This window comes from Triticum aestivum, chromosome 4B (assembly GCF_018294505.1).
Source record: "Triticum aestivum cultivar Chinese Spring chromosome 4B, IWGSC CS RefSeq v2.1, whole genome shotgun sequence".
In the NCBI taxonomy this organism is placed as follows: Eukaryota; Viridiplantae; Streptophyta; class Magnoliopsida; order Poales; family Poaceae; genus Triticum; species Triticum aestivum.
The window spans coordinates 353,048,749-353,337,106 of NC_057804.1; the positions used below are offsets into that span (position 1 = coordinate 353,048,749).

At 48.1% G+C, this 288,358-nt stretch overlaps 1 protein-coding gene across 2 annotated transcripts; it reads left to right on the forward strand.

Moving 5' to 3' along the window:
* Positions 1-83,512: 83,512 nt before the first annotated feature.
* LOC123092166 (uncharacterized) lies at positions 83,513-89,201 on the forward strand. 2 transcript variants are annotated; one of them, XR_006444364.1, is made up of 2 exons: positions 83,513-86,750; positions 88,011-89,201. XR_006444364.1 is itself a non-coding variant. In XM_044513854.1 (2 exons), the coding sequence occupies exon 2, from the start codon at positions 85,724-85,726 to the stop codon at positions 86,672-86,674; it is 951 nt and encodes a 316-aa protein (XP_044369789.1). In that variant the 5' UTR covers positions 83,515-85,300; positions 85,608-85,723; the 3' UTR covers positions 86,675-89,201. The 2 variants fall into 2 exon arrangements, 1 of the variants encoding a protein (XP_044369789.1); XM_044513854.1 differs by having other exon boundaries at positions 83,515-85,300; positions 85,608-89,201.
* Positions 89,202-288,358: the final 199,157 nt, after the last annotated feature.

The following is a 288,358-nucleotide window of genomic DNA, read 5'->3' on the forward strand; positions in this document are numbered from 1 at the left end:
ATTTGCAAACCTGCGCAAGATCAACCTCAAGTTGAACCCTGAGAAGTGTGTCTTAGGTGTCCCGTCCGGCAAGCTTCTTGAGTTCTTTGTGTCGCAGCGCGGGATTGAGGCAAACCCAGATAAGATCAAGGCCATCGAGCAGATTGAGGCACCTAAATGGATCAAAGACGTCCGTCGGGTCACTGGCTGCATTGCCGCCATGAGCAGATTCATCTCCAAGTCTGTGGAGAGTGCCCTTCCTTTTTTTTCAAGATCTTGAAGAAGACGGGCCCAATGGAGTGGACCCCGGAGGCCGAGGCAGCGCTGCAGGATTTGAAGAAGTACCTCTCCTCTACCCCAGTGCTGGTTGTGCCCAAACCACAAGAACCGTTGCTGCTATACCTAGCGGCAACGAATCAGGTGGTTAGCGCCACACTAGTGGCGCAGAGAGAGGTCGATGAAGAGGCAGCGGCAGCGGCAGAGTCAATGGATGGCGAGCCGGAACCCTCCCCGGCAGGGCTCGGTCCCGGCAAGACTGAGTCCCTGGCAGAGGCTGACGCCAGTGCAACAGGGCCCGCCCAACTGAGTGAAGTGGCATAGAAGAAGAAAATGGTGCAGCACCCAGTTTACTTCGTCATCTCCCTCTTGCAGGGGGCTACGTCGAGGTACTCAGGTGTGCAAAACTTTCTCTTCGGCTTCCTTATGGCCTCGAGGAAGCTGCGTCATTACTTCGAAGTGCACGAGATCACCATGGTCACCCGCCTCCTGTTGCAATGGATACTGCATAACCCAGATGCAACGGGGAGGATCGTCGAATGGGCCCTGGAGCTGTCGAGTTTCAGTTTAAAGTTTGAAAGAACCTTGACGATTCAGAGCAGAGTCTTGGCAGAGTTCGTCGCAGAATGGACCTTGACGCCCGATGAAGAGGTACAGGAGACCACTCTCCCCGGCATGGAAATGAGCCACAGCTGGATCATGTATTTTGATGGGGCTTATTCGCTGCAAGGCGCCGGTGCTGGTGTGCTGCTTGTTGCACCCACTGGAGAGCACCTCAAGTATGTCGTCCAAATGCACTTTCCCCGGGAGATGTCAACTAACAACACCACCGAGTACGAGGGCTTGCTTGCCGGTCTCAGGATCGCGGCGGACCTCGGAGTCAAAAAGCTCATCGTCAGGGGTGATTCGCAGCTCGTCGTCAGGCAGATCAACAAGTATTACCAAAGCCCGTTGATGGAAGCTTACGTGGATGAAGTGAGGAAACTAGAGGAGTGCTTTGACGATATACGAGCAGAGCATGTCCCTCAGATGGAAAACGACATCGCCGACTACCTGTCAAAGCATGCTGCGCTCAAGCTACCTGTGGAACTAGGTACTTTTGTGCTTCGGTTAACTCAACCATCCGTCGAACCATCAACCGGGCAGAACAAGCGGAGGAAGCTAGGCCCCGGCAAGTACTTCCCCACCGAGCTCCCCGGAGCTGCTGGCAAAGATGTTGCCATGGATGCCAATCCTGTCGCGGGGCAACCAACTCCGACAGGGCCTCAGGCCATGGACGTAGAGACGGCCGCTCCCGTGGCAGAAGAGATGCCTTTGATCCTTGTCATTGAGCCACGGGCTCCGGCATGGGCGCAGCACACCGTCTGATTCCTCCAAATGGGAGAGCTTCCTGAGGAGCAGGAAGAGGCAGAGGGAGTAGCCCGCCGGTCTGCTCTGTACCTATTCGTTAACAACGTCTTGTATAGAAAAAGACCGAATGGGGTGAAATTGAAGTGCATCTCCCGGGAGGAAGGACTAGAGCTGTTGGCAGAGATACATGGAGGCATATGTGGCTCCCACATAGGGTCGAGGGCCCTTGCTGGCAAGGATTTCCGGCAAGGTTTCTTCTGTCCCACTACCCTCCACGATGCGAAGGCACTAGTAACCAAGTGTGAAGCGTGCTAGTTCCATCGAAGAATCTTCATCAACTAGCTCAATCTCTTCAAACCATCCCTCTCTCCTGGCCCTTCTCGTTCTGGGGGCTCGACATATTGGGCCCTTTCCCTCGTGCCATTGGGGGCTTTGAGTACTTGTACGTTGCAATCGACAAGTTCACAAAGTGGCCAGAGGTGGAAGCGGTGAGGAAGGTGACACCGCAGTCAGCCATCAAGTTCTTCAAGGGGCTAGTTTGCCATTTTGGGGTACCCAACAGGATCATCACCGACAAGGGCACACAGTTCACAAGCCATGCCTTCATGTAGTACATTGAGGATCTCGGCAGCAAGGTCTGTTTTGCATTCATGGCACACCCACGAAGCAACGACCAAGCAGAGAGAGCAAATGCTGATGTTCTGCGAGGCTTAAGAATGAAGACTTTTGATAGGCTGCACAAGAGTGGAAGGCGCTGGATTGACGAGTTACCAGCGGTTCTCTGGTCGATCAGAACGACGCCAAATCGAGCCACCGGCCAGACACCCTTTGCCCTGGTCTATGGGGCAGAAGCAGTTCTCCCCATGGAACTCACATACGGGTCGCCTCGAGTGTTCGCTTATGATGAGCTTGAGCAAGAGCGATTGCGGCAAGATGACGCAACGTTCCTTGAGGAAGATCGTCTCTGGGCGGCTGTGAGAGCAGCGCGCTACCAGCAAGCCTTGTGCCGCTACCATAGCCGCAAGGTTCATGCCCGGAGCTTTCAGGAAGGCGACCTTGTTCTTCGGCATGCTCAGTCGGCCAAGAATTCCAGCAAGTTGACACCGAAGTGGGAAGGCCCTTATCGGGTAACGCGAGTCACTAGGCCCGGCGCAGTCCGCCTGGAGACCAAAGATGCCATTCTAGTGAGCAACTCCTGGAACATCGAGCATCTTTGCAAGTATTACCCACAAGGCCCGGCTGCCGGGCCCCCCGGCAAGCCCCCTTTTGTACAAGCCTTGCCGGCAAGGCATGTGACCCTTTGTACAAAGCCAGGCGCAGACCCTGAGCATAAATAAACGAAGCGCTGGCGCCCTAAGTCATAGCATGCATGCTAGATTGAGTCTCTCCCTCGGTTAGGGTTGATTGTGCTTAGCGGCGACTGACCCCTAGCATAGAGGTTGAGTTTGCGTCGTTTTGTTCCTGTCCATTCTCTTTGGTATGCAGGGTACATGATATGTTTCCGCCAAGCCAAGTGGAAGGAAGAAAACGAGCCAGCGCCCCAAGCCCGGCAAGCCGAGCTTGCCGAGGGCAGAAGACACGGAGATCCACCCACAGCAAGTCAAGGTTGCCGGAGGCTGTACATTCAGATAAGTTTTCCCATCCCCTGTCATGCATTCCCGTATGAAACTTGGGACTTATGGAACCTCGTTTTGTTCCAAGGCTGCCGTGCTCCCCTCGTTCCTATCACCCAAGAACTCCTTGGTCCGGAATATAGTCGTAGCCGCGGTGACAAGGAAGCAAGCATAGGGCCCACCCCAACTTCGCCCCTGCCTCCGCCAAAGGCGTGAGTATGGACGAATGGAGTGGGGGAACGGCAAGGCCTGCTGCCGGGCCATGATGCTTATATTAAAAATAAGAAGGACTTGTTCCCTGGTGTGGGCTTTGCTCGCACGCACGCACAAGACCCGGCAAGCACTCTTTCCCCATTAATACGTTCCATACAGGTACAGTAAGTACGGAACGTACATAAACATGAACAGGGAGATTATAGGTTTTAGATCTAAATAAGGCCTGTAGGCTTAGAAGTTGAAAAAGATAGGGTGTCTGTAATCCCTTTCTTGTCCCTCTCAGGAAATGAAACAAGAAAGCAAAAGGGCAAAAAGGGCGCCTAGGCGAGGTACGAGCAGCAGAAGGCACCAAGAGAACATCTCGGCGGCCACCCCGAAGGGAAGCTTGTAATGATGATGATGGGAGAAGAGCTGGAAGACAAGGCGGCAGGACCAGCAATACGCGACGAAGGCGTCGGTGCCCGCGTACTCCGGCTTGACGGCCCACCACCTTCCCTCTTCGTCTTCTCCTGCCTCCCGAGCCAGCGGCCCAAGGAGACGGCCCCAAGAAGTTCAGGGAGCCGGCGACACAGATGATGGAGTCGCCGGTGTCACCCCGGAGCTGCACTCCCGACACCTAGTCGGACCCGTCGTCCTGCCGCCTGTTACCCTCATCGTCGCTGCCACTGTCCTCCTCGTCACTCTCGCTCGAGGAGGAGTCTTCGTCATCAGAGGAGCTCTCCACGTAGCACCTTACGCGAGTGCCGAAGTGCCCAAAGACCTTGACGGAGAGGAGGCCGCTCTCCAATAAATTGAAATGGAGAGTGAGCCCCTCCGTCGGGCTGTGGATACGGGAAAAGGTCTTCCACCCTCGGCCAAGATACATGACGTGAGGGGCGGGGAACTCGACGTCGTCCCATGTACCGCTGTTCCCACAGCCCCTCATATGCAGTCGTAGTGCCTGCGGTGGGTCCAGCTCCATCTCCCAAGCAAATGGGGTCGGGAGACAAAGATGACGGCGCGGTGGCTGGTGCAGCCTGAGGAAGAACTCGTAGGGGTAGTCCCCAACGTGGCCGTCCATCGGGGGAGGGGCCGCTGACGGAGGCGAGGCCGATGGGCCACCCCGTACTCCTCTTCCCCGGGCACCGTGATGGCCTCGACCTCGCCCCCTCCCCCTTCCTCTAACGGCTGGCTCTCCCGCCACGAGCTCTTGGGGAGGAGCGATGCGTTGTCTAGCCGAGACCCTCGCCGCCACCGTTGAAGCGTCGCCACGCCCCCTCGCCATGGCAGAAGGAAGGAGCGATCAGGAATGGAGAGAAGCAAATGATGAAGGATTGGGAGGCGTCGTTGCTCCCGCTCCTCTCTTTATAAAGAGGCGGGGGCGGTGCTCGGCCGCCCCTTTCGGCCAATCCGGCTCATTGAAGTGACAATGAGCAGGGCGCTCTGCGTCATGCATGCAACAAACGTGGCGCAAGAGACGGGCGCAATGGAACGCGTGGAGCGATGGTTCCCAAGTAAGGGCAGTAAATGAGCGGTGGACCTGCGGTCTCAAGGGGACACGCAAGCCGCCTCTTTACAATCCACCGCAAGATGACGCCAGCGTGCTTCGGTCAAGCATGCGCGCGCGACCCCCATGTCGCGCATTCAATGCAAGACGTCGGGAAGCGCAGCGGACGAAAAGTTTTACCGCGGTAAAAACCGCCCCACCTGCCCGTGCACCGTTTTCGGCCTGGCCCAACAACGCGTTGCTCTTATGTGTGGCCTAGGCCCTGGGGCTCCTGTCGGTGTACTAAAGTAGGGGCACTCCTTTGTACCCCTTACTTGTGCGCGGGCAGTCAGAGCCATGGGCCGAAGCCACACTTAGCAGGGCGGAGACAGGAAATCAAAGCCACAAACACAGAAACAATCAGTGCAACGCCCAAGACCGAGACCATAGAGAGCAGATGGACGAAGCAGGTTTCCCTGGCAAGACCCTTGCTGTCACACCCTAGCTAGTCATGCATTAGAGTGTTGCATCATGTTTACTCTTTCATCAGAAACTTGAAATGGGGATGACAGAACCCCCAGTCCCCTCTGAAACCAACTAGGGTTACTAAAATAATTTTTCAATGAACCTGAAATGCCCTTCTAAAATGCCCATCATTTTTGCCTTGGTTCAGAACCTCTGCCAAAAGTGGTGCACATTTTCCTAGGCCATCCTAAGGTTTTTGATTTAAATCATAAATATTTGAATTTGGGCATTTAAAATAATATAAAATATTTAAATGCTCAAATATCTCCAAACTGAAATGTTTCATGTTGGAAATAATCCAACTATGGACCAGGAGTAGTTTGGTGATTTTTGGAGTTGCCTAGGTATTTTATTTAATTCAACAAAGTTGCAGATATATTAAATAAAAAACAGAAATAGAAAAAAAGGGGGAAAACTTACCTGTGTGGCCCAGCCAGCTGGCCGGCCCAGCTAGCCAGCCCAGCCCACCACCGCCGTCGTCCTCCTGGCGCCAGTCGGCCAGGCGTGTGGCCGGCGCGCGCGCACGGCCACCGTGCCACGCCATCTGCTCGCCTGCTTGCCTGCCCTCCCCTCCTCGCTCGGTGTCCCCGGACGACGCCACGCCTCCCCCCCTGCTCTCTCTCACTCTCCCCCGGCTCTCCCCTCGCTCTCTCTCTCGCTCGGCCGAACACCACCATCGCCGCCGTTCGCCATAGCCACCATCTCCGGCCACCCCTCGCTCCCCCGATTAGCTCAGGAGCTCCGCCTCGACTCCCTCTTCCTCCCCACCGCTCCACAGCTCCCCGGAAGCCCTGCATCGCCGCCACGTCGCCATTCCCCTCTTCGGGCTCCGACCGTCGTCGCCGTCGAATTCACCGTCACCAGCGCGTCCCCGAGCCCGCTATCCATCCCTGCAGCTCCGCGGTGAGCCCCCGGATCATTTCCCCCTTCTCCCCTGGTCTCTTTCGACCTCTAGGCCCTAGCCCCACCTCGGTCGAGACCTCCACGCCGCCGGCGATGTCGCCGTTGTGGCCACGGTCGCCGTAGCACCCAACCGAGCACACCATCGTGCTCCCCGCCTCACCAGGAGCACGCAGCACGCACCAGCGCTTCCCCAAACCCCCTGCAACGCTGATCCCGACCGCACCCGAACTCCGGCCGCCGCAGCCGAGCTCGCCGCCGTCAACTCCGGCCACCCCGAGCCCAACCACCACCACCAATAGACGCGGCTCAACCTCAGCAACACGTAGATGCCTTCCGCCGTCCATTTGGTTGCCGGAATGGCAAAAAGCACTTTCGCCGCCGTCTCGGACCTCGCCGGCGTCATGTCGCCGGTGGGGTTTGACTTGCCCGACCTGGGGTTTGACCCCCCAGGGTCACTGACGCGTGGGCCCTGTCGGCCAGGTGGTTAGGTTAGCGCTAACTACTGTTAGTTAACCCCCCTGACACTGACAGTGGGCCCCAGCGCCACTAACCCCTAATTAGGATTAATTTAATCCTGTTTAACCCCCCCTGTCACTGACGTGTGGCCCCCACACGTCAGGTTTGACCTCAGCCAGCCACAGTTGACCACTGACGTCATGCTGACGTCATGCTGACGCAGTAATTGAATTTCTGGATTTAAATTAAATCGGGAAATTCCAGAATATTAATTAAACTTCAAAAATTCATAACTTTTATTCTGTAACTCCAAATTGGACAAATTATATATGAAAAATGATCAGAAAAATCCAATCTATCCATCTGTACTATTTTCATGCATGATCAAACAAGTTAAATTGATGTTTTAATCAGATCAAGGAAAAGCACTTTAAAAGGCCATATTTGAATTTGAAATTTGAATCCTTGATTCAAATTTGTTCAAACACTTCTGGTTTTAGTTGCATTAGCCCAACACACTCATATTGCCATGTTTCATGCATGCATCATATTGTTGCACATTGTTTGGTGATGCTTGTGTATCGATGTCCTTTGCGACAGGATCTGTCCCCGAGGAGTACCGTGATTACCCTAACGAAGAACCGTATCCGTGCATCGAACCATCAGGCAAGCAACCAACCATTTGATCATATCGATACAATCCCATGTTCTCGCTCCTGCTCTCTTTTACTGCATTAAGACAACGCGATTCAAACTGCTGCATGCTACGGTAGTTGAACCCATTTCCTCTGCATGACCTGTCATTGCCACAGTAACTAGATGAAACCCACTAGCATGTGTAGGAGTTGATTGAGCCCTATGTATGTGTTGTTCCTACCTTGCTATGCCTGCTATGCTTAGAGTCGTGTCAGGTCTGGTTCATCTGGGTGATGGGCTAGAGTGAAATGATTATGTCGGTAATGAGAGTGGTGTGGTGAACACGATTTGGTAAAGGTATCGATGAGAGGCCATGTAGGAGTACATGGTGGGTTGTTTCATTGAAGCCGACCTTAAGCACTGAGATATGTATGTGTGATTTAAGAATCAGCTACTACCATGCATTGGGCCCGAAACCAATGGACCCTCTCGACTTCTTATTCACCCTAGTTCTCCGTCCAGGAGTTGCAAGTAGTTTCTGGTGTTTGTAGCCTACTGGAGGCCGTGGACAGCGCTGACCGTAGGGGTGGGCTGTGATGCGGTAGGTACGTGGCACGGTGTACCGAATACCCGTTAGGTCTCTCGGGAACCCTGTTCACATTGTTCGGGGCCGTATGGGAAACCTCGGCCGGACTCCCTGCGGATGGAACCTGAATAGGCGATAAACCTGGACTGGAGGCTTAGGTGATTAGGTAGGTCGTGGCCGACACCCACGTTGGGCTTCCGCTTGAAGGTTGCCGAGTACATGTCGTGTAAGCGACGATAAGTGGTGAGAGCGTGTATGAAGAAGTACACCCCTGCAGGGTTAACATGATCTATTCGAATAGCCGCGTCCGCGGTAAAGGACTACTTGGTTGCCTATACAGTTCATAGACAAGTAAATGGATACTGTTAAAAGCCTCAAGATAAGTGTGAGTGCCGAGGATGGCTCTTCTGTAGTAAGACGGAGGTGGATCCTCGGTAGTGTATTGAAGTGGTGAGTAGTGGACTCGTGTGCGCAAAACCATTTCAAGTTGGAGTATCGTAGGTTAGCCTAGCCAAGAGTCAAAGCTGGCTTGCTGCAATAACTCCACCAACCCTTCTTTATACTATGCATGTATGTAGGATCTGATGTAAGTCTTGCTGAGTACCTTTGTACTCATGTTGCTATAATCTACATTTTTACAGAAGACGCTGCAACCCCTTTTGATGGGTTCTATGTAGACGTTGACGTTGACATCAACGAGTAGGCTAAAGACCCAGGTGGTGACCCTGAGCTTGTGAAGGACCACATAGTATAGCTAGGCTTTCCAAGCCTCTTTTATTTTACTAGTTGTCTGTACTCAGACAAGTTACTTCCGCTGCTGGTTTGTATGATTGTATGACTTGTATGTGGGGTCGTGAGACCCGTACCTTTGTGTATGTTATGTATGGCTCCCTGAGCCTTAAATAAAGTACTTGTGTCATAGAGTCATGTTGTGATGCTTCGTTGTATTTGCACATATCGAGCATATTGTGTGTATGATTGAAATGCTTGGTATGTGTGGGATCTGACTATCTAGTTGTTTATCTTTAGTAGCCTCTCTTACCGGGAAATGTCTCCTAGTGTTACCGCTGAGCCATGGTAGCTTGCTACTGCTCTGGAACACTTAGGCTGGCCGGCATGTGTCCTTCTTCGTTCCTGTGTCTGTCCCTTCGGGGAAATGTCACGCTTTGAGTACCAGAGTCCTGTTAGCCCGCTACAGCCCGGTTTACCGGAGTCCTGCTAGCCCAGTGCTACAGCCCGGACCCACTTGCTGATGACCGACACGTTTGAAGCTGGGTCATGAATGCCTGTCCCTGTAAGTCTGTGCCACTTTGGGTTTACGACTAGTCATGTCAGCCCGGGCTCTTTATCATATGGATGCTAGCGACACTATCATATACGTGAGCCAAAAGGCGCAAACGGTCCCGGGAAAAGGTAAGACGACACCCGTGGGGATACCGTGCGTGAGGCCGCAAAGTGATATGAGGTGTTACCAGCTAGATCGATGTGACATCGAGTCGGGGTCCTGACAGCGTTGGCATCAGAGCCGGACTGCCTGTAGGTTCTCCAAGCCAAACTGGTCGATGTTGAGTCTAGAAATTCTTTAGTTATATGTAGGGGAATTGTTTGTGGGTTGGAACGTAAGGCTCTTTTTACTCCTTATACCTTATGACTTTCTGATCTGAGTCAGTCCATTCTTCCACCGGGGGTTAAGGAATTAGGATCTGTTCTCTCTATCAGGATCACGAGTTACTAATCAGTAGTACCTTATAAGTTTGATGGTTACCAGCCTAGTTCAGTTCTACTACCACATTATGTTGTTAGAATGGTTCCAGAACTTTGATGTGATGATGTTGAGTGTGTACGAAATCCTTTGTCAAATGTCTCAATATCCTTTTTGAGCATTTACAGCTGTTATGCTGCCGAAATTTTGCTAGAAATTCTAATGCCTTTGCATTATGATTGTGCTTTCAGATGGCCACTCGTGACCTCAATCAAGTGGTTCGCCTGACTTGATGCCTAGATGTACCCGGCCATACTGCTAAGTTGGTCAGGGTAATGACTGAGGCTGGATACCGCTGGTATCCTGAGTACATGGTCGAAGAGCAATTCCGAGATTTTAATCAAAGCCAGTATCTCTGCACTGTCAGGATATTTCCATCTTATCCTGGATCCACCGAGCCTCTTCACTGTTCCTATGGACTCGGGGTTACTATCGAGATGGCTGTGCAGGATGCCGCCTACTCTATGATGACCATTATGCGAGTCAGATCTGGTTTATTTCGGGACTCTGACTTCCGGTATATGCCAGGATCACTTCCGGGAGCACAAGGGTATCTCCAGGCTATCTATGCTGACTCCACTCAGGAGGATTCACGGACTCGCACCACTGCTGAGATGCTCGAGGATAAGGACCGTGAAAATCGGGCCTTAAGGTTAGAGCTCTTCAATACCCGTGCTGACCACTGGGCCACTTTGACTCGGTTCGCACCGGCGGTGCAAGCTGGATATTCAGATATGCGCGATCTCTATCCAGTGAGATCTGCTCTGCCGGACGTGATGGTTTGGCGTGATGTAGGAGGCATCACCCCACCTCGCGGTCCCCGCAGGCCACCGTTTGCTGGTCCAAGGCCTCATCCTAGCCCCTATGGTCCACAAGCTCCGCGAGATCGTCTATTTCCGGATGAACATGTTGAACTTCCGGGCTATGGAGGTGACTTCTACGAGGACTACTACGGATCAGTCTGAGTTAGTGGTAGTATCACTAGTTCGCACTAGCTGTGTCGTCTATCGTCCTGCGTGACTCGTGGGATATGACCTAGTTTGTACTCCTTCCAGAGATGTAGAAAAATAATGTATAGGAGCTTGGAATGCCTCCGATGAGATGTAATCCTCTTTTCACCATAATAGTACTTTGTTTGGTCTTGTACTAAACCCTGTATGGTGTGTATGACGATGGAATAAAAGAAGCAGTTTCTGTATCTACCATGTCATACGGATGATCATCTTGCATTCCGAGTTATTCCTTACATTATGTATCCCATGACGGAATTTTACCATCCTGACTAAATCATTGTCTTGATCACCTAGGATGGTCAACACGCGCGCCAACCCTGCTTCCCAAGAGCAGGCCGAAGGCAGTGAAGCCAGAAATGAACATCTGCCTCATCCTCCTTCACTAGCCGAGGTGATGATGGAAGCTGAGAGAAACAAGCGGGAGACAAACCGTTTGTTGGAACGTATTGAACAGAATACAACACACCATCAGAGGGCTAACGTGGTGTCACTCAGTGATTTTATCAAATTGCATCCACCCACGTTCCACCACTCCGTCGAGCCTCTCGACGCTGATGACTGGCTTCGCAGTATCTCTCACAAACTGCGTTCCGCGATGGTAGCGGAGGCTGACAAGGTCACCTTTGCTGCATATCATCTTGAAGGCCCCGCCAGTCTATGGTGGGAGAATTATGGAGCTATGCGCCCAGCGGGCCATGTCACAACTTGGGCTGAATTCAGCGAGGCTTTCCGTGAACATCACATTCCGAAGGGTCTCATGGACCGTAAGCGTGAAGAATTTTGCAATTTCACCCAAGGCCGACTTTCTGTGGATGCCTATAGCAGGGAGTTTGGTAAGCTCGCCCGATATGCAACTGAGGAAGTGTCTACTGACGCCAAGAAGCAAGCAAGGTTCCGTAAGGGCCTTAGTCCTGAGCTTCGCCGCGACCTCCGTCTGCATGAGTGCACATCTTTTTTGAAACTTGTCAACAAAGCCATCAGTGCTGAAACTGGTCAGACTGACTATGACGCAACACGCAAGCATGGACGTGACACGGGTTCCTCATCCGGTGCTGGTCCTCAGAAGCGCCGCGTGTGGGTACCCAACACCGCCCTGCCACCCAGGTTCACACCGAGGCCATCTTTCCAGGCGCCTCGCCCCGCTCAACAGTCTGCTCCAGCCAAGCCCTATGGGGGTCCAACCAATAATGTTCCTCCATGTACCAGTTCCGTGACTTGTTTCAAGTGTGGGGAATCTGGTCACTATATGCGTGAGTGTCCCCAGACCAACCCCAATCAATCTGCTAAAGCTGTTGGCCGTGGCAAGCCGACAGGAAAAGTGTTTCATGCTAAACCGGTCACCGCTTCACGTGGCCATGTCAACTGTATCTCTGCCGAAGAAGCTCAAGAAGATCCCAACGTCGTTCTCGGTACGCTTCTTGTTAATTGCCACCCGGCATCTGTTCTTTTCGATACAGGAGCCTCTCATTCTTTTATATCTGAAAATTATGCTCGTTTGCATAACGTTGCATTCTGTGACTTGCCATCCTCCATGGTAATTCAAACTCCGGGATCCAAATGGCAAACTTCTAGAGTAAGCCATGGAAATGAAATCCAAGTCGACAGACTTGTCTTCCTCGCATCTTTGATAGCCCTTAAATCTTCAGATATTAATATCATTTTGGGTATGGACTGGATGTCAGCTCATCATGCCCAAATTGATTGCTTCTCTAGGACTGTTCAACTCACCCATCCTTCGGGAAAGATAGTCAATGTCTTGACCCGAATAGCCAAGCGACAATTATATTCTCTTAACGCCAGCCCCTTGCCAGACCTTGAGGACGTTCCGGTAGTCCGTGACTTCCCGGATGTCTTTCCAGAGGAATTACCAGGTGTTCCACCTGACAGGGATGTTGAGTTCGTAATAGACCTCATTCCAGGAACCGTTCCGATTGCTAGAAGACCTTATAAGATGGCACCCCTAGAACTAGCCGAGCTTAAGAAACAACTCGATGAATCCTTGAAAAAGGGTTTCATCCGCCCTAGTTCATCTCCGTGGGCTTGCCCCGTCCTATTCGTCAAGAAGAAAGATGGTACGGACCGGATGGTTGTAGATTACCGACCTGTCAATTTGGTCACAATCAAAAACAAATATCCACTTCCCAGGATCAACGATCTGTATGATCAGCTCGCTGGATCCTCAGTCTTCCCCAAGATGGATTTGAGGTTGGGATACCATCAAATCAAAATCAGAAACGGGGACATTCCTAAAACGGCCTTTGTTACTCATTATGGCCAATACGAGTACACCGTCATGTCCTTCGGTTTAACCAACGCTCCAGCCACTTTTTCTCGGTTAATGAACTCAATCTTCATGGAGTATTTGGATAAATTCGTCGTAGTTTATCTCGATGATATACTCATCTACTCCAAGAACGAGGAAGAACATGCCGAACATCTAAGGCTAGTGTTGAAGAAACTTCGAGAGCATCGCCTTTATGCCAAATTTTCAAAATGTGAATTCTGGTTGTCAGAAGTGACCTATCTGGGTCATGTAATATCTGGTAAAGGTATTGCTGTTAACCCTGAGCGAGTTCAAGCCGTCCTTGATTGGACTCCACCCGAATCGGTCAAGCAAGTTCGGAGTTTTCTAGGCTTAGCGAGCTATTGTCGTCGCTTTGTCGAGAATTTCTCCAAAGTTGCTAAACCTCTAACCGAACTCCTCAAGAAAGATAAGAAGTTCGAATGGACTCCACAATGTGAGCACAGCTTTCAGGAACTGAAAAGACGCCTGACTTCTGCTCCCGTGCTGGTACCGCCAGACTTCTCCAAGGACTTCGTTATCTACTGCGACGCCTCGCGACAAGGACTAGGTTGCATTCTCATGCAAGATCGACACGTAATTGCTTACGCTTCACGGCAATTGCACCCACATGAGGAGAATTATCCTACTCATGATCTAGAGCTTGCAGCCATAGTCTATGCACTTAAGACCTGGCGACATTACCTCCTCGGTAATCGTTGCGAAATATTCACTGATCACCAAAGTCTGAAGTATATTTTCACCCAACCGGATTTGAATCTCAGGCAGAGACGTTGGGTTGAATTGATCACTGACTTCGACTTAGGGATAACCTATACCCCAGGGAAAGCCAACGTCATGGCTGATGCGCTAAGTCGTAAATCTTATTGTAACAACCTGATGTTACAACAAAGTCAACCGCTTCTCCATGAGGAATTTCGAAAGCTTAACCTTCACATTGTTCCTCAAGGTTTTCTCTCCACCTTGGTGGCAAAACCTACCCTTACGGATCAAATTATCAAAGCACAGAAGGTAGATCCGGGAATCTCCCGCATCAAGAGGAACATTCAGAAAGGAATTGCGGATTGTTTCTCCATTAATGATCAAGGAGTCGTATACTTCGGGGATCGACTAGTAGTTCCCAAAGTGCGCAACCTAAGGCGATTAATCCTTAAGGAAGCTCGTGAATATCCTCTCACTATTCATCCCGGTAGTACCAAGATGTATCAGGATCTACGCCAGAGGTTCTGGTGGACTAGGATGAAGAGAGAAATTGCTCAGTATATTGCAAATTGCGACGTTTGTCGTCGTGTAAAAGCAGAGCATCAACGGCCTGCTGGCACCCTTCAACCCTTAGCTATTCCTGAATGGAAATGGGATAAAATTGGTATGGATTTCATTACCGGCTTTCCCAGGACCAAAAGAGGGAATAATGCTATTTTCGTCGTGGTCGATCGTCTTTCCAAAGTAGCTCATTTCTTACCTGTTCGTGAGAGTATAACCGCTAGCCAGCTGGCAGACTTATACATCTCCCGAATAGTGTCCCTCCATGGTGTTCCTTTGGAAATCAATTCGGATCGAGGAAGTCTTTTCACCTCTCGATTTTGGGAAAGTTTCCAAAATGCTATGGGAACTCGTCTCTCCTTTAGCACCGCTTTCCACCCTCAGTCAAGTGGTCAAGTGGAACGCGTCAATCAGATTCTAGAAGACATGCTTCGAGCCTCCGTTATCTCTTTCGGAATGGACTGGGAGAAGTGCCTTCCATTTGCCGAATTCGCTTACAACAACAGCTATCAATCTAGCTTGGGTAAAGCCCCTTTTGAAGTCCTCTATGGACGACGATGTCGAACACCCCTTAACTGGTCAGAGACCGGGGAAAGACAATTCTTTGGCCCGGATATGATTCAGGAAGCAGAAGAACAAGTTCGTATCGTTCGTGAAAAGTTGAAAACAGCCCAATCCCGTCAAAAGAGTCAATATGACCGAAAACATAAGGCTATGACTTTCGAGGTTGACGAGAAGGCTTACCTTCGGGTCACCCCTCTGAAGGGAACCCATCGTTTCGGTATCAAAGGCAAATTGGCTCCTCGTTACATTGGACCTTTTCGCATTCTTGCCAAACGAGGAGAAGTTGCCTACCAGTTGGAACTACCTCCGCACCTCTCCAGAGTTCACGATGTCTTCCACGTTTCTCAACTCAGGCGTTGCTTCTCGGATCCTATCCGTGAAGTGGACCACGAAACGCTTGATCTCCAAGATAATCTTACATATCGAGAGTACCCCATTCGTATCCTCGATCAAGCCGAACGTACCACGCGACGTCATAATATCAAGTTTCTCAAGGTTCAATGGTCGCACCATTCTGAGGATGAAGCAACTTGGGAAAGGGAGGATCGTCTTCGACTTGAATATCCCGCCTTCTTCGCGGAGGAACCCAAATCTCGGGACGAGATTCTTTTGAGTGGGGGTGAGTTGTCACACCCTAGCTAGTCATCCATTAGAGTGTTGCATCATGTTTACTCTTTCATCAGAAACTTGAAATGGGGATGACAGAACCCCCAGTCCCCTCTGAAACCAACTAGGGTTACTAAAATAATTTTTCAATGAACCTGAAATGCCCTTCTAAAATGCCCATCATTTTTGCCTTGGTTCAGAACCTCTGCCAAAAGTGGTGCACATTTTCCTAGGCCATCCTAAGGTTTTTGATTTAAATCATAAATATTTGAATTTGGGCATTTAAAATAATATAAAATATTTAAATGCTCAAATATCTCCAAACTGAAATGTTTCATGTTGGAAATAATCCAACTATGGACCAGGAGTAGTTTGGTGATTTTTGGAGTTGCCTAGGTATTTTATTTAATTCAACAAAGTTGCAGATATATTAAATAAAAAACAGAAATAGAAAAAAAGGGGGAAAACTTACCTATGTGGCCCAGCCAGCTGGCCGGCCCAGCTAGCCAGCCCAGCCCACCACCGCCGTCGTCCTCCTGGCGCCAGTCGGCCAGGCGTGTGGCCGGCGCGCGCGCACGGCCACCGCGCCACGCCACCTGCTCGCCTGTTTGCCTGCCCTCCCCTCCTCGCTCGGTGTCCCCGGACGACGCCACGCCTCCCCCCCTGCTCTCTCTCACTCTCCCCCGGCTCTCCCCTCGCTCTCTCTCTCGCTCGGCCGAACACCACCGTCGCCGCCGTTCGCCATAGCCACCATCTCCGGCCACCCCTCGCTCCCCCGATTAGCTCAGGAGCTCCGCCTCGACTCCCTCTTCCTCCCCACCGCTCCACAGCTCCCCGGAAGCCCTGCATCGCCGCCACGTCGCCGTTCCCCTCTTCGGGCTCCGACCGTCGTCGCCGTCGAATTCACCGTCACCAGCGCGTCCCCGAGCCCGCTATCCATCCCTGCAGCTCCGCGTGAGCCCCCGGCTCATTTCCCCCTTCTCCCCTGGTCTCTTTCGACCTCTAGGCCCTAGCCCCACCTCGGCCGAGACCTCCACGCCGCCGGCGATGTCGCCGTCGTGGCCACGGTCGCCGTAGCACCCAACCGAGCACACCATCGTGCTCCCCGCCTCACCAGGAGCACGCAGCACGCACCAACGCTTCCCCAAACCCCCTGCAACGCTGATCCCGACCGCACCCGAACTCCGGCCGCCGCAGCCGAGCTCGCCGCCGTCAACTCCGGCCACCCCGAGCCCAACCACCACCACCAATAGACGCGGCTCAACCTCAGCAACACGTAGATGCCTTCCGCCGTCCATTTGGTTGCCGGAATGGCAAAAAGCACTTTCGCCGCCGTCTCGGACCTCGCCGGCGTCATGTCGCCGGTGGGGTTTGACTTGCCCGACCTGGGGTTTGACCCCCCAGGGTCACTGACGCGTGGGCCCTGTCGGCCAGGTGGTTAGGTTAGCGCTAACTACTGTTAGTTAACCCCCCTGACACTGACAGTGGGCCCCAGCGCCACTAACCCCTAATTAGGATTAATTTAATCCTGTTTAACCCCCTCTGTCACTGACGTGTGGCCCCCACACGTCAGGTTTGACCTCAGCCAGCCACAGTTGACCACTGACGTCATGCTGACGTCATGCTGACGCAGTAATTGAATTTCTGGATTTAAATTAAATCAGGAAATTCCAGAATATTAATTAAACTTCAAAAATTCATAACTTTTATTCTGTAACTCCAAATTGGACAAATTATATATGAAAAATGATCAGAAAAATCCAATCTATCCATCTGTACTATTTTCATGCATGATCAAACAAGTTAAATTGATGTTTTAATCAGATCAAGGAAAAGCACTTTAAAAGGCCATATTTGAATTTGAAATTTGAATCCTTGATTCAAATTTGTTCAAACACTTCTGATTTTAGTTGCATTAGCCCAACACACTCATATTGCCATGTTTCATGCATGCATCATATTGTTGCACATTGTTTGGTGATGCTTGTGTATCGATGTCCTTTGCGACAGGATCTGTCCCCGAGGAGTACCGTGATTACCCTAACGAAGAACCGTATCCGTGCATCGAACCATCAGGCAAGCAACCAACCATTTGATCATATCGATACAATCCCATGTTCTCGCTCCTGCTCTCTTTTACTGCATTAAGACAACGCGATTCAAACTGCTGCATGCTACGGTAGTTGAACCCATTTCCTCTGCATGACCTGTCATTGCCACAGTAACTAGATGAAACCCACTAGCATGTGTAGGAGTTGATTGAGCCCTATGTATGTGTTGTTCCTACCTTGCTATGCCTGCTATGCTTAGAGTCGTGTCAGGTCTGGTTCATCTGGGTGATGGGCTAGAGTGAAATGATTATGTCGGTAATGAGAGTGGTGTGGTGAACACGATTTGGTAAAGGTATCGATGAGAGGCCATGTAGGAGTACATGGTGGGTTGTTTCATTGAAGCCGACCTTAAGCACTGAGATCTGTATGTGTGATTTAAGAATCAGCTACTACCATGCATTGGGCCCGAAACCAATGGACCCTCTCGACTTCTTATTCACCCTAGTTCTCCGTCCAGGAGTTGCAAGTAGTTTCTGGTGTTTGTAGCCTACTGGAGGCCGTGGACAGCGCTGACCGTAGGGGTGGGCTGTGATGCGGTAGGTACGTGGCACGGTGTACCGAATACCCGTTAGGTATCTCGGGAACCCTGTTCACATCGTTCGGGGCCGTATGGGAAACCTCGGCCGGACTCCCTGCGGATGGAACCTGAATAGGCGATAAACCTGGACTGGAGGCTTAGGTGATTAGGTAGGTCGTGGCCGACACCCACGTTGGGCTTCCGCTTGAAGGTTGCCGAGTACATGTCGTGTAAGCAACGATAAGTGGTGAGAGCGTGTATGAAGAAGTACACCCCTGCAGGGTTAACATGATCTATTCGAATAGCCGCGTCCGCGGTAAAGGACTACTTGGTTGCCTATACAGTTCATAGACAAGTAAATGGAAAACTACTAAAAGCCTCAAGATAAGTGTGAGTGCCGAGGATGGCTCTTCCGTAGGAAGACGGAGGTGGATCCTCGGTAGTGTATTGAAGTGGTGAGTAGTGGACTCGTGTGCGCAAAACCATTTCAAGTTGGAGTATCGTAGGATAGTCTAGCCAAGAGTCAAAGCTGGCTTGCTGCAATAACTCCACCAACCCTTCTTGATACTATGCATGTATGTAGGATCTGATGTAAGTCTTGCTGAGTACCTTTGTACTCATGTTGCTATAATCTACATTTTTACAGAAGACGCTGCAACCCCTTCTGATGGGTTCTATGTAGACGTTGACATCAACGAGTAGGCTAAGACCCAGGTGGTGACCCTGAGCTTGTGAAGGACCACGTAGTATAGCTAGGCTTTCCAAGCCTCTTTTATTTTACTAGTTGTCTGTACCCAGACAAGTTATTTCCGCTGCTGGTTTGTATGACTGTATGACTTGTATGTGGGGTCGTGAGACCCGTACCTTTGTGTATGTTATGTATGGCTCACTGAGCCTTAAATAAAGTACTTGTGTCATAGAGTCATGTTGTGATGCTTCGTTGTATTTGCACATATCGAGCATATTGTGTGTATGATTGAAATGCTTGGTATGTGTGGGATCTGACTATCTAGTTGTTTATCTTTAGTAGCCTCTCTTACCGGGAAATGTCTCCTAGTGTTACCGCTGAGCCATGGTAGCTTGCTACTGCTCTGGAACACTTAGGCTGGCCGGCATGTGTCCTTCTTCGTTCCTGTGTCTGTCCCTTCGGGGAAATGTCACGCTTTGAGTACCGGAGTCCTGTTAGCCCGCTACAGCCCGGTTTACCGGAGTCCTGCTAGCCCAGTGCTACAGCCCGGACCCACTTGCTGATGACCGACACGTTCGAAGCTGGGTCATGGATGCCTGTCCCTGTAAGTCTGTGCCACTTTGGGTTTACGACTAGTCATGTCAGCCCGGGCTCTTTATCATATGGATGCTAGCGACACTATCATATACGTGAGCCAAAAGGCGCAAACGGTCCCGGGAAAAGGTAAGACGACACCCGTGGGGATACCGTGCGTGAGGCCGCAAAGTGATATGAGGTGTTACCAGCTAGATCGATGTGACATCGAGTCGGGGTCCTGACACTTGCCGGGGGAGCCTCAGCAGCCTCGGCAAGCCCCTTGCCGGGGAGGCTCGCCCACACCAGCGGAGTGAGCCACCCTCAAACCCACGGTCTCCAACACCATCAACCACGTTGGGCCAGGGCTCGGGATGCACCTCCATGGTAGCATGCAGATCTTTGTGAAGACAAAGAATATTCAAGATCAGATGAGGATTGGAAAGCAACGATCCTCGACAAGATTCTTGCCAAGGAAACCCACAACACCCCCGGCAAGATCCTTGCCGGGGATGACAGCTCGCCACGGCAAGACCCTTGCCGGGCCACCCGGCAAGACCCTTGCCGGGGGCCCTTGCCAAGGGCGTCAGCAGGGCCACTGCCAGGCCCACACCAACTAAGTTGTAACGCACCAGATTCAATCGTACACTAATCATACACGCAAACGTGTACGATCAAGATTAGGGACTCACGGGAAGATATCAAAACACAACTCTAAAAATAAAATAAGTCATACAAGCATCATAATACAAGCCAGGGGCCTCGAGGACTCGAATACAAGTGCTCGATCATAGACGAGTCAGCGGAAGCAACAATATCTGAGTACAGACATAAGTTAAACAAGTTTGCCTTAAGAAGGCTACCACAAATTGGGATACAGATCGAAAGAGGCGCAGCCTTCCTGCCTGGGATCCTCCTAAACTACTCCTGGTCGTCGTCAGCGGCCTGCATGTAGTAGTAGGCACCTCCAGTGTAGTAGGAGTCATCATCGACGGTGGCGTCTGGCTCCTGGGCTCCGGCATCTGGTTGCGACAACCAGGTAGAAGGGAAAGGGGGAAAAAGGGAGAAAAGCTACTGTGAGTACTCATCCAAAGTACTCGCAAGCAAGGAGCTACACTACATATGCATGGGTATTTGTGTAAAAAGGCAATACCGATGGACTGAATTGCAGAATGCCAGAATAAGAGGGGGATAACTAGTCCTATCGAAGACTACGCTTCTGGCAGCCTCCGTCTTGCAGCATGTAGAAGTGAGTAGATTGAAGTCCTCCAAGTAGCATCGCATAGCATAATCCTACCCGGCGATCCTCCCCTCGGCGCCCTGTGGAAAAGCGATCACCGGGTTGTCTATGGAACTTGTCTGGGTGTGTTTTATTAAGTATCCAGTTCTAGTTGTCATAAGGTCAAGGTACAACTCCGGGTCGTCCTTTTACCGAGGGACACGGCTATTCGAATAGATAAACTTCCCTCCAGGGGTGCACCACATAACTTAACACGCTCGATCCCATTTGGCCGGACACACTTTTCTGGTTCATGCCCGGCCACGGAAGATCAACACGTCGCAGCCCCACCTAGACACAACAGAGAGGTCAGCACGCCAGTCTAATTCCTATGCGCGCAGGGGTCTGGGCCCATCGCCCATTGCACACCTGCACGTTGCGAGGGCGGCTGGAAGCAGACCTGGCAACCTCCATTACAAAGGAAGTCACGTTACGCGGTCCAATCTGGCGCGCGCCACTCCGTCGCTGATGTCAAGAAGGCTTCGGCTGATACCACGACGTCGAGTGCCCATATCTTTCCCACGTAGTTGGTTAGTGCGTATAGGCGAGTGGCCAGACTCAGATCAAATACCAAGATCTCGTTAAGCGTGTTATTATGAAGTAACCGCGGACGCCGACCAGGGCCAGGCCCACCTCTCGCCTAGGTGGTCTCAACCTGCCCTGTCTCTCCGCCACATAGTAATAGTCGGGGGCCATCGGGAACCCAGGCCCACCTCTACCGGGATGGAGCCACCTGTCCTTTCAGCCCCCACATCGGAATCACTTGCGGGTACTCAACGAGCCAACCCGACTATAGTCACCATCTGTATAGTATACGTATGTATAGTATATACCCGTGATCACCTCCCGAGTGATCACAGCCCAATAGTATAGCAAGGCAGACTAACAAGAATGTAGGGCCAATGATGATAAACTAGCATCCTATACTAAGCATTTAGGATTGCGGGTAAGGTATCAATGACTGTAGCAACAATGACAGGCTATGCAACAGAATAGGAGTAACCGAATAGTAACATGCTACACTACTCTAATGCAAGCAGTATAGAGAAGAATAGGCGATATCTGGTGATCAATGGGGGGCTTGCCTGGTTGCTCTGGCAAGGAGGGGTCGTCAACTCCGTAGTAGAACTGGGCAGCAGCAGCGTCGGTCTCGTAGTCTACCGAAGAGAAGAGGGGGAAGAAACAATGAATACAATGCAAACAGATGCATAATGATGCATGGCATAACAAGTAATGGTGCCAGGTGTGCCCTATCACGGTAGGAGGTGACACCGACGAAGGGGGGAACATCCGGGAAAGTATTCCTGGTGTTTTGCGTTTTCGGACAGATGAATCGGAGGGGAAAAGTTGCAGGTTCACTATGCTAGGGACGCGTGGCGGACGAACGGGCTGCGAATCTGGATTCGTCTCATCGTTCTGAGCAACTTTCATGTACAAAGTTTTTCCATCCGGGTTATGGATTTAAAAGATATGATTTTCAAAAGAATTTATTAATTTCTGGAATTTAATTAATTATTTAAATTAATTCGAAATTGGATTTATGACATCAGCATGATGTCATGCTGACGTCAGCAGTCGACAGGGGTTGACTGGTCAACCTGACCATTGGGTCCCACTGGTCAGTGACACATTTTAATTACACATATTAATTAACCTAAACAGGATTAATTAGGGGGGTGGGCCCCACTATCACTAACTGGTTAATTAATTACCTATCAGTTTAATTATTTTAGTTAATCAAAATTAACTAAATTAATTAATTCTTTAATTAATTATTATTTATTTATTTATTTTATTATTATTAATTTTCTTTTCTTTTTTTGTGTAAACGTTCTGGGCGTGGGGCCCTTTGTCATAGGCCCCAGGGGGCCTAACTGGTGCGGGCTACCGGGCGACGGGCGAGCGCTAACGGGCGAACCCGAGCACGGCGTCGCCCGAACGGACACGCACAGGGGCGCGGAGGAGGCCACGAGCGGCAGCGGGCGGCGAAGTGCTTGCGGTGATGGGCATAGGTCGAAACCACGGCGACACGATGCGTGGGTGCGGGACGGCGTGGTTGCCGCATGCAGCGGCAAGTCAACGGGCAAGCCGGCGCGGTGGTGCTCGCGCAGGGACAGAGGGGAGAGGGAAGCGGCGTGGAAGTGAGGCAACTGTGCGAGGCGAGGCCACGGTGAGCGCGGGCCGGGGCGCTGCAGCCCGCCTGGTCCCTAGCGCCGACTGGGGCGGAGGAGGGCGCCGGCCAGGGCAAGGGACAGAGGAGGTGCCATGAACGGGCGAGGACAGAACGCGGCCACGGCGGGGCGGGAGCCGCGGCCAGCGTAGCCGGGCGCAGCCACCATGCGGTGGAGTGGCGCTGGGCGCGCAGATCTCCGGGCGCAGCCACGGGAGGTCGTGGCGCGACGAGCGCGGCCCCGGAGCGAGGCAAGCGCCGGCGAGAGGGGACGGGGAGAAGGAGGACCGGGGTCCTCACCGAGGTACGTAGGGGCTCAGGGCAGCGGGGCGTGGGGAGGTAGGCGGGGAAGACGGCGTCGAGGGGGCAGGCCGGTGAGGTGGAGGAAGCAGGCCGGCGGGGGATCGTTACGGCGGCGGCGGCGTTCTCCGAGGCAACGTGTGGTGGCCTCCTCCTCGATCCCAATCCAATCGGGGAGAGGGGGAGATATTTTCGTGGGGGGGAGGGAGTGGGGTGTCGGTGGCGGTTCGGGTCCTGGGGGGGAGTGGATAAGGGGAGTGGGGGGAGTGGCCGGCTGGGCCGGTTTGGGCCTGCCAGTTGGGCCGGTGGCCTGCTGGGATTTCTATTTTGTATCTCCTTTCTTTTAATTATTTTCTATTCTGTTTTATTTCATTTTAAATCATTTAGGCAATTTCTAAAATTGAGTTTGCTGCACTATAATTACCTATGCAATTTTTGGCACAGCCCGAATAGTTTTGTTTTAACTTTTGAAAACTTTTATAGTTTGACTTGTTTTTAAATTTGAATTTGAATGGGGTTTGAATCAACGTGAGCTTATCAACAGTGATCATGGTGACATGGCATCATTAGTAGAGAGTTACTGTAGCTTAATTATCCGGGCGTCACAATTCTCCTCCACTACAAGAAATCTCGTCCCGAGATTTAAGAGGGGAGTAAGGGGGGAGGGATTGGGTTACGGAAAATCTAACGGATCTTCTCGGTCTTGGTTGCTCTTCTAGAAGAGGTTGATCCATTACATTAACGTCTGCATTTCTCTGCTTCAGGTCATCATGGTGAAGTCGTCCTTTTCTTTGGGAACTCCAACGTACTTACAAATCGGTAAGGGGCAGCTCGGCTACGACAATGCTTATGAGGGAAACAATCTGGGGTTAACCCATGAATGAGCATAAGAGTATCTCTCGAGTTGAACATATAAAATACATCGAGAGTAAGGTACGAAGGTACAATAAGAGGTTCCAAGCGGATAGATAGTTGCTCGAAGTCTGAACCAGAGTGAGAAAGGGGTTCAGAGCAGCGAGAGTAAGTATTGCGTCTGATACCAGAATAGAGCACTAGGAAGGTGGCCCGTGAATTAAATACGAAGCCAAGTGTGAGGAATAACCATTAGAAACAGGGTTGTACAGGAGAGTCAGGTTTCGATCCAGTGTACCTGTGGGTTATGGGCCCACCATGTGGGTTGAATGTAGGAAGGGTGGTGATATCTGGCTCAGCCGCGATAGGGAGGCATGTCAGTGAATAGCTTGCGAGCTATGCCGACAACAATGTCGGTACCAAGGACAGGGAATGAAGAGAGCAATTTTCCTGCTTGTTGAACGAGGCGAACCAATTGGCAAAGTTATCACCCATTGGTGGTTACCGGAATGTCATCAACAATAGTAATAGGATCTTACAGACAGAGTGGTACAACAAGGTGCCTACCTAACCAGTGAATTATCTCTGCTTAGTTAAGTTAGATTCAAGAAAGGTTAAACGAAAGAATGAAAAGGAAAACGCGATTATCAGATTTAACAGAACAATGGAAAGGAAAATTGTGATTACACACAATTATTAGGAGTATATCCTTCCCATGTACAAGCAGAACATGGCATACATGGTAGGTGATCAAGTACCCAACCATTCAGATAAGAGGCAAGGATTAATCAAGATGTTACCCATACAACGGTGTTTGGATAACTGATCAAGAAACATTTAGCATCACACCTCCAATGTTCTTGTTGAAGAGCGGGGTATCATAGTCATGCTTCGAGGTAGCAATGATATGGGGTTCCAATCAAGGGCCAAACTTTGGATACACAAATGATCCATCAGGAGCAACTTATAAAATAAGTCTTACAATTTCCTCCAGGAAGAATGGATATCCTTGCAAAAGAAATTATAATGATAGGTCCTCCAGCCAGGGGGTGCTAGGCATGACATCACATTACCGGGTCATCAAAGGACCAACATCATAACTCCTGGAAAGTTGTCCCAATCATCATATCTGATAGAGATTCAGATCGGATTGGTGTCATGATACCTCAAACTCAGGATGTTCGAGAAGAAAAGGTGCAACACAAATCGATGAAATGACATTGCAAGATTCTCGGGAAATGAACTATGGGAGCGGGTTCCTAAAACAATAGTTCATCATTAAGCCAAGGAGAGGATGAGGAGGTGGCTGACGGGCTCAGCAACAATTCATCGAGAATTCCAAACGGATGGATTTCTACAATAATGTGAACAAGAAGATGACACTTGTCAATTCAAATGATATAATGTTGTATGCTCGAGGAAATCATACACCATCAATCATTAGTTGAAAGGTGTGCTCGAAATATGACCTTAGGCAGCAAGATCAATGCCAGAGTGACGATTCAATAACCAACAGTCTAAGAACAAACTGTCGATCAATAACTTCAAAGTAATAGGGTTGCTAGAAGTATAGAACTCAAGCAGCATCGTTAGCATATTGGTATCCTCGTTAAAAACAACACGGGGACCAAGGAAGAATGGTGATGGTGAGAAGTATCATCATACCGAGAATTTCTAAGAGGTGGAGCAATCCCCACAACATTCTCGACTTAAAAGACAGTAATACTCTAAGGCAGAACACACAACTAGCTGGAGAGCAAGTTGTATTCATAATGTGGACAAGTTCATGATGAAAGGAAGTCAAGGGTGTTGTTGATGATAATAAAAATCATCGAGGGCAAGGAGGGTATTTTTCATCATGAACACATTTAACATCTCGGAAGAAGTCAAGGTGTTGAAGGTGATCCGACACATTTGTTGAGAGATTTCATGAAGATGTAATCGATCGGTGATGGCATCAAGTCAAAGGAATCATGAAGCGAATGGCTATTGGAACCATGGGTACGATAAAAACTCGAAATCAAGTTTGTTGTTCAAGGATAAATGATATGACGAGGAAGATCAATGTAAGATTAGCTCACCGTCGAAAGTTGTGCTCCGGAAAGAAGGACCAGTTAGCACAGTTAAAATTAGCACGATAATGATGTAGCCATACAGGCTAGGAAAGACATGATGGAGTATTTAAACTTGTAAGCAATGAAGATCTCTAATCCTCATTGAATCGCTGTGCGGACTCGATTCAGTTGTCAGTGTCTTTGAGTGTTTAATAACTCAGAGCCCGTAAAAAAATTTCGAAACAGTGAGAATGTAGTACTTGATGGAGAACTCATAAGAAGTTATGCAGTTCCGTGACAATTTCGAGATACCAGGGGGGTAATACTCGACGATAGACCAAAGTAGAGGTTGGACAGTGGCATTGCTTTGTAGAAGACAAGTGCTTAAACTTGCACGAGAAATGGTATTTAAAGGAGAACATAGTCGAAACCACGATTGCAAAAGGCCAGATCCCAAATATAAGATGTACTTATACCAAGGGAATAATTAATTTAAGAGAAGCTTTAATGATAAGATCTACATCGTGTCCATGGTCATGAACACAGAGTTCAAGGTCGACTCCCACTTCTTCAATGCATAACCTTTCATTCACTGCTCTATTAGAGTAATTTGAGTGCGAAGACCTACTTGGTTAATTACTAGAGGAGTATGAACCTTGAAAAACTTTCGGGTTCACACAGATTAAGAAAGGCATAGGTCCAACCCATCGGGGCATCTTAGAAACATATACCACAAGCTTCGAGAGTAATTATCACCAGCTCAAAAGCAGAGCATGGTTAGCCAATTCAGAGTATAGGATTTACCAATGGTATTATGTATTTGGGAAATAACTCACAAGGTGATTAAATATGAAGGACACTGTCGGATAACAATCCAACAAAGGACTTGATGGTCCACAAAGGATGTGATGTGAGTATCGGTACTCAACCAGAAGAGGAAAGAATGCAAATGCAACAGTTATGGAATCATCTGAATAATTCGAAGCTCAAATGCAAAGGAATTATGATTCCAAATCGAAGGATCGGAAGCAAATGCTCTGATTAAGGATGGATAAGCTGAATAGACTTAGGGTTACAATCGACGACAATTGATTGGTCGAGAACCAGCTCATGTTCAAAAATGACGTCTGAGCCGAAAGGATGAATTCTAATTGTGACTGAAGATTGCGAACATCCACATCATATTGAATCAACGATCTCAAAATGATAGTGCAAAGGATGTCAATGAATAATGCTAGGCATTTGGATTTAACCATAATGCGGGCAGACAATAATTTCTAGAGCCATAGGTTGCAGAGGATTCTCGAAAAATCGAATAATATTTCAAAGAATTTTGTGAAACACCTGAACAACTAGGGAGAAACAAATCCTCGGTAAGTGTGAGGATTAATTTGTAGGTGTATTTAGGTGACAAGGAACTGCAAGGCAGTAGGCACAAAGTATTCTTGGAACAATAGGGAAAACTTCGGGGTATCTTGTAATAACAAGATCAATGTGGGATGATCGTATGAATGGCAAGTGTAAGTAGTTATCCATAAGGATTTATCGGTGGTCGGGAATAGCAAACGTGGTGGGCACAAAGTCTCAAGAGAATATCGAAGAGTATCTTTGAAATCTTCTGGTGAAGCGGGCCATCATCTGGAATGAAGGGGCTCTCTGGGAGAAAGTATTTACGAGAACCTAGAGTTAGCGTTGGTAAAATCATTTAACCCAAATAGAAGAGAGATCAAAATCTCAGAGTATAGATGAGTAATAAAAGATCCTAATACCACCCAATTGGCGATGTTGGCCCATGGGCTGCACAGCCAAGTTAGTAAAACAATTTTCATCGACTAGACTCAACTTCGGCCAAGGAGTTGGAAAGGGGGATTCCTACAGGCAATCGACTCTGATACCAACTTGTGACGCCCCCGATTCAATCGTACACTAATCATACACGCAAACGTGTATGATCAAGATCAGGGACTCACGGGAAGATATCACAACACAACTCTAAAAATAAAATAAGTCATACAAGCATCATAATACAAGCCAGGGGCCTTGAGGGCTCGAATACAAGTGCTCGATCATAGACGAGTCAGCGGAAGCAACAATATCTGAGTATAGACATAAGTTAAACACGTTTTCCTTAAGAAGGCTAGCACAAACTGGGATACAAATCGAAAGAGGCGCAGGCCTCCTGCCTGGGATCCACCTAAACTACTCCTGGTCGTCGTCAGCGGCCTGCATGTAGTAGTAGGCACCTCCAGTGTAGTAGGAGTCATCGTCGACGGTGGCGTCTGGCTCCTGGGCTCCGGCATCTGGTTGCAACAACCAGGTAGAAGGGAAAGGGGGAAAAGAGGGAGAAAAGCAACCGTGAGTACTCATCCAAAGTACTCGCAAGCAAGGAGCTACACTACATATGCATGGGTATATGTGTAAAAAGGCAATATCGGTGGACTGAACTGCAGAACGCCAGAATAAGAGGGGGATAGCTAGTCCTATTGAATACTACGCTTCTGGCAGCCTCCGTCTTGCAGCATGTAGAAGTGAGTAGATTGAAGTCCTCCAAGTAGCATCGCATAGCATAATCCTACCCGGCGATCCTCCCCTCGTCGCCCTGTGGAAAAGCGATCACCGGGTTGTCTGTGGAACTTGTCTGGGTGTGTTTTATTAAGTATCCGGTTCTAGTTGTCATAAGGTCAAGGTACAACTCCAGGTCGTCCTTTTACCGAGGGACACGACTATTCGAATAGATAAACTTCCCTGCAGGGGTGCACCACATAACCCAACACGCTCGATCCCATTTGGCAGGACACAATTTTCTGGGTCATGCCCGGCCTCGGAAGATCAACACGTCGCAGCCCCACCTAGGCACAACAAAGAGGTTACCACGCCGGTCTAAATCCTATGCGCGCAGGGGTCTGGGCCCATCGCCCATTGCACACCTGCACGTTGCGAGGGCGGCCGGAAGCAGACCTAGCAACCTCCATTACAAAGGAAGTCACGTTACGTGGTCCAATCTGGCGCACGCCGCTCCATCGCTGACGTCAAGAAGGCTTCGGCTGATACCACGACGTCGAGTGCCCATATCTTTCCCACGTAGTTGGTTAGTGCTTGTAGACAAGTGGCCAGACTCAGATCAAATACCGAGATCTCGTTAAGCGTGCTATTATGAAGTAACCATGGACGCCGACCAGGGCCAGGCCCACCTCTCGCCTAGGTGGTCTCAACCTGCCCTGTTGCTCCGCCACATAGTAACAGTCGGGGGCCGTCGGGAACCCAGGCCCATCTCTACCGGGATAGAGCCACCTGTCCTTTCAGCCCCCACATCAGAATCACTTGCGGGTACTCAATGAGCCAACCCGACTTTAGTCACGATCTGTATAGTATATGTATGCATAGTATATACCCGTGATCACCTCCCGAGTGATCATGGCCCAATAGTATAGCAAGGCAGACTGACAAGAATGTAGGGCCAATGATGATAAACTAGCATCATATACTAAGCATTTAGGATTGTGGGTAAGGTATCAATGACTGTAGCAACAATGACAGGCTATGCAACAGAATAGGAGTAACCAAACAGTAACATGCTACACTACTCTAATGCAAGCAGTATAGAGAAGAATAGGCGATATCTGGTGATCAAGGGGGGGGGCTTGCCTGGTTCCACTGCCAAGGAGGGGTCGTCAACTCCGTAGTCGAACTGGGCAGCAGCAACGTCGGTCTCGTAGTCTACTGGAGAGAAGAGGGGGAAGAAACAATGAATACAATGCAAACAGATGCATAATGATGCATGACATAACAAGTAACGGTGCCAGGTGTGCCCTATCGCGGTAGGAAGTGACACCGATGAAGGGGGGAAATATCCGGGAAAGTATTCCCGGTGTCTCGCGTTTTTGGACAGATGAATCGGAGGGGAAAAGTTGCAGGTTCACTATGCTAGGGACGCGTGGTGGACGAACGGGCTGTGTATCTGGATTCGTCTCATCGTTCTGAGCAACTTTCATGTACAAAGTTTTTCCATGCGGGTTATGGATTTAAAAGATATGATTTTCAAAAGAATTTATTAATTTCTGGAATTTAATTAATTATTTAAATTAATTCGAAATTGGATTTATGACATCAGCATGATGTCATGCTAACATCAGCAGTCAACAGGGGTTGACTGGTCAACCTGACCAGTGGGTCCCACTGGTCAGTGACACATTTTAGTTACACATATTAATTAACCTAAACAGGATTAATTAGGAGGGTGGGCCCCACTGTCACTGACTGATTAATTAATGACCTAACAATTTAATTAGTTTATTTAATAAAAATTAACTAAGTTAATTAATTCTTTAATTAATTATTATTTATTTATTTATTTTATTATTATTAATTTTCTTTTCTTTTTTGTGTAAATGTTCTGGGTGTGGGGCCCTTTGTCATAGGCCCCAGGGGGCCTAACTGGTGCGGGCTACCGGGTGACGGGCGAGCGCTAACGGGCGAACCCGAGCACGGCGTCGCCTGAACGGACACACACAGGGGCGCGGAGGAGGCCACGAGTGGCAGCGGGCGGCGAAGTGCTTGCGGTGAGGGGCACAGGTCGCAAGCACGGCGACACGATGCTTGGGTGCGGGGCGGCATGGTTGCCTCATGCAGCGGCAAGTCAACGGGCAAGCCGGAGCGGTGGTGCTCGTGCGGGGACAGAGAGGAGAGGGAACTGGCGTGGAAGTGAGGCAATGGTGCGAGGCGAGGCCACGGTGAGCGCGGGTCAGGGCGCTGCAGCCCGCCTGGTCCCTAGCGCCGGCTGGGGCGGAGGAGGGCGTCGGCCAGGGCAAGGGACAGAGGAGGTGCCGCGAACGGGCGAGGACAGAACGCGGCCACGGCGGGGCAGGAGCCGCGGAGGGCGTAGCCGGGCGCGGCCACCGTGCGGTGGAGCGGCACTTGGCGCGCAGATCTCCAGGCGCGGCCACGGGAGGTCGCGGGTGCGATGAGCGCAGCCCCGGAGCGAGGCATGCGCCGGCGAAAGGGGACAGGGAGAAGGAGGACCATGGTCCTCACCGGGGTTCGTAGGGGTTCAGGGCAGCGGGGCGTGGGGAGGTAAGCGGGGACGACGGCATCGAGGGGGCAGTCCGGCGAGGTGGAGGAAGCAGGCCGGCGGGGGATCCTTGCGGCGGCGGCGGCGTTCTCCGAGGCGACGTGCGGCGGCCTCCTCCTCGATCCCGATCCAATCGGGGAGAGGGGGAGATATTTTCGTGGGGGGGAGTGGGGTGTTGGTGGCGGTTCGGGTCCTGGGGGGGAGCGGATAAGGGGAGTGGGGGGGAGTGGCCGGCTGGGCCGGTTTGGGCCTGCCCAGTTGGGCCGGTGGCTTGCTGGGTTTTCTCTTTTGTATCTCCTTTCTTTTAATTATTTTCTATTATGTTTTACTTCATTTTAAATCATTTAGGCAATTTCTAAAATTGAGTTTGCTGCACTATAATTACCTATGCAATTTTTGGCACAACCCGAACAGTTTTGTTTTAACTTTTGAAAACTTTTCTAGTTTGACTTGTTTTTAAATTTGAATTTGAACGGGGTTTGAATCAACGCGAGCTTATCAACAGTGATCATGGTGACATGGCATCATTAGTAGAGATAAGTCTCCACCGCCGTTCACATGTAGCTGCTAGCCCAACCAGCTGGGCAGGCACCTGCGTGGCAACATGTAGCTTCCAGGCCAACTCAGCACACGCCTACGTGGCGGCGTGCAGATCTTCGTGATGGCTCCACCACCGTGCCACCTCAGCTGCTTGCATGCCTACATGGCACCGCATGCATCGCTGGCCAGGGCGCGTGTCGAAGCGAGGAGGAGCGGCGACGGACGGGACGGGCCTCGCTCCCGTCCCCGAAAAAGCAAGAGGACACCTAAGCTACGTATTAAATGCGCCTTGTCCTGTAATACGAGCGATAAGCTCATAACACTATAGGCCTTTCCACCTCCTATGTGCCACTGTGGCAGCCCCTTTCGACTATAAAAGGATGCCCATGGCGTATTGGAGAGGGATTCGGCTCTTTTGAACCACACAGCCACCGTAGCTAGTTCAAGAGCTCAAGAACACTCAATACATCCACCAAAGCAGGACTAGGGTTTTACGCATACTCGCGGCCTAAACCTGGGTAAACAATCCTTGTGCTGATTGCTAATCCTACTCTTCTCACAACCCCACGACCCGCAACCGCAAAAGGGATCCTCGTGATCCCATAGGTGTCGTTTCCCACCTACATTCATCAAGTACAACTAAAACTCCAAGGATTCCCATCAAGATGACGTGGATCCCAAAGAAGAAGAACTAGAGAGTTCTTGAGGGTGACTCCGCCAATATACTTCACTCATATCATTTTGGCAAGGATAGGTGCAATCAACTTCCACATCTTGCACTAGTTCAAGGAGTCACAAACCCTCTTGTTGGTAAGACAAGGGACAAGGTAACCTAATGCTTTCATGGACATCATCTTGTGTATGCATCACTCAGTTTCTATGGATATCCTTGTTTGTTGCGAGTGCGACTAACCCGTGTAGGTATTGAAAGTGCAACTCACTCCAATGGATTGCTCCAAATGATCTACATCAACATTGAGCATCGACATCTTCAACCCCTACATGAAGTCATCATCGACAAAACCCAAGGTTAGTTCATCCCTCTTAGGGGGGATCTCACATCTAGGGGGAGCTTTACTCTAAGAATTCAGCTAAAGCAACTCTAATGGTGTGAACACAACAATGCTTTATGTAAAAGTGGTAACCCCACTTGTGCTTAAACGATGAGTATGACCTATGATTAAATGTTCTCATTTGACTCCTAAGTCAATATACTCATATATAGATGACCTAGTCATCGCCAATTGCTTGATAGATGCTAGAAGTGTTTGTGCATGCTTTGCCACATATTTAATTTGCCATTTTATTGTGTGAGCATGTTGGTTGCATATTTTACTCATTCGAGGACATCCACTTGTTGATTTGATCGTTTGGTTTATTTCCTTTTGCCAAGTTGATGGACAAGAATGACTAAGAACCTTCTCTAGCTATCTATGCTTTTCTCGTCTCAAACTCCATTCATGCTACATCACAAGTTCGATCAAGTCAGATTCGAACCACTCTGTGTGAGGAGCACTCGGAGCCCCGATTCTTCATAGACTTAAACTTCCAAAACCTCATTGTGCATTTCGGTCTGACCGGTTCATCCTTTTCGGTCATACCGAGATCACTAAGTTGATCTAGGTTTTCATTCTGGGTGCAACCGATTAGAACCTTTCGGTCACACCGAGTTGCAGTAACTCCTCGCATGTCACATCCCTAGTCCTGGTATGCAGTAGGCTAGCCCTTCATGTGTGCATCATGTTTACCTTTCAAATGAACTTGAAATGGGGGATGTTCAAACCCTAGCATAAAAAGGAATCCACCAGGTTCAACTAAAATATTTTTCAGTGAACCCAAATGGTCTTCAAAAATGTTCATCATTTTTGGAAATGCTGGAAACAACAACCAGAGGTGATCCACATTTTTGCATGACATTTTGGATTGCTGAATTAACACATATTGTATTTTGAATTGGAGCAAATAAATACTATAAATACTTTATTGCTCCAATAATTCTGATTTTTGTTGAGGGGCTTTGGAATAATCCTTTTAGTCCCTGAAAAATTTATCAGAAGCAACAAAATTAGTTTGGTTCAAAACCAAATCAAAACAAATATCAGAAATAGAAGACAGAAACAAAATAGAGAAAGGAGAAACTTACCTGGCGTCTCCAGCCGGCCCAGCACTGTGCAGCCCACTTGGCAGCCTAGCCAACTGGCCCAGCCCACCTGGCCCCTTCCCCTGTCGTCTTCCTCCTTGCCAGGAGGACGAGCGCGTGGCTGCAGCGCACCGGCACGCGCCCCAGCCACCTCCACCCTGCCTGCCTGCATCCCCGACGCCTAGACACCTCCAGCGTCGCCACGCTATCCCTCTGGAACCCCCTCGCTCACTCTCTCGTCCCCATCCTCTCCTCTGCTCTCTCTCCCTCTCTGCCCGAGCGGAGCTCGTCGCCACCGACGCCGTTCGCCGCGGCCACAGCCACCGCCCCGCCTCGCCAATGCCCTAGAAAGCTCCGCCTCGTCTCCCTCTTCATCCTCACCCAGAAGAAAGGCGCCGGAAGCCCCTAGATGCCGCTAGCTCCGCCGTTCCCCTCCTCGGCCACCGAGGATCGCCGTCGTCAAATTTGTCGCCGTTTGGCCTTCCCCGAGCTCGCCGTCCACCTCTACGGGATCCACGTGAGCTCACCGTCCATTTCCCCCTCTCCGTTCCTTTGCTTGCGCGCCGTAGCCTGCTACCTGTCGAACTCGAAAGCTCCCCGCCGCCGGCCATGGCGCCGTCTTGGCTAGAGCCACAGTGGCTTGAAGCCAAGCTCACCGTTGCGCTCAGCGCACCACCAGGAGTTCGTAGCCACCAGTAGATCCCCCTCCAGTGCTTCCTAGCACTAACCTGCACCAACCCCAAACTCCGGCTGTCGCATTCATGCTCGCCGCCGTCGACTCAGACCACCCCAGCTCCTCCCGCTTGGCTGACCAGATGCGCGCGAGCTCCAGCTACGCGTAGGACCAAACCGCGGTCGATTTGGTCGACCGTGGGCGAATTCCGAGCCCCTCCGCCGTCTCGGGCTTCACTGGCGACAAGCCGCGGACCCAGTCCGGCGAGTTTGACCTCGCTGACCCCCGTTTGACCACGGGTGGGCCAGTTTGACCCTCTGGGTCAATGATAGGTGGGACCCAGCCGGCTAACTAATCCAGGATTAGTACTAATTACATTTAGTTAAACTAATTACACTGACACGCGGGCCCCACTAGTCAGGTTTGACCTGGACTGTTCCGTTGACTGCTGACGTCACAGTGATGTAATGCCGACGCAGTAAATTATTTACTGGAATTATTTTTACACAGGAAATTCTAGGAAATACCACAAACTTCTAAAATTCATAGAAATTCAACCATAACTCCAAATGAAATAATTTATATATGAAAAATTATCAGGAAAATCCAATCTATCCATCTGTACTCTTTTCATGCATGTTAGAACAACTTATAGCTGCTGTCTAGCACAAATCATTTAAACGGCATTTAAACCTTCACATATGGAGTTTGAATTTGAATCATGGATTCAAACCAACTTCATTTAACCTGTTGTTAGTTGCATTACCTCAAATCACAGCATATTGCCATGTCATGATCATGCATCATACTGTTGCATTGCATTGATTGTGTTCTTCCTTGTTTGCCGGTATTTGTCCCCTCTCGGTAGACGATGTTCCGACGTTGTGATCGTTGACACTGATGAAGACTCAATGCTATCTTCAGAAGTGCCAGGCAAGCAAAACCCCCTTGTTCATTCCGATAAAATCCCACTTTCTTGCTCCTGCTCTATTTTACTGCATTAGGACAACAACGATTCAACTGTTACATGCTGCGGTAGTTGAACCCCTTTCCTCTGCATGACCTGTCATTGCCACAGTAAATAGATGAAACCCACTAGCATGAGTAGGAGTTGTTTGAGCCCTGATGTGCCTACTCATTCATGCTTGTTTGTCATGCCTGCTACTGCTTAGAGTTGAGTCAGGTCTGATTCATCGGGGATGAATCGGAGGTGTGTAAACATGTCCTGCTGTGTGTGAGCTAAGTGTGTGAACACGATTTGGTAAAGGTAGCGGTGAGAGGCCATGTAGGAGTACATGGTGGGTTGTCTCATTGTAGCCGTCCTCAGGAACTAAGTTCTGTGTTTGTGATCCATGAACAGTTACTACCACACATTGGGTTTCCGGTAACTCGACCCCTCTCGGCTTATTAATCAACTCGATCTCTGTCCAGGAGTTGCAACTAGTTTCTGGTGTTTGTAGGTAGTGTTAGTAGTCTACCAAGTGGCACCCGGTACAGGTGGGCTTGGGACAGACTAGGCACCATGGCACGGTGTACCAAGCGTAGATCCACCCGTCGAGGTGGGCTTGGGAACCCTGCTCACATCGTTTGGGGCCGTGAGCGACACCCCGGCCGGATCTCCTTGCGGATGGAACCCGAATAGGCGATAAACCTGGACTAGAGACTTGTTTGGTTAGTCAGGTCGTGGCCGACACCCTCGCTGGGCTTCCGCTTGAAGGTTGCCGAGTACATGTCGTGTAAACGGCGGTAAGTGGTGAGAGCGTGTGTGAAGAAGTACACCCCTGCAGGGTTAACATCATCTATTCGAATAGCCGTGTCCACGGAAAAGGACTTCTGGGTTGCCTGTACAGTTCATAGACAAGTGAAAGTGGATACTCTAAAATACGCAAGATAAGCGTGAGTGCTATGGATGGCGTCCTCGTAGGGAGACGGGAGCGGATCCATAGTGGTGTATTGATATGGTGAATATGTGGACTCGTGTGCGCCACCTCAAAAGAGTTACTTGCAGTCGTAGTTTCAGGATAGCCACCGAGTCAAAGCTGGCTTGCTGCAGTTAAACCCCACCATCCCCTTTGTTGATAATGATGCATATGTAGTTAGATATGATGTAAGTCTTGCTGGGTACATTTGTACTCACGTTGCTTAATTTATGTTTTTGTAGAGAGACTTCAGTCTCGCTAGTAGTACCGCGTGGACTTCGGCGTTTAGCTTGTTACCTCAGCTACGATCTTGTGCCCTCGGCAGGATCTAGTAGATAGTCAGGCTTCTCAGCCTTTTTCATTTATAGTTGTCTGTACTCAGACATGTTAAGCTTCCGCTTGTGCTTTGATTTGTGTGCTCTGAATGTTGGGTCATGAAACCCATGTTTGTAATATCTCGCTCCTTGGAGCCTATTGAATAATACTTTGAGTCGTAGAGTTGTGTTGTGATGCCATGTTGTATTTGCACATATCGAGCATATTGTGTGTATGATTTGAAATGCTTGATATGTGTGGGATCTGATTATCTAGTTGTTTATCCTTGGTAGCCTCTCTTACCGGGAAATGTCTCCTAGTGCTTCCACAGAGCCCTGGTAGCTTGCTACTGCTCCAGAACACTTAGGCTGGCCGACATGTGTCCTTCTTCGTTCTTGTGTCTGTCCCTTCGGGGAAATGTCACGCAATGAATACCGGAGTCCTGTTAGCCTGCTACATCCCGGTTTACCGAAGTCCTGCTAGCCCAGTTGCTACAGCCCGGATTCACTCGCTGATGACCGACACGTTCGTTGTTGGGTCATGTATGCCTATCCCTGTAAGTTAGTGCCACTTTGGGTTCACGACTAGCCATGTCAGCCCGGGTTCTTTGTCATATGGATGCGAGCGGCACTTTCATATACGTGAGCCAAAAGGCGCAAACGGTCCCGGGCCAGGTAAGGTGGCACCCGTGGGAATACCGTGCGTGAGGCCGCAAAGTGATATGATGTGTTACATGCTAGATCGGTGTGACTCAGGATCGGGGTCCTGACAGCTTTGGTATCAGAGCTTGACTGCCTATAGGATTACCAAGCCAAACTGGTCGAAGTTGAGTCTAGAAATGCTTTAGTTATATAAGGGAATTGATTGTGGGATGGAACGTAAGGCTCTTTTTACTCCTTATACCTTATGCCTTCTGATCCGAGTCATCATATCTTTCCTACGGGGTTAAGGAACTAGGCTATCTCTTCTTTCTATCAGGATCACGTGTTACTAATCCGTAGACCTATAGGATTGATGGTTCTAAGCTTGAGTTCAGTTCCTACTATCTTTTGTATGTTAACTATTGATCTCGAAACCTTGATATTGTGCTTCTGAGTGGCCATGCCACCATTTTTGTAGCATGTCTCCAATCTTTTGAGCATTTACAGCCGTTATGCTGTCCGAGTCATCCCAGGTTTCTAAATAATCTGATGCAATTGCAAAATCCTTCCCTCTGTTTCGATGTCCTTTCTGGCCAGGTTAACCACACTAAACGGTGAGTTGAGGTACTCTATTGCCTCAACGTATATGTTGGAGCTATTATTATGACCCTAGATGTCTAGAGTATCACCTAGTAATCTAGCCATGTTCTGTGTCCCAGTGTGATGATTCTGGCCATCATTCTCGAGAGCATCTCGTGATGCCACTTAGTAGTAGGTATTCTATTCCTGGGTTTTCGAACCAAGATTCACCCTACTTACCTCATGTTGATAGTGTTGCTAGTTCCTTTAGGTTATTAGTAACCTTTGCATTAGTCCTCGAGGTCCGTGGTATATCGTTCTTCCAAATACCATGAACTACTTATGGCAGTAGTTCCTTGTCGAACCGAAAGATCACAACCAAAGTGCTCTTGACGAGTTCTCGATTCTATGCTGCTACTCTGCCAGTTCTACCCTTCTGCATGGGTTATCCGGAAGAAATATGATGAGCTTTGCTCGACATACTAATCTATGCATCCATGACTCAGAAAATCATATGTTCCTTTGAGTTGTCCCTCTTTAGTTGTATTCCGACCCCCGTCTATCAATTGATAGTCAGGAGTAGTTGTGCCTCGTGTTCATCGATGCCTATCACTCTTGTGGTCCGTCAAGCCATTCTATTCCAGAATGACTAGGAGAAACAAACTCCAGTACCTCATCCATATCCAGGATTGGGTCAAAGCAGTTGTGCTCCACAGATCAAATACTAATCCAGCTTTTGTTCTGTTCCACCTTGGAGTATTACCATCTTTATATCAATAATATCATGGGAATTGCACACCATCCTATGAACTCTTGATACAGTGATACTCTCTCCATCATTATTCATTTCTCGGTTCCCGTGTTGTTGCAACCGGAATGTCGACAAGTGAATCGTGATGTGTGAAATCAATACTCCTAGCAACCTTGTTGCTTGGTAGTTAAAGGACAATAATTTCATTCTTAGCGTATTCGTTCTTGAATCATCATTCTAAGATAGATCGTGCTACCTAGTCCTTATTTCCGGTGCACCTTTCGATCAATGAGTTAGGATTGTTCCAATCCCTTGCTTATTTGACCATATCATCTTGCCCCGAAAAGCAAGATTGTTCTCAAGCTTAATAGCATATCGGTGGTTCGTGATTTTTCGATTATCTTCTCGGAAGTATCACCAGGTTGTCACCTGACTGCTATGTTGATCTCGTGACCAAGTTGGTTTTCGAAACCACCCCTTTCTCCAAGAATCCGTGTTGGATACCCCTGAGCTAGTTGGTTAAGCTAAACAACAACTTGGAGAGTTGGAAGATAAAAGCTTGTCTGACTTAGTTGTTTCCAAAGGATATCTCTTTGTGTGTGTGTGTTGAAGAAAGATGATATCTTCATCGATTGGTCCTCGTGATCAATTGCTGGGTCTATCATCTTGTTAAAACTTTGATTTGGGTGTGGGCTATCCTCAAATCAAATCAGAACCAATGATGTTCATAATGTTTTCTTACTCGTGGTTGATTCCTCGAGCATACACCATTATATCTTCTGGGCCTGACCAATGCTATCACCTGTTCACATAATTATGGAATTCCATCTTCATGGAAACCTGGATAAATTGTTGTTGAGCCCATCGACAACATCCTTACCTTTTCCTTAATTTTGTTGAACATTAAGCTAGTGTTGGAAACTTGTGTAAACATTTTCTTCATGACCGTTCGTGAAGCATATGCTTGGAAAAGAAGTGACTTCCTCTAATTCATGTGCATTTGATGCAAGTTGCCGCCGTGAATTCGAGAAAGCATGTTTTTTTACCTCCTCTGGAATCATCCCAAGTCAATTATGCACGTGCGAAGTATTCCATGGTCTGTTAGACTGATCATCTTCATTCCATATGAATTCCCTAGAACACCAAGCCACTAACTGATTTGTTCCAGGAAAAGGAATTCCTTCATAAGAGCTAACCCGGGCTTATACAAGGACTTCGATATCCTCAATGATGGTTCCCCACCTAAAGTCGGTAGTGTTTTATTGTAAGACTACTACGTGGTCATGCTTGTCTGGGACAACGTGTTCACATGTTTGTAGCAGAACCAACTCATGTTTTGGAGCTTACTACCGTAGCCCATTTCCCGAGAATCTTGCAACGTCGCCTCCTCGATTTGTGTTGCAAACTTTCATTTTCTTTCTAGAATCGATGAGTCTGGAATATTCTGACACCAACCAGATCAGAATCTCAGGCAGATTTGATGGTTGGAATGTTTTCCAAGAACTACAATATTGGTCTCTCTATAACCGATAAAGTGGATGTCGTGGCCAACACACCCAGCCGGAAGACCTGTTATTGTAATATCTTGATTGAAGAAGTTGGCCACCTCCCCATAAGGATTTCGTAGGATTTACTCCCTAGTTGTTCCTTATGGATTCTTGAGCTCCCGAAGTCTGACCTTTACTTGATGTTCTAGATATCAAACCATATCTATGAATGGATTTTGCTAGCACATCAAGGAGAACATTAGAAGCGGAGTGCTAAATGTCTCTCGGTCGATCATCCAGATTCTGTTTCCTTGGCCTTGCTAAGGTGAAATCTGAGAAGGTGTTATCTTCGTTTGCATCTGCATCGTCCATCACTATTCATCATGGTGGTATGTTGTGTTGCCAGGATCCTTGACACGGATGTTGGTAAAACTTTGATGAATATGGAAATGCTCAAGTTCTGGAGAGCACGTGCAAGCAAAATCATCCCTTGCGTTGTCTTCAACAAGGTAGTCCACATCATCCATTCTAGTCCGAGTATTTTATTCTACCGAACTCCTCCAAATGATCGATTGTGATTTGCCTTAAGCTGGTATAAAGAGTTTCAATGATCTCTGAATCAAAGGTAATTCTTTTTGCCACTTAAGGGGATATTTCTACGCGTCACCTTCCCTAAGGTGCATCGTTATGGTATCATGGCAACTCAACTCCTCGCTACGTTGACAACCGTTCACCACCTTCTTAGGTGTGGAATTATTGCCTACCTAGTGAACCTTTGTCATCTATTCCACTCCATCCTTCTAGATGTGTGCTTCGTGTCTCAGTTCGAGAGATGTTGTTATGTCTCATTCTGTGAGTTAATCCCGAGTTGTTCGATCTTCGAGAAGATCGATCCTTCTAGAGTCTCCTTCTTCTCTCCTTGTCATGTTAGCTGGAGTTCTCAGAACAAGACGACAAGACAAAGATGGTGATCGAGTCAACGTTCTTTGAAGTGCCACCTGGATCGTGAAGATTATGTTAGTTTGTGTTCTCCCTTCATCTTACCCTATGCTTGAATCTCGGGACGAGATTTTTGCTTAGTGGGGGTGAGTTGTCACATCCCTAGTCCTGGTATGCAGTAGGCTAGCCCTTCATGTGTGCATCATGTTTACCTTTCAAATGAACTTGAAATGGGGGATGTTCAAACCCTAGCATAAAAAGGAATCCACCAGGTTCAACTAAAATATTTTTCAGTGAACCCAAATGGTCTTCAAAAATGTTCATCATTTTTGGAAATGCTGGAAACAACAACCAGAGGTGATGCACATTTTTGCATGACATTTTGGATTGCTGAATTAACACATATTGTATTTTGAATTGGAGGAAATAAATACTATAAATACTTTATTGCTCCAATAATTCTGATTTTTGTTGAGGGGCTTTGGAATAATCCTTTTAGTCCCTGAAAATTTATCAGAAGCAACAAAATTAGTTTGGTTCAAAACCAAATCAAAACAAATGTCAGAAATAGAAGACAGAAACAAAATAGAGAAAGGAGAAACTTACCTGGCGTCTCCAGCCGGCCCAACACTGTGCAGCCCACTTGGCAGCCTAGCCAACTGGCCCAGCCCACCTGGCCCCTTCCCCTGTCGTCTTCCTCCTTGCCAGGAGGACGGGCGCGTGGCCGCAGCGCGCCGCCATGGCCCCGGCCACCTCCACCCTGCCTGCCTACGTCCCCGACGCCTAGACACCTCCAGCGTTGCCACGCTACCCCTCTGGAACCCCCTTGCTCACTCTCTCGTCCCCATCCTCTCCTCTGCTCTCTCTCCCTCTCTGCCCGAGCGGAGCTCGTCGCCACCAATGCCGTTCGCCGCGGCCACAGCCACCGCCCCGCCTCGCCGACGCCCCAGAAAGCTCCGCCTCGTCTCCCTCTTCATCCTTACCCAGAAGAAAGGCGCCGGAAGCCCCTGGATGCCGCTAGCTCCGCCGTTCCCCTCCTCGGCCACCGAGGATCGCCGTCGTCAAATTCGTCGCCGTTCGGCCTTCCTCGAGCTCGCCGTCCACCTCTACGGGATCCACGTGAGCTCACCGTCCGTTTCCCCCTCTCCGTTCCTTTGCTTGCGCGCCGTAGCCTGCTACCTATCGAACCCGAAAGCTCCCTGCCACCGGCCATGGCGCCGTCATGGCTAGAGCCACAGTGGCTCGAAGCCAAGCTCACCGTTGCGCTCAGCGCACCACCAGGAGTTCGTAGCCACCAGTAGCTCCCCCTCCCGTGCTTCCTAGCACTAACCCGCACCAACCGCGAACTCCGGCCGCCGCATTCGTGCTCGCTGCCGTCGACTCAGACCACCCCAGCTCCTCCCGCTTGGCCGACCAGATGCACGCGAGCTCCAGCTACGCGTAGGACCAAACCGCGGTCGATTTGGTCGATCGTGGGCGAATTCTGAGCCCCTCCGCCGTCTCGGACTTCACCGGCGACGAGCCGCGGACCTAGTCCGGCGAGTTTGACCCCCCTGACCCCCGTTTGACCATGGGTGGGCCCAGTTTGACCCTCTGGGTCAATGACAGGTGGGACCCAGCCGGCTAACTAATCCAGGATTAGTACTAATTACATTTAGTTAAACTAATTACACTGACACGCGGGACCCACTAGTCAGGTTTTACCTGGACTGTTCCGTTGACTGCTGATGTCACAGTGATGTAATGCCGATGCAGTAAATTATTTACTGGAATTATTTTTACACAGGAAATTCCAGGAAATACCACAAACTTCTAAAATTCATAGAAATTCAACCATAACTCCAAATGAAATAATTTATATATGAAAAATTATCAGAAAAATCCAATCTATCCATCTGTACTATTCTCATGCATGTTAGAAAAACCTATAGCTGCTGTTTAGCACAAATCATATAAACAACATTTAAACCTTCACATATGGAGTTTGAATTTGAATCTTGGATTCAAACCCACTTCATTTAACATGTTGTTAGTTGCATTAGCTCAAATCACAGCATATTGCCATGTCATGATCATGCATCATACTGTTGCATTGCATTGATTGTGTTCTTCCTTGTTTGCCGGTATTTGTCCCCTCTCGGTAGACGATGTTCCGACGTTGTGATCGTTGACACTGATGAAGACTCAATGCTATCTTCAGAAGTGCCAGGCAAGCAAAACCCCCTTGTTCATTCCGATACAATCCCACTTTCTCGCTCCTGCTCTATTTTACTGCATTAGGACAACAACGATTCAACTGTTACATGCTCCGGTAGTTGAACCCCTTTCCTCTGCATGACCTGTCATTGCCACAGTAAATAGATGAAACCCACTAGCATGAGTAGGAGTTGTTTGAGCCCTGATGTGCCTACTCATTCATGCTTGTTTGTCATGCCTACTACTGCTTAGAGTTGAGTCAGGTCTGATTCATCGGGGATGAATCGGAGGTGTGTAAACATGTCCTGCTGTGTGTGAGCTAAGTGTGTGAACACGATTTTGTAAAGGTAGCGGTGAGAGGCCATGTAGGAGTACATGGTGGGTTGTCTCATTGCAGCCGTCCTCAGGAACTGAGTTCTGTGTTTGTGATCCATGAATAGTTACTACCACACATTGGGTTCGGGTAACTCGACCCCTCTCGGCTTATTAATCAACTCGATCTCTGTCCAGGAGTTACAACTAGTTTCTGGTGTTTGTAGGTAGTGTTAGTAGTCTACCAAGTGGCACCCGGTACAGGTGGGCTTGGGGTAGACTAGGCACCATGGCACGGTGTACCAAGCGTAGATCCACCCGTCGAGGTGGGCTTGGGAACCCTGCTGACATCGTTTGGGGCCGTGAGCGACACCCCGGCCGGATCTCCTTGCGGATGGAACCCGAATAGGCGATAAACCTGGACTAGAGACTTGTTTGGTTAGTCAGGTCATGGCCGACACCCTCGCTGGGCTTCCTCTTGAAGGTTGTCGAGTACATGTCGTGTAAATGGCGGTAAGTGGTGACAGCATGTGTGAAGAAGTACACCCCTGCAGGGTTAACATCATCTATTCGAATAGCCGTGTCCGCGGAAAAGGACTTCTGGGTTGCCTGTACAGTTCATAGACAAGTGAAAGTGGATACTCTAAAATACGCAAGATAAGCATGAGTGTTATGGATGGCGTCCTCGTAGGGAGACGGGAGCGGATCCATAGTGGTGTATTGATATGGTGAATATGTGGACTCGTGTGCGCCACCTCAAAAGAGTTACTTGCAGTCGTAGTTTCAGGATAGCCACTGAGTCAAAGCTGGCTTGCTGCAGTTAAACCCCACCATCCCCTTTGTTGATAATGATGCATATGTAGTTAGATCTGATGTAAGTCTTGCTGGGTACATTTGTACTCACGTTGCTTAATTTATGTTTTTGCAGAGAGACTTCAGTCTTGCTAGTAGTACCGCCTGGACTTCGGCGTTTAGCTTGTTACCTCAACTATGATCTTGTGCCCTCGGCAGGATCTAGTAGATAGTCAAGCTTCTCAGCCTTTTTCATTTATAGTTGTCTGTACTCACACATGTTAAGCTTCCGCTTGTGCTTTGATTTGTGTGCTCTGAATGTTGGTTCATGAAACCCATGTTTGTAACATCTCGCTCCTCGGAGCCTATTGAATAATACTTTGAGTCGTAGAGTTGTGTTGTGATGCCATGTTGTATTTGCACATATCAAGCATATTGTGTGTATGATTTGAAATGCTTGATATGTGTGGGATCTGACTATCTAGTTGTTTATCCTTGGTAGCCTCTCTTACCGGGAAATGTCTCCTAGTGCTTCCATTGAGCCCTGGTAGCTTGCTACTGCTCCGGAACACTTAGGCTGGCTGGCATGTGTCCTTCTTCGTTCCTGTGTCTGTCCCTTCGGGGAAATGTCACGCGATGAATACCGGAGTCCTGTTAGCCTGCTACAGCCCGGTTTACCGGAGTCCTGGTAGCCCAGTTGCTACATCCCGGATTCACTCGCTGATGACCGACACGTTCGTTGTTGGGTCATGTATGCCTGTCCCTGTAAGTTAGTGCCACTTTGGGTTCACGACTAGCCATGTCAGCCCGGGTTCTTTGTCATATGGATGCTAGTGGCACTATCATATATGTGAGCCAAAAGGCGCAAACGGTCACGGGCCAGGTAAGGTGGCACCCGTGGGAATACCGTGCGTGAGGCCGCAAAGTGATATGATGTGCTGCATGCTAGATTGGTGTGACTCAGGATCGGGGTCCTGACATCGCAATTTTGCATCTCGTTGCCACCGAGTTGTTCCACTTGGTCACACCAATAGGGTCAGGCTATATATACTCATGGGGTCAAATTTTGGAAACTTTTGCGAAACCCTTCGCCCGCGCATAGCCTGCTCTGCCTCTTTGGGTCTCCGGATCATCCTCTCGTCGCCAGCGACCTCCCATCGCTAGTCTCGGCCGCCGTCAACGGCATTCTGCCCCATCGTAGCCGCCGTAGCAAGTTCACCACCACATTAGGGTAAGAACTTGAAACTTGTGCTATTCTTTAACTCTGATTCCTAGCACATTGCTTTGCCATGATTCCTCCCACGTATGAAATCTTCCTGTCCAGTGAAAGCATTCCGTAGATTAGATTTGATTTGAAAATTAAGGGTTAGGTTTCGGCCGAACTCATCATGGACCGACCGAGTTGTAGAAATCGGTCTCACCGATTTGGCTTAGGCCATTGCACATGTGACTTTCAGCCTGACCGAGAATTGCAAATTGGTGTGACCGAGATCGATTTTTTGTGAAACCATAGTAGCCTTGGTGCCACCAAACTGTGACTCGGTCTGACCGAGTTCACTAGTTTAGGTTCCAAAAGCTGCTTAGGTATCACCGAGTTTACAAACCGGTAGCTCTGAAATGCTTTCTGTGGAAAACTAAAACTAAGTTTTTGACTCAATTGTTTTCCAAAAACCTTTGTACTTTGTGATGCTCATCCACTCTACCTCATCTATATCTATTCACAGGGTCTGCTGTCAGTGAGTTTGCCTGAAAATCTTTGATTAAAGTGATAGCCAGAACAAGTCAGAGGAACAAGCTCAGATGAGTGAGGGCACTAGTCCCTCAAGAAGCTATGATGAGGGTAGCAGGAGTACACCTAGCAACTTGCCCAAGGCAGCTACCAGGGCAAGGAAGAAGAAAACCTCAGATTCTGAAGATGAGTACTACATTGCTATTGAGGATGAGGCCACCTCTGTCGGTGTCAAAACCGGCGGATCTCGGGTAGGGGGTCTCGAACTATGCGTCTAGGCGGATGGTAACAGGGACAAGGGACACGATGTTTTACCCAGGTTCGGGCCCTCTTGATGGAGGTAAAACCCTACGTCCTGCTTGATTGATATTGATGATGTGGGTATTACAAGAGTAGATCTACCACGAGATCAAGGAGGCTAAACCCTAGAAGCTAGCCTATGGTATGATTGTTGTTCGTCCTATGGACTAAAGCCATCCGATTTATATAGACACCGGAGAGGGCTAGGGTTATACAGAGTCGGATACAATGGTAGGAGATCTACATATCCGTATCACCAAGCTTGCCTTCCACGCCAAGGAAAGTCCCATCCGGACACGGGACGAAGTCTTCAATCTTGTATCTTCATAGTCTTGGAGTCCGGCCGATGATGATAGTTCGGCTATCCGGACACCCCCTAGTCCAGGACTCCCTCAGTAGCCCCTGAACCAGGCTTCAATGACGACGAGTCCGGCGCGCATATTGTCTTCGGCATTGCAAGGCGGGTTCCTCCTCCGAATAATTCATAGAAGATTGTGAACACCAGGATAGTGTCCGGCTCTGCAAAATAAATTCCACATACCACCGTAGAGAGAATAATATTTACACAAGTTCAATCTGCTGACGTATTTTGTGGCGTGACGTCACACCACCACCAAGCCTTTACTCGAATTGTTTTTATTGTACCACCTCAGCGCGTTTAGCGAAGCGGTTTCCTTGGCACGTCTTGTCGAAGCAGAGATCGTGTTCCCCTTATTCCGGGATTCCCATCAATACGGACGTGGGTAACCCAACCGCGCCATTGATTGCGGCGCTTGGGAGATAAGCGAGTTTTATCAGGCCGGTGGGGACGCATGGTTTCGTCCGCCCATATAAGGGGATAAAGATCTACCCTTTTACCTACGCCTTCTTCCTCCTTTGCTTATCCATCTCCGCGAACTCGAGCTCCAGCGCCCAAGTCCGCACATCTCACCTCAACCTTCTCCAACTATGTCCGGAGCGGGAGGCAAGTGGATGGCCTCCTCCGTTACGGAGGGGCACATCCAGAAGCTGCGCAGCGCCGGATATCTGTCCAGCGACATCGCGCACCGGCTCCCCGACGAGGGGGAGCTCATCCCCACCCCCAGGCCCCATGAGAGGGTAGTATTCCTTTCCCATTTCCTCCGCGGACTGGGCTTCCCACTCCATCCCTTTGTCCGGGGGCTCATGTTCTACTACGGCCTGGATTTCCATGATCTGGCCCCGAATTTCATCCTCAACATCTCGGCGTTTATCGTCGTGTGTGAGGCCTTCCTCTGCATCCAGCCCCACTTCGGCTTGTGGCTCAAGACCTTCAGTGTCAAGCCGAAGGTTGTGAAGGGCAGCCAAGCGGAGTGCGGAGGCGCCATGGTGGGCAAGATGCCCAACGTTACTTGGCTCGAGGGCACCTTCGTGGAAACCATCAAGGGGTGGCAATCGGGGTGGTTCTACATCACCGAGCCGCGTGACCCTGAATGGGCAGCGGCCCCCGAATTCAGATCTGGCATCCCCATACGGCTCACCTCCTGGAAAGAGAGTGGCCGGACATGGGGTGATTCGGAGGAGCTGACCGGACTTCAAGCCTGCATACAAAAGCTAGTGAACAAGAAGCTCAAGCTTGTCAACGTAGTCCAGGTCATGCTCATCCGCCGGATTCTCCCGTGCCAACAACGGGACTTCAATATGTGGGAGTTCGATCCGGCGCAGCACCAGACTTTGAGCGGGCTCTTCGACACTACGTACGAAGAGGCCTGGAGGGTGCTGTTTAAGGGCGCCGAGGCTCCCGCATCCGCTACCGAAGATCGCGGATTCAGCTCGCAGCGTCCGGCTAGCGAGGTAAGCGATTTTACCCTTTACGGGACACTTGTTTTCCATAGTTTGACTCTATGCGGGATCTAAACTCCCTCTCCTTTGACAGGACTGGCTGAAGAAGGCCGAGCAGACTAACTGTCCGGCCCCTTTGCCAGAAGACCCAGCGGACGCCCGCTTAACGGGACTGCTGGTTCCGGCACCCCACGTGGTGCCGGAGAAGAAGGCCAAGAAGAAGGCCACGGGCACTCGAAAGAGTTCCCGTTTTCAGGTGTCATCGGACGATGACTCCGAGGCGGACTCCTCCCACGAAGGCGAGGAGGAGAAGAAAGAGGCCTCTCCCCCAGCGGGGGGAGGGAAGAAAAGGAAGGCCTCCCCAACGAGGGAGGCCGAAGGGTCCAAGAAGGGAAGGACTCTTCCCCCGGACTGCTCTGCCAACGCCGGCGACGACGACGAGGATTGGCCTCCAAGGGCCAAGCCCCTGGCGAGATCGTAAGTATCCGGACTCCCGAATAACTTCATGATTTTTCTTTTCGCCACATGGTGTCTTTCTAATGCCGCATACAACCCTGCAGTCCGCCCAAGGATGATCTTCCCGCTTCGTCGAGCGGGTCCTTGGGTGCGTCGGATATGGATTCCCTTCCGACCGCCTCCACCCCCCGTGATGCGGATGATGCCGAGGTGGGATCCCGGGAAGGGACCCGCCAGGAGGAGGAGGCCCCGGAGGTGCCGCAGGGCAACCTCCCGGACTTTGCACCGGACTCCGCACCGGAACCTGTATTGGCTCCGGAGTCCGGCGGGCAGCCCCTTCGTAAGAAGGGCAAGACCGTGACGCCGGCGGCCTCCGTCCAACCGGAGGCGCCGGATAGCTTGCTGGAGGCGCTCAACGGCGCTTCCATCAAAGAGGAACACCGCACCGTCATGAGTGCGGTGATTCAGAAGGTTCAGCTCGCCAAGAGCGGGCTGACCGAAGCCTGCAGCAGCCTTCTAACAGGCTTTGAGGTAAGAATTTTGATATATGTAAAATAGTACCGCATAGACAGTAGCCCCTGATGCTCGGTTCGGTGTTCGGAAAGAAAAGCCGGACTGAGGATCTAAAAAGATATACGCAGGAGTCATAAAAAATATGTCAATATGGGATTGCAGGCTGTGCTGCTGACCTCTGCCGCACTGACTGCGGAGGTCAATACTTTGAAGCAAAGCCTCGAGCGGTCCGAGAACGAGCTCGGCCGTGCCAAGAAGCAGCTCGAGGACAAGGAAGGTGAGTAACACCTTATTAAATTTTACCTTACAGAAAAGGATTTGGTTGCAAGAAGAATGACAAGGATAACATGGGTATTGCAGGGGCCACGAACGAGGTGGCGACCCTGAAGGAGGCGGTGTCCGCGGCCGAACGTAATGCGGCCGCGGAGCGCACCGAGCGAGAGAAGCAGGAGGCGCGGGTGGCGGAGGTACAGCAAGAGCTCCAGGCTCTCGTGGAAAAACATGAGAGTTTGGAGCGCGACTCGAAGACTCGAGAGTCCGAGCTTGCATCGGCTCTTGAGAGTGCCAAAGCCGCTAAGGCCGAAGCCTACAAGGCCCTCCAGGAAATCGAGGCGTTGAAGAAAATAGCGGCGGGTAAGGCATTTTTCATGCAAAGTAAGCATGTGAGTGTGAATTACCTATCACTTACCCGAATTCGGAGCTCTCCAGGAGCGTTCGCAGATCTGCCCCGCAGCGTGTCCGATGCTGCCGCTTTCTATAGGGCCGAGGAGGGGAGCTCGACGGAGAAGGTCTTCTGGTCTCAGTATGCTGAGGCCGGACATCCGGTGCCCCTGAGCGACCAGCTGAAGCAGCTGGTCGAGCTCCACAAGGTGGCCGAACAGGCCATGAAGGGCCTCATAGTTCGGCTGTGGCCCAAGGAGGCCATGCCTGGGAGCTACTTCGGCCTGGTGCGGCGGCTGGTGGATGCGTGTCCATGGGTTGAAGTCATCAAGCACTCCGCCTGTATTGAAGGTGCCCGTCGGGCCCTTGCCCGCGCAAAGGTGCAATGGGGCAAGATGGATGCTGAGAAGCTTGTGACGGACGCGCCACCGCCGGGCAAGGAGTATCGCACGCCCGAGATGTATTATAAGAGTGTCCTGAAGGGTGCCCGCATTATTGCGGGTGAGTGCTCCAAAGATGTAATATTTGAGTAGACTCGCATTTTGTTATCCTGTGCGCTGAAAACTTTGTTCATATGCGCTAAGCAACGCTTGTTAATTTAAAATATTACCTTCTGTGCGGCCGTTTATCAAATCTGAGAGATGGCAAGTCGTCGGCTTCAGCCCCCATGCCACGAGTGCTGGGGTGTTCGGGATAAATTTGAGCACTCTTGTTCCCATTTTTGGGTCCATCTAGGGAGGCGCTCAACACAACGAACAAGGCAACCGGACTTATAATGCTTGAACACTCTCACTTAGCCATAGAATTCTATAATTTTAAATTTCGGCGAAGCCCCTAGTGTTCGGAAGGCCGAATTTGGGGCGCTATCCACGCCTGGGCCGGACAAAGCCGGTTCCTCGCTCTAAGCGGCATAAGTCTTTAGGGACTCGAAAAAACCTCTCGAACAGCGACCGGCTCTCGCCTCATCATGACGGTCAGTTTTAGCTTTCTCCACTGAGGCGCTCGCCCAGCTCAACTGGGGCGCAATCGCAGTGGTTCTCCCAGTGCTACCTTAGCCGATACAACGGAACGTAAGGTACCAAAACATGGGAGCCGGGCAAACCCAACTATTGACCCAAGACATGATTCGGAGCCGATGCATATAATGCTATAAGTTCGGGGTGCCGCACTTGTGAAAGTGTTCGGACTTATCACACCATGATGCGGGAAACATAAGCCCCTGGTGTATTTAGCCGTACCAAAGTGTACGGATGCAACATGTCATAAATGAACATATGTATAAGAAAGAAATGCAATTATAAGCAAAAAGGTGCTGCATTGTTTATTCAAGAAATACTGCTGTGAATGCAGAACGATACAAATAGTGCGATAAGCAAGGGATGGGACTATTAAACATGTCCCCCTCCAGGGGTAGGCTGCGGAATGGTGTATAAAACAGATTTAATGCTCGTAATGGAGACCACCTGGATATTCGTCGTAGCCTTTCTCCTTCCCTGGCTGTTGCATCGTGAGTTCGGCAGGTCTACTGCCGGACAGGGCCTCTGATGAACGGGGTCCTGTGGGTAAAAAAAGAAAAGAGAAAAAAAAGAACGACACACTTGAGAGCCCCTGGTGTGGTTAAGCCGCATTCTGGGCCTATCGTGGTCGTGCCCCTCCCCCTATGCCCATGGTATCTCCAGAGCGTAATGATGTACGCGAAGGACCAGTCTTGCAATTTTGCAGGGGCTGGGGTTGGGGCCGCATTGCTACGCGTGCTCGGAACGTGCCAGGTGGTCTTGTTGTAGGTTACTCCGGGCGCGTTTAGCCGTGTCCGGTCGCTTAACGGCCGGACTCGAGAATTGCCTTAAGAGGCTGCACTGTACTTCTGCCGCGAGAGCCGCTGTATGTTCCTCCGTTCGGAGAGAGCGTTCAGTGTTTCCGTTGACCGTGATGACTCCTCGAGGGCCTGGCATCTTGAGCTTGAGGTATGCGTAGTGCGGCACCGCGTTGAACTTTGCAAACGCGGTACGTCCGAGCAGGGCATGATAGCCGCTGCGGAACGGAACTATGTCGAAGATTAACTCCTCGCTTCGGAAGTTATCCGGGGATCCGAAGACCACTTCCAGTGTAACTGAGCCTGTACAATTGGCCTCTACACCTGGTATGACGCCTTTAAAGGTCGTCTTTGTGGGTTTAATCCTTGAGGGGTCTATGCCCATTTTGCGCACTGTATCCTGATAAAGCAGGTTCAGGCTGCTGCCGCCGTCCATCAGGACTCTGGTGAGGTGAAATCCATCGACGATTGGGTCTAAAACCAATGCGGCGAATCCGCCGTGGCGGATGCTGGTGGGGTGGTCCCTTCGATCAAAAGTGATCGGGCAGGAGGACCATGGGTTGAACTTCGGGGCGACTGGCTCCATCGCGTATACATCCCTGAGTGCACGCTTCCGCTCCCTTTTGGGTATGTGGGTTGCGTATATCATGTTCACCGTCCTCACTTGTGGGGAGAAACCCTTCTGTCCTCTATTGTTCAGCGGTCGGGTCTCTTCCTCGTCATTGCTATGCAGCCCCTTGTCGTTGTTTTCGGCAATTAGCTTGCCTGCCTGCTTGAATACCCAACAGTCCATGTTGGTGTGGTTAGCTGGCTTTTCGGGGGTGCCGTGTATCTGGCACGAGCGATCGAGTATTCGGTCCAAATTGGACGGACCCGGAGTAGTTCTTTTGAATGGCTTTTTCCGCTGACCTGATTTAGAGCCTCTGAATCCGGCATTGACCGGCGTATCCTCACTATTGTCGCCGTTAATGCGGCGTTTGTTCTTGTTGCAACGCGACCTGCCATTACGGTCCTTGATATCTGGACTGCCAGAATTTTTGCTGAGGTTGTTGCTGCGGGCTAGCCAGCTGTCCTCTCCCGCGCAGAAGCGGGTCATGAGTGATGTGAGGGCTGCCATGGATTTCGGCTTTTCCTGTCCCAGGTGCCGGGCACGCCACTCATCGCGGATGTTATGTTTGAAGGCCGCGATGGCCTCTGCATCCGGACAGTCGACGATTTGATTTTTCTTAGTTAAGAACCATGTCCAGAATTGTCTGGCTGATTCGTCTGGCTGCTGAATTATATGGCTCAGGTCGTCAGCGTCTGGTGGTCGCACATACGTTCCCTGGAAGTTATCTAGGAATGCGGCTTCTAGGTCCTCCCAACTCCCAATTGATTATGCTGGCAAGCTGTTAAGCCAATGCCGAGCTGGTCCTTTAAGCTTGAGTGGGAGGTATTTGATGGCGTGAAGATCGTCACCGCGGGCCATGTGGATATGGAGGAGATAGTCTTCGATCCAAACCGCGGGGTCTGTTGTGCCATCATAAGATTCAATATTCACGAGTTTAAACCCTTCGGGGATTTGATGATCCATTACTTCATCTGTGAAGCATAGTGGGTGTGCGGCGCCTCTGTATTGGGCTATATCACGACGAAGCTCAAAAGAGCTATGTCTACTGTGTTCGGCCCGGCCGGACTTGCTGTGTCCGGCGCGACGGTTGTCGTCACGTATCATGGGGAGCCCACGCGATCCATAGATCGATCTTGATTGTCTTGCCTTATCCTCCAATATATCTCGCAAGTCCACAGCGTTCCCCTGTGGCCTTGTGCTTTTCGAGCGATGCCGGTGTACAGTTCTAGTGGAGGGCCTAGAGGCCTCTCTGTCCCGGCCACGGGGTCGTTGGTCAGCCGTATTGTCCGCTGGTGATGCAGGTTCATATGCCTCCTCCTCTAATCGGGGGAGCAGCTTGCGTTTAGGGTAGCTTTTGGAGGGGCGTTCGAGCTCATGCTCTTCGCCCGCAAGGACTTCAGTCCATCTGTCGGCTAGCAGATCTTGATTAGCTCTAAGCTGTTGCTGCTTTTTCTTGAGGCTATTTGCCATGGCTATAAGCCTGCATTTAAAACGCTCTTGTTCGACGGGATCCTCAGGCACGACAAATTCGTCATCGTCGAGGCTTGCCTCGTCTCCGGAGGGAGGCATGTAATCCTCTACCTCTTCGTCTGCCGCTCTCTCATGAGTGCTGGCATCTCCGTCCTCCTGTGCTGAATCTTGCTGGAGGGGGTTGTCTTCGGCACTGTCTGGGGTATTATTATCTCCGGTGCCGGAATCTCCATTCTTGCTGTGGCGGGATTTAGAGCGGCGCCGCTGACGCTGGCGCTTGGGCTATTTCTTGGAGGGGTCATCCTCCGCTGTTCCTTCGCCATTCCCATCCTTTGGTATATTCACCATGTATATGTCATATGATGAGGTGGCTTTCCAGTGCCCGGTAGGCGCTGGTTCTTGGTCGTCTCCGGCATCGTCGTCCATACCGTCGATGTCTTCGGAGTCGAAGTCTAGCATGTCGGTTAGATCGTCGACAGTGGCTACTAAGTGGGTGGTGGGTGGGCTTTGAATTTCTTCGTCGTCCGCATTCCAACCGTCCTGACCGCAGTCCGACCAGGGCTCTCCTGATAACAAGAGATACTTTAGCGAACTCAAGATGTCGCCGAAAGGTGAGTGTTGAAAGCTGTCCGCAGTGGTGAACTCCATGATCGGCGCCCAATCGGATTCGATTGGAGGGGGCGCGGGAGGTTCGGAGTCCGGCGAGGAGTCCGGCACCTCGGAGTCATGAGCTTCACGAGGGACCAGGTTAGTATTCGGCTCCATCACCATAGAGGTTGCAGCCCCCGAGGCGGTGTCTAGCCACTCGTCCTCGATCTACGCAGCCGGCTCCGAATTGAGTGTCGGAGCAGACTCGTGTGCGGCCTCCAGGGCACTGTCCGGCTGCAGAGCTAAATCATGCCCATCGAGACAGTGCGGCGCGCTCGGCTGTGGCTCGAATCCATAGAAGATCAAGTCCCCGCGGATGTCAGCCGTGAAGTTCAAACTTCCAAATCTGACCTGATGGCCAGGGGCGTAGCTTTCGATCTGCTCCAGATGGCCAAGCGAATTGGCCCGTAGTGCAAAGCCGCCGAATATGATGATCTGTCCGGGGAGAAAAATCTCACCCTGGACTGCATCGTTGTTGATGATCGAAGAAGCCATCGAGCCTATCGGTGAGGACACAGAGGAACTCTCAATGAAAGCACCAATGTCGGTGTCAAAACCGGCGGATCTCGGGTAGGGTGTCCCGAACTGTGCGTCTAGGCGGATGGTAACAGGAGACAAGGGACACGATGTTTTTCCCAGGTTCGGGCCCTCTTGATGGAGGTAAAACCCTACGTCCTGCTTGATTGATATTGATGATGTGGGTATTACAAGAGTAGATCTACCACGAGATCAAGGAGGCTAAACCCGAGAAGCTAGCCTATGGTATGATTGTTGTTCGTCCTATGGTCTAAAGCCATCCGGTTTATATAGACACCGGAGAGGGCTAGGGTTACACAGAGTCGGTTACAATGGTAGGAGATCTACATATCCGTATCGCCAAGCTTGCCTTCCACGCCAAGGAAAGTCCCATCCGGACACGGGACGAAGTCTTCAATCTTGTATCTTCATAGTCTTGGAGTCCGGCCGATGATGATAGTTCGGCTATCCGGACACCCCCTAGTCCAGGACTCCCTCAACCTCCAAGAAGAAAGTGCTAAAAAGGAGTATGGCACCACTGCTACCACCAAGCCAGACATGAAAAGGATGGAACTTGCCAAGAGAGTGACCACATCCAAACCTAGGAAGGTTGCCACTGGTGAAACCATGAAGTTCACCATTGAGTCTGAAGAAGAAGTTGCTGGTGAAGATAAGAAGAAGAAGAGGGTGAGAACTACTACTGCCAAAGTCCCTGGCAAGCCCTCTATGAGGAGAGATTCTGATGAGGAATAAGAAGAGGAAGAGGATGTTGCACCAGCACCCAAAGCTCAGAAGCTCATGGGAGATGCAATCAAGTCAGGGGCTTCTCCATCTAAGCCCAAAGCTGCTCCCAAGGCTGTTGCTCTAGCTCCAAAGCCTAAACCCAAGAGGAACACCAGAAGTATACCTGCAGCAGAGAAGAACAAGGCCCCAGTGCTTGAAGCTGCTGAAGAAGAAGATGACTCACTTGTTTTGAGGAAGTTGAAGCCCGAGATTCCTGACCATAATGATGCTCATCCCGTAGCTGAAGATATGCACATCAGAAAGGATGCTGGACTGAGATTATGGAGACACTCAGATCCATATGCTGTGATGAGAAGGATAGTAGTTGACTATAGATTTCACACAAAGGAGCAACAAGATTTTTATGAGACTATTTTGCTTGACAAGAAGCCCATTTGTGTGACATGAGATGGATCAACTGGGAGTACATCAAGAAAAATGAAGCTCACTCTCTAGGAGTATATGACAGCTTCAAATCATGTGGAGTTGATGAATTTGTTGCCCAGAAGCTCACTAAGTGGAATGATGAGGTCATCATGCAGTTTTATTCCACATCTCACTTCTACCCAGATGGGAAGATCATCTGGATGTCTGAAGGTACTAGGTACCAATCCACTATTGAAGAATGGGCTCAGTTGATCAATGGTCCAAAAGAAACTGAAGATGACTTGGATGTGTATGCTGAGAAGAAGAAATACCACAACACTATGGCACACATGTATAGAGAGATCCCAGATAAAGCTTTAGAAACTCACAGGCTTGGATCTGTACACTACTTGTTGTCTGGTCCGCCTACAATCAACTGGATCCTTAGGCACACATTGCTACCCAAGTCAGGAGATCACAAGATGATCAGAGGACATGCTATCAACTTGCTGCATTTTTTTGATATACCTCAAGAATTCAAAGTCATGAGTCTGATTGTGGAAACAATCAAGAGAACAGCAGCTGATCAGAAGAGAAGTTGTGGGTATGCTCCACACATTCAGGAGCTCATCAACTCAAAGATGGGCACATGCACATATCTATTGGATAAGGAGCATCTACCCTTATATCCTGAGTTTGAAGATAACACAGTTGAGATGAATGAGGAGGAACCATCATCTGTGCAAGCACATGAGAAGAGAGAGAAGGAAAGGGCAGAGAAAGCTGCAAAAATGCCAATTGCTAAAGAGGCATCTCAAATATTCCTAAAGAGCAAGCAAGATCATCTTGTCTATTTTATTGCCTCCACCTTGAGGATTGAGAACGGCTTGGCCACCCTGACTCAAAACCAGGAGAGTTTGGAGAGGATCATTGAGCAGAAATTCTATGCTCTTGATGTGAAGGTCACTGAGATCCAAACTACAGTTGACCAACTTCAGGAGGATGTGGAGGAGAAGAATGGCAAGTATACTACAGATGCATTTGCTAGAGTGCCCAGAGGACAGAGATCTGCTGCAGTACATGTTCCAGATACTAGAGCTACATATTCTGCACCAGCTGCCATAGCTTCAGTGCCACCAGCTCTAGCAGCCACTCCACCAACTCCAGCTACATCAACTGATGCTTTCGTCCTTGGAGTCGTCTCTACACAACCTCATGAAGACCAAGCCTGAGAGTCGTTTAGCACTATGCATTTTTGAACTTTTTGGTAACTTGTTGCCAAGGGGGAGAAAAATGTATAGATCATAGGCTTCGAGAGAGTGTGTGTTGCTTTTGATCTCTCTTGTTTTTGGTGGTTGAACTTCTTTATTGTGTGTTTTCTTGATACACTATGCCTTTTGTGAGATACTTGGATGATCATGTGTTTGATCATATGCTACCTTTAATGCTTGGTGGATGATATTATCTCTTATATCCTTATATGATCATTCACTTTGCTTGGTGATGAGTACATATGTTCAATTATTATCATTTTGAGCACTCCACCAAGATGTATGTGACATGAAAGAGTAACCCATGATCCTAACACATTGTGCATTTGCAGTCCAAAGCAAATTTAAATAATGCACAAATTTTGGGGGAGCTCTTGCTTATCACATACTCCTCAAAGCGACGATGTTTTTCAATCTTATTATCATTTGTCGAAGCTTTCCTCTATATGTTGTCATCAATTACCAAAAAGGGGGAGATTGAAAGTGCAACTATCCCTGGGTGGTTTTGGTAATTCCTAACAACATATAGCTCATTGAGCTAATGCTATTTCAAGATAAATATTTCAGGAAAGCTGAATGATTGGCATGGCATGGATGAGAAAAGTGGATCCCTCAAAATGCTAAGGACAAAAGGATTGGCTCAAGCTCAAAGCACAAGACACTACATTTTCCATTTGACTGATCCAAGATCACATTGAGTCTATAGGAAAAGCCAATACTATCAAGAGGGGATGAGGTGTTGCTTGATGAGTTTCTTACTCAAAGTGCTTAGTGATATGCTCCAAAGCCCTCAACTACTTTCTCACATCCACATATGTCCCAAACCAAAAGTCAAACTCGGCCCTATCGAAACCATCTATCCGGCGCCCCTGAGTTATGTTGAAATAGCCACTGCCAGAAACCCTAGTCTTTTCGGTCTCACCGATAGGGATCTCAGTCTCACCAAGATGGGATTGTAATCTCTTTGTTTCCCTTCGTAACATTTTGTTCAAACCGAGATGAGCGATCGGTCCCACCGAGATTGTAATGCAAACTCACTCTTTCCCTTTCGTAACGTTTCGGTCCAACCGAGATGAGCGAATCAGTCCCACCGAGTTTGCCTGACCAACCCTCTGTGTGTCTATTACCAAAATCGGTCTCACCGAGTTTGTGTAATCGGTCTCACCGAGATTACGTTATGCCCTAACCCTAACGATATCAGTCCCACCGAGTTGACATGTCGGTCCCACCGAAATTCCTAACGGTCGCATTATTTACTAAATCGGTCTGACCGAGTTTCACGATTCGGTCCCACCGAGTTCGGTAAGTTGTGTGTAACGGTTAGATTTTTGTGTGGAGGCTATATATACCCCTCCACCCACTCTTCATTCATGGAGAGAGCCATTAGAACATGCCTACACTTCCAACATACATTTTCTGAGAGAGAACCACCTACACTTGTGTTGTGGTCAAGATATTACATTCCTACCACATAAATCTTGACCTCTAGCCTTCCCCAAGTTGCTTTCCACTCAAATCTTCTTTCCACCAAATACAAATCATGTGAGAGAGAGTTGAGTGTTAGGGAGACTATCATTTGAAGCACAAGAGCAAGGAGTTCATCATCAACACGCCATTTGTTACTTCTTGGAGAGTGGTGTCTCCAAGATTGGCTAGGTGTCACTTGGGAGCCTCCGACAAGATTGTGGATTTGAACCAAGGAGTTTGTAAGGGCAAGCAGATCGCCTACTTCGTGAAGATCTACCCTAGTGAGGCAAGTCCTCCGTGGGCAACGGCCATGGTGGGATAGATAACGTTGATTCTTCGTGGACCCTTCGTAGGTGGAGCCCTCCGTAGACTCACGCAACCGTTACCCTTCGTGGGTTGAAGTCTCCATCAACATGCATATACGATAGCACCACCTATCGGAACCACGGCTAAAAAATCTCTGTGTCAACATTGCGTTTGCTTCCTTAAACTCCTCCCTTTACCTTCATATGAAATTGTTTTACATTCCACTGCTATACTCTTAGAATTGCATGTGTAGGTTGATTGCTTGACTTGTGCTAAGTTGCTAAAATCTGCCAAGAACTAAAATTGGGAAAAGGCTAGATTTTTCTTTGGTCAAGTAGTCTAATCACCCCCCCCCCTCTAGACATAATTTCGATCCTACACCACGCCCCACTCAGCCAGTGCGACACTCGTGGCGGTCCGGGAAGAGCGCGCGGATGTGGGTGTGTGGCGTGGCACCCAGCGCCCGACCATGACACTGTAGCCTCAGGACGACGCCCTAGAGGCCCCGGCTACCCCATCGGACGACAAGGCTCCCGAGGCTCCCTCATCTCAGGAGTGGTAGGACGCCGTCGATGCTCCCTCCCTCGTCGAGCATCCCATGTACTTCGTTAGCACGCTGCTACATGACATGCATTCACGCTACCCCATGCCACAGAAGCTCTTGCTCGTGCTCCCCGTCGCCTCCAGGAAGCTGCAGCACTACTTCCAAGGCCAGCCTATTAAGGTCGTCTTCACATACCCCCTAGAGAAGGTGCTCCGGAGCCCCAACGCCGCGGGAAGAGTTGCTGGATGGAACATCGAGCTGTAGGCATTCCAGTTGGAGTTCAGCACCACCAGAGTCATCAAGGGTGTGGCCCTCGCTGACTTTGTGGTGGAGTGGACTAATGCCCCTGACCGAGGAGTGGGTGAGGACCGTTCCCTCGTGCCTGGAGATGAAGCACGCCAGGGCGCAGGGGCTGGAGCTGTGCTCATCTCGCCTACCCAGGATAAGCTCTTCTACGCAGTGCAGCTCTGCTTTCAGCATGGTGAGAAGGTCTCCAACAACATCGCCGAGTATGAGGGCCTGATCGCCGGCCTCAAGGCCGCGGCGGCTCTGGGGGTCAGGCGCTTCACCATCAAGGGCGACTCCCAGCTCCTCGTCAACTTCTCCAACAAGGCGTACAAGGCAAAACGAGCACATGGAGGCATATCTTGAAGAGGTATGCAAAATGAGAAACAATTCTTGGGCTTGGAATTGCAGCCTGTACCGTGTGGCACAAACAAGGAGGCGGACGACATCGTCAAGAGGGTGTCCCATCGCGACCCCCAGAAGCCTGGTGTCTTCGAAGAGCGGCTCTTCAAGCCATCGGCGACTCCCCCCACTGCGAGACCAGTGCTGCCTCGGGAGGAGCCACCCATGGCACCCTCGGGCGCTCCGGCATGCGGCCCGACCATGGGGCCCGCCTGCTTCTCGCGCTCGAGCCTCAGGAGGGGTGCTGGACGAAGGAGTTCAAGGCGTACCTACTCAAAGGCGCCTTGCCGGAGAAGGAAGAAGACGCAGAATGTGTGGCCCGTCAGGCCACCATGTACTTCATCCAGGACGGCGAGCTCTACCCAAGGCGCCCAAATGACATCTCTCTATGGTGCATCTCCCAGGAGCAGGGGTGCGAGCTCCTTGCTGACATCCATAGTGGGGACTGTGGGCATCACTCCTCATCCCGCACCCTCGTGAGCAAGGTGTTCGGCAGCGGGTTCTACTGGCCCACGGCGCTCAATGACGCTGCTGAGCTGGTGAGATCTTGCGAGGCATGTTAGTTCCATGCCAAGTAGATCCACCAGCCCAATCAGGGCCTACAGAACGTCCCGCTCTCGTGGTCATTTGCGGTCTGGGAGCTGGACATCCTGGGCTTGTTCCCTCGAGTAGCCGGGGGCTACCGCTACCTCTACGTCGCCATCGACAACTTCACCAAGTGGGGGGGGGAGGTAGAGCCTGTGCGTACCATCCCGGCAGGCTTGACCATCAAGTTCATCAAGGGCCTCGTGAGCCGCTTTGGGAATGGCTCTCAATTCATGAGCAAGCTTTTCAAAACATATTGTGCTAACCTTGGAACACAGATATGCTACGCTTTGATGGCACAACTATGCAGCAACGGCCAGGCCGAACACGCCAATACGGAGGTAAGGGGCCTCAAGACAAGGAGCTTCAAGAAGAAACTTGAGGCCTGTGGTAGGGGCTGGCTCGATGAGCTCCAGTCCATGTTATGGTCTATCCGCACCACCGCGACCAAGCCTACAGGCGAGACCCCATTCTTCCTCGTCTATGGGGCTAAAGCAGTCCTCCCTCATGAGGTCAAACATCCCCCCCGGCACGGGTCTTGGCGTTTGACGAGGCACACCAGGACACCTCGTGGGGGATGGACCTCGTGTTGGGGGAGGAGTGTTGCCGCCAAGCCTCACTCCATGCAGCGAGGTACCAGCAGGCGATGCGCCGGTATCACTGCCATAGCATCCTCAAGTACCCTTGAAAGCACAAGTGCTCCCTGGGTGATTTTGGTAATTAATGTCAACATATCTCTTGTTGGTCTAACACTTTTACCTAGTATGTTTCAGACAAGTTCAACAATGGAGTGGTATGGACTAAAGGATGTGGAACCTCTTCAGGATGCTAAGGACAAAGGATAGGCTCAAGCTCCAAGAACAAGGCTCTACATTTTGTATTTTAGTGATCCAAGATCACATTGAGTCTATAGGAAATGCCAATACTATCAAGAGGGGATGAGGTGTTGCTTAATGGCTTACTTTCTCAAAATGCTTAGTGATATGATCCAGAGCCATCAACTACTTTCTCACATCCACATATGTCCTAAACCAAAAGTCTAACTCGGCCCCACCTATTCTTTTTATCCGGCGCCACCGAGTTCAGATGTCATAGCCACTGCCACAAACCCTAGGCAAATCGATCTCATCGATAGGGATCTTGGTCCCACCGAGATGGGATTATAATCGCTCTGTGTATGTCCATTACCAAAATCGGTCTAAGCGAGTTTGTGCAATCGGTACTACAGAGATTACAATGCAAACTCTCTGGTTAACTTATTACCAAGATCGGTGCTACCGAGTTTGTGTAATCGGTCAAACCGAGTTTGCCTGACCAACTCTCTGGTTATCTTATTACCAAAACCCGTCTCACCGAGTTTGTGTAATCGGTCTCACCGAGATTACGTTATGCCCTAACCCTAACCATATCGGTCCTACCGAGTTGCATGTCGGTCCCACCGAAAATCCTAATGGTCACTAGATTTGCTGAATTGGTCTGACCGAGTTTATCAATTCGGTCCCACCGAGTTTGGCAAGTTGTGTGTAATGGTTAGATTTTGTGTGGAGGCTATATATACCCCTCCGCCTCCTCTTTATTCGTGGAGAGAGCCATCAGAACGAACCTACACTTCCAGCATACATTTTTCTGAGAGAGAACCACCTACACTTGTGTTGAGAACAATATATTCCATTCCTACCATATGAATCTTGATCTCTAGACTTCCCCAAGTTGCTTTCCACTCAAATCTTCTTTCCACCAAATCCAAATCCTGTGAGAGAGAGTTGATTGTTGGGGAGACTATCATTTGAAGCACAAGAGCAAGGAGTTCATCATCAACACACCATTTGTTACTTCTTGGAGAGTGGTGTCTCCTAGATTGGCTAGGTGGCACTTGTGAGCCTCCGACAAGATTGTGGAGTTGAACCAAGGAGTTTGTAAGGGCAAGGAGATCGCCTACTTCATGAAGATCTACCGCTAGTGAGGCAAGTCCTTCGTGGGCGACGGCCATGGTGGGATAGACAAGGTTGCTTCTTCGTGGACCCTTCGTGGGTGGAGCCCTCCGTGGACTCGCGCAACCGTTACCCTTCGTGGGTTGAAGTCTCCATCAACGTGGATGTACGATAGCACCACCTATCGGAACCACGACAAAAACATCCGTGTCTCCAATTGCGTTTGAATCCTCCAATCCCATCCCTTTACATTCTTGCAAGTTGCATGCTTTACTTTCCGCTGCTCATATACTCTTTGCATGCTTGCTTGTTATGTATTGTGAGTGTTAAACTTGTGCCTAAACTCCACTTAACTTAAAGAAGTTAAAAACTGCAACTTTTGGTACTTAGTGTCTAATCACCCCCCCTCTAGACACCTCTTCTCGATCCTTTCAATTGGTATCAGAGCTTTGGTCTCCATTGCTTTGGTTTAAACACCATTGGAGGAAGATGGATGAGTCTACTATTGGGAGTCTTAGACATAGAGTGCCTATACTTGATGGAGAGTACTTTCATGAGTGGAAAAATGAGATGCTTGTGATTTTCAATCAATATCATTTGAACAAGTACATTGCTAGCCCTTGTGCACCTCATGTTGATCCTATGCATCCTACCCTTGATGAGTCAATTGACATGATTCGCAATCTTAGAACTGTTGAACTTATCACTAGAGGCTTGCCTAGAAACTTGATTGGATGTTTGCCTACTCTTAAGTGTGCCTACACCATATGGAAATTTCTTGAGGAACGTTTTCCAAATTATTCCTTGAAAAATCTAGATGAAATTCTCCATAAGTCTATTGCCTTGAGTAAGATGAATTCCAGTGATCCTATGTTTGGTGATTGTCTATTTGAGCTTACAAACCTTATGCGTGCCAAAGGAGATGTTGGAATTATTAGTGATATTATTTCCGAAGCTATAAAATTCATAAACAAGATCATTGTCAAACTCACTCTAACGAATCACCCTCTCTAGGATTTGATCCACCACATGACGATGTTGAACATGGATACTATGATGAGGATGATGATAGTGACTTTGATCTTGATGATGCAATGAGACACTTTGGTCTTATGGCAAATCTTCGGGGATATATGGCAGGAGGAAAGGAATGGGTTCTTGATAGTGGATGTACCGATCACATGACCGGAGATAAAGATATGTTTCGTGAGCTTGCTGAAAACGATGGTCCTCGAAAGTATGTCACTTTCGGTGACAACTCAAAGGGTAAGGTGGTTGGCCTCGGTAAGGTGGCCATATCACATGATAGCTCCATACAAAATGTCATGCTCGTTGAATCTCTTGGCTACAACTTACTTTCAGTATCTAGACTTGCTGATTTCGGTTTCAATGTCCTATTTACTGAAGTAGATTGCCAAGTGTTTCGTAGAGATAATCATAAAATGGTCTTTACCGGTGTATGTAGAGGTGATCTATACATTGTTGATTTCACTAAAAAGGCTCAACCTAGAACTTGCTTTATTGCTAAATCCTCTAAAGGTTGGTTATGGCATAGACGATTAGGTCATGTTGGCATGCGAAACCTTCACAAGATTATTAAAGGAAATCATATCCTTGGCGTTAACGATGTCATATTTGATAAGGATAGACTTTGCAGCGCTTGTGAGGTAGGTAAACAGGTTGGAGGGAGGCATCCCGTGAAGAACATCATGACCACAAGGAGGCCACTCGAGCTACTTCACATGGATCTTTTTGGTCCCAACGCCTACAAAAGTCTCGGTGGAAATTCTTTTGGTCTAGTTATAGTTGATGATTTTTCAAGATTTACGTGGGTGTTCTTTCTCTATGATAAATCGCAGGTCCAAAAGATCTTCAAAAACTTCGCTAGGAAGGCCCAAAATCAATTTGAAGTAAAGATCAAGAAGGTTCGCAGCGACAACGGAACGGGGTTCAAGAACGCAAATGTGGATACCATTCTTGACGAAGAAGGTATCTCAAACGAGTTCTCGGCTACGTACACACCTCAACAAAATGGAGTTGTTGAGAGGAAGAACCGGACGCTCATTGAAATGGCAAGAACGATGCTTGATGAGTACAAGACGGCAAAGCACTTTTGGGCGGAAGCGGTTGAGACAGCTTGTCATGCAACAAATCGCTTGTATCTTCACAAGCTACTCGGCAAGACGGAATACGAGCTTCTCACTGATAACAAACCCCAAGTTGGATACTTTTGAGTATTCGGCTCAAAGTGCTACACTCTTGATAAGCATCGTCATTCTAAATTTGCTCCTAAGTATCATGAAGGTTTCCTACTTGGTTATGGCTTAAACTCTCACACATATAGTGTCTACAACAATTTCACCCGAAAAGTTGAAGAAATGGTAGATGTGAAGTTTGATGAATCTAACGGCTCGCAGGTAGTGAAATTGCCAATTGATGTAGGAGACAAAGACCCCTCGGAAGCAATTCAAGACTTGTCCATTGGCAAGATTCGTCCAACGGAGGTGAAGGAGAGTACCTCGTCCGTCCAAGTGGAAGCTTCTACCTCACGAGAAGGTGAACCAAGAGTTGATACGGAAGCATCCACAAGTGGGACACACCAAGATGAAGAAAACGAGGAAGTGCACCAAGACGAACGTTAACCACGACAAGAGAACGATAATGCCAACAATGAAGAAGGCCAAGAAGAAGAACAAGATGAAGAAGATGTTCAACCAAGACCCAAGCAAAAGCTTTCATGAGTTCGAGCAAGAATTGCTAAAGACCATCCCGTCGAGCAAATCTACAAAGATATCCAAACCGGGAGAATCACTCGCTCTAAAACTCATTTAGCTAACTTTTGTGAACACTATTCATTCATCTCTAGCATTGAACCTATGAAGGTCGAAGAAGCATTGGAAGATCCGAATTGGATAAACGCCATGCATAAAGAGCTACACAACTTTGAGAGAAATCAAGTTTGGACATTGGTTGAGAAGCCCGACAACAACCACAACATCATCGGTACCAAATGGGTGTTTCGCAACAAGCAAGATGAAGATGGACAAGTAGTTCGCAAAAAAGCACGTCTCGTCGCCCAAGGCTACACACAAGTCGAAGGTATGGACTATGGTGAGACTTATGATCCCGTTGCTAGACTTGAGTCCATTCGCATCTTACTTGCCTATGCTAATCACCATGATATCACCTTGTACAAAATGGACATTAAAAGTGCCTTTCTAAATGGTGAAATAGAGGAGGAAGTATATGTTAAGCAATCTCTCGGCTTTGTTAATCCTAAGAAACCTGATCATGTTTACAAACTTCACAAAGCTCTTTATGGTCTTAAACAAGCTCCTAGAGCGTGGTATAAATGCTTGACCAAGTTCCTTATTGAAAAAGGCTTTGAAATTGGAAAAAATAGATTCTACTCTTTTACTAAAAGGGTCAATGGAGAACTATTTGTATGCCAAATTTTTGTCAATGATATTATATTTGGTTCTACTTACCCTCATTTTAGTGAAAAGTTTGGAAAGCTAATGTTGGAGAAGTTTGAGATGTCTATGATGAGTGAACTCAAATTCTTTCTTGGTTTGCAAATCAAGCAAACTAAGGAAGGTACCTTTGTCTCTCAAATAAAGTACACCAAGGACTTATTCAAGAAGTTCAATATGCAAGAATGCAAAGGTATGAATATACCCATGCCTACTAGTGGACATCTTGATTTGACCAAAGATGGTGAACCGGTTGATCAAAAAGTTCATCGCTCTATGATTGGTTCATTGTTATATCTATGCGCTTCACGTCCCGATATCACGCTAAGTGTGTGCATGTGTGCACGATATCAAGCTGCTCCTAAAGAATGTCATCTTAAGGCCGTGAAAAGGATAGTGAGATACTTAATCCATACACCAAATTTTGGCATTTGGTATCCAAAGAGGGCCTCTTTCGATCTTGTTGGCTACTCCGACTCGGACTATGCCGGTGACAAGGTTGATAGAAAGTCCACTTCTGGTACTTGTCAATTTCTTGGTAGATCTCTTGTGTCTTGGTCTTCCAAGAAACAAAACTCGGTATCCTTATCCACCGCCGAAGCGGAATACATTGCCGCTGGTTCATGTTGTGCTCAATTACTTTGGATGACCCAAACTCTTAAAGATTATGGGATATATGTGAAACATGTTCCATTACTTTGTGACAATGAAAGTGCTATCAAGATTGCTCATAATCCCATGCAACACTCTCGAACTAAGCATATTGAAGTTCGTCATCATTTCATTCGTGATCACATTGCTAAGGGTGACATTAATCTTAAGCATGTTCGCACCGAAAAGCAATTAGCGGATATATTCACTAAACCACTTGATGAGAAAGTGTTTTTAAGGTTAAGAGGTGAATTGAACATCATTGATGCTTCAAACTTGGAGTATGAACTCCATTGGATACATGCAAGACATGATCTTATGACTAATCCTTGATACTTCTCTTATGATGATTATCTTATGTCTTGGATATATTTGCACCTTGCATGTTATCTAACCCATGTAGGTATTTGGATGAATCTAAATCTATGAGATTGCAACTCACTCATATCTTGAGCAATCTCTACATCACTAAGTCTCTACACAATGGTGGTTGAAGACAAGGAAGCACAAAACCATTCAAACATATCCTTTGCCAAATTCTATGTTGAGTTTCATGATTGTCATTTTGGATACACAAGTGCTCTTCCTTGCAAAAACTAACCCATGTAGGTAGATGAACTCAAATTCCAAGTGGTTCTCCCAACTCTTGATGAGCTACATCAACCTTGAGCAACCCACACAAGTTCAACTACATGATCAACACCACCACCCAAGGTATGTTATTCCATCTTAGAGAAGCTTTACTCCAAGTCATGAGTCAAAGCAACTCGACAAGATGTGAATACATCAAGATGCTTAAACGAAAAATGGTAACCCCATTTTGAGCTTAAACGATGAGTATGACCTATGATCAAGTGATCTCACTTGACTCCTAAGTCAATATACTCTAACATAGGTGACTTTGTCGCCGACCGTCTCTAGATGAAGTTTTCTTGTGTTCTTTTTTTGTGGTCTTGCATTTGTCTCATGCATATTTGTTTCCCCTTTCAAAAAAAACTTCATCTAGATTTCATTTCTTTTCTATTTGATCTGCATTCCCTGCATCCAATTCATTGCAAATCTTTCAGTTAATTCCTTGCAAATCCTTGTGAGATCTTACTTGTCTAGTGAGCTGAGGTGACAAGAGTTTTCTCTACGATGAACTCGGTCTCACCGGTTTGATGCTTTCGGTCCAACCGAATCCTTTCGGTGCAACCGAAGCATACCACTCGGTGCCACCGATTTCACTACAGGAAAAACATTTTGCCATTTATTCATGCATTACTTTTGGTCCAGCTCCACTCAATGAATCTTGTCCTCTACAAGCATCACATTTACCTTAGTGCTTTGTGCTGTGACTCAAGGACCAAACCCATTCACGACAAATTCCAGAAGACCCTTCTTGGAAATTGGTGTCAAAGGGGGAGAGAGAGATCACATCAAAGCTTAATCATATCTCTAGGGGGAGAGAATACTCAAGGAGAGAGTAATCTTCAAGGATCCGAGATGCTTGGTGTTCAAGGGGAGAGATGCCACATGTCTTCTTGAGGGGAAAGACATGTTCATATGTGCTTATTTGCATTAACTCTGTTTATTTGTTTCTTTGAGCTCCAATTTTGTGTTCCCTATCTTCTCCTAGTATCCCATGCTAGATTCAGGGGGAGCAAGACATCTAAGGGAAAGAAATTCTTTAAATTCATTGCACATCTTTACCTTTGGGGACATGTCTATATCCAATGTGGTACTTAGTACTCACTCTACATGTCATCCCAGTCTTGGTACTCTTGTGGTTTCTTTCTGTTTGCTCTGGCTAGTAAGTGCATCTGTGTTATCTAACCTTATTTTCACAGGTTCATTCCATCCTAAGCCAAGTCAAGACCACAAGGTAAGTATATGCATCACAATCATGTGTATGAGGAATTTTTGCTGATGTACATATTGTTTGCAAGAAGGACTCATGGGCATGAAGGTACATTTCCCATATTCACATCATTTGCTCTGATGCATATAGCCAAGATACATGTAACACATTGCCTACTCTGTCATGGTTATGCTCTCACATGCTTCTAATTCTCATATACACAAGATTGCATACATGTAGGGGGAGCCTATGCTTGTTACATGTCTTTCCAAAGCTTTACTTGCTATTCTCTATATCTTTATCTAAAGCTTTGATGTATGTTGTTATCAATTACCATAAAGGGGGAGATTGAAAGCAGAAGTGCTCCCTGGGTGATTTTGGTAATTAATGTCAACATATCTCTTGTTGGACTAACACTTTTACCTAGTATGTTTCAGACAAGTTCAATAATGGAGTGGCATGGACTAAAGGATGTGGAACCCCTTCAAGATGCTAAGGACAAAGGATTGGCTCAAGCTCCAAGACAAGACTCTACATTTTCTATTTTAGTGATCCAAGATCATATTGAGTCTATAGGAAAATCCAATACTATCAAGAGGGGATGAGGTGTAGCTTAATGGCTTACTTGCTCAAAATGCTTAGTGATATGCTCCAAAGCCCTCAACTACTTTCTCACATCCACATATGTCCTAAACCAAAACTCTAACTCGGCCCCACCGATTCTTTCTATCCGGCGCCACTGAGTTCAGATGTCATAGCCACTGCCACAAACCCTAGGCAAATCGGTCTCACCGATAGGGATCTCGGTCTCACCAAGATGGGATTGTAATCTCTCTGTGTATGTCCATTACCAAAATCGGTCTCACCGAGTGTGTGCAATCGGTACTACCGAGATTACAATGCAAACTCTCTGGTTAACATATTACCAAAATCGGTCCTACCGAGTTTGTGTAATCGGTCAAACCGAGTTTTCTTGAGCAAATCTCTGGTTAGCTTATTACCAAAACCGGTCTCACCAAGTTTGTGTAATTGGTCTCACCGAGATTACGTTATGACCTAACCCTAACCATATCGGTCCTACCGAGTTGCATGTCGGTCCAATCGAAGATCCTAACGGTCAGTAGATTTGCTGAATCGGTCTGACCGAGTTTATCATTTCGGTCCCACCAAGTTTATCAATTCGGTCCCACCGAGTTTGTCAAGTTGTGTCTAATGGTTAGATTTTGTGTGGAGGCTATATATACGCATCCACCTCCTCTTCATTCGTGGAGAGAGCCATCAGAACGAACCTACACTTCCAGCATACATTTTTCTGAGAGAGAACCACCTACACTTGTGTTGAGACCAAGATATTCCAGTCCTACCATATGAATCTTGATCTCTAGGCTTCCCCAAGTTTCTTTCCACTCAAATCTTCTTTCCACAAAATCCAAATCCTGTGAGAGAGAGTTGAGTGTTGGGGAGACTATCATTTGAAGCACAAGAGCAAGGAGTTCATCATCAACACACCATTTGTTACTTCTTGGAGAGTGGTGTCTCCTAGATTGGCTAGGTGGCACTTGGGAGCCTCCGACAAGATTGTGGAGTTGAACCAAGGAGTTTGTAAGGTCAAGGAGATCGCCTACTTCGTGAAGATCTACCGCTAGTGAGGCAAGTCCTTCGTGGGCGATAGCCATGGTGGGATAGACAAGGTTGCTTCTTCATGGACCCTTCGTGGGTGGATCCCTCCGTGGACTCGCGCAACTGTTACCCTTCGTGGGTTGAAGTCTCCATCAACGTGGATGTACGATAGCACCACCTATCAGAACCATGACAAAAACATCCGTGTCTCCAATTGCGTTTGAATTCTCCAATCCCATCCCTTTACATTCTCGCAAGTTGCATGCTTTACTTTCCGCTGCTCATATACTCTTTGCATGCTTGCTTGATATGTATTGTGATTGTTAAACTTGTGCCTAAACTCCACTCGAACTTAAAGAAGTTAAAAACTACAACTTTTAGTACTTAGTGTCTAATCACCCCCCCCCCTCTAGGCACCTCTTCTCGATCCTTTGAACCCTCAAGGTGGGTGACCTCGTCCTGAGGCGGGTGCTCTCGAAGGAGGGGCTTCAAAATCTATCACCCATGTGGGAGGACCCATTCAGGATCGCCCATGCCTCAAGGCCTGGTGCCGCGCGCTTGGAGACATAGGATGGGGTCCCTGTCCAGAATGCCTAGAACATCCAGCACCTCCGGAAATTCTACCCATGACCAAGGACATGCGCCCCTGATGATCTCCGCTCGTGACACTCTCATGTAATAATGAGTTGGGGTTGTACATGCCCCGGAGTTTCCTGAGTGCCACCCCTGAGCCTCACGGGGCTCCCACCCACGTCCTAGTGGAGGCCCCATGCTCCGCGCTGGTGGGAAGACAAGAAGACTAGTGTAGGTGTCGGACACGGCTGTTCTTTTGCTTGCTTTCTATAGCTGGTTTGCAACTTCTTTAAATGAAATTCGGAGCTGTCACATCTTTTATTTGCAAGGGTTGGGAAATATTTCTCCTCACAGCATTCGCTCTTTCGAACATTGTCTTAGGGAGAGTGACAGTTGTCGTCGCTCTTCCTCGCGCATCACGCGTGTGGGGCCTGGGCACGGTGTGCATGCCTGGGCTCACCCACAAACACACCTCTCCAAAGCCTTGTTGCCCTAGCCTTTGGCATCTTAATCCTCGTGGGACGCTCTCAAACAAGCTCACGGGCACGCACATCCTCTCAGGTCCGTATCTCCGGGCATTGCGACGTAACATACTAGCGGCGACCAGCCCACGCTCGGGGGCTCACACGAGGTGTGTCGGCTAATGAGATCTCCTAACCCTATAACCACATGACGCCTCCTGAGGCTTGACCACTTTTCAGTTTTCAAGAAGGAAGCCTTGGAGAATGCCCCTTGGAGCAAGGCGTGCGCAGGATGTCCAAGACCTAGAGAGGCGTGCAATTACATCATGAGAGACTACCGCAAGCACAATAAGCTAAGTTGTCCTAATCAGAACCAGCAGCCGGACGGATATCACGACAAAATATAAAAACGATAAGCATAGCATAATGGCGTAAGCGCTATGGTTCATTACGCGCCTCGACGGGGCCTTCCACTTCTTTGGTGTAGGAGAAATAAAGAAACAAAAGCGGCCGTGCGACTACAGCGCCTCCTGAGGCCCGGCTCTAGCAGCGACCGCACTCAGTCGAAGTCCTCCTCCTCCTTCACTGGAACACAACGGCGGGGAGGCTCGTCGCCTTCCCTGGTCCGAGCCTGGCAGCGTGCCAACTCGTCGTACTCGCCGTTGCTCGTACTCCCCTCAGAAGCAGAGCCGCCACTGCTAGAGGTGGCGCGGCCATCGTCAAGGGCAAGCTCACCATCAGAAACAGTGCCGCCCCTCCGTCATTTGTCGTTGTCGCCGTCGTCGTTGTTGTCGCTCTCCGAGAAGCACCCCAGGTGCTGGTCATCTTCCCCGAAGACCCTGACGTAGAGGGTCGCGGCGCCCTCATACTTGAAGTGCAGGGTGCACCTCCCTTGGAGGCCGCGCGTGCGGGCAAACGACTGCCCCACGGTTCAGGAACACGTTGCCGGTGGCGGTGACCTCGGCCTCCACCCAAGAGGCCTTGCTGCAATAGTCGTCCACCTGATGCCAAAGGCCACCGGGTCCCTCGCCGGTAGCATGCCTGCAAAGAAGCGCGGAAGTTGGAAGCAGACACCTGCAGGCCTCTCCGCCCACACCACTAACTCCGGGGACGCGTCAACCGATTGGGACCGTGGGCGCGATGGCCGAACGACCCCTGCATGCCCACCATCTTCGCTGCGGCTGTCCCGGCCGCGACAACCCCCGCCATGGGAAGTTCCACCCCCACGGCCGCCAGAAGTGGCTCCGGCCTTCGAGGGGGTGCACCCATGCCCTCGAGGAGCCACCGCCGGTGTTGCTACGTACTTGCAGGGATGGCCGCGCCCCCTCTTGGGTGGCGGCAAGTCCGGCTTCTCCTTGGAGGCCTTTCTCTTCTCCATGGTAGAGAACCTCCTCACTGCCGCCATGAGTGCCCTGGCAAGATGAAGAGATGAACAAGGAGAAACGAGGGCGTGAAGATGAATATAGGTCGGGGGCTCCGGCCCCTCCCCCATCTATAGCAGGAGGAAGGCCAACCGCCGGCCTCTCACGATTTCAGGTAATGATTGTTTTTCTACGTGCAACATGCAATTGTCAAGTCGGGCAGTTGCCGAGGCAGCATGGGGAAGTGGAGACGCCCATGTCTCATCCAGCGCCATGCGTCGACCGTGTCCACAGGTGATCGGGGCCCGTGCCCCTTCGCCCTTGCCCTTTGGCTTCGCCTCGAAGCCAAGTACGAGCTCGCCTTTGGCCCAGGGGCTATTATCGGTGTTTTGGGAACCAAGGTACCCTGACTTGCCTACCTACAGCCCACGGCGTGGTTCCATCAATGACCTGGTACAGCCCATCTACAGCACCAACAAGACAAGAACCTCATGAGGGGCCAAGCCTTGCGAGGGGGGCGACATCGAGACGTCCGGAGGGAGCGCCCCCCTAGGCTGCCTCCCAAGGAGCAGAGGTTTCTATGCAGGTGCTCAGCCTCATGAGGTTGCGGTGATGCAAGCCATGACGACCAAGGCCAGGCGGGCATCAGTGGGCGCAGAGTAGCAGGTTTCCTCTTTGGTGCTAAGGAGGCAAGCGCAGGCGCGGGGTCCCGAGGAATCAGCCAAAGGTTTCTATTCTCGTGCAACAAGACCAAGACCGCCAGGACGGAAGGAAGGATGTCATCGTCGATCCTACCACGGTGTCACGACCAGAAGCTTTGCACGCGAAGACCACCTTTCGTCAGGATAGGATGTACTTCTTGTCCCCCTTCAAAATTGGCCACTATGGGATCCCTTCCCACCTTTGTTTGGGGGAAGAGGACTGAGGACACTATAAATATAGGCTAGCCACCACCATGGCAGGGGATGGAACGATCGAATCCCCTCAGCTCACATCCACACTAGAGCAAACCTCGCAAGGTTGTTCTTCCCTTGTACTAGTTCATCCTCAGCCCCTCGTGAGGCTAATCACCCAAAAGTAGGAGTAGGGTTTTACACTACAAGGTGGCCCGAACCTGGGTAAACTGCCATGTCCATCCTCTTGTTTGTTCATCGAGCTAGGCCGTAGGTACAACGAACTGCCGGCTGGAGAGGTTGAGTTCTTCGCACACGCCCCCAAGTTCGAACCTTCTGAAGGGTTTGTGGAGCCCTGAATCCGAGACAGCTTCCTTGATGGAGCCCTCTGTTTTAGATTTCTTGGCAGTGCTGGAGTTACCGGAGCCTTCCACTACCATAATTGTCTTGCCTTTGCGCATTCTGTCACGCTTCCGACTTTTCTTATTCAGGGTGGCAGCATCATCGTCCTCAGAATCAACTTCGGCATCGACATCATCCCCGGGAAGTATTCTCCCCTCTTCAGCACGTGCACATTTGTCCGCCAACATATAGAGCTCCTTGACGGTCTTTGGAAATCAGACGTTCATCTTTTCCCGCATCTTTTGATTGTGCATGTTCGTGTGAAACGTGTCAATCACAGCTATCGGGTGTACATCTGGAATATTACGGTGTACATGGCTGAATCTTTGTATATATTTGTGCAGATTTTTACCTTCTCTCCGCGGGGTTACTTGTATGTCATTGGGCTGTCCAGGGGCTTGTGGCCTCCGATGAAAGCACCAACAACTTGTTGTGCAAATCTGACCATGAGGAAATGAAATTTTCTGGGAAATTCATCAACCAAGACCTCACATTGGGCTTGATCACCAAAGGGAAGTAATTGGCAAGGATCTTTTCATATCTTCCCCTGGAAGCTTGCAAGGTGATCGTGTTGATGCCCAAGAATTCTATTGGGTTCAGCTTGTCGTTGTACTTCTCTGCTACTTCTGGCTTGAAGGCCCGGACAGACAGGTAGCAGACTTGCCGCAACTCATGAGTAAAATCTGGGCATCCAACCTCGTAAGGTAGATACCTCCCAACATCAGGTGCATGCTCATCAACAATAGGACCATTGCACACCTCAGATTGATGGCGCGCTTCCCGACGCCATTCAATGGTGATGCAGACATCCTCTACCCGCCTATCTTGCAGCACTTGCCACTGATCTTGCCGCGCTTGTGGATCTGAAGAGGCCATCGACATCTCGTCGGGCTCCATAGTTCTTTGTGTTTGTCGTGGTGGCTGACGTTGCTGTTGTTGAAGCTGTTGCCTTGAAGGTGATTGTATTGTTGGTGCAGCGCCTTCAACATGGCCACCAGTTTGAGCTATTGGTGTTGATTGCAGACGCCGTGAGGGCTCCACTTGTTGTGACTTACTTGACTCAGCAAATCCATCAAGCTCTGGATGGTGGCTCTCAACTCATCTATCTTGTTTGCCGTCGAAGGAAAGTTTAGCAGCATCTGGGCATGCACCATTGCCTCCAATGGAATTGTTGGCATGGTCAGGAGCGAAGAACGCGACGTCCCTCGACTTTTGGTAGAGCCAGCAGGACCACCATTGCCATCTTGCCGCCGTGGCTCAGGCGCAACAGTGGGTTGGCATGGCGGAAGAGATGCCCGGGGATCTTGGACTTGATAAATAGGCGTCTTGTCATGCGGAAGCTGCTGTCTGTGATCAATAGCACCACTTGGGGTACGTCGCGCCCATCTCGTGCTGGCCGTGGTGTGTGTCTTGATGCTGCATCTCTAGCCGCTGCAGTAAAAAGATCTTGGCTTGTGCCAGATTTGGCATTATCACTCTGGTGACTACGCTCGCCTGTGCGTCGAGGAGGTGGGAGTTGTCCGTCTGCACCGCTCGCCTTGTTGTGACTATTTCTGCCAGAGGGTCGAGGAAGTTGATCGCCTCCAGTGCCTCCAGCTCCCGCTCCAGCCACAATTGGCACGTCGCCTGTGCCGGCCACGCCAACCGTAGTGTTTGCACCGCCCGCATTGGCTGCGCCGCTTGCGGATACATGCAAAGGAACTCTGGAAGTGGAAGGATTTGTCATCCTGATGCCCTTATTCTTGGGGCTGTCAAGGACGAAAAAGGTGATGAAGCTGATGAAATCGACGTGCAATCTGCTGATTTAGGTTCACGCAAGTGATTCTCCCTACCCGGCGCGCCAAAGATGTCGTGAATACGACCATTTATGGGGCCATCTAGCCCCTTTTGCGGTTCGACTAGGGGAATGCACAACCACAAAGAGCAGAATCAGCAGAGAACACAAAGGTTTTTACCCAGGTTTGGGCCACTGTGAGGTGTAAAACCGTACTCCTACTTTTATGTATTGGATGTGTATGAGCACAAGTACAAGGAGCGCTCCCCTCGGCAAGGTGCAGAGAGAGAGAGAGAGAGAGAGCAGCTAAGCATGCAAGTTGTGCAAAGGATCGATCCCTGTAAATGTTGCCCTGGCACTCCTTTTATAGATCGAAGGGTCACCATAGTGGAAAAACAGTCATTACATATCTATTAGATAGCAACAATGCTATCATACCTAGCTCTGCCAGTTTAGGACAAAGGCATTAAATGCTCCATCAGGTGTCATGTGGAGGAGGAGCCCCGGCAAAGTTTCTGCACCGCTCGCCCAACTACCTCCTATTTGCTGGACACGCCTTCTAGATGGGTGTCATTAAAGGTAAATCTTCTTCCAGCATGCTGACACATGCCCAAAAAATCTCACCTAACTGCCTATGGGCTCGACACCTCAGCGATTAGCGACTAGCTGCTCGATGAGGTGGAGCGCTGGTAGCTAGCAAGAGCTTGCCGGCACGGAGCTTGTCAGACCTTCACCTTGCCGCCAAGGGTTGTATTTAGTGTTGAATTTGATGCTTCGTCTTGATTTCTCCAGTAGCTCCGCAACTGGATCTTTGAATCTTGATCTTGGTAATTTCTAGCAAGGCTTGGCCAGCAAGGGAGCTGCTACTGTCTGTGCATAAGTCAGGGTATAAAATACCCATATTTTATACACAAATAATTGTCTAGAGTTTTACTAGCATAATGGATAACATTCAATTTCTTATCAACTCTTTGTCCTTGAATGACACTAACAACATAGTCACTAGCATCACACATAATTTCAAAAGGCAAATTCCAATTAGGTGGTTGAACAATAGGTGCAGAGGTTAAGGCTTTCTTAAGTATTTCAAAGGCTTCTACACAATCATCAAAAAAACAAATGGAACATCTTTTTGTAAAAGATTAGTAAGAGGCCTAGAAATTTTAGAGAAGTCGTTAACAAACCTTCTATAGAAACTAGCATGACCAAGAAAACTTGTTATACCTTTTATATATTTAGGACATGGCATTTTATCAATAGCATTAACTTTAGCTTTATCTACCTCAATACCTCATTCATAAATTTTATGCCCAAGGACATTACCTTCATTTACCATAAAGTGTCACTCCTCCCAATTCAAGACAAGATTAGTTTTTTCACATCTCTGCAAAACTCGATTAAGGTTGCTTAAGCAATCATCAAAAGATGTCCCATATACGGAAAAATCATCCATGAATACCTCGACAATCTTTTCACAAAAATCGGATAATATTCCAGTCATACATCTTTGAAAGGTAGCATGTGCATTGCATAAACCAGGCATATGTCTATAAGCATAAATTCCAACAGGACAAGTTGTCGACATTCTGGATACGGGGGTACCCAGACTTGCCTGCCTGCGGCCCACTATGTGGCTCCATCAACAAACTCAAGACCCTCACGAGGGGCCAAGCCTGGCGAGGCAGACGACACCAAGACCTCTAAAGGGATCGGCCTCCTCAGGCTGGCTCCCGAGGAGCGGAGACTTCTATGCAAGGTGAAAGCACAAGTGCTCCCTAGGTGGTTTTGGTAATTAATGTCAACATATCTCTTGTTGGACTAACACTTTTATCTAGTATTTTTCAGACACGTTCAACATTGGAGTGGCATGGACTAAAGGATGTGGGAACTCCTTCAAGATGCTAAGGACAAAGGATTGGCTCAAGCTTCAAGCTCAAGACTCTTCATTTTTCATTTTAGTGATCCAAGATCACATTGAGTCTATATGAAAAGCCAATACTATCAAGGAGGGATGAGGTGTTGCTTAATGAGCCTCTTGCTTCATGTGCTTAGTGATATGCTCCAAAACCCTCAGCTACTTTCTCACATCCACAAATGACCTAAACCCAAAGCCAAAATCGGTCACACCGATTCCTTTTATCCGGTGCCACCGAGTTTGGATGTCTTAGTCACTGCCACAAACCCTAGGAAAATCGGTCTTACCGATAGGGATCTCGGTCTCACCGAGATGGGATTGTAATCTCTCTGTGTATGTCCATTACCAAAATCGGACTCATCGAGTTTGTGTAATCGGTACTACCGACATTACAATGCAAACTCTCTGGTTAACTTATTACCAAAATCGGTCCCACCGAGTTTGAGTAATCGGTCCCACCGAGTTTGCCTGACCAACTCTCTGTTTAGCTAATTACCAAAATCGATCCCACCGAGTTTGTGTAATCGGTCCCACCGAGACTACGTTATGCCCTAACCCTAACCGAATCGGTCCTACCGAGTTGCATTTCGGTCCCACCGAAAATCACTAATGGTCACTAGGTTTACTAAATCGGTCTGACCGAGTCTGTTGAATCGGTCCCATCGAGTTTGGTAAATTGTGTGTAACGGTTAGATTTTGTGTGGAGGCTATATATACCCCTCCGCCTGCTCTTCATTCATGGAGAGAGCCATCAGAACAAGCCTACACTTCCAGCATCCTATTTCTGAGAGAGAACTACCTACTCATGTGTTGAGGCTAAGATATTCCATTCCTACCATATGAATCTTGATCTCTAGCCTTCCCCAAGTTGCTTTCCACTCTAATCTTCTTCCCACCAGATCCAAATCCTATGAAAGAGAGTTGAGTGTTGGGGAGACTATCATTTGAAGCACAAGAGAAAGGAGTTCATCATCAATGCACCATTTGTTACTTCTTGGAGAGTGGTGTCTCCTAGATTGGCTAGGTGTCACTTGGGAGCCTCCGACAAGATTGTGGAGTTGAACCAAGGAGTTTGTAAGGGCAAGGAGATCGTTTACTTCGTGAAGATCTATCGCTAGTGAGGCAAGTCCTTCGTGGGCGACGGCCATGGTGGGATAGACAAGGTTGCTTCTTCGTGGACCCTTCTTGGGTGGAGCCCTCCGTGGACTCGCGCAACCGTTACCCTTCGTGGGTTGAAGTCTCCATCAACATGGATGTACGATAGCACCACCTATCGGAACCACGCCAAAAACATCTGTGTCTCCAACTGCATTTGAATCCTCCAAAACCCTTCCCTTTACATTCTTGCAAGTTGCATGCTTTATTTTCCGCTGCTCATATACTCTTTGCATACTTGCTTGCTATGTGTTGTGAATGTTAAATTTGTGCCTAAACTCCACTTAAACTTAAAAGGGTTAAAAACTGCAACTTTGGTACTTAGTGTCTAATCATCCCCCCCCCTCTAGACACCTCTTCTCAAGGTCCTACAAGTGGTATCAGAGTATTGGTCTCCATTGCCTTGGTTTAATCACCATTGGAAGAAGATGGATGAGTCTACTTTGGGGAGTCTTAGACATAGAGTGCCTATTCTTGATGGAGAGTATTTTCATGAGTGGAAAAATGAGATGCTTGTAATTTTCAATCAATATCATTTGAACAAGTACATTGCTAGTCCTTGTGCACCTTGTGTTGATCCTATGCATCCTACCCTTCATGAGTCTATTGACATGATTAGGAATGTTAGAACTGTTAATCTTATCACTAGAGGCTTGCCTAGAAACTTGATTATAAAACTGCCTACTCTTGAGTGTGCCTACACTATATGGAAATTTCTTGAGGAATGATTTCCTGATTATTCTTTGAAAAATCTTGATGAAATTCTTCATAAGTCTATTGCCTTGAGTAAGATGAATACTAGTGATCCTATGTTTGGTGATCGTCTATTTAAGCTTACGAGCCTCATGCGTGCCAAAGGAAATGTTGGTATTATTAGTGATATTATTTCCAAAGCTATAAAAATTCATTGACAAGATCATTGTCAAACTCAATCTAACGAATCACCCTCTCTAGGATTTGATCCACCACATGACGATGTTGAACATGGATACTATGACGAGGATGATGAAAGTGACTTCGATCTTGATGATGCAATGAGACACTTTGGTCTTATGGCAAATCTTCGGGGATATATGTCAGGAGGAAAGGAATGGGTTCTTGATACTAGATGTATCGATCACATGACCGGAGATAAAGACATGTTTCGTGAGCTCGCTGATAATGATAGTCCTCCAAAGTATGTCACTTTCGGTGACAACTCAAAGGGTAAGGTGGTTGGCCTCGGTAAGGTGGCCATTCACATGATAGCTCCATGCAAAATGTCATGCTCGTTGAATCTCTTGGATACAACTTACTTTCAGTATCTAGACTTGCTGACTTTGGTTTTAATGTCTTATTTACTGAAGTTGATTGCCAAGTGTTTCATCGAGACAATCATGAAATGGTCTTTACCGGTATATGTAGGGGTGATCTTTACATTGTTGATTTCACTAAAAAGGCTCAACCTAAAACTTGCTTCATTGCTAAATCCTCAAAAGGTTGGTTATGGCATAGACGGCTAGGTCACGTTGGCATGAGAAACCTTGACAAGCTTATTAAAGGAAATCATATCCTTGGAGTTAACGATGTCATATTTGATAAGGATAGACTTTGCAGTGCTTGTCAAGGAGGTAAACATGTTGGAGGAAGGCATCCCGTGAAGAACATCATGACCACAAGGAGGCCACTTGAGCTACTTCACATGGATCTTTTTGGTCCCAACTCTTACAAGAGTCTCGGTGGAAATAATTTTGGTCTAGTTATAGTTGATGATTTTTCAAGATTTACGTGGGTGTTCTTTCTCGATGATAAATCGCAGGTCCAAAAGATCTTCAAAAACTTCGCTAGGAAGGCCCAAAATCAGTTTGAAGTGAAGATCAAGAAGGTTCGCAGCGACAATGGAACGGAGTTCAAGAATGCAAATGTGGACACCTTTCTTGACGAAGAAGGGATTTCACACTAGTTCTCGGCTACATACACACCTCAACAAAATGGAGTTGTTGAGAGGAAGAACCGTATGGTCATCGAAATGGCGAGAACGATGCTTGATGAGTACAAGACGCCGAAGCACTTTTGGGAAGAAGCGGTCGAGACAGGTTGTCATGCAACAAATCGCTTGTATCTTCACAAGCTACTCGGCAAGACGGCATACGAGCTCCTCACCGGTAACAAACCCAAGTTGGATACTTTTGAGTATTCGGCTCAAAGTGCTACATTCTTCATAAGCATCGTCGTTCTAAATTTGCTTCTAAGTCTCATGAAGGTTTCCTACTAGGTTATGGCTCAAACTCTCACACTTATCGTGTCTACAACAATTTCACCCGAAAGGTTAAAGAGACGGTAGATGTGAAGTTTGATGAATCTAACGGCTCGTAAGTAGAGCAATTGCCAATTGATGTAGGAGACAAAGATCCTTCGGAAGCAATCCAAGACTTGTCTATTGGCAAGGTTCGTCCAACGAAGGTGAAGGAGAGTACCTCGTCCGTCCAAGTGGAAGCTTCTACTTCACGACAAGGTGAACCAAGAGTTGACACGGAAGCATCCACAAGTAGGACACAACAAGATGAAGAAAACGAGGAAGTGCATCAAGAACGTCAACAACCTCCTTCTCCACCACGACAAGAGAACGACAACGTCAGCAATGAAGAAGATCAAGAAGAAGAAGAAGATGAAAAAGATGTTCAACCAAGATCCAAGCAAAAGCTTTCACGAGTTTGAGCAAGAATTTCTAAAGACCATCCCGTCGAGCAAATCTACAATGATATTCAAACCGGGAGAATCACTCGCTCTAAAACTCGTTTAGCTAACTTTTGTGAAAACTATTCTTTCATCTCTAGCATTGAACCTATGAAGGTTGAAGAAGCATTGGAAGATCCGGATTGGATGAACGCTATGCATGAAGAGCTACACAACTTTGAGAGAAACCAAGTTTGGACATTGGTTGAGAAGCCCGACAACAACCACAACATCATCGGTACCAAATGGGTGTTTCGCAACAAACAAGATGAAGATGGACAAGTTGTTCGCAACAAAGCACGTCTCGTCACCCAAGGCTACACACAAGTCGAAGGTATGGACTATGGTGAGACTTATGCTCCTGTTGCTAGACTTGAGTCCATTTGCATCTTACTTGCGTATGCTAATTACCATGATATCACATTGTACCAAATGGACATTAAAAGTGCTTTTCTAAATGGTGAAATAGAGGAGGAAGTTTATGTTAAACAACCTACCGGCTTTGTCAATCCTAAGAAACCAAATCATGTTTACAAACTTCACAAAGCTCTTTATGGTCTTAAACAAGCTCCTAGAGCTTGGTACAAATGCTTAACTAAGTTTCTACATGGAAAGGGATTTGAAATTGGGAAAATTGATTCTACTCTTTTCACTAAAAGGGTTAATGGAGAACTATCTGTGTGCCAAATTTATGTTGATGATATCATATTTGGATCAACTAACCCTCATTTTAATGAGAAGTTCGGAAAGCTAATGTCGGAGAAGTTTGAGATGTCAATGATGAGTGAACTCAAATTCTTTCTTGGGTTGCAAATCAAGCAAACTAAGGAAGGTACTTTTGTCTCTCAAACAAAGTACACTAAGGACTTATTCAAGAAGTTCAATATGCAAGAATGCAAAGGTATGTCTACACCCATGCCTACTAGTGGACATCTTGATTTGACCAAAGATGGTGAACCGGTTGATCAAAAGGTTTATCGCTCTATGATTGGTTCATTGTTATACCTATGTGCTTCACGTCCCGATATTATGCTAAGTGTGTGCATGTGTGCAAGATATCAAGCTGCTCCCAAAGAATGTCATCTTAAGGCTGTGAAAAGGATAGTGAGATACTTAATACATACACCAAATTTTGGCATTTGGTATCCTAAGAGGGCCTCTTTCGATCTTGTTGGCTACTCTGACTCAGACTATGCCGGAGACAAGGTTGATAGAAAGTCCACTTCGGGTACTTGTCAATTTCTTGGTAGATCTCTTGTGTCTTGGTCCTCCAAGAAACAAAACTCGGTATCCTTATCTACCGCCGAAGTGGAGTACATTGCTGCTGGTTCATGTTGTGCTCAATTACTTTGGATGACCCAAACTCTTAAAGATTATGGGATATATGTGAAACATGTTCCATTGCTTTTTGACAATGAAAGTGCTATCAAAATTGGACATAATCTTGTGCAACATTATCGAACTAAGCATTGATAAGCACATTTCTTATATACTATTTGGGCACACAAATTCACCTTTTATTGAGATATATCCATCCATTCTTGCTATGACTTGTTGAATATTCGAATGATAATCATAAAAGAGAATGTTGACTAGTGAATTGTTTATTTTGCAGAAAAGTGCGCAAAGGCACTATAATCGTCAATACTTCTACTATGTGGCTAACGAGAAGAGAGAAGGACATGAAAGAAATACGTCAAGGCTTGAGCGTGAAGGAAAGAAGTAATGTACGGGAGCAAACTAAAAGAAGAGGAGGATCTTCTTGGGAAGAAAGAAGAAAGGAGGAGGGCCAAAGTAAAAAAAAAAGACAGAACAGAGGAGGGGATCAAAAATCCCTAGCGCAGCCGATCCCCATCGGGCCTGGCTCATCTCTCTCTCTCCCTCACCCATCCTTCTCCACCTCCGGCCGCCGCCACGGCCAGGCCGGCATGGTGGTGCGCCTCCCACCTCATCACCCATCTCCATCCACCACTCCACCATCACCTCCATCCATCAGCGCTGTGCCACCCAGCACCTCCACCACGCACCACCAGCACCACTCCACATCCACCTCACGCAACTCACCAGACAGAGGGCCGGCGGTGTCTGATCCATCGCGCGCCGATGCTGGTGCCTCCTTCTTCAACCTGCTGCTTCTTCTTCCTCACCTCCGCTGCTGCTGTCCCTGCTCTTCTTGCGCTCATGTTGCTGCTCCTCTGAACCCCTCGTACTTCTGCTCCTAATCTTCTCCAACTTGCTGCTGCTCTGCTTACTCTATCTCCTTGCACCGCTGCTGCTGCTTCTCCCGCGCGCCCCAACCTGCTGCTGCTCTTCCCCCACGAATCTGCTACAACTCCACTCTCCAGCGCCTCCTTTGCTGATTCTTTGCTCTGAACCTCAAGTTGCTACTGCTTCTTCTTCTCACGTCACGGCTGCTGCTCTTCTTTTCTTTCCCCTACTGTTGCTCCTTCTCTGAACCTCACGCGCTGCTCCATCTCCTAAACGCTGCTGCTTCTTCCTTGGCCTCCTGCTCTGCTCCTAATCTGAACCATAAATTGCTGCTACTCCCCTTCATTCTCTAAATTTCTGTAGACTTGAGATCATATGTAATATTCATATTTGGCTAGTGCTTGAAACTTGCTATTGGTTCAGATTTGTAACTGTATAATAATGCTATGACATGTTCAGTTTCAGACTGGTGATTGTTTAGTACTGTAGTACTGTTTTTGTTCATCGGAGAGTATTAGAACAGTGCCCTATAATACCATATTCATATTTGTGTGTGTGTGTGTGTGTGTGTGAAATATATTAATTATGTACTGCACTTGCTACTGATTAGTGTCCACTTTACTGTAGACTGTTGCTCAAGTTCCTATGATATATATCATGTTTGACAGTTTAGTCCTCTAGTTATTGTTGCACTGATTTATGTCAAGAAGATTTGGCTAGTGTGATGTGAGTCCAGTACATGTGCTTTATAATCCTGTTTGTAACCGGTGTTCATTTTGTAGTCCCAGTGATATATCTTGTACCTTGTGCTAGCTATGAACCTGTGATATATATATGTGTGTGTTATGTTCATGTCCTTTTACTTCTCTTGTCATTGATGATAGCTTTTGTTAGTATCTTAATTTCTCAAGCATTACGAAAATACCAAAAAGATTGTTGAAGATAATTTGAACCTTCCTTGCTACTGTGTTATTTTCTTTATTGTCAACTTTGGTTAGTTTAGGTCTATATTTCCTTGCAATCATCATCTAAATTCTATTACCTAGCTTTAGCCGAGTATAGTTGACGTCGCCTAGTCCCTGAGGAGAACACAACACTCACAGTTTGGGCGTAAAAACCCCACTGCACCTACTATGATCATTTTGGCGCCGTTGCCGGGGAGTAGCGTCGAGAGATTTTGTTAGGCCATAGACTAGGTTTTTCTTGTTTTTCCCTTTGTGCTATATATTTGTGATATATCTCTAGCCACTAACACCTGTTTTAGTTAGTATCTTTTTGTCTTCTTTTCCTTTTTGCAGTTGGATTATCCTCTCGGTTATGGCTTACTATTCAGATCATCAGGCTTACGCGAGCAACACTACAAACAGCACGGAAAGTGTTCAAGAACTGATAGGTAAGATTTCCCATCGATTAGATGATTTAGCTCGGCAGCGAGAAGGAGTTTTTGAGGATAGGCCTAGTTCGTACGATCCTTATTCCAGAGGCCATCCTTATGTTGCTCCTACTTGCCATATTTGTGGATTTCAGGGCCATTCGCCCGCTGAATGTCAGCGTGGCTACTCTCACACTCCGGATTGTTTTGGCATGAGCTTCACTCAAGAGCATAGCTCATACCAAAACAATTACTCACATGGGTGGCCTGAAATCCCGAATATGTCATATAGGAGCAACAACACTGAGATCTCACAGTTTGGTTCTAGTAATCATATGCAGGGATTCAAGTACAATGAGGAGAACCACAACTATGCTCCACAACAGATTTATTCACCTCCTACTCATATACCTCAATACCAGGAGATGTGTCCAATGGAGTTAAATGGTCCTCCATTTCGTCAACCAACAACTCCAGCACCTTTCGAGCAAAGATGAGTTTGATGACATAGACAAGCTCACACTTTTGAGTCTCGAGTTCACTTGGAGTGCCGAGGATGATCCTATTAGGAAGGTTATACTAGAGGAAATGAAGAAGATTAAGAGTGGAAAGGAGCTAGTGGAAGAAGTAAGGAAGATTGAGAAGAACATCAATGCTGGCAGCACTATTTCTTCACAACTTGAGTTGAGTGTGGCTGAGATATCCATGGATACATGTGAGGTTCCAACACCTTCACATTTCGTTGAGCAAGTTAGCAAGTGCCTTGAGCAAGAGATACCTCAGATTGAAGAAGATGAACTAGAAGACAAGGAACAAGATGGTCAAGAGCTGCAATTCCCAAGTGATCAAGTTGAAGACTCATCATCTATTACTCCTGAAGAAGTACAAGAAGCTGCTGTAGATGAAGATGAAGAACATGAGATTCATTTGCCTATTGTCATACCAGAGTGTGATGTGTCAGGTTTACTCAATCCTCTTGATGACATGATGCCTTGTGATTTCTTTGCTACCACCTTGCATTACATGATACCATCACTTAAGATTGATTTGAAAACTCATTTGCTTGGATATGATGATATATACCGTGTTAGTGGAATTGCTCTCATTTGTGATGATCACAATTACTTTCCTCATGCTAGTCTTGAGCTTAATGATAAATGTCATCCTCGTGTGAGTATTGACCATGCTGATTTCTGCCATCCTAAACATGTGCTTTATAGTTATGCTTATATAATTGGATATTCCATTGATGACTTGGAGGGCATCGACCGTATCACTTGTAGTTGTTTGTGTGAGTCCTATTTCAGGCTTTTGCTACTACACTGTTTACTACATGCTGACCAGGTTCGAGGTGACATTCCTTGGGATCCTGGTGGAGTCAGAGCATGGCGATGAGGGGAGCACAAACAGGGAACACAAACAGAGAAGAGTGGAGAGAAGAAAGTAGGAGAGAAGAGTATACAAATACCAGGTGATTCTGTTCCACTTGAAGCAACCTTTAGAAAATTTAGTACGAGAACTGGCATTTTATTGCATTGAAACACTTTTTGCATTGTGACACCTTACTCTTCACTGCAAAGTAGGATTCACTCCAAGAAGATTGTTGATTCTCTTAATACTAAAACTATGCAGCTGTATTCTTCTTATGGTAATTTGTGATAATGAATACTTTATACCTCCATGTAAATGTTCAATGGGAATGCGTTGAGTCTAAGTGAAACCTACTAATGAATTGATGTGCTGTGTCTGACTGTCCGAAGTTAAGCTAAGTAACTGGTGGCACTTAAGTAGTAGCTATGATCTCTGGATCTGTAGTATGTGAAAAACAGTGCCATTAGCTATGGATTCCTCTTTCAATTATTCCTATTTTACTTAAGCTAAGTAATTTTCAAATAACTATATAAAATAATTATAATAATTTAAGTCCGATCGACCTATAGTAGCATGTCATGTTCCCTGGATCGGTGGCTTGTGAAATCTGGTAGATTGGACTGTAAAAAAATTTATATAAAAAATGCTATAATTTGTCGAACCAGGTGTATACCATGTTCTCGGGATCGGTGGTATGTTCCTTAGGGGAGATAATAACAAAAAAATATGCTAATAATTTGTCGAACCAGGTGTATACCATGTTCTCGGGATCAGTCGTATGTTCCTTTGGGGAGATAACAAAAAAAATATACTAATAATTTGGTCGAGCCAGGTGTATACCATGTTCTCGGGATCGGTGGTATGTTCCTTTGGTGAGACTGATATAATATCATCACTTGTGCTTTAAATTCAATAAGTAACTTGTTTTTCTAATTGATTTTGGGGTCCCAGCTTATCTCAGGGCTGAAGACAGAGCCAGCTCTTGATTATTAGTATTCACTTTGACTCAAGGCCATTGACTTGGAACATTTACAGTGTGTTATAAAATATTTCTTATCACAATTTAGCTTTAGTAGAGTACATTTGCTTAGTTCCAGTATTGTCGGAATTACTATCTATCGGAAAGTGCATCTTTACTAGGCAGTGTGAGTTGTGTCACCATCAATTTTTTTTCCTTTGCTTGAGGACAAGCAAAGATTTAAGTGTGGGGGAACTTGATAAGCACATTTCTTATATACTATTTGGGCACACAAATTCACCTTTTATTGAGATATATCCATCCATTCTTGCTATGACTTGTTGAATATTCGAATGATAATCATAAAAGAGAATGTTGACTAGTGAATTGTTTATTTTGCAGAAGAGTGCGCAAAGGCACTATAATCGTCAAGACTTCTACTATGTGGCTAACGAGAAGAGAGAAGGGCATGAAAGAAATACGTCAAGGCTTGAGCGTGAAGGAAAGAAGTAATGTAGGGGAGCAAACTAAAAGAAGAGGAGGATCTTCTTGGGAAGAGAGAAGAAAGGAGGAGGGCCAAAGTAAAAAAAAGACACAACAGAGGAGGGGATCAAAAATCCCTAGCGCAGCCGATCCCCATCGGGCCTGGCTCATCTCTCTCTCTCCCTCACCCCTCCTTCTCCACCTCCGGCCGCCACCACGGCCAGGCCGGCGTGTTGGTGCGCCTCCCACCTCATCACCCATCTCCATCCACCACTCCACCATCACCTCCATCCATCAGCGCCGTGCCACCCAGCACCTCCACCATGCACCACCAGCACCACTCCAGATCCACCTCACGCAACTCACCAGACAGAGGGTCGGCGGTGTCTGATCCATCGCGCGCCCGATGCTGGTGCCTCCTTCTTCAACCTGCTGCTTCTTCTTCCTCACCTCCGCTGCTGTTGCTCCTGCTCTTCTTGCGCTCATGTTGCTGCTCCTCTGAACCCCTCGTACTGCTGCTCCTAATCTTCTCCAACTTGCTGCTGCTCTGCTTACTCTATCTCCTTGCACCGCTGCTGCTGCTTCTCCCGCGCGCCCCAACCTGCTGCTGCTCTTCCCCCACGAATCTGCTACAGCTCCACTCTCTAGGGCCTCCTTTGCTGATTCTTTGCTCTGAACCTCAAGTTGCTACTGCTTCTTCTTCTCACGTCACTGCTACTGCTCTTCTTTTCTTTCCCCTACTGTTGCTCCTTCTCTGAACCTCACGATGCTGCTCCATCTCCTAAACGCTGCTGCTTCTTCCTTGGCCTCCTGCTCTGCTCCTAATCTGAACCATAAATTGCTGCTACTCCCCTTCATTCTCTAAATTTCTGTAGACTTGAGATCATATGTAATATTCATATTTGGCTAGTGCTTGAAACTTGCTATTGGTTCAGATTTGTAACTGTATAATAATGCTATGACATGTTCAGTTTTAGACTGGTGATTGTTTAGTACTGTAGTACTGTTTTTGTTCATCGGAGAGTATTAGAACAGTGCCCTGTAATACCATGTTCTTATTTGTGTGTGTGTGTGTGTGTGAAATATATTAATTATGTACTGCACTTGCTACTGATTAGTGTCCAGTTTACTGTAGACTGTTGCTCAAGTTCCTGTGATATATATCATGTTTGACAGTTTAGTCTTCTAGTTATTGTTGCACTGATTTATGTCAAGAAGATTTGGCTAGTGTGATGTGAGTCCAGTACATGTGCTTTATAATCCTGTTTGTAACCGGTGTTCATTTTGTAGTCCCAGTGATATATCTTGTACCTTGTGCTAGCTATGAACCTGTGATATATATGTGTGTGTTATGTTCATGTCCTTTTACTTCTCTTGTCATTGATGATAGCTTTTGTTAGTATCTTAATTTCTCAAGCATTACGAAAATACCAAAAAGATTGTTGAAGATAATTTGAACCTTCCTTGCTATTGTGTTATTTTCTTTATTGTCAACTTTGGTTAGTTTAGGTCTATATTTCCTTGCAATCATCATCTAAATTCTATTACCTAGCTTTACCCGAGTATAGTTGCTGTCGCCTATTCCCTGAGGAGAATACGACACTCACAGTTTGGGCGTAAAAACCCCACTGTACCTACTATGATCAAGCATATTGAAGTTCGTCATCATTTCATTCGAGATCATGTTGCTAAGGGTAACATTGATCTTAAGCATGTTCGCACCGAAAAGCAATTAGCGGATATATTCACTAAACCTCTTGATGAGAAAGTGTTTTGCAGGTTGAGAGGAGAATTGAACATCATAGATGCTTCAAACTTGGAGTAGAAACTTCATTGGATACATGCAAGACATGAGCTTATGACTAATCCTTGATATTTCTCTTATGATGAAAATCTTATGTCTTGGATATATTTGCATCTTGCATGTTATCTAACTATCGGAGTAATGGGCCATGGGTAGGCTAACCCGAGCCCCAGAACCTTTCAAGACATTGGGATCAGTAGTATCGCTTATGCCGAGTCCCAGGGACGACTCCAAGTTATGCCGAGTCCCAGGGGCGACTCCAAGATATGCTGAGTCCCAGGGACGACTCCAAGTTATGCCGAGTCCCAGAGACGACTCCAAGATAAGCCGAGTCCCAGACGGCGACTCCAAGATAAGCCGAATCATGGCCGGCGACTTCCAGAGAGGCTGGCTATGGAGAGTCGGCCCGCGACTCCATCCTCGTCTCGAAGGGCGAGGCGGGGTACGGCCACGGCATGGCCATCCCCCCTGCTTACAAGGGTCCGGCATGGCTACAGTGAGCCGTATCGCTGAAGATCTCCGGTGAGGCACGACACTGTTGCCATGCCTGCCCTGACCTCAGCCACAGTGGGAGGCGCACTGTGCCCACGACGCCTGCCTATACGACCCAAGGACGGCGGGGCCGCCTGTTAGTGGGTTGACAGAAGACGGCACGAGCGCCCTGAAGACGGACCCGTGGGAGTCGCCCCCCTGGAGTCGGCCGACCCCTCCCATGGGCCCCGCACGCCATTAAATAGACAAGATGGGGAATGGCGACGGTGAAGGCACACCGGACGGCGGCGTTGTTGCCATAACCACATGACCGAGCCAGCGTCATCAGGAGTGCCGCTATAGTATCAGGCCTGCCCGCGGGACCCGCCAGTCGGCGGGCCCCAGTAGTCGACAGAAAGGACGACGGCCTGAGAGACAGATAGCTGGGACCCGCGCCCAGCCAGATTACCATTGTACCCCCGGGGGGTAGGCCTATATAAACCCCCCGGGAAGCCCATGCAAAGGGTTCGGACCTAGACAGAGATAGACCTTAGAGCATAGGAAGGAGAGAGCTGGCCTTGCCCTCTCCTACCTCCAGATACAGCTCCAGGAGCACCATTGTAGCCACTTTGCCATAGTGACCATGCAGAGACCCCGCAGAGCAGCAGTAGGGGTGTTATCTCCTCGGAGAGCCCTCAAGCTGGATAAGTTTCGCCGGCGTGCATGTCTTCGCCTCATTCCGCTTCCGGGCACCAGCGACGTTCTACTCGCTCCCACCATGATAAGCCATCCTTTGGCATATGTTGTACCCAACCCCCGACATTTGGCGCCCACCGTGGGGCGAGGTGCACCGTCGTCCGAAGACCTGCTCTGGACGGGAACCCTTTTCCTCCCTGGCGAGCGCAGCCAGCCCGGCACGCCAGATGGAGCCTGCGCCAATGCGCTGCACGGCACTGAGATCGCCTGAGCGGCCAGCTGCCTCGCCGAGATTATCGGCGAGGTTCGCCTCTCCGACGAGCTTGTGTCCGACGCAGGCACGAGCGGCCCTGAGAGCCTCCTCGCGGGTCTTCTCGACCAACTCCACGTCGCCGGCGAGCCTGCCATGGACCTGGAGTCCATAGGATCCACCGACCCAATGCTGGTCGACTCTGACACCGCGTCGCTCGACGCGTTTCCCACCAACGTGGTGGTATACGACGAGCCGCTCCCTTGCGCGGGGAGCGGCGGAAGCACCGTCACGGAGGTTCTCGTCCTTGATCACGGCGAGCGTTCCGATGAGGGAGCGCACGACCCGCTCGACGCGGCTCTGCGAGACCTCACTGCGCCGATTCTGGGAGACGCTGACGCCGAGACGCTGGAGGCACGCCGTCTTCAGCTTATCGAGGGTGCGAAGAAGTTAGCAAGCATGAGGCGCTTGTCAGAAGCCTACCAGCGCAAGATGGATCGCGCCGTGGGCGGCTCGCCGGCTCCGACTGAGCCTAGCCGCCTAGGCGCGGTCCGACAACGCGGCGTGGCAATCGCCAATCTGTTCGGAGCCGATCGCCCCGTGTATGCCACGCCCGCGGAGAACATCAGCGCCGCCCAGGCGGCAGCAGAAGAGCTCGACAACTTCGAGGGCGAAGAGCGCCGCGTGATGACGGAGCGATTTCAACATCTCCTCGACGCGGCTGCCGTGCAGAACGAAGCCGGCTGCCGCACGGAGGCGCCGCAGCGACCAAACGACGAACCGCCACCCCGCCGAGACCAAGGCGCAACGTCTCGGACACCGACTGGCGGGGCCCGCGGAAAGAAGGACAAGGAGCCGGCTGTCAGCCACAGTCGGACTCGCATCACCATCGAGCGCGACCAAGACGGCCGCCCCAAAGCGATGGAACGGCGGGACGACTATCTGCCTCCCCCTCCTCGCAGAGAAAGGCGAGTCTCCCCGCCGCCCGTGGAACATCCGACTCTCGGCGACCGTCTTGGCCGCGGAGAGGGAGTCGGAGAGAATGATGCCCGCCACCGGATCGACCGAGTCCACCGATCCTTGGCGCTAGAAGAAGAAGACAGGTTGGGTCCTCCCTGTTTTGGACCCCGCATCCGAGATGAGCCCTTCCCCAAAGGGTTCACGCTCCCCCGAGACACGCCCAAATACACCGGCACCGTGAAGCCGGAGGACTGGCTGATCGATTACTCCACAGTCGTCAATATAGCGAATGTCAACAAGCGTGTTGCCGTAAGATATGTCCCGCTCATGCTCTAGGGCTCGGCCCGAACATGGTTGAACAGTCTAAAGCCTCGTAGCATCAATAGCTGGGTCGACTTCACCGAGGCTTCGTCCGCAACTTCACAAGCACGTACAAGTGACCTCCCAAGCCTCGCCAACTATCCTTGTGCGTGCAAGGCCCCAACGAATCTACTCGCGACTACCTCGCGCGCTGGGGCGAGCTCCGGAACTCCTGCGAGGGCGTGCACGAGGTGCAGGCTATCGAGTACTTTACTACCGGGTGCAGAGAAGGCACCCTCCTCAAGCACAAGCTTCTCTGTGACGAGCCGGAGACCCTCGATGAACTGTTGATCACAACAGACAAGTACGCCACGGCCGACTCCTCCACGAAGGCGGAGATTCAAGTCAGCGCGACTGGCAAAGTCGCCCCTCAGGCTCCAAGAACTCCGGCTGGGGACACCAGCCGACAGCAACAGCAGAACGACCACAAGCGCAAGGCCCCACAGCCGGCAAGTGGCGACAGTCGAAGACCAACAGCCGGAGGGACCGCCTCCGGTGAAGCGGCAGAAGGGCGGCAAGTCCAACTGGTTGCCGGCCTTCTCCTACGAGCAGACCCTGGATGGCCCCTGCAAGTTCCACAACGGCGCGAAGCCGTCAAACCACACCACCCGGAAATGCCACTGGCTGACCAGAATCGCCAAGGGAGACGGCCTACTCCCTCCCCCGCCTGCTGGGCCGCCTGCACCGTAGCCGCCCCAACAGCCGGCTGTCAGGCCAGTCGGCGCGATAGAAGACGAGTTCCCAGATGAGCACGGAGCCTTTGTGGTGTTCACCAGTGTGGCGGACGATCGACGTAGCAGGCGCCAACAGCGGCAAGAAGTGAATGCAGTCGCATCAAGCACTTCAGAATTCATGCACTGGTCCGAAAGGCCCATCAGTTGGAGCAGAGCCGATCACCCAGAGGTGATGCCGAGTCCAGGCTCCTACGCCTTGGTCTTAGGCGCCACACTCGCCACAGATAGACGGGCCGCTCTCTTCTCGCGAGTGCTGATAGACGGAGGTAGCAGTATCAACATCCTGTATAAGGATACGATGGAAAGGTTAGGAATCAAGCGAAGACAGTTTCAGAGCAGCCGGACTGTGTTCCACGACATTGTTCCTGGCCTTTCCTGCTCACCAATCGGCAAGATCCTGATAGACGTCCTCTTTAGGGACAAAGATCATGTCCGCCGAGAGCCGATTTGGTTTGAAGTGGTGGACCTTGAAAGCCCGTACCATGCGTTGCTTGGCCGACCAGCTTTGGCCAAGTTCATGGCAGTCCCCCACTACGCCTACCTCAAGATGAAGATGCCGAGTTCCAAGGGAATTCTGACCATGGCCGACGACTACAGAAAGTCGTCCGCTTGCGCGGCCGAAAGCAGTCGGCTGGCCGAGTCCTTGGTGATCGCGGCTGAGAAGCGGCTTCTTGATCGGGTTGTGGCGATGGCCGGCAAGCAGCCCGAAATGTCGCCCGACCCCAAGGAGTCGGAAGCAGAAGGATCATTCAAGCCGGCCAGAGAAACGAAGAAGATACCTTTGGACCCGGAGCACCCGGAGAGGTACGCTGTCATGGGCACAAACCTTGACAGCAAATAGGAAGGCGAGCTCGTCGATTTCCTCCGTGAGAATCGAGACATCTTCGCATGGTCCCCTAAAGACATGCCTGGTGTACCGACGGAATTCGCCGAGCACAAATTACATGTCCGATCTGATGTGAAGCCCGTCAGGCCGCCCTTGCGCCGCCTGTTAGAAGAAAAGAGAAGAGTTGTTGGAGAAGAAATAGCCTGGCTCCTGGTAGCCGGTTTCATCATGGAAGTGTTTTTCCCAGAGTGGCTAGCAAACCCAGTACTGGTGCTGAAGAAGAACAAGCAGTGGCGGATGTGTATCGACTACACAAGTCTCAATAAAGCCTGCCCCAAGGACCCATTTGCTCTGCCAAGAATTGATCAGGTGATACACTCCACAGCCGGATGCGAGCTGTTGAGTTTTTTGGATGCATATTCTGGATATCACCAGATCAAGCCGAACCCGACTGACCGACTGAAGACCGCCTTCATCATGCCGTTTGGTGCCTTCTGCTACCTGACCATGACGTTCGGCCTCAGGAATGCTGGCGCCACCTTTCAGCGTTGCATGCAGAAGTGCCTCCTCAAGCAACTCGGCAGAAATGCGCACATCTACGTGGATGTTGTGGTGGTGAAGACGGAAAACGTGGAACTCTGTTGGAAGACCTCAAGGAAACCTTTGAGAACCTGCGCCGATTCCAGATCAAGCTCAACCCCGAGAAGTGCGTCTTCGGAGTACCAGCCGGCCAGCTCCTTGGTTTCCTGGTCTCCGAACGCGGCATAGAGTGCAACCCTGTGAAGATCAAGGCCATCGAGAGGATGGAAGCACCCAGAGAACTGTTAGATGTGCAGAAGTTCACCGGCTGTTTGGCGTCCATCAGCCGATTCATCAGTCGGCTGGGCGAGAAGGCTCTCCCCTTGTATCAGCTCATGAAGAAGACAACCTTTTTTGAATGGACTCCCAAGGCGGACGAGGCCTTTCTCCAACTGAAGAAGATGTTGACTACTCCCCCTGTGCTGGCGGCTCCGACTCCCAAAGAGCCCATGCTCCTATACATTGCCGCCACCAGCCGGGTAGTCAGCACAGTCATTGTAGTCGAGCGCAAGGAGGAAGGCAAGGCGCTACCTGTCCAGAGACCGTTATATTACCTGAGCGAGGTACTGTCGGCCTCCAAGAAGAACTACCCCCACTACCAGAAGATGTGCTACGGCGTGCATTTTGCCGCCAAGAAATTGAAGCCTTACTTCCAGGAGCATCCAATCACTATGGTCTGCATAGCCCCACTAGCCGAGATCATCGGAAGCCGAGATGCTTCTGGCCGAGTGGCCAAATGGGCCATCGACCTGGCTCCCTACACCATCTACTACGAAACCCGCACCGCCATCAAGTCGCAAGCACTGGCCGACTTCCTCGTCGATTGGGCCGAGACCCAGTATCTGCCACCAGCGCCCGACTCCACCCATTGGCGGATGCACTTCGATGGCTCCAAGATGCACACCGGCCTGGGAGCCGGCGTTGTCCTCACTTCCCCCAAGGGTGACAAGCTCAGATATGCGCTCCAGATCCATTTCGTCGCCTCCAACAACGTGGCCGAGTACGAGGCGCTCATCCACGGGCTCCGTCTTGCCGAAGAACTCGGCATTCGCCAGATCCTGTGTTATGGCGACTCTGACTTGGTGGTCCAGCAGTCATCTGGCGATTGGGACGCCAACGACGCAAACATGGCGAGCTACCGCTTCCTTGTACAGCAACTCGGCGGATACTTCGAGGGGTGCGAGTTCCTCCACGTGCCAAGGAATGGCAACGACCAAGCAGACGCCTTGGCACGAATCGGCTCCACCCGCCAAGCAATACCATCCGGCATCGCCCTTTGGCGCCTCCTCAAGCCGTCCATCAAGCCGTCACCAGAATCAGACTCAATCTTTGTGACGGCTCCACCCGAAGAAGTCGAATCCGACTCCAAGAAAGCCACAGTCAAAGCCGGCCCGGGAACTTCAGAACCCGGTCCGAGGACTGCGGTGACAAGACCAAGGACTCCAGAACTCGGCCCAGGGACTGCTCCAGTCAGCCTGGGGACTTCGTCAAGTCAGCAAGCTGCTGCGGACTCCAACCCGCCGCCTCCCAGCCCAGCCACCCTTGTCCAAGTCGCACTAGTGGCATTTGAAGAAATAGCAGCACCCTCATGGGCCCAGCCCATCCTAAAGTTCCTAGTAAACAGAGAGCTGCCAATTGATGAAATCTTGGCTCGGCAAGTGCAACACCGAGCAGCAGCTTATACCGTAGTCAACAGAGAGCTGGTTAGGCATAGCGTCATTGGCGTCTACCAACGCTGCGTCGAGGCAGAACAAGGCCAAGCAATTCTCAGAGACGTCCATGAAGGCGAGTGCGGCCACCATGCGGCCTCAAGGGCACTCGTCGCCAAAGCCTTCCAGCACGGTTTCTTCTTGCTAACTGCCCTGGAAGAGGCCAAAGAGTTAGTCCAAAAATGCAAGGGCTACCAGATGTTCCGTTCCAAGCCACTTCAGCTAGCTTCCGCACTCAAGACTATCCCCATCGCCTGGCCCTTTGCAGTCTGGAGCCTGGACATGGTGGGACCATTCAAGATGGCACGAGGTGGCTTGACTCATCTACTTGTCGAAGTGGACAAGTTCACCAAGTGGATAGAAGTGAAACCCATCAAGAAGTTGAATGGTCCGACTGCAGTGACTTTCATCGCCGACATCACGACTCGGTACGGCATCCCGCACAGCATCATCACCGACAATGGCACAAATTTTGCCAAAGGCGCCTTGGCCCGTTTCTGCGCGACACAGGGCATCCGACTGGACTTAGCGTCCGTTGCCCATCCGCAGTCAAACGGCCAGGTGGAGCGGGCAAATGGCCTCATCTTATCCGGCATCAAGCCTCGACTGGTCGTGCCGCTAGAGCGATCGGCCGGCTGCTGGCTTGAGGAACTGCCGGCCGTCCTCTGGAGTCTGCGCACGACTCCAAACAAGTCAACCGGCTTCACACCCTTCTTCCTCGTCTACGGTGCCGAAGCCGTCATCCCGACGGACATAGAGTTCGACTCCCCGCGAGTCACTATGTACACCGAGGAAGAAGCAGAAGAAGCACGTCAAGACGGCGTCGATCTGCTGGAAGAGGGCCGGCTATTGGCACTCAGCCGGTCCAGCATCTACCAGCAGAGTCTGCATCGATACTACAACAGGAAGGTCAGGCCAAGATCTTTCCAAGAGGGCGACCTTGTGCTCCGACTGATCCAGCGAACAGCCGGCCAGCACAAGCTGTCGGCGCCTTGGGAAGGCCCCTTCATCATCAGCAAGGTGCTGGGAAACGACTCCTACTACCTGATCGATGCTCAGAAGCCCCGAGCGTGCAAGAGGGACAACTCCGGCAAAGAGACAGAACGCCCGTGGAATGCAAATCTTCTCCGAAGATTTTACAGTTGATGCAGTATGTATCACGCTACCCTTTTGTATTAAAGTACCAAGACTTTGGGCCTCCCGAGACGAGCTCGGGGACTGCCCTTTTTGTTATCTGTATGATAAGAATTACGCCTTCGAGTATATTACTCTTTGTTAAATGCCGCTTGGCACCGGGCCCGACTAGTCGGCCCGGGGACTCGCCGCCTCGTGCTATGAGGAGCTTCCCACAGTCAGACAAGTAGTGTGCGGTGCCTAATCCGTCTCCTGGCAAAGCCGCAGCTCGCAGAGCGACTGTGTGGTGGGCAAGAGTGAGGAAGAACGGGCGCCCACACGAAAAATGGCTAAGGACCCAAAGCACAAACATAGCGTAAGACGGCCTCCAGCATCTCTGAGGCAAAAAGCCGACTCATGAGTAGTCGGCTTGCCGCTTTATACTAGCCTCTATTAAAGACACCCGACTCTTTAGTAGTCGGCTCACCGCCTTCTATCCAACTTTTTAAAGAAGACTCTAAGACGGCTGAGTACCTGCCTTCCCAAAGTAGCCAAGCATTTGATCCAGCGACAGTCTGCAGAGTGGTTGTCCGACTGACAAGGAAGCGACTAAAGGAAGGCGGCAAAGGGAAAAGCCTAAAGAGCAATAAGCAAGGAAAGATAGAACTCGGATAAATATTTACATAGGCCCTTGGCCGAATGTTCAAGTAGAAGTTCAAGATACACCCCGCGGGTGGAACTGTTCGAATTTAACAAAGTTTTCCAAAAGATTACTAAGACAAATAAAGCAAAGGCAAAAACGGCAGCCTAGGAGGCAGCATCTGGGATTGGAGGATCGGAGGAGATGGCGGTGTCAGGCGCCGGGGCGGCCGGCTGGGCGGTCTCGGTTTGATTGCCTCCGGCGGCAGTCGCCTCCTCCGGACGCGGCTCGTTGCTGGAGGCGTGGTCAAGCTAAGGCTGGTCGCCCGCTCCGTCTTCTGGCACCTCCGTCTCGCCTCCGTCCTCCGCCTCGCCTTCCTCCTCGGTGCTGGAGTCAATCACCTCCGCCGAGTCCTCGCCAAAGTCCGGGTTCATCCTGAACCACTCTGGCGGCACCTCCTCGCCGCCTGCAGCCCGCTCGGGGACGAAGACACTGGTGTCCGTGTAGTCGGCAATCGCCGCCGCACGCTCGACAAGGGCACCATCCACTGCCACCAACTCTACCCGGGCCTCTGACCGGAATGCGGCCAGCCGGTCCAGGTCCAGCCCCCGAAACCACGCCTTGACGAATTCCAAGGCCCGACACGCTCCGGCCCGGGCCGAGGAACCCTTCCAAGCTTCAAGACGGCCAGTTGCGACCTCTAGCCAGTCGGCGGTCCGACTGGCGGTGCGCAGGGCCGGCATGTCTGGCCACATAGCGGCAACCGCCTGGGTGCCGGCACGCTGAAGCCAGCGCATCAGCCAGTGGGCCGGACGAAGACGGGCCTCGATGCTCAGAAGCTGCTCATCGACAGTTTGGGGGGCGTTAGCGGCGATCTCCGTGCCGCTTGCCCTCCGCATCTCGCGATCAGCCTCGATGGCCTGAGTGACTGCCTGCGAGTGGCCAGGGAAGAAGTCTACCAAGACAAAAAACAAGTGAGTCGAAAAAACCAGAAATCGACTCGACCTATAGTCGGAAGCTCGGAGAAAGAAAGGAAGAAAAGAAACTCACCATCGACGATGTCCTCGATCTCATGAAAGCCGGTGGTCAGCATTGCCTCCCTGTCAGTCCAGGAGGAGCGCTCGCTCTCGAACTCGGCCAGGAGAGCGGTTTCCTTCTTCTCGGCCTCGTCCTGCGCCTTCTTGAGCAGCTCCTTCTGCTCGGCCAGCTGCGTGGCCAGCAGGTCGCGCTCTGCGGCAAGTTTGCTGCACTCCTGCTCCTTGGCGCGCAAGGTGGTGTTGGCCTCGCCCAGCTGCTGCTGAAGAGCGGCGTTGGCCTCTGAAGAAGAAAAAAGACGAAAGACGATAAGTCATCAACAAAGAAAGTCGCTGAGAAGATCCGGCCCGACTGCTTAGCAGTCAGCCCGAATCTCGGGGACTACAGCCTGCGGGTGCGCCAGCGCACCCCCGAGAAAAAGAAGAAGGACTCACCCCGGCTCTCCGACAAGTCGGCAGTCCGCCTGCCTAACTCCTCAACATTGCGATTGAAGGCGGTAGCGCGGAGGTTGTGATACTCCTGCAATAAGCATTTCAGACAAAGTTAATATTTGGAACTCGCCAGAGGGAGTTCCGAACCGCCTGCTCAGCAGCCGGCCCGAAACTTGGGGACTACACCCAGTGGGTGCGCTGACGCGCCCCCAAAGAGAAAAACAAGAATAAAAAAGAAGAGGGAAACATACTCGGACGGCCGTTCGCGCTGCCAGATGCGCCCTGGTGCAAATTTGAAGGGCGTCGCCTTCAGCTCGCAGCTTCGCCTGGACGTCCAGAAGCGCTTGGTTCAGCGGCCCTGTGTCGCCTCCGCGCAACCACCCAACGGGCGCGGCGCTTGTCGCCTCGGCGTCTGGGATTGCCGAGCTGGCGGCGCCGGTCTCCCGGGGGCGCGGCGCCGAGGTCACCCTCTCAAGACGGCAGCGCACTGGCGAGGTGACTTAGAGAAGCAGCCTCGCCTCGGACTCATCCACAGTCGGCGGCACCAGCGGGCCCGCCGGCTGTTTGCCGTGCGCTCTCCCAGACAGCGGCGGAGGCGGCACGAGCGTGTCCGACATGGAGGCCTCGCCGCTTTCCTTCTCCACGACGGGGTTCTCGGTGCCGGCTTCTCCAGTCTGCCCCGTGAACTCCGGGGGCGGCGGCGTCGAGGACAGTGGGGTGACGAACAACGCCGACTAGCGGCACGCGGCCTCCTCGGCTTGCTGCCTTGCTGCGGCGGCGGCTTCGGCCTCTTCCAGTTTTTTCTGGGCAGAGGCCGCCGCCTTCTCGGCCTTCGCTTTCTCCAAGCGGTTGGCCTCCTCCTCGTAGCGCTTCTCCCGCGCGTTTCGCTCCGTCGCATTCCGGAGGTCAGCGGCAGGGTCAACCCGCCGAGTGTTGGCTGACGTCTCCGCCGACCCCATGACGGAGGGGACGGCGACCCTCTCGGGGGTAAGGGGAGCCCTGAAGCAAAAAGGGAATGAAAAAGGAAACTCAGACGAGATTCACCAAAGAAAAATAAAAACGAAGGAGGAAACACTTACGCAGAGACTAGCGGCGGCCTCTTCACTTCCTTGCGGAAGCGGTTGGCCCTCGCGGCCGCCTCCTCCCGTATGGTCGCGGCGGCCGCCCCCTTGAGCTTCTTCGGCTTGCCGCCGAATGAACTCGGTCCAGTCTGGCGCCTCTTCAAGCCGCCTTGGCCGGCCAGGCTGGCGGAGGAAGCCGCGACCGATGGGCCGACCCTTGGCTGGTGGCGCGGGACGACTTCCCCTTCGGCATCGTCATCAGGCCAGTCGGTGAAGGTGGCCGAGGGCCTGAGGCCGCCTCCCGCTCCTCCTCCCCCGCCTTCGGCGTCGGCTTCCATCGCCGCCGCCCCCAAGTCGGGGTCGTCAACGTCGCTCTCCGCTCGGTCGGGGACGAACTCGCGAGGCGGTCTCGTGACGCCGGCTGCGGGCTGCATGAGGGGGTTCTAATTCAGAGAAACCAATGAAAATCAGAAGTCGGAGTTGGCTATGAAGAAGATAAAGAAATAAAGAGATGCGACTTACCACTGGAGGGGGGTTGGCGCGCGAGTACGGCTCCTTGCCGAACTGCTAGTCCTCCCCGAGCTCGCAGTTCGCGATGTGGTTCACCATGTTTGCCACCTCTGCGCGGGGCATTTCCCTGGTGCACATCCGACTAGGGTCCCGGTGGTCGCTCATCTGACTGATCAGATGAGGCCGACCTTGAAGAGGGAGGACTCGGCGCGTCACAAAGGCGGCCAGCAAGTCGGCCCCAATGAGGCCCTCCGACTGCGTCAGAACTCGGAGCCGCGCCACGGCGGCGGCTCCGGCGGGAGTCAGCGTCTTAGCTCGATGAGACTAGCTGGGGAGCCTCCCAGCCGGTGCGCCGGCTTCATAAGGCGGCAGATTGACCCAATCCCCGTCGGGGGCAACGCTCTTCACGTAGAAGTATGACCATTTCCACATCTTCACCGACTTGATTAACGCGATGGCGGGAAACGGATTGTCGGCCGTCGACCGCCGCATCGCGATGAAGGCGCCGCATTGAGCTGGCACACCAGCGACGTGCGTGCCGAGCTTGGATGAGAAGAATTCTCCCCACAACTCGATGGTGGGGAGGACGCCGAGGAAGCCTTCGCACAGGGTGGCGAAGGCAGACAACAGCACCACCGTGTTTGGGGTGAGGTGGTACGGCTGGAGCCCGTGGAACTCCAGGAAGGAACGGAAGAAGCCGCTCGCCGGCAGCCCCAGGCCGCGCATTAGGTGCGAGCAGAAGATGACCCGCTCACCCTCCTCCGGCGCCGGCAATATCCCCCCCCCCTCCGACGCGGCGCAGGCACGCACGAGGTCTGCGCCGGGGAGGCGGCGCGTCCTGCGGAGGAACTCGATGTGGTCATCATCCACCTCCGAGCCGTCCCACACGTCGGAGCGCACGGCGGGGGCCGCGGCGGCGGAGGAAGAGCTCATCGCAGTTGGTGCAGGGTGTTTCTGCTTGACGGCGGCAAGAGGAAGGAAAGGAGGCAAGAGGAGGTGGGAGAGTAGGGAAGATGGGCGCGCGTGCTTGCCGCTCCACTCCCCCCCGCCTACTTATAGCCTTGAGGGCTGAGAAGCCGATGGTGCGGGTGTGGGATTAACTGCGCGCAGGACCCCACGCCCCCCACGATTTACCCCACGAAGTTACTGTGTGCAGTAACGACATGGGAAATCCAACCGTCCGCACGGCCACAACGGATCCGTTTGCATGCCGAGGCGCGGTAGTGGCGGGCCCCGCCTGACGGCCCGTCCCGTCGCGCATGTGGGTAGGCAGACTATCCTTGCCGCGTGGCACCGCGCGACAGGACCGCGGCGGGCGGCCGCGAGGAAGCGTATCAGGCACGCCGCCTGGTCTCCCCCCACGACTTTCAAACTCTCTACGAAGCAAGACGGCCCTCTGCGAATCCGACTTTCGGACAGTCGGCCTGGAGGAAGACGGCAAGCGAAGTCCTAGAAGAATGAAACTGTGGAGGCCCCACGACACAGTATCCACGGAGCCTCACCAGCTTCGGGGACTACTGTCGGAGTAATGGGCCACGGGTAGGCTAACCCGAGCCCCAGAACATTTCAAGACATTGGGATCAGTAGCATCGCTTATGCCGAGTCCCAGGCGTGACTCCAAGATATGCCGAGTCCCAGGGACGACTCCAAGTTATGCCGAGTCCCAAGGACGACTCCAAGATAAGCCGAGTCCCAGACGGCGACTCCAAGATAAGCCAACTCATGGCCGGCGACTTCCAGAGAGGCCGGCTATGGAGAGTCGGCCCGCGACTCCATCCTCGTCTCGAAGGGCGAGGCGGGGTACGGCCACGGCATGGCCGTCCCCCCTGCTTACAAGGGGCCGGCATGGCTACAGTGAGCCGTATCGCTGAAGATCTCTGGCGAGGCGCGACACTGTTGCCATGCCTGCCCTAACCTCAGCCACAGTGGGCGGCACACTGTGCCCACGACGCCTGCGTGTACGACCCAAGGACGGCGGGGCCGCCTGTCAGTGGGTAGACAGAAGATGGCACGAGCGTCCTGAAGACGGACCCGCGGGAGTCGGCCCCCTGGAGTCGGCCGACCCCTCCCACGGGCCCCGCACGCCATTAACCAGACAAGATGGGGAATGGCGATGGTGAACGCACGCCGGACGGCGGCGCTGTTGCCATAACCACATGACCAAGCCAGCGTCATTAGGAGTGCCGCTACAGTATCAGGCCTGTCTGTGGGACCCGCCAGTCGGCGGGCCCCAGTAGTCGGCATAAAGGACGACGGCCTGAGAGACAGATGGCTGGGACCCGCGCCCAGCCAGATTACTATTGTACCCCCGGGGGGTAGGCCTATATAAACCCCCCGGGAAGTCCATGCAAAGGGTTCGGACCCAGACAGAGATAGACCTTAGAGCATAGGAAGGAGAGAGCTAGCCTTGCCCTCTCCTACCTCCAGATACAGCTCCAGGAGCACCATTGTAGCCACTTTGCCATAGTGACCATGCGGAGACCCCGCAGAGCAGCAATAGGGGTGTTATCTCCTCGGAGAGCCCTGAAGCTGGGTAAGTCTCGCCGGCGTGCATGTCTTCGCCTCATCCCGCTTCCGGGCACCGGCAATGTTCTACTCGCTCCCACCATGATAAGCCATCCTTTGGCATATGTCGTACCCAACCCCCGACACTAACCCATGTAGGTACTTGGTTGAATCAAATTCCATGAGATTGTAACCTACTCACATCTTGAGCAATCTCTACATCACCAAGTCTCTATACAAAGGTGGTTGAAGATAAGGAAGCACGAAAACATTCAAACATATCCTTTGACAAATTCTATGTTAAGCTTCATGATTGTCATTTTTGGATACACAAGTGCTCTTCCTTGCAGGAACTAACCCATGTAGGTAGATGGACTCAAATTCCAAGTGGTGCTCCCAACTCTTGATGAGCTACATCAACCTTGAGCAACCCACACAAGTTCAACTACATGATCAACACCACCAACCAAGGTATGTTATACCATCTTAGAGAAGCTTTACTCCGAGACATGAGCTAAAGCAACTCGACAAGATGTGAATACATCAAGATGCTTAAACGAAAAATGGTAACCCCATTTTGAGCTTAAACGATGAGTATGACCTATGATCAAGTGATCTCACTTGACTCCTAAGTAAATATACTCTAACATAGGTGACCTTGTCGCCGACCATCTCTAGATGAAGTTCTCTTGTGTTCGTCTCTGTGTTTTTACATTTGTCTCATGCATATTTTTCCCCTTTCAAAAAAAAAACTTCATCTAGATTTCTTTCTTTTCTTTCTGTGTGCTTTGCATTTTATGAATCCAATTCATTGCATATCATTTAGTTAATTCCTTGCAAATCTTTGTGAGATCTTATTAGACTAGTGAGCTGAGGTGACAAGTTTTTTCTCTGTGATGAACTCGGTTACACCGATTTGTTATTTTTGGTCCAACCGAATTCTTTCAGTACAACCGAAGCATACAACTCGGTGCCACCGATTTCACCACAGGAAAAACAGTTTGCTACTTATTCTGTGATTCTTCTGATCCAGCTCCACTCAATGAATCTTGTCCTCTAACAAGCATCACATTTTTATCAAGTGCTTTATGTTGTGACTCAAGGATCAAACCCATTCATGACAAATTCCAGAGGGAGAGAGAGAGATCACATCTTTATCAAGCCCTTCTTGGAAATTGATGTCAAAGGGGGAGAGAGAGATCACATCAAAGCTTATCATTTTAGAGAGAGTATCACCTTCTCAGGGGGAGAGAGATCCTTCAGGGAGAGAGAGAGAGAGAGATCTCCAGGGGGAGATAATGCTAGTAGAAAGTATTTCTCAAGGATCCCAGATGCTTGGTGTTCAAGAGGAGAGATGCCACATGTCTTCTTGAGGGGAAAGACATGTTCATATGTGCTTACTTGCATTAGTTTGCATTAGCTCTGTTCATTTATATCTTTCAGCTCTGATTTTCTGTTCCCTATCTTCTCCCAGTATCCCATGTTAGATTCAGGGGGAGCAAGACATCTAAGGGATAGAAATCAGTTAAATTCATTGCATATCTTTACTCTTGGGGACATGTCTAATCAAATGTGGTACTTAGTACTCACTCTCTACATGTCATCCCAGTCTTGGTATTCTTGTGGTTTCTTCTGTTTGCTCTGGCTAGTAGATGTATATGTGTTATCTAACCTTGTTTACACAGGTTCATTCCATCCTAATCCTACTCAAGACTACAAGGTAAGTATATGCATCACAATCTTGTGTATGAGGAATTCTTGCTGATGTACATACTGTTTGCAAGAAGGACTCATGGGCATGAAGGTATTTCCTTTAATACTTTTTGCTCTGATGCATATGGCCAAGATACATGTAACACATTGCCTTCTCTATCATGGTTATGCTCTCACATGCTTCTATATTTCATATTCACATGATTGCATACATGTAGGGGGGGGGCCTATGCTTGTTACATGTCTTTCCAAAGCTTTACTTGCTATTCTTTATATCCTTATCTAAAGCTTTGATGTATGTTGTCATCAATTACCAAAAAGGGGGAGATTGAAAGCACATGGGCTCCCTAAGTGGTTTTGGTAATTAATGTCAACATATCTCCTGTTGGACTAACAATTTTATCTAGTATTTTTCAGACAAGTTCAGCATTGGAGTGGCATGGACTAAAGGATGTGGGAACTCCTTCAAGATGCTAAGGACAAAGGATTGGCTCAAGCTTCAAGCTCAAGACTCTTCATTTTTCATTTTAGTGATCCAAGATCACATTGAGTCTATAGGAAAAGCTAATACTATCAAGGAGGGATGAGGTGTTGCTTAATGAGCCTCTTGCTTCATGTGCTTAGTGATATGCTCCAAAACCCTCAGCTACTTTCTCACAACCACAGATGACCTAAACCCAAAGCCAAAATCGGTCACACCGATTCCTTCTATCCGGCGCCACCGAGTTTGGATGTCTTAGCCACTGCCACAAACCCTAGGCAAATCGGTCTTATCGATAGGGATCTCGGTCTCACCAAGATGGGATTGTAATCTCTCTGTGTATGTCCATTACCAAAATCGGTCTCACCGAGTTTGTGTAATCGATACTACCGAGATTACAATGCAAACTCTCTGGTTAACTTATTACCAAAATCGGTCCCACCGAGTTTGAGTAATCGGTCCCACCGAGTTTGCCTGACCAACTCTCTGGTTAGCTAATTACCAAAATTGGTCCCACCGAGTTCGTGTAATCGGTCCCACCGAGACTACGTTATGCCCTAACCCTAACCGAATCGATCCGACCGAGTTGCATTTCGGTCCCACCGAAAATCACTAACGGTCACTAGGTTTTCTAAATCGGTCTGACTGAGTCTGTTGAATCGGTCCCACCGAGTTTGGTAAATTGTGTGTAACGGTTAGATTTTGTGTGGAGGCTATATATACCCCTCCACCTCCTCTTCATTCGTGGAGAGAGCCATCAGAACAAGCCTACACTTCCAGCATCCTATTTCTGAGAGAGAACAACCTACTCATGTGTTGAGGCCAAGATATTCCATTCCTACCATATGAATCTTGATCTCTAGCCTTCCCCAAGTTGCTTTCCACTCAAATCTTCTTTCCACCAGATCCAAATCCTATGAGAGGGAGTTGAGTGTTGGGGAGACTATCATTTGAAGCACAAGAGCAGGGAGTTCATCATCAACGCACCATTTGTTACTTCTTGGAGAGTGGTGTCTCCTAGATTGGCTAGGTGTCACTTGGGAGCCTCCGACAAGATTGTGGAGTTGAACCAAGGAGTTTGTAAGGGCAAGGAGATCGCCCACTTCGTGAAGATGTACCGCTAGTGAGGCAAGTCCTTCGTGGGCGACGACCATGGTGGGATAGACAAGGTTGCTTCTTCGTGGACCTTTCTTGGGTGGACCCCTCCGTGGACTCATGCAACCGTTAGCCTTCATGGGTTGAAGTCTCCATCAACATGGATGTACGATAGCACCACCTATCGGAACCACGCCAAAAACATCCATGTCTCCAACTGCGTTTGAATCCTCCAAAACCCTTCCCTTTACATTCTTGCAAGTTGCATGCTTTATTTTTTGCTGCTCATATATTCTTTGCATGCTTGCTTGCTATGTGTTGTGAATGTTAAATTTGTGCCTAAACTCCACTTAAACTTAAAAGGGTTAAAAACTGCAACTTTGGTACTTAGTGTCTAATCACCCCCCTCTAGACACCTCTTCTCAAGGTCCTACACAAGGTGCACCTCACGAGGCTCAGCTGACGTGAGTCATGACGATCAAGGCCAGGCGGGCGCCAGGTGGGCGCCAGCGGGCGCAGAGTAACAGTTTCCTCTTTGGTGCAAAGAAGGCAAGCAGCAGGTGCAGAGTCCCGAGGAATGAGCCAAAGGTTTCCATTCTGGTGCAAAAAGACCAAGAACGCCAGGACGGCAGGACAGAGGTCATCGCCGAGCCCACCACAGCGTCACGACCAGAGGCTTTTGCAGGCGAAGACCACTTTAGTCAGGATAGGGTGTACTTCCTGTCCCCCTTCAAATCTGGCCATTGTGGGATCCCTTCCCGCCAATATTTGGGAAGAGGACCAAGGCCACTATAAATAGGACTTAGCCACCACCATAGATGGGGATCGGATCCATTCTCATCTGACCACCTAACCAGCTCTCTCAAGCTCAAGAACACCTCACCTCCTGAGGCCTGTTCATCCACTGTACTAGTTCATCCTCAGCCCCTCGAGGCAATCCACCAAAAAAAGATGGAGTAGGGTATTATACCACAAGGTGACCTGAACCAGGATAAACTATTGTGTCTCTCTGTCCCTTTGAGCTCGACACACTGGGCTTTGAGGAATCGCGAGTAGGCAGGCTAGGTAGGTTCAGATCTCCGCACACACCCTAGAATTCAAACCTATCAAGGGTTTGTGGAACCCAAATTCTGACATTTGGCGCGCCAAGTAGGGGTGCCTCAGAGATCAGCCGCTCCGTCTGCCACATCCCACCACTGGCTTCGATGGCAGGCGTTCCTTCATCAACTTGGCCGTTGCGCGCCTTCAAGGGATCCGAGGGCCTCCGTGCTTTCACCCCCGCCTTGCGACGGGTGGAGTGGCCACCCAAGTTCAGACCAGAGATGCCGCCACGCTACGACGGCGCGGTGGACCCGGCCGGCTCCCTCCATGCGTATGAGGAAGTAGTTTGGGAGGCCGGAGGAGACGACAAGGTGAACGCTAACTGGCTCCCCATGGCCCTCGTAGGCACACCACGTGCATGGTTGCTCAACCTACCGGAATCCTCTGTGGCCTCCTGGGAGGAGCTGCACGGCCTCTTCATCGCACACTTCACGGTGCCCCCCTGTTATCGCAGCTCTCCTTGGTGGCTCACAGGCACCACCCTCCGACCGCCATATCAAGCAGTTCTACCGACAAGTAAGTGCTACCCAGGTGGGCTCGGGAGCTCCCCCGGGCTGAGCGCCCAAGGCCGACCTCACCTTCGGCCCAGAGGATCATCCAGCCACCACGATAGGGGCAGGAGCGCTCCCGATGCTCTGCACCCCCACCATATGTAATGTGACAGTCACCAAGACCCTCATCGATGGTGGAGCCGGCCTCAACGTGCTCTACGCGGAGACATTCGGCCTACTGCATGTGGCCCCCGGCCGTCCTTGCCCCACCAAGCCCTTCTCCGGGGTCGGCGATGGCTCCACCAGCCCCCTGGGGTAGATCCGCCTTCCCTTCCCCTTCGGGACCCGTGACAACTACCACACCGAGCTCATCGACTTCGACATCGCCTGGATCGACCTGCCATACAATGCCATCCTTGGGTACCCAGCCCTGGCCAAGTTCATGGCGGCGACACATCCATCCTACAACCTCATGAAGATGCCAGGTAGTAGTGGTGTCCTTACGATGGCATGGGACACCAAGGACGCGCTGCAGGCCCTCAAGCTCACATTCAGGTCCGCGGCGTCCGTGCTGCCGAGCGAGAAAGGGGGCTCTGAGGCTCCAGGGGCAGCACCAGCCAAGAAGAAGCAGTTGTTTTCCCAAGACCGAGCCGAGACGAAGCAGGTGCCAGTTGATGAGGATGGGGCGTCAGGCGCCACCTTCACCATAGGAGCTGGCCTCCCCCAGGACCAAGAGAAAGCGTTGGTCAGCTTCTTGTGCACCAACAAGGATGTGTTCGCATGGGAGCCCTAGGACCTTGTCGGGGTTCCAAGGGGAATAATCGAGCATCACCTGAAGGTATGCACAAACATGTGCCCGGTGAAGTAGAAGGCCTGTCGACAGTCCACCGAGAAGCATGCGTTCATTGTCCAAGAAACCCGCAAGCTGCAGGACGCTGGAGTCATCTGGGAGGTACGGTACCCAAAATGACTGGCAAACCCAGTCGTTGTCCCCAAGAAAGGAGGGAAGGAGCGCATGTGTGTCGACTTCACCAACCTCTACAAGGCTTGCCCTCAGGATCCCTTCCCACTTCCATGCATTGACCAGATGATCGACTCCACCGCTGAGTGCGACCTGCTGTGCTTTATGAATGCTCTCTCGGGCTACCACCAGATCAAGATGGTCGTGCAAGATGTGGAGAAGACGGCGTTCTTGACCCCCTGTGGGGTGTACTGCTACACCTGCATGACTTTCGGGCTGCGCAATGTCGGGGCTACCTTCCAACGGTTGATGCACATCGCCCTGGGCAGGCACCTCGGGATAAATGGTGAGGCCTACGTTGATGACATAGTGGTAAAGTCTCGGGAGGCGAAGACCCTGATTGAGGATCTAGAGGAGACGTTTGCCAGCTTGCGCAAGGTGGACCTGCGGCTCAATCCCAAGAAGTGCATGTTCGGGGTTCCCTCTGGCAAGCTGATGGGTTTCCTAGTGTCGCACAAAGGAATCAAGGCCAATCCGGAGAAGGTCAAGGCAATAGAGGACATGAGCCCTCCGCAGACGCTCAAGGAGATGCAGAAGCTGGCGGGCTGCGTGACCTAACTAGGGCGCTTCATCTCCAAGCTAGGAGAACGCGCCCTTCCGTTCGTCAAGCCGATGAAAAGGAAGGGGCTGTTCGAGTGGACCCCCGAAGCTGATGTGGACTTTCAAGACCTCAAGAGATACCTGACCAGCTCGCCGGTGATGGTTGCGCCACGCCCTCTCGAGCCCCTGGTGCTCTATTTGGCCGCCCCCCTCACTCCGTCAGCGCCGCTCTGGTGGCTCTAAGAGAGGAGCGCGCAATCAAGGACCCTCAGCAGGGCGCTCGACCATCAAGAAAAGTGCGACAGCCTCAGGACGGTGCTCCTGAGGCCTCGGCTGACTCTATGACCAACATTCCTCTCGAGGCTAAAACCGACCCCTCAGCCGGGGGCTCCTGAGGCTAATGCTCGCGAGGACGCACTTGGCGTGGCATGAGATGAGACCCCTGAAGGCCCGCATCCTCAATAAACATAAGACCTCGCCAACACCTCCTCCCTCATCGAGCACCCGGTCTACTTCGTCAGCATAGTACTATGGGAGGCACGGGCGCGCTATCCTATGCGTCAAAAGCTCTTACTTGCACTCCTCATTTCATCCTTCCCACTAGAGAGGGTGCTCCAGAGCCATAATGCTGCCGGGCGGGTTGCAGAGTGGAACATCGAGCTCCAGGTATCGGTGTCAATACCGCCGGATCTCGGGTAGGGGGTCCCGAACCGTGCGTCTAAGGCTAATGGTAACAGGAGGCAGGGGACACGATGTTTTACCTAGGTTCGGGCCCTCTCGGTGGAGGTAACACCTACTTCCTGCTTGATTGATCTTTATGGTATGAGTATTACAAGAGTTGATCTACCACGAGATCGAAGAGGCTAAACCCTAGAAGATAGCCTATGATTATGATTGTTGTTGTCCTACGGACTAAACCCTCCGATTTATATAGACACTGGAGGGGGCTAGGGTTACATAGAGTTGGTTACAGAGAAGGAAATCTACATATCCGAATTGCCAAGCTTGCCTTCCATGCCAAGGAGAGTCCCATCCGGACACGGGACGAAGTCTTCAATCTTGTATCTTCATAGTCCAATAGTCCGGCCAAAATATATAGTCCGACTGTCCAAGGACCCCTTAATCCAGGACTCCCTCAGTAGCCCGTGAACCAGGCTTCAATGACGATGAGTCTGGCACGCAGATTGTCTTTGGCATTGCAAGGAGGGTTCCTTCTCTGAATACTCCATAGAAGATTTTGAACACAAGAATCGTGTCCGTCTCTGCAAAAAAAATTCCACACACCACCATAGAGAGCATAATAGTCCACAAATCCGATCTGCTGATAACTTTTTACAACGTGATATCACGCCATGGCCTGGTTATTATTCGAACCATTTTTCACAACTTGCCACCACACGCATCGCGAGGCGGTTTTATTGGCACGTCTTGTTGAAGCAGAGATCGTGTTCCCCTTATCATGGGATTCTCATCAATACAGGTGTGGGTAACCCAACCGCGCTTGTTTTAATATGAATCCTCGTTTTTAGGCAAGTCCCAAACGGTCACGCGGGGGACGCTTGATATTCGTCCTCTTTATAAGGGGGCAAAAGCCTGTCCTTTTCTACCCACGCTCGATCCTTCCCCTTCCACACCTCGAGTTCCAACACCCAAGGCTCAAGCTTAAGCACCTCGGACCTTCGACCATGTCTGGATCCAACCTTCAAGGCCGGTGGATGGCCTCCTCCGTCATAGAGGAGGACATCAAGAAGCTTAGGGTGGCCAGATATCTCACCGCCAAAATCCCGCACAAGCTGCCCGCTCAAGGGCAGGTCATCCCACTCCCGAACCCAACGAGAGTGTCGTATTTATTTCCCACTTCCTCAAGGGGCTAGGTTTTAGTCTTGATCCCTTCGTAAGAGGGCTCATGTCACACCCTAGCTAGTTCATGCATTAGAGTGTTGCATCATGTCTATTCCATTCAACAAAAACTTGAAATGGGGATGACAGAACCCCCAACCCCCTCTGAACCCAACTAGGGTTTACTAAAAATATTTTAAATGAACCTGAAATGCCCTTCTAAAATGTCCATCATTTTTGTCTTGGTTCAGAACCTTTGCCAAAAGTGGTGCACAACTTTCTAGGTCATCCTAAGGTCTTTGAATTAAATCATAAGTATTTGAATTTGGACATTTAAAATCTATAAAATATTTTAAATGTCCAAATAATCCTAAACTAAAATGTTCCATGTTATTTATAATCTAAACAGTGGGCATGAGTAGTTTGGGGATTTTTGAAGTTTCCTAGGTATTTCTAGAAAATCCACAAAGTTACAGAAAAAATAGAAACAGAAATAAAAAAAAGAGAGAGAGAGGGAAACTAACCTGGCAGCCCACCAGCCGGCCCAGCCCAGCAGCCGCTCCAGCGAGCTGCTTGACTTGGCCAGGTAGGCAGGCAGGTGCTCGACGGTAGCTCCAGCACGCGCCACGCAGCTGCTCACCGCCCTGCTTCCTCCCCTCGCCACCCTGCTGGCCTAGACGACCTCCACGTCGCGCCCCGACACCTATGGACACAGCCATTCTCCCCTGCCTCTCTCCCTCGCTCTCCACCACCGTGGCCGACACTGCCGCGCCCGCACCACCGTGAAGCTCGCGCTCTCCGTCGTCCCTACGCTGCGCCACCGTGTCCAGGAGCTCTGCCGCCCTCCTCTCCTTCGAGCTAGCCGAGCCCCGAGCGCTCGCTTGCCCCGAGGCCTTTGCATCGACCTCACCCGACTCCGCCACCACCGGAGATCCCCTTCGCCGTCGCTGCCGCACCAGTTCATCCCCGACCGTGCCGTCTGCTCCTACGAGACTGCCGTGAGCCCAGCCACCTTCTTCCCCTTACCTTTCTCGCTCTCGTGCACCGCAGCAAGCACACCGAGCTCACCCGCACGCGCCACCGCGGAGCTCGTCGCCGACGAGGCTCCGGCCACCCAACGGCCGCGTTACCCTATCCACTAGTCTCACCACACCCTAGGAGGCCAACGCACTAACTCTCGTGCCTCACCGTGCTTCCTAGCGATGGGTTCGAGCTCACCCGAGCTCCGGTCGCCACCAAACACATCGCCGGGGCCGTTTCCGGCGACCCCGAGCCCAACTACCTGCACCACCCTCTGTGGCTCGCTCCCAGCTGTCCATAGAGCCCAACGGCGCCTCGAATGGTGCCCTGTAGGCGAAACCCGCACCTGCACCACCATGTTTGGCCTCGCCGGCGGGTAAACACCGGCGAGTTGACCCCGCTGACCCCCCATTTGACCATGGGTGGGCCCAGTTTGACCCCCCCGGGTCAATGACTGGTGGGCCCCAGCCCTATTAACTAATTAGGATTAGTATTAACTAATAATCAGTTAAACTAATCACACTGACACGCGGGACCCACTGTCAGGTTTGACCTGGACTGTCCCGTTGACCACTGACGTCATCCTGACGTAATGCTGACGCAGTAAATTATTTACTGGAATTATTTTTACACAGGAATTCCAGAAAATACCACAAACTTCAAAAAATCATAGAAATTAATCTGTAGCTCCAAATGCAAAGTGTTATATATGAAAAATGATCAGAAAAATCCAATCTATCCATCTGTACTGGTTGCATGCATATTTAAATAAGTTAACCTACTGTTTAGTGCAGAACAAGATAAAGCACTTAAAAGGGCCACTTATGAGTTTGAAACTTGAATCTTTGGTTCAAAATGGTTCAAACCCATCTGGTCTTAGTTGCATTACACCAATACACTCATTTTTCCATGTCTCATGCATGCATCATATTTTTGCATATTGTTTGGTGATGATTGTGTATCGGTGCTCTCTGCAGTAGGTTCTGCCCCCAAGGAGTATCGTGATTACCCCAACGAAGAACAATACCAGTGCACCGACCCATCGGGCAATCAACCAACCATTTGATCATATTGATAGAATCCCATGTTCTCACCTCCGCTCTCTTTTACTGCATTAAGACAATGCGATTCAAACTACTGTGTGCTACAGTAGTTGAACCCATTTCCTCTGCATGACCTGTCATTGCCACAGTAACTAGATGAAACCCACTAGCATGTGTAGGAGTTGATTGAGCCATATGAATGTGTTGTTCCTACCTTGCTATGCCTGCTATGCTTAGAGTCGTGTCAGGTCTGGTTCATCTGGGTGATGGGCTAGAGTGAAATGATCATGTGGGTATGAGAGTAATGTGTTGAACACGATTTGGTAAAGGTGTCGATGAGAGGCCATGTAGGAGTACATGGTGGGTTGTTTCATTGAAGCCGTCCTTAAGCACTGAGATCTGTATGTGTGATTTAAGAATCAGCTACTACCATGCATTGGGCCCGAAACCAATGGACCCTCTCGGCTTGTTATTCATCCTAGTCCTCTGTCCAGGAGTTGCAAGTAGTTTCTGGTGTTTGTAGCTTACTGGAGGCCGTGGACAGCGCTGACCGCGGGGTGGGTTGTGATGCGGTAGGTACATGGTCGGGTACACCGGGCACCCGTTAGGTGTCTCGGAACCCTGTACACATCGTTCGGGGTCGTATGTGGAAACCTCAGCCGGACTCCCTGCGGATGGAACCCGGATAGGCGATAAACCTGGACTAGAGACTTAGGTGTTTAGGTAGGTCGTGGCCGACACCCACGTTGGGCTTCCGCTTGAAGGTTGCCGAGTACATGTCGTGTAAATGGTGGTAAGTGGTGAGAGCGTTTATGAATAAGTACACCCCTGCAGGGTTAACATCATCTATTCGAATAGCCGCGTCCGCGGTAAAGGACTACTTGGTTGCCTATAGAGTTCATAGACAAGTAAATGGAAACTACTAAAAGCCTCAAGATAAGCGTGAGTGCCGAGGATGGCTCTTCCGTAGGAAGACAGAGGTGGATCCTCGGTAGTGTATTGAAGTGGTGATGAGTGGACTCGATTGTGCAAAACCATTTCAAGTTGGAGTCTCGTAGGATAGTTTAGCCAAGAGTCAAAGATAGCTTGCTGCAATAACCCCACCAACCCTTCTTGATAATGTGCATGTATGTAGGATCTAATGTATGTCTTGCTGAGTACCCTTGTACTCATGTTGCTTTAATTTACGTTTACAGAAGATGCTACAACCCCTTCTGACGGGTTCTTCATAGACGTTGATATCGATGAGTAGGCTGAAGCCGAGGTGGTGATCCTGAGCAAATGAAGGACCGTTTAGTATAGTCAGGCTTACCCAAGCCTCTTTTATTTTACTAGTTTTCTGTACTCAGACAAGTTACCTCCGCTGTTGGCTTGTATGCCTGTATGACTTGAATGTGGGTCATGTGACCCGTACTTGTGTGTATGATATGTATGGCTCTCTGAGCCTTTAAATAAAGTACTTGTGTTGTAGAGTCATGTTGTCATGCCTTGTTGTATTTGCACATATCGAGCATATTGTGTGTATGATTGAAATGCTTGGTAAGTGTGGGATCTGACTATCTAGTTGTTTATCTTTAGTAGCCTCTCTTACCGGGAAATGTCTCCTAGTGCTTCCACTGAGCCATGGTAGCTTGCTACTGCTCCGGAACACTTAGGATGGCCGGCATGTGTCCTCCTTCGTTCCTGTGTCTGTCCCTTCGGGGAAATGTCACGCGATGAATACTGGAGTCCTGTTAGCCCACTACAGCCCGGTTTACCTGAGTCCCGCTAGCCCAGTGCTACAACCCGGATTCACTCCCTGATGACCGACACGTTCGATGCTGGGTCATGGATGCCTGTCCCTGTAAGTCTGTGCCACTTTGGGTTTACGACTAGCCATGTCAGCCCAGGCTCCTTATCATATGGATGCTAGCGACACTATCATATACGTGTGCCAAAAGGCGCAAACGGTCCCAGGCAAAGGTAAGGCGACACCCGTGGGAATACCGTTCGTGAGGCCGCAAAGTGATATGAGGTGTTACATGCTAGATCGATGTGGCATTGAGTCGGGGTCCTGACAGCTCATGTTCTATTATGGGCTAGATTTCCATGATCTAGCTCCGGATTCCATCCTTCACATCTCGTCGTTTATCATCATGTGTGAAGCCTTCCTCCGCATTACCCCCCACTTCGGCCTATGGCTCAAGACCTTCAATGTGAGGCCAAAGGTGATGGACGGGCGTCACGTGGAGTGCAGAGGCGTTATAATAAGCAAAGGCGCCGACGCCCCATGTCCGAAGGGTTCCTTCACCGAAACTTCTAACTTATGGCAACGGGAGTGGTTCTACATCATAGCTCCCCGAGCTACAAAGCGGGCGGCCGCTCCAGCGTTCCGCTCGGGCCCTCCACCGCAACTGGCGTCATGGGTCAACAAGGGGCTGGACTGGGGGCCAGTTAACGACATGCTGACGCTGCAAAGCCGCATCCGAGACCTTCTTAAGAAGGACGTCAGCCTTGTTAAGATAATGCAAGTGATGCTGGTTCCTCGGGTCCTGCCCTACCAACGTCGACCTCTCCGTATGTGGGAGTTCAACCCGGAAGGACCGCGAACCATTCAACAATTCTTCAGCATGACGCTCAAAGAGATGTATGGGTCCTTCTTCGGATCACGAATAAAGTGTCCGGACACCACCGAGGACGTGGGTCTCAACTGTAACTGTCCAGATACCCAGGAAAGTAATTTCGCTACCGAACACACCTTCCTTTATGTTTGTTATAACATCATTCTGAAAAATTGTTCTCTGCCAGGACTGGATAAGGAAGGCGGAGAGGATAAGGTGTTCGGCTCATCTTCCCGAAAGCTCGCCGGATCCTCTGTTGGTCCGGATGCTTGAGCATGCACCGTATTAGGTACCATCAGGAGAACACGACAGGAGGAATAGAGAAGCCACCGATGGGCTTCATACTTTGCACATCCAAATCGGGGAATAAGTGCCTCTACGAAGGAGGATAATCAGGGAGGTGAATCTGAAATCCCCTCTCCACACGACAAGAAAATGGCCGCCTCCGAAGATTTAGAAACGGAAGTTTCCAAACAAGGGAAGAAACCCTCGCCCGGGGGCCCTGCCCTAGAGGGCGTCCTTACCACACAGCGCCCGCAAGGGGGCCAACCCTCAATCGAGTTGTAAGTGAAAAAAGGTACTCTGATAAGTATATCCTATTTTGTTTCTGGGAATGATAACCGAGACATATTTGCTGCAGTCCATCTCGTAGCCCTTCTCCACAGAGTTCGTCTTTGGGGGAGCTTCCTCCAGAGATGATGGAGAGTGAAACGCCTCCTCCTGCCTCCCCGCCACATGGGGTGGACGACCCCGAGGTGTCATCCCAGAGGATTTCTCCTGATCCGCCAAGGCCAGAAGTTGACACTTCGGCTGCCCAAAGTCCAGAATATCCGGCTCCCAAGGAGATCTTCAGGAAGAGTTCAGGGCTGTGCGGCACATAGCGGGACACACTGATGGGTCTTCTGGAGCGAGCGACCATCTCGGAGACACATTGTGCCTTAATGGGTATGGTGGTTGAGAGGATTTCATCCGCCAAAAGCGGTTTGAATGAAGATTTTACGAGTCTACTAAGAGGCTTTGAGGTACGCAAAAAATAATATATGTATTTTTTACGGTACCGCACATCCTAGGTGTGCTCTGTATAGATAGTAGCCCCTAAGACTCTGGTTGTCGTCCAAAGGTGGCGAACAGAGGATCATAATCTCTGGTAATAATCGCTCTGCTTTATGTGTAGGTGGCTGAGGGTCCGGCGGCTGACCGGACTGCTGATTTTGCTGAACTGAAGCGGCAGCTTGATGTGGATAATGTCTACATCGCGCTTGTTAACAAGCAGGTTGACGAGGCCCAAGGTATGTATGTTTGACTTTGTCAGCAAATGTTTTAAGAGGAGCATGATGCTGGTATCTATAATATGCTATGACTGCAGATGGAGCTGCTGCCGTAGAGGCCCTTCGGGCGGAGCTTGCCCGAGCCAAGGAGCAAGCCCGAATAAGTGATGCGGCCGCTCTGAAGGCGGTCGAAGAGTTAAGAGCCGAATGAGCTGCTCATCGCTAGAGAGAATAAAAGATAGCCCAGATGGCTGCCGGGTTAAAAGATGCCGCCGAACGCCATGAGCTCCTTGAAAAGGAAAACCAAGCGAAACCGGCTGACCTGAAGAAGGCCCTGGAGGCAGCCAAGGAAACCCTCTCTGAGATGAGAGGGATAAGGGAGGAGCTTCGTGAGGCTGGAGATATCACGGCTGGGAAGCCCTATTTGTTGCGGATGAAGTTCGGAGATCCGAAGTATGCCCCTCTGGATCAGTTGTGGAGTGTTGTGGACGCGTATGCGGACTTGGCAAAGAGTGCTGCTGACGCGACCGAATTTTACAAGGATCGGAAAGACCATTAGGTGGAAAGGTTATTCTGGTCGCAGTTTAGTGCCTCGACGCGTCCGCTGCCATTGAATGAAAGGATGGCCGCATGGGCCGAGCTCCATATGTTGTCTGGGCTTGCTATGAGGTCTGTTGTGGATCATCTTTGGCCACGGGGACCAAGGCCAGACAGTTATTTTGGATTAGTGCAACAATTCCTTGGCGCTGTGTCGCATATCGATGCTTTGAAAAGGTCGGCGTGCATAGAGGGTGCATGGATGGCTCTTGCCCGTCTTAAAACATGCTGGGCAGGGATGGAAACCAACGCTATTGCAAACCGAGGTCCGGCGGAAGGTTAGGACCCAGCCGAGCACTATTTTGAAGAAGTCCTTGAAGGCGCCCGTTTAATAGAGGCTCAGTGCTCGAAGAGTGCCATGTTCGAGTAACATGTATCTCCATTGTAAAAACAATGCTATTTTGATTATAAAGGTTGTGTTTATACTTGTGCCCGAAAGTATTATAGTGCCTCCTATGCGGCTGTTTATGTATGTATATAACCTAAAAGTTTGCAGTCGTCGGCTTCAGCCCTCACGCATATAGTGCGGGGGTGTTCGAGAAAACGTGTAGTCACACTTGATCCAACGTCTTGGTCTGTTAAGGAGGTGATAGCATGGTGAACCAGGCAATCGGACTATATAGCTTTAACACTTTCACTTAGCCATAGGAGTTTGACGGTGAGGCTACTATATAGCCCCTAGTACTTCCACGTTCGTCCGAATAAGGTGTGCGTATGTACGTGACCGGGAAACCGGTCCTTTGTTAATGCGGAGGAATCGCGAGGATTCCGCTGAGTCGTCGAGTGGTTGACCAGTCTTGCGTTGTATCATGACAGTCAGTTTTCGGCTTTCTCTACTGAGGTGCTCATCCAGATGAACCAGGGTACAATCATAGTAGTTCTCCCGGTGTCGCCTTAGCCGATAGAGCGGAACGTAAGGTAGCAAAACAACAGGAGCCGGGCAAACCCAACATTTGACCAAAGACATGATTCAGAGCTGATGCATATAAGGCCAAACTCGTGATGCCGAACACTCCCTAAGGTATTCGGACTTTACAACATATGCTGGGCTGAATAACACCCTCGATAATAAGCCCTGTGTTTCTAGGTACATGCATTAGTCTGGAATGACGAAGTGTCAAGAACGCCAGTATCCCTCCTAGTTGTGTTAAGTGTCCGGAGGGGAAGAAGCAACAAGAGATATCAAAAAAGGTTTACGCAGGGTCTTAATCTAAAGAGAAACCTTTGAGCAGGGCCCTGCTGCACGTCTGCGCCTTTATCTCCGTTGTGCCATATCCTGGAAGGGTGTAGCACGATGATCATCTGTAAAAAGGGGAAAACCCAGGTGAAAGACTTTGTGCGAAGAGTTGGTTAATCTAAATGAAAATGCATTAATGGGGTCGAGCCAAACTATGGGCTTCCCTTTTTTTTGCGAGCAGCCCCTAGCGCCACTTATGGGGGTATCCCTGGCTCAGGTTTATCTGGGCTGTTATATCTGGTGGAGCACTGGACTCGTCTAATCGTGTCCTTGGTCTTTAACGACCATTTATTCTTGTAGGAGGGGCCGCTCAGTGTTCGTCTGCTAGAGCCACCACATGTTCTTCCGCACGTAAGGAACATTCTGTATTTCCGCTAACTGTGATGACGCTGCGTGGACCGGACATCTTAAGTTTAAGGTAGGCATAGTGCGGTACTGCATTAAAATGAGCAAAGGTCGTTCTTCGGAGTAGTGCGTGATAGCCGCTTCGGAATGGAGCGATGTCAAAGATTAGTTCTTCGCTTCTGAAGTTGTCGGGAGAACCAAATACAACCTCTAGTACTAGAGAGCCCGTACAGCGGGCCTCGACGCCTGGTATCACTCCTTTAAAGGTAGTATTGCTTTGGCTGATTCTTGATGGGTCTATCCCCATTTTGCGGACAGTGTCCTGATATATCAGGTTTAGACTACTGGCGCCGTCCATGAGGACTCGAGTTAGATGGTATCCATCAATTATTGGGTCAAGCACCAAGGCAGCCGAACCTCCGTGCCGGATGCTAGTCGGATGGTCCCTGCGATCAAAGGTGATCGAGTAGGACGACCAGGGGTTGAATTTAGGGGCGACGGGCTCCACAACATATATGTCTTGGAGTGCGCATTTGCTCATTCTCTTTGGAATGTGAGTTGCGTAAATCATATTTACTATTTTAACTTATGTTGGGAATTTTTTCTGTCCCCCAATATTCGGCTAGCGAGGCTCATCCTCGTCTTCACTTGGCATCTCTGTCAGGACCCCGACTCGATGTCACATCGATCTAGCTGGTAACACCTCATATCACTTTGCGGCCTCACGCACGGTATCCCCACGGGTGTCGTCTTACCTTTTCCCGGGACCGTTTGCGCCTTTTGGCTCACGTATATGATAGTGTCGCTAGCATCCATATGATAAAGAGCCCGGGCTGACATGACTAGTCGTAAACCCAAAGTGGCACAGACTTACAGGGACAGGCATCCATGACCCAGCTTCGAACGTGTCGGTCATCAGCAAGTGGGTCCGGGCTGTAGCACTGGGCTAGCAGGACTCCGGTAAACCGGGCTGTAGCGGGCTAACAGGACTCCGGTACTCACAGCGTGACATTTCCCCGAAGGGACAGACACAGGAACAAAGAAGGACACATGCCGGCCAGCCTAAGTGTTCCAGAGCAGTAGCAAGCTACCATGGCTCAGCGGTAACACTAGGAGACATTTCCCGGTAAGAGAGGCTACTAAAGATAAACAACTAGATGGTCAGATCCCACACATACCAAGCATTTCAATCATACACACAATATGCTCGATATGTGCAAATACAACGAAGCATCACAACATGACTCTACGACACAAGTACTTTATTTAGGGCTCAGTGAGCCATACATAACATACACACAAAGGTACGGGTCTCACGACCCAACATACAAGTCATACAATCATACAAGCCAACAGCGGAAGTAACTTGTCTGAGTACAGACAACTAGTAAAATAAAAGAGGCCTGGAAAGCCTAGCTATACTACGTGGTCCTTCACAAGCTCAGGGTCACCACCTGGGTCTTTAGCCTACTCGTTGATGTCAACGTCTACATAGAACCCATCAGAAGGGGTTGCAGCGTCTTCTGTAAAAATGTAGATTATAGCAACATGAGTACAAAGGTACTCAGCAAGACTTACATCAGATCCTACATACATGCATAGTATCAAGAAGGGTTGGTGGAGTTATTGCAGCAAGCCAGCTTTGACTCTTGGCTAGACTATCCTACGATACTCCAGTTTGAAATAGTTTTGCGCACACGAGTCCACTACTCACCACTTCAATACACTACCGAGGATCCACCTCCGTCTTCCTACGGAAGAGCCATCCTCGGCACTCACACTTATCTTGAGGCTTTTAGTAGTTTCCATTTACTTGTCTATGAACTGTATAGGCAACCAAGTAGTCCTTTACCGCGGACGCGGCTATTCGAATAGATCATGTTAACCCTGCAGGGGTGTACTTCTTCATACATGTTTCCACCACTTAGCGTCTGCACACGACATGTGCTCGGCAGACTTCAAGCGAAAGCCGACGTGGGTGTAGACCACGACCTACCTAAACACTTAAGCCTCTAGTCCAGGTTTATCGCCTATTCAGGTTCCATCCGCAGGGAGTCCGGCCGAGGTTTCCCATACGGCCCCGAACGATGTGAACAGGGTTCCCGAGATACCTAACGGGTATTCGGTACACCGTGCCACGTACCTACCGCATCACAGCCCACCCCTACGGTCAGCGCTGTCCACGGCCTCCAGTAGGCTACAAACACCAGAAACTACTTGCAACTCCTGGACAGAGAGCTAGGGTGAATAAGAAGTCGAGCGGGGTCATATTTCAGGGCCCAATGCATGGTAGTAGCTGTATCTTAAATCACACATACAGATCTCAGTGCTTAAGGTCGGCTTCAATGAAACAACCCACCATGTACTCCTACATGGCCTCTCATCGATACCTTTACCAAATCGTGTTCACCACACCACTCTTATTACCGACATAATCATTTCACTCTAGCCCATCACCCAGATGAACCAGACCTGACACAACTCTAAGCATAGCAGGCATAGCAAGGTAGGAACAACACATACATATGGCTCAATCAACTCCTACACATGCTAGTGGGTTTCATCTAGTTACTGTGGCAATGACAGGTCATGCAGAGGAAATGGGTTCAACTACCGTAGCACACAGCAGTTTGAATCGCGTTGTCTTAATGCAGTAAAAGAGAGCAGGAGCGAGAACATGGGATTGTATCGATATGATCAAATGGTTGGTTGCTTGCCTGATGGTTCGTTGCACGGATACGATTCTTCGTTAGGGTAATCACGGTACTCCTCGGGGACAGATCCTGTCGCAAAGGGTAACGATACACAGGCATCACCAAACAATGTGCAACAATATGATGCATGCATGAAACATGGCAATATGAGTGTGTTGGGCTAATGCAACTAAAACCAGATGTGTTTGAGCAAATTTGAATCAAAGATTCAAATTCCAAATTCAAATATGGCCTTTTAAAGTGCCTTTTCTTGTTCTGATTAAAACATCAAGTTAACTTGTTTGATCATGCATGAAAATAGTACAGATGGATAGATTGGATTTTTCTGATCATTTTTCATATATTATTTGTCCAATTTGGAGTTACAGAATAAAAGTTATGAGTTTTTGAAGTTTAAATAATATTCTGGAATTTCCTGATTTAATTTAAATCCAGAAATTCAATTACTGCGTCAGCCTGACATCACAGTGACATCAGCAGGTCAACAGGGCTGGCTCGGGTCAAACCTGACGTGTGGGGTCCACACGTCAGTGTCACAGGGCTAATCCCGCGTTGACCCCGGGCTGGTTAGCTTTGACTAAGCCCTGGGGCCCACTTGTCAGCGTCAGTAGGTGGTGGATTAGTGGTTAATCAACTAGGCCACGTCAGCTCGCCGGAGTTCTGGCCGGCGGCGACCAACAGTGCGGCGGCGATAGTGGTTTTGGTCGTTTCGGCCACCAAATGGAACGCGGCGACCACCGGAGTGAAGCTGAGGACGACCCGCGGCTCTTGGCGGAGTCCGTTGGGGTCGGGGTGGCCGGAGTCGACGGCGGTGAGCTCGGCTGCGGCCGCCGGGTTTCGGTCGTGCGCGGGATTGGTGCTGGAGCTCGAAGTCGAGCAAAGTGAGGCGCTAGGGATGCTCTACGGGTTCTTGCGAACGTGTTGGACTCGCCGGGGTGACCAAATGGTCACCGGAGCTGCGTCGACGGCGAGCTCGGCGACGGCGGAGGTTCGGCCGTGGTGGGGATGCAGCTACGGTGAGGGAACGAGGGGAAGGAGAGGGGGAAACGGCTCGGGGGCTCACCGCGGTTGCAGTGGGCGTCGAAGCGGGCTCGGGGACGCGCTGGAGACGGCGAATTCGTCGGCGACGGTGATCGGAGCCCGAAGAGGGGAACGGCGACGTGGCGGCGATGCAGGGCTTCCGGGGACTCGTGGAGCGGTGGGGAGGAAGAGGGAGTTGTGGCGGAGCTTCTGAGCTACTCGGGGGAGCGAGGGGTGGCCGGAGACAGTGGCTACGGCGAACGGCGGCGACGGTGGTCTTCGGCCGTGAGAGGGAGAGAGCGAGGGAGAAGCCGGGGGAGAGTGAGAGAGAGCAGGGGGGATCGGGACGGGCTGCGGACGTCGTCCACGCGGCCAGGAGGGCGTCGGCAAGCAGGAGGTGGCCGCGCGGCCGTGCGCGCGCGAGCACGCAGCAGCTTCGGGGCGTGGGGAGGAAGACGACGGGGAGCTACAGTGCTGGGCTGGCTAGCTGGGCCGGCCAGCTGGCTGGGCCGCACAGGTAAGTCTTCCCTCTCTTTTCTGTTTTCTGTTTTATTTAATATTTCTGCAACTTTGTTGAATTAAATAAAATACCTAGTCAACTCCAAAAATCACCAAACTACTCCTGGTCCATAGTTGGAATATTTCCAACATGAAACATTTTAGTTTGGAGATATTTGAGCATTTAAATATTTTATATTATTTTAAATGCCCAAATTCAAATATCTATGATTTAATTCAAAAACCCTAAGATGGCCTAGAAAAATGTGCACCACTTTTGTCAGAGGTTCTGAACCAAGGCTAAAATGATGGACATTTTAGAAGGGCATTTCAGGTTCATTGAAAAATTATTTTAGTAACCCTAGTTGGTTTCAGAGGGGACTGGGGGTTCTGTCATCCCCATTTCAAGTTTCTGATGAAAAGTAAACATGATGCAACACTCTAATGCATGACTAGCTAGGGTGTGACAACTCACCCCCACTCAAAAGAATCTCGTCCCGAGATTTGGGTTCCTCCGAGAAGAAGGCGGGATATTCAAGTCGAAGACGATCCTCCCTTTCCCAAGTTGCTTCATCTTCAGAATGGTGCGACCATTGAACCTTGAGAAACTTGATATTATGACGTCGCGTGGTACGTTCGGCTTGATCGAGGATACGAATGGGGTACTCTCGATATGTAAGATTATCTTGGAGATCAAGCGTTTCGTGGTCCACTTCACGGATAGGATCCGAGAAGCAACGCCTGAGTTGAGAGACGTGGAAGACATCGTGAACCCTGGAGAGGTGCGGAGGTAGTTCCAACTGGTAGGCAACTTCTCCTCGTTTGGCAAGAATGCGAAAAGGTCCAATGTAACGAGGAGCCAATTTGCCTTTGATACCGAAACGTTGGGTTCCCTTCAGAGGGGTGACCCGAAGATAAGCCTTCTCGTCAACCGCGAAAGTCATAGCCTTATGTTTTCGGTCATATTGACTCTTTTGACGGGATTGGGCTGTTTTCAACTTTTCACGAACGATACGAACTTGTTCTTCTGCTTCCTGAATCATATCCGGGCCAAAGAATTGTCTTTCCCCGGTCTCTGACCAGTTAAGGGGTGTTCGACATCGTCGTCCATAGAGAACTTCAAAAGGGGCTTTACCCAAGCTAGATTGATAGCTGTTGTTGTAAGCGAATTCGGCAAATGGAAGGCACTTCTCCCAGTCCATTCCGAATGAGATTACAGAGGCTCGAAGCATGTCTTCTAGAATCTGATTGACGCGTTCCACTTGACCACTTGACTGAGGGTGGAAAGCGGTGCTAAAGGAGAGACGAGTTCCCATAGCATTTTGGAAACTTTCCCAAAATCGAGAGGTGAAAAGACTTCCTCGATCCGAATTGATTTCCAAAGGAACACCATGAAGGGACACTATTCGGGAGATGTATAAGTCTGCCAGCTGGCTAGCGGTTATACTCTCACGAACAGGTAAGAAATGAGCTACTTTGGAAAGACGATCGACCACGACGAAGATAGCATTATTCCCTCTTTTGGTCCTGGGAAAGCCGGTAATGAAATCCATACCAATTTTATCCCATTTCCATTCAGGAATAGCTAAGGGTTGAAGGGTGCCAGCAGGCCGTTGATGCTCTGCTTTTACACGACGACAGACGTCGCAATTGGCAATATACTGAGCAATTTCTCTCTTCATCCTAGTCCACCAGAACCTCTGGCGTAGGTCCTGATACATTTTAGTACTACCGGGATGAATGGTGAGAGGAGATTCATGGGCCTCCTTAAGGATCAACTGCCGTAGATGCTGGTTCTTGGGAACCACTAGACGGTTCTCAAAATACACAACACCATGATCATTAGTGGAGAAACAACTAGCACCTCCGCTAGCAATGTTCTCTTTGATTTTAGAGATTCCCTTATCTCGCTTTTGGGCAGCGATGATTTGATCCGTAAGTGTAGGTTTTGCCACCAAGGTGGAAAGAAAACCTTGAGGTACAATGTGAAGGTTAAGCTTCCGAAATTCCTCATGGAGAAGCGGTTGACTTTGTTGTAACATCAGGTTGTTACAATAAGATTTACGACTTAGCGCATCAGCCATGACGTTGGCTTTCCCTGGGGTATAGGTTATTCCTAAGTCGAAGTCTGTGATCAATTCAACCCAACGTCTTTGCCTGAGATTCAGATCCGGTTGGGTGAAGATGTACTTCAGGCTTTGGTGATCAGTGAATATTTCGCAACGATTACCGAGGAGGTAATGTCGCCAGGTCTTAAGTGCATAGACTACGGCTGCAAGTTCTAGATCATGGGTAGGATAATTCTCCTCATGTGGGTGCAATTGCCGTGAAGCGTAGGCAATTACGTGTCGATCTTGCATGAGAATGCAACCTAGTCCTTGTCGCGAGGCGTCGCAGTAGATAACAAAGTCTTTGGAGAAGTCTGGCGGTACCAGCACGGGAGCAGAAGTCAGGCGTCTTTTCAGTTCCTGAAAACTGTGCTCACATTGTGGAGTCCATTCGAACTTCTTATCTTTCTTGAGGAGTTCGGTTAGAGGTTTAGCAACTTTGGAGAAGTTCTCGACAAAGCGACGGCAATAGCTCGCTAAGCCTAGAAAACTCCGAACTTGCTTGACAGATTCAGGTGGAGTCCAGTCAAGGACGGCTTGAACTCGCTCAGGGTTAACAGCAATACCTTTACCAGATATTACATGACCCAGATAGGTCACTTCTGGCAACCAGAATTCACATTTTGAAAATTTGGCATAAAGGCGATGCTCTCGAAGTTTCTGCAACACTAGCCTTAGATGTTCGGCATGTTCTTCCTCGTTCTTGGAGTAGATGAGTATATCATCGAGATAAACTACGACGAATTTATCCAAATACTCCATGAAGATTGAGTTCATTAACCGAGAAAAGGTGGCTGGAGCGTTGGTTAAACCGAAGGACATGACGGTGTACTCGTATTGGCCATAACGAGTAACAAAGGCCGTTTTAGGAATGTCCCCGTTCCTGATTTTGATTTGATGGTATCCCAACCTCAAATCCATCTTGGAGAAGACTGAGGATCCAGCGAGCTGATCATACAGATCGTTGATCCTGGGAAGTGGATATTTGTTCTTGATTGTGACCAAATTGACAGGTCGGTAATCTACAACCATGCGGTCCGTACCATCCTTCTTCTTGACGAATAGGACGGGGCAGGCCCACGGAGATGAACTAGGGCGGATGAAACCCTTTTTCAAGGATTCATCGAGTTGTTTCTTAAGCTCGGCTAGTTCTAATGGTGCCATCTTATAAGGTCTTCTAGCAATCGGAACGGTTCCTGGAATGAGGTCAATTACGAACTCAACATCCCGGTCAGGTGGAACACCTGGCAATTCCTCTGGAAAGACATCCGGAAAGTCACGGACTACCGGAACGTCCTCAAGGTCTGGCAAAGGGTTGGCGTTAAGAGAATATAATTGTCGCTTGGCTATTCGAGTCAAAACATTGACTATCTTCCCCGAAGGATGGGTGAGTTGAACAGTCCTAGAAAAGCAATCGATTTGGGCATGATGAGCTGACATCCAGTCCATACCCAAAATGATATTAATATCTGAAGATTTAAGGGCTATCAAAGATGCAAGAAAAACAAGTCTGTCGACTTGGATTTCATTTCCATGGCTTACTCTAGAAGTTTGCCATTTGGATCCCGGAGTTTGAATTACCATAGAGGATGGCAAGTCACAGAATGCAACGTTATGCAAACGAGCATAATTTTCAGATATAAAAGAATGAGAGGCTCCTGTATCGAAAAGAACAGATGCCGGGTGGCAATTAACAAGAAGCGTACCGAGAACGACGTTGGGATCTTCTTGAGCTTCTTCGGCAGAGACACAGTTGACATGGCCACGTGAAGCGGTGACCGGTTTGGCATGAAACACTTTTCCTGTCGGCTTGCCACGGCCAACAGCTTTAGCAGATTGATTGGGGTTGGTCTGGGGGCACTCACGCATATAGTGACCAGATTCCCCACACTTGAAACAAGTCACAGAACTGGTACGTGGAGGAGCATTATTGGTTGGACCCCCATAGGGCTTAGCTGGAGCAGACTGTTGAACAGGGCGAGGCGCCTGGAAAGATGGCCTCGGTGTGAACCTGGGTGGCAAGGCGGTGTTGGGTACCCACACGCGGCGCTTCTGAGGACCAGCACCGGATGAGGAACCCGTGTCACGTCCATGCTTGCGTGTTGCGTCATAGTCAGTCTGACCAGTTTCAGCACTGATGGCTTTGTTGACAAGTTTCGAAAAGGATGTGCACTCATGCAGACGGAGGTCGCGGCGAAGCTCAGGACTAAGGCCCTTACGGAACCTTGCTTGCTTCTTGGCGTCAGTAGAAACTTCCTCGGTTGCATATCGGGCGAGATTACCAAACTCCCTGCTATAGACATCCACAGAAAGTCGGCCTTGGGTGAAATTGCAAAATTCTTCACGCTTACGGTCCATGAGACCCTCCGGAATGTGATGCTCACGGAAAGCGTCGCTGAATTCAGCCCAAGTTGTGACATGGCCTGCTGGGCGCATAGCTCCATAATTCTCCCACCATAGACTGGCGGGGCCTTCAAGATGATATGCAGCAAAGGTGACCTTGTCAGCCTCCGCTACCAGCGCGGAACGCAGTTTGTGAGAGATACTGCGAAGCCAGTCATCAGCGTCGAGAGGCTCGACGGAGTGGTGGAACGTGGGTGGATGCAATTTGATAAAATCACTGAGTGACACCACGTTAGCCCTCTGATGGTGTGCTGTATTCTGTTCAATACGCTCCAACAAACGGTTTGTCTCCCGCTTGTTTCTCTCAGCTTCCATCATAACCTCGGCTAGTGAAGGAGGTTGAGGCAGATGTTCATTTCTGGCTTCACTGCCTTCGGCCTGCTCTTGGGAAGCAGGGTTAGCGCGCGTGTTGACCATCCTAGGTAAACAAGACAATGATTTAGTCAGAATGATAAAATTCCGACATAGGATATAGAATGTAAGGAATAACTCGAAATGCAAGATGATCATCCGTATGACATGGTAGATACAGAAACTGCTTCTTTATTCCATCGTCATACACACCATACAGGTTTAGTACAAGACCAAGCAAAGTACTAAAACGGTGAAAAGAGGATTACATCTCATCGGAGGCATCTCAAGCTCCTATACATTATTTTTCTACATCTCCGGAAAGAGTACAAACTAGGTCATATCGCACGAGACACGGAGGACAACAGAAGACACAGCTAGTGGGAACTAGTGATACTACTACTAACTCAGACCGATCCGTAGTAGTCCTCGTAGAAGTCACCTCCATAGCCTGGAAGCTCAACATGTTCATCCGGAAACAGACGATCTCGCGGAGCTTGTGGACCATAGGGGCTAGGATGAGGTCTTGGACCAACAAACGGTGGCCTACGGGGACCGCGAGGTGGGGTGATGCCTCCTACATCACGCCACACCATCACGTCTGGCAGAGCAGATCTCACAGGATAGAGATCGCGCATATCTGAATATCCAGCTTGCACCGCCGGTGCGAACCGAGTCAAAGTGGCCCAGTGGTCAGCACGGGTATTGAAGAGCTCTAACCTTAAGGCCCGATTTTCACGGTCCTTATCCTCGAGCATCTCAGCAGTGGTGCGAGTCCGTGAATCCTCCTGAGTGGAGTCAGCATAGATAGCCTGGAGATATCCTTGTGCTCCCGGAAGTGATCCTGGCATATACCGGAAATCAGAGTCCCGAAATAACCCAGATCTGACTCGCATAATGGTCATCATAGAGTAGGCGGCATCCTGCACAGCCATCTCGATAGTAACCCCGAGTCCATAGGAGCAGTGAAGAGGCTCAGTGGATCCAGGATAAGATGGAAATATCCTGACAGTGCAGAGATACTGGCTTTGATTAAAGTCTCGGAATTGCTCTTCGACCGTGTACTCAGGATACCAGCGGTATCCAGCCTCAGTCATTACCCTAACCAACTTGGCAGTATGGCCGGGTACATCTAGGCATCGGGTCAGGCGAACCACTTGATTGAGGTCGCGAGTGGCCATCTGAAAGCACAATTATAATGCAAAGGCATTAGAATTTCTAGCAAAATTTCGGCAGCATAACAGCTGTAAATGCTCAAAAAGGATATTGAGACATTTGACAAAGGATTTCGTACACACTCAACATCATCATATCAAGTTCTGAATCCATTCTAACAACATAATGTGGTAGTAGAACTGAACTAGGCTGATAACCATCAAACTTATAAGGTACTACTGATTAGTAACACGTGATCCTGATAGAGAGAACAGATCCTAATTCCTTAACCCCCGGTGGAAGAATGGACTGACTCAGATCAGAATGTCATAAGGTATAAGGAGTAAAAAGAGCCTTACGTTCCAACCCACAAGCAATTCCCCTACATATAACTAAAGAATTTCTAGACTCAACATCGACCAGTTTGGCTTGGAGAACCTACAGGCAGTCCGGCTCTGATGCCAACGCTGTCAGGACCCCGACTCGATGTCACATCGATCTAGCTGGTAACACCTCATATCACTTTGCGGCCTCACGCACGGTATCCCCACGGGTGTCGTCTTACCTTTTCCCGGGACCGTTTGCGCCTTTTGGCTCACGTATATGATAGTGTCGCTAGCATCCATATGATAAAGAGCCCGGGCTGACATGACTAGTCGTAAACCCAAAGTGGCACAGACTTACAGGGACAGGCATCCATGACCCAGCTTCGAACGTGTCGGTCATCAGCAAGTGGGTCCGGGCTGTAGCACTGGGCTAGCAGGACTCCGGTAAACCGGGCTGTAGCGGGCTAACAGGACTCCGGTACTCACAGCGTGACATTTCCCCGAAGGGACAGACACAGGAACAAAGAAGGACACATGCCGGCCAGCCTAAGTGTTCCAGAGCAGTAGCAAGCTACCATGGCTCAGCGGTAACACTAGGAGACATTTCCCGGTAAGAGAGGCTACTAAAGATAAACGACTAGATGGTCAGATCCCACACATACCAAGCATTTCAATCATACACACAATATGCTCGATATGTGCAAATACAACGAAGCATCACAACATGACTCTACGACACAAGTACTTTATTTAGGGCTCAGTGAGCCATACATAACATACACACAAAGGTACGGGTCTCACGACCCAACATACAAGTCATACAATCATACAAGCCAACAGCGGAAGTAATTTGTCTGAGTACAGACAACTAGTAAAATAAAAGAGGCCTGGAAAGCCTAGCTATACTACGAGGTCCTTCACAAGCTCAGGGTCACCACCTGGGTCTTTAGCCTACTCGTTGATGTCAACGTCTACATAGAACCCATCAGAAGGGGTTGCAGCGTCTTCTGTAAAAATGTAGATTATAGCAACATGAGTACAAAGGTACTCAGCAAGACTTACATCAGATCCTACATACATGCATAGTATCAAGAAGGGTTGGTGGAGTTATTGCAGCAAGCCAGCTTTGACTCTTGGCTAGACTATCCTACGATACTCCAATTTGAAATAGTTTTGCGCACACGAGTCCACTACTCACCACTTCAATACACTACCGAGGATCCGCCCCCGTCTTCCTACGGAAGAGCCATCCTCGGCACTCACACTTATCTTGAGGCTTTTAATAGTTTCCATTTACTTGTCTATGAACTGTATAGGCAACCAAGTAGTCCTTTACCGCGGACGCGGCTATTCGAATAGATCATGTTAACCCTGCAGGGGTGTACTTCTTCATACATGTTTCCACCACTTAGCGTCTGCACACGACATGTGCTCGGCAGACTTCAAGCGAAAGCCGACGTGGGTGTAGACCACGACCTACCTAAACACTTAAGCCTCTAGTCCAGGTTTATCGCCTATTCAGGTTCCATCCGCAGGGAGTCCGGCCGAGGTTTCCCATACGGCCCCGAACGATGTGAACAGGGTTCCCGAGATACCTAACGGGTATTCGGTACACCGTGCCACGTACCTACCGCATCACAGCCCACCCCTACGGTCAGCGCTGTCCACGGCCTCCAGTAGGCTACAAACACCAGAAACTACTTGCAACTCCTGGACAGAGAGCTAGGGTGAATAAGAAGTCGAGCGGGGTCATATTTCAGGGCCCAATGCATGGTAGTAGCTGTATCTTAAATCACACATACAGATCTCAGTGCTTAAGGTCGGCTTCAATGAAACAACCCACCATGTACTCCTACATGGCCTCTCATCGATACCTTTACCAAATCGTGTTCACCACACCACTCTCATTACCGACATAATCATTTCACTCTAGCCCATCACCCAGATGAACCAGACCTGACACAACTCTAAGCATAGCAGGCATAGCAAGGTAGGAACAACACATACATATGGCTCAATCAACTCCTACACATGCTAGTGGGTTTCATCTAGTTACTGTGGCAATGACAGGTCATGCAGAGGAAATGGGTTCAACTACCGTAGCACACAGCAGTTTGAATCGCGTTGTCTTAATGCAGTAAAAGAGAGCAGGAGCGAGAACATGGGATTGTATCGATATGATCAAATGGTTGGTTGCTTGCCTGATGGTTCGTTGCACGGATACGATTCTTCGTTAGGGTAATCACGGTACTCCTCGGGGACAGATCCTGTCGCAAAGGATAACGATACACAGGCATCACCAAACAATGTGCAACAATATGATGCATGCATGAAACATGGCAATATGAGTGTGTTGGGCTAATGCAACTAAACCAGATGGGTTTGAGCAAATTTGAATCAAAGATTCAAATTCCAAATTCAAATATGGCCTTTTAAAGTGCCTTTTCTTGTTCTGATTAAAACATCAATTTAACTTGTTTGATCATGCATGAAAATAGTACAGATGGATAGATTGGATTTTTCTGATCATTTTTCATATATTATTTGTCCAATTTGGAGTTACAGAATAAAAGTTATGAATTTTTGAAGTTTAAATAATATTCTGGAATTTCCTGATTTAATTTAAATCCAGAAATATCATTTACTGCGTCAGCCTGACATCACAGTGACATCAGCAGGTCAACAGGGCTGGCTCGGGTCAAACCTGACGTGTGGGGTCCACACGTCAGTGTCACAGGGCTAATCCCGCGTTGACCCCGGGCTGGTTAGCTTTGACTAAGCCCTGGGGCCCACTTGTCAGCGTCAGTAGGTGGTGGATTAGTGGTTAATCAACTAGGCCACGTCAGCTCGCCGGAGTTCTGGCCGGCGGCGACCAACAGTGCGGCGGCGATAGTGGTTTTGGTCGTTTCGGCCACCAAATGGAACGCGGCGACCACCGGAGTGAAGCTGAGGACGGCCCGCGGCTCTTGGCGGAGTCCGTTGGGGTCGGGGTGGCCGGAGTCGACGGCGGTGAGCTCGGCTGCGGCCGCCGGGTTTCGGTCGTGCGCGGGATTGGTGCTGGAGCTCGAAGTCGAGCAAAGTGAGGCGCTAGGGATGCTCTACGGGTTCTTGCGAACGTGTTGGACTCGCCGGGGTGACCAAATGGTCACCGGAGCTGCGTCGACGGCGAGCTCGGCGACGGCGGAGGTTCGGCCGTGGTGGGGATGCAGCTACGGTGAGGGAACGAGGGGAAGGAGAGGGGGAAACGGCTCGGGGGCTCACCGCGGTTGCAGTGGGCGTCGAAGCGGGCTCGGGGACGCGCTGGAGACGGCGAATTCGTCGGCGACGGTGATCGGAGCCCGAAGAGGGGAACGGCGACGTGGCGGCGATGCAGGGCTTCCGGGGACTCGTGGAGCGGTGGGGAGGAAGAGGGAGTTGTGGCGGAGCTTCTGAGCTACTCGGGGGAGCGAGGGGTGGCCGGAGACAGTGGCTACGGCGAACGGCGGCGACGGTGGTCTTCGGCCGTGAGAGGGAGAGAGCGAGGGAGAAGCCGGGGGAGAGTGAGAGAGAGCAGGGGGGATCGGGACGGGCTGCGGACGTCGTCCACGCGGCCAGGAGGGCGTCGGCAAGCAGGAGGTGGCCGCGCGGCCGTGCGCGCGCGAGCACGCAGCAGCTTCGGGGCGTGGGGAGGAAGACGACGGGGAGCTACAGTGCTGGGCTGGCTAGCTGGGCCGGCCAGCTGGCTGGGCCGCACAGGTAAGTCTTCCCTCTCTTTTCTGTTTTCTGTTTTATTTAATATTTCTGCAACTTTGTTGAATTAAATAAAATACCTAGTCAACTCCAAAAATCACCAAACTACTCCTGGTCCATAGTTGGAATATTTCCAACATGAAACATTTTAGTTTGGAGATATTTGAGCATTTAAATATTTTATATTATTTTAAATGCCCAAATTCAAATATCTATGATTTAATTCAAAAACCCTAAGATGGCCTAGAAAAATGTGCACCACTTTTGTCAGAGGTTCTGAACCAAGGCTAAAATGATGGACATTTTAGAAGGGCATTTCAGGTTCATTGAAAGATTATTTTAGTAACCCTAGTTGGTTTCAGAGGGGACTGGGGGTTCTGTCATCCCCATTTCAAGTTTCTGATGAAAAGTAAACATGATGCAACACTCTAATGCATGACTAGCTAGGGTGTGACAATCTCCCTCCCCTTGTGTTCGGCATTCAGTTTGCCGGCCTGCTTGAAAACACAACACTCTCTATGAGTGTGATTTGCAGGTTTTTCGGAGGTGCCGAGAATCTGACATAATTTGTCTAGAATCCTGTTTAGGCTGGATGGTCCATCTCTGCTGCCTTTAAACGGCTTCTTCCATTGACTAGGTCGAGAGCCCCTGAATCTGGCGTTAACCATCATGTTATCTGGGCTGTCTTCAGTGTTTCGACGCTTATTTTTACTGCGTCGCGGCTTCTCGTTGCCATATGTACCTTGGTCGCTGGTGCCGCTATGGGCCAGCCAACTGTCCTTGCTCGCGCAAAAGCGGGTCATAAGGCTTGCTAAGGCTGCCATTGTCCTTGACTTTTCCTGGTCGAGGTGTCTGGCAAGCCATTCGTCCCGGATACTGTGCTTGAAGGCCGCTAAGGCTTCAGCATCCGGGCAGTCGATGATTTGATTCTTCTTAGTAAGAAATCTGTTCCAAAGTTTTCGGGCTGACTCTCCGGGTTGTTGAATTATGTGACTTAAGTCGTCTTCATCCGGAGGTCGGACATAGGTCCCTTGAAAATTGGCCCTAAAAGCATCCTCAAGTTCATCCCAACTTCCAATTGAGTTTTCAGGAAGGCTTTTCAACTAGCGCCGAGCTGGTCCTTTCAACTTGAGGGGTAGGTATTTAATGGCGTGGAGATCATCTCCACGAGCCATGTGGATGTGAAGGATAAAGTCCTCGATCCAGACCCCAGGGTCTGTCGTTCCGTCGTATGCCTCTATGTTCACGGGTATAAGTCCTTCCAGAAATTCATGGTCCAGCACCTCATTGGTGAAGCACAGGGGGTGTGTTGTGCCCCTGTATTTGGACTTGTTGTGGCATGCTGTCGACGGTTGTTGTATTCGGTGCTGATTCCTAGCTGGTATTCGATCGATGTGATCGTTTTGGTAGCTCTGGTCCTGTGCCGAAGTGCGTTTCCTAGATCCATAGATGGACCTGGCCATACCGGACTTTTTTTGCAGGAGCTCACGTAAATCGTGAGCTCACTATGTGCGGCATCATTAGTCGTCCTGTCGCGGTACGGGGTGGTCGGTCCGACTGAGTGGGCTCTACGGCCTCGTCGTCGAATTCGGGCAGGAGCTTGTGCTTTGGATAGCTCTTTGTGTGGCAATCGACACCGTATTTCTCTTCAGTGTCGAGCAATGTGTTCCACCTGTGGTTGAGCGTATCCTGCCTGGCTTTAAGCCTTTGCTTCTGGTTTTTTAGGCTCCTAGCGGTGGAAATAAGCCTTCTATGGAGGTTCTCTTGTTCCAAGTGTTTTTTTGGGATGCTGAGTGCATCATTGTCCGGACTGTTATCCTCTCCGAAGACAGGTTGGTGAATTTTACCGTCGGGATCGGCGTCATCCGATGTCTGCTCCGGACTATGTTCGCCGTCCCCTGGATCATCCTGCTCCATCGCTAGGTCCGTGGGGTCGTTGTTTCCTTTGGAGTTGACCAGGGTATTATTCTTTCTTGCGATGTTGTCGCTGTTTTTACTGTGGCGGGATTTAGAGCGGTGCCTACGGCATCGCTTTGGTGGTTTAACGAGGGGATTATCCTTTGTAGCATCATCACCATAGCCTTCTTTTGCTGTGTCCACCATATATATATCATATGATGAGGTGGCAGTCCAGCGCCCAGTGGGCGGTGGTTCCTGTTCTTCTCCTATATCGTCGTAGATACCGTCGACATCTTCGGAGTCGAAATCGAGCGTGTCGGTTAAGTCATTGACAATGGCTATGAAGTGGGTGGTGGGTGGGTAACGAATTTCTTCATCGTCCACTTCCCATTTGAGAAGAACATAGTTCGGCCAGGAGTCTCCTAACAAGGAGAGGGACCTTAATGAATTTAGCACATCACCCAAGGGCGAGTGCTGAAAAACATCCGCGGAGGTGAACTCTATGACCAGTGCCCAATCGGATTCGATATGAACAGACGTACGCGGTTCGGATCCTGTAGCCGGAGACGAGTCCGAGGGTCCGATGAAACCATCCTCACCAGAGGAGGGATCAGTGTTCGGCTCCATCGCCGATAAGTGTGCGGCCTCCGTAGGGTCCATCCATCCGTCCTCGGAGGACGTGATCTGCTCCGGATTGATTCCCAGGGCCGCCGCAGCTGTGATCTCCTGAACACTATGTGATGGCAGACCTAAGTCATGCTTGTCGCGACTGTTCGGCGTACCTGACATGGGCTCGAATCCGTCGAAGATCAAGTCTCTGCGGATATCGGGAGTATAGTTCAAGCTTCCAAATCTGACCTGATGGCCAGGGGTGTAGCTCTCGATCTGCTCCAGGCGGCCAAGCGAGTTGGGCCGTAGTACGAAGCCGCTGAAGACAAAGATCAATCCAGGAAGGAAAACCTCCCCCTGGACTGCGTCGTTGAAGATGGTTGAAGGATCCATCGAGCCTTATCGCGACGACACAGTGGAACTCTCAATGAAAGCACCAATGTCGGTGTCAAAACCGGCGGACCTCGGGTAGGGGGTCCCGAACTGTGCGTCTAAGGCTAATGGTAACAGGAGGCAGGGGACAGGATGTTTTACCCAGGATCGAGCCCTCTCGATGGAGGTAATACCCTACTTCCTGCTTGATTGATCTTGATGATATGATTATTACAAGAGTTGATCTACCACGAGATCGTAGAGGCTAAACCCTAGAAGCTAGCCTATGATTATGATTGTTGTTGTCCTACGGACTAAACCCTCTGGTTTATATAGACGCTGGAGGGGTCTAGGGTTACATAGAGTCGGTTATAGAGAAGGAAATCTACATATCCGAATTGCCAAGCTTGCCTTCCACGCTAAGGAGAGTCCCATCCGGACACGGGACGAAGTCTTTAATCTTGCATCTTCATAGTCCAACAGTCTGGCCAAAGTATATAGTCCTGCTGTCCGAGGAGCCCTTAATCCATGACTCCCTCACCAGGCATTCCAGCTCGAGTTCAGCACCACCAGAGTCATCAAGGGTGCGGCCCTCGCAGATTTCATGGTGGAATGGACTGACGCCCCTGACCGCGGGATATGCGAGGACCGCTCCCTCCTGCCTGGAGACGAGGCGCCAGACGGATGGATCATGTACTTCAACGGCGAATTCGCACGACAAGGCATCGGGGCTGGGGCCGTCCTCATCTCGCCCGCCAAGGACAAACTCTACTACGCTGTACAACTCTATTTTAAGCAGGGCGAAAAGTTCTCCAACAATATCGCAGAGTATGAAGGCCTGCTCGTCAGCCTCAGGGCCATGACAGCGCTGGGGGTGAAGTGCCTCACCATCAAGGGCGATTCACATCTCCTCATCAACATCTGCAACAAAGAGTACACACCCAAGGACGAGCACATGGAGGCATACCTGGAAGAAGTACGCATGATGGAGAAATAGTTCCTGGGCTTGGAACTGCAGCACATGCCACGAGGAACGAACAAGGAGGCAGATGACATCGCCAAGAGGGCATCCCGGAGGCTACCTCAGGAGCCAGGGGTGTTCGAGGAATGGCTCTTCAAGCCATCGGCGACTCCCCCGCCACAGCACTAACACCACCTCAGGAGGACCTACCCCAAGCACCAGCCACCAGTGCCCCAGCATGCGGCCCTCCCTTAGGAGCCCGCCTGCTACTCGCGCTCGACAATCCGGAGGTGTGCTGGACCGAGGAGTTCAAGACGTACCTACTCCAGGTGGCCCTGCTGGAGAAGGAGGAGCATGCCAAGCGCGTGGCTCGTCAGGCCACTGCATACTGCGTCCGTGACAGTGAGTTGTGCCGCAAGAGGCCCAGTGGCATTTCTTTACGATGCATCTCCAAGGAGGAGGGGCTTGAGCTGGTGGCAGACATACATGGTGGGGACTGCAGACACCACTCTTCATCACGCACCCTCGTGGGCAAGGCATTCCATAGTGTCTTCTATTGGCCCACTACACTCAACGATGCCACTGAGCTGGTGCGCTCCTGCGAAGCATGCCAGTTTCACGCCCAGCAAATCCACCAGCCTGCGCAAGGCCTCCAGACTATCCTGCTCACATGGTCGTTCATGGTCTGGGGGTTGGACATCTTGGGGTCGTTTCCCCGTGCGTCAGGGGGCTACCGCAACCTTTACATCGCCATCGACGAGTTCACCAAATGGGCGGAGGTAGAAGCCATCCGCACCATCCCAGCTGGATCAGCCATCAAGTTCATCAAGGGCCTCGTGAGCCGGTTTGGGGTCCCTAACCGCATGATCACCAACAACGGCTCACAGTTCACTAGCAACCTTTTGAAAACATACTGTGCTAACCTTGGAACGCAGATATGCTACGCCTTAGTAGCGCACCCAAGGAGCAATGGCCAGGCTGAGCGCGCCAACGCCGAGGTCTTTAGGGGCCTGAAGGCAAGGACCTTCAAGAAGAAGCTCGAGGCCTGCAGTAGGGGCTGGCTTGCCGAGCTCCAGTCCGTGCTATGGTCCATCCGCACCACCGCGACCAAGCCAACGAGAGAGACACCATTCTTCCTCGTCTACGGAGCTGAAGCGGTTCTCCCACATGAGGTCAAGCATCCCTCCACGCGGGTCTTGGCGTTTGATGAGGCACGTCAAGACGCCACACGGGGGATGGATCTCGTGCTGGGGGAGGAATGCCGCCGTCAAGCCTCGCTCCGAGCGGCAAGGTACCAGTAGGCGCTGCGGCGGTACCACTGCCATAGCATCCGATCCAGGACGTTGGAGGTGGGCGACCTCGTCCGTAGACGGGTGCTCTCTAGGGAGGGGCTGCACAAGCTCTCTCCCATGTGAGAGGGCCCGTGTAGGATTGCCCGTGCCTCCAGGCCTGGCGCCACGGGCTTGGAGACACAGGACGGGGTCTCCATCCAGAACGCCTAGAACATCCAGCACCTTTGGAAGTTGTACCCATGAAGCAAGGCTCCGGCCTGTGAAGGTCTCTGCTCGTGACACTCTCACGTAATAATGATAGGGGCTGTACACGCCCCGGAGTCTCCTGAGAGCTGCCCTGGGGCCTCACGGGGGCTCCCTCCCACGTCCTAGTGGCAGCACTTAGCTCTGCGCTGGTGAGAAGACTAGACTAGGTGTCGGATGCGACTGTTCATTTGCTTTCCGAAGTTGCTTGCAATCTTTAAGTAGTCTTTAATGGAGTTGGTGCTTTCGTGCTTTGTTTCGCCAAGTTGTTTTTTCTCCTCTCGTTTTGTTCGTTCTTATCCTGGGCTAGGAAGGTGTGGCACTTGCCCGTCGATCCTCCTCGCGTGCCTCACGTGTGGGGGCTAGGCAGGTGTGTGCGCGTGGGACCGCCCTCACACGATCATACCTCACCGAACCCCGTTGCCCCGGTGCTTCGGCTATATCCTCGCGAGGAGCCCTCAATCAAGCTCACGCGCACTAGCACCCCCTCATGTCCGTGCCCCTCGGGCAGCGCGACGTGGTGCATTAAGCCACAACTAACCTATGACAGGAGACTCGTGTAAAGAGGAACAAGGTGCTAGACATGCTTTCTTTTTCTCTAAAACAGCTCTACAGCGGATCTACAACAACTCCCGAGGTCTTAAGCTCTTCCTGAGTCACCAGGAATGGCGGCTTCGCCAGACACCAAGGGCCTCGCCCTCGCGAGGTTAGAAGTCACCGCAAACACGTCAAGCTAAGTTACCCCACCCAGAGTACAAACATCATGGCACAACATTAAGATGATAAGCATTGCATAAAAGGGCATAACAGTCGTAGTTCATTACACACCCCAGCGGGGCACCATACTTCTTTCGAATTGCAGAAGAAAGGAAAGGTTAAACAGATGTGGCCCAAGGGCGTGTGGATCCAGCGCCAATGCCACATCCTCAAGCAGCACCTCGAGGTGCCCCCGACGCTCCACCAGTTCACCTGCAAAGTGACCCAAGGTCGTGGCGGGTCTTGAGTCCAAGTTTGGAAGGCCCGAGTTCAGGCCGGGCTTCCCTCCAGCTTCACTAGGGCGTGGCGGCGAGACGACCCACCGCCACCCTCGATCAGAGCTCGTCGGCATGGAGGCTATTCGTAGCCACTGCTGTTCGAGCTCTCATCCGTGGAAGAGCCGCCACTGCGGGAGGAGGGGTGGACGTCGACAAGGCCAAGTTCAATATCGTCGCCGGCGTGGCCGACGTCAAGGCCGAGCTCATCGTCGCTGCCATCTTCTGGGCAGCACCCCACGCGGCGGCCGTCCTCCCTGAACACCCTGACGAAGAGCGTCGCCAGGCCATCGTACTTGAAGTGGAGGGTGCACCTCCCGCTCAGGCCTCGTGTGCAGGTGAACATCTGCCAGCCACGGGTTAGGACCACGCTGCCCATGGCTGTGACCTCAGTCCCCACCCACGAGGCCCTGCTGCAGTAGCCGTCAGCCTGCAGCTAGAGGCCGTCGAGCCCCGAAGATGGCAGCTCGCTTAATAGTGACATCAATATCTTCAATTGCAGCAGGTGCAGTATCATTCATAATTTCTTCATATAGAGTAAATGGAATAGCACTGACACTAGCACCCATATCACATAAACCATGACAGCAATGATCTCCAATCTTAACTAAAACAACATGCATGCCCACTATGGGTTTATTCTTATTTAGCTTATTGCATTCATTTCTAATGGGTTTGGCAATTCTAGCAGCACCATTACAAAAATAAATAACATGCACATCAATATTATCACACAAGAGATCTTTAACCATTGCAATATTAGGTTCAACATTAATTTTTCAGAGGGTCTAGGTGTTCTAGTATTACTTTTATTAACCATGTTGTAGCTTTAGCATGTTCCTTAATCCTAACGGTAAAAGGAGGTTTCTCAATATAAGCGGTAGGCACAACTGGATCAAGATTGTAAATGGTAGTTTCATCTTTAACTATAACTGGTTCCTCTATATTTTCTTTAATAAGGGGTGATATTTAAACCACTTCCCCTTAGGGATATCAACATGAGCAAGAGATTCACAAAATGTCGCTACTATCTCAGAGTCAAGTCCATATTTAGCACTAAACTTATGAAAATCACTGGTTCCCATGAAATATTTAACACAATCAAACTCAAGATTTATACCTGACTCTTTACCTTTGTCGAACTCCAAACCGTCAGAGCTGCATTTAATTATTTCCAAGAGATTTCACTTGAATGCAATAGTTTGCTACATAAAAGAATCAGTAGAAGAAGAATCAAGCATGGATCGATCATTATGAGAAAGTTGAGAATAAAAATTCTGAATAATAATTTATCTTGAGAGATCATGAGTGGGACATGTGTAAATCATATATTTAAGCCTCCCCCAAGCTTGAGCGATACTTTCTCCTTCACGAGGCCAAAAATTATATATAGAATTTCGATCATGATGAACTAGATGCATATATGATAGAACTTCTGATGAAATTCCAATTTCGATCAGTTCCAATCCCACGTTCCAAGATCATCGCATAGCCTATACCATGTCAATGCCTTTCCCTCCAAAGATAAAGGGAATAACTTCTTCTTAACTCCATCTTCGGATAAACCTGCAATCTTAAAAAATCCACAAATTTCATCCACATCGATTAACTGCATATCAGGATGTACCATTCCATCTCCTGCATAAGGATTAGCTAGCAGTTTCTCTAACATACGTGAAGGAATCTCATAATAAATATTTTTAGTAGGTGCAGTAGGTTGAGGAGAAACTCTTTGCGCTTCCGGCGAGGTGAAGATACCCCGAAGAGACCCCTCAAAGGATTGTTTTCCATAGTGACAAGTGACGGTAAATTTTAGCAAGTAATATAAATGTTTCCTTACCAAAGGTGCTTCACTCCCCGACAACGGTGCCAGAAAAGAGTCTCGATGACCCACAAGTATAGGGGATAAATCATAGTCCTTTCGATAAGTAAGAGTGTCAAACCCAATGAGGATCATAAGGAAATGACAAGTGGTTTTCAGCAAGGTATTTTCTGCAAGCACTTAAATTATCAGTAACAAGTAGTTTGATAGCAAGGTAATTTGTAATGAGCAACAAGTAGAAATTGTAAAAAAGGTCCAACAAGGTAGCCCAATTCAATTTATAGCAAAGGACATGCCGGAAATTTCTCTTATAGCAAGCAAAGTGTTCTTGAGGCCACACGGGAATTTTAGCTACTCACTTTCATCATGTTTGTTTGATTCATGTTCGCTACTTTCATAACTTGATATGTGGGTGGACCGGTGCTTGAGTGTTGTTCTTACTTCAACAAGCCTCCCACTTATGATTACCCCCTCTCACAAGCATCTGCAACTATGAAAGAATAATTAAGATAAATCTAACCATAGCATGAAACATATCGATCCAAATCAGCCCCTTACGAAATAGTGCATAAACTAGGTTTTAAGCTTATGTCACTCTAGCAACCTGTCATCTAATTACTACTCCAAAATTCCTTCCCTTCGGCCCAAAGATGGTGAAGTGTCATGTAGTTGGTGTTCACATGACACCACTAAAGGAAGCAACAACAAGCATATCACCAAAATATCGAACGAATACCAAATTCACATGATTACTTGTGACAAGACTTCTCCCACATCCTCAAGAACAAACGTAACTACTTACAAATCATCTTGATATTCAAGATAAGAGGAATATTGAATATCATTAAGGATCTAAACATATAATATTCCACCAAATAAACCAACTAGCATCAACTACAAGTTGTAATCAACACTACTAGCAACCCACATGTACCAATATGTTGTTTTGAGAAAAAATGAATACAAGAGATGAACTAGGGATTGAGATGAGATGGTGCTGATGAAGATGTTGACGAAGATTGGTCCTCCCATGATGAGCGGATCATTGGTGATGACGATGGCTTTGATTTCCCCCTCTCAGAGGGAATTTTCCCCATCGGAATCATGCGGCTTGTGTCGGATGTAGGGTTCCGGCAGACCCTTAAGGTTCGAACTCTAGGGTGCGCACGAAGATCTTCCCCATACCGATCCACGTCCGATCGCCTCATGAGAATCTAAGCTAAACGATGAACAACACGAGAGACACAAGATTTATACTTGTTCGGGTCACCGTTGTGGTGTAATACCCTACTCCAGTGTGTGGTGTGGTGGATTGCCTCAGGGGCTGATGATGAACAGTACAAAAGGAAGAACAGCCTCGCGAGAGGTGTTCTTGAGCTGGTGCTATGAACTACTTGGGTGAGCTCGGTCGCCTATGGGTCTAATGAGGACTCGGTGAGATGCCCCTCTTACTGTGGTGGCTAGTCCTATTTATAGAGGCCCTGGTCCTCTTCCCAAATATTGAGCGGGAAGGGCGCCAACAATAGCCATTTTGAAGGGGAACATCTAGTACAGGTTATCCTGACTAAAGTTGGTCTTCGGCTGCCAAAGGCACTAGTGATGACGTTGTCTTGGGCTCCACGGTGACCTCCATCCTACCGCTCTGCTGGTCTTGGTCTCGTTGCACTGAAATTGCAACCTTTGCCTGATGCCTTGGTACTCCACGCCTATGCTTTCCCCCTTTGCACCAAAGAGGAAACAAGGACACTCCGTAGGCCGGCGCCCACCTGGCGCCCGCCTGGTCTCGATCGTCATGGCTTGCGTCACGAGCACCTCGCAAGGTACTCTGCCTTGATCTCTCCGCCTCCTCGCGAGTCTGCCTGGCGAGGCCGCTCCTGAGGAAGCCTCGTATCGTCCGCCCCGTGAGGCTTGGCCCCTCACGAGGGTCTTGAGTCTTGTGCTGATGAAGATGTGCCGTACTGGGCCACCACTCGAGCCATGCCGCAGGCCGCAGGTAGGCAAGTCTGGGGAGCCCCGTTCTCAGAACGCCGACAGTAGCCCCCGGGCCCAAGGCGCGCTTGGACTTGGCTTAGCAGAGAAGCGAAGGGGCAAGTGCGGAGCGCCACGGGCCCCATTAGCCTGCGGCCTTGGGCGCCGCGTGGTGGTTGATTGGACGTGGGAGCCTCCGCTTCCCCCCGCTCCCTCATTATGTGCCTGGTTAGGCGGCCACGAGGCTTGTACACAGTTATCCTCCCTTTGCTGCATGCGCGCTTCTTGTTCCCTTTTCCTCCTCGAGCCTCTGCTTCCGCCTCCAATCCATCTTGAGTTCTTCCCCCTTTCCATTGCCATGCCGCCGACGAAAAAGGATAAGGGGAAGAAACCTGCGCCTTCGCCCAGCGCGCCTCCGACGGCTGCTCCCGCCGTCGACAAGTCACTCATACTCAATCTGGAAGCCCTGGAGAAGGTCTGCTCCGTGATTGCCTCCAGCTTCAATGAGTGCGGGAAGACGACGGTCTGGCCCGCGTCCCATGCCTCCTTTGACAGGATCGTCATGGAGGTCCGATTCTTTGCCGACGCCTTGTGGGCAGGCCTGGTTCCCCCCTTTTCCGCATTCTTCAATGCAGTGCTTTCCCATTACCAGATCCACATGATGCATCTTGGCCCCCAATCCATTACTCTGCTTGCTATCTTTGCCTTCATCTGTGAGGCCATGGTGGGGATTCCTCCTTTCGTTGCCCTTCTGCGCCACTTCTTCTCTCTGCATTTGTCTAACCCTTCCCGGTGTTTGGGATGCGTGAGCTTCCAGGCTGTGCCGGAGACGGCCGCCTCGGGGGTCGATTTTGGCCTCCCACCTTCTGCGAGCGGGTTCCAGGAGCGGTGGTTGTATCTGGACGTTGGGGTGCCCAGCCCCTTGCTCTCGCACCTGATACTGCCTGCTATTCCCAATCCTGGTTGGGGTCACGAGGAGCCTACGAGCCCCCAGCTTGCTTTCACCTGGCATAACTTCGAGAGGCTGAGGAAGCTCTCGGTGACGACGCCCCAAGTGGTGAAGGAGTTCCTCCGGCGTCGCATCGCTCCACTCCAGTGCCATTCCCGCCCATTGTGGGCTTGCTCTGGTCGCCAGGACCATATGAGGCTCCAGGAAGGGGATCTCACGCCCGAGACGCTGAAGAAGGTGTTGCAGGTCTTGATTGGCGACCCCTCTCCTGGCAGCGTCCGTCATGGTGGCGCCCTGTTGTATCTTTGCACAAACAGGGTTGAGTTCGTGAGGCAGATGCCCCGCTTCGATGAATGGGGGCTGGGCCCGGCTGGCCTCGCGGGGCCACGCGAGAACCCGGTTGCTGCGGTCCTTCCCCCAGCCGCCCGCGCCGACCTTGCCTCAGAAATCAATGCTGGGAGGCAAGCATTGGCAGGAGCTAGGGGGCCTGATGTCGAGGTGCTGATGTCGCACGGGGCTCCCGAGGCGTCATCCTCCGGAGCTTACGGAGCCCCCCTCGAGGTGGTGGCTGATGAGGGGGCGCGATTGGCGGCTCCCGAGACCGAAGCCCCCGAGGCCTCGGCATGACACCAAGAGGTGGCACCTGATCGATCCTCTCAGGCTGGTGCCCTTGATGTAGGCCGTCTTGACGCCTCGACTCCTATGCCATGCGCCGGCCCTCACGTCGCGAGCTTGGGCCGATTCCGCATAGATTTCGAGGCCCTTTGCAAGAGGAAGGAGGCTTCCGGTGGTGACGATCGCCTATTCCGCCCATTGAAGCACAGGAAGTACTTCGCCATGGATGAGTAAACCCCTCCTTCTTGTAGTTCCTTGCTTGCTACTCCCTTTGCTGACCGTGGCCTTTCAGGATCCCTCCTGATGAGCCCACAGAGCTAGCTGAGGAGTCACTTCTTCAGGCTTCTCCTCCACCACCGACCTTGATCGCCCCGAGTCCATGTACCACCCTCGGCGCAAGCTCGACCGGAGAGGTAGGCCGGCCTGTGGTGCACCTTGAACCTGTGGGCGCGTCGCTCCCCCTTCGTGAGCTCCCCCTGGACTCAACCAGCTTGCCCCGGGCTCCTCCGCTGATCATAGGCGGCGAGTGGTTGAAGTTGATCTTCGGTTCCTCATTGGGAGATGGATCAGCGCCTGGCTGGGTCCCTTGCGGGGCCCGCCCAGCGATTGTGGGGGCACCGGCCCCCATCCCCCTGTCGAGAAGGGGCGAACCACTCCAGGGTCCTCCGCCAGCGTCGATGGCAGAGGATGACGTTGACGACGTGCTCCAGCGTGCGCGGGAGCGCAACGCTGCACGACGAGAGTTCCTCCAGAAGGCGACAGACACAGTGAGTGTCACACCCTAGCTAGTTCATGCATTAGAGTGTTGCATCATGTCTATTTTTTTCAACAGAAACTTGAAATGGGGATGACAGAACCCCCAGCCCCCTCTGAAACCATCTAGGGTTTACTAAAAATAATTTCAATGAACCTGAAATGCCCTTCTAAAATGTCCATCATTTTTGTGTTGGTTCAGAACCTCTGCCAAAAGTGGTGCACAATTTTCTAGGTCATCCTAAGGTCTTTGAATTAAATCATAAGTATTTGAGTTTGGGCATTTAAATTATATAAAATATTTCAAATGTCCAAATAATCCCAAACTAAAATGTTCCATGCTGGATATATTCCAGTTAGTGGCCATGAGCAGTTTGGTGATTTTTGGAGTTGTCTAGGTATTTTTAGAAAGTCCACAAAGTTACAGAATAAATAGAAAAGAGAAATAAAAGAGAGAGAGAGGGAACTAACCTGGCAGCCCACTAGCCAGCCCACCTAGCCGGCCCAGCCCAGCAGCCGCTCCAGCGAGCTGCTTGCCTTTGCCAGGCAGGCAGGCAGGTGCTCGACGGTGGCACCAGCGCACGCCACGCAGCTGCCCGTCGCCCTGCTTCCTCCCCTCGCCGCCCTGCTAGCCTGGACGATCTCCATGTCGCGCCCCGAACCCCGTGTACACATCCATTCTCCCCTGCCTCTCTCCCTCGCTCTCCCGCGCCATGGCCGACACCACCGCAGCCGCACCGTCGCCGTAGTCGCGCTCTCCGTCGTCCCTGCGCCGCGCCGCCGTGTCCAGGAGCTCCGCCGCCCTCCTCTTCTTCGAGCTAGCTGAGCCCCGAGCGCTTGCTTGCCCCGAGGCCTCTACACCGACCTCGCCCGACTCCGCCATCGCTGGAGATCCCATTCTCCATCACCGCTGCACCAGCTCGGCCCCGACCGCGCCGTCTGCTTCCTCGAGATCGCCGTGAGCCCAGCTACCTTTCCTCCCTTTCCTTTCTCGCTCTCGTGCACCACAGCGAGCACATGAAGCTTCACCGCACACGCCGCCGCCGAGCTCGTCGCCGACGTGACTCCGGCCACCCACCGGCCACACCACCGTGTCCAACGCACTCACCGCACTCGCAGGAACCTGTAGCACCACTCCACGCGCCTCGCCGTGCCCCCTAGCGTCGTGTTCGACCTCGGCCAAACTCCAGCGACCGCCAAGGTCGTAGCCGGCGCCGTTTCCGGCCACCCCGAGCTCAACCACCACCACCAAGAGCTGCGGCTTGCTCCCAGCTACACGTAGATGCCCTCCGCCGCTCATTTGGTCGCCGGAACGCACAAATGCACTCTTGCCGCCGCGTTCGGCCTCGCCGGTGGCTAAACACCGGCAAGTTGACCCCGCTGACCCCTCGTTTGACCATGGCTGGGCCCAGTTTGACCCCCCTGGGTCAATGACAGGTGGGGCCCAGCCCTGTTAACTAATCAGGATTAGTACTAACTAATATTTAGTTAAACTAATTACACTGACACATGGGACCCACTAGTCAGGTTTGACCTGGACTGTTCCGTTGACCACTGACGTCATCCTGACATAATGCTGACGTAGTAATTTATTTACTGGAATTATTTTATACAGGAAATTCCAGGAAATACCACAAACTTCAAAAAATCATAGAAATTAATCTGTAGCTCCAAATGCAAAGTGTTATATATGAAAAATGATCAGAAAAGTCCAATCTATCCATCTATACTAGTTTCATGCATGTTTAAGCAAGCTAACCTTATGTTTAGTGCAGAACAAGATAAATCACTTAAAAGGGCCATTTATGAGTTTGAAACTTGAATCTTTGATTCAAAATGGTTCAAACCCATCTGGTCTTAGTTGCATTAGCCCAATACACTCATTTTGCCATGTTTCATGCATGCATCATATTGTTGCATATTGTTTGGTGATGTTTGTGTATCGGTGCTCTTTGCGGCAGGTTCTGCCTCCGAGGAGTACCACGATTACCCTAACGAAGAACAATATCAGTGCATCGACCCATCAGGCAAGCAACCAACCATTTTATCATATCGATACAATCCCATGTTCTCGCTTCTGCTCTCTTTTACTGCATTAAGACAACGCGATTCAAACTGCTGTGTGCTACGGTAGTTGAACCCATTTCCTCTGCATGACCTGTCATTGCCACAGTAACTAGATGAAACCCACTAACATGTGTTGGAGTTGATTGAGCCATATGTATGTGTTGTTCCTACCTTGCTATGCCTGCTATGCTTAGAGTCGTGTTAGGTCTGGTTCATCTGGGTGATGGGCTAGAGTGAAATGATCATGCCAGTAATGAGAGTGGTGTGTTGAACATAATTTGGTAAAGGTATCGATGAGAGGCCATGTAGGAGTACATGGTGGGTTGTTTCATTGAAGCCGACCTTAAGCACTGAGATCTGTATGTGTGATTTAAGATTCAGCTACTACCATGCATTGGGCCCGAAACCAATGGTCCCTCTCGGCTTCTTATTCACCCTAGTCCTCTGTCCAGGAGTTGCAAGTAGCTGACCCGCGGGGTGGGCTGTGATGCGGTAGGTACGTGGCACGGTGTACCGGATGCCCGTTAGGTATCTCGGGAACCCTGCACACATCGTTTGGGGCCGTATGTGGAAACCTCGGCCGGACTCCCGACGGATGGAACCTGAATAGGCGATAAACCTGGACTAGAGACTTAGGTGTTTAGGTAGGTCATGGCCGACACCCACGTTGGGCTTCCACTTGAAGGTTGCCGAGTACATGTCGTGTAAACGACGGTAAGTGGTGAGAGCATGTATGAAGAAGTACACCCCTGCAGGGTTAACATCATCTATTCGAATAGCCGCGTCCGCGGTAAAGGACTACTTGGTTGCCTATACAGTTCATAGACAAGTAAATGGATACTACTAAAAGCCTCAAGATAAGCATGAGTGCCGAGGATGGCTCTTCCGTAGGATGACGGAGGTGGATCCTCGGCGGTGTATTGAAGTGGTGATAGTGGACTCGAGTGCACAAAACCATTTCAAGTTGGTGTCTCGTAGGATAGCTTAGCCAAGAGTCAAAGCTGGCTTGCTGCAATAACCCCACCAACCCTTCTTGATAATGTGCATGTATGTAGGGTCTGATGTAAGTCTTGCTGAGTACCTTTGTACTCATGTTGCTTTAATTTACATTTTACAGAAGACGCTGCAACCCCTTCTGACGGGTTCTTCGTAGACGTTGACATCGATGAGTAGACTGAGGCCCAGGTGGTGACCCTGAGCTTATGAAGGACCGTGTAGTATAGCCAGGCTTCCCCAAGCCTCTTTTATTTTACTAGATGTCTGTACTCAGACATGTCTCTTCCGCTGTTGGCTTGTATGATTGTATGACTTGAATGCTGGGTCGTGTGACCCGTACTTGTGTGTATGATATGTATGGCTCTCTGAGCCTTTAAATAAAGTACTTTTGTCGTAGAGTCATGTTGTGATGCCTTGTTGTATTTGCACATATCGAGCATATTGTGTGTATGATTGAAATGCTTGGTATGTGTGGGATCTGACTATCTAGTTGTTTATCCTTAGTATCCTCTCTTGCCGGGAAATGTCTCCTAGTGCTTCCACTGAGCCATGGTAGCTTGCTACTGCTCCGGAACACTTAGGCTGGCCAACATGTGTCCTTCTTCGTTCCTGTGTCTGTCCCTTCGGGGAAATGTCACGCGATGGATACCGGAGTCCTGTTAGCCCGCTATAGCCCGGTTCACCGGAGTCCTGCTAGCCCAGCGCTACAGCCCAGATTCACTCATTGATGACCGACACGTTCGATGCTGGGTCATGGATGCCTGTCCTTGTAAGTATGTGCCACTTTGGGTTCACGACTAGCCATGTCAGCCTGGGTTCTTTGTCATATGGATGCTAGCGGCACTATCATATACGTGAGCCAAAAGGTGCAAATGGTCCCGGGCCAGGTAAGGTGGCACCCGTGGGAATACCATGCGTGAGGCCGCAAAGTGATATGATGTGTTACATGCTAGATCGGTGTGACTTAGGATCGGGGTCCTGATAGCGTTGGCATCAGAGCCGGACTGCCTGTAGGTTCTCCAAGCCAAACTGGTCGATGTTGAGTCTAGAAATGCTTTAGTTATATGTAGGGGAATTGATTGTGGGATGGAACGTAAGGCTCTTTTTACTCCTTTACCTCATGGCATTCTGATCTGAGTCAGTCTATTCTTCCACCGGGGGTTAAGGAATTAGGATCTCTTCTCTCTATCAGGTTCACGTGTTACTAATCAGTAGTACCTTATAGGTTTGATGGATACAAGCCTAGTTCAGTTCTACTACCCCATTATGTTGCTAAGATGGACCCAGAACCTTGATATGATGTTGTGAGTGTCTATGCAATTCTTTGCAAAATGCCTCAAAATCCTTCTTGAACATTTACAGCCGTTATGCTGTCCAATTTCTGCTAGAAATTCTAATGCCTTTGTATTATATCATGTTCCAGATGGCTTTCCGTCCTTTGAGTCAAGTGGTTCGCCTGACTCGATGCCTAGATGTACCCGACCATACTGCCATGTTGGTCAGGGTATGGATTGGGAGAAGTGCCTTCCATTTGCTGAATTTGCTTATAACAACAGCTATCAATCTAGCTTGGGTAAAGCCCCTTTTGAAGTTCTCTATGGACGAAGGTGTCGAACACCCCTTAACTGGTCAGAAATGGGGAAAGACAATTCTTTGGCCCGGACATGATCCAGGAAGCAGAAGAGCAAGTTCGCATCGTTCGTGAAAAGTTGAAAATAGCCCAATCTCGTCAAAAGAGTCAATATGACCGAAAACATAAGTCTATGACTTTTGAGGTTGACGAGAAGGCTTACCTTCGGGTTACTCCTCTGAAGGGAACCCATCGTTTCGGTATCAAAGGCAAATTGGCTCCTCGCTACATTGGACCCTTTCGTATTCTCGCTAAACAAGAAGTTTCCTACCAATTGGAACTACCTCCGCATCTCTCCATAGTCCACGATGTCTTCCATGTTTCTCAACTCAGGTGTTGCTTCTCGGATCCTATCCGTGGAGTGGACCACGAAATGCTTGATCTTCAAGATAATCTCACGTATCAAGAGTACCCCGTTCGTATCCTCGATCAAGCCGAGCGTACCACTCGACGTCATAATATCAAGTTTCTCAAGGTTCAATGGTCGCACCATTCTGAGAAAGAATCAACTTGGGAAAGGGAGGATCATCTTTGACTCGAGTACCCCGCCTTCTTTCCGGAGGAACCTAAATCTCGGGACGAGATTCTTTTGAGTGGGGGTGAGTTGTCACACCCTAGCTAGTTCATGCATTAGAGTGTTGCATCATGTCTATTTTTTTCAACAGAAACTTGAAATGGGGATGACAGAACCCCCAGCCCCATCTGAAACCAACTAGGGTTTACTAAAAATAATTTCGATGAACCTGAAATGCCCTTCTAAAATGTCCATCATTTTTGTCTTGATTCAGAACCTCTGCCAAAAGTGGTGCACAATTTTCTAGGTCATCCCAAGGTCTTTGAATTAAATCATAAGTATTTGAGTTTGGGCATTTAAATTATATAAAATATTTCAAATGCCCAAATAATCCCAAACTAAAATGTTCCATGCTGGATATATTCCAATTAGTGGCCATGAGCAGTTTGGTGATTTTTGGAGTTGTCTAGGTAGTTTTAGAAAGTCCACAAAGTTACAGAATAAATAGAAAAGAGAAATAAAAGAGAGAGAGAGAGGGAACTAACCTGGCAGCCCACTAGCCAGCCCACCTAGCCGGCCCAGCCCAGCAGCCGCTCCAGCGAGCTGCTTGCCTTTGCCAGGCAGGCAGGCAGGTGCTCGACGGTGGCACTAGCACGCGCCACGCAGCTGCCCGTCGCCCTGCTTCCTCCCCTCGCCGCCCTGCTAGCCTGGACAATCTCCATGTCGCGCCCCGAACCCCGTGGACACATCCATTCTCCCCCTGCCTCTCTCCCTCGCTCTCCCGCGCCATGGTCGACGCCACCGCAGCCGCACCGTCACCGTAGTCATGCTCTCCATCGTCCCTGCGCCGTGCCGCCGTGTCCAGGAGCTCCGCTGCCCTCCTCTTCTTCGAGCTAGCCGAGCCCCGAGCGATCGCTTTCCCCGAGGCCTCTGCACCGACCTCGCCCGACTCCGCCATCGCTGGAGATCCCCTTCGCCGTCACCGCCGCACCAGCTCATCCCTGACCGCGCCGTCTGCTTCCTCGAGACCGCCGTGAGCCCAGCTACCTTTCCCCCTTTCCTTTCTCGCTCTAATGCACCACAGCGAGCACATGAAGCTTCACCGCACGCGCCGCTACCGAGCTCGTCGCCGACGTGACTCTGGCCACCCACCGGCCACACCACCGTGTCCAACACACTCACCGCACTCGCAGGAATCCATAGCACCACTCCACGCGCCTCGTCGTGCCCCCTAGCGTCGTGTTCGACCTCGGCCGAACTCCGGCAACCACCAAGGTCATCGTCGGCGACGTTTCCGGCCACCCCGAGCTCAACCACCACCACGAAGAGCTGCGGCTTGCTCCCAGCTACACGTAGATGCCCTCTGCCGCTCATTTGGTCGCCGGAACGCACAAATGCACTCTCGCCACCGCGTTCGGACTCGCTGGCGGCTAAACGCCGGCGAGTTGACCCCGCTGACCCCTCGTTTGACCACGGGTGGGCCCAGTTTGACCCCCCTGGGTCAATGACAGGTGGGGCCCAGCCCTGTTAACTAATCAGGATTAGTACTAACTAATATTTAGTAAAACTAATTACACTGCACACGGGACCCACTAGTCAGGTTTGACCTGGACTGTTCCGTTGACCACTGACGTCATCCTGACGTAATGCTGACCCGCGGGGTGGGCGGTGATGCGGTAGGTACGTGGCACGGTGTACCAGATGCCCGTTAGGTATCTCGGGAACCCTGCACACATTGTTTAGGGCCGTATGTGGAAACCTCGGCCGGACTCCCTGCGGATGGAACCTGAATAGGCGATAAACCTGGACTGGAGACTTAGGTGTTTAGGTAGGTCGTGGCCGACACCCACGTTGGCCTTCCGCTTGAAGGTTGCCGAGTACATGTCGTGTAAACGGCGGTAAGTGGTGAGAGCGTGTATGAAGAAGTACACCCCTGCAGGGTTAACATCATCTATTCGAATAGCCGCGTCCGCGGAAAAGGACTACTTGGTTGCCTATACAGTTCATAGACAAGTAAATGGATACTACTAAAAGCCTCAAGATAAGCGTGAGTGCCGAGGATGGGTCTTCCGTAGGATGACGGAGGTGGATCCTCGGTGGTGTATTGAAGTGGTGAGTAGTGGACTCGAGTGCGCAAAACCATTTCAAGTTGGTGTCTCGTAGGATATCTTAGCCAAGAGTCAAAGCTGGCTTGCTGCAATAACCCCACCAACCCTTCTTGATAATGTGCATGTATGTAGAGTCTGATGTAAGTCTTGCTGAGTACCTTTGTACTCATGTTGCTTTAATTTACATTTTACAGAAGACGCTGCAACCCCTTCTGACGGGTTCTTCGTAGACGTTGACATCGATGAGTAGACTGGGGCCCAGGTGGTGACCTGAGCTTATGAAGGACCATGTAGTATAGCCAGGCTTCCCCAAGCCTCTTTTATTTTACTAGATGTCTGTACTCAGACATGTCTCTTCCGCTGTTGGCTTGTATGATTGTATGACTTGAATGCTGGGTCGTGTGACCCGTACTTGTGTGTATGATATGTATGGCTCTCTGAGCCTTTAAATAAAGTACTTGTGTCGTAGAGTCATGTTGTGATGCCTTGTTGTATTTGCACATATCGAGCATATTGTGTGTATGATTGAAATGCTTGGTATGTGTGGGATCTGACTATCTAGTTGTTTATCCTTAGTAGCCTCTCTTACCAGGAAATGTCTCCTAGTGCTTCCACTGAGCCATGGTAGCTTGCTACTGCTCCGGAACACTTAGGCTGGCCGGCATGTGTCCTTCTTCGTTCTTGTGTCTGTCCCTTCGGGGAAATGTCAAGCGATGGATACCGGAGTCCTGTTAGCCCGCTACAGCCCGGTTGACTGGAGTCCTGCTAGCCCAGCGCTATAGCCCGGATTCACTCCTTGATGACCGACACGTTCGATGCTGGGTAATGGATGCCTGTCCTTGTAAGTTTGTGCCACTTTGGATTCACGACTAGCCATGTCAGCCCGGGTTCTTTGTCATATGGATGCTAGCGGCACTATCATATACGTGAGCCAAAAGGCGCAAACAGTCCCGGGCTAGGTAAGGTGGCATCCGTGGGAATACCGTGCGTGAGGCCGCAAAGTGATATGATGTGTTACATGCTAGATCGGTGTGAATTAGGATCGGGGTCCTAACAGCGAGCCATCTTTGTGCAGAGCTTGCAGGCGAGGACACGCGTCTTGAAGCTGAAGGCCTGCGGCTGATCGAGGAGCGGCGCAAGCTGAAGGCGGCTGTCAGTCTCACGCGCCATCAGCGCGATCTCGCCAACGCCAAGGCCGAGGCATCTCTGGTGGCCTCTTGGGAGGCCTGCTCCCAAGCCATCGAGGAGGCCCAGGAGGCGGATCGGCGACATGAAGCCACGGAAGGGCGTGCGAGGGAGCTCCAAGACTGGTGCAACTCCCTGGAGCAGCAGGCGGAGTTGCGCTGGCCGCCCTTGCGTCGCTGAAAGGGGGGCCCGCTGAAGAGGAAGAGATCCGGAAGCGCGAGGAAGCGCTGACATTGGAAGCTGCCGAGCGCAACTTTGATCTTGAGCGACTGGAGACGAGGGAGCGCCAGGTCACCCAGGCGGAGGACAATGTCGGCGCACGGGAGGCCCGGATCTAGGAGGAGATCGACCGTCGCATGGCGGAGGCTCGCGCTGTTCTTGAGTGCGTGTATGGAGAGCGGCTGGAGCTGATCAAGGCTGAAGCCGCAGGCAGGACTGATGCTCTCAGGACCAGGCTGACTGAAGCCACACAGCGTACTGAGGCCACCGCTATCGCGCTAAGCTTGGTGCAGGCTGAGCTGGCCTTCTCTCGCGCCGAACTTCTTCTTCTTCAACGGCGGCTTGATGATGCCGAGGCCGTTGCGCAGAAGAATGCGGACGAGATCCGCCAGCGGCAGACGCTAGAACACATGCATGGCCCCATGCTCCGGACACTCACGGAAAGGGCCAACGTGGCCTTGGGCAGCATCTGCGAGGCAGTCGCTGAGGAGCCGCATGTGACCAACTATGCCGGCAATCTCCGGTTCTTCACTGCCGTGGTGACGCATCTAGAGAACCGCTCTGAGAGGTCTCCCCAGCTGGTGGAGGAACAGAGCCGCGGCCTGCTTGCGTGGGCATTCTCCCGCGTCTTCAGCTATCTCGAGAACATTGACCCCCTCTTCGACTTTGATGCCGCCATTGCCCCGGTGCCTGAGGCCATCTGAGGCGACCTAGCACGGTGGGTGGAGGACAATGTAGATGCACTCGTCCGGGCCTTCACCTCTGATGATGACGGGGTGATCGTTGCTGCTGATGAAGGAGACATGGTGAACGGTGGTGAAGACGTTGCCAACAATGGCGATGAAGAGGCTGGCGGGGACGGCGGCGGTGCCAGCAACGCCTCCGGGGACGCCCTAGGGGATGCGGTGAGCGACATGTCCGATTGATCCTGCGCTTCTCCCTGCTGTTTGTCCTACGCAGGAAGAGACTTGGGCATGGCCCTAAAGTTGTGAGAGCATTTTGGGAGGGGAAGCCCCTCATGTAAAAAGATTATTGCTTATGAGTTGCCAAGATCGGCGTCGGATGGGTGCCTGCATGATGCCATGATTTTTGCGATGAGCAGGTTGTCGTGGTTTCACCTTGTCTTGGCGGGTCTCGAGTAGGCTCACAACGTCCATCCGAGGACCTCATGAGGGTCCCGTTTAACCATGCGGAGAGAGCCTGGCTAGAGCGAACGCCGGCCGCGGGACGGCAGGCGCACATGCTGGGCCTTGCCCTGCTCGTGAGGGGCTCGCGAGAGGGAGGCAGCTAGTGTGAATTCCAATTCGAAAAAAATCGGAGCATAAGAAAGCACACGAATAAGACACGACACCCCTCCCCGCATACGCAAACACAAATTCGAATTCAACTTAGATCCGAACAAGAAAGCTTGTTCGCACGAAAGGAAGCAAAAAGCAAAAGGCCGCGTCCGGCACCTAGTCTAGTCTTCAACGTCTTCTCACCGGCGCGGAGCTATGTGCTGCCACCGTGCGTGGGCGGGAGCCCCCGAGGCCCGAGGGAGGCTCTCAGGAGACTCTGGGGCGTATACAGCCCCAACTCATTATTACGTGATAGTGTCACGGGCAGCGAGTTTCACAGGCACTGGGCCTTCTTCATAGGTACTGGCCTTGCTTCATATCACCAGACGAGGGCCCCGCCTTGCGCCACCCTTGACCACCATCGATGGCGACCGGAAACCAGGACGGCGCTAATGGGGAAAAGGGGACGCCAGCGGTTCCCCCGACGACCACGAGTCCTCTGCCGGGGGCAGGCCCTAGGGAACCTCCCCGGTAGAGGGCCTACCTCCGAAGAGCGCCTTGCTCCGCATGTCATGGGGAGGAGCCTGGCTCCCGGCCCCTCTCCTGGTGCCCCCAGTGCCCTCCTCCTGAGGGGAGGGAGGTTGACGCACAGGGGCAACCATCCGCTACAGCGACCTGAACCTCCTGCGACCCATGGTTAGCATAAAGCTTGCTCCTGAGGAATTAGCGGTACCCGATAGTTGCTGTAGCCGGCACGGTTGTCAAGGCTTCCATGAGGCTCCTGAAAGAGCTCGGCTTCTGGCGCCTCCTCCTCCCAGCCTGGCCCGACGAACGAGTCGTGGCCTTCCTCCAGTGCGTACTCTTGATCCACCATGTGGGGTACGTAGGCCTCTCTATAGTGCTCTGCGCGCCATGAAGTTTGACTTGAAGCTCCATCTTGGGGACGGTACGGCGGCGGCCCGCTAGGGCCGTAGGCAGTGATGCGCATGCCCTCGCTTACCAGGGGTGGTGCCGGCGCAGCTTGTCTCCCGGCGCTGATGGCCGGGCTGGTTGTTGATGAAGCCTTGAGGTGTGCCTGGGGTGCGTGGGCACGGATTGGCCCGCCTCGTGATCTGCCCGGGGCCTGGGGTGGAAGCTGGACGCAGAATGGGGGCGCCCCTGAAGCAGCGGCATCCAGGAGCTCGGCGACGCGTTCCAGCAGCACATCATGGCCGCTTTCTTGCAGTCTGCACCGCAGCAGCTCTCGCGCCACTTGGAGCGCGACCTTCATGTTTGCCTGCTCCCGTCGGGTGTGCGGTTGCCGTGGCCGCATCATAGCTTGAGGCCCTCTCTGCCGATCGTACTTGCTGCGGAGTGAGGGCAAGCAACGCCTGACCGTGTCGCCCATGCCCCGCAGCGCTCTACGGGACGCGGGCTGCCTGAGGTGCGGGGTTGAGGTCGCCTTGGGCAGGCAGCACGCCATGGGCAGGCCATGCTGCCCAGCGGTCGAAGTTGGTTGTCGGGTCACCGGACAAGGAGGCGGTGAAGCGGCGGAACGCAGGACGGAAGAAGGAAGATTACGGCGCACCCCTACCTGGCGCGCCAAATGTCGGATATAGGGTTCCGGCAGACCCTTAAGGTTTGAACTCTAGGGTGCGCACGAAGATCTTCCCCCTACCGATCCACGTTCGATCGCCTCGCGAGAATCTAAGCTAAACGATGAACAACACGAGGGACACAAGATTTATACTGGTCCGTGCCATCGTTGTGGTGTAATACCCTACTCCAGTGTGTGGTGTGGTGGATTGCCTCAGGGGCTGATCATGAATAGTACAAAGGGAGGAACAACCTCGCGAGAGGTGTTCTTGAGCTGGTGCGATGAACTACTTGGGTGAGCTTGATCACCTATGGGTCTAATGAGGACTCGATGAGATGCCCCTCTTACTATGGTGGCTAGTCCTATTTATAGAGGCCCTGGCCCTCTTCCCAAATATTGAGTGGGAAGGCCGCCAACAACGACCATTTTGAAGGGGAACATCTAGTACAGGTTATCCTGACTAAAGTTGGTCTTCGGCTGCCAAAGACACTGGTGATGATGCCGTCTTGTGCTCCACAGTGACCTCCGTCCTGCCGCTCTGCTGGTCTTGGTCTCGTTGCACTGAAATGGCAACCTTTGCTTGATGCCTCGGTACTCCATGCATGTGCTTGCCCCCTTTGCACCAAAGAGGAAACAAGGACACTGCGTAGGCCGGCGCCCGCCTGGTCTTGATCATCATGGCTTGTGTCACGAGAACCTCGCGAGGTACCCTACCTTGATCTCTCCGCCTCCTCGCGAGTCTGCCTGGCGAGGCCGCTCCTGAGGAAGCCTCGTGTCGTCCATCCAATAAGGCTTGGCCCCTCACGAGGGTCTTGATTCTTGCACTGATGAAGATGGGCTGTACTGGGCCACCACTCGAGCCACGCCGCAGGCCGCAGGCAGGCAAGTCTGGGGAACCCCGTTCCCAGAACGCCGACAGCTTGAACTACGTCAATATTTCCCCAAAGAGGAAGAGATGATGCAGCACAGCAACTGTAGGTATTTTCCTCAGTGATGAGACCAAGGTTATCGAACTAGTAGGAGAACCAAGCAACACTACGTAAATGGTACCTACACACAAAGAACAAATACTTGCAACCCGACGTGTTAAAGGGGTTGTCAACCCCTTTCCGATAACTGTGCCAGAAATTGTCAAGTTGACGAGATAAAATTGTAGTAGATTGATAGATGCAAATTAAAGCAAATAAAATTCAGCGAGGTATTTTTGGGTTTTTGATAATATAGATCTAAAAATAAAAGTGGAAAATAAATAAAAGGGCAAATAACAATATAGATCTGAAAGAATATGACGAGAAAATAGACCCGGGGGCCGTAGATTTCATTAGTGGCTTCTCTCGAGAAAAATAGCATACGGTGGGTAAACAAATTATTATTGGGAAGTTTATAGAACTTCAAATAATTATGAAGATATCCAGGCAATGATCATTATATAGGCATCACGTCCAAGATTAGTAGACCGACTCCTGCGTGCATCTACTACTATTACTCCACATAGTGACCGCTATCCAGCATGCATCTAGTGTATTAAGTTCATGGAGAAACGGAGTAACGCAATAAGAATGATGACATGATGTAGACAAGATCTATTCATGTAGGACTAGACCCCATCTTGTTATCCTTAATAGCAATGATACATACATGTCATTTCCCCTTCTGTCACCAGGATTGAGCAACGTAAGATCGAACCCATCACAAAGCACCTCTTCACACGGCAAGGAAAATATATCTAGTCGGCCTAACTAAACCAAAGATTCGAAGAAAAATACGAGGCTATAAGTCATCATGCATATAAGAGATCAAAAGACTCAAATAAGTTTCATGGATAAAAACATAGATCTGATCATAAACCGAAAGTTCATCGGATCCAAACAAACACACTTCAAAAAGAGTTACATCAAATAGATCTCCAAGAGACCATTGTATTGAGAATCAAAAGAGAGAGAGGAAGCCATCTAGATACTAATTACGGACCAGTAGGTCTACAGTGAACTACTCAGGCATCATCGGAGAGGCAACAATGAAGATGATGAACCCCTCCGTGATGGTATCTAGATTGGATATGTGGTTTCTGGAACTTGCGACAGCTGGAATTGTTTTTCGTCGACTCCCCTAGGGTTTCTGGAATATTCGGGTATTTATAGAGCAAAGAGGCGGCGCGGGAGGCCACCGAGGTGGGCACAACCCACCAGGGCGCGCCTGGGCCCCCAGGAGGGCCCATGTGGGTTGCGGCCCTCTGGAGGTACCCCTCTAGTACTTCTTTGGCCCATCCTGTGTCATCTAGCCCAGAAAATTCTCCAAAAAGTTTTGCTTTGTTTGGACTCCATTTTGTATTGATTTATTTCGAAGTAAAAAACAAGCAAAAAACAGCAACTAGCACTGGGCACTATGTCAATAGGTTAGTCCCAACAAATGATATAAAGTTGCTATAAAATGATAGTAAAACATCCAAGAATGATAATATAATAGCATGGAACAATCACAAATTATAGATACGTTGGAGACGTATCGGCATCCCCAAGCTTAATTCTTGCTCGTCCTCGAGTAGGTAAATGATAAAAATAGAATTTTTGATGGTGAATGATGCCTAACATGTTCATCACAAAATCTTTTCTTTGTAGCATGGGAATTTGGACACTTATATGATTCAAAGCAATAGTCTAGTTTGGACATGAAGATTTCAATACTCAAGCATATCAATAAGCAACCATGTCTTTCAAAATATCAATAGTAAAGTGTCACACCCGGTGTTTTGTAACATGTCATTTGCATTAATAAAGCATGAAAATGTGGACCAGCAATTTTTTTTGCACTTTATTCGGTTTTGAATTGGATTTTTGTCTATGATTTCAAGTGCTCATGAAAGCCATATAGCTCCACCTTCTATACTTCATTTCCTTGCTCCAAACTTTTTCCCCAATGATCATGCCATGTGTATAGTACAATCTAGAATTTTCTTACAAAAATAATTTGGCCAAAAAGCATTTTCTAAATTTAGTTTTCCAAAAAACCCTGATTTGAGGTTTGCACTACAAGTACTTGATTTGGGGTATGAAAAATCTTTCAAAGGGTATGTTTGACTCCTATTAGGTATAGGACTCCCAAAAACCACAAAAGTATAATTTTAAAAGTTATTTTGCTATTTCATTTAAGGGCTTTTTCTTTAGGCCAGAAATGGTCTTTAATAGGTTAAAATTATTTATAATGCTTTAAAAATATTTGTGAAAATTTAGGGAAACTCAGTGGACATATATTGTCGATATATAATAGTTTAAACACATGGTCATGTTCAAAATATTGGTCAAACCCCTCAAAAACCCCTTTCTGGATATTTCAAGCTTTTGAAATATTTACAAAGGAAATATTCTCTAAAAATTCCAACAAAATTCTAGCATGTCACACATGCCTAATGTGATTATCTTGCAAAGTTTAATCCCAACCCAAATAATTTTGGTTCACAAAAGTGCCCCAAAACCATCTTTGTCTAGAATCAAGTTTTAACAACTTTACATTGTCACCTTTCTCCTTTTGCTCTCAAACCTCGTGGACATGCGCTAAACCCTATATGATGACACTACACCAAGTGGCTCATCAAGGATAATAGTTTTGCATGACTAGATCTTGGCAAACTCATTTCTGTTGATTTCTAGGGTTTACAAAAGTTGCATTGGCAACTTTGCCCAAATGGAGTCAATCTTGGCGAAACCTCTTATTTTCTCATGCCATTTGACCCTGTCAAGCCTCATGACAAGAGGAGTTCATCTTGTTGCCCAAAACAACAACAAACACCTTCTGCCATTTTTCTAAAAACACCACTTTGACCTCTTCCACTAATCTCCATGAGTTCCACTTTTTACCACAGCCCCTCCTAGACCTCTTCTACCTCCAGTAGCTCTCCCCTGGCTTTTACTCAATGATTAAAGGGTGAGACACCCTCATTTACACCCCTAGACAGTAGCTTCTTTCCCTTTCCCACCTCCAGCCTCACTCCAGTGGTCATCCAAGGCATCCAAGGCCTCCCCCACATTCTTTACTCATCCCTAGAGCTACCAGACATGCTTTGCCGTGCCCACCTTGCCAAAAATATGGCCATGCCAGCCATACACACGCTCTGGATCACGCTACATTGTGCTCCCGCACTGTAGCCACCCCCTGCCAACCACCTCCAGCCACCTCGGGCCTCCCCAGCGCGCCCGATGATGCGCCTCGGTGTCCGCAGCATGCTACGCCCTGGTCCCCCTCTTCCTTCTCCCTCCTACTGCCTCCCTCACATGCGCGCCACGGCCGCCCGAGAGCTCCAATGAGCACGCTCACACGCGCGGCTCTCTGGCACTCCCCCGCTCTATTTCTTCCTTCCCCTGGTCATAGACCACCACCACGAACACCGCAGACACGCGCAAGAGAGCCCCCGTGACCCATAGCGACGGTAACAGCCTCACCGGAGCATGAGTCCACGGTGAGCCATGCCCGGGATATTGATGGCCACCCCAAGCCCCTTTCTCTACACCACTCCCTCTCTCCCACTCTGAATCTTCCCCCTGCGCCTCCCGTTCATCCCCAGAGCCACCCGAGCTCGAGATCGAGCTCGAGCTCCGCCGCCTCGGGTCGTCGTCGATCCAGAGGTACATGCCCTCTCCGCCTCTCCTAGCACTCGATCTGAAACCGCTGCACCTCCCTAACCATTTCCCCTCTTCTTCCCCTCTCTTTTGCAGCCAGAATCAGCCAGAGCGAGCTCCTCCCGAAGCTTTTCCGCTGGCTTCCTCATCGCTGGCGAGTCCCTACACTCCGGCGGCCAACTCCAGCACCACCAGTACGGCGAAACCCTCCCGAGCTCAATGGTACCACTTCCACCTCCAGCCATGCCCCACATCATCACTGGTGAGCTCGCCGCCATTTCTGGATAGAGGAAGACAACAACAGCCGTATGCCCCATCCGTCAGCCTCACGTCCTGATAGGTGGGACCCACCCGTCAACGCACACGCACGCGTACTGGTTCACTATGTCGGTTGAAGGTGTATTTCGCCTTTACGCCTTTGACAAGGCAGCCTCGCGCGGGCTGTATTTCCTCTGGGCCTGTTGCACTGTGGCCTTTCTGGCCCAGTGGCACAGTGCCACTTTTCTTTTTCTTTTTCTATCTATTTTCGAAAAATTCCACAGGATGAAATATTTACCCAAATGCAATAATTCTAACTCCTAAAATCTTATAATAATCCCACCTATTTATTGATGTAACCTTCATACACATCCATCACACTTTTCGGTACTATTCAAATTCAAATTCAAATTTGAGCATTTAAATCCGTTTCAAAATCCGTTTCCACTATTCCTTAACTCCGAATCCAAACCTAGGAATTTTCCCCTTCTTAGTTTTCTCCCTAGTATTTAACAAAAATAAGTTGGCATTTTTTTGAGAACTTTGGTTTTTCTGTTTTAGTGATGTCTTATTTTTCTCCAGTTGTTTCTTTTGCGACGAATAGATCCCGTATTTGACGAAGTAGTTGGAGAAGAAGAAGGAGAAGGACTTGAAGACTTTAAAGACCAATCCAACCAAGGCCAGTAGCCCTTTGACCATGATACACATCTCTTGTTCATCGATAAAATTTTTACGTATGCATGTTGATGTTATGGATTATGAGCTTGATATGATCATTGCATTGATGCATGCCCTTGGCATTTACATGTTCATATCTCTACCATGTGCTAGAGGTGTGATGAAAAACATTTGGCAATGCTACAGGATGTTGCATGTATGCCATGATACCTTCCGGGTTGCATTCTTTCGAAAACCCCACCGGGTGCCCCTAATGCCCGTGGGTGATATTGAACTAGGTCACCACTTCAGGAAGAAGTGGTGTATTGGAGCAAGCATTTGTGTGGGTAAAATAATGGATTAGATTTAAGGTGTGATTACCGTCCCAACCAAACATGTGCAACCACTCTACCCCTTCTAGGACGGGGCATTGTTAATTACCTAGTTCGATACTAGCATGGTGCCACATTACTAGTGAGGGGGGTGACATGAGGTTACTCTCGGGATAGGGTCATGCTTGGATAGGCGGCCATGACTGTTTTAACAGGGCACCGGACACACCGTTGGTCCCTGTGTGTATGTGTGATAATGACAAAGGCAGGGTGCCAAAATCTTGATGCTTATACACAAAGGCCATGTACCAACGAGTGGACCCTATGTTAGTGTCACCTAGGGAAAGATAGTGATCGGGTGCTTCCCCCAAGTACTTGAGGTACCGCGGGATCGTGGGTGTCACGAAAGCTTCCCGGTTCTTGCGGGTAAAGTGCACAACCTCTGTAGAGTGTCAAACTATTGGAATAGCCGTGTCCGCGGTCAAGGATAGTTGGGTGGTGCTACTTAAACTATGTCCAGAAATTTACAAACTGGTATATGTAAGTTGCATGGGTCAAGTAAAGACTTGACATGATGATAAGGCTGGAGTTGTTCTAAATTCTATTTATGTTGATATCTGTAACATGTTCACATGGTAACGAGAGTCCATTGATGCATGTTTCACAAGTTGAAAAGACATGTTGTTAAGTTTCCAACTAGCATGGTGCTAGGTTGCCTACTTGTTGTTACATCATGCATTGTTACCTTGATCTAAAACATGGGTTGCTTGCGAGTACATTCAAAGTACTCTTTGGCTTGCCACTGGTTATTTAATTGGACATGCATGGAAGAGCAGGAGTTTAAGGAAGAGTTATTTGGTGACGAACACATGAACTAGGACACTTCCCAGTCAGAATGTTTGTGGGGTTAAGGCAGATGGCATGGGTTCTACTTATCGACGAAGATTCCCGCTGCTTATGTTTCATTTGATGTTCAGCCCTTAAGGCTTTATCAATGTAAGACTTGACCATAATGGTCATAATTTGTGTAAGACGGTGTGTATGGATGCAAGACTCTTGTTATTCAGCTTCTGTGTATTCAGTGAGCATTGATCTCTGGGATCACTATGCACGTGCATTTCGTGATCTCGACTTATGAGTCAGGGTCCCCATAGACCTGGTATCAGAGCCATCCTGACTGTAGGAAGCCTTAGTTAGCATGGGCGTTAGTTAGCTTGAGATCATTTTCATACACCATCTAAACTTCTCTTCTTTACTAAAGCTTACCCAACCCAAGATATGTTTCCCTTATTGACCTCTCCTATTCATCCTTTGTAGATGGCTGCTGGACCCGAAGACTTCCTAACCACCGGATTCCCTGTGATTATTGAGGATAGCCTCCGGAAGTGCTAGTTTCACCGAGCCCCCATTTTCACCTACCATGAGCATTGAACTAATGACACCAAGCCGGAATACCATGTGGAAGTAATCGTGAAGGCTAATGATCCCCCAACAAGTTGGTTCTTTGAGGGGCCACAAATGGCAACACTAGTCCTCGCCATCAAGACTGCAACACTCAAGGCACTAACCCATGTGACAGCCAGATTTTTGGCCCTTTCTTTTTCTTTTGTTTTTCCGAGGTTTTTGCCTGAGTTTCCTTTTTTCGTGGCTTAGTGGTCTGGAAACTAAAGAAGATGCCCTCTTCTTTGTTTCCAGAGTGGCTTGTCATTCCCAAATACTTCCCTAGACCCTGTCATTTTCATCCTATCCCAAATCCCAATATTCTTTTTATTGGGGATATTCCTTTTCTATTAAAGGAATAACTCAAATTGCCCTAGGTTGTGAAGCAACCTATATTTCCCTCACTCCAAAAAATCCCAAATAATTCTCATAAATTGTTTTGGTCATATCTTGACCAAATATGGCAAAACTTTTCATTGCCATGTTCAAAAATAATTCCCCAATATTCCTTTTCCTATTCTGCCCTGAATGGCACTTTGTGAAGGAAGTGTCATTCATATTTATCCAATTGACTCCCAACCTTTTTGGGCATGTTTATATGTCCAAATAATTTCCCCATGCACAAGTTAAAATTTATTTGCCTAGCCAATCTTCCTCAGTGAATTTTCAAAGTTTTTTTTAGACAAAAGGCTTTGTGAAGGAAGTACTAGCTAGGAGTACCCGAATGAGTTGAACTTTTGCACACTCCTTAATGTGCTCATATTAACCCCTTCCACCCATTTGCAGCCCCATCCAGTCATCTATGGGACCACAGGAGAAAATCTTTGTTTCTGGCTATATTTTCCGGTTGTGAAGAAAGTGTATTTTATATTGCTTCAAAAATCCTGATAAATTACCAGATCATTCTTATACCAATAAAACATCTCTCCACCCATTTTGGCACCATTTAAATGATCCATTTGACCACCATAATTATTCCAAGTTTCTGGACAGAAATGATGTTTGTGAAGCAAGTGCTATTTTGGTTTGTCCATTTGGCATGAGCTTTTTACAGCATCTTTATATGTCCATATCATGAGAATTTGCCAAGTTTCATCCCATTCCACCACTCCATGTGAGTGCATCTTGCTAATCTTCATTTCTGGACCAAGTATGCAGTTGTGAAGCAACTGCAGTAAATCTTTATCCTTTTACCCTCAAACCCTCCAGGATCATAGTCCTTCCTATCCTAAACACCCCAGACATCTTGTTTGGCCCATAGCATATCCCTGTTGACCACATTGAGCTACGAAAGTTTATTGCAGTAAACTTTAGAGCTCACTAACAATTTAACCAGAGACGTTTTCACCAAGTTACCACCTCAGATCAAACCTACTTTGGCAGCACTATCAGCTAGACAATGTTTTAGGTGTTGTAGATCATTTAATGTGGGATGTCACATGGTGACCATGCAGCTGGCATGCCTGTTGGCACGCTTTGTGTGCAGTGGCCGCGTCCAGAGCATTGTTTGTGTCGGACCCCCTCCTCCTCTCGTCGCCTTAGAGCCCGTGATCATGTCTAGCGTGTTCCCCGCGTTGTCGCCCTTCTCCTGGACCCCTCTCCCCCTCCGTCCTCTTCCTCACCGATGCTCGCCGACGAGCGCCCACGAGAGATCTGTAGCCGACCGAGCTTTTATGGCGCTCGGCCTCTTCCTCTGCCCTCCTAAGGCCTCCTCCTCCCCGTGAGCTCCTCCCTATGCGTCGCCATCGCCTTCCCTCGAGCCCATGCATGAGCACACGCGTCCGCGGCGCCGGACACGCGTCGCCGACGGTGCCAGCTCAGCCTCCCTCTCGCCCGACTATATATAGCCCTCCTCGAGCCTCTCCGAGCTCACCACCAGCCTCACACCACTCCCAGGAACCCGCCTAGCCATTTGCCCGAGCCGGAGATGCCCTCTTGCCTGCCTTTGTTGCCATGGCCGCCGCCTCAGCCTCGGCTAAATTAGCCCGAGCCGAGCCCTCCCCTCCTTTCTGTAGCCACCAGAGAACTCCCTGAGACCCTGCGCTCCTCCCCACCCTCTCGCCTTGTCGCTGGAGGACCGGAGCCCCTTGCCCCAAGCTTGACCGCCGCCCGCCGATCCTCTCGGGTACCCCTCGCCGTGGCCACCCTAGCCTTCCCCAGCGCCGACCTTCGTCGGGAACGGGCGCGGCTCATCCTGGCCATCCCGCCGGTGCCCTCAGCCGAGCGGGAGACGGCTGGAGCATCCTGCCCCATCACCGGCAGCACGCCTCTCCGGTGCCTCCTCTGTTCCTGTCGGGGGCAGGCAGAGGAGGAAGAAGACAGGAGCCACGTGGGTGTTGACCCAGCGCGTGGGCCCCGCGACCCCACCAATCAGCCACACGAGCCAGCCCCGCCTCTGCCCTTTTGACCGGTCCACACCACGTTAGCGTAAGTGGAGACGTATTTCGTCAAATGCGCTTTCACTTTTTCTGTTCAGGCCCCTGGTTGAAAATATTTTCATTACAAATGGGTCCCTGGCAGTAAAACCCTTATAACTTTTTATCCGTAGATCCAAATCAGGAGAAAACAATGCTCACTTCTTTGTTTCGTCGACCCCTTTCCGTTAGTGTCACTTTCATTATGTTTTGGCATACGGAAAATGACCATTTTGCCCCTGCCCTAATTCAGCCACCTTTGAGAGAGAACGTTTTCTGGCGATTCGTTCCGCGAGTGTCTCGCACTTCTCCCTGGTGCCTTCTTCATCTCCAGGCAAGCCACAATACCCACTTGCATGATAGTCATGCAGTAGCCATGGTTTTCAACTTTAATCTTTATTAAATGCTTGCTTGTTGAAAAGATGGTTATCGTTGTTCCGGTGATGTTCAGATTTGCATGTTCACTTTTGTGCTATGTTGTTTTGTACTCTATGATCATGTTATACCTGCTAGTATTACCTTTCATATGTTTATGCTTGTTAGTAGTATATGTTGATGTTGGAGATGTCCATGCTAGTTAGTATACGATGCTGAGTGGATATGGTTTATTGTTGATATGGTGGAAAGTTATGTGATACTCTCATGATGATGTTGATATCATGTTCATGCATTTTATCCTGGCTCAGCATATTTGCATTCAAGTTAACCGGATTAAATAGAACTTGAACAATTGTTGGCTGAGTCATGGTGCCGTTGAATCGATGCCGACCAGTGCAACCACGCTTACCGCTATGGGACGGTCCTAACTGGGTCTATTGTCGTGCCTCTCGCCGGTGCATCCAACGTGGGAAGGTTATGGGCGTGCTGTACCATGGCCCGGTAAGCAGGCATAACCTTGTGTGCCCGTAGTTGTTATAGTCGGCGTATCCCCGTGTAGGATCGTTTATGTTTTGGGCCACGACGGTGGTCGTTGTGTCTAGAGGTAGGCACGGGGCCACCCATGACTTAGCTCAGTGAGGAGTGAGTTGGAGTGTCTGCGAGAGTGTCATGGCAGTCGGGCGGTTTTGTCAGAACGTCGTTGGTCCACCCGAATGGGAGTGTGAGGCCATGGGTTCCGTAGTGTGGGTACAGTGTACTAACCTCTGCAGAGTGTATATTAAATCTATCGATAGCCGCGCCCGCGGATAAGGGCCCAGCTCGAGAGAAGGTCACACCATGAGTCAACAGTAATAAGAATAATGTGCTTACTAACAATGAGATAAGTGGGTTGTGATCGCCGTAAGGATCACGGGCCATTTAGTGGTCGCGTTGTGATCGCCGTAAGGATCACGGGCCATTTAGTGGTCAGGTTGTGATCGCCGTAAGGATCACGGGCCATGTATTGGTCGGGTTGTGATCGCCGTAAGGATCACGGTTTGGGGCCAAATGTTGGTCGGGTTGTGGTCGCCGTAAGGATCACAATGGTATCAAGGATACCGAGTTGTTGGATATTCGTGATGTTGTAGGAGAATCGTGGGTAAAGATCAAGCTCCTTGTGTTCATTTACTGATCGCTACGGTATTGTTTATACCAAGCTTGATTTGATCTTGAGATGATCGTGTGATGTCTGAGGTTGGTAAGTGATGCATGTGTTGGTTCCGAGGTAACCCGAGCAGAATAAATGGTGCATATAGTGTCATCATGTTGTGTGCTAGTATTGTCGGATTAATATGTTCATGTTGTGATAGCTGTATCATGTTTATGTTGGTCATGCCATGTTATATTGTTCTGATGATATCATGATAATTCCTGTTTAACCTGTAATTGCCATGCTGTTGTCTGTCTTGAATGCTTCTAGTTATTGTGAGCTTGCAAGTAAATTAATTGTACTGACCTGGCGTGTCATGCCAGCTTGCAGGTCATTCCGGGTTTGATTGCTTGTTTGCCGTGGAGTCCTTGTTTGCGAGCTAGGATAATCGTTCCAGCCAGAGTCCCTGCGGAGTGGAGTTCACCACCGTCATCGTTGTTCCGCTGCTAGAGTTATTCTGCCGCATAGAGTTGTTCTGCTTCTTGCATAGAGCAACTGAGGATGGCATAGTGTTGTCGTACCGATGTTATTCATTGCAATATCAGAGACCTTGTATTTATATTCATGTAATAATAAAGAGCTAGTTTGTTCTATGCTAAGCAGTGCCAGATTCCAGAAGACTTCTCCTTGATCTCTGGGCTGGAATACGGGGCGTTCCGGGTTTCTCTAAGCAGGGGTGCCATAGCACTTGGTATCAGAGCAGGTCTAGCTATAGGACGCCCTAGTCCGGACAAACGTTAGAAAGCGGTAGTATAGACCGCAGTTGGTTTGTTGCAATTGATTGCTGCATTTGTTTGTCGCATAGCATGCATATATATTATTATTTGTGACTAATGATTTATCTGGTGAGTGTAGCTGGCATCAGTTCGGATCCACTACAACTCGACCTTTGCATTTCTCCAGTTCCTTTTTCTTTCGGTGTTTGGTGTCAATTCTGTCCCAGCAGAGTGATGCCAACTGATCCCGACACTGTTTGCAAAAATGGTGCTCAGGTATCGCACCGAAGCCTTTCTTTCAGTCCCGTCTATCGTTTCGGTGATGGACATGTTTCTATCCTGGATCATTCTTTTATTTTGTTGTGTTGGCAATCCTTAATGATCTTAGTTATCAAGAAAGGGCAATGTCAGCAGCCTCAGTTTTTTCCCGCTATCCTATTTCTTGGACGAGTACGGATCTTTTTTCGTCCGCTTGATAATGATGTGGTTGTGACCTTCGTGTCCCACTACATGATTACCGAGTACGTCCTCACCTCCGAGCTAGTTCAGGTTGCTACCTGGCTAAGCTAGCACTTGGTGTAGCGCTGTTTACACCAATTCTTCCACACATTTATTCGTCCTCATGCACATCGTCACGGCATATTAGACCGCAATACCAGAGTTTCCGCGAGATTTGTGTGATTAGGTGTGCATGCATATTATTGTGTGAGTAGCAGTAATATGTGATGGTTGCTTGATTAATTATATTAGTAGAATGCTTGTGTGTTTATGTTTTAGTCATTTCTGTTGTTCCTTTCTTTGGGCCTTCGGTATTACAAATTTTCCCCCTATTAAAGTTGCTCGTCAGCCGACACAGGACCCGAAGAGTCAGCAAGAAATGCATATATTTGGAAACTCAGCTAAACAGAATGGAATTATCAGCTGACTGCAATGAAAATTGGAATATCTTGTCTGGATGCAAAAGAAATCCTAGATGGACTGTCAGTATCAAGTTTGCATTAGCGTGCACTCATCACAACAAAATGATTAAATCAGCAAGAAGATAAATTGTTTGCAAGGTTGACAGAATATTATCAAAGGTATGGCTCAGATACAAATTTAATTTTTTGTTGAGGATGATTTTGGAACTCGATGTACCTGGAAGCAAAGAAAAATATGGCATATACTCAGAAAGGAAAATAGTCCTGCAAAACCCTGTTTCATTCAAGAAATCAACATCAGAAATATTAAGATGGTTATATATGTGGAAATCGGTCCGCATATCACAATAAGAAGCTTCTGGTGGAAGCAACCCAATTTTCCCTCGCAAGATAGCAGAGAAGCTTCCAAGGCAAGATTCATCTATCTTCCTCAGTACTATATATGGATGATTTCTCACGCAAGTACTCTGCCTTCTTCAGTAAGCAACCACAAAAGCTTCTGGCATAAGGTACTGAGTCTTTCCCCAGCAAAGTCTTTAAGGGGGTAAGCTTCTGAAGCACGATATTCAGTCTTCTTCAGCAAGCTGTCCGATGAAAGTTTCGAGCACAAGCCATCCAATATTCCTCAGTACGACATTGGTACAAGGTAGTACGCTGTGAATTGACAGCATATGGCAGTGAATCCCAAGAATCAGATCCGCAATATTTTGGTCAGAATCAAGAATCAGTCAGAATACACGTCTGTCTCGGAATCAGGTCCTCTTATATATGCAATGAGCATACCATCAAGATCTTACAAGTCACTCGGATGAGGATCTGATAACCACGTGAGGATGATTAAGAGAAGAAAGCCAGTACTGTAGTGTGACAAAGGATTATGAAGATTGACGACCTTAGTGAGCTCAGTACAAGTACTTGTGAACTGGAAAATGATCCTGATGAGCCCTTGTCCCGTTTTCTCCAATGACGGCACCACACCTGTGATCTGAGCTATTTCTAGCTATCCGGGGTGGATGCCTCTTTTTGTTTCTCTCTTCAACGACTCCCACGAGTCTGAGTTACTCTTCGGCCGTCTCGTACAGCTATTGAGTTTCTTTTTGTGACAGTAGCCCTATAGCTGCTTTTTGGCTATTTTAGGGAGCTGCCACCTTCTTCTTATAGACCCGGTCTCATGCTCTGAGCTGTTTTTCGGCTGTCTTGAGCCGTGGTTGAGTTATTCCAGTAATGTCCCAGATCTGAGTTGTAAAGACCGTTCTGGTGGCTACTGATTTATTTATTGATTTCAAGGGTTTCGAAGGTCATTCCCCAACAATCAGAACTTGAGAGGTGTTGAACCTGCCATTTAATGGGTTACCTTATCAGAAAAATGAGGATAAGCTACGATTGCCGAAAGATTGCACCAATAGTACCGATGGTCATACGAAGAAGCAATATAGCCCAGCTCTTTCAGCCAAAGATCCAGACCAAGAAAACAATAATGAAGGAGCAAGACCCGTGATGCAGGTATGAAAATTGTTGCATGACCCCATGGTGCAGATCCCCCGGACAGTCTAAGTCAGTATTGATCCACATGGATATGCCTAAAGCATGAGTAATCGGCATGAGGAATAACAGTCTGGAAGCCTGAGTCCTCACTTATATGAATCCTCAGGGATAGCCTGTCGTGAACAAAATTTTTCCGTCAGAACCACTGTCAGTCAAGTCTGCAGATATTATCATATAGGCCAAACCCTTTATGCTGGCCATGACAGGAGACAATCAAATATTTGGTACGGATCCGATACTCACGACAATGGAACCGGTTAACATGATTCAGAAACTTCTGCGATGAGTCAGAATCTGTCAGGAAACGGTTATGTTTTAACTCACTGTTTGGAACCTAAAGGACCTGAATTTAGTGGAGAAACCCAATGCAATCAGTCAAAGCTTGAGTTTTCATCAGAAAAATTTGATTATCATTGCATGAAAGGTTGTCAGTTCCAGGTGGCACACCCAGCGGAAATCACTTTTGGATTTGTAAGACAGACATATATTTCAGCCATGATAATTAAATCACACTCAGCTAGTCAGCAGATCTAAAAATAAATTGGAGCCTATATAAGCATGAGCAAGCCAGGTAAGATCTGTCAGAATGTGGATACATTGAATCAAACCACCCAGGGCCAGTCAGATAAATTTTTTTGTGGGAACAACAATAAAGGAAAAAGGATACCCGAGTTGGAAACGGTTTCCTTAAGTCAGAATATTCATACTTGTTCCCTGAGCAACCAAATCTCGAGGACGAGATTTCTTTAAGGGGGTAAGGTTTGTGACAGCCTGATTTTTGGCCCTTTCTTTTTCTTTTATTCTTCCGAGGTTTTTGCCCGAGTTTTCTTTTTCCGTGGCTTAGTGGTCTGGAAACTAAAGAAGATGCCCTCTTCTTTGTTTACAGAGTGGCTTGTCATTCCCAAATCCTTCCCTAGACCCTGTCATTTTCATCCTAGCGAAAATCCCAATATTCTTTTTATTGGGGATATTCCTTTTCTATTAAAGGAATAACTCAAATTGCCCTAGGTTGTGAAGCAACCTATATTTCCCTCACTCCAAAAATTCCCAAATAATTCTCATAATTTTTTTGGGTCATATCTTCACCAAATATGGCAAAACGTTTCATTGCCATGTTGAAAAATAATTCCCCAATATTCCTTTTCCTATTCTGCCCTAAATGGCACTTTGTGAAAGAAGTGTCATTTATATTTATCCTATTGACTTCCAACCTTTTTGGGCATGTTTATATGTCTAAATAATTGCCCCATGCACAAGTTCAAATTTATTTGCCTAGCCAATCTTCCTCAGTGAATTTTCAAAGTTTCTATCAGACAAAAGGCTTTGTGAAGGAAGTACTAGCTAGGAGTACCGAAATGAGTTGAACTTTTGCACACTCCTTAATGTGCTCATATTAACCCCTTCCACCCATTATCAGCCCCATAAAATCATATATGTGACCACAGGAGCAAATCTTTGTTTCTGGCTATATTTTCAGGTTGTGAAGAAAGTATATTTTATATTGCTTCAAAAATCCAGATAAATTACCAGATCATTCTTATACCAATAAAACATCTCTCCACCCATTTTGGCACCATTTCAATGATCCATTTGACCACCATAATTATTCCATGTTTCTGGACAGAAATGATGTTTGTGAAGCAAGTGCTATTTTGGTTTGTCCATTTGGCATGAGATTTTTACAACATCTTTATATGTCCATATCATGAGTATTTGCCAAGTTTCATCCCATTCCACCACTCCATGTGAGTGCATCTTGCTAATCTTCATTTCTGGACCAAGTATGCAGTTGTGAAGCAACTGCAGTAAATCTTGATCCTTTTATCCTCAAACCCTCCAGGACCATAGTCCTTCCTATCCTAAACACCCTAGACATCTTGTTTGGCCCATAGCATATCCCTGTTGACCACATTGAGCTGCTAAAGTTTACTGCAGTAAACTTCAGAGCTCACTAACTATTTAACCAGAGACGTTTTCACCAAGTTACCACCTCAGATCAAACCTACTTTGGAAGGACTATCAACTAGAAAACGTTTTAGGTGTTGTAGATCATTTAATGTGCCATGTCACATGGTGACCACGCAACTGACATGCCTGTTGGCGCGCTCTGTGTGCAGTGGCCGCGTCCAGAGCACTGTTTGTGCTGGACCCCCTCCTCCTCTCGGCGCCTTAGAGCCCGTGATCATGTCCAGCATGTTCCCCGTGTTGTCGCCCTTCTCCTGGACCCATCTCCCCCTCCGTCCTCTTCCTCAGCGACACTCGCAGACGAGCGCCCACGAGAGATCTATGGTCAACTGAGCTTTTAGGGTGCTCGGCCATTTCCTCTGCCCCTCCTTTGGCCTCCTCCTCCCCGTGAGCTCCTCCCTGTGCATCACCGTCGCCTGCCGCCGAGACCATGCGTGACCACACGCGTCCGCAGCGCCGGACACGCATCGCCGGCCGTGCCAGCTTGGCCCCCCTCTCGCCCGGCTATATATAGCCCTCCTCAAGCCTCTCCGAGCTCACCACCATCCTCACACCACTCCCAGGAACCCACCTAGCCATTTGACCGAGCCGGAGAAGCCCTCTTGCCCTCCCTTTGTCTCCATGGCCGCCGCCTCGGCCTTGGCTAAATTAGCCCCAGCCGAGCCCTCCCCCTCCTTTCTGCAGCCACCAGAGAACTCCCCGAGACCCTGTGCTCTTCCCCACCCTCTCGCCTTGTCGCAGGAGGACCGGAGCCCCTCGCCCCAAGCTTGACCGCCGCCGGCCGCTCCTCTTGGGTACCCCTTGCCGCGGCCACCCTAGCCTTCCCCAGCGCCGACCTTCGCCGGGAAGGGCGCGGCTCGTCCTTGCCATCCCGACGGTGCACTCAGCCGGGCGGGATATGGCTGGAGCAGCTCGCCCCATCACCGGCGGAGCGCCTCTCCGGTGCCTCCTCTATTCCTGTCAGGGGCATTAAGAGGAGGAAGAAGACAGGAGCCATGTGGGCATTGACCCAGCGCGTGGGCCCCGTGACCCCACCAGTCAGCCACACAAGCCAGCACCGCCTCTGCCCTTTTGACCGGTCCATGCCACGTCAGCGTAAGTGGAGACGCATTTCGTCAAATGCGCTTTCACTTTTTCTATTCAGGCCCCTGGTTGAAAATATTTTCATTACAGATGGGTCCCTGGCAGAAAAACGCTTATAACTTTTTATTCGTAGCTCCAAATCAGATGAAACCAACGCTCACTTCTTGGTTTCGTCGAGCCCTTTCCGTTGGTGTCACTTTCATTATGTTTTGGCATACTGAAAATGACCATTTTTCCCCTGCCCTAATTCATCCCCCTCCGAGAGAGAACATTTTCCGGCGATTCGTTCCGCAAGTTTCTCGCACTTCTCCCCGGTGCCTTCTTCATCCCCAGGCAAGACACAATACCCACTTGCATGATAGTCATGCAATAGCCATGGTTTTCAACTTCAATCTTTATTAAATGCTTGCTTGTTGAAAAGATGGTTATCGTTGTTCTGGTGATGTTCAGATTTGCATGTTCACTTTTGTGCTATGTTGTTTTGTACCCTATGATCATGTTATACCTGCTAGTATTACCTTTCATATGTTTCTGCTTGTTAGTAGTACATGTTGATGTTGGAGATGGTCATGCAAGTAAGTATGTTGTTGATGTTGGAGATGCTCAGTGGATATGGTTTATTGTTGATATGGTGGAAAGTTATGTGTACTCTCATGATGTTGTTGATATCATGTTCATGAATTTTATCATGGCTCAACATATTTGCATTCAAGTTAACCAGATTAAATTGAACTTGAACAACTGTTGGATGAGTCATGGTGCCGCTGAATCGATGCTGACCAGTGCAACCAGGCTTACCGGTATGGGACGGTCCTAAATGGGTCTATTGTCGTGCCTCTCGCCGGTGCCTCCAACGAAGGAAGGTTATGGGCGTGCTGTACCGTGGCCCGGTAAGCAGGCATAACCTTGTGTGCCCGTAGTTGTTATAGCCGGCGGATCCTCATGTAGGATCCTTTATGTTTTGGGCCACGACGGTGGTCCTTGTGTCTAGAGGTAGGCACGGGGCCACCCATGACTTAGCTCATTGAAGAGTGAGTAGGAGTGGCCGGGAGAGTGTCATGGCAGTAGGACGGTTTTGTCGGAACGCCATTGGTCCACCCGAATGGGAGTGCAAGGCCATGGGTTCCATAGTGTAGGTACAGTGTACTAACCTTTGTAGAGTGTATATTAAATCTATCGATAGCCGTGCCCACGGATAAGCGCCCAGGTCGAGAGAAGGTCACACCATGAGTCAACAGTAATAAGAATAATGTGCTTAATAACAATGAGATAAGTGGGTTGTGATTGCCGTAAGGATCACGGGCCATTTGGTGGTCGGGTTGTGATCGCAGTGAGGATCACATGCCATTTTGTGGTCGGGTTGTGATCGCCGTAAGGATCACGGGCCATGTATTGGTCGGATTGTGATCGCCGTAAGGATCACGGTTTGGGGACAAATGTTGGTCGGGTTGTGATCGCCGTAAGGATCACAATGGTATCGAGGATACCCAGTTGTTGGATATTAGTGATGTTGTACGAGAATCATGGGTAAAGATCAAGCTCCTTGTGTTCATTTACTGATCGCTACGGTATTGTTTATACCAAGCTTGATTTGATCCTGAGATGATCGTGTGATGTCCGACGTTGGTAAGTGATGCATGTGTTGGTTGCGAGGTAACCCGAGAAGAATAAATGGTGCATATAGTGTCATCATGTTGCATGCTAGTATTGTCGGATTAATATGTTCATGTTGTGATAGCTGTATCGTATTTATGTTGGTCATGCCATGTTATATTGTTCTGATGATATCATGATAATTCATGTTTAACATGTAATTGCCATGCTGTTGTCTGTCTTGAATGCTTCTGGTTATTGTGAGCTTGCAAGTATATTCAATCTACTAGCCTGGCGTGTCATGTCAGCTTGCAGGTCATTCCGGATTTGATTGCTTGTTTGCGGTGGAGTCGTTGTTTGCGAGCTAGGATAATCGTTCCAGCCAGAGTCCCTGCGGAGTGGAGTTCACCACCGTCGTCGTTGTTCCGCTGCTAGAGTTATTCTGCCGCATCGAGTTGTTCTGCTTCTTGCATAGAGCAACTGAGGATGTCATAGTGTCGTCGTACCGATGTTATTCATTGCAATATCGGAGACCTTGTATTCATATTCGTGTAATAATAAAGAGCTGGTTTGTTCTATGCTAAGCAGTGCCATATTCCAGAAGACTTCTCCTCGATCTCTGGGCTGGAATATGGGGCGTTCCGGTTTTCTCTGAGCCGGGGTGCCACAACCCGTCTCCGAAACCTTCTTCCAGAGATGGCAGACGAGTTGGCAACCCGCTTCTTGCCTTATCGGAAGGAGGGTGAAGACGAGAGCAGCACACCAGCTCCACCACTCGAGGAAGGACTTCCACTCCAATTCAAAACCTACTTTAGCCTTTGTGCCGACAGCTTGGCACAACACTTGGCCTCTGAGTCAATGGAGCTCCGAAAGGAACTCCATGAGACCAAGGCACTTCTTCGCCAAGCGCAAGGGAAGATGGATAGGATAAAGAAGGAAGGTGTTCCCCCTGGACAACCCGCAGTCACATATCGAGGCGGAAGACCCCAAGTTGGTGCACCTGCCAAGGATGGAGATCCACCCCAGCAACGCCGTTTGATGGCGAGGGACTACAGCAAGCTCTTCATCACACCACCAGCAAAGCAACGCCGTGTTGTGCTCCTCCACTCCCCCACTCCTTCAAGGGATGAAGAAATTCAGACTGATGACGACAAGGAGGAAGAGCCAGAAGAGCCAGAGTATGCGACCGAGCATTCCACAACATAGGCACAACTCTAGACTAGGGTGTGCTAGTCCGTAACCCCTGAGGTAGGATAGGTCGTGTATCCCCTATGCAAAGTCGAGTCCATGTAATGGTTCAAATGAAACCAAGTAGTGTTGTGTTTGCTTTTGGATGTGTTTGATGGAAGTCATGCTCTTCCTTCGGGAACATGTAAACGACTACATCACCTATTTGAATTTCTTAATAAATGTGTTTGGCCCTTTTGGCCCTTGCATAAAAACAACTTGTGTCATACAAATCCCCTTACTAGGCACCCAACCTACCATGCTTTCCCTTCATCTTTCCCAATTATGAGACCTTAACCGCTCCAACATAATGCCTGGTGTAACTCGTACTGGTAACTCTACCCAGCAGCAAGGAGCCGGAGGATCCACACCAGGAGGAACCAACCAGGACCAAACCCAAGGACAAACTCCACCACTGCCTCCACCTCCGAACATGGACATGGCTCGGCTTCTCCAAGCCTTCTGGGAGGAATGAAAAGCCAACATTGCAGCCCTCCAGATGATTGCTCAAGCTGTCTCCAAGAACCGCCAGCCGGCAGGGAATGGCAATGGACATTCCATGTTGGCTCAGTTCAAGAAGCATGCACCACCCACCTTCCTTGAGACTGCTGAACCCTTGGATGAATACGATTAGGTCCGCACCATTGAGGATCTATTGGAACTAGTCGGTTGCACTGAAGACCGTGAGAGGCTGGCTTATGCTGCCCACTGTCGTGGGGTAACTGCTAGAGCTTGGTGGGATGGATTCAAGGTCATGCATACTGGGCAAGCCATCACTTGGAATGACTTCAAGGCAGAGTTCCGCAAGGTTCATATTCCTTCCGAGATCATGGCCATCAAGAAGCGTGAGTTCCGAACCCTGAAGCAACGAAGTGGCACTACGAAGGAGTACATGCAGAAGTTCAGCGTTCTGTCGAGGTATGCTCCTAAGGATGTCAGCACTAATGCTGCCAAAAGAGAGCGCTTCATGGAAGGCCTTAATCACACTGCAGTACTTGCTTGTGGTGTGTGAATGCCCAACCTTTCCTGATCTGGTGAACAAGGCACTCATGCTTGAAGACAAGCGACGTGCTTTGGATGATACCCGTAAGCGCCAGATGATCAGCAAGGGTACTCGAGCAACAAGAAGCCTCGCCAGTGGCAGCCAGCCCCAGTTAGGCCAACCTATCAGCAGCCAAGAGCTCCTGCACCACGCACCAACTATCAGCCTCAGCAGTACTGCAACCCTAGGCTAGCTTACAACAACCCCAATAATATTGGTGGCAACAAGACCAACAATCCAAACCAAGTCACTTGCTTTGGATGTGGTCAGTCAGGACACATCTCAAGGGTGTGACCCAACAAGAAGCCTGATGCTCCGCGCCCCAATGCACGGAACCTAGGACAAGGCCGCAGAATGCCCCCAAGGAACCAAGCTCCCTGCAACCCGCCCAACAATGGCAAGGGGTGTGTGAACCATGTCACTGCAGAAGAAGCCCAGGAAGACCCGGACATCGTGCTGGGTACGTTCCTTGTCAACTCAGCACCTGCAACTATCTTGTTTGATTCTGGAGCCACGCATTCATTTATCACCCAAAGATTTGCATTAAAAAGTTGCATGACCCCTACACCCATAAGTAATCCCATGGTGGTACAAACACCCGGAGCCGAGATGAGAGTCAAGATAGGATGTAAAGGAGTCAGGATCAACATTAACGAGTTAGATTCCTAGCAGACCTTATCACCTTAAGATCACAAGGCTTGGACATGATCTTGGGAATGGATTGGCTCAGCAAGCACCAAGTCTTATTAGATTGTGCCTACCGGACTGTCATAGTGACCAATCACCAAGGAGTTGAAGTTAAGTTTGCCTCCAATACCTCCTCTGCTCAAGTCGCCCAAGTCAACTGTCTAATAGAAGTTGGACTGGAGCAAGTGCCAATTGTATGTGAATACCCTGATGTATTTCCTGATGAGTTACCGGGAATGCCTCCTGACCGCGACATTGAGTTCATTATCGAGCTCATGCCCGGAGCAGGAACCATCTATAAGAAGCCTTATAGAATGGGATCAGAGGAGTTAGCAGAAATAGAGAAGCAGCTGGCCGAGCAGTTGAGGAAAGGATTTATCCACCCTAGTGCATCACCTTGGGGATCACCTGTTCTATTTATGGAGAAGAGGGACGGTACCATCCGATTGTGTGTTGACTATCATTCCCTTAATGAAGTCACAATCAAGAACAAGTATCCACTCCCCAAGATTGAAGACTTGTTTGATCAGCTAAATGGTGCCAACGTGTTTTCCAAGATCGACCTTAGGTCTGGGTACTGTTAGCTGAAGATCAGACCCCAAGACATCCCGAAGACGGCATTCGTAACCCAGTATGGCTTGTATGAGTACATGGTCATGTCGCTTGGGTTAACCAATGCCCCTGCCTACTTGATGTACCTCATGAACAAGGTTGTCATGGAGTACCTGGATAAGTTTGTTCTCGTCTTCATTGATGACATACTCATATTTTCCAAGTCTGAAGAAGAGCATGAGCAACACTTGAGAATGGTCCTAGATAGGCTTCAAGAGCACCAGCTTTATGCCAAGTTCAGCAAGTGCGAATTTTGGTTGCATGAAGTTGGATTCTTGGGTCATGTATTGAATGCCGAAGGGTTGTCAGTGGTTCCCACCAAGATTCAAGCCATGACAGAATGGCTAACCCCAAGCAATGTGAAGGAAGTCAGAAGCTTCCTCGGACTTGCAGGATATTACCGCAAGTTTGTTGAAGGATTCTCAAGAATTGCTTGACCTATGACCCAGCTCTTGAAGAAGGACAAGAAGTTTGAGTGGACACCAAAGTGCGAAGAGAACTTCCAGGAGCTGAAGAAGAGATTGACCACCTCCCCAGTTCTGGCCAAACCTGCTATTCACAAGGAATTTGTGATATATTGTGATGCATCAAGAACCGGACTTGGAGGTGTCCTGATGCAAGAAGATAGAGTTCTAGCATATCTATCCAGACAGCTACGTCCTCATGAAGAGAACTATGCTACTCATGATCTCGAGTTGGTAGCTATAGTTCACGCCTTCAAGACCTGGCGACATTACCTTCTAGGGAAGCGGTGTGAGATATACACCGACCACAAGAGTTTGAAGTATATCTTCACTCAAAAGGTATTGAACATGAGGCAAAGGAGGTGGCTAGAGTTTATCAAGGACTATGACCTCAATGTCCAATAACACCCTGGAAAGGCTAATGTAGTAGCAGATGCCTTAAGCCGAAAGGCTTGTCCCTTGAATGGTATGCTTAAGGAAAGGCTACCCGCCTTCTATGAAGAACTTGAAAGCTTCGGATTGGAACTAGTTGCACCAGGATTCTTGGCCAACCTCAAAGTCAAGCCTACCCTGATGGACGATGTTAAGGAAGCTCAGAAGGGACACAAGAGTATTGAAGGCATCAAGAGGAAGATCAAGGCAGGCAAAGCCCCAAGTTCTCAGTGGACAAGCAAGGAGTTGTGTGGTTTGGGAATCGCATTTGTGTACCCAACAAAATTTAGCTCAAGAATCTGATCTTGCAAGAAGCTCATGAAACCACGCATTCCATCCATCCTGGATGAACCAAGATGTATCAAGACCCGAAGGAAAGATTCTCGTGGCACGGAATGAAAAGGGAGATTGCCATTGTCGGATTACGGGTTTCGCAAACCATTGAAAGGTTCAAACTTTGGGGTGCGTGCGGAAATCTCAACCTAACCAGCTTGCCTACTCGCGATCCTCCTAAGCCTAGCACGTTGAGCTCAAAGAGACAAAGAGACACATCAGCTTATCTTGGTTCGGGCCACCTTGCGGTGTAATACCCTACTCCAGCGTTTCGGTGGATTGCCTCGGAGGGCTGAGGACAACTGGTATAGTGGATGAAATGGCCTCAGGAGGTGAGGTGTTCTTGAGCTCAAGAGAGCTGGTGAGGTGGTCGGGTGAGAATGGATCCGATCCCCCTATATGGTGGTGGCTAAGTTCTATTTATAGTGGCCTTGGTCCTCTTTCCAAATGTTGGCGGGAAGGGATCCCACAACGGCCGAATTTGAAAGGGGACAAGTAGTATAACTTATCCTAACAAAAGCAGTCTTCGCCTGTGAAAAGCCCCTGGTCGTGACGCTGCAGTGGGCTCGGTGATGTCCTCCGTCCAGCTGTCCTGGCGGCCTTTGTCTTGTTGCACCAGAATGGAAACCTTTGGCTGATTTCTCAGGACTCCGCACCTGCGGCTTGCCTCCCTTGAACCAAAGAGGAAACTAGCGCTCTGCGCCCGCTGGTGCCAGCCTGGCGCCCGCCTGGCCTTGGTCGTCATGGCTCACGTGAGCTGAGCCTCGCGAGGTGCATCTTGCATAGAACTCTCTGCCCCTCAGAGCCAGCCTGAATAGGCCGATTCCCTCGGGGGTCTTGGCGTTGTCCGCCTCACGAGGCTTGGCCCCTTGTGAGGGTCTTGAGTTGTTGATGTCAAGGATGGGCCGTACCAGGCCGTCGATGGAGCCACGTGGTTGTCCGCAGGCAGGAAGGTCCGGATACCCCCATATCTAGAATGCTGACAGTAGCCCCCGGGCCCATGGCGCGCTCGGACTTGGCTTCCAGTCGGCCCTAACCGCCTGCAGCCTTGGTGACACATGGCGACTGATGGGACATTGGCGTCTCCACTTCCCCATGCCGCTTTGATATTCTCTAGGCCTAGTGGTTGCCCGTTGCCAGAATAGCCCGCTCTTTGTAGATTGTCGCGCTTGGCTTTCGTTTCTTTCTTCCCAATCTTGTCGCTCTGTGTGTAGATCCGGCACCAGCGCCTCGCCCCTTTTTCGGCTTCAGTCATGGACCCTCAGCTGAGGAGGAAGAAGGGGAAGCCATGCGCCTAGCCGGGCCTCCATCGGCCTTGGAGCCAGCAGTCGGTGGTGATCAACCAGGAGGGGATGGACAAGGTTTGCCATGCCCTTGTAGCCGATTCCAATGAGTGGAAGGCGACGGCCGTCCGTCCTGCGTCCTGGCGCATGAGCGAGATGAGTGCCACCGAGATCCCCATCTACCTCCACGCTTGTCACATCCCTAGCTTGACCATGCCTAGTGCTAGCATCTGGTGTTGCATCATGTTTACTTTTCACAGAAAGTTGAAATGGGGATGACAGAACCCCCAGCACCCCCCTAAAGACAACTAGGGTTTACTAAAATCTTTTTCAATGAACCTGAAATGCCCTTCTAAAATGTCCATCATTTTTGTCCTGGGTTAGAACAACTGGCAAAATTGGTTCACATTTTGCTAGGACAACATTGGGTCACTGAATTAAATCGTACTCTAATTGCATTTGGGCATTTAAATGCTATATAATATTTTGAATGTCCAAATACTCCTAAACTGAAATGTTCCATGTTGGATATGTTCTAAACAATGGGCATGTGCAGTTTGGTGATTTTTGAAAATGCCTAAGTATTTTTAGAAAAGCCACAAAGTTACAGAAAAATAGAAAACATGAAATAAAAGAGAGAGAGAGAGACTTACCTGGAACTTACCTGGCCTTCTACTGTAGCAGCCCAGCCCACCACCGCAGCCATCCCTGTTGTCTTCCTCCTCGGACAGTAGGATGCAGGCGCGTGGCCGGAGCGCGCGGGCACACGCCCAGGTCACCTCCTGCCTCTCTGCCTGTCTCCCCGTCGCCCTGAGGATGCCACGCACCCCCCTCGACCACTCTCACTCTCTCCCGTGCTTCTCCCCTTCTCTGGTCTCCCTCCCTCTCACGCCAGAGCACCACCGTCTCTGCCGCCGCCGCTACCGCACCCTGAGCCATTTCCTCGCCCCTCTGATGAGTCCAGGAGCTCCGCCTCGACGTCCTCGACCTCCTCGCTCCGCAACTCGATGCCGGGCGCGCCCCTCTTCCCTCACCGAGCTCGTCCCCGACCGCCATCGCCAGAGATCCCCCTCGACGCCCCGAGTGCCTCGGGCCCTCCCTGAGCACGCCGTCCACTCCAAGAAGATCGCCGTGAGCTGTTGCCCGTCCTCCCCCTCTCTGTTCTCTTCTCTGTGCACCGTAGCCGCCGTGCCACTTGTGCCCGATCGCCGACCGCCGCCCCGAGCTCGTTTCCGACGAGCTCCGGCCTCCCTAGTCGCTGCTGCTTGCCGCGCTAGATGCGGACGAGCTTCTGCTTCCCGTGGGTGCTCTCCGCCGCTCATTTAGGCGCCGGGAGAGCGAACCCAAGGCCCTCCGCCGCACCTATCGTCGCTGGCGTTGAGCCGCCGGCGAGTTAGCCTCAGTTGACCAGGGGGTTGACCTCCCCTGGGTCCATGACATGCGGGCCCCGCCCGACTAACTAATCTAGTTTAGTATTCTGTCACATCCCTAGCTCTGACCATGCCTAGTGCTAGCATCTGGTGTTGCATCATGTTTACTTTTCACAGAAAGTTGAAATGGGGATGACAGAACCCCCAGCACCCCCCTGAAGACAACTAGGGTTTACTAAAATCTTTTTCAATGAAGCTGAAATGCCCTTCTAAAATGTCCATCATTTTTGTCCTGGGTTAGAACCTCTGGCAAAATTGGTTCACATTTTACTAGGACAACATTGGGTCAGTGAATTAAATCATACTCTAATTGAATTTGGGCATTTAAAAGCTATATAATATTTTAAATGTCCAAATACTCCTAAACTGAAATGTTCCATGTTGGATACGTTCTAAACAATGGGCATGTGTAGTTTGGTGACTTTTGAAAATGCCTAAGTATTTTTAGAAAAGCCACAAAGTTACAGAAAAGTAGAAAACAGGAAATAAAAGAGAGAGAGAGAGACTTACCTGGAACTTACCTGGCAGCCCACTTACCTGGCCTTCTACTGTAGCAGCCCAACCCACCATCGCAGCCATCCCTGTCGTCTTCCACCTCGGAGAGTAGGATGCATGCGCGTGGCCGGAGCGCGCGGGCACACGCCCAGGCCACCTCCTGCCTCTCTGCCTGTCTCCCCGTCGCCCTGAGGATGCCACACACCCCCCTGGACCGCTCTCACTCTCTCCCATGCTTCTCCCCTTCTCTGCTCTCCCTCCCTCTCACGCCCGAGCACCACCGTCGTTGCCGCGGCCGCTACCGCGCCCTGAGCCATTTCCTCGCCGCTCTGATGAGTCCATGAGCTCCGCCTCGACGTCCTCGACCTCCTCGCTCCGCCACTCGACGCTGGGCGCGCCCCTCTGCCCTCACCGAGCTCGTCCCCGACCGCCGTTGCCGGAGATCCCCCTCGACGCCCCGAGTGCCTCGGGCCCTCCCTGAGCTCGCCGTCCACTCCAAGAAGATCGCCGTGAGCTGCTGCCTGTCCTCCCCCTCTCTGTTCTTTTCTCTCTGCACCGTAGCCGTCGCGCCACTTGCGCCCGATCGCCGGCCGCCGCCCCGAGCTCATTTCCGACGAACTCCGGCCTCCCTAGCCGTTGCTGCTTGCTGCGCTAGATGCGGGCGAGCTTCGGCTTCTCGTGGGTCCTCTCCGCCGCTCATTTGGGCGTCGGGAGAGCGAACCCAAGGCCCTCCGCCGCACCTATCATCGCCGGCATCAAGCCGCCGGCTAGTTAGCCTCAGTTGACCAGGGGGTTGACCTCCCCTGGGTCCATGACATGCGGGCCCCGCCCGGCTAACTAATCTAGTTTAGGTTTAAACTAAATTAGCTTAACCTAGGTTAGTGCTAATTAAACTAGGTTAGTTTAGTTAGTCACTGACATGCAGGACCCACGCGTCAGGTTTGACCTGGACCGGGTCTGTTGACCTGCTGAGGTCAGCATGACGCAATGCTGACGCAGTAATAGGTTTTTCTAGATTTATTCTTTCTCAGGAAATTCCAGAAAATAGTGCTAACTTCAAAAATTCATAGAAATTCAACCGTAACTCCAAATGAAATAATTTATATATGAAAAATGATCAGAAAAATCCAATCTATCCATCTATACCATTTTCATGCATGATAGAACAACTTAGGGCTGCTATTTAGGCCAAATCTTATAATGGCATTTAAACCTTCACATATGGAGTTTGAATTTGAACCTAGGGTTCAAACCAACTTCATTTAACCTGCTGCTAGTTGCATTAGCTCAAACCACAGCATATTGCCATGTCATGATCATGCATCATATTGTGCATTGCATTGATGGTGTTTCCTTCTGTGTTGCTGGTAATTGTTCCCTCTCAGTAGACGTGGTACCGACGATGTGATCGATGACACCAATGAAGAACTATATTATCTTCAGATGTGCCAGGCAAGCAAAACCCCCTTGTTCATTCCGATACAATCCCAATCTCTCGCTCCTGCTCTATTTTACTGCATTAGGACAACAATGATACAACTGTTACTTGTTGCGGTAGTTGAACCCCTTTATCCTCTGCATGACCTGTCATTGCCACAGTAAATAGATGAAACCCACTAGCATGAGTAGGAGTTGTTTCAGCCCCTGATGTGCCTACTCATTCATGCTTGTTTGTCATGCCTGCTATTGCTTAGAGTTGTGTCAGGTCTGATTCATCGGGGATGAATTGGAGGTGTGTAAACATGTCCTACTGTGTGTGAGCTAAGTGTGTGAACACGATTTGATAAAGGTAGCGGTGAGAGGCCATGTAGGAGTACATGGTGGGTTGTCTCATTGAAGCCGTCCTCAGGAACTGAGTTCTGTGTTTGTGATCCATGAACAGCTACTACCACACATTGGAATGCTTAAGTGCCCCTCTCGACTTATTAATCAACCTGATCTCTGTCCAGGAGTTGCAACTAGTTTCTGGTGTTTGTAGGTAGTGTTAGTAGTCTACCAAGTGGCACCCGGTACAGGTGGGCTTGGGACAGACTAGGCACAGCGGCCCGGTGTACCAAGTGTCACCCGGATGGTGGACTTGGGAACCCTGCACACATCGTTTGGGGCCGTGAGCGATACCCCGGCCGGATCTCCTTGCGGATGGAACCCGAATAGGCGATAAACTTGGACGAGAGACTTGTGTGGTTAGTCAGGTCGTGGCCGACACCCTCGCTGGGCTTCCGCTTGAAGGTTGCCGAGTACATGTCATGTAAATGGAGGTAAGTGGTGAGAGCGTGTGTGAAGAAGTACACCCCTGCAGGGTTAATATGATCTATTCGAATAGCCATGTCCGCGATAAAGGACTTCTGGGTTGCCTGTACAGTTCATAGACAAGTGAAAGTGGATACTCTAAAATGCGCAAGATAAGTGTGAGTGCTATGGATGGCGTTCTCGTAGGGAGACGGGAGCGGATCCATTGTGGTGTATTGATATGGTGAATAAGTGGACTCGTGTGCGCCACCTCGAAAGAGTCACTTGCAGTCGTAGTTCAGGGTAGCCACCGAGTCAAAGCTGGCTTGCTGCAGTTAAACTCCACCACCCCCTTTGTTGATAATGATGCATATGTAGTTAGTTCTGATGTAAGTCTTGTTGGGTACATTTGTACTCACGTTTGCCTATTTTATGTTTTTGCAGAGAGACTTCAGTCTCATTAGTAGTTCCGTGTGGACTTCGACGTTTAGCTTGTTACCTCAGCTACGATCTTGTGCCCTCGGCAGGATCGGGTAGTTTGTCAGGCTTCTCAGCCTTTTTCATTTGTAGTTGTCTGTACTCAGACATGTTAAGCTTCCGCATGTGCTTTGACTTGTATGTTTTGAATGTTGGGTCGTGATACCCATGTTTGTAATATCTCGCTCCTCAGAGCCTATTGAATAAAATACTTGAGTTGTAGAGTCATGTTGTGATGCCATGTTGTATTTGCACATATCGAGCATATTGTGTGTATGTTATTGAAATGCTTGGTATGTGTGGGATCTGACTATCTAGTTGTTTATCCTTAGTAGCCTCTCTTACCGGGAAATGTCTCCTAGTGCTTCCACTGAGCCATGGTAGCTTGCTACTGCTCCAGAACACTTAGGCTGGCCGGCATGTGTCCTTCTTCGTTCCTGTGTCTGTCCCTTCGGGGAAATGTCACGCGATGAATACCGGAGTCCTGTTAGCCCGCTACAGCCCGATTCACCGGAGTCCTACTAGCCCAGTGCTATAGCCTGGATTCACTCGCTGATGACCGACACGTTTGATGTTGGGTCATGGATGCCTGTCCCTGTAAGTTTGTGCCACTTTGGGTTTACGACTAGCCATGTCAGCCCGGGCTCCTTATCATATGGATGCTAGCGACACTATCATATACGTGTGCCAAAAGGCGCAAACGGTCCCAGGCAGAGGTAAGGCGACACCCGTGAGGATACCGTGCATGAGGCCGCAAAGTGATATGAGGTGTTACATGCTAGATCGATGTGGCATTGAGTCGGGGTCCTGACAACGCTCTCCTTGCGGGTCTGGTCCCCCCCTTCTCTCCTTTCTTCAACGCTGTAATCTCAAATTACCAGATCCAACTGTTGCATCTGGACCCCTGCTCTGTTATCCTTCTCGCTATCTTCTCCTTCCATTGTGTCACATCCTTAGTTCTGGTTTGCTCTGGGCTAGTTAGTCATGTGTTGCATCATGTTTAAATTTCTTTTAAACCTGAAATGGGGATTGTTGAAACCCTAGCACCAATTGAATTCAACTAGGTTCAACAAAAATATTTTCAATGAACCCAAAATGCCTTTGGAAATGTTCATGATTTTTGATAAAGGTGAAAACCTCTGCCAAAAATGATGAGCATATTTCTTGGCCATTTATGGATTTTTGAATTAACTCATAAAATATTTGAATTTGGGCATTCGAATGCTAAAATAATTTAAATGCTCAAATAATTCTGAAACTAAACGTGGGCTGTTGCATACATTTCAGAAGGTGCCCACAATTATTTTAAGGATTTTTAGAAGTGCCCTCGTATTTTTAATAAAGCCCAAACAACTACAGAAGAAATAGAAAACTAAAACAAATAAAAGAGAGAGAGAAGGACTTACCTGGCGCAGCCCACCTGGCAGCCCGCTGGCCGGCCCAGCACTGTGCTGGCCCATGCCAGCCACCTGCTTCCTCTCGCCAGGCAGGCGGAGGCGAGGCGTGGCGCATGCCCGAGAGCCCTCGGCCACCTCCTGCTTCCACCTGGGAGCCCCGGGCCTTCTACCAGCGCCACGGAGACGCCCGAAGACCCTGTCCCCTCTCCCTCACTCGCTGCTCTCTCTCCCCTCCCCTGGCTCTCTCCCCCCGAGCTCACCCGAGCGCAGCCATCGCCGCCGCTCGCTGTTGCCACGGCCACCGGCCCTCCCTCGCCCATCCAACGTGCTCGAGAGATCCGCCACGCCATCCCCGTCAACTCCACCGAGCTTCGTGAGCTGGGAAGCACCACAACGCCCTCGATGTTGTCGTCTTCTACCTCGGGCCACCGAGATCGCCGGCGCCGATTCGCGCCAACCGGGTTGTCCCCAGCCCTCCGTCTGCACCCTTCACCTCGCCGTGAGCCCTGGTCCCTTTCCCCCCTTCTTCCCTCGTCGTCCGCGTGTCGAAGCGCAGTACTCCACGAGCTCCCGCACCGCCGTCCGCCATGGCCGGCAGGCCCGTGCTCCTGAGCTCTTCCGCTCACATACGAGCATAGCAACGTGCTCAGCGCGTCTCCAGGAGCTCAAAACAACCAACCGCTGCTCCTAACATGCTCTGTGGTGTCGACTCGGTCGATGCTCGAACTCCGGCCGCCGCTGTGAGCTCGTTCCGGCGAGCTCGGTCCACCCTGGCTGCTGCCGCTAGTCGTGTTGGATGCGCGCGAGTCCCAGCTATCCGTAGAGCCAAAGGGCGCATCGAACGGTGCACTGTAGGCGAAACCCGAGCCCCTCCAGTGTTCCTTCGCCGCGTTTAGAGGTCGCCGCCGGCCATACTTCGGCGAAGCTGATGTGGCACGTCATTAGCGGCTAACCCCACTAAACAACCCCACCCTCTAGACAATGACAGTGGGCCCTGCTACCCAATTAAGCCGCTGTTTAGTTTTAAGCTAGATTAATTAACAAAACTAGCGGGCCCACGCGTCAGGGTTGACTGGCTGACGTGGCAGTTGACCAGGGCCACCTGTCAGCGACGCTAACTGGCCTTGGGTCACTGACCAGTGGGCCCCACATGTCAGGTTTGACCTGGTCGACGCCTATTGACCGCTGACGTCATAGTGACGTAGTGCTGACGCAATTAGTTATTTTCTGGATTTAATTTAATTCAAGAAATTCCAGAAAGTTGCATAAACTTCTAAAATTCATAGAAATTCAGCCGTAACTCCAAATTAAATAATTTATATATGAAAAATGATCAGAAAAATCCAATCTATCCATCTGTACCTTTTTCATGCATGTTAGAACAACTTATAGCTACTGATTAGGACAATTCAATTAAATGGCATTCAAATATCCACATATGGAGTTTGAATTTGAATCTTGGATTCAAACCAACTCTATTTAACTTGTTGTTAGTTGCATTAGCTCAATCAACAACATATTGCCATGTCATGATCATGCATCATATTGTGCATTGCATTGATTATGCTCTTCCTTGTTTGCCGGTGTTTGTCCCCTCTCGATAGACGTGGTTCGACGATGAGTTCGATGACACCGATGAAGAACTATATTATCTTCAGAAGTGCCAGGCAAGCAAAACCCCCTTGTTCATTCCGATAAAATCCCACTCTCTCGCTCCTGCTCTCTTTTACTGCATTAGGACAACAACGACATATTTGTTACTTGCTACGGTAGCTGAACCCGTTTATCCTCTACATGACCTGTCATTGCCACAGTAAATAAATGAAACCCACTAGCATGAGCAGGAGTTGTTTGAGCCCTGATGTGCCTACTCATTCATGCTAGTTTGTCATGCCTGCTACTGCTTAGAGTTGAGTCAGGTCTGATTCATCGGGGACGAATCGGAGGTGTGTAAACATGTCCTACTGTTGAGAGCTAAGTGTGTGAACACGATTTGGTAAAGGTAGCGGTGAGAGGCCATGTAGGAGTACATGGTGGGTTGTCTCATTGCAGCCGTCCTCAGGAACTGAGTTCTGTGTTTGTGATCCATGACCAGTTACTACCACGCATTGGAATGCTTAAGTGCCCCTCTTGACTTATTAATCAACTCGATCTCTGTCCAGGAGTTGCAGCTAGTTTCTAGTGTTTGTAGGTAGTGTTAGTAGTCTACCAAGTGGCACCCGGTACAAGTGGGCTTGGGACAGACTAGGCACAGTGGCCCGGTGTACCAAGTAGCACCCAGATGGTGGGCTTGGGAACCCTGCACACATCATTCGGTGCCGTGAGCGACACCCCGGTCGGATCTCCTTGTGGATGGAACCCGAATAGGCGATAAACCTGGACGAGAGACTTGTGTGATTAGTCAGGTCGTGGCCGACACCCTCGCTGGGCTTCCGCTTGAAGGTTGCCGAGTACATGTCGTATAAACGGCGGTAAGTGGTGAGAGCGTGTGTGAAGAAGTACACCCCTGCAGGGTTAATATGATCTATTCGTATAGCCATGTCCGCGGAAAAGGACTTCTGGGTTGCCTGTACAGTTCATAGACAAGTGAAAGTGGATACTCTAAAATACGCAAGATAAGCGTGAGTGCTATGGATGGCGTTCTCGTAGGGATACGGGAGCGGATCCATAGTGGTGTATTGACATGGTGAATATGTGGACTCGTGTGCGCCACCTCAAAAGAGTTACTTGCAGTCGTAGTTCAGGATAGCCACCGAGTCAAAGCTGGCTTGCTACAGTTAAACCCCACCATCCCCTTGTTGATAATGATGCATATGTAGTTAGATCTGATGTAAGTCTTGCTAGGTACATTTGTACTCACGTTGCTTAATGTATGTTTTTGTAGAGAGACTTCAGTCTCGCTAGTAGTACCGCGTGGACTTCGACGTTTAGCTTGTTACCTCAGCTACGATCTTGTGCCCTCGGCAGGATCTGGTAGATAGTCAGGCTTTTCAGCCTTTTTCATTTATAGTTGTCTGTACTCAGACAAGTTAAGCTTCCGCTTGTGCTTTGACTTGTATGCTCTAAATGTTGGGTCATGAGACCCATGTTTGTAATATCTCGCTCCTCGGAGCCTATTGAATAAATACTTGAGTCGTAGAGTCATGTTGTGATGCCATGTTGTATTTGCACATATCGAGCATATTGTGTGTATGTTATTGAAATGATTGGTATGTGTGGTATCTGAGTTTCTAGTTGTTTATCCTTAGTAGCCTCTCTTACCGGGAAATGTCTCCTAGTGTTTCCACTGAGCCATGGTAGCTTGCTACTGCTCCGGAACACTTAGGCTGGCCGACATGTGTCCTTCTTCGTTCCTGTGTCTGTCCCTTCGGGGAAATGTCACGCGATGAATACTGAAGTCCTGTTAGCCCGCTACAGCTCGGTTCACCGGAGTCCTGCTAGCCCAGTGCTACAGCCTGGATTCACTCGCTGATGACCGACACGTTCGATGTTGGGTCATGGATGCCTGTCCTTGTAAGTTTGTGCCACTTTGGGTTTACGACTAGCCATGTCAGCCCGGGCTCCTTATCATATGGAGGCTAGCGACACTATCATATACGTGTGCCAAAAGACGCAAATGGTCCTGGGGAAAGGTAAGGCGACACCCGCGGGGATACCGTGCATGAGGCCGCAAAGTGATATGAGGTGTTACATGCTAGATCGATATGGCATTGAGTCGGGGTCCTGACAGCTTTGGTATCAGAGCCTGGCTGCCTATAGGATTACCAAGCCAAACTGGTTGAAGTTGAGTCTAGAAATTCTTTAGTTATATAAGGGAATTGATTGTGGGATGGAACGTAAGGCTCTTTTTACTCCTTATACCTTATGCCCTTCTGATCCGAGTCATCTTGTCTTTCCTACGGGGTTAAGGAACTAGGCTCTCTCTTCTTTCTATCAGGATCACGTGTTACTAATCTGTACACATGTAGGATTGTTGGATTTAAGCCTCAGTTCAGTTTCTACCTCTGTATGATAACTATTGATCTTGAAACCTTGATATTATGCTTCTGAGTGGTTATGCCACCATTTGTGTAGAATGTCCCAAATCTTTTTGAGCATTTACAGCCGTGTTATGCTGTCTGAGTCATCCCAGGTTTCTAAATAATCTGATGCAATTGCAAAATCTTTTTCCCTCTATTTTCGATGACCTTTCTGGCCAGGTTAATCACACTAAACGGTGAGTTGAGGTACTCTATTGCCTCAACGTATATGTTGGAGTTATTATTATGACCCTAGGTGTCTAGAGTATCATCTAGTAATCTAGCCATGTTTTGTGTTCCCAGTGTGATGACTTTGGCCATCATTTCCGAAAGCATCCCGTGATGCCACTTTGTTAGTAGGCATTCCACTTCTGGGTTTTGAACCCGAGATCCACCATACTTCATGTTGTTAGTATTTGCTAGTTCCTTTAGGATATTAGTAACTTTGCGATAGTCCTTGAGGTCTGTGGTATTTCCTTCTTCCAAATACTATGAACCGTTTACGGCAGAAGTTCCTCGCTGAATCAAAGGATCACAATCAGAGTACTCTTGAGGAGTTCTCCATTCGTAATTGTGAATCTGCCAGTTCTACCTTTCTGCATGGGTTATCCGGAAGAAATGTTGAGTTCTGCTCGACATACTAATCTATGCATCCACAACTCAGAAAGATATATGTTCCTTAGAGTTGTCCCTCTCTTTAGTTGTATTCTGACCCTCGTCTATCAATTGATAGTCAAGAGTATGCGTGCATTTGTTCGTCGATGCCTATTACTCTTGTGGTCCGTCAAGCCATTCTATTCCAGAATGAGTAGGAGAAACAAACTCCAGTACCTCATCCATATCCAGGATTGGGTCAAAGCAGTTGTGCTCCGCAGATCAAATACTAATCCCTCTTTTGTTCTGCTCCACCTTGGAGTATTACCATCTTTATATTAAGGTTATCATGGGAATTGCACACCATCCGATGAACTCTTGATACAGTGATACTTCTCGCCATCGATATTCATTCCTTGGTTCCCGTGTTATCATAACTGGAACGCCGGCAAGTGAATCGTGATGTGTGAAATCTATACTCCTAGCAACTCGGTTGCTTGGTAGTTAATGGACAATACTCTCATTCTTAGCGTGTTGGTTATGGAATCGTCATCCTAAGATTGATCGTGCTACCTAGTCCATATTTCTGGTGCACACTTCGATCAATGGGTTAGGATTGTGCCAATCCCTTGCTTATTTGATCATTTCTTCTTGCCTTAGAAACAAGATTTTTCTTGAGCTTGGTAACATACCGGTGGTTCGTGATTTTCCGAATATCTTCTCGGAAGTATCACCAGGTTGTCACTTGACCGCTATGTTGAGCTCGTGACCAAGTTGGTTTTCGAAACCACCCTTTCTCCAAGAATCCGTGTTGGATACCCTGAGCTAGTTGGATAAGCTAAACAACAACTTGGAGAGTTGGAAGATAAAAGCTTGTCCGCCTCAGTTCATTCCAAAGGGATATCCTTGTGTGTGTGTGTGTGTGTGTGTTGAAGAAAGATGATATTCTCATCGATTGGTCCTCGTGATCAGTTGTTGGATCTGTTGTCTTCTCAAACTTTGATTTGAGTGTGGGCTATCCTCAAATCAAATCAGAACCAACGATATTCATAATGTTGTCTTACTCATGGTTGATTCCTCGAGCATACACCATTACATCCTTTGGTCTGACCAATACTATCACATTGTTCACATAACGGTGGAAGTCCAGTGATATGGAAGTTCCGATGAGTTGTTGTTGAGCCCATCAGCAACATTTTGTCTCCTCCATGATTTGTGTTGAACATCCAGCTAGTGTTGGAAACTTGTGTAAGCATTTTCTTCATGCCCTGTTCATGAAGTATATGTTTGGATGAAAGAAGTGACTTCCTTTGATTCACGTGCATTTGATGTAAGTTGCTGCCGTGAATTCGAGAAAGTTTGTTTTGTTTCCTCTGGAATCGTCCCAAGTCAGTCATGCATGTGCAAAGTATACTATGGTTTGGTAGATTAATTACCTCCACTCCATATGTATTCCGTAGCACCCCAAGCCACTGATTGACTTGTTCAAGGAGAAGGAGTTACTTCATAAGAGCTAATCCGGACTTATGAAAGAACTTCGATATCCTCAATGATGGTTCCCTACCAGAACTCGGTAGTGTTTTATTGTAAGACTACCATGTGATCATGTTTGTCTGGAACAACGTGTTCACACGTGCGTAGCAAAACCAGCTCATGCTTTGGAGCTTGCTATCGTAGTTCATTTCCCGAGAATCTCGCAACGTCATCTCATCGATTTGTGTTGCAAACTTTCATTTTTCTTACTAGACTCAATGAGTCTGGAATATCCTGACACCAACCAGATCTGAATCTCAGGCAGATATGATGGTTGGAACGTTTCCCAAGAACTATAATAATGGTCTCTCTGTAACCCAGTAAAGTGGATGTCGTGGCCAGCACACCCAGCCGGAAGACCTCTTGTTGTAGTATCTTGATTGAGGAAGTTGGCCACCTCCCCATAAGGATTTTGTAGGATCTACTCCCTAGTTGTTCCTTATGGACTTTTGTGTTCCCGAAGTCCGACCTTTTACTTGATGTTCTAGATATCAAACCATAATTATCTATGGATTACGCTAGCACATCAAGGAGAACATTAGAAGAGGAGTGCTAAATGTCTCTCGGTCGATCATCCAGATTTTGTCTCCTTGGCCCCGCCGAGGTGAAATCTGAGAAGGTGTTATCTTCCTTTGCATCTGCATCTTCTACCGGCATTCATCATGGTAGTACATTGTGTTGCCAGGATCCTTGACACAGATATTGGTAATACCTTGATGAATATGGAAGTGCTCAAGTTCTTGAGAGCACGCACAAGCGCTAGGTGTTATCATCGGCACTAACTGGATTGCTCTCAGTTTCCTCGATTATGCTATAACTTCTCAAACAGTGGACTCACTCTCTACTGTTGAGCTTCTTCCCAGTTACTAAAATCATCCCTTGTGTTGTTTTCAACAAGGTAATCCAGATCATCCATTCTAGTCTGGGTATGCCATTCCTTTGCACCTCCCAAATCGATTGTTGGTGAATTTCCTTAGGCTGGTATAAAGAGTTTCAATGATTTTTGAATCAAAGGTAATTCTTTTTGCCACCTAAGGGGATATATCTATGAGTCACCTTCCCTAAGGTGTCTCGTTGTGGCATCATGGCAACTCAACTCCTCACTACATTGGCAACCGTTCACCACCTTCTTAGGTGTGGAATTGTTGTCTACCTAGTGAACCCTCGTCATCTGTTCCACTCCATCCCTCTAGATGTGTGCTTCATGTCTCAGTTCGAGAGATATTGTTATGTCTCATTCTGTGAGTTAATCCCGAGTTGTTCGATCTTCGAGAAGATCGATCCTTCTAGAGTCTCCTTCTTCTCTCCTTGTCATGTTAGCTGGAGTTCTCAAAGCAAGACGTCGAGACAAAGATGCGGATCAAATCAACACTCTTATGAACTGCACTCTGGATCGTGAAGATTATACTAGTATGTGTTTCCCCTTCGTCTTACCCTACGCTTGAATCTCGGGTCGAGATTCTTGTTTAGTGGGGGTGAGTTGTCACATCCCTAGTTCTGGTTTGCTCTGGGCTAGTTAGTCATGTGTTGCATCATGTTTAAATTTCTTTTAAACCTGAAATGGGGATTGTTGAAACCCTAGCACCAATTGAATTCAACTAGGTTCAATAAAAATATTTTCAATGAACCCAAAATGCCTTTGGAAATGTTCATGATTTTTGATAAAGGTGAAAACCTCTGCCAAAAATGATGAGCATATTTCTTGGCCATTTATGGATTTTTGAATTAACTCATAAAGTATTTGAATTTGGGCATTCGAATGCTATAAATAATTTAAATGCTCAAATAATTCTGAAACTAAATGTGGGCTGTTGCATATATTTCAGAAGGTGCCCACAATTATTTTCAGGATTTTTAGAAGTGCCCTGGTATTTTTAATAAAGCCCAAACAGCTACAGAAGAAATAGAAAATTAAACAAATAAAAGAGAGAGAGAGAGAAGGACTTACCTGGCGCAGCCCACCTGGTAGCCCGCTGGCCGGCCCAGCACTGTGCTGGCCCGTGCCAGCCATCTGCTTCCTCTCGCCAGGCGGCAGAGGCGAGGCGTGGCGCACGCCCGAGAGCCCTTGGCCACCTCCTGCTTCCACCTGGGAGCCCCGGGCCTTCTACCAGCGCCACGGAGACGCCCGAAGACCCTGTCCCCTCTCCCTCACTCGCTGCTCTCTCTCCCCTCCCCTGGCTCTCTCCCCCCGAGCTCACCCGAGCGCAGCCGTCGCCGCCGCTCACTGTTGCCATGGCCACCGGCCCTCCCTCGCCCATCCAACATGCTCGAGAGATCCGCCACGCCATCCCCGTCAAATCCACCGAGCTACGTGAGCTGGGAAGCACCACAACGCCCTCGACATTGTCGTCTTCTACCTCGGGCCACCGAGATCGTCGGTGCCGATTCGCGCCAACCGGGTCGTCCCCAGCCCTCCATCTGCACCCTTCACCTCGCCGTGAGCCCTGGTCCCTTCCCCCCCTTCTTCCCTCGTCGTCCGTGTGTCGAAGCGCAGTACTTCGCGAGCTCCCGCACCGCCGTCCGCCATGGCCGTCAGGCCCGTGCTCCTAAGCTCTTCCGCTCACATACGAGCATAGCAACGCGCTCAGCGCGTCTCCAGGATCTCAAAACACCCAACCGCTGCTCCTAACGTGCTCTATGGTGTCGACTTGGTCGATGCCCGAACTCCGGCCGCCGTTGCGAGCTCGTTCCGGTGAGCTCGATCCACCCTGGCTGCTGCCGCTAGTCGTGTTGGATGCGCACGAGTCCCAGCTATCCGTAGAGCCAAAGGGCGCATCGAATGGTGCACTATAGGCGAAACCCGAGCCCCTCCAGTGTTCCTCCGCCGCGTTTAGAGGTCGCCGCCGGCCATACTCCGGCGAAGCTGACATGGCACGTCATTAGCGGCTAACCCCACTAAACAACCCCACCCTCTAGACAATGACAGTGGGCCCTGCTACCCAATTAAGCCGATGTTTAGTTTAAGCTAGATTAATTAACAAAACTAGCGGGCCCACGCGTCAGGGTTGACTGGCTGACGTGCCAGTTGACCAGGGCCACCTGTCAGCGACGCTAACTGGCCCTGGGTCACTGACCAGTGGGCCCCACTGGTCAGGTTTGACCTGGTCGACGCCTGTTGACCGCTGACGTCATAGTGACGTAGTGCTGACGCAATTAGTTATTTTCTGGATTTAATTTAATTCAAGAAATTCCAGAAAATTGTATAAACTTCTAAAATTCATAGAAATTCAACTGTAACTCCAAATTAAATAATTTATATATGAAAAATGATCAGAAAAATCCAATCTATCCATCTGTACCATTTTCATGCATGTTAGAACAACTTATAGCTACTGTTTAGGACAATTCAATTAAATGGCATTCAAATATCCACATATGGAGTTTGAATTTGAATCTTGGATTCAAACCAACTCCATTTAACTTGTTGTTAGTTGCATTAGCTCAATCAACAGCATATTGCCATGTCATGATCATGCATCATATTGTACATTGCATTGATTAGGCTCTTCCTTGTTTGCCGGTGTTTGTCCCCTCTCGATAGACGTGGTTCGACGATGAGTTCGATGACACTGATGAAGAACTATATTATCTTCAGAAGTGCCAGGCAAGCAAAACCCCCTTGTTCATTCCGATAAAATCCCACTCTCTCGCTCCTACTCTCTTTTACTGCATTAGGACAACAACGACATATTTGTTACTTGCTGCGGTAGCTGAACCCCTTTATCCTCTGCATGACCTGTCATTGCCACAGTAAATAAATGAAACCCACTAGCATGAGTAGGAGTTGTTTGAGTCAGGTCTGATTCATCGGGGATGAATCGGAGTTGTGTAAACATGTCCTATTGTTGAGAGCTAAGTGTGTGAACACGATTTGGTAAAGGTAACGGTGAGAGGCCATGTAGGAGTACATGGTGGGTTGTCTCATTGCAGCCGTCCTCAGGAACTGAGTTCTGTGTTTGTGATCCATGACCAGTTACTACCACGCATTGGAATGCTTAAGTGCCCCTCTCGACTTATTAATCAACTCGATCTCTGTCCAGGAGTTGCAGCTAGTTTCTGGTGTTTGTAGGTAGTGTTAGTAGTCTACCAAGTGGCACCCGGTACAGGTGGGCTTGGGACAGACTAGGCACAGTGGCCCGGTGTACCAAGTAGCACCCGGATGGTGGGCTTGGGAACCCTGCACACATCGTTCGGGGCCGTGAGCGACACCCCGGTCGGATCTCCTTGCGGATGGAACCCGAATAGGCGATAAACCTGGACGAGAGACTTGTGTGATTAGTCAGGTCGTGGCCGACACCCTCGCTGGGCTTCCGCTTGAAGGTTGCCGAGTACACGTCCTGTAAACGGCGGTAAGTGGTGAGAGTGTGTGTGAAGAAGTACACCCCTGCAGGGTTAATATGATCTATTCGAATACCCGTGTCCACGGAAAAGGACTTCTGGGTTGCCTGTAGAGTTCATAGACAAGTGAAAGTGGATACTCTAAAATACTCAAGATAAGCGTGAGTGCTATGGATGGCGTTCTCGTAGGGAGACGGGAGCGGATCCATAGTGTTGTATTGACATGGTGAATATGTGGACTCGTGTGCGCCACCTCAAAAGAGTTACTTGCAGTCGTAGTTCAGGATAGCCACCGAGTCAAAGCTAGCTTGCTGCAGTTAAACCCCACCATCCCCTTGTTGATAATGATGCATATGTAGTTAGATCTGATGTAAGTCTTGCTGGGTACATTTGTACTCATGTTGCTTAATTTATGTTTTTGTAGAGAGACTTCAGTCTCGCTAGTAGTACCGCGTGGACTTCGACGTTTAGCTTGTTACCTCAGCTATGATCTTGTGCCCTCGGCAGGATCTGGTAGATAGTCAGGCGTTTCAGCCTTTTTCGTTTATAGTTGTCTATACTCAGACAAGTTAAGCTTCCGCTTGTGCTTTGACTTGTATGCTCTAAATGTTGGGTCATGAGACCCATGTTTGTAATATCTCACTCCTCGGAGCCTATTGAATAAATACTTGAGTCATAGAGTCATGTTGTGATGCCATGTTGTATTTGCACATATCGAGCATATTGTGTGTATGTTATTGAAATGCTTGGTATGTGTGGGATCTGACTATCTAGTTGTTTATCCTTAGTAGCCTCTCTTACCGGGAAATGTCTCCTAGTGTTTCCACTGAGCCATGGTAGCTTGCTACTACTCCGGAACACTTAGGCTGGCCGGCATGTGTCCTTCTTCGTTCCTGTGTCTGTCCCTTCGGGGAAATGTCACGCAATGAATACCGGAGTCCTGTTAGCCCGCTACAGCCCGGTTCACCGGAGTCCTTCTAGCCCAGTGCTACAGCCTGGATTCACTCGCTGATGACCGACACGTTCGATGTTGGGTCATGGATGCCTGTCCCTGTAAGTTTGTGCCACTTTGGGTTTACGACTAGCCATGTCAGCCCGGGCTCCTTATCATATGGATGCTAGAGACACTATCATATACGTGTGCCAAAAGACGCAAACGGTCCCGGGGAAAGGTAAGGCGACACCTGTGGGGATACCGTGCGTGAGGCCGCAAAGTGATATGAGGTGTTACATGCTAGATCGATATGGCATTGAGTCGGGGTCCTGACACATTGCGAGGCCATGGTCGGCATTACCCCTTTTATGGCCCTGTTTCGCCATTTCTTATTGCTCCGGTTGGTCGATGCTCGCCAATGATCAGGATGTGCGACCTTCAAAGTCGTGGCTGCAACTGCCAGCTCGGGGATCGACTTTGAGCTTTCGCCTGCTGTGAAGGGGTTCCGGAAGCAGTGGCTGTTCATGGATGTTGTTAGCCCCCTGCTCCTGACTCTTGGGGTACCGACCTCGCCTAGCTCTGGTTGGGGCCACGCAAAGCTCTCGACCGGCGCCTTGCTTTCTTCTAGAAGAGGTTGGAGAGGTTACAAGAGCTGGAGGTGACGGCGCCGATGGTGGTGAAGGAATTCGTCAGGCAGCGCGTCTCTCCCTGTGACGCCCCAAGACCGACGCTCCAGAAGACTTCCAGCTATTCCGAGTTTCGCCGTGTGTTTCTTTTGTGCTTGCTCTTTTATTTTTGCATTGCATCATGTCATCATGCCTTCATGTCATTAATCTTTTGCATCTCAACTCAACTAAATAAATTGCATAGATCTTTTGATCTATTTAAATCGAGGGAATTCACATGGTGACTTCTCTTTATAACATATCGTCCCAATATTAGGGAGCTATATTAAATATTCCACTAATTCTGAATCACCCATAAACACACTTGCAAAATATCCCAATGCCTTTGTTATCTTAATTCTTGGTCTCCAACCTTGCCATATATTCTTTCATCATATTCCGCAGCTCCACTAAAAAATCCAAACATTTTTGGACCTTCCCAACCCTCACTTCCTATTCAAATCATTTGAATTTAAATCAAATGAGTTTGGATTTAAATCTCTCAATCATGGCCTTTTATATTTTCTCGGAACAAGCATATTTTTGTGAGTCCGGGAGAATAATCCCCATGCGCAAAACCTTTCCATTACCCTCTCTTTCTTTTCCTCCCTCTATTTCTTTTCTGCTAGAAAATTAGTGAGAGAGAGAAGCCTAATTTTGGCCCAATGACCAGGCCAGCCCATCTAACCTCCAAGGCCCAGCCACCCCACTTAACCTAAACCCTAGCCCGATCTTCCCCTAGCCCGCACCCTGCTCCCCTCCCTTGCGCCACCACTCCCTCCTCTCGATCCCCATCTCCCTCTCGTCTCCTTCCTCGCGCTGAGTCTCCCTCTTGTCTCCTTCCTCGCGCTACCTCCCTCAGAGAAAGAGAGAGGAGCAGAGCCTCGCGCCCGACCCCCTCGTCGAGGCCATGACCGCCGCCGCGCCTTCTTGCCTCTGGGCCTCCCCTTCTCCTGCTCCTCCGTGACGCCCTGCTACTGGCCAAGTCCCGACCTCCAACACTAGGAACAGCCCCGAGCTGCCGCGCCTCGACGCCGTCATCCGCATCCCCAGCCTCCTCGCCGGTGACCTACAGTTCTAGCAGACCCCACGCGCCCTCTCCTTCCCTTCCTGCCTCATCCTTGGTGCTTGTCCCCGAGCCCTACGCGCCCGACGCTGCCCCTTCTCCTTGCGCCGGCCCCGCCACCAAGTCCCGCCGCTGGAGCTTGCCTTCGTCTCGACTCCGGCCGGATCAGGTCCCGCCGGATCCGCCCTCGCGTGACCCGGATCCGCCGCTGCCGCTCATCCATGGCGCCATGGCCTCTGCCTCTTTTGGCCGACCCGTTGCTGCCGTGCACAACCTCTGCCGTGCCCTGTGTGTGTGCTCTCCGCTGCCTAGCACTGTTGATGTCAAGACCGTGGCCACAACAACTTGGATTGCCAAGTTCCTCTCCCGAAGTCATCAGGTGCGCGAGGACCTCGAGTAGGACTATCCGATGGCCCATCAAGTACATCTATCGCCATTTCCGGGATTCATCAAGTACCACGACGTCGGTGTCCCTCCAAGTTTGATGTTGGAACATGCACAGCTACCATCGCCGAAGACCCGGGTAGCAGAAACGTCAAGTTCCTCTCCACCGTGAACGACTACTTCCACTACCGTCGCCACGTGAACAACTAACTCCCACGACGACCTGTGAACGACTACTTCCTTCGTCGAACTCGACCCTCTCCGAAACGCACGCTTCGAAGGTATAATCCTGAGATGATCACCCGTGGACCGAATGCATGTGTTGTATGAGATGCACCCTATGTTTGCACCGTGTCCGAGTTGTCTTTGCACGTTCCTTGTTTCCCATGCGATTGACCCGTGGGAACCCGGTAATCGGGATCACCCCACCATCTTTTGCATGTCCGCACATCCGTCGCACTTCCTTTTGCACCGGTACCTCCATGAGTTACCGGGACCGGAATGTTGTCGTGGCACCATTTCCGTTTCACCGCCATGGCACCTTTTTCCTTCCGCCATGGCGATAAATGCCTCATATCATGCTCATGTCAACATTTTCATAAAAAATTGCATAAACCTTGATTATGTCATCTGCATCATGTTAACAACATTTCAATGGTTAAAACTGTGTTTGCATTAAATTGCTAAATGACATGAGGGTTTTCCGAAATTGTTGTTTGTTATTTTCGGCCTCTTTTGAACTTGCCTAAATAGTTAGTTTACTTATGCCTCACCTCTTGCCATGTTTAACAACATTTAATATTGTTGAGTAGCTTATAACGAGAGAGAACTAAATAATTGATGTGGCGTTTCGTCAATATGCAACTCGTTGCATATTGAGCTCCACTTAACTTGTAGTATAGTTTGTTGCACTTTGACATGCCATGCCTCATTAAACCGGACATGCATCATACTTGATTGTGCGTCATGCCATGACTATGCTTGTGTGTTTACCATGTTGTTTGCTTCTTTCTGGTTTGCTTCTCTCGTTAGCTTCGGTTTCGTTCCAGAGTTGTGAGGATTCGTTCGGCTACGTCCGTTTGTCTTCTTCATGGACTCGTTCTTTTTCCTAACGGGATTTCAGGCAAGATGACCATTACCCCCGATATCACTTCTATCTTTGCTTGCTAGTTGCTTCGTTCTATCGCTATGCTGCGCTACCTATCACTTGTTTACCATGCCTCCCAAATTGCCATGTCAGCCTCTAACTTTTTCACCCTTCCTAGCAAACCATTGCTTGGCTATGTTACTGCTTTGCTCAGCCCCTCTTATAGCATTGTTAGTTGCAGGTGAAGTTGAAGATTGCTCCATGATGGACAGGATTATGTTGGGATATCACAATATCTTTTATTTAAATTAATGCATCTATATACTTGGTAAAGGGTGGAAGACTCGGCCTTATGCCTGGTTTTTTGTTCCACTTTTGCCGCCCTAGTTTCCGTCATACCGGTGTTATGTTCCTTGATTTTGTGTTCCTTACACGGTTGGGTGATTTATGGGACCCCCTTGACAGTTCGCTTTGAATAAAACTCCTCTAGCAAGGCCCAACCTTGGTTTTAACAATTGCCACCTAAGCCTTTTTCCCTTGGGTTCTGCAGACTCAAGGGTCATCTTTATTTTAGCCCCCCCGGGCCAGTGCTCCTCTGAGTGTTGGTCCAAACTAGAGCACCGTGCGGGACCATTCCTTGGCAACTTGGATTACGTCGGTACCTGTACGCTTAGCTTATCCGGTGTGCCTTGAGAACGAGATATGTGCAGCCCTATCGGGATTTGTCAGCACAGCGGGTGGTCTTGCTGGTCTTGTTTTACCATTGTCGAAATGTCTTATAAACCAGGATTCCGAGTCTGATCGGGTCTTCCTGGGAGAAGGAATATCCTTCGTTGACCATGAGAGCTTATGATGGGCTAAGTTGGGACACCCCTGCAGGGTTTAAACTTTTGAAAGCCGTGCCCGCGGTTATGTGGCAGATGGGAATTTGTTAATGTCCAGTTGTAGATAACTTGACACCAGATCCGATTTAAAACGCATCAACCGCGTAGCCGTGATGGTCTCTTTTTGGCGGAGTCCGGGAAGTGAACACGGTTTTGGGTTATGTTTGACGTAAGTAGGAGTTCATGATCACTTGTTGATCATTGCTAGCTTCACGACCGTTCCGTTTGCTTCTCTTCTCGCTCTTATTTGCGTATGTTAGCCACCATATCATGCTTAGTCGTTGCTGCAACCTCACCACTTTACCCCTTCCTACCCATAAGCTTAAATAGTCTTGACCTCGCGGGTTTTGAGATTGCTGTGTCCTCGTGACTCACCAGATACTATCACAACAGTTGCAGGTGCCGATGATACCAGTGCAGATGATGCAACCGAGCTCAGATGGGAGCTCAATGAAGATCTTGGTCGTTGCTATGTTTCGTTTCATGTTGATCAGTAGTGGAGCCCAGTTGGGACGATCGGGGATCTAGCAGTTGGGTTATCTTCTTTTCTTTTGGCTTCGTCCATAGTCGGACTATGTGTGTACTCTGAATGATGTATGAATTATATGTTCATTGTGTGAAGTGGTGATTTTAAGCCAACTATTTATCCCATTCTTGTTCATTACATGGGATTGTGTGAAGATGACCCTTCTTGCGACAAAACCACCATGCGGTTATGCCTCTAAGTCGTGCTTCGACACGTGGGAGATATAGCCGCATCGTGGGTGTTACAAGTTGGTAATCAGAGCCATCCCCGACTTAGGAGCCCCCTGCTTGATCGAATCGCTCACGTTGTTGAGTCTAGAACAAAAAGTTTTGAGTCTTAGGATTATATATATCGAAGAGTAGGATTCTTTTTACTCCTCAGGCCTTCGTTGCTCTGGTGAGGTCTCCTGACGTAGATGTTTTGACTTTCCTCTCCTCAAATTTCACTAAAAAAATTTAGGATCACACGGGTATCTTGGAATCGTTCCGATGGTTTTGTGACGAGAAAATTGTTCTTGGTGCCTCCTGTCTTTTATGTGGCAGTGACCCGGGGAGTTGAGCTCTGAGGTGTTGTCGTCACAATTTTATCGTTGCAGTTCTGGAATACCTGAGTTTTGCCGACATTAAAAATCTCTTTTATGCAGTTGTTGGTGAGATAACCTCGACACCACCTAGTACTGGGGCGGGAGTTCGGGAGTACTGCCATAACTCGTATAACGGATGCTTTTCGAAGGTTGAGGTACACGATTTCTGAAGGTTTCTTGGTTATGTGTTGACGGATGGATACAGCTTGGATGTAGGGATTGTTAGTTTTGGGTGAGATATATATTGCTTCCCCTGTATCCCCAACACCAGATTGCGTAACCAGAAAGTTTCGGGAGTTTTATAGGTGGGAATTCAAGTAGCTCCTAGAATATCTTTTCGACAGATGCATGATATGAGATTGGGGTTTGACGTCTAGTGGTCCGGCTATGCACGGTCGTTTTTACAGTGGTCTCATTGTGTCTTAAAGAACCCTTGGCTATGCTGGTTCAGGGACACTTCATATGTCATGTGCACTGCCTTGTACATGATGGTGCTGTACGTTCGAGCCCGTGTGGGCCCCACCACGAAAACTTCGGACGGAATCTCTATCATATGTTTGTTCCGGCTTATTCTGCAAGCCAAATCCTTTGTTTTGTTTTGAGTTGTGGTATTCGAGTTGCTTCGATGTCAAGTGTTGATCCATACCTTCCCTAAATGGTGTTGTCATATTTCTATGGGAGTGTTAACCCTTCTTGATCATTGAGGTTGTCATGTTAATTCGTTCCAGCTGGTGTGCTTCTTTTCAAGTGGATCCGATCATTTCAACATTCACAAGATCAATTCTAAGTTTTCTCGACGGTGTTTGTTTCATCCGTCCCAAGTTGTCTTTGTTTTCCCACCATCCCACCCTTTTTCCTCAAGGACTCAGATTTCTTAATCAAGTATCCTTTTATTGATGTGAAGTCTCTCCATTCTTTTCCGTCAATGCTCTTATCCGGTGATTCTCAAGAAGATACTAGCGGAGCTACAAGTTTATTATTCTTCGTCTCTTTACTTCTCCGGTGGTTTAATTTCAAGTTTCGATGTTGATCATATATCCTCCTTTTGTTTCACATATCTTCCCATGTGAATTTCTTATCCAAGGCTCGTCTTTTCATTCAAGATCCGTTCAAGCTATTTGGAGATTATTATCTCATTCAAGTCATTTAATTCAACCGGCGCAATCCCCCCTTTCAATCAATCGTTCAACGGTGTTTTCCTTTTGAGTGGGCCCTAACCCATAGGTCTTTTCCCAGGATCTTTCCTGACTACCCTAATTTTCCCGGAGCTATTCCCAAATTCATTTCAAAGTTTGATGTAAGAATGAATTTTCATCAGTCATAGTCTTTCTCCAAGATCGCTTTCAAAATATTTTCATCGTTGGTTCATCATTTCTATTCTTCTTTGTTCCGAAGTGCCTCAACAATTTTGGTGGTTCTCGTCATCATTCTCAGCATTTGAAGATCGAAGAAGGATTTCTCTTAAATCTTGCTCCATTCTCTTGAAGATTCATGGTTATAGCTTGATGCCATCCTCTCATAATTGCTTTCGATTGTGAGAATTCTTTTCACCCATCCGGAGCAATTCAGGAGTCTTTTCAGTTTCATTCTCCGGAGCCAATCGTCTCAGAATTATTCATTCTCAGCTTTTAGCTCTCGTTATCCAATTCTTCTGGTGCATCATCCAAATATCCTCTCATTAGTTCATGATCTCTTCGTTCTCTTGTATCTAAATCCCCTCAAGTATCTTCATTCCTTTTCCAATTCTTCCCAGTGATTTGTTGCTTTGTTACTTTCATTTTCAATTCTTACGGTGGTTCGTTCAAGATTTCACTTCCTTCGTTATCATATAAATTCATTCGTTCTTTCCGAATCCTACTGGGGGTTTGTTCAAGTTTTTCCCAAGTTTGCGCTATATCTCTCTTAATCCTTTCTACGAGAATAAGTAGTATGCCAAATCCGTTGCTTGTCATCAATTTAAATTGGTGAAGGATAGGCATAACATAATTCTTATTATTGTTTCATCCAAGTGATCTAGTTTCTTCTTTCCAGAGTTGTTCATCATGTCACATTTCTCGGTTTGAGATGCTTCATTTTCTTCTTTTACCGGAGTCCCAAGTTTTCCGCATTATCTCGTCGTGAAGCCCCATCTAAATCATTTCAAGGCTTCAATCTTATTCTTTTCATCCTTTTGTTACCGGAGTTCTTCATGGAGGCTCTACATGGTGGTTCGTCAAGGATTCTTTTCATTCTTTAATTGTTCTTCAAGATTTCTCTTGAAGTTAACATCCGCCAAGCTATACTCAAAATTAAACATGGTGCTCAACACATGTTTTTTTCTGAGGAGTTCAAGTATTCTTCTTCTTGCATTTCGAAGTGCAATTCTTCCTACCTTATCTCTTGAGATGGTGTTATGTCACTCTTGACAATTTCCTTCATGTTTCATGATTCATATGTTGTCAAGAACGAGGTATTTTAAATCCATCAATCTCTTCATTGGAGTTATCTTGGTATAGATTTCACCTAAAGCCTTCCCTAAGGAATGTTGTATTGTGGTGCTTATCAATGATCCAAGTTTTCTCCTATCCTCTCGGCAAAAGCAGTTTTCATCTCTTCGTTGATCTCAAGCAAGCAATTGTTTATGTTAATGGCTGGTTGTCACCTCATAATTTTGAGATGTTTTCCATAAGCCCACAACAAGCTTATCCTTTCGTTGTTGTTAATCCAGCAACTCCATTTAGCATTTCCTGTAAGCGTGCTCTTTCAAGATCAAGTTTTCCTCCGTTCATTCCATTCCATTCTTACTTTTCTTCCGGAGGCATTGTGATGTTGCTCTCTTTACTCATCTTCTCGAATTGAGGATTGTGTTCTTTTCATGCTTATCCATTTAACCGGAGTGTTGTGTTCTCATTCAAGTTCTTTCATCTTATCAAGTTTTGCCTCTCGTTTCAATCGGAGTGCTGTCTGAAATCCTTCTTACCCATTGTGCCATTCTTTCAATAGTTCCGGAGGCAGTGTGATGTTGATTTCATCAAGTATCATCCCTTCTTCTCAAGTTCATGTTCTATTCCTTCCATGTTCAACCAGAGTGCTGCCCGAATTCTTCCTCTCTCATCTTGTTTTAACCGGAGTGGTTTTGAATTCTATCTTGTCCATTAAACTCTTGATTCATGTCTTTGCAACCTTCAAGTTCTAATGTTGCTTGTTCCTCTTGTCTAATGGAGTGTTTTCAATCTTGTTCATCTCCCTTGTATTCTCTCTTTTAGTCTGTTCAATCTCTCAAGGTTCATGGTTTCACTTGTTTGTCGAAGAAGCAACTTAGTTTTACCTCTTCCTTTCCTTTTCCGTTGCTCTCCGGCGCCATCCTAGATCTCGGGACGAGATCCTCTTGTAGTGGTGGAGTGTTGTGACGCCCCGAGACTGGCTTCGTCCATGACAATGTCATTGGCTTCAGGAATGTCATTTGTGGCAGCCTCAGGATTCTCACCCTCCACTTAAGTAGCTGGAGGTCCTGGCATAGACTGGTTCTCTTCATCAACTTCTTCTTGTGTTGTAGGGGAAGTAGCGACACGCTCTTCTTCTTGTGTTGCTCCGGCTGATGCAGCCGGAGGGTCTTCAGCAGCATTGGTTTCAGACATAGGGACCATCACAGAAGGATTGTCTTCAGAGAACACTTGACGTGCCACCGAACTTGACAAGTTGGAGCCCTCTTCTGTGATGGTGGTCATGGAGACGGATGGCCTCATGCCTTTACGAAGCTGTTGGAATACGGGCGACGCCATTGGTTATGGTGATGTCTCCATGTAGTTTTCATCATTGGACATGGGGCTGATGACGGGCACAGATGACGGCTGGGGTGTACTTGGTGAGTCTTGATGTGGGGTAGCTTGCTGGGGGCGATCTACCCACGATGCATCTTGTGAGATTGGCGTCAAAGGATGACCAATACTGATAAGCTCACTGTTTGTTTGAAAAGGCGATGATACCGTTGGGCGCTCGATCTGAGGAAGAACTACATCATCTTGAACAATGTCTTCAGTCGCGATGGGGTCGACAACTGGAACTTCTTGAGCTTCAGGAGCCTCTGTGGAAGCAGGCTCATGAACAATCATCCACGCTCTTGGTTTGCAGACGGCGGGGGAACAAAGGCAAGGGGTTCAACAACGAGGGGCTCTGTAGGAGCAGCCCGATCTCTCTTCTTGATTTTTCTCTTCTTCCTGGGTGGTGCTTCATCAGTGGTGCGCTTGGTTTTCCGCTTCCTGGCTTCGGCTTCAGCTACCTTGGTTTTCTTCTGTTCAGAAGCCACTAAAGGAGCCTTGGGCTTCGAGCCGCGCATGCTGGCAGGGAAGACAATGTGTGGTTCTTCCTGCCGTGGTGCTTCAGTGTTGGCTTCAGATGACTTCTTTTTCTTGGCAGCCATTGAGGGGTCAATGCCAGGGCGGCCAAGTGCCTTGCGCTTTTCAGCTTCACTGTAGGCTTGAACGCATTTGTCAGCGAGTGCTTTCATGCGCTCTCTTGAGCCTTTGGCTTTCTCGCGTTTCTTCTGAAACGACTCCTTGAGTTCATTAAGCATCACCTTGAATTTTTGCACATCATCCAAATTCAGCCTGGCTACATGCTTCTTGAACGGTTCCTTCTCGAAGTCTATCTTTCGCTTCAATTCAACTATGCGCGGAGCCAGAGCAAGCTCGGGAGCAATGGCGCCTTCGAAAGAAACGCTGACGCCAATGGGAAGCTGAAGGTCATCAAAGCTGAGATATTCATTATCAAACCACTCATCAATGAAGTTCTTCAGAATGTTTACATCAAAGAGGGGCAGATCGTTGAAGATCTCCGCCTCATGCTTGCACTTGATCAGCTGCTCCAGAGCATCTTCACCAAATTCTTCATCTAAAGACAGGTCAATGGGTTCAGTTTCATTCCTCAGAATGGCTGCAGGTGTCAGTGCATGACTCAGTTGCTGAGCTGGTGTCTTTTGTGGCTTCTCACACCTCATGGAGATGCAAGAGAGATCTTCAGAGTTATTGCTTGGAGCAGAAGGGGCAGTTGCCAATGGCTTCGCTCTTGAAGCTTTTGAGGCAGCAGATGATTTTGAAGCTTTAGTCTTCTTCTACTTCTTAGGCTTTGGAGCAGGAGCTGGAGCTTCGTCGGTGTCAGCATCATCATCATCAGAATGATCCACTTTGGCACCTCGAACAGTAATGTGAGTGATGAGGCCAGCAAGGTTGTAGAAGGGGCCAATCCTGTTTTTATTGGCTTCACGGGTGCCATTGTCCCGAGGTGAGGAGGGACCAGGGTTGAAGTCAAGCCCCAGATCCTTCTTCTTTTTTGCAGTTGAGTCTTTGGCAAACTGGTAGTTGCGCTTGAATAGACTGTCTTCACGACACCAGAGTAGTGAAGACGGGTCAGCATTCTCAGGCTGTGGTCCGGGCACCATGCAAGGATAGAAGCCTTGCTCAATAGCTTCAGCCTGAGACCTGGGTGGAAGATTTTTGTATAGAATATCACCCCAGGGTGCCTTGGTGGCATTCTTCTCTGCATATTCTTTGGTGATGAAGCGATATCTGAACCATTCTTCTGCCCAATATCTTCGAATCCATTGGATTCGATTCTTGCGTTCAGTATAGGTTTCTTCTGGATCAGTTTTGTACATCTCATGCAAATCTGGAGGTAAGTCCTTGGAGGTGTCACCACGACGATGTCTGCCTCCCTTTCTTGCTGACTTTTCAGTTGCCATGAAGTGTAAACTGAAAGGCTTCAGTACTTGCAATGGCTTCAAACAGCTGGACTGACAGGAACTCGCTTCAGGTGAGTTGATGTGAATCTACAAGAATTCTGCAAACGAATGCAGACTATGAGAACCAAGGGATTCTCCCACGGACATGTACCTGTGACAGCATTAAAGATGCGAGGGAAGGCGAAGAGGTCATATGCATTCTCAGAAGATTTTGAAGATAAATCAGTTTGAAGACATTGACCTCATAACGCGAAGACATTCACTTATATGATGAGAGTTGGTTCTAGAGTTGTACAAATCCAAGAATAAGTACAAGTGAGGAATCTAACTTGTGAAGAAGCATAAGTGAATATACTAGGCAGAATATGAGATGCAGAAAGAGATAGATTCATATTCAAAGATCTAGAAACCACTTTTGGTAGGAAGGGATGAATCTATCAGATCAAAAAGACGGTAAAAAGTAAACTTTTATTACCACACGAAGAACTACTAGATGGAGCGAAGATGGATGCCGAGCAGTTCGATCTCCCGTGCCCTAACTTGGCGATGGAAGACACCTACGGCAACGATGGAGAAGACGAGGTCCGCGACCGGCGTGTGGACGGCGTCAAGGAGGTTGCGGCAGCTAAGCGCTTCGTCGTCGGCGTCGTCGAGAGCTAGCGTAGGCGCTAGGGTTTGCGAGAGATGGCGAAGGAGGAGGAAGGATTTTGACCGAGACGAGACAGGTATTTATGAGGACAGAGACAACACAACGCAATTACGCAGGTGCCCCTGGCGGTTCACATCTGATGGACACATGACGAACATGCAACTCATTGATAGTTGTTCCACGTTCCCACGCACGCCTGGATTGTCGGGGTGGCCGTTCCGAATTCTCCTGGTTTCAGGCAAAAGGATATGTCATTAAAGCTAGATATAAATGTTTGTCTCTGAATCTTCTACTGACAAGGACGTAGAGAAGACATTTGACAGTTTCAACAGAATGCATATGATTTGGATAGATAGAGTTTGAGGTAGAAAGCATAGAGAAGTTAGGGTCCGATCACATTCACTTAGTTCAAAAGATTCAAACAAGAAGACATAGCTATAAGTGAATGTTGTAGAGGACTATATATATATAGCAGAGTAAAGCCAACTTAGTAATCACGAAATCAAATTAATGTTGAAGTTAAATCAATTCGAAGACTTTGCAAATATGGCGCCATGAGGAAACACTTCATAAGAGTTTGGTGGTGGCGTTACCCATCGTATAGGAAGTATTAGACCCATACACGGCGCACAACTATCGTGGCGCTCTGAAGTAAATTTCCACATTAATGTATTCACACTTAGAGTGCATGTCTTCATTGATTGAAGATATACATTACTTCGTGTGTTGCACATCTAAGTCATCAAACTGCATAAGTGTAAGGATGTGTGCCTAATCACAGGACATTCGAGGATTCCAAGATATTTAGCTCACACCGCAACTTGCGAAACCTTTTCTCATCCAAGGGCTTAGTGAAGATATCAGCCAACAGCTCTTTTGTCTTGATGTGAATGATATCAATATCTTCTTTCATAACATGATCTCTGAGAAAGTGATGACGAATTTCAATGTGCTTTGACTTCGAGTGCTGAAATGGGTTATTGGCCATCTTGATAGCGCTTTCATTATTGCAGTAGAGTGGCACATGCTTCAGATGGATGCCATAGTCCTTAAGAGTTTGCTTCATCCATAGAAGCTGAGTGCAGCAACATCCAGCAGCAATGTATTCAGATTCAGCAGTTGAGAGTGATACACAGTTCTGCTTCTTTGAAGACCAACAGACAAGAGACCGACCCAGAAAGTGACATGTGCCTGATGTAGACTTGCGATCCACCTTGTCACCAGCATAATCAGCATCCAAAAATCCAACCAGATCAAATTCTGAGCCCTTTGGATATGATAATCCTAGTGTTGGGGTGTAAGCCAAATATCGAAGAATTCGCTTCACAGCTAAGTGATGCGACTCCATTGGTGCCGCTTGGTATCGGGCACACATGCAAACACTAAGCATGATATCTGGCCTTGATGCACATAAGTAAAGTAAAGAGCCAATCATGGAGAGGTATACCTTTTGATCGAAATCTTTACCATTGTCTTCGGGGCTTAGATGACTTTTGGATGGCATTGGCGTCGTGTATCCTTTGCAGTCTTGCATTCCAAACTTCTTCAGGCAATCTTTGAGATATTTTTCTTGTGATATGAAGATGCCGTTGCGCTGCTAACGGATTTGAAGACCGAGAAAGAACTTCAGCTCTCCCATCATGGACATTTGATACTGTTCTTGCATCATGTAACCAAATTCATCACTGTATTTCTTATTGGTGCAACCGAAGATAATGTCATCCACATAGATTTGGCACACAAACAATTCACCGTCATATGTCTTCATGAAGAGAGTGGGATCTAGAGAACCAGGTTTGAAGCCTTTGCTCTTCAGGAAGTCTTTGAGTGTGTCATACCAAGCACGAGGGGCTTGTTTGAGGCCATACAGTGCCTTGTTGAGCTTGTATACCATATCAGGATGTTTTGGGTCTTCAAAGCCAGGCGGTTGTGCAACATACACTTCTTCTTCAATCTTTCCATTGAGAAAGGCACTCTTCACATCCATTTGATGCAGAAGGATGTTATGATGATTTGCGTAAGCTAGCAGTATGCGAATGGCTTCGAGCCTAGCCACTGGAGCAAATGTTTCATCGAAGTCAATTCCTTCAACTTGTGTGTATCCTTGAGCAACGAGCCGTGCTTTGTTTCTGACTACTTGACCATGCTCATCTTGTTTGTTGCGATATATCCATTTTGTGCCTATTATGTTGTGCTTGCGAGGATCAGGACGCTTGACAAGTTCCCATACATTGTTCAGCTCAAACTGTTGAAGCTCGTCTTGCATAGATTGAATCCATTCAGGTTCCATGAAGGCTTCAGCAACTTTCTTGGGTTCAGAGATTGAGACAAATGCAAAGTGCCCACAGAAATTTGCTAGCTGTGTTGCTCTGGAACGAGTGAGTGGACCAGGTGCATTGATGCTATCGATTATCTTCTCAATTTGTACTTCATTTGCAACACGAGGATGAACTGGACGAAGATTTTGCTCCTGCTGATCATTGTCATCATTTGGAGGATTGTCTTCAGGCTGAGCAATGTCTTCAGGTTGATCAGGTGCAGAAATAATGAGTTCCTCTTCAGGCTGGGCATCTGATGGTATGATATCTCCTGTTCCCATTAGCTTGATTGATTCACTGGCAGGTACTTCATCTAGCACATTTGACAGGTGCTCTCTTTGCGAGCCGTTAGTTTCATCGGACTGCACATCCACAGTTTCAACCACTTTATAGTGAAAGAGGTTGAAGACTCTGTAGGAGTGCGAGTCCTTTCCATAACCAAGCATAAAACCCTCATGTGCTTTCGGTGCAAAATTTTAATTGTGATGTGGATCCTTGATCTAGCACCTAGCACCAAATACTCTGAAGTAGCTTACGTTTGGCTTCTTACCAGTTAGAAGCTCATAGGATGTTTTCTTCAGAAGCTTGTGAAGATAAACACGGTTGATGACATGGCATGCAGTATCAATGGCTTCAGGCCAGAATTTTCTTGGAGTCTTATATTCGTCAAGCATCGTCCAAGCCATCTCAATAAGGGTTCTGTTCTTGCGCTCCATGATGCCATTCTGCTGAGGTGTGTAAGGAGCATAAAAGTCATGAGTGATGCCTAAGGTGTTAAGATAGAGGTCGAGGCATGTGTTCTTGAATTCTGTGCCATTGTCACTCCTAATGTGCTTGATCTTGACACCATAGTTGTTCATGGCGCGATGGTGAAACGTCTGAAGACATCCTGCACTTCTGTCTTGAAGAGAATTATGTGCACCAAGTGTATCTTGAATAATCATCAAAAATAACGAAACCATAGAGACAAGCAGTTGAAGTGAGAGTAGAGTAGTGAGTGGGACCAAACAAGTCCATGTGGAGCAACTTAAAAGGTCGAGATGTAGTCATGATTGTCTTCGAGGGATGCTTGGCCCTTGTCATCTTCCCAGCTTCACAAGCACCACATAGATGATCTTTCTTGAACTTGACGTCTTCGATGCCTATGACGTGCTTCTTCTTGGCGAGAGTGTGTAGGTTCCTCATGCCAGCATGCCCTAGCCTCCGATGCCAGAGCCAGCACTCTAAAGACTTGGCTAGAAGACATACGGCCATCTGTGGTCCTGCTGAGAAGTCTACCATGTACAGATCATATTTCCTGCACCCTTCGAAGACTAGAGACTTCTCAGATTCCATTAGTACAAGGCAACGATATTTTCCAAATAGCACAATCATGTTTAAGTCACAAAGCATTGAGACAGACATTAAGTTGAAACCAAGGGATTCAACAAGCATCACTTTGTCCATGTGCTGATCCCTTGAGATTGCAACTCTACCTAGGCCCAATACCTTGCTTTTACCAGTGTCAGCGAATGTGATGTGACTTTTATCACATGGACGTAAGGTTGAGTCCATGAGAAGACTTCGATCACCAGTCATGTGGTTAGTGCATCCGCTGTCCATAATCCATTCTGAAGCACGAGGTGTCGTACCCTACAGTGCAGTTAGGAGGATACGCTTCACAAAGAGTATTGTGAAGCATAAACATTTGATGCACAAGAGGATTATCAAGGCTTAGATCAAGGTTAGGACTGATAGTATGACTGGCAAGCAATTCAGGTATCAAATACACAGTAAGACCATTTGGGCATTTTATCTTGCGTCCCATAATGTGTTTTAGGTCCCCAGCAATAGCATCGGACGCCTTTGATTTCCGGCTGGAGACCTTTCCCTGCAAAAGAAAGTTAATTCTTCTTAACCACCCACATCTTCAAGGGTGGCTTAGAAGCAATGAGTCTAAGTGCAGCATCTGAGAATTTCGGCTTTGGAGCCCTAGCAAATAGCCTTGCAGGAGATGAACGATACTCATATGAATAAGCAGAAAAGTTCTTTGTTCTATGAACATAGCAGTTTGAAAACACACACTCATATTCATAAGTCTGAGTATGGTTTCCCTGCAAAACATTGGCGTTAGGGTGACTCAGGTGAGTCCTGTATCTGTATGAAGCCTTTGGGCCATATGAAGCCATAGGTCTGGGGTTTGTCTTCTTCCTTGGTGGTGTCATGATGACATTCACAGGAAGATTCTCAATACACTGTTTAGGTACCCAGATCTTCTCCATAGGTGGTCCATTCCTGCAGTTAGTACCAATATACCTGGCAAACACTTCACCATTCTGGTTCTTAAATAGTTTATAGTTTGCATCAAAGGATTCATCAATGATAATATGGTTAGCGCAAGTGAAACCAGATAAGGTGGATGAATCTACTGAAGGTTCCTTTGCAACAACCCATGTGGTTTTGGGGTACTGCTCAGGCTTCCAGTACGACCATCAACATTCATTTTCCTCTCGAACCCAATACCCTCTTTTCTAGGGTTTCGGTTCAGAATCTGCTTTTTGAGGACATCACATAGTGTCTGATGGCCCTTGAGACTTTTGTACATTCCTGTCTCAGTCAGTGTCTTCAACCTGGCATTCTCATCAGCAATAGTAGTGGTATCCTCAACAGAGGGGTTAGTTACCACATCAGCAGTTGAAGATATTGCAAAAGGAGCAGTAGAACATCCAGCAACAGAAACAATGTTATCACGCTCAATGCATTTTAAACATGGTGGTTCAAATCCTTCCGGAGCGGGACTGATCTGTTGAGCACGAAGTGACTCGTTCTCCTTTTGAAGATCTTCATGATCCGATCTCAATTTCTCAAGTTCCTGCTTCCTATGAAGATAATCGTAGGAAAGCTTTTCATGAGATGTTGAGAGGGTTTCATGATGACCTTCAAGTTCCTGGTACTTAACATGAAGATTTTTTATATCTTCAATTAAGGACTGAGTCTTAGTCATTTCCGCGTCCAACAGGTCATCGCTTTTGTCTAACCGTTTTTGAATATGTTCCATAGCTTTCTGTTGTTCAGTTGCAATTTTAGCAAGTTTTTTGTAGCTAGGTTTGGATTCACAATCAGAGTCATCTTCACTTGATGTTTGAAAGTAAGCATCACGTGAGTTTACCTTGGCACCGCGTGCCATGAAGCAGTAAGTGGGAGCGGAGTCTTCCTTGTCACTGGCATCAACGTTGGTGATGGATACATTGTCTTCAGTGTTGAAGATGGACTTGGCAACGTAGGCTGAAGCTAAAGCCAGACTTGCAACGCCAGAGTCAGACTCGTCCTCAGACTCCACCACCTTTGCCTCCTCAGAAGCAGACTCCTCCTATGAATCCATTTCCTTGCCAACAAAAGCACGAGCCTTGCCAGACGAACTTTTCTTGTGTGATGAAAACTTGGAAGAGGACTTGGAAGAAGATTTTGAGTATTTCTTCTTCTTCTTCTCATCAGAATCATATTCCTTGCTCTTCTTCTTTTTCTTCTCATTGTCCCACTGTGGACACTCAGAGATGTAGTGACCAGGTTTCTTGCACTTGTGACAGGTTCTCTTCTTGTGGTCATTGGAAGAAGCTTCATCATTTCTTGAACTGGATCGTGAAGACTTTCTGAAGCCTTTCTTCTTAGTGAACTTATGGAACTTCTTCACAAGCATAGCAAGATCATTTCCAAGGTCTTCAGCTTCACTGGAACTGCAGTCAAATTCTTCTTCAGATGAGGAAAAAACCTTTGCCTTCAAAGCGCGAGTTCGGCCATAGTTGGGACCATAGATATCTCTTTTCTCAGATAGCTGGAACTCATGTGTGTTGAGCCTATCAAGTATGTCAGATGGATCGAGTGTCTTGAACTCAGGGCGTTCTTGAATCATAAGAGCTAGAGTGTCAAATGAGCTATCAAGAGATCTCAGAAGCGTCTTGGCAGTTTCATGCTTGGTGATCTCAGTGGCACCGAGAGACTGAAGCTCGTTTGTGATGTCAGTGAGACGATCAAACGTGAGCTAGACATTTTCATTGTCATTTCTCTTGAAGTGGTTGAAGAGGTTGCGTAGGACACTGATTCTTTGATCTCTATGAGTTGAAACACCTTCATTGACCTTGGAGAGCCAGTCCCAGACTAGCTTCGACATTTCCAAAGCACTCACACGGCCATACAGCCCTTTGGTAAGATGACCACAGATGATGTTCTTCGCAGTAGAATCGAGTTGAATGAACTTCTTGACATCAGTAGGGGTGACACCTTCACCAGTCTTGGGAACGCCGTTCTTGACGACATACCACAGATCAACATCAATGGCTTTAAGATGCATACGCATCTTATTCTTCCAGTAGGGATATTCAGTGCCATCGAAGACAGGGCACGCAGCGGAGACTTTGATTATCCCTGCAGTCGACATAGCTAAAACTCCAGGTGGTTAAACCGAATCACACAGAACAAGGGAGTACCTCGCTCTGATACCAATTGAAGGTGCTAGTTATCGACTAGAGGGGGGTGAATAGGCGATTTTTATGAAAGTCTTCAAAACATAAAAGTTTCGAAGACAAACACGAAAACCAGACCTTTAAACATGCAGCGGAAGATGAACTACACTAGACAAGCCATAGTCAAACAAGTATGAAGCTAAAGCATGATGACTAATAGCAGCTAGGTAGTAGGATCAGGATGGAAGATAGTATGAAGCCCATCAGAACAAGTAGTCACACAGTGAAGTCAAACAGGCAGAGCAATCAGGCAATGCTTCACAAAGACAAACTGTAAGTAAGGAGAGTAAAAGATAGAACCAGTGTGTTGTGAAGACAAGGATTTGTTCGACCAGTTCCAGTTGCTGTGACAACTATACGTCTGGTTAGGGAGGCTGAGATTGAACTCAGAAGACCGTGTCTTCACCTTATTCCCCTTGAGCTAAGGATACACAGTCCTCGCCCAACACTCTGGTAAGTCTTCAAGGTAGACTTCCAAACCTTCACAGACTTCGTTCACCGGCGATCCACAATTACTCTTGGATGCTCAGAATGCGACGCCTAACCGACTGGAGGATTCACAGTCCTCAAGTGTAACAAGTCTTCAGATCATGCGGAAAGAAAGACTTCAGTGATGCCAAACACTCTTCGGGCTCTGGGTGTTTTGGGCTTTGTCCTCACAAGGATTTCTCTCTCAAACTCTTCAGAGGTGGGTTGCTCTCAACGACAAAAGTCGTGCACTAACTCCGAGTAGCCACCAATTTATGGTGTAGGGGGTGGGCTATTTATAGCCACTAGGCAACCCAACTTGGTTTGTCCGAAATGACCCTGGGTCACTAAGGAACTGACACGTGTTACAACGGTCAGATTTCAAACACACGCGACAGCTTGACTTGGGATACAAGTAATGCTGACTTATCCGACTCTGGATAAGATTTGCTCTCATTGTCTTCGCTCGAAGACATAGGATTTTGGTTGAGCATCACTTCAGTCACTCTGACTTTGTTCACTTGGACCGCACTTAACAGTGTGGTGGTTCCTATGACTCAACAAAGAAGAAAAGAAACAACGAAACTACTAAGTCTTCGCGCTCCATAGTCTTCACTCAATGTCTTCTTCTGTCATAGTCTTCAATGTGAATATCTTCACGTACCACCATTATCTTCAATGTCTTCATACATTTTTAGGGCTCATCTCCGGTAGGTAAACCGAATCAAGGAGGGACTACTACCTGTGTTATCCTGCAATTCTCACAAACACATTAGCCCCTCAACCATGTTTGTCGTCAATACTCCAAAACCAAACTACGGGTGGCACTAGATGCACTTACAAGGACCGAGGGCGACTCTCCGGAGACTCCGGGGCGTGTACAGCCCCAACTCATTATTATGTGAGAGTGTCACGGGCGGCGAGCTTCACAGGCACTGGGGCTTCTTCACAGGTACCGGCCTTGCTTCATATCGCCAGACAAGCGCTCCGCCTTGCGCCACCCTCGACCACCATTGACGGTGACCGGCAACCAAGGAAGGCGCCAATGGGATAAAGGGGACGCCAGCGGTTCCCCCGACAACCGCGGGTCCTCTGCCGGGGGCAGGCTTCACAACACCTCCCCGGCAGAGGGCCTACCAACGGGAAACACCTTGCTCCATGCGCCGCGGGGAGGGTCCTGCTACATCTTTATCTTGCGTTGGTTTACCTTGAAGAGGAAAGGGTGATGCAGCAATAATAGCGTAAGTATTTCCCTTGGTTTTTGAGAACCAAGGTATCAATCCAGTAGGAGGCTCCTCAAAAGTCCCACGCACCTACACAAACAAACAAAGAACTCGCAACCAACGCAATAAATGGGTTGTCAATCCCTTCACGGCCACTTGCGAAAGTGAGATCTAATAGAGATAGTATGATAAGATAAATATATTTTTGGTATTTTGTAATATAGATGCACAAAGTAAAGATGCAAATAAAAGTAGACTGAAAGCTTATATGATAAAAGATAGACCCGGGGGCCATAGGTTTCACTAGTGGCGTCTCTCAAGATAGCATAAGTATTACGGTGGGTGCACAAATTACTGTTGAGCAATTGATAGAAAAGCGAATAATTATGAGATTATCTAGGCATGATCATGTATATAGGCATCACGTCCAGAACAATTAGACCAACTCCTGCCTGCATCTATTACTATTACTCCACACATCGACCGACTCCTGCCTGCATCTAGAGTATTAAGTTCATAAGAATAGAATAACTCCTTAAGCAAGATGACATGATGTAGAGGGATAAACTCATGCAATATGATATAAACCCCATCTTTTTATCCTCGATGGCAACAATAGAATACGTTCCTTGCAACCCTTTGTGTCACTGGGTAAGAACACCGCAAGATTGAACCCAAAGCTAAGCACTTCTCCCATTGCAAGAAAGATCAATCTAGTAGGCCAAACCAAACCGATAATTCAAAGAGACTCGCAAAGATAACTCAATCATACATAAAATAATTCAGAGAAGATTCAAATATTTCTCATAGATAAACTTGATCATAAACCCACAATTCATCGGATCTCGACAAACACATCGCAAAAATAGTTTACATCGAATAGATCTCCACAAGAGAGGGGAGAACATTGTATTGAGATCCAAAAAGAGAGAAGAAGCCATCTAGCTAATAACTATGGACCCGAAGGTCTGTGGTAAACTACTCACAACTCATCGGAGGGGCTATGGTGTTGATGTAGAAGCCCTCCATGGTCGATTCCCCTCCGACGGAGCGCCGGCGAAGGCTCCAAGATGGGAACTCGCGGATATAGAAGGTTACGGTGGTGGAAATTGTGTTTCGTTGGCTCCCTGGATGTTTTCGGGGTACGTAGGCTTATATAGGAGGAAGAAGTACGTCGGTGGCCGCCCGAGGGGCCCACGAGATAGGGGGCCGCGCCTAGAGGGGGTGGGCGCGCCCTCCTGTCTCGTGGCCGCCTCGGCTGCTTCTTGACTTGCACTCCAAGTCCTCTGGATCACGTTCGTTCCAAAAATCACGCTCCCAAAGGTTTCATTCCGTTTGGACTCCGTTTGATATTCCTTTTCTTCGAAATACTGAAATAGGCAAAAAAACAGCAATACGGGCTGGGCCTCCAGTTAGTAGGTTAGTCCCAAAAATGATATAAATGTGTAAAATAAAGCCCATAAACATCCAAAAGGGGTAATATGATAGCATGGAACAATAAAAAATTATAGATACATTGGAGACGTATCAAGCATCCCCAAGCTTAATTCCTGCTCGTCCTCGAGTAGGTAAATGATAAAAACAAAAAATTTGATGTGGAATGCTACCTAGCATAATTCTCAATGAAATTTTCTTTATTGTGGCATGAATGTTCAGATGCAAATGATTCAAGATAAAAGCATATAAAACATAAAAATAATAATGCTTCAAAGCATACTAACAAATAATCATGTCCTATCAAAATAGCATAGCCAAAGAAAGCTTATCCCTACAAAATCATATATTTAGGCCATGCTTCATTTTCATTACACAAAATACTCCCATCATGCACAACCCCGATGATGAGCCGAGAAATTGTTTCATACTTTTTAACACGCTTCAACTTTTTTTCAACTCTTACGCAATACATGAGTGTAAGCCATGGACATAGCACTAAGGTGGTATAAGATGGTGGTTGTGAGGACAAAAAGAGGGAGAAGATAGTCTCACATCGACTAGGCATATCAACGGGCTATGGAGATGACCATCAATAGATATCAATGTGAGTGAGTAGGGATTGCCATACAACGGATGCACTAGAGCTATAAATATATGAAAGCTCAACAAAAGAAACTAAGTGGGTGTGCATCCAACTCGCTTGCTCATGAAGACCTAGGGCATTTTGAGGAAGCCCATCAGTGGAATATACAAGCCAAGTTCTATAATGAAAAATTCCCACTTAGTATATGAAAGTGGCAACATAGGAGACTCGCTATCATGAAGATCATGGTGCTACTTTGAAGCACAAGTGTGGAAAAAGAGATAGTAGCATTGTCCATTCTCTCTTTTTCTCTCATTTTATTATTTTTCTTTTCTCTTTTTTTATCTTTTTTTCTTTGGCCTTTTTTTCTTTTTGGCCTTTCTGTTTTTCTTTCTTTACTCTTTTTTTTCTTTTTAAAGTTTGAAGTCTCATCCCGACTTGTGGGGGAATCATAGTCTTCATCTTCTTTTCCTCACTGAGACAATGCTCTAGTAATGAAAATCATCACACTTTTATTGATTTACAACTCAAGAATTACAACACAAAGTTAGAGCAAGATATGACTCTATATGCATGCCTCCGGCGGTGTACCAGGACATGCAATGAATCAAGAGCAACATATATGAAAATTATGAAGGTGGCCTTGCCACAAATACGATGTCAACTACATGATCATGCAAAGAGCAATATGACAATGATGGAACGTGTCATAATAAATGGAACGGGGGAAAGTTGCATGGCAATATCTCGGAATGGCTATGGAAATGCCATAATAGGTAGGTATGGTGGCTGTTTTGAGGAAGGTAAATAATGGGTTCATGATACCGGCGAAAGTTGCGCGGCACAATAGAGGCTAGCAAAGTGGGAGGATGAGTGTGCGTATATCCATGGACTCACATTAGTCATAAAGAACTCATATACTTATTGCAAAAGTCTACTTAGCCCTCGAAGCAAAGTACTACTACGCATGCCCTAAGAGGGATAGATTGGTAGGAAAAGACCATCGCTCATCCCCGACTGCCACTCATAAGGAAGACAATCAAAAGAGCACCTCATGCAACAAATTTGTCACACAACTTTTACCATACGTGCATGCTACAGGACTTGCTAACTTCAACAAAAGTATTTCTCAATTTCATAATTACACACTAGCATGACCCTAACATTACTACCTTTATATCTCAAAATAATTATCAAGCATCAAATTGATCATAGCATCCAATTCACTTCCTATGATAGTTTTTATTATACCCAACATGGATGCTCATCATTCTAGGACCAAATTTGTAACCAAAGCAAATACCATGTTGTTCTAAAAGACTCTCAAAATAATATAAGTGAAGCATGAGAGACTAGCAATTTCTTCAAAATTAAGCCACCGCCGTGCTCTAAAAGATTTAAGTGAAGCACTAGAGCAAAAACTATCAAGCTCAAAAGATATAAGTGAAGCACATAGAGTATTCTAGCAAATTATTATCAAGCGGGCTTATCCCAAAAGGTGTCTACAACAAGGATGACTGTGGTAAACTACAAAGCAAAGACTAATATAATACACGACGCTCCAAGCCAAACACATATCATGTGGCGAATAAAAATATAGCTCCAAGTGAAGTTACCAATGAACGAAGACGAAAGAGGGGATGCCTTCCCGGGGCATCCCCAAGCTTAGGCTTTTGGCTATTATTGAATATCTTGGGGTGCCATGGGCATCCCCAAGCTTAGGCTCTTTCCACTCCTTATTCCATAGTCCATCAAAGCTTTACCCAAAACATGAAAACTTCACAACACAAAACTCAACAGGAAATCTTATAAGCTCTGTTAGCGAAAGAAAACAAAACCACCACATAAGTTACTGTAATGAACTCATTATTTATTTATTTTGGTGTTAAACCTACTGTATTCCAACTTCTCTATGGTTTATAAACTATTTTACTACCCATAGATGCATCAAAATAAGCAAACAACACACGAAAAACAGAATCTGTCAAAAACAGAATAGTCTGTAGCAATCTGTAACTAACACAAACTTCTGGAACTCTAAAAATCCTACCAAAATAGGAAGTCCTGGACAATTAGTCTATTGATCAGCATCAAAACGAATCAACGCAAAAGAGGTTTCTGTGATTTAACAAAACTAATTTCGTGCGTGCAAAGTTTCTGTTTTTCAGCAGAATCAAATCAACTATCATCATAGGTTATCCTATAGGTTCTACTTGGCACAAACACTAACTAAAACATAAAAACACATCTAAACAGAAGGTAGATGCAAAATTTATTGAATAACAGCAAGGAAAAATATTGGGTCGTCTCCCAACAAGCGCTTTTCTTTTCACTTCTCGCTTTCGATAAAGTTGTAGTCTTGAAATTTTATCTGGATAAACACCAAAAAACTAAGACTCGTTAAAACTCTCAGGTTCAAACAGATTATGGGAGGCATAGGTTCAACCCATAGGGGCATATTACGAACCTATTACACAAACTTCAGAAGTAAACAAACACCAGCTCAAAAGCAGAGCATGGTTGACAAAAGGAGATGATACAATTACCAAAGGCATTATGTGTCTGGGAAAGAACTTCACGAGGTTCTTTGAATATGATGGACACTGTCGGATGATAATCCAATAATGGATCCGACGATCCACAACAGAGCTGATGTGAGTATCGATATTCAATCAGAAGAAGAAATAATGCAGATGCATCAGATTTTTGAAATATCTGATAATTCCAAAGCTTAAATGCAAAGAAATCGTGATTTCCAATTCGGGGGATCAGAAGCAGATGCTTTAAATCGAAAGATAAGCATGTTGAAAATACATAGACCGACAATCATTCATTGTTTGATTTTCTGAGAACCAGCTCATGCCCAGAGTGGAGTCTGAGCCATAAGGATAAATAATTACCAGGGAATAACTACTGAATGTGTGCATTCACGCACATGTCGAATCAATAGTATAAGAATGACAATCTCACAGGAGTTTAAAGAATATTGTTAGACATATGGAATTAACCATAATGCAAGACGATAAGGAAAAACAAGAGCAATAGGCTACTGAGGATTATCCGAAGATCGAATAGCATTCAAAGAATTTTGTGAGACATATGAACGACTGGTGATGAACGAATCCCCGAAAAGTGTGATAAATTATTCGTAGGGTTATTCAGGTGGAAAAGAGATGCAAGGCAGTCGAAAAAAGATTCTCGAAAGTCGGAGAATACTTTCGGGTATCTTGTACTAACAAGAACAACTAGGGATGGAAGTATGAACGGCGAGCTACGCAGTTATCCATAAGGATTGAATGGTGTTAAGGGATTGCAAAAGAAATGGACACAAGTTTTCGGGAGTAGATCGGAGATTATCTTCGAAGTCTTCTCATGAAGCAGGCAACCATCCGGAATGAAGGGGCTCTCCGAGGAAAGTCGTTACGAGAACCTAACGTAGTTAGTAAATTCATTTAACCCGAATAGAAGGGAGAACAGAGTCCTAGAGTATAGGTGAGGAGTAAAAGATCCTAATACCACCCAATGGCGACGTGGGCCCATAAGGCACACAACCAATGTTAGTAAAAGGTTTTCAGTGACTAGACTCAACTTCGGCCAAGGAGTTGGAAAGGGGGCTACCTACAGGCAGTCGGCTCTGATACCAACTTTTGACGCCCTCGATTCAGTCGTACACTAATCATGCACGCAAATGTGTACAATCAAGATCAAGGACTCACAAGAAGATATCACAACACAACTCTAGACACAAATTAAAATAATACAAGCTTTATATTACAAGCCAGGGGCCTCGAATGCTTGAATACATCAGCTTGAATACAAATGAGTCAGCGGAAGCAACAATATCTGAGTACAGACATGAGTTAAACAAGTATGCCTTAAGAAGGCTAGCACAAAAGCAACATCGATCGAAAAGGCAAGGCCTCCTGCCTGGGAGCCTCCTAACTACTCCTGGTCGTCGGCGGTCTTCACGTAGCAGTAGGCACCCTCGTGGTAGTAGTAGTCATCGTCGAAGGTGGCATCTGGCTCCTGGACTCCACCATCTGGTTGCAACAACCAGAAAGAAAAAGAAAGGGGGAAAAGGTGGAGCAAACAAACCGTGAGTACTCATCCAAAGTACTCGCAAGTAAGGATCTACACTACATATGCAACATTACAAAGGAAGGCTGTATATGTGGACTGGGATGCAGAAATTCCAGAATACAGAGAAGGCCTAGTCCTCTCGAAGACTAGCATCTTCTAGAAACCACCATCTTGCAGCAGCAGGAGGGAGTAGAGTAGCATAAAGTAAAGCAGTAGTAGTGTTATCAACCTCGGCTAGAGATCCTTTCTCGACTCCCTGCGAGAAAGCAATCCCAGAGCCATACTATCCATTTCTCATCACAATCCAATTCTCATCACAAGTATCCAGTTCTAGTTGTATCGATCGGGATACAACTCCAAGTGTCCGTTACCGTAGGACAGGCTATCGATAGATGTTCTCTTCCCTGTAGGGGTGCACCAACTTACCCACCATGCTTGATTAACTCCGGCCAGACACACTTTCTTGGGTCATGTCCGGCCTCGGCCAAACAATACGCCGCAACCCGACCTAGGCTAAATAGAGAGGTCAGCACGCCGGAATAAACCTATGCCCCCATGGGTCATGGGCCATTGCCCCGGGAACTCCTGCACATTGCTTACGCGGCCGGTGAGCATACCTAGCTACCTCCTTTAAAAAGGCAGGTGCTTACCAGTCCAACCCGGCGCGCGCCGCTCAGTCGCTGACGTCTATTAAGCTTCGGCTGATGCATACGACACAGAACGCCCATACTACGCCAACGTGATGGTTAGTGCTATCAGGCCAGAGGCCCCTTGGATCAAATATCCAAATCGTAGGGGATTAGGAACGCACGGTAACAAGCAGAGACTCACGAAAGATGTGACCCCGTTGCCCCATCTCGAGGACTTGCGGCAAGGGCTAAGAATGCCCGGCCACGCCTCCTAATTATCTCTCAGGCACCTTCCAGGTAAACCCGACTCCACATCACTCGCAATTATGCTTGCGCAGGTACCCCTCAGGGTCGACCCGTCTTTAGTAACATGGTTCAGTGTAATGTCATAGTAATCATAGTAACTCTGTGTCTAAACATCAAGGGGAAAACCCGAGAAATCACCCCCGTGAATTCCACTCGATGTAATCATCAAGGTGAACGTAAGAGGAATCACCCCCGAGGTTCACACTTGAGGGGTTGCACGATAGAGTCGTATCGGAAGTGGTTAAGGCAGAATCACCCTCGATGACCACGACCAAATAGCTACACTACAGGGTTAACATCAGAAGTGTTGTAGAGGTCTCACCCTCGGCACTCAATAGTAACCCAGCAGTGTCGAGCAACTAAGGGGAAAGTGATGTGCGGTGCCGGGGCCTGGTCTTCGATCCCGTTGATCGGGTCTTCGATGATGAAGCAGGGGCAACACAGACAAGGTGGGGGTCCATGATGGATCACTAGCCAACCTATACTAAGTAGTTTAGAATAAGCAGGTAGGTAACAATAAGCAGGTTACAAAAGTAGGCTATGCATCAGAATAGGAGAAAACATTAACAGTAGCAAAAACTAATGCAAGCATGAGAGAATGGAATGGGTGATATCAGGATGATCAAACGGGGGGCTTGCCTGGTTGCTCTGGCATGGAGGGGTCGTCAACACCGTAGTTGAACTGGGGTTCGCCGGCAGTCTCGGGGTCTACCAGAAAGAAGTAATGGAGGGGGAACACAATAAATAACAGAGCAACCAAAGCATCACAAAGCATAACATGGCAATACACGGTGCTAGGGGTGACCTAACGCGGTAGTAAGCGATACTGGTGAAAGGGGGAAACATCCGGGAAAGTATCCCTGGTGTTTAACATTTTCGGACAGATGAACCGAAGGGGAAAGTAGCATGTTTGCTATTCTAGGGACGTGTGGCGGACGAACGGACTGCGTATTCAAATTCGTCTCGTCATTCTGAGCAACTTTCATATACAAAGTATTATCATCCGAGCTACGGTTTATTTTATATTAAATTTTAAAGTTTTATTTCATTTTTAGGAATAACAGAATTAATTTAATGAGGAAAAGTAATTATGACGTCAGCGTGATGTCAACATGATGTCAGCAGTCAACCGTCTGTTGACTCGGTCAACAGACATGTGGGTCCCGTTTGTCATTGGCTAGACTAACTAATCATGATTAATTAGTTAACTAAGTGATTAGGTTAATTAATCAGAATTAATTAATTAATTTAATTAATTAATTAATATTCTTATAATTATTATTAATTTTAATTCGTTATTTTTATAAAAACGTTCTGGGGCGAGGCCCCTGTGTCATAGGCAAGGGGGATCCTAGCGGGCATGGGCGCACGAGCTAACAGGCATGGGGGGCCAGGGCAGAGCCTCGTGAGCGCGCGAGTGCCGGTGCGGTGACCCAGGGGCGCCGCGGCGGATGAGGTCGGGAAGGCGACGATAGCGGCTCGGGCGAGCCAGCGCAAGAGGCGAGCCCCGCAGCATGGGGGGCCATGGGAGGCCGGAGTGGACGCGGCAGTGATACATGGACAGCCTAGGGCGCCCCCTATCTCGTGGACAGCCCGGAGACCTCCCTGACGTGAAATCAACGCCAAAAATTCCTATAAATAGAGAATCCTTCGGGAATTAACCTAGATCGGAAGTTCCGCGGCCGCAAGCCTCTGTAGCCACGAGATATCAATCTAGGCCCTCTCTGGAACCCTGCTGGAGAGGGCCATCATCACCAGAGGCCATGGAGGAGGATCTCGGAGGGGCCATCATCGCCATGAAGGCCGAGGACCAGAGGGGGAAAGCCATGGAGGAGGAAGCACAAGGGGGAGATCCTCTCCTCCTCTCTCTTGGTGGCACCGGAGTGCCAGCGGGAGGGGAATCATCGCCACGGTGATCGTCTTCATCAACATCACCATCATCATCACCATCCTCATCTCTTTTACGCGGTCCACTCTCCCACACCCCGCTGTAATCCCTACTTGAATATGGTGCTTTATGCCACATATTATGATCCAATGATGTGTTGCCATCTTATGATGTTTTGAGTAGATATCTTTTGTCCTTGAGTTGATTGATGATATAGATTGGTACGAGTTGTATGTTTTATTTTGGTGCTGTCCTATGGTGCCCTCCGTGTCACGCAAGCGTGAGGGATTCCTGCTATAGGGTGTTTCAATACGTGCATGATTCACTTATAGTGGGTTGCGTGAGTGACTGAAACACAAACCCGAGTAAGGGGGTTGTTGCGTATGGGATAAAAGAGGACTTGATGCTTTAATGCTATGGTTGGGTTTTACCTTAATGAATCTTTAGTATTTGCGGATGCTTGCTAGAGTTCCAATCATAAGTGCATATGATCCAAGTAGGAAAATTATGTTAGTTTACGCCTCTCCCTCATATGAAATTGCAATGACGACTATCGATCTTGTTAACAATTGCTTAGGACAATTCCGCACACCGATCCACCATTATTCTACACTTGCTATTTATATTATTTAGTAATATATTCTAACTTTATGATAACAGCACCTACTTTTATATTTTAGCTCTCCGATATCATACAAAGTTATCCTCTTTATACCCACAACACAGTTTTATTTCTTGTTTCTAGTTGGAAGCAAATTATCTGTGCATGTAGAGTCGTATCAGTGGCAGATAGGGCTTGAGAAAATATCGATCTTACCTTTAGCTCCTTGTGGGTTCGACACTCCATACTTATCACTTCCACCTTTGGGAATTGCTACGATGACTCCCTGCACTTGGGGATTATCAAGCTCTTTTCTGGCGCCGTTGCCGGGGAGCAATAGTGTGGGGTTGATATTCTCGTGTGTTCTAGTTTGCTTTCTTCACTAAGTAGATTTTGTTTTTCCTTTTTTGTTTCTGTTTAGTTGTGGGTGAAACATACAAAAAAAAATTTAAAGAATGAAAATACCAAAAATACTTACTTGCCTCTCATGCCTAAAAAGGTTTTTCAAAAAGAGAAGTGATTGGAAAGTTGTGCATTGAAGAAGTGAGGGTCGACCTTGAGCACTTGTGTTCATGCTCACGGAAACAATGTAGAATTTTTCATGGAAGTTTCTCTGTAAATAATTATCCCCTTGTATATATCCATTGTATTATAAAAATAATGTGCCAAGCTTTGGTTTTAGTATGATAAGATTGCTTGCTTACTTTGTGCAGAACAAAAACAGAAACTTTGGCTGTAGTGCATGAATTTAAAGTTTTTACTGGAAAGTCAAATGGGTCTGAAACTTTTTTCACATTACTTCTGTACAAATTGTTAAAATTGTCAAATTTATTTCATAATTTTTGGAGTTACACAAGTCTACTAAACTTCCAGATTACTACAGACTGTCCTGTTCTTAACAGATTCTGTTTTTCGTGTGTAGTTTGCTTATATTGATGCACCTATGGCTAGTATGTAGGGTATGAACCATAGAGAAGTTGGAATGCAGTAGGTTTAACACCAATATAAACAAAGAATGAGTTAATTACAGTACCTTAAAGTGGCAGTTTGCTTTATTACACTAACGGATCTCACAAAGTTTTTATTTAAGTTTTTGTGAATGAAGTATTTGAAGAACGAGGAGTTACCGATGTGAGAAGAATAAGGAAGACAAGAGTTAAAGCTTGGGGATGCCCAAGGCACCCCAAGTAAATATTTCAAAGGATACTCAAGCATCTAAGCTTGGGGATGCCCCGGTTGGCATCCCCTCTTTCGTCTTCAACAAATATCGGTATACCTCGGTTTTTGTTTTGTTCACATTGTTTGTGCCCTTTGTGTTTTTGTTTTTCTTTAAGAATCATGCTATTATGAGATATCTCTTCATTGATTTATAGAATACTTCATGTGCTCACTTATATCTTTTAAGTATGGTCTTATAGAATTGCTCTTTGTGCTTCACTTAAATCGTTTGAGTATGGTTTTATAGAATGCTTCGTCCGCTTCACTTATATATTTTGAGCTTGGATATTGGCTAGTCTATATTAATTGTAGAATGCTCCAGAAATTTCACTTATATCTTTTGGAGTATGAATAATACTATAATTTAAAGTGTCTTTGGAAGAGTGTCAACTTTAGGAATTAGTGATCCCACTATCTTGGAGGGTGTTGAATCTCAGTACGATATTTATGAAAGTGGATTTGGAAGAGTGTCAACTTTAGTTAGTACTCCACTATTTCGGAAGAGGTTCCAATTGAGTATGAGAACAAAGTTGCTATCTATGATGCTACTGAAAATTATTATGAGGGAGGAATATGTGCTTGTAGGAGTTGCGATAATATCAAGTTTCCTCTCTATGTGCTTAAAGTTTTGAAGTTATACTTGTTTTGCCTTCCTATGCTAGTTGACTTTTGTTGTGTGCTCACAAAATCCCTAGGCATAGGAATTGAGTTAGATTTAAATGTGCTAGTCATATTCTTCATGATGCTCTCTTTGTGTTTCAAATCTTTTCTTTTATACGAGCATCATTGAAATCATCATGCCTAGCTAAAAGGCATTAAAGAAAAGCGCTTGTTGGGAGACAACCCAATATTTACCCTTAATGTTTTTATGTGTCCATATGATTAAGCTACTGTAGTAATCATGTTTTATAGCTTTTATTTCAATAAAGTTCCAAGTAAGACCTTTGAGAAGACTTGGGTGAGAGTTAATGTGATCTTGCTGTAAAAAACAGAAACTTTGCGCTTACGAGATTAGCTGTCATTTTTTACACAAAAGTGCTTTTGAGTTCATTATTATTGCATAAGATTAATAGAAAAATTCCTCACGTCCACCAATTTATTTTATAATTTGTGGAGTAGCAGAAGTATGGTTATTCTTCAGATCATTACAGACTGTTCTGTTTCTGACAGATTCTGTTTTCATCGCATAGTTTGCTTGTTTTCTAGTTTCTATGGCTTATATTTCTCAATATAAATGGCAGAAATGACATGGTACAGTAGGAATTATGTGAAAACAATTATGAACCTTGGCTTTTACAGTACCAAAGTGCATGGTTTACTCTTTATCATACTAACCTATCTCACGAAGTTCCATTAAGTTTTGTGTGATTGAAGTTTTCAAGATTTGGGTGAGATATTGATATGAGGAGAATAAGGAGTGGAAAGACCCTAAGCTTGGGGATTCCCAAGGCACCCCAAGGTAATATTAAAGGAAGACTCAAGCACCTAAGCTTGGGGATGCCCCGGAAGGTATCCCCTCTTTCGTCTTCAAAACTATCGGTACATCTTACTGGGAGCTATATTTTTATTCGTCACATGATATGTGTTTTACTTGGAGCGTCATTTTCTTTTGTTAGTATTAGCTTTCTGTTATTTAGAATAGTGTTTTGCATCTTTATTTTCAATAAAAATGTCAAGGATAGCCTTTACCATGTTTATTTTGCTATTATACATGTTGCTGTTTGAAAACAGAAAGTTTACCGCTGTTGCAAAAATTCCCTAGAAAAGTCAGAGCATGATATAATGTTGAAACTTTTTGCATAACGAGCTCCGATAAATATACTACATTGGGAATTTTATTCTATAATTTTTGGAGTTAGGGAAGTATTGATACTCTTGCATTCTTTACAGGCTGTACTGTTTTGACAGATTGCTGTTATGTTTGCATTGTTTGCATATGTTTGCTTGTTTAATGATTCTATTTGAGGATAGGAGTATTAAATATGCAGAGGCATTTAGTATGCAATGTTGAATAATAATTCTAGTGATTTGTTACAGTAGAAAATGATAAGGTTTTGCATTGGTTTATACTAACCTATCTCACGAGTTCTTGTTGAGTTTGGTGTGGATGAAGCTTTTGATAAAAAGAGAAACCATGATATGAGAAGAATTAAGGAGACACAAAAGTTCAAGCTTGGGTATACCCAAGGCACCCCAAGATAATATTCCAAGAAGTCTCAAACATCTAAGCTTGGGGATGCCCTGTTAGGCATCCCACCTTTCTGCTTCAACAACTATCGGTTAGTATCGGTTGAACCTAAGTTTTTGCTTCTTCACATGAGTTGTGCTATCCTTGCAATGTCATTTTATTTTGTTTTACTTGCTGTTTGAATAAAATCTTTGGATCTAAAATTTTGAATAGAAAAGGAACCCTCCCATGGCTAGTTAATTATTTGCCTACTTAGTATCCTTCACTCATATCTTTGGAGTAGTTTGTCATTTACTCATCTGCTTCATGTATATCCTATGAGTAGATGAGGGAATGAATTGAATGTCATGCATCTGAATTTTTATATGTTTCATATGCTTATAACATGGTTAGTGATAACTTCACACATAGAAAGAATGATGCATAAAAGTTGTTGAGAGTTGGCAAACGTAGTTTTGGTCATCGTTGCAATTAATAGGAAGTAATAAGGAAAGAGAGGTTCACATACAAATATATTATCTTGGACGTCTTTTATGATTCGGAGCACTCATTAAGTATGACATGCTAAAAGAGTTGACGTTGGACAAGGAAGACAACATAATGGTTTATGTTTTCCGACATCTCAGTTAAAGTATATTGTCATTAACCTTCCAAACATGTTGAGCTTGCCTTTCCCCCTCATGCTAGCCAAATTCCTTACACCAAGTAGAGATACTACTTGTGCTTCCAAATACCCTTAAACCCAGTTTTGCCATGAGAGTCCACCATACCTACCTATGGATTGAGTAAGATCCTTCAAGTAAGTTGTCATTGGTGCAAGCAATAAAAATTGCTCTCTAAATATGTATGACTTATTAGTGCAGAGAAAATAAGCTTTGTACGAACTTGTTGTGGAAGTAATAAAAGCGACGGACTGCATAATAAAGGTCCACATACAAGGGGCAATATAAAGTGACGTTCTTTTGCATTAAGATTTTGTGCATCAACCCTAAACACGCATGACAACCTCTACTTCCCTCTGCGAAGGGCCTATATTCTACTTTATGTTTTTACTTTATGCTTGAGTCAAGGTGATTCTCACCTTCCCCTTTTTCATTTTATCCTTTGGCAAGCTCCTCGTGTTTGAAAGATCATGATATATATGTCCAATTGGATGTAAGTTGGCATAGGCTATTATTGTTGACATCACCTAAAGGTGAATACATTGGGAGGCAACACAATAAGCCCCTACCTTTCTCAGTGTCCGGCTGAAACTCCATAACCACAAGTATTGCGTGAGTGTTAGCAACTGTAGAAGACTATATGATAGTTGAGTATGTGGACTCGCTGAAAAGGTCTATTCTTGACTCTTTCTGATGTTATGATAAATTGCAATTGCTTCAATTACTGAGATTATAGTTTGTTAGTTCTCAATGAAGTTTCTGAACCATGCTTGACATTGTGACTAGATTGTTACTTGATCATGAAAAGTTTTATGAGATAAGCTACTATAATGACACATTTTGATGCTAGAAAAGGTGATTGAAATTATCATTGATCAAACTTGTGCACCTACTAGCATTCACACTTCATAAATTTTTTCTTTTATCATTTACCTACTCGAGGACGAGCAGGAATTAAGCTTGGGGATGCTGATACATCTCCAACGTATCTATAAATTAGGAAGTATTCATGCCATTATATTATCCATCTATGATGTTTTATATGCATTTATATGTCATTTTATATGATTTTCGGGACTAACCTAATAACCTAGAGCCCAGTGCCATTTTCTGTTTTCTCCTTGTTTTTGTGTTTTACAGAAAAGGGATACCAAACGGAGTCCAATTGATGTGCCAATTTTTGAGGATTTTTTATGAACCAAAAGAAGACCACTGAGCATCGGAGTTGGGACGGAAGAGTCCCGGGCTGCCCACGAGAGTGGGGGCCACCCCCCTAGGGCGCGACCCCCAATCTCGTGGACAGCCCGGAGACCTCCCAGACGTGAAACCAACGCCAAAATTCCTATAAATAGAGAAACCTTCGGGAATTAACCTAGATCGGAAGTTCCACCGCCGCAAGCCTCTGTAGCCATGAGAAATCAATCTAGGCCCTCTCTGGCACCCTGCCGGAGAGGGCCATCATCACCGGAGGCCATGGAGGAGGATCTCGGAGGGTCCATCATCGCCATGAAGGCCAAGGACCAGAGGGAGAAAGCCATGGAGGAGGAAGGACAAGGGGGAGAACCTCTCCTCCTCTCTCTTGGTGGCACCGGAGTGCCATCGGGAGTGGAATCATCGCCGCGGTGATCGTCTTCATCAACATCACCATCATCATCACCATCCTCATCTCTTTTACGCGGTCCACTATCCCACACCCCGCTATAATCCCTACTTGAACATGGTGCTTTATGCCACATATTATGATCCAATGATGTGTTGCCATCTTATGATGTTTTGAGTAGATATCTTTTGTCCTTGAGTTGATTGATGATCTAGATTGGTACGAGTTGTATGTTTTATTTTGGTGTTGTCCTATGGTGCCCTCCGTTTCGCGCAAGCGTGAGGGATTCCCGCTGTAGGGTGTTTCAATACGTGCATGATTCACTTATAGTGGGTTGCGTGAGTGACTGAAACACAAACCCGAGTAAGGGGGTTGTTGCGTATGGGATAAAAGAGGACTTGATGCTTTAATGCTATGGTTGGGTTTTACCTTAATGAATCTTTAGTATTTGCGGATGCTTGCTAGAGTTCCAATCATAAGTGCATATGATCCAAGTAGGAAAAGTATGTTAGTTTATGCCTCTCCCTCATATGAAATTGCAATGACGACTATCGATCTTGTTAACAATTGCTTAGGACAATTCCGCACACCGATCCACCATTATTCCACACTCCCTATTTATATTATTTAGTAATATATTCTAACTTTATGATAACAGCACCTACTTTTATATTTTAGCTCTCCGATATCATACAAAGTTATCCTCTTTATACGCACAACACAGTTTTATTTCTTGTTTCTATTTGGAAGCAAACGTTCGGTGCACGTAGAGTCGTATCAGTGGCAGATAGGGCTTGAGAGAATATTGATCTTACCTTTAGCTCCTTGTGGGTTCGACACTCCATGCTTATCACTTCCACCTTTGGGAATTGTTACGATGATTCCCTGCACTTGGGGATTATCAGGCAGCGATGGTGGGTCGAATGCGCATAGTGCGGGGAGGCGTTGTCTAGAGAGGACATGAATAGCGGCAGGGGGGCGGTAGGCGCGGGGTGGGTTGCGGCCAGGGGAGAGAGGGAGAGAGGAAGTCAAGGCTCACTGAGCCCTGTAGTTGAGCGAGGTGGGATCGGGGAGGAGTCGAGGTCGGTCACCGTCGACGTAGCTGCGGCGAGGTAGCGTCGGGCGGCGGTCGGTGTCGAGTGGCGACGGGGTCGGGGCGTGGCGTCGGGGCGGCCTTGGTCGATCCGGTGACGGGGCCCGTCACGTCGAGGCGGCGGGCCGCGTCGGCGGCGGGACGGAGCAAGCGGTGGGGCGGCGTCCGGGAGGGGCGCCGGCGTCAGGGGCACTAGGCGGCGCGGGATCGGGCTCCACCCCGATCCAGATCCATGTGAGTGAGGGGGAGAGAGTGGGGGTTCGTGGGGGGAAGTGGGGTCGCTCGTTTTAGGTCATGGGGTCCAGGGGATAAGGAGAGGGAGAGGTGGGCCGGCAGCTTGGTTGGCCCAGGGGGGTGGGTACGGTGTCCATTCGGGCCGGCCTGCTGGGATGGGCCGAAGCCCAAGGGGAGGCAGGGGGCTCTCCCACCCCTTCTTCTTTCCTTTTCTTTTTCTATTTGTTTTTCTTTTCCAGCAGCATTTTGCCTTTTCTTTTAGCCACTAATGACCTTGCAAAATTATGCCACTGGCTAAAACAATTCCAAAGAATTATTGTGCACATCCATAAAAAGTTTGTGGCCTTCAGGAGTTGTCCAAGCATTTTTAGAAAATGAAAAGGACATCTTAAATACTGCTGGACCAGATAATAAATTCCAAAGGGCAATTTGGGAATTCCAAAAATGTTGGCTTCAACATGAAAAATATCTAGGGATTATTTGCCATAGGATGAACTATTTTATTTGCATGAAAGAAGAAGCAAATATTTGACATGCAATTTGAATTTTAATTTGAAGCAGATTTTGGACAAGTGGCATTTTGGCATGATGATCATGATGACATGACCTTCATTATGGGAAGATTACTGTAGTGTGATGCTGGGGATGTTACAAAGACGTAGCAAGAAGGATTTCTGGCGCCGTTGCCGGGGAGGTCTTTGCTCAAGTCAAGACATACCAAGTACCCATCACAAACTCATCTCCCTCGCATTTACATTATTTGCCATTTGCCTCTCGCTTTCCTCCCCCCCCCCACTTCACCCTTGCCATTTTATTCGCCCTTCTTCCGTTCGTCTTTTTGTTTGTTTTGATGTCCTACTTGGCTCATTTTCTCGTTTGGTGGGAGTAGTTGTTTATTTATTACTAAATAGAGAAGCTAAGATCTATGGATCCTCATCCGCTTGCTAATCCTTTTAAGAGATCCAACTATGATGAACCAATTGCTAGTGAGTTTTGTGGACTAGATTATCTTTATGAAGTTTTGCTTGAAATTCGTGAATCTGAAAATTGTGATGAAGAAATTTATGAAGAGATTCACGATGGCTCCTTGAATAAAAAGCATGATTGCAATGATTTTACTATAAACTCTCTTGATGTCAATTGTGCTAATAATTATTTGTTGCAATGATCATGATTGAGATGATTCTTCTTATGATCTTGAAAATTTATTAAGCCCCATGATGAATATGAGATTGATAATATTGTTTGCAATAATATTGAAAGTGGGTTTGGAAGAGTGTCAACTTTAGATCCCACATATTTGGAGTATGTTCAATCTTATGATATTTTTTATAAAAGTGGGTTTGGAGAGGTCATGACTTTAGTTAATGTTAATCCCACTATCTTGGAAGAGTGTCAACTTTGCATGCATGTGGATCGTGTTGACAATATGTTATGTGATAGCTATTTTTTTGAATTTTCCTATGATCCTACATGTAATTATTATGAGAGAGAAAAATATGGTCATAGAAATTTTCATGTTACTAAATTACCTCTCTTCATGTTGAGATTGCTATCATCTCTTTGTTCTTCCTTGCATATGCTAGTTTTTGCTTGCCTTGGTAATTTGTTTTCTTACAAATGCCTATACATAGGAAGTATGTTAGACTTAAGTGTGTTTGTCACATGTTTTATGATGCCCTCTTTGTGCTTCAATTCTTGTTTTTCATGTGAGCATCATTGAAATCTCAATGCCTAGCTAAACATGCTTTGGAATGTTGTGCATCAGAGAAGTGGGAGTCGACCTTGAACTTTATGTTCATGCCCATGGAAATGATGTAGATCCTATCATGTAAGCTTCTTGTAATAACAACTTCCTTGATATAATATCATCCGATCTCTAGGATTTGTTCTTTTGCAATCATGGTTCTAGCAATATTGTTCTTCTTTGATCCCATTTCTCGAACAAGTTAAAGTACTTGTCTTCTGCAGATCATTTCACCTGTCAAGCATCTATTCTACTCTATCTTCGAGTATTACCCTATGGTATCTCAAGAATATCAAACAATTGTGTTTCTTCCTACGAGTCTTCGTCTGGTATTGCTCCTCAGCGATTTCAGATTGCCCCGGGTTCCGAGTTATTAGTCACTCGAGAACACCGATAAGTGAATCGATTCCACACTCTGATTCAATAACTCTAAGTAATTCTCATTGCTTACAAGATTAATAATCCTTCAAGCCATTCCTAGCCTGATCGGCTATATCATTATCGTGCTAAATTTTAACTGTGGTACATGGTCGTGCTTCCCGGAGCACAAGTTTCGATGACGAGCTAAGCTTACGTCGATCTTCCTTGTCATATCGTTTCTCCTTGAACAACAAGCTTGATTTTGAGTTTGTGTCGTACCCGTGGTTCCAGTAACCTTTCGCTTTATCATTCCTTTAAATTGATGACGTCGCCGATTGATTACATCTTCATGAAATCCCTCGACAAATGTGTCATGATCATCGTCAACATTCTGAGCTCTTTGAGGATATCAATCAAATTCATGATGAGAAATACCATCCATGCCCCTTGATGATTTGGATTATCATCGACAACATTCTTGCCTTCCCCCAACACAATTTTGTTCATATCATTTTGGCATTACATCCTTTTGACTTGTCGATGGATTGCTGCTGAGTCCATCGGCCACATCCTCATCTTTCAAAGATGAAATTGTATGAACTATTCTAGCAGTTCCTGCGGGATCCTTTGTGAATTCGAAAGTTTGACTTTTACCTTGTGACCATGTCCATGATATCCCGAAGCATGTCTGTGGTAATCAAACATCAACAAGTACATTGGAAGCATAAGGCTAAATGTTTCTTGATCAATTATCCAAACACCATGGTATGGGTAACATCATGAGTTTCCTCGCCCCCCTCACTGGATGATTAACTACTTGTAGTCCCGTCATGATTATTCCCGCTCTGCTTTCTTTGGGAAGGAGATAGACCTAATACTCGGGTATACCCATTTTCCTTTCCGTTGTTCTATTTAAATCCGATAATCACTTTTCCTTTCCTTTGTTTTGTTTAACATTTCTGGTAATTTGACTTACCTGAGCAGTGATAATTCCCGGCTTATGTAAACGCCTCGGTGTTCAACTCGGTCAGTAAGACTCTGTTACTATTGTGGGTGATATTCCGGTAACCACCGATGGACGAGAATTTTGCCTATTGGTCCGCCTTGTTTAACGAGCAGGAAAATGGTTCTCTTCATCCCTCGCCCTTGGTACCAACGTTGTTGCCAACATAACTGACAGTCTATGCTTTGACATGCCTTGCTATCAGCGCCCTTCTTATTTTTAACCCACATGGTGGGCTCATAACCCACAGTTCCACAGGATCGAAGCCTGACTCTCCTGTACGACCTTGGTGCTGAAGTATCGTATGCTCTTGGCCTTTTGTGTTATCGTGAGCCACCCTCCGAGAGATGATCTATTCCCGATGCTCTGAACCCTTCTCACACTCTGTTCAGGTATCGATCGTTTGTCCATTCACTTGAAACTTCTTATTGTACCTTCATATTTTTCTCTCGACATTTTCTTAAATTTCAATTCGAGAGATACTTCTGCCACATTCCATGCATTGTTCACCAGATAATTCACCCTATAAGGGTCAGTTCACCCGAAGTTACTCTTTACTTCCCCACTAAAATCTCGGGACGAGATTTCTTGTAGTGGAGGAGATTTGTAACATCCCCAGCATCACACTATAGTAATCTCCCCCTAATGAAGGTGATGTCATCATGATCATCATGCCAAAATGCCACTTGTCCAAAATGTGCTTCAAATTCAAATTCAAATTGCATGTCAAATATTTGCTTCTTCTTTCATGCAAATAAAATAGTTCATCCTATGGCAAATAATCCCTAGATATTTGTCATGTTGAAGCCAACATTTTTGGAACTCCCAAATTGCCCGTGGGAATTTATTATCTGGTCCAGCAGTATTTTAGATGTCCTTTTCATTTTCTAAAAATGCTTGGACAACTCTTGAAGGCCCCAAACTTTTTGTGGTTGTGCACAATAATTCTTTGGAATTGTTTTAGCCAGTGGCATAATTTTGCAAGGTCATTAGTGGCTAAAAGAAAAGGCAAAATGTTGCTGGAAAAGGAAAACAAATAGAAAAAGAAAAGGAAAGAAGAAGGGGTGGGAGAGCCCCCTGGCCTCCCCTTGGGCTTCGGCCCATCCCAGCAGGCCGGCCCGGCTGGCCACCATACCCACCCTCCCTGGGCCAACCAAGCCGCCGGCCCACCTATCCCTCTCCTTATCCCCCGGACCCCGTGACCTAGAACGAGCGACCCCACTTCCCCCACGAACCATCACTCTCTCCCCCTCACTCGCCTGGATCTGGATCAGGGTGGAGCCTGATCCCGCGCCGCCTAGCGCCCCTGACACCGGCGCCCCTCCCAGACGCCACCTCGCCGCTTGCTCCATCCCGCTGCTGCCGCGGCCCGCCTCCTTGACGCGCCGGGCCCCGTCACCGGATCGACCAAGGCCGCCCCGACACCGCACCCCGACCCCGTCGCCACTCGAAACAGACCACCGCCCGACGCTACCTCACCGCAGCTACGTCGGTGGCGACCAACCTCGACTCCTCCTCGAGCCCACCTCGCTCAACTACAGGGCTCGGTGAGCCATGACTTCCTCTCCCCCTTCTCTGCTCCGCTGCGCCCCTGTTGTACTCACTCCGCCCAGGCCACACCCTGACCGCGCACGCCGCGAGCACTCCCATTGCGTCCTGCTAGCCCTGCCGCCACGCCAACCCCCGCTCTCCCCTGGCCGCAACCCACCCCGCGCCTACCGCCCCCCTGCCGCTATTCATGTCCTCTCTGGACAACGCCTCCTTGCACTGTGCGCGTTCGACCCACCGTCGCTGCTGCGTCCACTCCGGCTTCCCGTGGCCCCCCTGCTGCGGGCCTTGCCTCTTGCACCGGCTCGCCTGAGCCGCTACCGTCGCCTGCCCGGCCTCATCCGCCGCGGCGCCCCTGGGTCACCGCATCGGCGCTCGCGCGCTCACGGGGCTCTGCCCTGCCCCCCCCCCATGTCTATTAGCCCGCGCGCCCATGCCTGCTAGGATCCCCCTTACCTATGACACAGGGGCCCCGCCCCAAAATGTTTTTATAAAAAAGGAAATAAAATTAATAATAATTATAAAAATATTAATTAATTAATTAATTAATTAATCAATTAGTTAAATTAATTAATTCTGATTAATTAACCTAAGCACTTAGTTAACTAATTAATCATGATTAGTTAGTCTAGCCAATGACAAACGGGGCCCACAACTCTGTTGACCCAGTCAACAGGTGGTTGACTGCTGACATCATGTTGACATCACGCTGACGTCATAATTAGTTTTCCTAATTAAATTAATTTTGTTATTCCTAAAAATGAAATAAAACTTTAAAATTTAATATAAAATAAACCGTAGCTCGGATGATAATACTTTGTACATGAAAGTTGCTCAGAATGATGAGACGAATCTGAATACGCAGTCCATTCGTCCGCCACAGGTCCCTAGCATAGCGAACACGCAACTTTCCCCTTCGGTTCATCTGTCCGAAAACGTTAAAGACCGGGGATACTTTCTCGGATGTTTCCCCCTTTCACTAGTATCGCTTACTACCGCGTTAGGTCACCCCTAGCACCGCGTATTGCCATGTTATGCTTTGTGATGCTTTGATTGCTTTGTTATTTATTGTGTTCCCCCTCCATTACTTCTTTCCGGTAGACCCTGAGACTGCCGGCGAACCGCAGTTCGACTACGGTGTTGACGACCCCTCCTCGCCAGAGCAACCAGACAAGCCCCCCTTTGATCATCCTGATATCGCGCATTCCATTCTCTCATGCTTGCATTAGTTTTTGCTACTGTTAATGTTTGCTCCTATTCTGATGCATAGCCTACTTCTGTAACCTGCTTATTGTTACCTACCTGCTTATTCTAAACTGCTTAGTATAGGTTGGTTAGTGATCCATCATTGACCCCCACCTTGTCCTTGTTGACCATGCTTCATCATCGAAGACCCGATCAACGGGATCGAAGACCAGGCCCCAGCACAGCACATCACTTTCCCCTTAATTAGTTGCTCGACACTGCTGGGTTACTATTGAGTGTCGAGGGTGAGATCTCTACAACACTTCTGATGTTAACCCTGTAGTGTAGCTATTAGGCCGTGGTCAGCGAGGGTGATTCCGCCTTAACCACTTCCAATACGACTCTGTCATGCAACCCCTCAAGTGTGAACCTCGGGGGTGATTCCTATTATGCTCACCTTGATGATTACATCGAGTGGAATTCACGGGGGTGATTCCTCCGGGTTTTCCCTTTGATATTTAGACACACAGTTACTATGATTACTATGACTTTACACTGAACCATGTTACTAAAGACGGGTCGACCCTGAGGGGTACCCGCGCGAGCATAATTGCGAGTGATGTGGAGTTGGGTTGACCTGGAAGGTGCCCGAGAGATAATTACGAGGCGTGGCCGGGCATTCTTAGCCCTTGCCGCAAGTCCTCGAGACGGGGCAACGGGGTCACATCTTTCGTGAGTCTCTGCTTTTTACCGCGCGTTCCTAATCCACTATGATTTGGATATTTGAACCGAGGGGCCTCTGGCCTCATAGCACTAACCATCACGTGGGCATAGTATGGGCGTTCTGTGTTGTATGCATCAGCCGAAGCTTAATAGATGTCAGCGACTGAGCGGCGCACGCCGGGTTGGACTGGTAAGCACCTACCTTTTTAAACGAGGTAGATAGGTCTGCTCACCGGCCGCGTACGCAACATGCAGGAGTTCCCGGGGCGATGGCCTATGACCCCTGGGGGCATAGGTTTAGTCTAGCATGCTGACCTCTCTATTTAGCCTAGGTCGGGTTGCAGCATATTGTTTCGCCGAGGCCGGGAATGACCCAGGAAAGTGTTTCCGACCGGAGTTAATCGAGTGTGGTGGGTAAGTTGGTGCACCCCTGTAGGGAAGAAAACATCTATCGATAGCCTTTCCTACGGTAAGGACACTTGGAGCTGTATCCCGATCGATACAACTAGAACTGGATACTTGTGATGAGACTTGGATTGTGATGAGAAATGGATAGTATGGCTCTGGGATTGCTTTCTCGCAGGGAGTCGAGAAAGGATCTCTGGCCAAGGTTGATAACACTACTACTACTTTACTTTATGCTACTCTACTCCCTCCTGTTCCTGCAAGATGGTGGTTTCCAGAAGATGCTAGTCTTCGATAGGACTAGGCCTTCTCTGTATTCTGGCATTTCTGCAGCCCAGTCCACATATACAGCCTTCGTTTGATAATGTTGCATATGTAGTGTAGACCCTTGCTTGCGAGTACTTTGGATGAGTACTCACGGTTGCTTTGCTCACCCTTTTCCCCCTTTCTTTTTCTTTCTGGTTGTTGCAACAAGATGGTGGAGTCCAGGAGCCAGACGCCACCTTCGACAACGACTACTACTACCATGAGGGTGCCTACTACTACGTGAAGACCGTCGACGACCAGGAGTAGTTAGGAGGCTCCCAGGCAGGAGGCTTGCCTTTTTGATCGATGTTGCTTTTGTGTTAGCCTTCTTAAGGAATACTTGTTTAACTCATGTCTGTACTCAGATATTGTTGCTTTCACTGACTCGTTTGTATTCGAGCTGATGTATTCGAGCCCTCGAGGCCCATGGCTTGTAATATAAAGCTTGTATTATTTTAATTTGTGTCTAGAGTTGTGTTGTGATATCTTCCCGTGAGTCCTTGATCTTGATCATACACATTTGTGTGCATGATTAGTGTAGGATTGAATCGAGGGCGTCACAGTCTTGAGCTTGCGTTGGTTTTCCTTGAAGAGGAAAGGGTGATGCAGCAATAGTAGCGTGAGTATTTCCCTCAGTTTTTGAGAACCAAGGTATCAATCCTGTAGGAGGCTCCTCAAAAGTCCCACACACCTACACAAACAAACAAAGAACTTGCAACCAATGCAATAAAGGGGTTGTCAATCCCTTCACGGCCATTTGCGAAAGTGAGATCTGATAGAGATAGTATGATAATATAAATATATTTTTGGTATTTTTTAATATAGATGCAAAAAGTAAAGATGCAAATTAAAGTAGATTGAAAGCTTATATGATAAAAGATAGACCCGGGGGCCATAGGTTTCACTAGTGGCTTCTCTCAAGATAGCATAATTATTATGGTGGGTGCACAAATTACTGTCGAGCAATTGATAGAAAAGCGAATAATTATGAGATTATCTAGGCATGATCATGTATATAGGCATCACGTCCGCAACAAGTAGACCGAATCCAGCCTCCATCTACTACTATTACTCCACACATCGACTGACTCCTGCCTGCATCTAGGGTATTAAGTTCATAAGAACAGAGTAATGCCTTAAGCAAGATGACATGATGTAGAGGGATAAACTCATGCAATATGATAGAAACCCCATCTTTTTATCCTCGATGGCAACAATACAATATGTGCCTTGCAACCCTTTCTGTCACTGGGTAAGAACACCACAAGATTGAACCCAAAGCTAAGTTGCAAGAAAGATCAATCTAGTAGGCCAAACCAAACTGATAATTCAAAGAGACTTGCAAAGATAACTCAATCATACATAAAAGAATTCAGAGGAGATTCAAATATTTCTCATAGATAAACTTGATTATAAACCCACAATTCATCGGATCTCGACAAACACACCCCAAAAAGAGTTTACATCGAATAGATCTCCACAAGAGAGGGGGACAACATTGTATTGAGATCCAGAAAGAGAGAAGAAGCCATCTAGCTAATAACTATGGACCCGAAGGTATGTGGTAAACTACTCACAACTCATCGGAGGGGCTATGGTATTGATGTAGAAGCCCTCCATGGTCGATTCCCCCTCTGGCGAAGCGCCGGCGAAGGCTCCAAGATAGGATCTCGCGGATACTAAAGGTTACGGTGGTGGAAATTGTGTTTCGTTGGCTCCCTGGATGTTTTTGGGGTATGTAGGCTTATATAGGAGGAAGAAGTACGTCGGTGGCCGCCCGAGGAGCCCACGAGATAGGGGGGCGTGCCCAGAGGGGGTGGGCACGCCCTCCTGTCTCGTGGGCCCCTCGGGCGGCAACCGACGTACTTCTTCCTCCTATATAAGCCTACATACCCCAAAAACATCTAGGGAGCCAACGAAACACAATTTCCTGTCTCGTGGCCACCTCGGCTGCTTCTTGACTTGCACTCCAAGTCCTCTGGATCACGTTTGTTCGAAAAATCACGCTCCCGAAGGTTTCATTCCGTTTGGACTCTGTTTGATATTCCTTTTCTTCGAAATACTGAAATAGGCAAAAAAACAACAATACGGGCTGGGCCTCCGGTTAGTAGGTTAGTCCCAAAAATGATATAAATGTGTAAAATAAAGCCCATAAACATCCAAAAGGGGTAATCTAATAGCATGGAACAATCAAAAAATATAGATATGTTGGAGACGTATCAGGGCCTGGCTCCCGGCCCCTCTCGTGCAGCCCCCAGTGTGCTCCTCCTGGCGGAAGGGAGGCTGCCGAGCTGGGTCAGCCTTCCGCTGCAGTGACCTGGACTTCTGCGACCCATGGTTAGCATAAGCTTGCTCTTGAGGAATTAGCGGTACCCGATAGCTGCTGCCGCCAGCACGGTTGGTGACGCTTCCTTGAGGCTCTTGAAAAGGCTCGGCTTCCGGTGTCTCTTCCTCCCAGCCTGGCCCGAGAAACGAGCCATGGTCGTCTTCCAGTGTGTATCCGATCCACCATGTGGGGCACGTAAGCCTCCGAGGTCGCTGCCTCGAAGACCTCGCCGTAGTGCCCCATGCTCCATGCGGCTTGGCCCAACGCGCCGTCTTGGGGGTGATAGGGCGGTGGCCCACCCGGGCCGTAGGAGGCGATGCGCATGCCCTCGCTTACCGGGGGTGGTGCTGGTACAACTTGTCGCCCAGCGCCGATGGTTGAGCTGGTGTTGATGAAGCCTTGGGGCACGCCTGAGGGCGCAAGGGCGCGGATGGGCCCTCCATATGATCCGACCATGGCTTGGGGTGGAAGTTGGATGCAGAAGGGAGGCGCCCCGAAGCTGCATCATCCAGGCGCTCGGCAACACGCTCCAGCAGCACGTCACGGCCGTTCTCCTACAACCTGCACCGCAGCAGCTCCCGAGCCACCGTGAGCGTGGCCCTCATGTTCGCCTGTTCCCATAGCGTGTGCGGTGTCGTGGCTGCAACATGGTTTGAGGCCCTCGCGGCCGATAGCACCTGCCGTAGAGTGAGGGCAGGCAGTGGTTCACTGTGTCGCCCGCGTCCCGCAGAGTTCTGTGGAGCGCGGGCTGCCTGAGGCGCGGGGTTGAGGTCTCCTTGGGCAGGCGGCGCGGCATGGGCTAGCCATGCCGCCCAGCGGTCGGCGTTGGTCGTCGGGTCACTGGACATGGATAGGACGAAGCAGTAGGACGCACATCGGCGGAAAGAAGGTTTCGGCGCACCCCTACCTGGCACCGCAAATGTCGGATATCGGGTTCCGGCAAAACCCTTAAGGTTCGAACTCTGGGGTGCGCACGAAGATCTTCTCCCTACCGAAGCACGCCCACAACCTCGCCGCAAATCTAAGCTAGCACGATAAACAACACGAGAGACACAAGGTTTATACTGGTTCCGGTTACCGTTGTGGTGTAATACCCTAATCCAGTTTGTGGTGTGGTGGATTGCCTCTTGGGCTGATGATGAACAGTACAGAGGAAGAACAGTCTCGCGAGAGGTGTTCTTGTGGTGGTGCATGGATGTTCTGCCTAGCCAGGATCCGATCTCTTCCTATTGTGGTGGTTATCTCTATTTATAGAGGCCCTGGTCCTCTTCCCAAATATTGAGCGGGAAGGGAGCCAACAACGGCCATTTTGAAAGGGGACAACTAGTAGAAGCTATCCTGACTAAAGGTGGTCCTCGACTGCCAAAGGCACTGGCGATGACGCCATCTTGGGCTCCATGGTGACCTTCGTCCTGCCGTCCTGCTGGTCTCGGTCTCGTTGCACCGATATGGAAACCTTTGCTTGATGCCTTGGTACTCCGCGCCTGCGCTTGCCCCCTTTTCACCAGTGAGGAAACGAGGACACTGCGCAGGCTGGCACCCACCTGGCCCCCGCCTGGTCTTGATCATCATGGATTGCGTCATGAGCACCTCGCGAGGTACTCCTCGCCTTGATCTCTCTGCCTCCTCGCGAGCCTGCCTGGTGAGGCCACCCCTGAGGAGGCCTTGTGTTGCCCGCCCCGCGAGGCTTGGCCCCTCGCGAGGGTCTTGAACTTGGGTTGATGAAGACGAGCCATACTGGGCCGCTGATGAGCCACGCTGCAGGCCGCAGGCAGGCAAGTCTGGGCACCCCCGTTCCCAGAACATCGACAAAGTCATATTTATAGTGGCCTTGGTCCTCTTCCCAAATGTTGGCGGGGAAGGGATCCCACAACGGCCGAATTTGAAAGGGGACATGTAGTACAGCTTATCCTGACAGAAGCAGTCTTCGCCTGCAAGAATCCCCTAGTCGTGACGATGTGGTGGACTCGGTGATGTCCTCCGTCCTGCCATCCTGGTGGTCTTGGTCTTGTTGCACCAGAATGGAAACCTTTGGTTGATTCCTCGGGACTCCATGCCTGCAGCTTGCCTTCCTTGTACCAATGAGGAAAGTGGCGCTCTGCACCCGCTGGCGCCCACCTGGCCTTGGTTGTCATGGCTCACGTTAGCTATGCCTCGCAAGGTGCACCTTGCATAGAACTCTCCGCCCCTCGGCAGCCAGCCTGGAGAGGCTGATTCCCTCGGGGGTCTTGGCGTAGTCCGCCTCGCGAGGCTTGGCCCCTCGTGAGGGTCTTGAGCTATTGATGTTGAAGCTCGGTCATACCAGGCCGTCGATGGAGCCATGTGGTGGCCGCAGGCAGGCAGGTCTGGATACCCCCATATCCAAAATGCCGACAACCACCTATGTTGCCAAGTGTGATGTATGCCAAAGAGTCAAGGCTGAACATCAGTGACCTGTTGGATTGCTCCAACCACCAAGGTTCCCGAGTGGAAATGGGATAAAGTCGGAATGGATTTCATCACTGGATTACACAGGTCAAATAAGGGTCATGACTCCATCTGGGTTATAGTCGACCATTTGATCAAAGTAGCCCATTTCATTCCTGTCAAGACCACCTATGATGGCAACCAGCTAGCAACTCTTTACATCAATAGAATCGTAAGTCTTCATGGTGTTCCTAAGGAGATTGTGTCAGATCGAGGAACCCAGTTTACCTCGAGGTTCTTGAAGAAGTTCCAAGAGGCCATGGGAACCAAGTTGTCTTTCAGCACTGCTTTCCACCCACAGACCAGAGGCCAGACAGAATGAGTGAATCAGATTCTCAAAGACATGCTCCGAGCCTGTGTCCTAGCATATGGAGCTAAGTGGGAAGATTGCCTTCCGTTCACCGAATTCTCCTATAACAATAGATATCAATCAAGTCTCCAGATGGCGCCATTTGAAGTGGTGTATGGATGCAAGTGTCGCACACCCCTCAATTGGTCAGAGACCGGAGAAGGTGTAGTCTTTGGACCTGATGTTCTCCACAAAGCCGAAGAGCAAGTTCAGCTAGTCAGAGAGCGCCTGAAGGCCGCCAAGTCAAGGCAGAAGAGCTATGCCGACACTCATCGCCGACAAGTGAGCTTCCACGTTGGAGACCATGTGTACCTGCGAATCACTCCTCTCAAAGGGACTAAGCGTTTCCACATTAAGGGAAAGCTCGCCCCAAGGTTTATTGGCCCCTTCAAGATCACTGCAAGACAAGGAGAAGTTGCTTACCAGTTGGAATTACCTCCTGAACTATCTGATGTGCACAACGTGTTCCACATGTCGCAACTCCGGAAGTGTCTCCAAGTTCCGGACAATCCTGGTCTCTACAAGGACATCGATCACCAAGCCATTGACCTTCAGCTTGATCGTACCTACCGTGAGAGGCCCATCTGCATATTGGATGAAGCAGAATGAAAAACCCAAAGCCGCACCATCAAGTACCTAAAGGTCCAGTGGAGCAACCACACTGAAGCAGAAGCAACCTGGGAACATGAAGACTACCTTAGATCAGAGTTTCCAGATCTCTTTAAAAGCCTAGTTTAGGAATCTCAGGGATGAGATTCTTGTAAGGGGGGTAGGTCTGTCACACCCAGTGTTTTGTAACATGTCATTTGAAGAAAATATGCCCTAGAGGCAATAATAAAGTTGTTATTTATATTTCCTTATATCATGATAAATATTTATTATTCATGCTAGAATTGTATTAACCAGAAACTTAGTACATGTGTGAATACATAGACAAACATAATGTCACTAGTATGCCTCTACTTGACTAGCTCGTTGAACCAAAGATGGTTGTGTTTTCTAACCATATATATGAGTTGTCATTTGATTAATGGGATCACATCATTGGAGAATGATGTGATTGACTTGACCCATTCCGTTAGCTTAGCACTTGATCGTTTAGTATGTTGCTATTGCTTTCTTCATGACTTATACATGTTCCTATGACAATGAGATTATGCAACTACCGAAACCGGAGGAACACTTTGTGTGCTACCAAGCGTCATAACGTAACTCGTGATTATAAAGGTGCTCTACAGGTGTCTCCAATGGTGTTTGTTGCGTTGGCATAGATCGAGATTAGGATTTGTCACTCCGATTGTCAGGGAGGTATCTCTGGGCCCTCTCGGTAATGCACATCACTATAAGCCTTGCAAGAAATGTGACTAATGAGTTAGTTGCGGGATGATGCTTACGGAACGAGTAAAGAGATTTGCCGGTAACGAGATTGAACTAGGTATTGAGATACCGACGATCTAATCTCAGGCAAGTAACATACCGATGACAAAGGGAACAACGTATGTTGTTATGCGGTTCGACCGATAAAGATCTTCGTAGAATATGTAGGAGCCAATATGGGCATCCAGGTTCCTGTATTGGTTATTGACTAGAGAGGTGTCTCGGTCATGTCTACATATTTCTCGAACCCGCAGGGTCCGCACGCTTAACGTTCGTTGATGATATAGTATTATACGAGTTATGTATGTTGGTGAGCGAATGATGTTCGGAGTGCCGGATGAGATCACGGACATGAAGAGGAGCTCCGGAATGGTCCGGGGGTAAATATTCATATATTGTATGATATGGTTAGGCCAAGGGGTTGAGCCCATGAGGTTTAGGTCAGTGCAAAAGGAGTTTTGCGGAGGCCAGGGGGCCAAACGCCGGAGACCCTGGCGTCTGGCCCTGGGACAGACACCGAGGCCCATGGCGTCTGGTTCCAGACACCGGGAACCCTTGCCTTTTGGGTGAAACCGACTTTGTGGAGGCTTTTACTCCAAGTTTCGACCCCAAGGCTCAACATATAAATAGAGGGGCAGGGCTAGCACCAATGACACATCAAGAAACACCAAGCCATGTGCCGGCAACCCCGTCCCCTGTAGTTTATCCTCCATCATAGTTTCCGTAGTGCTTAGGCGAAGCCCTGCGGAGATTGTTCTTCACCAACACCGTCACCATGCCGTCGTGCTGCCGGAACTCATCTACTACTTCGCCCATCTTCTTGGATCAAGAAGGCGAGGATGTCATCGAGTTGAACGTGTGCTGAACGCGGAGGTGCCGTACATTCAGTACTTGATTAGGGCGGATCGTGAAGGTGTACAAATACATCAACCGCGTTGATAAACGCTTTCGCTTAGCGATCTTCAAGGGTATGAAGATACACTCCCCCTCTCGTTGCTATGCATCACATAGATAGATTTTGCGTGATCGTAGGAAATTTTTGAAATTACCGCGTTCCCCAACAGTGGCATCTGAGCCAGGTTTATGCGTAGATGTTATATGCACGAGTAGAACACAAGTGAGTTGTGGGCGATACTAGTCATACTGCTTACCAGCATGTCATACTTTGATTCGGCGGTATTGTTGGATGAAGCGGCCGGACGGACATTACACGTACGCTTACGCGAGACTTGTTCTACCGACGTGCTTCACACAAAGGTAGCTGGCGGGTGTCAGTTTCTCCACTTCAGTTGAATCGAGTGTGGCTACGCCCGATCCTTGTTGAAGGTTAAAATGGCGCTAACTTGACAAAATATCGTTGTGGTTTTTATGCGTAGGTAAGAACGGCTCTTGCTCAGCTCATAGCAGCCACGTAAAACTTGCAACAACAAAGTAAAGGACGTCTAACTTGTTTTTGCAGGGCATGTTGTGATGTGATATGGTCAAGACGTGATGAGATATAAATTGTTGTATGAGATGATCATATTTTGTTCAAGTTATCGGCAACTGGCAGGAGCCTTATGGTTGTCTCTTTATTGCATAAGATGCAAGCACCATGTGATTGCTTTACTTTATCGCTATATGATAGCAATAGTTGCAAAAGCAATTGTTGGCGAGACGACCATGTGACGACACATTGATAAAGATTAAGATGATGGAGATCATGGTGTCATGCCAGTGACAATTGAGATCATGACGGTGCTTTGGATATGGAGATCAAAGGCACAAGATGATGATGGCCATATCATATCACTTATAATGATTGCATGTGATGTTTATCTTTTATGAATCTTATTTTGCTTTGATTGACGGTAGCATTATAAGATGATCTCTCACTAAATTCCAAGGTATAAGTGTTCTCCCTGAGTATGCACCGTTGCCAAAGTTCGTCGTTCCGAGACACCACGTGATGATCGGGTGTGATAAGCTCTACGTTCACATACAACGGGTGCAAGGCAGTTTTGCACACAGAAATACTCGGGTTAAACTTGACGAGCCTAGAATATGCAGATATGGCCTCAGAACACTGGAGACCAAAAAGTCGAGCGTGAATCATATAGTAGATATGATCAACATAGTGATGTTCACCATTGAAAACTACTCCATCTCACGTGATGATCGGACATGGTTTAGTTGATTTGGATCACGTGATCATTTATATGACTAGAGGGATGTCTTTCTAAGTGGGAGTTCTTAAGTAATATGATTAATTGAACTTTAATTTATCATGAACTTAGTCCTGATAGTATTTTGCAAATAATGTTGTAGATCAATAGCTCGCGTTGTTGCTTCCCTATGTTTTTTATATGTTCCTAGAGAAAACTAAGTTGAAAGATGTTAGTAGCAATGATATGGACTAGGTCCGTGATCTGAGGTTTCTCCTCATTGCTACACAGAAGAATTATGTCCTTAATGCACCTCTAGGTGACAAACCTATTGCAGGAGCAGATGCAGACGTTATGAACGTTTAGATAGCTCAATATGATGACTACTTGATAGTTTAGTGCACCTTACTTTACGACTTAGAACCGGGACTTCAAAAACGTTTTTGAAACGTCATGGAGCATATGAGATATTCCAAGAGCTGAAATTGGTATTTTCAGACTCATGCCCGTCAAGAGGTATGATACCTCTGACAAGTACTTTGCCTAAAAGATGGAGGAGCATTTCTCAACTAGTGAGCATGTGCTCAGAATGTCTAGGTAGTACAATCACTTGAATCAAGTGGGAGTTAATCTTCCAGATAAGATAGTGATTGACAAAGTTCTCTAGTCACCATCAAAAAGTTACTGGAACTTCGTGATGAACTATAGTATGCAAGGGATGACGAAAACTATTCCCGAGCTCTTCGTGATGCTGAGACCGACGAAGGTAGAAATCAAGAAAGAGCATCATAGTGTTGATGATTGACAAGACCACTAGTTTCAAGAAAAGGGCAAAGGGAAAGAAAGGGAACTTCAAGTAGAATGGCAAGCAAGTTGTCACTCCCGTGAAGAAACCCAAAGCTGGACCAAAGCATGAAACTTAGTGCTTCTACTGCAATGGAAATGGTCACTGGAAGCAGAAATGCCCTTAATATTTGGTAGATAAGAACGATGGCAAAGTGAACAAGGGTATATTTGATATACAGGTTATTGATGTGTACCTTACTAGTGTCTATAGTAGCCCCTGGGTATTTGATACTTGTTCGATTGCTACGATTAGTAACTTGAAACAGGAGTTACAGAATAAACAGAGACTAGTTGAGGGTGAAGTGACGATGTATGTTGGAAGTGGTTCCAAGATTGATATGATCATCATCGCACACTCCCTATACCTTCAAGATTAGTGTTGAACCTAAATAAATGTTATTTGGTGTTTGCGTTGAGCATAAATATGATTAGATCATGTTTATTGTGATACGATTATTCATCTAAGACAGAGAATAAATTGTTATTCTGTTTACATGAATAAAACCTTCTACGGTCATACACCCAATGTTGATAGTTTATTGAATCTTGATCGTAGTGATACACATATTCATAATATTGATGCCAAAAGATGCAAAGTTGATAATGATAGTGCAACATATTTGTGGCACTGTCATTTGGGTCATATTGGTGTAAAGCACATGAAGAAACTCCATAAAGATGGACTTTCAGAATCACTTGATTATGAATCATTTGATGGTTGCGGACCGTGCCTTATGGGCAAGATGACTACAACTCCGTTCTCTGGAACAATGGAACAAGCTAGTGACTTAATGGAAATAATACATACCGATGTATGCAGTGGAATGAGTATTGATGCTCGTGGCGGGTATCGTTATTTTCTGACCTTCACAGATGATTTGAGCATATATGGGTATATCTACTTAATGAAATACAAGTCTGAAACATTTGAAAAGTTCAAAGAATTTCAGAGTGAAGTGGAGAATCATCGTAACAAGAAAATAAAAGTTTCTATGATCTGATCGTGGAGGAGAATATTTGAGTTACGAGTTTGGCCTTCATTTAAAACAATGTGGAATAGTTTCACAGCTCACGCCACCTGGAACACCACAGCATAATGGTGTGTCCGAACATCGTAACTGCACTTTATTGGATATGGTGCGATCTATGATGTCTCTTACCGATTTACCACTATCGTTTTAGGGTTATGCATTAGAGACAGCTGCATTCACTTTAAATAGGGCACCATCAAAATCTGTTGAGACGACGCCTTATGAACTGTGGCTTGGCAAGAAACCAAAGTTTTCGTTTCTTAAAATTTGGGGCTGCGATGCTTATGTGGAAGAGCTTCAACCTGATAAGCTCGAACCCAAATCGGAGAAGTGTGTCTTCATAGAATACCCAAAGGAAACTGTTGGGTACACCTTCTATCACATGATCCAAAGGCAAGATATTGGTTGCTAAGAATGGATCCTTTCTAGACACTACAAAAAAATACACTTCCGTGATGATACGTGTTTGTCATAGTAGGTCGCGTTTTTTGTCATGCATGTACATCCATGACAAATTTATGACAGAATCAAGATAGTCATACCTGTGCTGTCGTAGAAGTGTTTCGTGACATTACCAAAATTATCATTATGGAAGTGTCCATTTCCATGACGATAAATCGCACATCACAGAAGTGCTTTCGTCAAGGGTGACCGACATGTGGCATCCACCGTAACGGAACGCCGTTAAGCTATCGGGTCAGGTTTTGGATCCGATAACCCATTAACAGCCCCGGCCAATGGGGATTTTCCACGTGTAAAATCGTCATTGGCTGGAGGAAACACGTGTCGGCTCACTGTTGGGACAGATGTCATCCACTCATTGGACAGAAGGCGCCTATGATAGGTCGACACGTGGCACGGCCCAACAGAGGCCCATTCCTGTGAAAAGGCCGGCCCATTTGACTTGGTCAAAAGGTGGCGGGCCAGCCCATGTAAAGCCTGTTAACGGCCTATTCGCATATAGCCCATTTACAGCCCGCTAACCCAAAGCCCGTTACGCCCTATCCGAATTAGGCCCAGTAGCATCATCTGGGCCACCGAATATGATTCCAGCCCGTTTTCACTTCTGGCCCATGTATGGCCCATGACGTCTTTTGGCCCATATGAGGCCCTATGTAACTCTTGGCCTATTAACGGTCCGTGGTGAAACTGGCCCGTAATGAACAGTGTATTACTTTACACCCATTAACGGCCCGTGGTGAAACTGGCCCGTGATGAACAGTGTATCACTTTATGCGCATTAAGGGCCCGTTATTCCGTTGGGCCGTTTCCAGCCCATTTTATCTTTCGGCCTTCTCAGAGCCCATTTATTCTTGGGCTCATTTCCAGCATTCGTTTACTTACGGCCCGTTACTGTCATTTTCTGCTTATGGGCCAAATTCAGCCCGTGGTTACAGTCGGCCTGTTTGCGGTTCGTTAACATGTTGGGCCGTTTTCATAGCGTCATGAAATACGGCCTATTAACGATGGCCCATTATGGTCGGCCCATGAACGGATGATTCCAACTCTAGACCGTTTATGGCCATAATGCGGCCTGTTATTGGCCCATGTTTGGCCAACTGATCATACTGCCCATATAAGGCCCATTGATGATACGGCCCGTAGAAGGCCCATTGTTTCTGTGGCCCATAGAAGGCCCATTGTTTCTACGGCCCGTGGAAGGCCCACTATTTATACGGCCCGTAGAAGGCCCACTGTTTCTACGGCCCGTAGGTCCAGTGTCACTACAGTAAATATTAGCCCATGGTTATTGTGGCCTAGTTTTAAAAAATAGGTTAAGCCGCTATTAAACCGCAGAAAAAGAACTGCACTGACTACAAGCAAACAAATAAACAAGACAACAAGGAAATAAATAAGCAAGCAACTTACACTAGGCTATCACGGCTATTACACATATTACATCCGCTGGGCATCAAAGTTCGCCACCAGTGCAAACATAGGGAACACATCAACATATAAACGCCGCAGAAAAACAAGTCCAGAATGGAAACCACTTCAGAAGAGCTCAAGAAACAATATCCTGGGTACCCATAATGCTAGCAAGATGCTTAGCAAGCTTATTAACTTTCTCTTGTTTGGCGCTTAAGTCCTCCAGCGCCTGCTGTTGCACTAGAAAGTATGCATCTGAATTCTGCAGGGACTTCCTTAGTCCTTCGGCTTCCTATTGCATAACATCTGATCGATGTCTTTCAACTTGAAGTTGAGACTCAAGAAGCCGAACTGATTCAGGCAACAAGTTCGAAGAGCTAGTGCTAGCAGTGGTAGCCAGTAACTCGAACACTACATCAAGACAGGACTTTGGGGTTGTCTCAGTGTCCTCAATATAGTTTTTATCAGCTTTCTTGGAGACCAACAGGGATGTCTCACTATCTTGAACCTTATCTGCATTACTTCCTTTACCATTGCATAATAGGGTACTCTTCTCCAATATTTTATCCGCGTTCCAAAAGGGAAACGAACAAACACATCTCAGGTTTACAATGTAGTATATGAAACTCATTTTGGTAAACCAGTTCAGTAGTAAGCTGGACAGGATAACAACATGAAACAAACATATATCTATGTAGTATGGTCACTGTATGGTTTATATCATTCTAGTTTATGTTGCCAAATCAAGATAGATACAGTTTGAATCATATCTATTTAAGACAAAGCAGCATAGACAGAATATAAGTGTGGGAAACTACACAGCAATAATAACACTTGTAATGTGCATGGCATGAGAACATAATGTTTATTCAATTGAAACTGAAATCAACATAGAGCAAGTTACAACAGCAAACAGCCAAACACGTTGAAGAAACAGGTTTAAAACATACCTGTTGCGCCATCGGAGTTTCAGTTCCATCCTTCAAATTTGAAATTGGTTGGTATCAGTAAATACAGTGATGCAAGAGCAAAGTAGTATGAACCATAGCTACGGAAACTGACCTGAGAACAATTCTTCTTCTGCTTTAAGCATTGACTTCGGGTTCGGAGTGGTGGTCCTCGTGATTTGGGCACTGCAGTTGCCTTACTAACTGCTCGTGTTTGGGTGCTCTGTGGTGGAGACGGTGTTGTGTCAACGGGAACTGGGTGTCTATCTGCTGGGCTTGGGGTTAGAAGGGGTGTAGTTGGTTCTCTGTCCAACTGGGTAGGGGTACAATCTGCATGAGTGTTGGTTATGTGTGGTGGGGCTGATTCTTGGGCAAGTACAACCGTGGTTCTATCTTCATCGACAAGTAGCACGATCTTTTCTGAAGACCGTGTTTTTATTCCCACAGATACTGCCATCACTCCCTCCAATTGAAATGGTTGATAAACAAGAAAAGTAATTGAATGTACAGACATTGTAAGATAGACAGGTGCAATGGATAGTAGGGAAGAAAACAGGGCATGAAATAATTCACATTTATGTTGTCTAAGCAAACAGAATAGCAGGACATAATTTCACATATATGATGGCTAATTAAACAGGATAGCATGACACAATTTCACATGTATGATGGCTAACTAAACAGGATAGAATGACATACTTCAAAATATGATGACTATGTAAACAGGATGACATGATATAACTATATGATGTGTCTATTAAAGTGGTTGGCATGCCATAAATCACAAACATGCCGCCGATGGAAACATGATGGCATGATATAATTCACGGATAGAATGACATAATTTAAAATATGATGACTATGTAAACAGGATGAGATGATATAACTATATTATGTCTTTAGAAAATGGGTTGGCATGCCATAATTCAGATACATGTTGTCTATGTAAACATCATGGCATGACATAATTCAAATATATGATTTATATACTAAGGAAGTGAGCAGAGGGCAGTTGCATATATGATGTGTCAACTAAGGAGATGGCATTCAATATTGTGTATATGATGTAAAAAATGAGCATTGCAATACAACATATGCATTATATGAGTAATATAACCCTGCCAAGTTTGAGCATACACCTCAGGGGGATAATAGGTCTGGTCATCTGCCTCTGAATCCTCCTCTGAAGAGCTATCTGTAACCAGCAAGATGTCTGCTTCAGCAGGTAGCATTGTCTGCTCCGAAGACCTTGTTTTCACTCCAGATTTCTCCATCACCAATTCAAATGGCTGATGCACAGGAAGAGCAGTTGAATATACAAACATTGTCGACAAAAGCAATGAGAAATACAAAAAAGGACGGCATGATATAATTCACATATATGACGCTTGCCTAAACAGCATGGCATTGCATAATTCACATACATGATGCCTTGCAACAAGATAACATTGCATAATTCACATATATAATGTCTTGCAACAAGATGACATTGCATAATTCACATATATGGTAATTAGACACTAAACAGGTGGCATTCACACAAAGCATGTATAAACTAAGAAAATGGCATAGCAATGCAAGATACCATACGCACGATATGAGTAACATAACCCTGCCAAGTTAGGGCATGCACCTCAGGGGGGAAATATGACTGGTCATCTGTCTTTGAATCCTCCTCTGAGGAGCTATCGGTAACCAGCAAGACATGCGCTTTGTCAGATAGCATTGTCTGCTCTGAAGACCTTGTTTCCACTCCAGATTTTTCCATGACCGTGCCGGATGGCTGATGCGCAGGAAGAGTAATTGAATGTACTAAAATTGTTAACAAATTTAACACATAATAAAAAAATGATGGCATGATATAATTCACATATAAGATGACTGGCTAACCAGGGTGGCATTGCAAAATTCACATATATGATGCCTGGCTAGACAAGATGGCATTGCATGATTCACATATACGATAAAGAAACAAAACAGATGGCATTGACAAAAAGCATGTCTAAACTAAGCAGATGACATCTTTAATGTATACAGTAAGCAATGCAAGGCACCATATGCATGATATTACCAACATCAGCATGCCAAGTTAGAGCGAAGACCTCATGGGGTAAATAGGAGTGGTCTTCTCCTTCTGAATCCCCCTCATAACAGTTATCTTCCTCTTGATTACGATCCAAAATGGGTGGAGGGGGGCTGCCTTTGCGCCCACCATGGAACGACTTCTGCATTAAATTTTATTGCCACACAAGGCTTGTCTCTTTTGCTCTACATGATCAGTTCCATTGTGTACAATAACTGGCATGCATAGGAATAAAACATAGCGAGATTATGTAAGGAGTGCATGCACAAATCCAGAGTGATGGTAGCAAACTATGGATAGACCCAAAACCAATGATAGCAGGCAGATAATAGCTTTAATTAAAAAATACAGATAATGGATCCTTTAATGTTTGTTTGCACCCAACATGAAACTCATAGTAGACACCGGAGATTAACCAGATAGTAGACAGATAGTACTGATTGCTGCCCCAATATGTACCCCATAACCATTTAAAAACTCAAGTTTCAGCATTAGTTTGGATCTAACTCAGAGTCTAATAGGTGAACACGATGATAATGTAGCATGTCATCATATTAAGCGACGCATAACATAAGCAGACACGGAAGAGTGCGACCTCTCTTGCGGACCCGTGTAGTCCTCAAGGTCATCTGCTCAGTCGATGATGGTAATGCAGTTGTCGTGGCTGCCGGCAGCGGGGAAGAAGATCTGAGGCGGCGAAAGACAGTCTGGAGAGCGGATCCCTGCTGTGGTGAACCCTTCCGTCATTGGAGCAACTGAGCTGGGGTGGAACACAACGCCGCAGGAGCAGGATAAACCACACAAGGTTTTCTTTGACACATATCTGTAACATAAGTAATTGAGTAAGGGCTTGTTTGAATTTGAGGATTCTAACAATGCAGGGATAGGAAATAGACAGGAATATGATAGGAATGCACATGCAAAATAGAGAATTTAAAAACACATGATTTTTGCCAATCTGGGTGTTTGATTCACAACAATTGGAAGATCACAGGATGCAAAAAAGGATGGTGAGATTAAGTCAAACCACAAGAAAATGTACGGTTATAATGCTATTATGCTACTATATCTTCGTCTTGTGCTTGATGAATAGGAATATGAAAAGGAGGAGAAGTGGAAATTAGAATTCCTACGGTTTTTCTTTCAAGGAGACACTAAAGAAACAAATCCTACAGTTTTCCTTTGCTCCATTCCTTTGCACCAAATTCATGAAAAGTAGTACCATAGGAAACTTTCCAATTCCTATGTTTTTCATTCACTTTTCCTTTCAAGCACTGGCGATTCTAGTAGGTAGGCTTGAGCAAGGAAAATCCTACACTAAAAAAATGTTTTTGTGCTACTTCTATTACTTTGGACCCAGGCCACTGCCATACTAGCTCAACTCCCAGGCCCATTCACAAATGCACAGCTCAAACGCGCAGAGATAAATAATGATGGCGTTCAAGAGAGTCCATCACGGATTGCTAAGTTGCCTAGTACCTCACTGCTTGTCATATAGTAGGATAAAATAATTGGATTTCCCGTTCCTACAAGTGCTCAGTGGACAATATATATAACATGTAGAGTAAAAAAGAGATGCAACAAGTGTACAACCTCTTTGGCGAAGCCATGTCGATCTCAGCGTGATTGGGTTGGCTGGTGAGGATGCTCCGGCTGACTTTGCTGTCGGAGGAGGAGAAGAAGATCTTAGGCATCTGGAGATGGAGCCCGAGGTACTGCTCCGCTGTGATGGAGGGTTTCGTCATTGGACCAGCTCCGGTGAGTTGTACGACGCCGAGGCTGAAGCAGGACAAGAGAGACAACGAACAACGTTAACCTGAGTGGAATTCAAATAGCATCTCCAATACATGACGTAAAATACATAACCACAAAGTTCTAGATGTAAAATACATCAGCCGCTCACCTCTGAACTTAGTTGTCGAAACTGAACTTAACTGTCGAAACTGAACTTAACTCTCGAAACTGAACCTAACTATCGAAACTGAATTTTGCTGTCAAAACTGAACGCACTAGCAAGGTGAGGCTACACATCGGTCGACTGACTTTTTCATCTCTGGTCAGTTGATTTTGCAGCCGTTGGATACGAAATCAAGGGCCTGCGGTTCATCTTCAACCTCCACCCCCCTGAGCCGCCAGCCACCACCGGCCAAACAGCAGCCCCCCGCCGCCCGTGGCCGGCGGTGCGCCGCCCCTCCCTCCCCAAAAACACTCCCCACCGCCGGTCCGCCGCTGCCCTGGCCATCCCTCGAGCCCCCCGTGCCGAGCATTTTCTCCGGCGACCCCCACGCCACCGCCCCGCCAACGCCCCGCCACCGCCGGCGACCACCGCCCCCATCCTGAACCCTAAGATAGATAGTGGGGTACCTCTCCGGTGAGCCCCCCTCCTTGCTGCGGCTGGTTCTTCCTTCACCCCGGCGAGCCCACCCCTTGAAAATCGACTGACCCAAAAGTCGATTCAGTCGACTGAAGTGTAGCCAAATCGAAGCAGCATCGTGATAACCCACAAGTATAGGGGATCGCAACAGTTTTCGAGGGTAGAGTATTCAACCCAAATTTATTGATTCGACACAAGGGGAGCCAAAGAATATTCTCAAGTATTAGCAGCTGAGTTGTCAATTCAACCACACCTGGAAACTTAGTATCTGCAGCAAAGTGTTTAGTAGCTAAGTAATATGATAGTGGTGGTAATGGTAACAAAAGTAAAGACAATGAAAGTAATGTTTTTGGTATTTTGTAGTGATTGTAACAGTAGCAACGGAAAAGTAAATAAGCAAGAACCAGTATATAAAAAACTGGTAGGCACCGTATTAGTGATGGATAATTATGCCGGATGCGGTTCGTCATGTAACAGTCATAACATAGGGTGACACAGAACTAGCTCCAATTCATCAATGTAATGTAGGCATGTATTCCGTATATAGTCATATGTGCTTATGGAAAAGAACTTGCATGACATCTTTTGTCCTACCCTCCCGTGGCAGCGGGGTCCTATTGGAAACTAAGGTATATTAAGGACTCCTTTAATAAAGAAACGAAACAAAGCATTAGCACATAGTGAATACATGAACTCCTCAAACTATGGTCATCACCGGGAGTGGTCCCGATTATTGTCACTTCAGGGTTGCCGGATCATAACACATAGTAGGCGACTATAGACTTGCAAGATAGGATCAAGAACACACATATATTCATGGAAACATAATAGGTTCAGATCTGAAATCATGGCACTCGGACCCTAGTGACAAGCATTAAGCATAGCAAAGTCATAGGAACATCAATCTCAGAAGATAGTGGATACTAGGGATCAAACCCTAACAAAACTAACTCGATTACATGATAAATCTCATCCAACCCATCACCGTCCAGCAAGCCTACGATGGAATTACTCACACACGGCGGTGAGCATCATGAAATTGGTGATGAAGGATGGTTGATGATGACGACATCGACGAATCCCCCTCTCCCGAGCCCCGAACGGACTCCGGATCAGCCCTCCCGAGAGAGATTAGGGCTTGGCGGCGGCTCCGTATCGTAAAACGCGATGATTTCTTTTCTCTGATTTTTTTCTCCCCAAAAGCCAATATATGGAGTTGGAGTTGGCATCGGAGGGCCACCAGGGGGCCCACGAGGTAGGGGGCATGCCCAGGAGAGGGGGCGCGCCCCCCACCCTCGTGGACAGGGTGTGGGCCCCCTGGTCTTCATATTTGGCGAGGATTTTTTATTATTAATTCTAAGATATTCCATGGAGTTTCAGGTCATTCCGAGAACTTTTGTTTTCTGCACAAAAAACAACATCATGGCAATTCTGCTGAAAACAGCGTCAGTCCGGGTTAGTACCATTCAAATCATACAAGTTAGAGTCGAAAACAAGGGAAAAAGTGTTTGGAAAAGTAGATACGACAAAGACGTATCAACTCCCCCAAGCTTAAACCCTTGCTTGTCCTCAAGCAATTCAGTTGACAGACTGAAAGAGAAAAAGAAAAACTTATACAAACTCTGTTTGCTCTTGTTGTTGTAACATGAAAAGCCAGCATTCAAGTTTCAGCAAATATTATGAACTAACCATACTCACAATAACACACAGGTCTCACAATTACTCATATCAATAGCATAATCAGCTAGCGAGCTATAATAACAAAACTCAGATGACAACACTTTCTCAAAATAATCATAACATGATATAACAAAATGGTATCTTGCTAGCCCTTTCTGAGACCGCAAAATATAAATGTAGAGCACCTTTAAAGATCAAGGACTGACTAAACATTGTAATTCATGGTAAAAGAGATCCAGTCAAGTCATACCCAATATAAACCAATTATAATGAATGCAAACGACAGTGTGCTCTCCATCGGGTGCTTTTAATAAGAAAGATGATGACTCAACATAAAAGTAAATGGATAGGACCTTCGCAGAGGGAAGCAGGGATTTGTAGAGGTGCCAGAGGTCGATTTTGAAATAGAGATAAATTATATTTTGAGCGGCATACTTTCATTGTCAACATAACAACTAAGAGACGACGATATCTTCCATGCTAAACAAATTATAGGTGGTTCCCAAACAGAATGGTAAAGTTTATACTCCCCCTCCTCCACAAGCATCAATCCATGGCTTGCTCGAAAAAACGAGTGCCTCCAACATTCAACGGGTCCCAGGGGGAGTTCTGTTTGCAATTATTTTGATTTAGTTTGCATAAAGCATGGGACTGGGCATCCCGGCGACCAGCCATTTTCTCATGAATGAGGAGCGGAGTCCACTCCTCTTGAGAATAACCCGCCTAACACAGAAGATAAGGGCAGCCCTAGTTGATATATGAGCTATTCGAGCATGCAAGACAGAATGTTTATTTGAAGGTTTAAAGTTTGGCACATACAAATTTACTTGGAACGGCAGGTAAATACCGCATATAGGTAGGTATAGTGACTCATATGGAACAACTTTGGGGTTTAAGGAGTTTGTATGCACAAGCAGTATTCCCGCTTAGTACAGGTGAAGGCTAGCAAAAGACTGGGAAGCGACCAACTGAGAGAGCAACAATAGTTGTAAACATGCATTAAAATTAATTTACACCAAATACAAGAATGAGTAGGATAAATCTACCATGAACATAAATATCATGAAGGCTATGTTGATTTGATTCAACTACATGCGTGAACATGTGCCAAGTCTAATCACTCCATTCATTTAAAGGAGGATACCATCCCATCATACCACATCATAATCATTCTAATAGCATGTTGGCACGCAAGGTAAACCATTATAACTCATAGCTAATCAAGCATGGCACAAGCAACTATAATCTCTAAATGTCATTGCAAATATGTTTGTTTCATAATAGCTGACTCAGGAACGATGAATCATCATATTTACAAAAACAAGAGAGGTCGAGTTCATACCAGCTTTTCTCATCCCAATAAGCATCATATATCATCATTATTGCCTTTCACTTGCATGACCAAATGATGTGTATAATAATAAGAGTGCACGTGCATTGGACTAAGCTGGAATATGCAAGCATTCAACTCAAGAGAGAAGACGAGTAATATGGGCTCTAAGTTAAATAAACATTCATGCATATAAGAGCCACTAAGCATTTTCAATATAGTCTTCTCAACCCACAAAAGAAAGAAAAGAAAATAAAACTATTTACACGGGAAAGCTCCCAACAAGCAAAAGAAGAACGGGAAATCTTTTTGGGTTTTCCTTTTTAATTACTACAACAAAGAAATAAACTACTACTATTTTTTTTGCTTTTTTCTTAAAGTTTATCAAACACATAAGAAGAAAGCAGGAAAAAGAAAATAAACTAGCATGGATATTACAGTGAAAGAGTATGAGCACCGACATCTAGAAATGAGTGTGCGTGAACATGAATGTAATGTCGGTGGGAAATACGTACTCCCCCAAGCTTAGGATTTTGGCCTAAGTTGGTCTATTGCCAGGGATAGCCTAGCGGATACCCGTAGGTGAAGCTGGGGTCATACTGCAATGAAGAAAACTCTGACTGCCACTGGCTGGCAACCACCTCTAGATCCCAAGAATAAACAGACTGTCGTGGAGGCTCATCTTGTGGCTCCGGTTCCGGGGCTGGTGTAGGATTCCGATAGGCTTGAACAGCTGCTCACGGAATGATGTGAGGACCTGCAGACAAGTTAAACAAAGAGGGAGCAGGCAAAGTAATAGTCTCAGGGTGATGTTTATCAAAGTATAATTTATATTTGAGCTCCCCTTCACGACTCTTACCAAGGAAGTCATGCGCTAGCATATTCTTATAATCTAAATAAGCACGGGGCAACGATGTTTCTTCCTTCTCCTCATGCCTAATAGGTATTTCTAAATATTTAGCTACGCGTGAAGCATAAATGCCTCCAAATATGGGGCCCTTAGTACCGTTCGGACTTAACCGTCTAGCAACAATTCCACCAAACTAAGAGAGTTATTTCGGTATAAACCATGGAACAAAATAATAATATCAGGAACACTAAGGTTTCCACAGTTCCCGCGTCCAATCAAGCAACGACTAGCAAATAAGGCAAAGTAGCGTAAAACAGGAAAATGTATGCTAGTAATCCTTGCATCAGAAACCTTCCTGGTTTCTCCCACAGTGATAGTGTTAATAAAAGCTTCTACTTCGTTACGGTGTGGTTCATCCAAGATGCCCTCAAAGGGTATTTTGCAAACCTTGCAAAATTCAGCTAATGGCATCTCCTTAATAACGTCATATAAATGAAACTCTACTGATGGAGGTGATTTCTTAGGGAAAAAGTAGAAGTTTTGCACAAAAGTATTCGTGAGTAAGAGATACTGATGACGTTGGTCGCGGAGGAAGTCAGTGAGGCCGGAATTCTCAATTAATAAATAGAAATCCTCATAAATCCCGGCTCTCCTCAAGAAGTCATCGGAAGGCCTTTCACACGGCCGGACCTCTGCGGTGCGAGGCAAATTAAATTTGGGCTTCTGCTCTTCTTCCTTTTGTTTTTCCTTCGAGCTTCGGCTCGACGAGCCCCTCAAAAGTCTCTTCATTGTTTTCTGAAATAATCTAAAATTTTCAGTAACTTCAAATAAAAGTGAACCAACTTCAATAAAATTGATAGCAACAACTCCCACAAGTGCCTAGAGCCTATATCAAGCATTAGAACTATTTGGAACCATATAAATTTGACATGCAATCTCAAGAACATGGTCACCTATGCAGCACAAGTTTGCAATGAATAAAGCACTAGAACAAAAACTAATTGGACCAATGGAGGAGTCACATACCAAGGAACAATCTCCCCAAGCAGTTTTGCGAGAGGTGTTTTGAGCAAGGAGATCGAAAGTCACAGCAACAGGGGCTGGAACTCGTGCTTGAGTTGGTTTTTCGTGTTTGTGTGAGGCAGAGGAAGAAGATGGGTGCAGGGATAAGTGGAGGAGGGCCACCGTGGGCCCACGAGGTAGGGGGCGCGCCGAGGGGGGTAGGGCGCGTCCTCCACCCTCATGGCCAGGTGGCAGCTCCCCCCGTGGTAATTTTTGCACAGTAAATCCTCAAATATTCCCGAAAAAATCATATTAAATTGGCATGGCATTCTGAGGACCTTTATTTTCGGGATATTTTTATATTGCATGGATAAGTCAGGAAACAGACAGAAAAAATACTATTTTACTTTATTTCTACTAAATAACAGGAAATATAAAGAGGGTACAGAAAGTTGTGCTTCTAATTTCATCCATCTCGTGATCATCAAAATGAATCCACTAACAAGGTTGATCAAGTCTTGTTAACAAACTCATTCTGAATAACACGGAACCGGAGAAATTTCGAATAACACTAAGTTACCTCAACGGGGATATGAAAATCCCCAACAATAAGAATATCATACTTTTTCTTGACAGTAGGGAGAGGAAATTCAAAACCTCCAAATATAATCGATGGAATTTTTCCAATAGAGTTGATACTATAAACTTGAGGCCGTTTCCTCAGAAAGTGTACCGTATGCTCATTACCATTAACATGAAAAGTGGCATTGCCTTTGTTGCAATCAATAACAGCCCTGCAGTATTAAGGAAAGGTCTTCCAAGAATAATAGACATACTATCATCCTCGGGAATATCAAGAATAACAAGGTCCGTTAAAATAGTAACGTTTGCAAGTACAACAGGCACATCCTCACAAATACCGACAGGTATAGCAGTTGATTTATCAGCCATTTGCAAAGATATTTCAGTAGGTGTCAACTTATTCAAATCAAGTCTACGATATAAAGAGAGGGGCATAACATTGACACCGGCTCCAAGATCACATAAAGCAGTTTTAACATAATTTCTCTTAATGGAGCATGGTATAGTAGGTACTCCTCGATCTCCAAGTTTCTTTGGTATTCCACCCTTAAAAGTATAATTAGCAAGCATGGTGGAAATTTCATCTTCCGATATCTTTCTTTTATTAGTAATGATATCCTTCATATACTTAGCATAAGGATTTGTTTTGAGCACATCAGTTAATCGCATACACAAAAAGATGGGTCTAATCATTTCAGCAAAGCACTCAAAATCTTCATCATCCTTTTTCTTGGATGGTTTCGGAGGAAAAGGCATGGGTTTCTGAACCCATGGTTCCCTTTATTTACCATGTTTCCTAGCGACGAAGTCTCTTTTATCATAACGTTGATTCCTTAATTGTGGGTTATCAAGATCAACAACAGGTTCAACTTCTACATCATTATCATTACTAGGTTGAGCATCATCATGAACATTATCATTAATATTTTCACTAGGTTCATGTTCATTACCAGATTGTGTTTCAGCATAAGACATAGAGATATCAGTTGGATTCTTAGGTGGTTCAGCAATAGGTTCACTAGAAGTTTGCAAAGTCCTATCATTTTTCTTTTTCTTCCTTTTAGAAGAACTAGGTACATCAATATTATTTCTCTGAGAATCTTGCTCGATTCTCTTAGGGTGGCCTTCAGGATACAAATGTTCCTGAGTCATTCTACCAGTTCTAGTAGCCACTCTAACAGCATAATCATTTTTCTTGCTATTCATTTCATCAAGCACTTCTTTCTGAGCTTTAAGTACTTGTTCTACTTGAGTGGTAACCATAGAAGCATGTTTGCTAACAAGTTTAAGTTCTCTTCCAATATTAGCCATAAAATCACCCAAGCGTTTAATCATAAAGGTATTCTGTTTTAAGTGTCTACCAAAATAAGCATTAAAGTCATCTTTCTTAAACATAAAGTCATCAAACTCATCCAAGCACTGACTAGCAATTTTAGTAGGAGCGACTTCAGCTTTATCATATCTATAGAGAGAATTTACCTTTACTACCTGTGTTGGGATATCGGGATCAGGAGGTTCTTCAGTGAATAAGGAATTGAGATCATATACTTATTCAACAGGCGGTAAATTAAGACCGTGTATTTCTTCAATAGGAGGTAAATTCTTAACATCTTCAGCTTTAATACCTTTTTCTTTCATAGATTTCTTTGCCTCTTGCATATCTTCGGGACTGAGAAATAGAACACCTCTCTTTTTCGGAGTTGGTTTAGGAATAGGCTCAGTAATTGGATCTGGAACTGGCTCAGAAGATGGCTCAGGAGGTGCCCAATTATTTTCATTTGTCAACATATTATTCAATAGAATTTCCGCTTCATCCGGTGTTCTTTCCCTGAAAAGAGAACCAGCACAACTATCCAGGTGATCTCTAGAAGCATCAGTTAGTCCATTATAAAAGATATCAAGTATTTCAGGTTTCTTAAGAGGATGATCAGGCAAAGCATTAAGTAACTTGAGAAGCCTCCCCCAAGCTTGTGGGAGACTCTCTTCTTCAATTTGCATGAAATTGTATATTTCCCTCAAAGCATCTTGTTTCTTATGAGCAGGGAAATATTTAGCAGAGAAGTAATAAATCATATCCTGGGGACTACACACACAACCAGGATCAAGAGATTTAAACCATATCTAAGCATCACCCTTTAATGAGAACGGAAATATTTTGAGTAAATAAAGGTAGCACCATCTCTCATTATTAGTAAACAGGGCGGCTATATCATTTAACTTAGTAAGATGTGCCACAAGAGTTTCAGATTCATAGCCATAGAAAGGATCAGATTCAACCAAAATAATTATATCTGGATCAACAGAAAATTCATAATAATCCTTATCGGGAACACAGATAGGTGAAGTAGCAAAAGCAGGGTCGGGTCTCATTCTATCTCTAAGAGATTTTTTACTCCATTTAACTAGCAGCCTCTTAAGTTCATATCTATCCTGGCAGGCAAAAATAACTGCAGAAGATTCCGCATCAAAAAGATAACCCTCGGGAATAGCAGGCATGTTTTCATCATCACTCTCATCATCATATTCAGATTCAATAATTTCTCTTTCTCTAGACCTAGCAATTTGTTCATCTAGAAATTCACCAAGGGGCACAGTAGTATCAAGCATAGAAGTAGTTTCATCATAAGTATCATGCATAGCAGAAGTGGCATCATCAATAACATGCGACATATCAGAATTCATAGCAGTAGCAGGTTTAGGTGTCGCAAGCTTACTTATAACAAAAGGTGAATCAAGTGTAGAGCTAGATGGCAGTTCCTTACCTCCCCTCGTAGTTGAGGGCAAAATAGTAGTTCGATCGTCTTTCAAGTTCTTCATAGTGTCCAGCAGATATAAATCCCATGTGACTCAAAGAATAGAGCTATTCTCCCCGACAACGGCGCCAGAAAAAGGTCTTGATAACCCACAAGTATAGGGGATCGCAATAGTTTTCGAGGGTAGAGTATTCAACCCAAATTTATTGATTCGACACAAAGGGAGCCAAAGAATATTCTCAAGTATTAGCAGCTGAGTTGTCAATTCAACCACACTTGGAAACTTAGTATCTGCAGCAAAGTGTTTAGTCGCAAAGTAATATGATAGTGGTGGTAACGGTAACAAAAGTAAAGACAACAAAAGTAATATTTTTGTTATTTTCTAGTGATTGTAACAGTAGCAACGGAAAAGTAAATAAGCGAGAACCAGTATATGGAAAACTCGTAGGCACCGGATTAGTGATGGATAATTATGCCGGATGTGGTTCATCATGTAACAGTCATAACATAGGGTGACACAGAACTAGCTCCAATTCATCAATGTAATGTAGGCATGTATTCCGTATATAGTCATACGTGCTTATGGAAAAGAACTTGCATGGCATCTTTTGTCCTACCCTCCCATGGCGGCGGGGTCCTATTGGAAACTAAGGGATATTAAGGCCTCCTTTTAATAGATAACCGGAACAAAGCATTAGCACATAGTGAATACATGAACTCCCCAAACTATGGTCATCACCGGGAGTGATCCCGATTATTGTCACTTCGGGGTTGCCGGATCATAACACATAGTAGGTGACTATAGACTTTCAAGATAGGATCAAGAACACACATATATTCATAAAAACATAATAGGTTCAGATCTGAAATCATGGCACTCGGGCCCTAGTGACAAGCATTAAGCATAGCAAAGTCATAGCAACATCAATCTCAGAACATAGTGGATACTAGGGATCAAACCCTAACAAAACTAATTTGATTACATGATAAATCTCATCCAACCCATCACCGTCTAGCAAGCCTACGATGGAATTACTCACACACGGCGGTGAGCATCATGAAATTGGTGATGGAGGATGGTTGATGATGACGATGGCGACGAATCCCCCTCTCCCGAGACCCAAACAGACTCCAGATCAGCCCTCCTGAGAGAGATTAGTGCTTGGCGGCGGCTCCGTATCATAAAACACGATGATTTCTTCTCTCTAATTTTTTTATCCCCGAAAGCCAATATATGGAGTTGGAGTTGGCGTCGGAGGGCCACCAGGGGGCCCACGAGGTAGGGGGCGCGCCCAAGTGCGGGGGGGCTCCCCCCACCCTCGTGGATAGGGTGTGGGCCCCCTGGTCTTCATCTTTGGCGAGGATTTTTTATTATTTATTCTAAGATATTCCGTGGAGTTTCAGGTCATTCTGAGAACCTTTGTTTTCTGCACAAAAAACAACATCATGGCAATTCTGTTGAAAATAGCGTCAGTCCGGGTTAGTTCCATTCAAATCATACAAGTTAGAGTCGAAAACAAGGGCAAAAGTGTTTGGAAAAGTAGATACGATGGAGACGTATCACATCACAAGCAAGAGCAAGAGCGAGAGCAGCAGTGCGAGCAAGAGCAATAGCAAGAGCAGACCAGGCAGGGGACCCAGAGCAAGAGCAGAGCAGCAGCGCGAGCGAGAGCTAAAGCAGCAGCAACTCCTACTGATGTGGACGTCGCCGCCAAGGGAGCGACGCCATGGAGGAAGTGGCCGGCGATGCCGCCGTGGATGGTGCCGCGCCGTGTCGGCTCGGGACCGAGCGCCGACAGCACCATGACATTGAATCAAGAAGAAAAGGTGGCGATTAGTGTACAATGTCTTTGGTGGCACCGATTAGGCCGCAACTTCATCTGAGGAAACGATGATGATGATGCTCTTCCGCTGGTGCAGATGAAGACGGCGGTGTGGGAATGGAGGTGGCGTGAAAGATGAGGGGAACGTCGGGGCAGCTCCTTGGAGGTGGAGGACGGGGTGGCTGAACCGGCGGGACGATGAGATCGACGACGGATCCTCATCCGGTATAGTGGATGAGGGACGTCGAGGTGTTGTTGTGGACGACGTCGTCGGGGAAGAGGCTCCGGCTGGGTGGCGGACGGAGCAGGGTGTGGGGTTTCATCGCGGGTTTTCACGGCCTCGGTGTACGAATGGGTGGGCAGATGGGATGGCAGTGGGGAACCATGGCTTAGAGACGCGCTTGTCCGAAATGTGGGGTAAGTTACAAAAGTACCCCCCACCGATTTGAGATGGTTCTTTCGGTTCAGGGGTACCACGGGCATTTCGCGTGTCGGGATATCACAGGAGGTGGGAGTTTTCGCGCGCGTTGTAATTTCGGAATAGCAAGGAGCGGGTTGAGATGGAGGGAGTTGTCGGAGCACAACGAGACAAAGATATATCTTAAATATTTCGGGCTAACAAGGCGCGGGTTGAAGAGGCAGGAGTTTCGCAACACGATAGACATAGACGCTAGCTTCAATTTTCAGCATAACAAGGCGCGGTTTGAAATTTCGGAAGAACAGCCTTAACATGTACCCCCAAAAAAGACAATTTGCACCTCAACACGCACAACACACACACAAACACCATTTAGACTAGAGACAGGTACATGTGCATTGCACGCATGAGATATGGCAACCAAATTATGAATAAATACCACATTATAGCATGCAAGCTTTGAGTCATATATGCATGATGTAGATGTTCGTTTAATTCTTATAGTTCATTTCATTCAAAATCATCTAGTTTTTATAAGAAAGCTAATCTATTTTAAGATTCATGGAATTGTGCGTTGTAAGACATAAAGTAAAAACAAATAATGGCAAATCATGTAGAAAAACATTTGGGCAATTCTGATACGGAAGATTCTAGAACAAATAAGAAGTGCTTGTGTTTTATTGTTTGTGCATTATGCTTAAGTTCAACCATGGAGTCTTCTAGATTATACATGTGGCGAAATCTGGTGGAATCTAAATGATATCCAACGGCCAATAGTGCTCAAATTTGCCATCTTTGGACCATCAGATTCGCCTCATCCAACGACCATCTTCCAAGTTAAAGTTACCCGCACACAATATAAAAATATATATAATATAATATATATAGGGTATAGATATAGATATGTGATGCGAAAGCCGCCCATCATCTCCAATTACATGCACGGATGCGACATGGGCAAATGATGTCTGCCATCGCTATCTCAAATTCAAATTAGTCTGACCTTGTTTCCAAACCACACCGCGCAGATCTCCGTTATATTCATGTATGCATGGGTTTCAAACATCAGGATCTCTTATTTAAATATTTGAATTCAACTTTACATTGATTATGACCTCACCTATTCTTTTACACCCACACAGTAGTCTTCTCTTTATAATTGTACCACTAACTTTCTCTCGTGCATGCATGCACACACACTACCAGTCGGCATTATCTATCGCACGCATGCAATCTTTTTCTTCAGGTCGGTGTCCCATGAAGGCACACACCCACACACATCCCCCTCTTCATCATACCGGGCATTCTTTATCTCTCACGCGTGCATGCGCAACGATCGATGTTCCTCTATGTATGTGTGTATATAGCTAGGTCTTTCATAGTTTTCCACACAAACTGATCAATCGATATATCCAGTGAGGTCGCACCCTCTTTCCCACGTCCACATCGATCAATCTATACCTCTCCCATGTCCACATTGATCAATCTATACCTCTCTATATAGGATTAACATAAATAGCTAATACACCCACATTAATTATATATCCAACGTCCCCCTCTCATCATCCATGCCTTCCGCTTCATCTCTCAGGTGCGTGCACAATGGCGAAGACAGGGGGCAGTAAGGGCCCTGCCCCCCCCCTAACATCACTATATATCAAGGCTAATATGAATGTGATCATTAGACAATTGCTGCTAAAAAAGGTTTAATTTCATGAATTGACCCTCCTCGTAAAGGATTAGCAATGCTTGGCCCCCTAGCTCATTTATTTTTCATGGCTCCACCACTACGTGCAACAGCGCACGTGTTCGCCCCCTCTCTCTAAATATCGATCTCGCACTTGTGCATTCCTTCATAGTCTCCCTCCACTCGGCCCCTCGCACCATCTTCTAGCCCCCACCGGATTTTGCCACATGTACAATCTAGCAAACTCCATGGTTGAACTTAAGCATAATGCACAAACCTCAAAACAACAGTGGTTATCTTTTGTTCTAGAATCTTCCGTATCATAACTGCCCAAACTATTTTTCTAGTTGAATTGCCATTATTTGTTTTTACTTTATGCTTTACAACGCACAATTCCATGAATCATAAAATAGATTGAGGGCTTCTTTGATTCAAAGGATTCTCAAAGGAATTTTGGAGGATTATAATCATTAGGAACTTTTCCTATCTTGGTTGTTTGATTCGTAGGATTGTAAACCATAGGAATTTTTTTCATATGATTCATTTGCACTAGATTTCATAGGAAACATTCCATCCACTCAAACCTCTTTGAAAGAATTCTGCGTTTTTTCTATGCACAATCAAACACTCGTACAATCCTGTAGGATTCAAGACGACATTCCTCTATAATCCCATGTTTTTCCTATTCACGCGTTTTTAGCTTTTTTATAAAAACTAATTTGATTTAGAATGAGATGAACTATAAAAATTAAACGAAGGGCTACATCACGCATATATGACTAAGAGCTTACATGCTATAGTATGGTATTTATTCATAATTTGGTTGTAAAATCTGATGCGTGCAATGCACATGTAAATTACTAGTACTTCGAGTATGTGCAAAACACGTAAATTAGAATACCAATGGCACGCTACACAGTGTCTCTCTTACAGTTCATGAAGCCACGTGGCACATGTGGAGGCGTTGTCGCGACCTCCTTGCGTGGATTGATCACAGTGACGTGTTGCTGGTTCCAGAAGAATGTACTCATCCTCCCTAAGCCATACTGGCGGTACATGCACGAAGCGAAGATGTCCACGCACGCCACGCATGCACTCATTCCCTTGCACGCACACGTGGGTACACGGGCGGACGCAGTTTTGTACCAAGATCCACCCCATGTGATAATTTGACGCGTGTAAAGTTGTTCACTTCATTGAAGGTCAATTAATACAGCGCACGCAAATTTAGTGGACGTGAGGGCGGAAGAAAGACATTATTACTCCACTGCGCACATGCGAGTAGTTAAATTGTGGGTTGCTAGTAGTACTTCCATTGGTCTCCTTCATATTTTGTGCCAATTTTTGATAGTAACATAATATTTATGCGTTTGAGCAGTGTAGTCTACTCGAAATTTATGTTCCACTAAACTCATCGGGAGCCGTTTCGAGCCTCGAAACCAAAACCATCAATTAATCTTTACCTTGTTCCCATCACATTCGAAATCCTGCTCACACCTACTAGTACTACGTACCAAACCTGAACGTGTTCCCACTATGCAGGTATTAGTACTACTAGTGCTAGTACTTAGGTTATAAAAAGGGGAACTACCTAACCAAAAATTACTCTACCTTTCCTCCTCATAAGTGCTTCTTCTTCGTCCATCGTTGCCATGGCCGGTGAGCAGAGCTCTAGGTCGAGAAGTACTTATAACAAGGGAGCGGCAACCAAGGCTACGAAAAAAAAGATAGGGGTCGGCGCCACGTAGAGACCTCGAAAGATCTCTCACGGGCAGGCGATGGCTCCCAGGAGCGCCCTAGCCGCGGAGGCGAACATGCCGAGCCGGCGAAGCTGGAGTCGTTATCGCTCGACGGCATGCCCGATCAGCTCAATAAGCACCTCAATAAGCAAAAGGAGTTCATCCAAGGCTTGACGGAGTTGCTGAAGGAGAGCCTCGAAGACATGCCCGCTGAGCTCAATCAGCAGGGGGAGTTGACCGCCGGCTTGGTGATGCTGCTGAATAAGAGCATTGCCTCGGAGAAGAAGGCGACCGGCGAAATCCTGCGACTTCAGGAGGACAAGGCGAAGCTCTGCCACGAGATCGACCTGTTGAAGGAGAAGAACGCCAGTTGGAAGAAGCTGCATGAGGATAGTAGTTCCTCGATGAAGATGTTGGAGGCCCTCGTCATGGAACAGAAGGAGGAGTTGCCAAAGCTCCGCATCAAGCACCCGGCTGCTGTCAAGGTACGTAATGCGGCCGTGGAACAGATGATGAAGACTCGCGTCGAGAAATCCCGCGTCATGGACAGAGTGAAGAAGATGGCGGAGGAGACGCGCAAGGAGATGGAGGTCGTGGAGGCGATGAAGAAGCAGTTATGACTCCGCGGCGAATTAGATCATTTGGGGTGATAATCTTCCTTCTTCTTTTGCTGTTGTGTTTCATCTTTTGCTTCGGGTGTTTCACCGCACGTGTCACGTTCTCTGCGAGGCATGAATAGAACAATGGTTTTTGTTTTTTGAGGGAATGAATAGAACAATGTTAACAATGATATGACTAGCAAATTAGATCATTTTTATCGCCATATGGCACTGGGCTTCCGTGTTTCGTGCTCCTCCGTCACAGTACTACTCCGGTGGAAAACTTGAGTATACCGCACGGTTCTTTGCTCCTCCTCGATCAGGTCGTCGGCGCATTTATACGAGCAGTCAAATCACAAGGCCCCGCCTTCCAGCAGTAATGAGCCGTCAAATCACAAAGGCCCTCACCTCTTGTGAAACCAACCAAGCTAGACTGCCCCGCCATCTAGCCTTTTAAAAATGTATACTTTTGTAAAACAGTAGTATCGATGGATTGCGCCATGGAGCAAAACTTGAAATTAAAAAAAGGTGGTACATATAGAGAGCGCTCGTCGCCATATTATGCATATAGTAGTATTAAAAAGGCTAGTCACAATAATGGTGTCCAGCACAACCCACCCCTCAAGTAAAACTACGCACCCTGGAATTCTTTGACAAAACTAAGCACCCTGAAATTCTTTGACAACTAAACTGTTGGCTATATGATGTTGGCCATATATATTGTACGTATATAATGTGAATAAACGAGTGGTAGTACTATACGAACTAAAAGATCAAATGTAAGAAATACTAGTATGTACTTACTGAAGAGTTAAAGTAACAAGAAGAAAGAGAACATAGTTCTGCTGGGGGCTCAGCATAACACACCCCTCAAATTAAATTAAGCACACCTGAAATTAAACTTTGCAACTATTCCGGTAGACACTGCACTAGAATCACCATGAGCAACGACACTGCCACCTTACTCGGAGTCCTCGTCCACGTCCTCGTCTTCGTCCTTGTCCCTCTTCCTCTTGGCCAATACTTCTTTGCTTGAACCGCCAACTTGGCTGTTGCTCTTCATCCAACCCTTGTAGATATTGAAACAAAGGTAGCCATCAATTGCAGCGTACTGGACGTGGTCTATATCTAGTACATTCCGCTGCCATGCATGACGATGAAACGTGTATGGAGGTTTCTCCAGTTTACCATACGAAGGATGAACCATGGCTCCTGCCAGGGTCAGCATTGAAGGCTGACGAGAGGACACCAGCCGATTCTTTTGGAGGTCGAAGGTGTTGCCTACAACGAGGCCTATCTGACGTAGGACTTCTTTGTCATTACAAAAGTCTACAGTAACGAATTTGACTAGGTTTCTCTCTAGGAAGTTCTTAAAATCCTGGCACTCAACGTCGGCATGGCATATGTGGTAGACCAAGCATAAGTCATGCACGCAAACCTGGATTACGGCGGGCTTCTTCCTCTCTTCGTCCTTTAGATCCTTCTCTCGTCCCATGACTGTGGTGTACTCAACATCTAGCCCGGCGACCCACTCATCATCTGAGTCTTCGAACATGCGTCTGAAGCGAGAAAGGCATCCTTTCACCGTCGCGGAAGAACGGGTGTAGATGATGTCGAACTCATCGCCGGTGATGGTTCTAACCTTGTACTGATCGCCGATCGGGGAGATTTGGGACGCCATGGATTTGGGAGGAGGGTTAGGATTAGTGGAACTGCCGTAATGTGAATGGACGGGATGACTAGGAGCGAACCGCCGTAGTATTAAAGGACGTGCGGGGACGAGTAGGAGCGAACTGCCAGCGTGCGAACGGCGGGGTAGTGGCTTTCAATTCTCCCATGATACGGGCTTCCGAGAGCCCTTGGATCGGAGATCGAACGGTTGCATGGCGTGATTCTAGACCAATGGGTGAATATCCTATGCTGGAGGGTTATTCTGCAAATTTTCAGCAACTTAGCATGCGACTGTTTGATCTTAGATCAAAGGGATGCCAGCGGCCCGTATCATGGTCGCGCCTACCACGACCGTCGCGTCGCTCGCGTGGTCGCGCCCTTGGAGATTTAACACGGTGCGTTAGGCTATCTGATGTTGGCATGTCATACATAGTCATCACTTAGTCACTAATACTACAACAAGGTTGGCTATAAGGTTGTCTATAAGTGTATTTTTTACTCCTCTCTATCTCTTTCTTCGTAATCCCTTCGTCCCATAATATAAGAACGTTTTTGACACTAGTGTAGTGCCAAAAACATTCTTATATTATGGGACACAGGGAGTACTAGTATTTATTGCATTTGCCAAGGAGTGACCTCTTCCAATGAAATGGTGTTTCTAAGTTTGCTTCATTTAATTAGCTATAGACTCAAAATTGTCTTTTCACGTAGGTACACGCGCTTAGCACCGTTTCTTCCTTGGGTCACCAAACTAGTCTCTCTCTTCTTGATTAACTTGCCACATCAGACTTTATGCCTATGTGGCAAGCTTAAGCACCTATAGGAGCAATTAAGTGTTGGAAATATGCCCTAGAGGCAATAATAAAAGGATTATTATTATATTTCCTTGTTTATGATAATTGTCTTTTATTCATGCTATAATTGTATTATCCGGAAATCGTAATACACGTGTGAATACATAGACCACAATATGTCCCTAGTGAGCCTCTAGTTGACTAGCTCGTTGATCAACAGATAGTCATGGTTTCCTGACTATGGACATTGGATGTCATTGATAACGGGATCACATCATTAGGAGAATGATGTGATGGACAAGACCCAATCCTAAGCATAGCACAAGATCGTGTAGTTCGTTTTGCTAGAGCTTTTCCAATGTCAAGTATCTTTTCCTTAGACCATGAGATCGTGTAACTCCCGGATACCGTAGGAGTGCTTTGGGTGTACCAAACGTCACAACGTAACTGGGTGACTATAAAGGTGCACTAGAGGTATCTCCAAAAGTGTCTGTTGGGTTGACACGGATCGAGACTGGGATTTGTCACTCCGTATGACGGAGAGGTATCTCTGGGCCCACTCGGTAATGCATCATCATAATGAGCTCAAAGTGACCAAGTGTCTGGTCATGGGATCATGCATTACGGTACGAGTAAAGTGACTTGCCGGTAATGATATTGAACGAGGTATTGGGATACCGACGATCGAATCTCGGGCAAGTAACGTACCGATTGACAAAGGGAATTGTATACGGGGTTGCTTAAATCCTCGACATCGTGGTTCATCCGATGAGATCATCGAGGAGTATGTGGGAGCCCACATGGGTATCCAGATCCCGCTGTTGGTTATTGATCGGAGAGCCATCTCGGTCATGTCTGCATGTCTCCCGAACCCGTAGGGTCTACACACTTAAGGTTCGGTGACGCTAGGGTTGTATGAATATGAGTATGCAGCAAACCGAAAGTTGTTGGGAGTCCCGGATGAGATACCGGACGTCAAGAGGAGTTCCGGAATGGTCCGGAGGTAAAGAATTATATATAGGAAGTGCAGTTTCGGCCATCGGGAAAGTTTCGGGGCCCACCGGTATTGTACCGGGACCACCGGAAGGGTCCCGGGGGTCCACCGGGTGGGGCCACCTATCTCGGAGGGCCCCATGGGCTGAAGTGGGAGGGGAACCAGCCCCTAGTGGTCTGGTGCGCCCCCCCTGGTGCCCCCTCTGCGCCTAGGGTTGGGAACCCTAGGGGAGGGGGCGCCTCCACTTGCCTTGGGGGGCACTCCACCCCCCTTGGCCGCCGCCCCCCCTAGAGATCCCATATCTAGGGCCGGCGCCCCCCCTGGGGTCCCTATATAGAGGGGGTGGGAGGGCAGCCGCACCCAACACCCTGGCGCCTCCCTCCCCTCCCTGCTACACCTCCTCCTCTCGCAGAAGCTCGGCGAAGCTCTGCCGGAACCCTGCTGCATCCACCACCACGCCGTCGTGCTGCTGGATCTTCATCAACCTCTCCTTCCCCCTTGCTGGATCAAGAAGGAGGAGACGTCACACTGACCGTATGTGTGTTGAACGCGGAGGTGCCGTCCGTTCAGCGCTAGGATCTCCTGTGATTTGGATCACGACGAGAACGACTCCCTCAACCCCGTTCTCTTGAATGCTTCCGCACGCGATCTACAAGGTGATCTACAAGGGTATGTTTGTGGCGTAAAACAACCGAAAGGCAACAAAAATGGAATATTATATATATATATATATATATATATATATATATATATATATGTTGGTGCGACATGTAATTACCGTGATGGCGTCAAGCTCAGCCAAAGACGAAGTCCCACCTAGCGCGCCTGAGACTGAGGACGGGCTGCTATGAGTGGGAGCGGCTACGAGAGGAGGCCCGGTTGCGTGAGTAAGTGATGGTGCGATGGTGTTGTTGTTCATGGTGTTGCTCCCGACGAAACTGGCATCGGGAAATCATGTACCGTCTTTTCTGGATTTTCCTTCGCCCAGTTGATGATAACTGGAACCAAGTTAGTAGCGAAATCATTTCTGCAGGCAGTTACAACTGCATTGACTGCCTGCTGTAGCAACTCATATTTGTCCTCGGCTGCTTTTTTCGCGTCCTCAACTGCTTTTTTCTTAACCGCAAGCTTCACCTTCGCGTCGATGTCCGCCTAACTAAACTTCGTTTTCAGCTTCTTGGCCTCCGGGCCCTTGTTGTAAAATACCTTCCACGTGGCGCCGTCTCCAGCGCCGTGCACACGACCATATTGCGGCCGCTGATCCAAAGGGAGTCCCTTAAGTTCGTTCAAGGCCCGGTTGAGAGGGGTGTCCCACCTGGGCCTCATCGGAGAAGTAGGGCTTTCGGCTGCAAGCTGGTGTTGCTTCTCCATTAGTCTAATCAATTTCCTCATGATCTTGTCCGTGTAAAAAACCTTTTTCTCCTTGTCCCACTTGTAGCGTGCCCTGATGAAGTCATGCTCCAAGGGGTTGGTGAACTTCGCGAAGGGGTCTGGGAGACCCGCGGCTTCACGTTCCGTGTCCTCCTTATCCCATACGGGCCTTTTACCGAGGTAGCCACGGCTTCCGAGGCGATGCTTCCCCGTGTTCCTTTGCTGAAGGCTCTTGAATTTTGCAGCTTTAGCCTTGGATGCCTTGCTAGCGCAAGTGTCCTTGAAATTTTCGAACTCCTCTTCCGTAAGTGTCGGATTTTCCTCCAGAATCTTGGACAGGGGTTCATTAGCCTCAATAGCTCGTTTCACCCTCGTTTTCCAGGAGGCCAAATCATTGCTGAACATGCCCATGACGTGATTGTTAATCTTTTTCATCTTTGGATCATCCCATGGTTGTTCTATGTTATCATCCCGGTCGGGGAACTTGAATCTCTTGTGCAACTTTGTTAGGAGCAACTGCGTCAAATGTTCTTTACTCCTTAAGTCATCGTCGTTGATGCTTGCGCATTCCCATAGGATGCATCCTACTTGGTTCCCATAGCACTTGTGAGGTTCTTCCGGCTCTAACGGCTCAAACTTGACAAGTGCCATCTTTGTGATCACAAGTCATCCAATCCCTAGTTTGTTAGGTTTTCTTATCCTCTGCTTCTTATGCTTCCTCTTTTCGGTAGCGGCATCGGGGCCGGTACCTTCCCTGCCGGTACTTTCCCCGCCGGTACCTTCCCCACCGGTCTTGGTGCCGCCATCGGTGCTGGCACTGTCGGTGTCGATGTCGGCGTCAGTACCATCATCGAGGCCGACCTGCAAACCTTGCTTGGTAGTCAAATAGTCGAGGTACTCTTGTTCACCCTCATAATCCATCTTGTCTGCATCTTGGTCAAAAGGCCCAGTTTCTTCGTTGTTCGACATGTTTCCTATGATTAAGTGTCCTCATTTATTTCTAAAAGTATGAATAAATGAGAAATGACACAAAAACAAATCTATGTGCCAGCACTCGATATGCCAACTATGTAGCACAAAATCATGCCTTTATTCACGGGAAATTTCGGCATGACCTTTGCTAAAAAATGGACATATCGAGCGCCTGAAATCCACCGGAACGGAAATGAATCAACATTCCGGTGTAACATAGGCCACTCGGATCATTTTCCAAACATGACATGTCCAAAACATGACATATGCACATATCACATGTCCAGTTCAAATTTGCACATATCACATGTCCAGTTCAAATTTTGAAACCTAGCTAAATTCATAACTAAATAGATAACCTAATTAACACACTGCCCTAACTAAAACCTAAGTAAATTAACCGAAGAACCCTAGCAGAGAGTGAGGGGGGGTTTATAGAGGGTGCAGGAGCGAGGAGGCAGGCCCGACGACGGCCGGGAGGGGAGAGGAGGGAGGTGAGGGCCGACGGGTCGGGGGCGAGCGCGCCGGGGTCGGGGGCGAGGGCCGGGTCGGGGGCGAGCACCGGGGTCGGGGTCGGGGGCGAGAGCCGGGTCGGGGCGAGCGCCGGGGTCGGGGGCTAGCACCGGCGCCGGAGTCGGGGGCGAGTGCCAGGGTCGGGTCGGGCGCGGCGGTGCGACGGGGGAGAGTGGGGATTTTTTGGGGGGAAAAGGCGGGATGAAGCAGGGCGGGTGAGAGTTTTGGGTTAAGTGGATGTAGTAGTAGCACATTTGGACAACACGCGCTGCTACTACCTTCAGTAGCTGTAGCGCTTTATACGAAATTCGCTTCTACTAACTTCAGTATCTGTAGCGGTTTAGGCAAAACGCGCTGCTACTACCTTCGCTACTGCGAGTTTTCCTTTTTCTTTTCCTTTATTTTATCCCACTTTTATTTACCGAGGGCAGTGAACGAAGGGAGGGCGATATATATTGCATCATTTGACGGTTAAATATGTATGCAAAATAGGAACATATATATTACATATCATTGGACCCATGCATAATAATGGCTAAGTGTGTATACAAAATAGTAACATATATATATATTACATCATTTGACCGATAACATAAGTTTCCTCAGTGCTGACGTTTTCGGTTTTGAGTCAGCTTCTTTCCTTTCTTGTTCGTCAAAGAATAATTGAGCCCCTCATTGTGACTTTGCCTTTTCCATGGAGTACGATTTTTCTTAGGTAATGTAGTATTGATTCTTCTTTTGACGTATACTTCATCATCATCGTCATCTTCCCTCATTGGGTTGCCGTACTGATCATAGTCTTCCTTGTTTGCGACTCCATCCATTCCAATGATGTTCCTTTTGCCTCTCCTCAGGACAACACGGCTGGGATTGCGCGGGTCAGTTATGAAGAAGCATTGTGTCACGTGCTTAGCGTGTACCCATGGCTCATTTTTTGCGATAGCGTTCACGGTAGCGCTCTTGGCGTCGGGTATAGTCATGGTAGTGAAAATCCGGCTTTCTCTTTCGACATTCTTAGCCCATCTGACACGGAACATCGTCGTGTTGTGCAGTCCAGAGTAGTCAAGCTCCCAGATCTCCTCGACCCCTCCATAAAATCGTTCAGTTGCGCCATTGTCGTTGCCGGTCATGCATTCCATGTCACCCCTAAGTTCTGATCATCACTGTCCATATCTTTGGCCTCCGTGTAGAACGTGTATCTGTTGATATCATATGCCTGATAGGTTACGAGGTTGGGCGAGGGGCCATGTGCTAAGGCGTATATGAGCAATCCGTCCTTAGAGCCCTCCTCCGGAGGATTAGCAATAATATGCTCTTTGAACCAATGCAAGAAAGTGGAGTTGTGCTCTCTAGTAACTTCGGCGTCCGTCCTGCATACCCACCGGTCGCGATACTTCTTTGCGATAATTTCTTTGTGCAGTGCCACGAAAGGATCTACCTCATCTTTGTGTTGTAGCACTACCAAGTTTGCTCTGTCAAAGTCGCTGCGTCGATCTGAGTATGCCACGTGCAGTTCCCTGCGACCATCGTAGTGACCATCTCCTTCGAGCCTCCCATCGTGCTTGTTAACGGGCAAACCAACACTAACACCAGGCAGCTGGTCTGCGCGATATAGAAAATTCTCACAGAAAGAGATGCACTCTTGTGCCAAATAGCCCTGGACGATGCTTCCATCCGGACGGGACATGTTACGAACGAATCCTTTGATGATCCCATTCATCCTCTCAAATGGCATCATGTTGTGCAGGAATGACGGCCCCAGGTCTATTATGTCATCCACAATATGGACACACAGATGCACCATCACGTCAAAGAACGCGGGCGGGAAGTACATCTCAAGCTCATTCAGTATCACAACGATCTCTTCCTATAGCCTTTGGAGCTGCTTCACACTGATCGACTTTCGAGAGATGACGTCGAAAAAGTTGCAGAGACCAATAAGCGTGTCACGGACGTGCTTGTCCATTATCCCTCTAAGGGCAACAGGTAGTATCTGCGTCATCATCACATGACAGTCATGAGACTTCATCCCGCTGAACCTTTTCTTGTCCGTGTCTAGATATCTTCTTATCTTGCCACAGTAACTGGAACTAACTTTGACTCCGGTAAGGAACTTAAAGAAGGTGTTGATCTCAGCCTGACTTAAGGTGAAGCAAGAAGGGGGGCAATAATCCTCTTTCTTTATTTTCTTGCCCTTCTTCTCCCGTGCCTCTGTCTCCGTCTCTGTCTCGTCTGACATTTTACGGGGCGGCATGTGCAGATCTTCCCTAATTTTCAAATCTTGCAAGTCTTTTCTTGCCTTCGACCCATCCTTGGTCTTATCCGGCATGTTCATCAGTGTTGCGAGCAAGCTCTCAAGGACATTCTTACAGATATGCATTTGATCAAGGCAATGAGGTGTATCGAGTTTGTGCCAGTACTCCAAGTCCCAGAACACAGACCTCGTCTTCCATACCTTTAGCAGCGGCTCCGGCTTCGTTCTCATCGTCTTTCCCGGCGCGGGGCACTCCTTCTAGTTTTTCAACAACTCATCGGTTTCGGCACCGCTCCGCTTACGTGGAGGTCCTCGATGCTCAGCGTGACCATTGAATAGATCTCCACGGTTTCTCCACGGGTTGTCCTGTTCAAGCCATCTTCGATGCCCCATGTACACAATTTTCCCAGACCCGCCATCTTTGTCAGGACCCCGATCCTAAGTCACACCGATCTAGCATGTAACACATCATATCACTTTGCGGCCTCACGCACGATATTCCCACGGGTGCCACCTTACCTGGCCCGAGACCGTTTGCGCATTTTGGCTCACGTATAAGATAGTTCCGCTAGCATCCATATGACAAAGAACCCGGGCTGACATGGCTAGTCGTGAACCCAAAGTGGCACTAACTTACAGGGACAGGCATACATGACCCAACAACGAACGTGTCGGTCATGAGCGAGTGAATCCAGGCTGTAGCACTGGGCTAGTAGGACTCCGGTGAACCGGGCTGTAGCGGGCTAACAGGACTCTGGAATTCATCACGTGACATTTCCCGAGGGGACAGACACAGGAACGAAGAAGGACACATGCCTGCCAGCCTAAGTGTTCCGGAGCAGTAGCAAGCTACCATGGCTTAGTGGAAACACTAGGAGACATTTCCCGGTAAGAGAGGCTACTAAGGATAAACAACTAGATAGTCAGATACCACACATACCAAGCATTTCAATAACATACACACAATATGCTCGATATGTGCAAATACAACATGGCATCACAACATGACTCTACAACTCAAGTATTTTATTCAATAGGCTCCGAGGAGCGAGATATTACAAACATGGGTCTCATGACCCAGCATTCAGAGCACACAAGTCAAAGCACAAGCGGAAGCTTAACATGTCTGAGTATAGACATCTACAAATGAAAAGGCTAAGAAGCCTGACTATCTACCAGATCCTGCCGAGGGCACAAGATCGTAGCTGAGGTAACAAGCTAAACGTCGAAGTCCACGCGGTACTACTAGCGAGACTGAAGTCTCTCTGCAAAAACACAAATTAAGCAACGTGAGTACAAATGTACCCAGCAAGACTTACATCAGATCTAACTACATATGCATCATTATCAACAAGGGGATGGTGGGGTTTAACTGCAGCAAGCCAGCTTTGACTCGGTGGCTATCCTGAACTACGACTGCAATGTAACTCTTTGAGGTGGCGCACACGAGTCCACATATTCACCATATCAATACACCACTATGGATCCGCCCCCGTCTCCCTACGAAAACGCCATCCATAGCACTCACGCTTATCTTGCGTATTTTAGAGTATCCACTTTCACTTGTCTATGAACTGTACAGGCAACCCAGAAGTCCTTTACCGCGGACACGGCTATTCGAATAGATCATATTAACCCTGCAGGGGTGTACTTCTTCACACACGCTCTCACCACTTACCGCCGTTTACACGACATGTACTCGGCAACCTTCAAGCGGAAGCCTAGCGAGGGTGTCGGCCATGACCTGACTAACCACACAAGTCTCTCATCCAGGTTTATCGCCTATTCGGGTTCCATCCGCAAGGAGATCCGGCCGGGGTGTCGCTCACGGCCCCAAACGATGTGAGCAGGGTTCCCAAGCCCACCATCCGGGTGCCACTTGGTACACCATGCCATTGTGCCTAGTCTGTCCCAAGCCCACCTGTACCGGGTGCCAATTGGTAGACTACTAACACTATCTACAAACACCAGAAACTAGTTGCAACTCCTGGACAGAGATCATGTTGATTAATAAGTCGAGATGGGTCGAGTTACCGGAACCCAATGTGTGGTAGTAACTGTTCATGGATCACAAACACAGAACTCAGTTCCTGAGGATGGTTTCAATGAGACAAGCCACCATGTACTCATACATGGCCTCTCACCGCTACCTTTACCAAATCATGTTCACACACTTAGCTCACAGACAGTAGGACCTGTACACACACCTCCGATTCATTCCCGATGAATCAGACCTGACTCAACTATAAGCAGTAGCAGGCATGACAAACAAGCATGAATGAGTAGGCACATCAGGGCTCAAACAACTCCTACTCATGCTAGTGGGTTTCATCTATTTACGGTGGCAATGACGGGTCATGCAAAGGATAAAGGGGTTCAGCTACCGCAGCAAGTAACAGATGAATCGGTGTTGTCCTAATGCAGTAAAAGAGAGCAGGGGCGAGAGAGTAGGATTGTATCGGAAT

What these genes read in the sequence shown, in the direction of transcription:
- LOC123092166 (XM_044513854.1), top strand. Translation starts at nt 85,724, where the DNA reads ATGGTCCTCCATTTCGTCAACCAACAACTCCAGCACCTTTCGAGCAAA.